At 39.5% G+C, this 288,358-nt stretch overlaps 1 protein-coding gene and 1 pseudogene across 3 annotated transcripts; one reads left to right on the top strand and one right to left on the bottom strand.

Annotated features, from left to right (window-relative positions):
* Positions 1 to 15,055: 15,055 nt before the first annotated feature.
* LOC118631462 lies at positions 15,056 to 15,971 on the bottom strand (annotated as a pseudogene).
* A 41,844-nt stretch (positions 15,972 to 57,815) lies between these two features.
* Positions 57,816 to 207,044, top strand: RSPO2 (R-spondin 2). Of its 3 annotated transcripts, XM_036264192.1 has the most exons (6): positions 57,816 to 57,975; positions 58,337 to 58,597; positions 134,167 to 134,355; positions 155,495 to 155,638; positions 158,229 to 158,417; positions 206,638 to 207,044. In XM_036264192.1, the coding sequence occupies exons 2-6, from the start codon at positions 58,504 to 58,506 to the stop codon at positions 206,751 to 206,753; spliced, it is 732 nt and encodes a 243-aa protein (XP_036120085.1). In that variant the 5' UTR covers positions 57,816 to 57,975; positions 58,337 to 58,503; the 3' UTR covers positions 206,754 to 207,044. The 3 variants fall into 3 exon arrangements, with proteins under 3 accessions (XP_036120085.1, XP_036120083.1, XP_036120086.1); XM_036264190.1 differs by lacking the exon at positions 57,816 to 57,975 and having other exon boundaries at positions 58,504 to 58,618; positions 206,638 to 206,753; XM_036264193.1 differs by lacking the exons at positions 57,816 to 57,975; positions 134,167 to 134,355 and having other exon boundaries at positions 58,504 to 58,597; positions 158,232 to 158,417; positions 206,638 to 206,753.
* The last annotated feature ends 81,314 nt before the right edge of the window (positions 207,045 to 288,358 follow it).

Genomic DNA, 288,358 nt, shown 5'->3' with positions numbered 1-288,358 from the left:
TATTAAAGTGCATCATCAACCTAGAATTTTCTGAGTACTCACTCGAATTAAAATGAACAATTCCTGGAAATTCAAATTTTAAAAGGAAAAATAAATTCCTTTCTAATAAATATTACTGAAAAATCAAACTGAAAACAAATCTTACCATTGACTTTTCATCTTTTTTTCATGGCTAGTCAGTAAGGTTTTCTCATTTGTTAATTATCTGAAAAGGAAACGTGTCTGAAGGATGACACCTGAGTTGAGACAAAATCATGACCTATGCGAAATAGGTGAAGAATCTGGAGATATGTTAGCCTGAGAAGGCCAGTGGGTAATGAAAACTTTTCAAATATTTGAAGGGCTTGCATGGAAAGAAAGGATCAGATATACTCTTGGTGGCCCATGAGGATAGAGTTAGAACCATTTGCTAAAAGCAAAGAGACGAGAGCTGTCTAACGATTAGAACTGGAAGGACATTTACCAGTCCCAGTTTAACTGTTTCTACTCCTTGAGCTCAGAGATCTCACACTTTTGGGGACTGGAAAGGCAGCTCAGTTTGTGCAAGAACATCAGAGACCCTCAAGTGCTCACTTGGCCTCGGAGATGAGGATATGATGTGAAAAGGATGCTTTTTAATTTTAAAAAATCAGATTATAAATGCAGTACATAAACAGATTAGGATTCCAATTAAACCAGAAACCCCCATCTAATCTCACCATCCAGGGACGATAATTTGGTGTATTAATAGCATGTATCTTACATGATTATAAAAATAATATCAGAAAATTTAAATATAGAAAAGCATAAAAATATATACAAAAAGTAAAAGACAAAGTAAAAATTTCATAATCCTCTACATATTCACCACTTACTTTTTTTTTTCAATCCTCACCCGAGCATATTTTTACATTTATGTTCAGATAGAGTGGGAGGGAGGAGGAGAGAGAGAGAAACATTGATGTAAGAGATACACATCTATTGGTTGTCTCCCAAATGACCCTGACAAGGGCCAAGGACCGAACTGTATGTGCCCTTGACCAGAATCGAACCTGAGACTCTGGTCCACGGGCTGATGCTCTAACCGCTGAGCCAAACCAGCCAGGGCACCACTTACATTTTTTATGTATTTTTCTTGGGTCCTTTATTTTACTTTTTAATATTTAATTTATAATTTTTAATGAAACTTATACTTTACAAAGTTATGTAGGCCATTTTTTTTCCACATAGCATTATATTATGGACATTACCTTATTATTTGAATATTTCGAGTACATAATTTTTAATGGAGAGTTGTGGCTCTATCTTATGAATATATCATGATATAGTTAACCAATTTCCAATCACAAATAATTATGCAGTGGTTTTCTAGCATAAGTGACTACAGTGAACTTCTAGTAATTATCCAAGTGCAAATTGTGTTCTTAGGTTAGATTTCTAAAAGTGCAATTAATAATTCTCAATAATTAATCAGAAGTGAAATTAATAATAATAATTGTGTTCTCAGGTTAGATTTCTAGAAGTGGAATTAATAATTCTCCTGATATGTCTGGCCAAACTCACCTTTGAAAACCATATGTCAGTTTACTTTCTCACTATCAGAGACTCATTTTTAAGTTTAGTAAATTATAGTTGGTAGATTACACAGGCAGTTTATTTTTATTTATTTAAATAAAATTGATATTACATATTGATTTTATATGTTTAATGGCCAATTACAATTTTAACATGTATTCATATTTTTCTCCATTTCTAGCTGTATTTTAAAAATTTATTTACAGAAATCTTTACATATTAAGACATTAAAATCTTTTATGTTTTTTGATTGCCTTTAAATATATTTATGTATTTTTTACATTTAGAAGTTTTAATTTATATTTAATCATACTTATCAGATTTTATTTCTTCCATTGCTATTTTTTTAAGTCCTTTTCTTCAATCCTTTTTCAGTTAGACACCTTATATCAGCCCCAGTTCAACCAGAGAAGCAGAACCACTAGAAGATACACACGCACACACACACACACACTTCGATCTTATGCAGATGTAGAAGCTGGTTAAGCAGTGTCTGCAAGGCTGCATTTTTGTGCCTGATGCTGGGGCTTGAAGTCCAGCAGGCAAGCCATTGGGAAGGAAAGAAAGTAAAGTGGGAAGAGTAAGGACAAGACAGAACCACAAGTCTGAACTGGGCTCCACAGGGATGGAGTGAACTGAGTCTCTGTTCTTGTTGCCTCTGCCCTGTGTGGTGTGGTGTGGGTGTCTGCCTTTGGTAATGAGGTCAAAGACACACTGACTCAAGAGTCAGAGCCACTGAAGAAAGATGCAGAGGAAGGCAGGGCGCTGCAGGCCTGGACACCACGTCACCCAAGAGATGAAACTACAGGCCGGTGAGATGTGTACATGCTACAAAATAGCTGCTGCTTTACTCCTACTCTCCAAATCTCCCGTAAGGGTCTCTTGTCCACTCTTTGGAGAAATAGGAAGGAAAGTTGAGACATTACAAAGCCACCCACACCTACATTTCCCCCGTTTTATTAAGTTAAGAAGAAATGATTTCTTTGCAAAATGTACCTGTTCATTCAGAAACATGATATGTTTCTACATGTAAATTTGATTTTGTATAAGGGAAAGTGCCATCATTTTGTCAAATGAGCCCTACAAAATTTCTATTAGAATTATGTTTCTTGTTTCTAGAGCAAATGGAATCATTCTTCCCAGATTTTTTTTTTTTTTTAGCTGATTGGAAAAAAGGTATTTTAGCATATTTATCTTTCATTTTGCTACTTTGCTAAAAATCAGTTAATTTCAGAACTTTGTAAAGTTGATGTTCACTAGTTTTCTAAGTATGTAATTGTATCATCTACACAATAATAGCATTTAATACTTCCTCTAACTCTATTTTCTGTTTATCTCACGGTTCTAGAATTCCTGATCGATGAACTGTTGACCAGCAGTGATGATAGTGGGCATCCTTTGAGTTTTCTGATTTTACCATATATAGTTTTAATCTTGAACAGCTATTTCCATTTTTGCTGCTCTGTTGATTTCTAAAATCAGGAATCTGTATGGAAGGCATTCGACATCTACTGACATCTGTGGTAAAATTTAATACATTTTTCAAAAGTGAACTATCTGCATTTTTAAATAAATCCTGCATTGTCCCTGGTAAGAGATTTATTTTTTAAATGTACATTTGAAATGTGTTGCTAATCATTTATCATTTAAAAAATTTTTTTAATTGTTTTTCTTTATTGATTTTTAGAGAGAGAGGAAGGGAGAGGGAGAAAGAGATAGAAATATCGATGAGAGAGAACATCCACTGGCCACCTCATGCATGTCTCAAACTGGGGGTTGGGCACACAACCTGGGCATGTGCTCTGACTGGGAACTGGTGACCCTTGGTGCACGGGTTGATGTTCAACCACTGAGCCACACTGGCCAGGCCATTTTAAAAATCTTTATTTCTAAGTGAAAGTGGTTCCGTTTTTTAGTTGGTTTCAGTTTTACCTTGCCAGTAAAACTGGTGCCAAACATTCTGTGGTAGGTTTTTTTAAATAAACTTTTTTTTTTTTTTTAGATAAAGCATGTATATGGTAAAGTATACAGACCTAAAGTATATATATAGCTCAATGAAATTTTAGACTTAAACAACCACAAATGCACACACATCTCCATAACCACTAACTAAATCAAGATATAAGTTATTTCCAACACCACAGTCAATAATCCTCCAAAGCTAACTATTGTTCTGACTTGAAAATAATTTTATCTTGTAATCCCTGTCAGTGACTACTTGTCCATTTGGCCACTGTATTATTTGCTAATAACAAAATACCACAGACTAGGTGGCTTTAACATCAGAAATTGATTTTACCATTCTGGAGTTTATGATCCAGGTATTAGCAGGTTTAGTGTCTTCTGAGACCCTTTTCAGATGGTTGTCTTCTTGCTGTGTCTTCACATGGTCTTTCCTCTGTGGATACGGATCCCTGGTGCCTCCGTGTCCAAATTTCCTCTTCTTAAGGACACAAATCTGATTAAATTGGTACCCACCCCAGGGGTCTTGTTTTAATTTAACTACCTCTTACAGGTTTTATCTCTAAGTAAAGTCACGTTCTGAAGTCCTGGGGGTTAGGGCTTCAACATACAAATTTGGGGGTAGGGACACAACTCAGCCTATAACAGCCACACAACAATTTCTAACACCCTTCTTGTACTTGGGGAGTTTCTCACTTCAGGAGTCCACATCTTTAGAACTAGAATCCAGAAACTCATGTTTCAAGCATGTGCCAGGGCTTCTGCAAACTCTCATGATCGTACTGCACAACTTTGGAAGGCAGTCACAGAAACTCCAATGAGAGTGGTTCCTTGCAGAATTTCGCTGTCGACTTAGGCCCATTAGTTTCCATCATTTTGAAACTACTATCACAAATTAGCAAGTATTCGAGAAATCCCTTCCAATGCAGGTGGGAGCAGAACCATGCAACTTTCAGAGACAAAGAATCTAGTTGACAATGTCCACTGTGCAGTGCGTGCGGCTACAGTATTTACCCTGTGACTGCTGAAGTGGCAGTTCCTCAGGGGCCACCTGGCAGAGTAACTTGGGCATCATTTCTGTCTGCATGCTCTCCTAGTTGGGGTAGCTGGTCCTAATAGTTTTGCCTATCACATGTGGCTAAGTCCATCTGAAATGAATTCTGTGTATGATGTGAGGCGTAGGTGCTCTGCAACACCACCTCTGTCACATAGCAAGTGACTGATGAGTATTTGTTTCTAAGGTCTGTTCTCTTGTCATTCTGGTATTGATTTCTTAATCACACATAGTCAGAGAATAAGATCTGTGATTCCAATTCTTTCAGGTTGGTTGAGAACTGCTCTATGTATGTAGTTTTTTTCTAATTAAAATATTATTGAATTTATTGAGGTGACATTGGTTAAAAAATTATATAGGTTTCAGGTGTGCAGTTCGATAATACATCATCTGTATATTGTATTGTGTGTTCACCACCCCAAGTCAAGTCTCCTTCCATCACTATTTTGTAGTCTTTTTTTTATCCTCACCTGAGGACATTTTTGCATTTATCTTCAGATAAAGCGGGAGGGAGAGAGGGAGGAAGAGAGAAAGAGAGAAACATCGATGTGAGAGAGACACATGGACTGGTTGCCACCCACACCCCAACCAGGATGGGGGACAAACTGCAACCAAGGTACGTGTCCTTAACAGGAACTGAACATGGGTCTCTCTGGTCCATGGGCTGATGCTCTAACCACTGAGCAAACTGGCCAGAGCTGTAGTCATTTTTAATAAATGCATGCCTGATTTTTTTTTTTAAAGTGCATTCTACTGCTGCTGGGTACATTCTCTAAACTAACATTAAATAGATCTTACTAATTGTGTTATTCAAATTGTCTGTATTCTTAATTTTTAAAAATTAAATCTGCCAAATTAATGAAAGAACTGTGTTAAAGTCTCCCACTATTATGGAAGATTTACCTACCTCTTCTTTAAAATTATTTTTTAAAATTAATTTTAGAGCAGGGAAAAAAGAGAGAGAAGCATCGATTTATTGTTCTACTCATTTATGCATTCATTGGGTGATTCTTGTATGTGTCCTGACTGGGGATTGAACCTGCAACCTTGGCATATCAGGACAACACTCTAACCAACTGAACCACCCAGCCAGGGCAAACCTAGCCTCTTCTTGAAGTCTATTAATTGTTGCTTTATATGTTTTGAGGCCGTATTAGGAGTATACAAGTCTAGAACTGTTAACATCCTGTTCATCAGTATGTAGTGAACCTCTTTTATTTTAATAAAGCCGTTTGTCACAAAATCTGTTGTGTCTAATATTAATATAGTGACCTCAATTTTTTTGGTCAATATTTCCTACTGTTTTTTCTAACTTTTTTCCTTTTAAACTTTTTTATGATCATGTTTTAGATGGAGATATTTTTTTCTTAAATGTATTCTGATGATCTTTGCCTTTTAATGGACTCATTTAGTTCATTAAAAGTTATTTTAATTACTATATGTAGATATAATTACTATATGTATAGTAATTAATATATATATATACACACACACACACATACACACACACACACACATGTTTTAATATATAAAGTGCCTTTAACATTTCTTGTAATATGGTTTGGTGGTGATGAACTCCTTTAGCTTTTTCTTCTGGTAAGCTCTTATCTGTCCTTTGGTTCTAAATAATAATTTTGCTGGGTAGACTAACCTTGGTTGTAGGTTCTTGCTTTTTATCACTTTGAATATTTCTTGCCAATTCCTTCTGGCCTGCAAAGTTTCTGTTGAGAAATCAGCTGACAGTCCTATGGGAGCTCCCTTGTAGATAACTAACTGCTTTTCTCTTGTTGCTTTTTAGATTCTCTTTGTCTTGAACCTTTGGCATTTGAATTATGATGTGTTTTGGTGTGGGCCTCATTGGGTTCATCTTGTTTGGGACTCTCTGAGCTTCCTAGACTTGTATGTCTATTTCCTTCACCAGGTTGGGGAAGTTTTCTACCATTAGTTTTTCAAATAGGTTTTCAGTTTTTTGCTGTCTCTCTGCTTCTGCCAGTACCCTCATGACGTGAATGTTGGTATGCTTGAAGTTGTCCAAGAGGCTTTTTACACTATCCTCATTTTTTTGAATTATTCTTTCTTTTAGCTGTTCTGACTGGGTGTTTTCTGTTTCCTTATCTTTCAAATCACTGGTTCAGTCCTCTGCTTCATCTATTCCACTGTTGACTCCCTTTAATATATTCTTTATTTCAGTTAATGTATTCTACATTTTGACTGAAATGGTTCTCTTTTATGTTTTCTATCTCTGTTTTTATGTTTCCTATCTCTTTGTTGAAGTTCTCACTAAGTTTGTCTACTCTTCCCCTAAGTTTATTGAGTATCTTTATAACCAGAGATTGTCTCCATTTTGATTATCTTCATTTTGTTTAGTTCTTTTTCTGGAGTTTTGCTCTGTTCTTTCATTCGGGACATATTTCTTTGTCTTCTCACTTTGGCTTTGCCTCCCTGTGTTTATTTCTCTGTATTAGGTAGGACTGCTATATTTTCTGGGCTCAGTAGTATGGCCTTATATAGTAGGTATCTTGTAGGGTCCAGGGGCACAGCTTCCCCATCACCCTGCTGGGTATTCCAGGTGCACTCCCTGTGTGGGCTGTGTACACCCTCCTGTTGTAGTAGAGCCTAGAGTGCCATTGGCACCTCAATAGTAGGAATTTACCTCTAGGCCAGTGGTCTGTGAGATCTAACAGTGACCACTGTGGAGAATATGCTGTGCAGAGGTCGAGCAATGGATCAGGACTCACTTTAGCAGGGCTTTGGTGCCCACTGAGTCTGCCCCTTGAGTGTGTCGCATGTGGAGTTGGTTGGGTGGTATTTGGTGTGGTCTGAAGCTGGCCACCAGGTGCACTGGCTCTGGGGCCTCCTGAGAGGTGCAGGCCAAACCAAGGTTAGCCACCACCTGTGCCCTGCCCAGGGTTACTCAGTATGAGTTACAAAGCAATCTGCAGATGGCCGCTACTTGGGCTGGGCTTTGCCATGGAGATGCCAAGCAGAAAACCAATGCCGCTGCTAGTACCAGGCCTGGGCCACTTAGTGAGAGGTACAGGGCAAGCCAAGGCCAGATGCTGCTTATTTGAGAGATTTTAGGAAATTCCAAAGCAGCGAGCCAAGGCAGGCCATTTGTATGGAAAATCCTCTGAAAACAGCTTGGGTGGGCCTGCAGGTTGGGTGGGGCAGAGTCTCAGGGAATCACCAGGGTGAGGTCCACAGTATTATCCAGGTTTTTGGAGACTCGGATATGGTGCCTGCGTGCTGGGCTTTGCAGAGGGAAGGGCTCAAAAAAGGAAGAATGGCCTCTGCCAGCACTTCTGTCTGGGAGAAAGCTGCCCCTCCAGCTCTTGCCCTCAGGCCAGACAATTCACTTCTCATATGTTTCTGGTGCCTTTCAAGTTACTGCCCCAGTGCTGGAGCTCAGAGCCAGTGAGTCCAAGTAAGTCTGTGTGCAGACCCTTTAAAAGGAACACCTGGGACTCTAGAAGACCCCCATCTCACTCAACTACAATTCCTGCTGGGTTTTACAGCCAGAAGTTGTGGGGCTTTCTCTTACTGGCACTGGAACCCAGGGCTGGGGTCCTGGTGGAGGGCTGTGAGTCCTCACCCCTCAGAGGGCACCTCCACGGCTGAGCTATCCCTCCCATTTTTTTTCTTTATTGATTTTAGAGAGAGAGAAAGTGAGAGGAAGAAAGAGATAGAAACATCGATGAGAGAGAACATCAATTGGCCGCCTCCTGCATGTTCCTCACTGGGGATTGGACCCACAACCTGAGAATGTTCCCTGACTGGGAATTGAAATGGTGACCTCTTGGTGCATGGGTTGACGCTCAACCACGAAGCCACACCGGCCGGGCATCTCTCCCAGTTTTTAACTACCACACATAGGTGTAGGACTAGCCAGGTCCATGTCTCCACTCTTCCTACCAGTCTTGATGTGGCTTCTTCTTTACGTCCTTAGTAGTAGGACTTCTGTTCAGCTACATTTTAGGCAGTTCTGAATGATGGCTATTCTGTAGTTTAGTTGTCATTTTGATGCAGTTGTGGGAGGATGTCAGTACCACATTTACTTATGCCACCATCTTGACCAGAACCTCCCCATTTTTACTGTTTTTGGTTCTTATGCTACTAAGAGGCTAGCTTATACTCAGCTTTCTTCTTTTACTTATACCTTTTAAGCATATAAGTAATGGTACTTTTAGAAACTCCATCCTGTTACTTGACAGTGCTTGTATGCACCACCTTATGATAGTGCCATTACTTTAAAAGCAGAAGGCATTGATTGCTTTTATCTCTCAACTGCTATGCATTTAGTGTTGGTCAGTTAGCCCTTGCTCTAATGAATGTTTGATTTTATATTGATAGCTTTGATTCAAACTCATTTTAGGTAGGTGACATTATAATGTATCATCTAAACAGGAATATATTGCCATAACTTATGTAGTGTTTTAGAGAATAGGTTTCACAGGGAAGCATAATGGTGCTTTAGGGATTTTTAAAATGTGATAAGAGAATAAAAAAATAAATTTAATTTTAGAGGACTTTAAAGTAAATTTGAATTTGTAGAAAAATCTTTATTAAAATAAAAAATGAAAATTTAATATTTCTTAAGACCACTTTTATTATACCATCTTTATTTTGATCATTGCAGCCATAGCATAAAATATAGATTAATTCTTTTGAGTTTAGTTCAGTGGTGGAATTGCTTTAAAAATTATGGAAACAGCAGTAATTGGTCCTAGATTTACTGAAATAATTTAGTCATAAATTTTGGAGCCTCCAGAAAGAAGATGGGCATTGGGCATTTTCCAACTCATTTCTCTCGGCATTTAGCATACTGGGGTCAAAAAGCATCTGAATTTTAATAGCTTAGAGTCTTGAGTCATTTCTTGAGTTCTATTTTTTTTTTCCTCAAGTCAGCATGAGTATATGAATCAATCATCAATTTTAAAGGACATCTGGAAAACATTTTATACCATATCCTGAAATTCCTATAACTTTATTTTAAAGTCAGGATCACATGAACCATAGTAGCTTCTTTTGACTAAGAAAATTAATAATTAAGATATTTATATATTACTCTGAAAATTACTTGAAATATAAACAGATTTACAAAGATGTCTTTGGGGAAGATGAAAACGTACCGTTTAGTCATTTTAAGTGGCTACTGAGTTTCCCAGGAAAAGTTTGTTCTTAAGTGACTTTTAAGTTAACATAGTAAAATGATACCATAGGTTGGTTATGAGACAGGTTAGAATGAGGCAAATCATAACCACTCTATTTAAACATAAACTACTTTGGAGTTTCTGTCTCTTACTGAAAGTCAGTCTCTTCTAGGATATAGATTGGGATTTCTTTAAGACTCATCTATAACTGTTAATATCAGAATATTTGAGGATTCTTATTTAAAATGCATCTAGTCTGTATACATCATTCTAACTGATCAATCTTTAGCAAAACTGACCAAGAAAAAAATTAAAAAACATTTTACCAATATTAAGAATGAAATGGGAGATATCTCTACAGACCCTAAGGAAATTAAAAGAATTAAATATACTATGAACATCTCCATGTTTATAAATTCTACAACAGATTAATTTGACAAAGTCTTTGAAAGACCCAAATTACTAAAACTTACTCAAAAACAGTTCACCTGAACTGTCCTATATCTATTAAAGAAATTGAATTTATATGTAAAATGCCTTCCAACAAAGAAAACTAGTATCACTGGCAAATTATACAAAACATTAAGGAAGAAGTTATATCAATTCCACACAAACTATTTCAGAAGATAGAAGAGTAAGAAACACTTCCCAGCATTTTTTAATTTATTTTTTATCCTCATCCGAGGACATTTTTCCATTTTTTGTACAGACAGAGTGGGAGGGAGAGAGAGGAAGAGAGAGAGAGGGAAACATCGATGTAAAAGGGACACATTGAGTGGCTGCCACCCGCACGACCAACCAGGGCCGGGGACAAACTGCAACCGAGGTACGTGCCCTTAGCGGGAACCGAACCCGGGTCTCTCCGGACCGCAGGCAGACGCTCCAACCGCTGAGCCAAACCGGCCAGGGCCCCAGCATTTTTTTTTTTTTATGAGGTCAGCATTATTCTGATACCAAAACTAAATAAAGATGTTACAAGAAAAGAATACAACAGGCCAGTATACCTCATGAACATGATAACAAAAATCCTCAATGCTATGTTATCAATGCAGCAACATTTAAAAGAATAATACATCATGGCCAAATTGGGCTTATCTCAAGAATGTACAGCCAGTTCGACATGCAATAATCATCATTGTAATTCACAATATTGACAGATTAAAGAACAACTCATGATCCTCTTAACAGATGCAGAAAAAGGACTTGAAAAAAAATCAACAACTACTCATGACAAAAGTTCCTTAACTTGATAAAGGGCATAAAAAAACAAAACAAAACAAAACAAAAACTACAGCTAACATCATAATAACAAAAGACTGAATACTTTCCCCCGGCTACCAACAAGTAAGGATGTCTGCTCTCATCAATCTTATTTAACATTGTTCTAGAGTCCTTGGCAGTGCAATAAAATAAGAAAAAGAAATTAAATGCATGCAGATTGGAAAGGCAAAATAAAACAGGCTTTGTTTAAATGATTTTAATCAAAGTTGTAGGATGCATCATCGATATGCAAAAAAAAAATATTATTTCCATTTACTAGCAATGGACAATTGGACATGGAAATAGTTTAAAACTATAACACTAAAAACAGAAACATTTAGGTTTAAATCTAGCAAAATATATGCAGTATCTCTCTGCTGCAAACTACAAAGTCAAAGATGATCCAAATAAATAAAGATATATACTATGTATGGATTAGAAATTTAATATTACTAAGACAGTAATTCTTCCCAAATTGATTTATAGATTCAATACATTTCCAATCTAAATTTTAATAAGATTTCTATAGATATTGACATGCTGATTCTAAAATGTATATGAAAAGGCAAAGGAGCTAGAATTGCCAAAATTTTAGGAAAAAAAAAAAACAAAACAAAATCAGAGAACTAACATTACCTGATTTCAAGGCTTATTTTCAAGGTACAGTAATCAAGAGAGTGTAGTATTCATGAAGGAACAGGTAGATTGATCAATGGAACAGAATAGTCCAGAAATAGACCCATACATATATGGTAAATTGATTTTTGCCAAAGGTGTGAAGGCAATTCAATGAAAAAAAGATAGTCTTTTTAACAAATCTTGCTGTAACAATTGAAATATGCAAGAATGCAAAAATAATGCACCTGGACCTGTAACTCATACCTTATACCAAATTTACCTTAACATGTATTATAGGCATAAATGTAAATGGTAAAACTAAAAATGTTGAAATAAAACAAGAGAAAATTGTTGTTACCTTAAATTAGGGCAAGAATTCTTAGATACAACATCAAAATCACAATTTATAAAAGACAACTATTGACAAATTGGACTGCATAAAAACACTTTTACTCTGCAAATGACACTGTTAAAATGAAAACACAAACCATAGACATAGAGAAAGTATTTGGAAATCCCATATCTGACAAAGTCCTTGGATCTAGATATATAATGAAAACTCAAAAATAAGAAAACAATCTAATTTAAAAATGGACCAAAGTTCTGAATAGATACTAGACTTCACCAAAGAAAGTGTACAGATGATAAAGATGTACATGAAAATATAATGATCAACATCATTGATCACTAGGATTACACAAATTAAAACTACAAGGTGATACCATTACTCATCAATAAAAAGAAATGAACTACTGATTTGTGCAACAACATGGATTAATCTCAAATGCATTATGCTAAGTGTAAGAAGCTGGATTCAAAGTCTGTATACCATGTGATACCATTTATCTGATATTCTGGAAAAGGCAAAACTATAGGGATAAGAGTACAGGTCAGTAGTGGGCACTAAGGCTAGAGGGGGGTCAATGGAACTGTTTTTTACTTTGTTTGTGGTGATGGTTACACCACTCTGTGTGTTTATCAAAACTCATGGAACTCCGCCATCAACAAATCATCAAACAAGTGTTGGAGAAAAGGGGACTCTAGTACACTGCTGGTGGGAATGCAGACTGGTGCAGCCACTATAGAAAACACTATGGTGTTACCTCAAAAAGTTAAAAATTGAACTGCCATTTGACCCTGTCATCCCACCTCTAGGAATATACCCTAAGAAGCCTGAAACACTAATCAGAAAGAATATATGTACCCCTATGTTCATAGCAGCACTATTTACTATAGCTAAGATCTGGAAACAGCCCAAATGTTCATCAGTAGACAAATGGATAAAAAAGCAGTGGTACATATACACAATGGAGTACTATGCAGCTGTAAGAAAGAAAGATCTCTTATCCTTTGAGATGGCATGGAAGGACCTGGAGAGTATTATGCTAAGCGAAACAAGCCAAACAGAGAAAGACAAATATCACATGATCTCACTTATTTGTGGAATATAATGAACTAAACAAACTGATGAACAAAATTGACCCAGAGACATAGAGGTAGGGTACAGACTGACAAGCCTCAGAGGAGGGAGGGTTGGGAGGAGAAGAGATAAACCACAAAACTTACATGCATGTATGTATGACCAATGAACACAGACAACAAAGCTGGGGATGCGGTGGGGGGAAGGGAAGGAGGGTGTCAATGGGGTAAAAATGAGAAACATCTGTAACAAAAACAAATTGATAAATAAAAAATAAAAAAACTCATGAAACTGTATGCTAAAAAGAGTGAATTTTACTGTTTGTAAATCAAAGTAAAAAATGCACCTATACCTCTAGATTTTTAAATTTGTACTGTCTCCTGGTCATTTCTGTGCATACTAACTTTCTAAACTCCTCCCTGGCTGACTCAGAAAGTAGCTTCTCAAGGGGCAGCTCTACAATTTCATTTTGTAAATTGCTTTGTAGTTATATACACAACAAGATAGCTAAATAGTATTTAGAGGACCAAGGTTGAATGACATACGGTAATTTTTTTTTTTTTTTAATTTTTTTTTTTTATCCTCACCCAAGGACATTTTTCCATTTTTTGTTCAGATAGAGTGGGAGGGAGAGAGAGGAACAGAGAGAGAGAGAAACATCGATGTGGAAGGAACACATCGAGTGGCTGCCACCCGCACGACCGACCAGGGCTGGGGACAAACTGCAACCGAGGTACGCGCCCTTAGCGGGAACCGAACCCGGGTCTCTCAGGACCGCAGGCCGACGCTCTAACCGCTGAGCCAAACCGGCCAGGGCGACATACGGTAATTTTTATTAAAGGTATAAAGTTTTAACTATTATCTAAACTACAAAAACAATATTATGATATAATTGCATTTCTCTCACAATGGTTCTAAAAGCATTGTGTGGTGTTTAGCTTTCACTGATTCGAGCAATGGGTGTAGCCTAGAGAACAGGGAGAAGAGCCGTGGGTAACTTTCACTCTTAGGAAACAAGGAAAAGGGAATCACCCAAGGGACAGGTGACAGGAGAGAACATCTTGACACTCACCAGAGTCTTACTGAGCAGAGGTGATGGTCATGTTAATTTTTCCTCCCTGTTCTACACACAATCATTTATGGTGACGTACGTAGAGAGTGGGATACAAGGGATAAACATTTCCATGGAGCATCCAATACTATTACTCCAACTAGTGATGACTGCTCTTAGCAGGATATCATTGCATGTTGGACTTTGAATTTCATAGTTTTTAAAAAAATGTTCCCATAACATCCTATACCGAGAGGCAGTATATATATATGAGTGTGTGTGTGTGTATTGGTGAAATCAAATCTAGAGAGGTAGCAGGGTGTTATGGCAGAGCATAGATGTTGAGGCAGACATATTTAAGTTCAAATCCCAGTCTGCCGCTTACTACCTATGTAGGCAAGTTACCTAACCCTATGAGCCTCAGTTTCTTTGCTTTTATTTTATTTGTTAAAACATGCATTTTATTTTTTTGTATTTAAATTTATAAACTACCCAGTCAAACTGGTATTATTATCATAATATAGCAAAATACAAAACATCTTTGACAAATACTTGAGTAACGAACAAATTAGGGGTGGCAGTAAAGAGCGAAGGAGGCAGGGGAGATCGGTGAAGCGTATTATAGCTTAACCATTCACCTGCACTGAGGTTTTTAACCAACCTTCCAATCCCAGAAAACACGAATAATCCTTTATCACACATCTTTGTACTTTTACTTTCTATTCTTGAGGTTAAGATTCTAGATCCTAGAGTTATCCAAAATAGTATTATATCTAATTACCTATAGCCAGAGACATCTTTATCATTTGTCTATAGCAGCAAGGCTACAGAAAGCTCTCTGATTAGACTCCAGTCATAGCCTCTCCCTTCCCAACTGGCATAATGAGAAGCAGCATATCAAGGCAGAGACGCAGAAAATCCTACGAGAGGTAATACAGCCACTGCCCAGATTGACATTGAAGAATATACCCATTGTCGCACTGTGTTCATGGCTGTATGTTCGTGAAGTCAGGTTGTATGTTCATGGAGTAATCAGGAATGAATCCATGATTTGCTGGGTACTACAATACTCAGGGGTTTGCAGTACTGCATCAAGCTCTTCCCAGCAGTTTCCAAGGTGGCCTACAAATCACTGACAGGATTTTGCTGGAACTGGATCTGAGGTTGCAGAGATTCCTCTCCATAACTATAGACATTACTGTTTCAGGCCTGGTTGTTCCCACCTTGGGGCACCAGGTCTGACTATTCCAGGAATGGTAGTTATAAGATGGGCTGTTCCAGGATAGTTGTGCCAAGTTAGGTTACTGCAGGTCTGGTTCCTCCACATTGAAAGGTTTCCAGAAGCGTTCATCTGGCATCACTGGTGATAGGAAGAGAGGCCCAGGTACTCTGTAGCTGCTGAGCTTGTCTGAGACACACGGTTGCTCATCTTTGGCCAGTTGTATTTCCACCACTTCTTACATTTCACTCTCTTGTTCTGGAACCAAGTCTTAATCTGTTTGTAGCTAAGGTTCAGGGTGTTGGAAAGTGTTTGCATCTGCTGGAGACTGAGATATTCCTGTCTCTGAAATCTCTCACTGAGCACACAGAGTAGAGTCTGTGAGAAGACAGTTCTGATCTTCTGTTTTTTGACCTGGACTGTCTGCTCCTTCACTGTCTTGTTCTCTACAGAAGTGAGCAGTACTATGCTGGGATGGTGGAAGAATCAGGACTCTTCTGAATAAACGGAACCATGGAGGAAGGAAGAAGAGAGACAGTCTCCATGTGGAGTGTCTCAGGTGACATTTACAAGGATGCATAGTTTTCTTCAGGCTCATAAATCTCAGGCTCTGGGGAAGGTTCCCTAAAATTGGATGCTTCAGGGCAGAGCGGGCTTTGGTGATGAGCTGAATCTACACTCATGTGGCTGAGTTGAAGGAGAGAGAACACACACACACACACACACACACACACACACACAGCGAGAGAGAGGGAGAGGGAGAGGGAGAGGGAGAGGGAGAGGGAGAGGGAGAGGGAGAGGGAGAGGGAGAGGAGAGATGGATTGTAAGAAAGTCCCAGGCTTAAGTATCTAGATAGAAGAGCTTAGAGAAATCTAACCTCCAGATGCAAAAATATCACAAAGAGGAGATAAAATGAGTCACCTCTATAGTAACAGGAGCCAACCAGCCCAATCTAGCCAAAAGTGAAAATTTTGGAGGCTCTCTCCTTGCTATTAAATTGGAAATATAGTACCCATCATAATGAATTGTTGTGAGAATTAAGGAGATCATGTAGGTAGCTGATTCAGTATTTGGCAGATTGAAGTTAGTCAACAAGTAATAGCTGTTACTGTTAATGTTATGACTATGATTTATAACTTTTTAAATCAGCAAGGAATAACTAAATTGAATATATTTAAGTTTCTATTTTGTATGACTTTGGGCACATTTCATCACCTCTCTGGTCTTAGTTGTCTCATCCATAACAAGAGGATAAGCAGAGTGGTACCCATTTTATAGTATTGTTGTGAGGATTAGTTAATACTTCTAAAGCTCTTAGAACTCTGACTTGCACATAGCAAGTACACAATAAATGTTAGCTATGTTGGTAAAAGAAAAATGTGTGAGCCATAATGAACATTGAACTGAGTAGTATTGAGTCTAAGTTCCTAGTACTCCATACTCAAAGTATTTGATTAATTAATGAAGGTATGCATTAGTAATTCAGAGAACAAAGAGTAAACTGGTAAGAAAAAAATCAGGAAAAACAATATTCATATTTGGGGAGAATTGAATTCATAAGGAGAAAAAAGCAAAGTCTCTAAGGCTGGAACATGGAGGCAGAAGTGAAGCAAAGTGCACATGGAGAGTAAAGTAATACAATGGACTACTCTACACCAAGAAGATCAACTAATTACACTTGCATGTCAATGAGGAAGAAACTCACAAACAACATGGAGTGAAGTAAGCAAGTCACAACATAAAAGTCATTGTTCCATTAATGTAAAATTCTAAGCCAGGCAAAACTAAATTACCTTGTTAAGTGATAACATATGTAAATGATAAACTATTAATAATGATTATCACAAAAGTTAGAATAGTGGTTACATCTGGGAAGGAAAAGTGAAGGTCTCCGGAGATAAGGATATTCTATTATTTCATAATGGGTGTGTGTGTGTGTGTGTGAGAACTTGGGTGTTTGTTTTACAATTGCTTATTTTTTTTTATGTGAATGTATGCTTTATACATTCTTTTTAATGGATAACATATTTCACAATAAAAAGTAAAATAACTTAAAAGTAAGAGTGAATAGGGTCCAGGGAGTCAGCAAGCCCAACCTGAGGATATTGTATATTATGGAATAGCAGGAATTAAAGCAGATAAAGTGATACTCAATCCATTTCTTTTTGAGTGCTAAACAGCATTCTATTGGTTGCGCCCTCTCCTCACCCTGGCCCCCTGGAAGTTTAAAAATCTCACCTTCCTCAATATATAGAAACAAATAATGGAAATCATCAAGCAGAGTCAATAGGGTAATGATGGAGGGTATTGAAACCTCCAAAAGGAATGTTACCTCTGACACCTAGCTAGCTGGGCTGAGGTATCAGGCACAAGCCAACAGTGAGGCGTTGATAGATGGTATCAATATTCAGGGCTTCCTCATCACAATCGAGGCCCTTATTCCAGTTGACAAATGACACCCCACCAAAAGGGGTGATGGAATTCATTCTGCTGTTGAGGGTACGGCTAATGTAGAGTCTGGTCAGTCCTCAGTGGGAAATAGAAGAGATCAAGTGAGGATAAACCAAAGGAATGTACTACTACTAGGAAAATCAGAAAGAGATATTGGCTGATAGATGTGCAAGTTTAGACCCTTGGAGTTTATCTCCTGTATCCGAAATCTGCCCCAGACATTCCATTACTTATTACTCTTTTAAAAAAAAAATACAGCTGTTGAGGAAATAAGAAGTAGTTAAGTAGATGGGAACTACAATCAATGTTTAATATTCTATTCAAATGCCTCCAGAATTTACCCAGCAAGGGAAAGTATCCTTCTGAACCCTTTATTTTAATGGCCAACCAGATAAGAGCTGCATAGCTAGATATTTGGAGTATTTCTGTATTATTTGGGTTTAATCAAAATCAATCAATTTCTCTCTGAAATTATTTTGGGAACAAAGTAAATGACCAAGGCTAAATAAGGGAAGTACTGGACTATCATAGCAGATAAATCTTTCCTTGTTATAATAAGTATTTCATTGTTATTGTATATAAAATGATAGACACTTCACATAATCCCTCAACCACCTTGCAAAACTGGTATTTTTTTAGATAAGAAAACTGAGGCTCCATGAGGTTAAATAACTTGACCAAGAACATATAGTGAAGCTAGGATGCTGACTCAGTTCTATCTGAACACAAAGCAAAAGTGATAGTTTGGTGATAACTCATTTCTTAAAAGCAAGAGAGGACTTTGAAAGGAATCTTATCAGAGCTGGTCAGAAAGGCAGGATATTTTCCAGAGGGTTTGGTATATCTAGGGGAAGTCTTTCTAAACTAATGAAAGACTGGGTGGTGAGGCTGTTTACTAGCATGTACAAGAGAACTTCCTAAGGGAAAGACGAAACCCTTGAAAAAACTGGGAGAAAGTGATAGCAGACCCCCAAATTGGAAAGAGTGAATGTAGTATAGTTGAACATAGCCATCTAAGTCATCAATTATGCTTCTGCTTCTGCCTTTACATTGCTCTTGAACCTCGAGCAATCACTTCACCAAAGTGACAAATGCAAACTACAACGTGTCTCTAAGAACCGAAGTTGAAAAAATGTATGAGGAAGCCTAGACCCATGATAGCCTGGCCCATGGAAGGAGTGAAGATTCCGGTGTCAAGCTATAGGGTTAATGTTTATACATCTCCATTTCTTTCTTTTCATAAGATAAGAGCTGTAACATTTTCTTCCCGCACCTCATTGGATTATCTCGGCACCCTAAAGCACACATTCAAGGCACTTGGAATCCTCTGACTAGGAAATGCAGCCCTGAAGATAGCGGAGTGATTCTTAGTTCCAGGGACATAAAGTGAATGGAGCCCAGGATAAGGCTGGGAGAAAGGCAGTTCCCGCTGGAGACCTCTACCTCAGGAAAAGGTCAGCCAGGTTAAATACATCAAGAAAGGAATTTGGTTTAGAAATACTCAGAGGAGGGGGTGTGTTAGGAGAGGGAGCGGCGTATGAGTTCTGAACTACAGCTCGCCTGCAAATCTGCTCTCTAATTCTGGAACATAAAGAGACCTTTGTTTATCGAGAGTGGCTTCCGCTGCACATCGCACACTCAAATGCCCAGGTGACCTCAAGTGAGGTGAGTGGATGTGCACGGACACCCATTCCTTTTGTTTGCTCATCTGGATAAGAAATATGCTTCGACTACAACTAACAGCTTTCGTGAAGGGAGTGCCACGTGCCACTCATTCTCCGTGGGGCAGCTGTTGGGAATGCTGGGACCACGTGAACTGGGACAGCATACCCACTTAAAGGGGGCAGGGGCTCCTCATTTCCAGCTGGTTGTTGTAATATGGGATTTAAGCCCAGTGTTATTAAATTTCTTATTTTTCAAAAGAGGCCAGAAATAGAGCTTTTAAGTAAGAGTCTCCTGATTTTAAAAAAAGAGACTACATTGGGCCTGACTTTTTCTAAATCATTATAATGGCCAAAGTATGCCATCAGCCTGAATCTGCCTTGTAGGCAACTAACTGGTTTGCAACCCTGGATTTATTTCAGTGCCGGAAATTTGGGCTTGCAAATGGTCTTCCTCCTAGCCTCCGGTGATTCTGGCTGTCCCCTCCCGAGGGAACCCTTCCCGGCGGGAACGCTCTCCCTGCAGTGCTTTCTCCAGTCCTCTGTGTGTTCCCCTGTCCTACTGTCTCCACACACTTTTTTGGGGGGTGGGGTGTACATGATTGATGTTTTTCTTTCCTGCTAGACTATAAGTTCATGAAGGAAGGAGCCACTTCTGTGTTGGCCATTGTTACTGGGTTCCCTGGAATCAGACTCTGGCTGATGGGCAGTTGTGTGAAGGTTCGCTGGAGAGTGCTCCTGGGAGCACCCGGTGAGAGAGGGAACAGGACCTGCTGGGAGAGAGTGGGGGTGAACTGTTTAGATGCTAACATTGGACATAGCTTATATATAGTATATAATAAACAAATTATATATTATTACTAGAACATAAAGATATAAAAAATGGGTGTTTATTTGAGATTATATTAAATTCGGTCTTATTTACTTTTGTTTATATAAATGCTATTATTTAAACCAAAGCAATGGAGCTAGTTAACAGCGACGGTTATCAGCAATTAAGAGAACTGATTTTAAAACTCATAGGTGTGAGGAAGATTTAACAATATTTTGATAATATTTTTTTCCTCTGATGCAATGATTTATTTTAATTCCTGGTATCTATTGATTGGATATTAAACAAAATTTCAGGCTATTAGTGTGTATTTTTAAAATTCATACTAATTAAACACATATTACGTAAAACTAGTAAAAAATAATAAAAACAACCCAACAATGAGATGTCTCTTTCTGTCTCATGATACAGTAGGATATTTTTACTCTTTCAATTTTTTTTTTCCAGTAATACTTTTCATTGCACTGATTCCTGATGTCAGTCCAATGTGGTGCCATTGATCTAAGTACCTTCTCAGCAAAATATTTTGAGCATCAGCTGCTTGGGATTTTATTTACTGGGACAGGAGGTTTTTAGACTCATAAGAATTTGTTTCTAACTCTCCCAAAGTGTTCATTCATTTGGTATCTACAGACTTGTTTGGTAAAGCAGCTGCTTATCAATCAAGTTCTTTGCAGGTAGAAGTTACTCAATAGGCTATCCTATCTAAATTTTCCATCATTTTTACATACACTTCAGCATATTGGATGTCATCATAAGTTAAACCTCTCTTTCTCAGGAAAAATGGTTTTAAAGCATAGAAGTAGTTTGAAATTATGGAATTGAAGTTGAATTTCAAATAAAGTACAGTTTTAGTAAAAAAGAGAGAGAGAGAAAGAGGGGAAGAGAGAAAAAGGGAAAAAGTCCTGTTTTACTTGGCTACCATTTTCTGAGTTTTAAAGCCATCTTTTAAAAAAGTTTTTTTTCCCCACTGTATGAATTTTGTTGCAATCTTCACATAATATTGAACAATTCATGTGCAGCCAGTTCATCCTTTTCCAGGTTCCCTGTAGTCTCTTCAAACATCATCAGACAGCTGGCTGGTGTGGCTCAGTTGGTTGAGCATCATTCCATACACCAGATGCTCACTGGCTCGACCCCCAATCAGGGTACATGCCCAAGTTGCAGGCTTGATCCCCAGTAGGGGGTGTGGAATGCAGGAGGCAGCCAATTTGTATTTCACTCTCACATTGACATTTCTCTCTCTCTCTCCCTCCCTCCCTTCCTCTCCCTTTCAAATCAATAAAAATATTTTATATAAAAATAGATCATCAGACAGTTTTGGAGAAACAGCATATACATTTCTGTTGTATTGCAATCTCTTTTTCCCTTCTCACTCTCAATGCATTTTCAAATTAGAGATGGATACTCTTCTTGTCCACTTTGAAAATATGATTTTATGGCAAGCTAACATTTTAACGTCTTTTCTATGGCTAAGAACAATGACATCCATCTTATAAGCATATGTGTAAGAAAGCAATCTCCTTCCATGTCTATAAAGTCAATAATCTCATTAAGTGCTTCTGCTCATGTTAAGGAAATGGAAAAGTAACCAATGTTTTCATTTGGAAGGTCTCAATATCATAGGTAAGCAAATCACATCCCCCCTTTTCTGTAGTGTTGTATACATATATCAGGTAAGATCTTTTCATTTTCTTTGTAAGAAGTTTATGGACTCAGATTTTCTAAAACTTATGTTTGTACAGTACATCTGCTGAATATGCAGATAGCTGAGCAAAGTCCAGTTCTATTTGAATAAGATGTCAACAATCTTTTGAATTTTCTGTAGTTTCATTAAAATCTTCATAGACATCAAGAATGTGATTTGAAACTCTGTTTTTTAATCAAAATACCTAAGAGCAGAGGAACATTTTTTTTTATTGCCATGATTTAATTGATCACTTATACCATAGAAACTATGATCATTGGTAATATTTGACATAATCAGCTCTACTAAGGGGCCAACACGTCTGTTAAAAAATTCTCCCCTTTGTCTGGCCACAGGACATTTAGACATAACTTGACTCAGCAACATAGAGCATAAGGGACTAATATGATAATGTGTTTTATTTGGTGTGTCCAAACTAATGCAATGGCTACTACTTTCAACTAAGTATTGGTGTCTTTGGGGGAGATGAAAAAAATATTGATTGATTTAAAAGTACTGTACTTGCCTGTTTTATCCCTAACCCGTGAGATTTCATCTTTGTATAAGCTTTTACTTCCATGCCCTATACGCTTTTTTTTTTTTTTTTTGCATATCACACCAATATTTTACCAACAGTATTTTGGTTTGGCTATGTGACTAGTATTGAACAGAGTGCTTCTAATAGGATGACAGACTGGGGACTCTGACTCAACATCTCACCTTCAACTGTTCAATAGAATTCATTCTAATTTTTAGAAACCCGTTCAGTTTTCCTACCTGCTGCATGAACCGGAAGCTATACCAAAGCGAGGCCCTGACAGGAAATTGCAGTGAGTCCTGGGTCAATCAGTACAGCACAATGGAAAGGAAAGCCACCTCCCGTCTGTTGTTCCATTTCTCCTTTTGGAGGAGTAAATGGGAATCATCTTTAGATCATTAGGTATTCATTAAAGGGCTCTGACCTTAATCCATAAAGCCCTATAGAGTTTATGCCTTGATTACCTTAGAGCCTGCCTCCTCCTATACAATGTCCCAGACAATCAAAATCAACTCGCAGTGTGTCTGCTAACAGTTCACAATTTAGTGGACACAAGACTGAGCCATCTGGTAAATAGAGTGTGGCATAGGGGTTCCTCTTACGGTGATCTGACCACGCCATGCATTTTACCTGGAAATCTCCTCCTGAAATGCCACAAAGCTAGGCCCGTTTTCAGAACTCTCCTTGAATTATTAGACAACATAATAATGAACAAAAACATACTATAATTATTGATCTACTATAACAAAATCTCCATGAAGAAGTTTATTCAGGAGTACTAGGGAAAGAACAAATATTTTTGAGGACCTACTATGTAAAATTGATATGTTTCCTAATTTGACCCTCACAACTCTATGATGTAAATATCATTATTCCTGTTTTCAAAATGAGGAAACTAGCTTAGAGATGTTAAGTCACATTTCCAAAGAAACATGAATAATGAGCGGTAGACTCGGAATTCAAATTCAAGTGTGCGGGCTCCAGATTCCAGGTCTTTATATCGCCCAAATAATAATCTCTTTCGGACCTCCCTATTTCTCCCCTCAGCTCTAATTCATTTCCTCTTTATCCTCTTTACTTTTACTATATTGTCCAACAGATTGTCATAGTTTTCATCATTTCTTATGATGATCACTTCATTTTTTCTTTTAATGACTATATGTTTACTTTCATTTCTCATCTCCAACAGCTAAAGCCATTGTCATCTTTCCTAGATCAATGTGTTAATCCCCTATCTGGTCTCATAGTTATTCTCTTTCCCCTCATAGTCTGTTGTCTACACACGATATTAGAAAAGGAAATAACTAAATCATGCTACTTCCTTGCTCTAAATCCTTCAGTGGGCTTACATCACAATTTAGAATATAATTCTTTCTTCGGACCACACAGGTTTTCTCGCAGAACCTCAAACACTAAGCTCATTGCTGATTCTGCTCTTGCTGCTCCTCACCTCCTCTCCCCTTTTCTGCTCACTCTCTCACTTGCGTCTCTGATGAAACATCCCTCTTGAGGGAGGTCTTCCTTGACTCTCATTTTCTAAAATACCTACCAGCCCCATCCTTTCACAAATGCCTCAGTAGTAATCAAAGTCATTGTAGCAAATTGCTTTTCTGGCCTCTCAGTTATTTCAGTTCTTTATTTATTGCATTTTTTTTTAGTTAAATCCTTACTCTGGCAGTTGATCATATCCTGGCTTATGATGTTTTGTATTACTTAAGTACATTTTACATAGTTTGTGTGTTTCAGTTTTATCTTGTTGATAAGCACCACAGTAGCAGCTGAAGCATGATTTATACTCCTCTTAGTGTTTCCCATAGCAACACAGTTCACTGATAGCACATGGCAGAAAATCATAGATGCTTTGTTATATGATGATGGAATTAATGACATATATATATTTTAATTTATTGTTTTCTTCTAAAAAAATATTTTTCTTTATTGATTTACAGAGAGGAGAAGAGAGAGGGAGAGAGAGATAGAAACACTGATGAGAGAGAACATCGACTGGCCACCTCCTGCATGCCCCCCACAGGGGATTGGGCCCACAACCTAGGCTGTGCCTTGATCGGGAATCGAACCAGTGAACTCTTGGTGCATGGGTCAACGCCTAACCAGTGAGCCACACCAGCCAGGCTAATGACATATTATTAAATACGTACTATATACAAGATAATATTCAAAGTGCCTTTTCAATATTATTTCTTTTATCTTTATGACAACAATCTGAAAGTGGGAATTCTTATTCTCGTCTTGCAAAAAAGGAGGCTGTGGTTCAGAAAGAAGAACTGACTTGCTTCATTAAAGTTGTACACCGAAGAAAATATGAAGTGGGTCTTACACACAGATACTGACTTGGTCAGGCTGGGTGCTCAGTGGTTAGAACATCACCTCATACACCAAAAGTTTGTGGGTTTGAGTCTCTGTCAGGGCACATACCTAGGTTACAGGTTCCATTCCTGGTCTGGGCCCATACAGGAGGCAACTAACCACAACCATATTTCTCTCTCTCCTTCTCTCTCCTCTCTTTCTAAAATCAATTAAAAAACAAAATAAAGAAACAAGAAAACAAACATATCCTCCAGTGAGGATTAAAAAAACAATAAAACCTTTAAACATAGATGCTGACTTGAAAACAAATGCTTTTTCCACTCGAGACTATAGCTTTGCACTAAATCTCTGTTAGTATACAGATTCATTCATAAGGCACAGGGACTCCCAAATCATGCTGAGCTGACTTGTCTGCTGTGAGGGATGAAGGAGGTACTGGGTGGAGTTTGTTACTTTTGATTATTGCCTCTATGCCGTGTGCTTACAGGGTTATGGCAAGAAGAACTGGAGAGGCAACTGAATCCACTCAAAAGAAAGGCTTTTAAACATGCAAAACAAACGGGCGTGAAAAGTAAAGTATGATTTTGATCCAGTTCTCCTTATTTGGGTTCCACGTTACTTGAGACCCAAGACAAACCATGCTGCTTTCCCTCTTCCTGCCCATGACCGTTATTCCTAATCAGGCTCGAGGTGCAGGGAAGTGTAGTGCTAATTAGAACTGAGAAACTTGATATGGAGCCCAAGAGAGAGAGAATCAGTCGCTAGTTAACCACACTTCAGTTCTCCACAGTTGTCCAACCCTTGCTTTATCCTTGACGTCTCTGCAAGCATGATCTTGTAGAAAGTGCCTGGCAAAACCAGAGCCATAGAATGCCTGCCTACAGAGCACAAGGGTCTGGAACCGTACATAGTAGGTATTTGACATTTCATGAGATCTTGACATTTGCTGTACTTTCTTATTCAAGCTGAATTTCCTGAATGCTATCATCAATCAGGGGCTCTCGAGTTTCATATGTTCAAGACACCAAGGCAGTGTCTGCTTTTATGGAAAAGCAGACTTTAGGGTCCTCTTTGCCAGATATTCTAATTTAGTAAGCCCTGGGTAGGGCTTGAGACCCCCAAGTCTCAAACAAGTACCTCCAGAGGATTCTGATAACACATTACCCACAGAAATATATCAGTATCAGTATAAAAATAAGCATTTCCCCCTCAGACATTTTAACTCTAGAATTGTGCTTTATATCATTGAATAATATATTATTTCCCACATGAGCATGGAGGACAATTGAATGTGCTATTGTGTTAATATTAGAGACACAAATCCAAATTGATAATCAGCCAAGAGATTCCGCTTGTAATAATTTATTAAAGTCTTTTATTATTATTTTTTTTGGTCTTCTAGGGCTTTTAATGCACAGTCCATCTTTTAAATTAGACACTGGCCAAGCATTAGCTCACAATCTATATTACTAAGTACTAAAAGCTGGCCCAGCATCCTGGCAAGAAGGCTGAGCAGTGAACAGTGAGGCCTGACAGCCCAAATGGTGTGAAGTGCTTAGATCACCTTTGGAGGAGTCTTGGCACACATGCTCATCCCTATTTCCCAGAAGGTTCCCTGGTGTCACACAGTGGGGGATCCATTAGCAGACACACTGCGAGAGGATCCCAATTGCTGTGATACACACTTGCTGCATCTTCTGGGGAGTTTTGTACTGTTTTCATTATACTTAATTTCTTTAATTATTGATTGAAAAACTGTATTAGACTGTATAAAATGATATATGCGCTGTCCTTGCTTTCTATACCATAGAAGGTATAGATAGAAGTAGACCTATATGTTATTAGTCATGGTAGAATATAAAAAGCACTACACAAAGGATATGAACAAAGTGCTCAGAGCTCGACGGTGGTGGAGAAGACAGCGAGGATGACCTTCCAGTTAGGACGCAACGTGCAAGTAGTCTCGTCCGGCAGAGAATGGAGCAAAGATCTTTCTATAGAGAAGAACAGCCTTAGGATAAAACAAAATAATAGCAACCAACAGTTATTGAGAACTTATTATTTGCTAGACACTATTATAAGCACTTGTGTTTTACCTCATTTAATTCTCAAAAGAAGAACTCTGTGTAATGGTGCTGTTATTATCTTCAGTACGTAAGCGAGAAGACCCAGGTGTGCCTGTGTGGGCCACTCTGGTAGCAGGAGCAGGTCAGGCAGTGACAAATGTCGTGGTGGGACCTGAGTCAACAGAGGAGGCGTCGAAGGTTGGTTGGGCCAGCTGATGAAGGGCTTTCATTATATGGAGGGTTTCGTTTTGCCTTTTAAATTTGTGCTTCTTATTATGAAAGTAATGTCTACACATGACTTTAGAAATCTACAAGAGCATACAATGAAAGGAGTCTTTGGTACCCCGGATCCTCTGTTCCACAGCCTTTCTCCTGGGAAGCAGCCATGATTGTTGACTCCCTGTGTATTTCTGCAGAAGTAGTCTCTGTGTGAGCACCTCCTGTCTTTGTCCTTGGCTGCACACACAGCCGCGCACTAGACAGACCCTGCTTCGTGTCGGAGGTGGTTCTGTGTCGGCAAGTTTGGCACATTTACATCTGTCTCGTGCTGTTCCACGGCTTCATGTTTTCTCACTATATGGTCGAACCAGGGTTTATTTAACCAACCCACTAATGATCGACATTAAATGCGTCTCCAGTCAGTAATGATGATTTGAATATTCTTGTCTTTGAAAATGTGCAGTATGACTTACAGGAGATACTCCCCAGGGGAGAATTTCTGTGCCCTGGGGAAGGGATTTAGACAGGGCGACAGCATGGACAAGCAGGCCTTTCAGAGCCATCAGTCTGGCGCTGGTGTGGAGGACGGAGCGAGGCAGGAGCATTTAGAAGCAAGGAAATTGGTCAAGAGTCTCTTGCATTTCTCCAAGGGAGCGAGGCAGGGAGAGGGAGCTGCTGAAACCCGGCAATGGACAGGGGGAGAAACAGTTTATGAACAGAACCAGCTGAGGGAGAGTTTGCTCTTTCCCCCTGAGCCTTTCTCTTTTCCACTAAGTGCTCTCCAGCAGACACCCAGAACTGTCATCGGACCGTCTGTGTCAGCATAATCATCTTTGTCTTTGAGGGTAGAGCTGTATGTTTTTAGTATTTGGAAATAGTAACCACAGAGAATTCAGTAAGCAGAGGGGGGAAGTCCTGTTTAAAAACGAGTTCCAACACTGCCAGTGATGTCATCTTCACGGTCAGGTGTGGTCCCCGTTCTACCAGAGGATGGTGGAGAGAGCGGGGCTCTGTTATCTTTTATTGCCATCTTTCCTTTTTCTTTTCTCATACCAATAAGAGCAAACTTGTTAACCTTTCCATTTGAGGGTGGCTGTGGTATCTTCATTAAGCCCTGTGACTTCTTTCATTTGTCGTCTAATCATAATCTTAATTACCCCTGCTTTAAAAAGCTTAACCTATTTAAAGGAGAAATAACAAGCTAATCCCCATTTGACAACACATGCACGTTGCATCTGGTATTCGGACCGACAGGGTTGACCAGGCGTCTCTCACTGTGCAGCCTCCCGGGGGGGTGCAGAGCGGTGTAGGCTCCCGGTAGCTGCCCTCTTCTCTCTGTCCCATGTATAGAGTTCGCTTTGGGATGGACTGTCTCACTCCAAGCCTGAGCTCTGGAGAACTCCCAGCCCATGTGCCCTAGGGCCGTCCAGCTTTGTGTAACCCAGAAATGAAGCAGAACTCCTGCTGTGGTTGCAAGACAATTAGAATCTGAGAAACATAAAACTGAAAGCCAGAGGGGACACTGTGCTCTTCTGCCAGGGCATGCCGGTCCGCACTGGTATGTGCGCCAATGTTTGTTTGATTCTGGGGGGAAAATGCCCTACGTGGTGCAGCTCACACCACTTTGGCTCGGAGGAAGACCTGGCCGTCAGAGCCTGGGGAGCACCCCCAGCAGGTTGTGACCCCGGCATTGCAAGACCGGAGCTGCTGCTCATTCAGACACGGAATCTGCAGCCTGGTTGTCTTCTGGGCACATGGTGTTCATGATGGGCTTGGGCCTCCTAAGGCTTCCGTGCTAATGATTGTGGTTCTGTTTCCCTGGAGGAAGAAGAAAGATAAAGGAAAGTTGTAGCTGCGATCTTTTAGGTGGTGGGACATATTGGTTTGTTTTCAGTGGGGAACCTGACTTTATTCAACACATCTCCCCTTGTGTTCAGGAACATTGAAATGTGCAGCAGGTGAAGGAGAGACATGGACGAAGTGAGAGGGGGGGAGATGGGCGGGAGGTTCTCAGTTCCCTTCCTGCTTACATGCCTGGAACACTCTCTAAGGCAGAACTTCCCCAGCAGGGTGGGTTTCAGTTTTGATAAAATATTGAGCCTTTTAGCTCATAGGTGGCAGAACAGGGTCAAAAGGGGCCTCAAGCCACCTTTTCCATGTAGCCCAAGACATTTTCAAATACAGTCCTCTTCTCTGCATACCAAGATGTGAAGTTTTTGGAGGCTCTAAGAAATGCTGCCATAGAACCTAAGAGTCCCAAATTCTTGTGTAGAAACACAAGATGGACATTTGACCCCAGTAAACCTTTACTTTTCTAGGTTGTGTGGATGTATGGTATTTGAGTATAGAGGCACATACTATCTGTGTGTCTGTGCCTATGTCTACAGAGAGGGCTTCGGAGTTGCACGTGGTGCTGACAACACACCCTTTGGGGTCTAGTGGGTTTGGATTGAAGTTCAGCTTCACCACTTTCTTCCCTAATGACCTTGAGTAGGTTCCCAAAACCCTCTGAACCTTAGTTTCCTGGGGGATAAATACCCACTTTTAAGGATTATGACCTTGATCAAGTTCCATTTCCTCATCTATAAAATGGGCTAATAATTGTGCCTACCTCATAGTTTGCTATAAAGAGTAATATGTTAACTAATGTATTAATCCATGTGTTCGTACAGATAAATCACTTAGAACATTGTCTGGTACATGGTAAAGTATGAAATTGTGAGTTCTCGTACTAATCATCATCATCACATAAGTGTTTAGCACAGGGTCTTATATACATGATAGTGGCCAGCACCAGTTTCATCACTATTTTAATATTTTTTTGTTAATCTTCACTCAAGGATATTTTTCTATTGACTTTTAGGGAGAGTGGAAGGGAGGGTGGGATGAGGGGTAGAGGGAGAGAAAGAAACACTGATGTGAGAGAGACGCCTGAATTGGTTGCCTCCCCCACATACCCCGACCAGGCCTGGGAATTGAGCCTGCGACCCAGGTACTGCCCTTGACCAGGAATCGAACCTGCAACCATTTTGTGCATGGGCCAACATTCTAACCACTGAGCCACACTGGCCAGGGCAGCTTCATATTATTATAGTTAGCTCTAGGAAAGAAAAATGTTTTTTGTTTCCTCCACAGAAAACCAAAATGTGTGGAGCTCCAACAATGTGGTAGCAACTTCTGAGAACATAGGAGATAAGACTCTTGTCCAAGTGACTCTAAAGTACACAATACGAGTCACCCTTGCAGCCTAGAAGATTAGCTCCAAGGTGAGGTTCTTGTGTAGTCAGACATTTCTCCTCTTTACCCTTTCTTCTAGCCCCTCTTCATCATATTCCTGGTTTTTGTTAAAGCCTTTATTCTTTAATTCTGCCAAAAAGAAAAATGGGAATATTTGTGTTCTTTGGAGCCCTTGCCTGCCCCTTGTCCAATCAGAGCGCCGCTGCCAAGGCAGAGTTGCCGGGGGCTCCCTGGCATTGCCTTTGCATCCCCATTCAGCTGCTTTCTGGGTTGGTGGCTGGAGGAGGCAATGTTCATGGGAGACGTGTGAGGAGTCAGCACAAGCTGAACTGGGCTACAGCGTTTTTAGAGACAGAAAATTATTGAAAAATTGAACTTTCAGATTGGAAAATAAAGAAGCAATCAAGAGGTCCCATGCACCAAGAGGTCACCGGTTAGATTCCCAGTCAGGGCGCATGCCCAGGTGTGGGCCAAATTCCCAACGGGGACATGCAGGAAGCGGCCAATCGATGTTCTCTTTCATCGATGTTTCTATCTCTCTTTCCCTCTCCCTTCCTCTCTCTCTAAAATCGATAAAGAAAAAAAAATTTAAACAAGACTGAGTCCAGGTGGGCACCCCACAGGTCCAGGAGTCTTGGGCAGATATATCATGCAGCAGGTATGGCAGATGACCTTCTGTGGACTTCTCATTGCTACCTGTCATCCCATCACAGGGGTCAGTCTGTCCCATCTCTAGGAAATGAGCAGAGAGCAGCCCCTAGGAGAGGAATAAAGCAGGAATGACCTCGGTTTACCTCTTTTTCCCCTGTGCATGCTTGACAGATAGGTAGCTGAAGGAAGGAGGGAACAAGTCTGAACTTCGATATTCCATCCAGAGTTCTTTCCACAGCTCCCAGGACAGTAGCTCTGCCCAGGGACTAGGAGAGATACATGGGAGTCAGAAGACCCTCAGTTGCAACCTGAGCTGCACTGCGACCATGCTCACATCATTGATATTTTCAGCCTTGGGACCCACATCTGAGAGGTGGAGTGGCAGGTGGTACATACCTCACATCGTGCCTGAATGAGTTCATGTGCGGGGCACACTTGTGACAGTGAGGCGTCACAGGAGCGTAATACATAAATGGTCGCTGCTGTTGATCTATCATTGTTATTAACATTAAAATCACTTATTCTTCAGTGGGTCTGCCCACTGCCACCCTGAGAGAAAACCTTTTTCCTTTTCCACTCCCTTCTGCTGGAAGCTTCCTGCTGGCCTTTCTTAACTCGGTTTCCCGTTTGAATACTGTAACAAAATGTGCTTTTGATCTGGATTTTACTAGTATAAATGTGTTCACTCGATGTGGAAATCCCCAGACCCTGAGCTCTCCCAGGCCACCCTGATCAGGAGTGAGGTTGGGAGAGGATTCACAGTCTTGGATCTCGTCTCCTGCTCTGATCCCTCCAAGTCTTTCCCTGCCACATCCAATCTGCCTGAGGAGTCTTATAAACTACAGATGCATGCACGGGGCACTTGCTTGGGTCAGGAAGAGGAAAATGATCCCTCCCTATAGAATGGTCTCTGGGCAGGAAGGTGAAAGGGAGTCTGGGTTACACAACAGGGAAAATGCCATGAAACCTTGCTGTTAGTAGGTTCTTATTGGCAGTGATTTTGGTTTCTGGTTTTGAAACTTCTGTGCAAAGTCAGCTATTGACAATTTGGGTTGCAGTTTGTTGATGCAGGGGGATTGTAAGCCCAACCAAGTTCCCCAAACCTCCTCCCTGGGATTGTTTCAAAGAAAAATAAAGAGCAAAATGACATTGATATTTTCTCCCTCCGAAGATTTGGTAGCTTCTCCAATTATCATCCTAGAAAGAGCTCTGACCCTGCATTTCATAGAAGATCCCAAACGAAGCATGTACAAATAATCCTTCTGGGCCACAAACAGGCATGACAAAGGTGCTGCAGACAGAAGTGCTGGCTCAAGGGAACTGAGCTTCAATATGAATAGTACCGTCTTGATGGTTGCAGGCAGACGGGCTCCACCAGTCAAAATGCAGAAAGTGTGGTTCATCCCCCTACTTAGCATGTAAAGAAGGCACCAGGATAATTAAAAAGTGACTTTGCAATCCCAGAATTCAAAGCCTTACAAACCTAGCAGACATTTTTGGTAGAAAATTTGGTCAGCTTTAGGAAGAAACAAAGAGGAAGAGTTTTAGCTCAGGGTGAGGAATCAATCTTTGAAGACTGAGTCAATCAATACCTGGGAAACGCTCTAAGTCGGGGTGTTTCAAACTCCTCTCTTTCTCTGCTCCTGAACACAGTTTCAGTGATGTTATCTGAAAGTGTTCTGAAATGACTCAGGATGTAATTATTCCTATCTTCTTGGTCCCACCTGAATGACTCACTCTCTCCCACCCCCTATGTCTAATGAGTTCTTGACATTACAGTTCAACTCCTGGAATTAACTAGGCAATAAAATTGTCTAAAATTCTGTATGTCCTGATCATATCTAGTTAAAGAATCCTAAGTGAATTCACATTTGCCATGTTGCAGAGTGACACTGAGGTCTGCATCCCTGGCCCGGAGGGGATAAAGTGATGTGCAAACAGATAAAGGGATTCTACCCTCCAAAGACAACTTCCTATTCAACTTAGATACCTCAACCTTGATGGCTAAGCTGAGAACAATATATTGTTTTTCCTGTCCTTCTCCTAGTAGGGGGCTCATTTATTTATTCATTTATTCCACAAATGTTTATTGAGCATGTACCAGGTGTGAGGAAATATTCTAGATCCTGGGGATATAGCAATGAGCAAAAAACAGTTTATGCTGTCATGGAACTATCTTCTACTAGTGGGCAACAGACTAATAACCCAGTGAGTGTATGATATAATGCCAGTGGAGATACAGCCTATGAGGACAAATAAAGCAGGCTATCTAGCAGAAGACTTGTTTGGAAAGCAGACTACTCCTTGAGCATGGAGAAGGTGAAGCATTAACACTTCAGACATCATGCATTCTGTACAGCTTTTCCCACTTGAGTGCCTCGGGACTCTCCAGTGATGTTAGTGGGTGCTCAGAAAAGACAAACACCTCTGTGCAGACATGGAGACGTATGCACTGAAGGGACCCTGACTCAGTGTCAGTTTTGACTGCCTTGTGCATACCCACACTTACCTCGGGTAGGGCAAGGCAGAAATAGGCTTATAGTGCTGACCTTCACACATCCAATTTAGTTCTTTCTTTGGCTTTAAACCTGCATATATATATATAATTGTGAAAAAACACATAACATAAATGTACCCTGTTAACAATTTTTAAGTGTACAGTACAATATTGTTAACTACCGTTGACCGTTGAACAATGCAGGGGTTAGGGGCATTGAGTCCCGTGCAGTTGAAAATCTGTGTATAACGTTTGACTCCCCAAAACTTAAGTTGTTTCTCATATCTGTGGGAAATTGGTTCCAGGGCCCCACACCCCCAGGGGGTACCCAAATCCACGGATACTCAAGTCCCCAATATATAGTGGTGTCAATCAATGCATACAGTCATCCCACCACATCCATGGGCTCCCCACCAGGGGTTGAAATCCATAAAGGTATTTATTTATTTTTAATTTGCAAATAAGTGTAGCTGCACAATTCAAACCTGTGTTGTTCAGGTTCAGCTAACTCTGCACCTTGTTGCACAGCAGATCTCCAGAACTATCTCATCCTGCATGACTGAAACTTTATACCCACGGAAAAGCAACTCCCATTTCCCCACCCCCTGCCCGGGGCAACCGTTCTACTTTCTGTTTCTATGAGTTTGGTTACAGTAAGTACCTCATATAAGACTCATACAGTATTTGTCCTTCTGTGACTGCTTATTTTACTTAGCATAATGTTCTTAAGTTTCGTCCATGTTGTAGCATATAACAGAATTTCCTTCTTTTTTAAGGCTGAATAATAGTCCATCATGAATATGTCCACTTTCATTGTCCTCTTACCCATCGATGGACACTTTGGTTGCTTTGACATTTTGGCCTTTGTGGATAGTGCTACAAGAACACATGTGAGCAAATCTCTTCCAGATCCTGTTCTCAATTATTTAGAGATCAATTTAGCCATTCTTAAACCACCATATGATATGTTGCACCCCTCACCCCCAAATTGTATGGCTCCTTATAATTTTCACGGGTTCTCTAGTTCCTCCAAGTCCCATGCCTCAAGCACCTGCTATCTCTTAGGCACTGGGAGATAATAATAAAAGCTAACACTCCTACATGCTGGACACTTTTCTACTCTAACCTTAGAGGGTAGGTACTATTATTATCACTCCTGGTTTCAGTGAGGCACACAGTCAACCGGCAAAAAGAAAGTGGGATTTGGTCCCAGACAGTCTGGCCCCAGAGGCTGAACAATATTTCCTATGCCTTCCAAGTGTTCAGGGGATGGCAGGACAGGCTGACAGACAGAGAAATGACCACAATAGCATGGGAATTGCTACAAACAACTTCCTTCAGGAACACGGAGCAAGAAGCATTGAACTCCACAAAGTTGGGTTCCAATGGTAGAGAGGTTTCGTTTGAACCTGACAGCTCAGTGAAAGACAGCATCGAAGGCAACTTCCAGGTAAAATAAATTCCATGTGTTTGCATACCCAGTTATGTGCATACTTGCATTCAATACCTGCTGTTTGTGCTTTCTAAGTGCTAGATCCTATGGTACATATTGTATGTATTATCTTGTCCCTAATAAGGCATTGAAGGGCAGGTGTAATGATCCTCATTTTTAAGATAAGAAAACTGAGTTCCAGAGAGGCAAAGTCTGTTACCCAAGACACGCAGCCAAAGTCCAAGTGCAGTGTGTTAGACGCCCCAACCAGTGCCCTAACACCCTGCAAAGTATAAAGGGAGCACAGATGATGTCAATGGCAAACTCTTCACCCTCAGAACCCCCCGAGGATACAATTGCCCAGGCCTAGGTGTGGTGTGAGCTGGTCCAACTTGGCCCACTGACTGATAAACCTGATTGGAGTACACAGCAGAAAGGGAAAAGTTAAGAAAAAGGGCAAAGTAGCAAGATCTCTCTTCAAAGAGAAGAAAGCCGTGCCTCTTCCTCCCCCAGCCTGGCGGTGCGGCACCGCGGTGGAGCAGGGTGTTCGGTTGCCTTGCAGCCGCTGCTCTCTGTTCTAAGGTTGCAGCGCAGGGCTGTGTTCACCTGACACTATTGAAAAGCAGAGCGAGTGAAACAGTGGCTTATCAGAAAGCACCGGAGGTCTCTGTTTCTGGCTGGGTTCTACTGTGCACTTGGCATTCAGAAAGCACTTGTAGATGGACTGCCAAAATGCCAGGTTTTGTTTTTTCATTGTTTTTTTCTTTCCCCCAAATCCAAGGTAGGGTCAGATTTTCTCCCCATCCACCCTCCTCTCCTTCCCCCAAAGTAGGAATCGCATCACAGGGAAACCTGAGCTCACTTGATTTTTGCTGCCTGCTCCTGTTTGCCTGGAAACTACATCTGCTGGAGAAGACACTGGGAGGAGCCATGTCCTGATTTATTGCTCTTTCCCAGAGAAGTTTTGCTTTTGAGAATTCTATTGTGTCAGACCCTGGGTGGGATTTAGGTCTTGCTCTAAAGGGATTGAGTCTTAGAAATGGGATTAATAACAGGCATGTTCTGGCTCCTCCAAGCACTGTGGTGTGGCAATTTATGAAGGAGAATAGAGAAGAGTGGTTTGTTAAGTTGCTTTTGCTGTCCTTGTGGGTCTGTAGCTACCAGCCTGATGCACCACGGTGGGCATCCAGGCTCTCACGAGTCCTCCCCGAGCTTGTAGCACACCTCTGTCCCCTACCCCCCCACAACACCATGGCTAGGTGCCCTTGGCCAGGGGAACAGAAATGGAATAAGTGTGCTTTCCCTTCAGTAACAAACATCCTTAGTGACGTGGGTGTATGCATGTTACAGGGATGAGCTGGGATCTGGAAAGCGGGCAAAGGGCCAGGAGAGAGTGGGGGAGAGAGTGGTGGTCCAGTGGGGAAGACAAAGCTGGGGTCCTGACCTCCTTCGCTTCTTCACCACCAAAATCGTTTATAGTGCTGGCTTGAGAAGTCTGAATATGTTCACTATGTCCACACAGAGGAGGATCTTTCTCTGAACTAAAATGGTCAGGGAGTGTTTTTAGTAGAACTGAAATCCATTTTAACTTTTAGATTCCAAGAGGAGCCCAAACCCAGTGCCATTTTCTCTTCTGTGAGACCATCACGCAATCGAGCATGGTCCCAGGCTGAGTTTCTTCTTGGAACTGTCCTGAGGGTTTGAAGAGAAAACGTTTATCATTTCTCAAGTCCAGAAACTGTATTTTGGTAGTTATAAAGGAAAGGATATTTTTTTGACAAATATATGGGAAGAGGAAACAAGATGACGTTGATTTTAATTATGAAAATAATCCAATTGCTAGTGAATGGCAAATACAGAGTTATAAGCAGTCAGGATCATGATTTCTGAAGGGGTGGGGCAGTTATGTACATTCTTAGCGAGGTTGGACTTGACTGCCGAATTCTAATGTACCTGTAGTGGAGAGTCATTTTCCAATCTTCTACTAAGTTGGGGATCAGAATAATTTGATACACGGTTGTATCTAAATAGTTCCAGAGAAGGGGGGTGTGCAATGAAAATGCCTCTAGTTTTTTTTGTTGTTGTTGTTTCTTTAAAGAGCAGAATCTGGAAAAGACCAATTAAATTCTGAGACCTCGCTCCACACTGCCCACCATGATGCTTGAGCTAGAGAAGATGGCTTCAGCGCTAATACGTTGAAACCTACAGGGACATCAAGTGAACTCAGGGTCCAAGTGGACTTCTCTGGACAGCAGAGCATGCCTGGAAGATTTCCCAGTGAGACCCTGAGACACTGCAAGATCTCTGAGGTCAAGGGCAATGTCTCTCAATCATAGCTCTATCTAGGACACCTGGTGAAGACTGGTTGCCCAGTAAGTACTCAGTCAATAATTTTTGTGTAGACTGAATGAAATAAAATGTGAAAGGTAATCTGTGGCCTCTCTGGAGTAATGTGCTAATGATTTAGCTGTGCATAAAACAAAGCCCCTACCCTGTGGTGCTTCCATGCTCATACCATGGTGCTAGTGTAAAGAATCTCCTCAGAATGATTCCACAGGTGATATATTTTGGTTGAGAAACGATTTTTTTCTGGAGTTAATTGCACCAAATCAATTTAATTCCTTGATCAATTTTTTACAGCGTACACTTAAACATTTCTAATATTTCCATTTTCATTCTTATTTCAATAATTTATTTTATTATTTTTATTGAGATCTTTTGCCCTGTCAAAAATGAACAATGAAATTTGATTCACCAGCTCTGGCTGGTTTGGCTCAGTGGTTAGAGGGTTGGCCTGAGGACCAAAAAGTCGTGGGTCCGATTCTGGTCAAGGACATGTACTTCAGTTGCACTTTGGTCTCTGGCCCTGCTCGGGGTCATGCAGGTGGCAACAAATCAATGTGTCTCTCTCATATCAATGTTTTTTTTTCTCTCTCTCTCTCTCCCTCCCATTCTGTCTAAAAATAAATGGAAAAATATCCTTGGGTGAGAATTAAAAAAGAAAGAAAAAAAGAAGTTTGATACACTGGTTAGGTTTGTTTTTTTCCTTATTGAATATACTGATTATAGCTCCGTCTAGTTGTCATTTTTGACACCGCCCCCCCCCCCTTGTTTGATCCCTGTATTTACTAAGTCTAACTTTCCCAGGTCAGAGTGAAAAATCTCACAATATAGCGGTTGCCAATTTTATTTTATATTGATTGATTCTATTATTTGCTGCAAACGGGATAGAAGATCACTCGTTTGTATATATGTCCAGCACATTTTTGACACCGTGCAGGATGGCTCTACCATCTAGAGTTAGCCCCCCACATTGCTAACACAGTTATTCCGATCACTTTGCATACTCTGTTCTCCCTGTTGGCGAACAGAGGTTCCTGTCGTGTTTCATTTCTAACTTTATTACGTCCATGACACTTCAGGCATCGTAGTTCTAGCCAAATGGAGTTCCCACTGATTATTGCTTAACTTGTTCTTTCCCAACTTGAGGGTTTTTTGCTTACGTCAATTGTACCAACCTCTGTAGGTCTCCAGGAAGATGTTTCTGAATATTCCAATGAGAGGTAATTTTTTGAGCATCTTTGATGGCACAGATATTATGTTATATTATACTATATTATATATTATTATATATATTATTATATATATTATATATGTACTACTATATGTATGTGTATATATATTATAAATGACCTTGTTCTTTCATGTTTATCTTGAAGTTCTTTGAAAACAGGGTTCATATCTTATTTATAGTTTTGTTATCTAGGATTATTTAAAAAAAATAGAGTTGAATTCCTCTCTGAACCCCTATCACAGTAGGCAGGAGCGGTGATCTGCCTCCTTTCTGTTGCTCCTCTCCCATTACCAGGCCACCCACTGCATGTTGCTGAGACCCCTTCGTCCCAGCAAGAACAGCCCTTTCATTTTCTGCAGCTGAGCCCCATCTGTACACACTAAGGGGCGGGACATGTAGGCACTGGGCTTTCCTGGGCCTAGGTTTCTTGGTACCTCCTGCATCCAGCCCTCAGAGGTCTGGTCAGCTCCTGGCTGACCTGTGCTCCCCTGGGATGGGCCTGAACCCCCCATTCCTTGTCTTTTCCACAGAATACACAGTTCTCTCTCCTACCCATTCAAGATGTTTAAAATAAACACTTCAGTAGGTTTTTTCAAAAGACGAAAAAGCCATCTTTTTCAAACTTCTTCTGCCTTTTTCTCAGCAAAATTCTCTGTGTCACTGAAATACAAAGGGCCCGGTACCTTCTTGGAATGTTAGGGGAAAGGAAAAAGATAAAGAATAAATATGTATTAATGCTTTTTGGGGGAAAAAATCATTCCACAGACAAAAGGCTGACAAATCGGTCTTGAGATGTGAACATTTATAAAAATGAAGGACAAGTTTGAATCAGGGTTGTAATTAGCTGTTCAACAGGTTTGACTCAGGAGACCAGGCAGCACTAAGCAATAGGAAATAGGAGGAAATGTAAGTATTGGTAAGTGAGGTGCTGGGAATTTGACTACGAGCAATAGCTAGAAATGCCAACAAGAAGAGGAAAAGCATCAGGAAGGCTTGGAGGAGAGTAGAGAGTAGAAGGCTTGGGACTCAGGGTTCAGACACTGGTCTTTAAGAAAACAATGGGAGCCAGGTAGGACGTCAGCTATGGAGGGATGGGATTGGGTCAGATATCACAACAAGGAAAAACACTGAGAACCTAGTTACTAGAAAGGAATTCAAAGGTTAACCATGTACAGAGCAAGGCTAACTTCATTCTGGGTTGCTGAGTCACTGAGCTACTTTCCTAAGGTTCCAGAATTGCTGGTGAACAGGAGGGAGGAAGACTGGTCCCCAAGCTGGGGGTGGGACTAAGCTTCAGCCTGAAGCAGAAATCTGAGTTGCCCCAGGGATGGAGAGTGGAGGGAGAGGGGGAAGGAAAGGAGAGCGAGTCAGGCAGGCCATTAAACCAGGCTTTTGATGCACAGTGTTTGAAAAGGACACTGGCATAAAAATTAGTCTTCACACACTTCTCCACACATGGATGCCATCAACACTTAACTCGAAAGATATTGACCAAAATAAGAATGGCCTGCTTTTCAAAAATCACCATGTATATTTCCTTCTCAAAAGCTCAATTGCCACAATCCAAAGTAAAGAATGTCTCCTATGTTGAAAATAGAGTGACAATGTTATTCTGACAATGACTGTTAGTGAAGTCTGATGAATGACTAGCACATTTTCGGGGGGGATGAGTGAGCATGTCATGGATGATTGCCAGTTTGTGAACCATTAGTCAAGAAACACTTGTGTTGGGGTAACTCTAAGACCTTCGGTTGTGCAACAACCGTAATTGTTGCCGTGAAAGCACTTGAATGTTTTTCAGTGACTTCATAAGCAAATAGATCTAATCTCTTTCCGCTTTAATCTATACCACATTCTGCAGCCACAGAAAGCTTTCTTAAACTATTACTTAAGTACGTTCTTCCTCTCACTTCCAAACTTCTAGGAGATCCTTAATATGCCCCATGTCAAACCCAAAGCCTTCCTGTCAAAGGTCTCCACACCGTGAACTCACCCCACCAGTTGAGTCTCCTCTCCTTGCTCCCAGGCAGTCTCCACCTTCGTCTGTTCTCAGGCGAATCATGCAAATCTGCATTCCACTTCTGGTGATGCTTTTATGCCACTGGAGCAAACCCCTGCTGCCTTCTCCGGGAGAGCCTACTTCTGCCCTCCAGCTCTTGTTTCACTTTCGCTCTGAAACCCTCCCCAGAACTTTCTCCCGTCTTTCAGCTCTCATTACTGCCGCCGCAAATGGTCATCTCCACTCTCCCTTTCCTCCTTCTTTGCAGCATCCCCGCTCTCTGGGAGCATGCAATGGTAAAATTCTGGCCAGTGAGACAGAAATAAACTTCTAGGAAAACTGCTTTCCCGATATAGACCTGGAACCACCCTTTCTTCCTAAGGGGCTGCGTTCATCTTTCCCCCAGCTTTATCGAGATATAATTGACATAGAGCATTTTTAAGGTTTAGGTTGTACAATGTGATTATTTATATAGATATATGGATAGATATTTATTTATATTAATGATTACCACAATAAGGTCACTAAACACATCCGTCACCTCACATAGTTACCACTTTTTTCCCCCCAGTGGGAACAATTAAGATCTACTGTCTTAGCAACTTTCAAATATATAATACAATATACTCAACTATAATCACCATGCTGTACATTAAATCCCCAGAACTTAGGCATTTTATTTTCAGAGGTGCATTTTTATTTAGTTAGTTAATTTATTTTTTTACACGTTTCTCCTTTTTCCTCCACTGACACCCTCCTCCTGTTCCCGCCCCGCCCCCAGCATTGTTGTCTATGTCCATTGGTTATGCTTAGATGTATAAGTTCTTTGGTTTATCTCTTCCCCCCCCCCCCCCGTCCCCTCCTCTGAAGTTTCAGATGTGCATTTTTAAAAGGTCATCCTGGTTGCACTATCCAGAATGTTGTAGTGGCATTCAAACGGATGCAGTGAACAATATCTCCAGCAGAAGTGGACTAGAGTATAGGTGATGAGGGTGGTGAGCTGTGGTTAGATTCCCAATATAGTTTGAACTTATTCTGACCTATTTTTTTCCCTGTAGAAACATTTTTCTTATTGCAGTAAAACATACATAACATAAAATTTACCATTTAAACCATTTTTAAGTGTACAGGTCAGAGGAATTAGCACACTCTATACAAATATTTCATGAGTGAACAGATCATCATTAATTTGAAGCAGCTCCATGCTCATTTCTCCTGTTAGGATTGGATCTAATCCTTCAAGGTTGGGGGAGGAGGCAAACAACAACAAAAATGGATGCGACAATTATGAGTATGTGACCCAAAGTAAGCAAGGCATTGATCACTAGTCTACTCCCCGTGCAGACTTGCACCGGCCAGATCTGTGCAGGCACCCAGAGGGCGGGGCCTCTGAGCGGCATGGGGAGTTCTGTGGTGCATGTAGGTACAGAACTTATTCCTTTCAAAACTGGAACTTTTTTTCTTTGACCAATATCTCCCAATTTTCCCAACCTTCCACCCCTTGCCACCACCAATCTACTCTCTATCAGTTTGCTTTTTCAGATTCCACATATAAGTGAGATCATACAGTATTTGTCTTTCTTTGCCTGACTTATTTCACTTAGCATACTGTTTTTAATGTTCATCCATGTTGTCTGAAGTGGCAGAATTTCCTTCTTTCTCATGGCTGAATAATATCCATTATGTGTATGTATATTCATACATTTTCTTTATCCATTCATCTGTTGATAGACACGAAGGTTGTTTTCATGTCTTGGTTTGTGAACAGTGCTGCAGTGTACGTGGGAGTGCAGATAGCTCTTGAAGATCATGATGTCATTTCCTTTGGTGTATACCCAGAAGTGAGTAATTCTCTGCTTTTTCATTTGTTTGTTTATTTTACTTTATATTCCTGTTTAAATTATTTTTCATTAAAGTGTAGTTGGCATACAATAGTATATTAGTTTCAACATTGTGATTCAACATTTTTATATTTTACAATGTGATCAGCTTACTAAGTCTAGTACATATCTGTTACTACAATATTATTGACTAGATTCCCTGGGCTGCACACTACATCTCTGTGGTTTGTACATGTTATATACATATGTATATGTTATAACTGGAAATGTGTACCTCTTATTCCCCTTTACCCTTGTCACACATCCCCTTACAGCCTTCCCTCCAGCAACCATCAGTTTGTTCTCTCTTTCTACGTCTGTTTTTTGTTGTTGTTGTTGTTTTGTTTTTTTTATTCCTCACCCGAGGACATTTTTTGATATTTTGTTCAGATAGAGTGGGAGGGAGAGAGAGAGAGGAACATCAACATGAAAGGGACACATCGAGTGGTCGCCACCCACAGGACCAACCAGGGCCAGAGACAAACTGCAACCGAGGTACATGCCCTTAGCGGGAACCGAACCCGGGTCTCTCCGGACCGCAGGCCACGCTCCAACCGCTGAGCCAAACTGGCCAGGGCTGTTTTTGTTTTTTAATTGTTTGAGAAACCTCCATACTCTTTTCCATAGTGGTAGCAACATTTACATCCCCATCAACAGTGCACCAGAGTTCCCTTTCCAACTTCTCATCTTATTTCCCTCCCTTTCTCCTTTCCTCCCTCCCCATCCCCCTCCCTCCCTTCCTCCCTCCCTCCCTCGCTCCGCCTTCCCTTCCTCCTTCCCTTCCTTCCGTTTTACTTTCCTTCTTTCTTTTAAAAAAAAAATCCTCACCAAAGAATATATTTTTTACTGAATTTTAGAAAGAGAGAAAAAACATCAATGTGAGAGAGAAACATTGATTTTGTTGCCTCCCGTACACACCCTGACTGGGGATCAAAACTGCAAACTTTTGTATAAATTCTGGAAAGGATTTTCCTAGTAATGATGTGTACCTGCCTGATCATGCATTTGAAATTCTTTAAAATAAAATATACTAATCTAAAATAACGTTTTAAGTGCTTAGGAAAATTAATGAAGTCCATAAATTAAATGGTTTAAGTGGAATTTAGTCCATTCTACATTAGTTGACCAAACATTGATTGAAGAGTCTCCTGAAAATTATTGTTCTTGTTTTACATAAAATGTACTAGATTTATAGTTAAAATAAAATAATCTATTACGTAGATTTAATTGGGTAATTCATTATATTTAATATTTAAATCTTCTGTAATTCCACATAGTCTTTTCTGGCCACAAGAGCCCTTAAGCAGCAGAAAACTCCCTCTGATGTAAACTAATACTTCAATCAAAATTCCAGGAAGGGGTAGGTGGGTAGATTATGGCTTCTAAGCAAGGGCACATAGAAGAAATTCTAGTGAAAGACTTCAGGTGAGAATGTTAAAATGAAGACAGGTATCACAGAACCCTCTCATCCTCAACTGAAATGAACAAAGGAATACAAAAATAGAGAAGCTATCTATAGAATTTGGAAGGTTATCTATATCTTACAAACTTTCATAAATTTTTGCTAGATTCATTGCAAATTGGACCAAATTAATAAAATATATTAAGGGGTCTACAACTGCCCCTTTTAAAAAAGTAAATGGACAAATAACCTGAAAAATGTCATCAACATCCTCTGATTTTGAGGGGCCAGGGCTGGAAGCAAAGGAGGAGAGCTCAGGAATGGTCAGATCAACAGAGTTTGGAAGCAGAATGTCCAAAGCCCAGTGTGGGCACACTAGGCAGAAAGCTGATTCTTCCATCCGTGTGGGCTCCTTCATGAAGTAGACCAGACAAGGGCTCATCACGTGACCAGATTTATTCCAAAGAGTGCAAATCAATGGGCATACATCGAAGGAGGAGTGACGTAGGGACGGGTTCAGAGTCATAGGGGAAGGGCCAGGCTCTACTTTCAGCCTGATTTTTGTTTCCTGCTGAGCCTTTTTTACACTAAAAATTAAGTCCTAACATTTATTCTCCTTCTTCTTTCTTTGGTTACATTAGGGATGTCCTGACTCTATTTCATTAGAGTTCTAGACTATGAACTTACGGAATTGGGAAGTAAATGGGAAGGAACCTGGTCCATACCAGACCCTCTGCAACCTTCCTGTTGACTATAGAATCTATGTTCTTCAGTGTCGACCTGAGAACCTGAGAAGGTAATGTATGATTGACTTTGTTTTACATGTACACTTTGATAAATTGTATTATAAGATGGATATATGTCAAATTCATCTTTCCTCAGTTTTAGTGATGCCAGTTTATTCATGCTGTAAGTTACAAGAGAACAGTAACTTATTATCGGATGATTGTACTCATTACCAGGAAAACCACTTATAGGCATCTTATCTTGTCTTTGACATGACCATGTCTGAACTCATATTGTAGTTTTATTAAGAAAAATTGGTCGAATACAACTGTATTTGAAGTTATTAGTTGTTCTCTAGCATTTTTTACTTCGTTGGCTTAAAGAACAGGTGGCAGCTAAGGGATTTATAAATGTAAAGTCATAACTATGTGAGCAAGGATCTACTCATTGTCTGCTTTAAAGTAACAGTGTGGTTTAGTGGGAAGAACAAGGGCCCAGGGTCAGACAGATTTATATTTACCCTCTGGTGTTGCCACTGACTAGTGTGTGGTTTTGCATAGGTTATTCAATCTTCCCAAGTTTGTTTCCTCATCTGGAAATGTGTCAATACTGCCTACTAATTGTAAGAATTGAAGTATTAGATTAGACAGCAAAAATCCTTGAACATAGTGCCTAAAACATAAAACATGTTCAATGAGTACCAACTGTCCCTTAATTATACCTTATAATTTATTCTACAAGATGTAATAGTTTCTGTCCTATGAGTGTAAAAACTCTTGGCTTGTTGATTTCCAACTGTATAGAGAGCCCCTCAAACTCGGCTATAAATTATACAGAGAGAGAATAATTCCCCAAAATCTGAACACTCTTCTAGTCTAATGTCATTCTAAGTTCTGGTATATTTGGCTACCTATTTACATTTTAAGGTTTAAGGTGGGATGTCTCAAAGGGCAAATGACACACTTTTTGAGAATAGAAATTGAATTTCATTTCATTATTTTCTAGTGCCTAAAAGTCACGCTAGGCATTTTGCTTTGTTCTACCTACATATGGGAGATGAATATTGAGGTGAGGGGATGAGAGGTGTAAAGGATAAGGGAGAGATCAGGATGATAAAAGTGAGAGCAACAAGAAGCACTATTTCTCTATAGTTTAAATTCTGTTTGCCCATTCGTGTACGCAGCATGTCTGAGAAGGTGGTGTGTATCACTGACTTCTTGACAGGCAGTTTGGTAGAGTGATGTGAAGCAGCCAGTAAACACACTCAGGTCCTTCAGAATGTGCAGTGATGAGCATAGGTGATATGAAGAGTGGGTGGGGTGGAAGGAGGTGGCATGGGAGATTAGGGGGAAACTGAGCAGCACCATAGTTTTGAGAACTGATTTTGAAAACAACCCAAAGACAGCTTGTCTCTTTACATTCAACAAATTCCTACACGCATATTAACTTAGCTTATATGTTAGACTCCCTGGTAGTTTATAAGCTCCTTGAAGGCAGGTACAATGTCTTATTTCTCTTTGTACATCCACTCACTGGCATAAGGACTCCATAAATATTTGATGGATGAATAAATGAATAAATTAAATCTTTTAGTTAAGTAGTCTGAGGTTATTGAGCTGAAGGTGACCTACAATCCTAAAAAGTTAAGACTGTAACGTCACTAAAATATTTAAAGAGGCTAACTGTCCATTTACGTGTCTAGAGAAATGTCACGCACTATCACAAAGTCAAGACCTACAGTTTTAATCTGGTAAACAATGTATATATGCATGTATATATTTAAAATGTAAAAGTTAGCTACACACGAAAATTGGGATATGTCATAAAAATTTGGATTATTTTGATTAGATCTTGACTGATACACCATCTCTCTTGAAAAAAGGAAAGGTTTTGATTTTAGTAGAGCAAATGCTTATGGGAAAAAATTTGGCCAGACCTAAGCAGCGATAGTCTTCTCAGGATGGGACAGGTAATCCATAATTCTGCATAGTCTCTACCTACTCAAGTAACTCATTTATGTTACCTACTTGATCCTGAATAGCTGGTTGAGTTTATGACCTTTGCAGCATGTGGTTAAAAAAGGGGGAGGGGGGCACACAAGGAAGAAGGAGATATCTTCTCCTCTTCTAAAAATCCTGTGAGCAGTCTGTTTGGAGCTGATGAGGAGCTGTTGGGGTCAGAGGCAACGCATACCTGCAAAGCTGATACAACTGTGCATGGAGAGATGGAGGAAGAGCAACGGAAGATCCAAATTCCTTTTCATTAGGCTGCATAACGTCCTTCGTGGTCAACACAGACCAGTCTTTCGGCATCCAGGGCCTTGCAATTAACTTGGTTTCTGAAAGGGGGAAGAGCAGAATGGAGGTGGGCTGAGACTGTACTCCATCCAAACTACCTCATACAGCTCTCTGGTTCTTAGAAGTCAGCCAATTCAATTTACTTACATTTGGCGTCCACTTTCAAAAACGCATACACTGGATGACACAATCTGTTATATTAGATTTACTATTTTACAGTGATGCAGCAAAGAGCAGGCCAAGTACCTTAGATACATGAGATTTATGGCCAGTGATTAATCTTGTAACAATAATAAATTGCCACCATAAAGGGGGAAAGAACAGATTCTTTCCCAAACAGGAAAGGAAATCTAACCCACTCCTTTGATGGATGAGTATGTCTTTTAAAAAAACAAACAAACAGAAAACATTTGAAATCTAAAAAATCTCTTTCTGAACACCCAATAGTCAACGTCTTCCAAAACCAAGCTGGTGGATACAGTTGACAAACTGAATTTGCCCTCTCACCTTAAGAATATTAGCAAATTGCAGTGGGTACTCTCCAGAAGAAACCTGATATCTCGCGCCAGGACCTTCCAGCAGGGACACAGCCTCGACAGTTGGCAGGCTCCAGCTGACACTCACAAACAGGTCCAGTTTGAAAGATGAGGATTCAGGATGCAGTGAACAGCATATTTTTCTTATTATTTTTTATGTGTATCTAGACTTTTGGAGAAAAAAAGAAAGAAAGAAAAATGTCCCTGAAACTGAAACTCAAATGACTTAGAAAAGCCACCCCTTAATTTTTTTCTCTAGTTCTTACTTTCTTTTTTTACTATGATTTGAAAAAAAAAGGGGGGGGGGATAAAAAATTTATTTTAGATATAGAGGAAAAGTATAATATTTTTAGGAGGAGAGCTATATAGCAGGTTGGCTAAAGCTATACATACTCACATATGTACTGGACTGGTGGTAGTACTCTTGCTCATTATTATCACTTTTTAAGTGAAAAATCCACCTTTTCTGAAGTGATATTACCTTATAGTCCATTACTTTCGGGAAGGGGGAAGCTTTATATAAAAATTCAGGGAGTCTTGCTTCACTGGTTTTTCATGAAAGAAAACATTTCCTTTGTAGCTTGGAATTAAAAAACGCAACTATTGGAGTTGTTTTCCTTTTCCTTCCTCTAAAACCAAGAAACATATTTTTCTTTCTGCCCTGAGACTATTACTGAACTATCAGATGACCAGTTAGGTCCTGAAACCAAGATATTTATAGTCTGTAAATATTTTTATGGTGGTAGTGGTGAGGAAAGGGGTGGTCTTCCCTATACACACAGACAGCCTTATAATTTTTTTTTAACATTTAAAAGTAAAGTCTATTTTTCCTGCAATGAGAGAAAAGCAATCTAAGTCTCTGCTGGGAGAATTTATGGAGATTCTCTTTTATTGCATCCTCGGGCATTGTGAATCTGCGAGTTATATGAGTTATACAGATTATGGATTGACTTTTGTGGTCCTTTTTCAGGTCCTACATAGGTATTGAGAAATAAAAAAATTATGAATATAGATAAAATTATATTTCAAATATTGTATTTTTCCCCCTTCGTTTTATCTCAGAGCATGTAACCCTGGAAACAAAGTAACTCAGGAGTTTACTTTAAAAAAAAATAATTGATGTTTGTATGTCAAAGGCAATTTAATGGTGCATTAGTCAGCTACTTTGGTACCAAACGATCCCTCCATCTCAATAACTTAGGACAACAAAGGTGTCCGAGGGTCAGCTGTGGCCCTGCGGTGTATGTCCTCTTATTCTAGGATCCAGGATAAAGGAGCAGCTCTTATTAGATACATGTCATTTTTGCACCTAAAGAAAAAGAGCTGGAGGAACTCAGCATGGCTCTTAAAGCTTCTGCTTAGATGTGTTATGGGTCATACATGCCACTGACCAAATCGCATGTCCAAGGCTGATGTCAATGGGCAGGGAGGTGTGTTTATCCCACAGAAGTCACTGCAGGCTCCAGGGCAATGGGTAAGGTGAATAATTACCCTAAAGGAAAGGGGAAGGGAATAACTGAAAACCACATACTCTCTACCAGGATGATCAAGAAGAACTTACCATAAACCATCACCACCCCATCCAGGGTGTTTCTAGTCTCCATCCCTCCACTGAAATCAGCCCTCTCCTGCCATCTAGAACACACCGAGTGCTTTCCTCCTTCCGTTTGGTGTGCACTCAGGATATTAAAAAATAAACTTTATTATTTTTATAGGCAGAGGACATTTAGAAGGGTCAAAATTCTAAAAGCAACACATTATAATGTAGCCCACAACTGGAGACATGCTCAAGTATTGCTCAATATTTCTATTTTTGTCTACGCTCTTATTTTTTTCTCTTTTCTTCTGTCTTCCAACTTCTCACCTTCACTCTTTCCCCAAATACATAATTTTTATTTATTATATCTCTCACTTTTTCTTCATTTCTCTTATTTTCTATTCCATTTTCTCTTTTCATTTCATTAACTCATTCCTTCAATTAATCAAGATTGCTTCCCCAATATATCTAGGATTCCAAGATAAAACAGATATGGTCCCTACCTCAATCTATGAAATAAGAAACTCCTACTAAGTCTATCTGAAGTACTTTATAACTCTGAAATCCTATGTTTACTTGCTTCTCAGTGTATGCAGATTTGGTCCATGGTTTTTTTGTTTTTATTTTTTAATCCTCACTGGAGGATATTTTTCCATTTATCTTTAGATAGAGTAGGAGGGAGGGTGAAAAGGAGAGAGAGAGAGAGAGAGAAACATTAATATGAGACAGATACATTGACTGGTTGCCTCCTGCACGACCTTGTCAGAGTCAGGACCGAAACACAACCGAGGTACATGCTCTTGACCAGAATCGAACTGGTGACTCTTTGGTCTGAGGGCCGACACTCTAATCACTGAGCCATACCAGCCAGGGCAGTGTATGCAGCTTTGTAGGCAAGATAAGGATATACAAAGTTAGGTACAGTACAAGGTAAAATCTTTTAAGTGCCAGGAACGGGTAATTGATAAAGTGCTGTGGAAATTCAGTAATAGGAGATTATTTTTAGGATGGGTTGGCAATAGATCAGTCTTAAATCTGCATTTTCTAATCATTTCCTCTTTTAAAATTTTTGTTCCCCTTCCTTGACCGATTCTTTCTCTCTTTCAGATATTTTAATCTTGGTGACCAGCCTCGGGCTTTGACTACAGTTCTTGTATATCAGGACTCTCTTGTTTGCAAGTTACAGAAATGCATTTCAAACTGGCTTAAGCAAAAAAAGGTAATATACTGCCTCATAAAATGGAAAAGTGTCAGGCGTGGAATCCAGGCATTGAAAGGAGGTCATCCAAAATCTATTTATTTTCCTTGGCTTTGCTTTTCTTGGTGCTGGCTTTCTTCATGGGCAAGCTCTCTCCTCATGGCACCAAGACAGCCCCCAGCCTGATAGTCAACCTGTCTAGTGACTTCAGCAGTTTCAGTTCTCCCAGGAGTTCCAGCAAAAGTTCCACTTTCATTGGTTTCTCTTGGGAAACAGTCCCATTGCTGAATAAATTACAGTAACTGGGGGAATGGAATGCTTCCACTGGTCAGGCTGTGGTCACCTTACCACTCTTGGAGCCTGGAGGAAGGTGAGATCCTTTGTGAATGGACATACTGTGTGTGTTTCCTTATTAAGAAAAATAAAATTGCTGTTTGAGAGGAAGAGAGAATGGAAAATAGACATGCAAAAACAACAGATATCTGCTACATAGTAAGGGCTTAAAATTGCATTTTGATGGAAATAGTTCTGTTATTCATTTTGTTCATTTTATGTGCATGTATGGATGCAGAGAATCCTTTCTTTTCTCCCCAAAACTTTATTGTTCTTAGCCTCCCCCCCCCATCTCACTCCCTATCAATTCTACCCCCTGAAGATATTGTCAAGCTTGTTTTTTTTATGGCTTTAAACACATTAAAACATAGTTGTTTTGTAGTTTGCCTGGTTATACCAATATTTTAAGTCTTAGTGGGTCTGTTTATGTTGTCTCTTGTTTCTTGTCCACAGGGACTGTTTTGTGTATATGTGTCTAGTTATCTTTTAATCTGTGCTGGCTATTGTATTTGAAAAATTATTCACAGGACAAATGTGAATTCTGGATAAAGGTACTTTAGTCCCAGGCGGGTTTTGTATTTGGTTTTGCCAGCACCTGTGGGTTCTATTAGTCCCAGATCACCTTAATTCCAACTCAGTGCTTGAGGGTTTCTAGACCACCCAGCCGGTGTAAATCTGGGGTGCAAGATGTGGTGAAGGCTGGTTTACTACTGAGCTACCTTGTCTCTAATAGTACTATAGCAGGGTACCAGCTTATGGTAAGGAGGGTCTCCTATTTAACCCTTCCTGAAAAAATGAAAATTCACATTTTCATGTTGGGCAGCCTCAGGATGAAAGTGGCTTTTGTGTTCACTTATCATCCTGGGTTCTTGTTTGGCCTGTTATACTTTACTTTCTTACTAGCTGTTTGTGGCTGTTGGAAAAATGCTATTATAATTTCCAGGAGAGTTGGTTTAAATAATCTAGTTCACCATTCCTGGGAACTGGAGGTCTTCTCTCTGAAAACCTTGGTCTATGCTTCATCATTTCTGATCCCCCTTTTTCTGTTGTCTGCTCTCCCAGCTTCCTGCCCCTCTTCTTTCATTGTTCTCTGCTTATGAATAGTCTCTACTGGAATGAGATAACCAAACCTGTATCTCTTGATGTGACAATATGGATCAATTTCTCACAATATTTGATGCACACCTTTCTTTCTCTGTCTTGAGACAGATGGTGTGGAGCTTCTGATTTCCCCAAAATGCTATCATCTTGGTCCATTTGAACTTTGGTATATTTCCTATCTTAACTTTCCAATCTTAACTCATTTCTACCATCTGAAAGCATGATAAAAGTTACAGTGTGACACAGGCAAAGGGTACCAAATATACTAGCAATGTTACATATTTAGAACTGTATTACATAATTGCTACTGATATTTATAACTTACTTTTGATTTGTATAACAGAAAAACTCCAAGTTTGACTTATGGAAATATAACTTGAGTCACCACAACAGAGAGTCACAGCCCCTTATCCAATCCCAGACTAGAGCCTGTTCACAGTCCCAGAGGTCAAGTCTCTTTAGCAAGGACCCTCACTGTGAATCTTTCTCCTGTGCTTCTCCAACAGGACCTGGGCCATTTACTCAGAGGACTGTGTTTTGGGGAAGGGGAAATACCTAGACTTTTGGGAACTACTATTAATTTCTTGACATCCAAAATATCAAAAGAAGGGGCTTATGAAGAGTAAGTAATTAATGGGCTTTTGGCTTGGGCCCCTTTCCCAGTGGGGCTGGTGGACCACCAAATTCAACCATGGTTATTGCCTCCGTTCTGGAAAGAATACTCAGCAGGTACAAGAACCCTCAGGCTGATTCTCTGACCTGTGTGTATATTTTTGTATCCACATGTATATAAGGTATGTATTATTATTTTTGAATTTTGTGTATTTCCCCAAAGTCAAAGTGGCTTTTAAAGATGCATGTAATATTGCAAAGTAGACTACATTAGAAATAGTTGAGTGAAACACAGCCAAAGGAAAATAGGAGCAGAAACATAAAATGTGGCAAGAAATGAGACTAATAAAAAAACCTGCCTGTCTTGTACACTTGCTAATACTAAGCCAAAAACTTGCTTTTGAACAGTAACACAATTCATTATAAGTTAAAGATAAGCCAATTGTTTAGAAGAGGCATATCTATTCTGGATACTAGTACTGAAAAAATTGCCTTGGAGGGTATTTCTTGCTCTTAGGGATTCCTGTTCCATTCTTCATCTCAATCACTATCCCAGTGAAAAGAGATATTCTCCTCACATTAATGAAAACTGAGTCTAATTCTTAAAATAGCTGAGAATCTTTATGTATCTCTTGTTATTAACTGGGTGTAGTAACACGTTCTTCCAGCAATCACATTCACACAAAAAAAGAATGGAAATGACACTTATTACTTTAGTTCAAAAGAGTTCAGAACACACAAGATTACATAAAGGAAGTCATTTTAAAACTTCAGGTAAAATCTTGAGTTTTCTTTTATGAGCTGGTCTGAGTGGGACTTCCTTTGCAGGGGGCCTCCTGGATCTCGTCCATGAGGATGGAGAGCAGGATGAGAAATGGGCCTTCTCACATCAGTCTGCAGAAGAGTTCTCAAGTGGCAGAACACAGTATTAACATTGGAGGAATCACATATTTACACATTTTTCAAATATTAAATAAGTGATTATGATGTGGCTTTTAAAAATAACAAATTAGCCTAGATAAGGACTTGTCAGTGACCTTGTTGAAGATCTTTCATATTAATCAATTTATTTCATACAAAATATAATAAATGAACCTAGGCTAGTACATGCAACCAGCAAAATGAACATCAAGCCTATATTTAACAGGGAAAAAAAGTATATTGTCAATATGACACAATGGCAAAAATGACATAATTTATTCCAAAATAGTTAATGGACAGATTCTAGACTAGAAGAGTGATTACAAAATCAACAGATTTCAACAATGAATAAGAAGATGGTGGGAAACTTTAAATCAGAGAATGTGAATATCTGATAATGTAAAAGATAAGAGAATTCTAAAATAAATTGGCTAATGAAAATGAGAGCCAGAGCCAAAGTCAACCAAATCTGTGGACAAAAAGTATTTAGGAAAAATTCAGAAAATGTTACATCTATTCAAATATAGCCATGTCATACAGCCATAAAATCACAAATATCTTATGGTTTTTAACATTAAAAGAGTACGCAGAAATTGCCAAATGAAAATTTAAGAAGATTGGCATTGGGAAGAGCTCTTATAAATATGACAAAAGCACAGAAGCTATCCAAGATAAGACTGACAAATTTCACTACATAAAAGTATTTAAAAGTTTCAACATAGTAATATATATAAAAAAAAAAGTTAAGAGACAAGTGATAAACTTGGAAAAATATATGAAACTCAAATCACAAAAGATAATGTATATTTACATATGTATATTCTGCAAAACAAAAATGAATGACAAAGAACATATAAAAACAGGCAACCAATATCTTGGAGAGTTTTTGGAAAAGGAAATATAACTTTCTCAAGTATATTAAAGGCACATTACTTAAAAGAAAAGAAATAAAAAATTAAAACTACCGCGATACAATTTTTTGGTCTAGGAGAATGAAAGATCAAAATATGTTGGTTGGTATCTAGGGCGATGGACACTTTCATACATAGTAATTTGATAGAACCTCTGTGGAAGGTAATTTCAAGAATACATACCCATGTACACATTTATACACACACACACACACACACATCCAACTGTTGAATTTAACTTTTCTTTTAGGACTTTATAATGAAAAGATAAAATGATCCAAGAAAAGAATATTTGAAGCCTTGCATAGAACAGAAAAAGAATACCATATCTATCAGACCCTGGACCATGTTGTTCAATGGTTAGAGTGTCAGCCTGTGCACCAAAGGGTTGGAAATTCAATTCCCAGTCAAGGGCACATACCTCGTTTGCAGGTTCCATCCCCAGCCCCAGTTGGGGAACATGCTGGAGGCAACTGATTGATGGGTTTCTCCTCTCACATTGATATTTCCCTCTCTCTCTCTCCTTCCCTTCCTGTCTCTCACTCTCTCTAAAAATCAATGGAAAAAATATCATCCTCAGGTGAGGATTAATAAAAGTAAACAAATAAATATCAGTAGGGAGCTGGCTAAATACAACTGTGCATTGAAATAATATATGGAACAGGAAAGTCCTTTATGAACTGATACTCTAAGATGCATAACAATATTGAGGTGTATATTAGTGAATACAATATTCTAGTTGAAGTTTGCACAATGAAATCACCTAGGACTCATTTCTCCAAATATCTCCCTGTCATTAAGCAATGCATGGCTGTGTACACACACACGGGCACATGCACACACACACATTTTTTTTTTTTTTTTTTGACAAGCGCAACATATCTTTGTAAGTATACTCAAAACCTGGAAGGTAATCATGAATAACTGGTTAATGTAGAGAAGAACTGGCTGACTGGGGCAGAACCTTTGCCCTGTGTGTCCTTTATTAAAGATTGAATTTTAGCTGTATGAAAGAATAACAAGTCTAAAAAGTAAAGTACACAAGTTGTCTCCCATCTGTAACATTATCACCTAACCCTGCCCTCGGTTAACTTTCTCTATCACCCATGAGTGTTATGAAGTCTACCTCATCAGTATGCTTCTGTGTAAACAGACACCAGGCACATGTCTATTTACAAAGCCAGTTTAATGAAACCACCCTCTAAACTCAGTTTGAAGAAAAAGTTAAATGGACCTCCAAGATGGAGACACTATGAGCTCTGAGCCACAACAACACATTCAGAGTTTAGAAATGAATGAAAGCAGAAATACAGAATTAAAGTTAATAATTTAGGATCCACTAGGGTTGCATTTTTTAGATGTAAGAACATTTCTGGATTTTTAAAAACAGGAAAAATATTCAGTGAATAGAAAAAACAACAACCCTGCTTTATCAACAGACTGGGCCCAAAGAGATTAAGTACCTCAAGAACTGTGACAGATATTTGAGGATCAATGGTGTCCTTTAAAAAGCAGAGACAGACCAGGAGGAAGCACAAGAAGAAAGGAATTAGGAATCTTCTTTTCTCCCAGAGCCCATTCTTATCTTATTAAGAGCACTAACCAATCTTCAACAGCAGTGCTGTTAAAACTCTCTTTTATAAAATGAATCTGGGAGTTCACTAAACCGAAGAATATCTCTGGTTTTAAAAATGCCCATGGTGAAACTCAAATGATTAAAATTATGGAAGTAATCTTCGAAGACAGAGGTTGAAAGTGGTCTGTAAATTTAACGAAGGAGGACAGGAGCTAACTCTCATTATTCAACCCATCAGTGATGAAGTTTGTCCTCACACTGGTTAGAGTCTATGGCAAACTTCTTGATAGAAATAGAAAATTGATTGTAAACTAGAACATAATTGAGGTGAAAGAGATCTTGGTCTAATTTCTTTAAAATATCGCCAAGGACCTGAGATCCAGAGAAATGCCCAAAGTGACCCAGCTGGTTGATGACTGAGCTAGATCTACTTGGTTTTGTGCTTTTTTTTGCTGTAAAATATTTTAAAAGAAACTGATAACCACTGTTCTTGAATGGGTATTAAAGCTGTATGGGAAGACAGGGGGCTTATCTAGAGAAGTCTTTATTCTCTTATGGATTTAACTTCTTTAGAAGTGCAATGAATTTGGTGTGTGCATGTGTGCGTGTATTGGGGAAGTGGTATTTATGATGATGGAAGGACATTCACTGGAATATCAAGTCATCGTGCTTGGGCTGCTCACTCTCTAAGCTGAAATGTTTCCAATCGCTTCCAAATTCTGTGATAAAAATCAAAGACTCTGAAAGCAGAGAAACAGATCCACTGTTTCTGCAATGTGTTTTGTCAACTCTGTGCCCTATGGACCAGTCTGGGGGGCTGACTTTTCTTATCTAGGAAATGGAACCAGTGACCTCAACTCAGATTTATTTGGTTCTCAGACGTGCATAGAGAGAATAACACTGAGATTCTTAGCACATAAATATTGCTATGTAATAGTGATGTTGGTAAGAATAATTATGGATAGGCAATAATGCAGTAGTTAATACACATGACTATTCTAATAGTCTTACTGTTACTGTATGATTGTCTCAAGTCTCCAATTTCTGAACACCTTCTGAAACTGAAGGTATAGGAAAAAAATTGAAATGGTACAAAATGCTACCATAATAACATGGTACCTGTGGTCAGTCATATCTACAAATGTTCGTACTGCCATGGTTAGTAGTAGACTTCCTTATCTTTTGCCTAAGGAGTAAATACATTAATTTGGGCAGTAATGAATGCAGGACAGAAAAGTAGAGCAGGGTGATATTAGGTAACATCAAGTATATTTATTTAATGTAACACTTTATTAAACAGAGTATTCCCCCAAATCCAAGGGACTTTGCAGGTAGGGTGATGAAAGAAAATTATGAATGAGAAATTCTTCTGTGGAAAGTGAACTTTTCTGTAAAGAAGCAAGGTCTTAATTTTTTGAGTACTGCAAGCAAGGGATCACAGGTTTCTGTGTTTTCCTGGAGGAGAAACAAAGTCAAGAAATAATATTTCTGAGGGTAAGCAAAAGCTATTGGATATATCCTTTCACTCCCTAAACTGAGGGCTCATTTTAATTTCAGCCATTCTAACAGATCTTGCTGTAAAACAAAGCCAATACGTAAATTAAGAAGTGGCCAAGGTGTGACATCTTTGGGAATGCGGCTCAGGTTTCAATTCCGCTTGTCAGAAGCAGCGGTCCCGACCGGGACCTCGGGAAGAAAGGTCTAGGAGAAGCCATCAGTTGGTCAGATCCTCCTTCAGGAAGGTCGGCGCTGAGGTTAGAACCGACCGGACCGCGTTTAGCTGGAGAGGACGCCTTGGGGGTGAAGCTGGGCTCCGGGACTCGCACGGTCAGGGGGCACCCCCACCCCAGCTACTCTCCAGTTTAGCCACCCACTCCAGGAAAGCCCGGAGGGGATTCGCTTGGGGTTAGGCTAGTAGGAGGCTGTCAACGCTCTTTAGGACCTCAGGGAAACCGGGGAGTTTCTGGCTTTAGGACCCAGGAACTCCGAGGCAGCTTTGACTTAGATGCCGTGGACCACAGCACCACCTACTTATAGAAGCATCCCGAGCCTCAGCCCAGCTGCATCTCCGTCGGAAAGTGCGCTCGCCACATCCTTCGGCCTCCCGTGAGCGTTTTGTCTCCCTCAGCTTGGACAGGGAGAGATCTTAGCTGTGAAGTAGCTGTGGAGAGAGCTCGGGAAACCGTCCAATTTGGACAGGGACCCAGAGAGTGCGAGCGGGCGTGCCCCTTGCTCGAGGATCACATTCACCCGCGGGGACGCAGCATCCACCGCGCTCCCGCCAGGCGCCGCCAGTCCAGAGGACCCTCCGCGCGTTTTAAAGCCGCGGCGGCGGCCGCGGAAATCCGGAGCTGCCAGGCGCTCCCGGCGGGTCTCGGCAAACTTTGCCCCCGCCCACGTGCTAGCGAGGCGGCTGGCTTCTGGAGCCCGGGATGAAGCGCCGCGCCTAGGCACGCCTCACCGCCCGAGACGTCAGTGCTCACGGTAGGCGACCACCGCCCGGGTGTCCCACCTGGGGACCTCAGGGCCGAAGAGCGCCCCTTTAACCCGGGCCCTCCGTGCCTTCGGAGTGCTTTCCTTTCCCTGGAGCGCCGCACACGCCCTTTCCCCCGGGTCCGAGCCTGCAGCACCGCAGAGGTGGCTAATTCACTGATTGTAATCACCTCCCTCTCCAAGTCGCCGGCAGCTGTGCGCTCGGGGTTAAGCAGCTCCGCGGCTCGTGCCAGGCAAGGAGTTCGCTTCCCCCCTCCCTCCCCTTCTTAAGTTAGGACTCGCGCAGAGGCAGCTGCCACCCCGGGGCTCCTGCCACCCCGGACCCATCCTGTTTCTCCTCCCGATCTCTCAGGTTCAAGGCGAGGAGATGCTGACCGCGCGGAACTGACCGTCGCTGTGCTCGGGCTACTGGCGACTCTCCCTGTGCGTCTTCCCCGGCAGCGGTCAGCGCCGGCTCCTCGGATGAGCCCTCCAGTTCCCCGACTTTGAGAGGCGTCTCTCCCCCGCCCGACCGCCCAGATGCAGTTTCGCCTCTTTTCCTTTGCCCTCATCATCCTGAACTGTATGGATTACAGCCACTGCCAGGGCAACCGATGGAGACGCAGTAAGCGAGGTGGGTGCTGTTCCACCCGAGGCGCGTGGCGTGGGAGGGGGTGTCGCGGCGCTCACTCGCTCCGGGGCACTATCCTGTCCCCCCTGCACTTGCACACCACCGCTGCCCACTTCCCGGGCGCGGAGCTCCGCACTACGCTCTGTCTTTTCTGCCCGCAGAAGGTGCGGCCAACCGGAGCCAGAGGCGCGGAGCGCCGGGTGAGCCCGGCTTGCGTTGGGTGCTCAGAGCTAAGTGGTGCGGCCGGTGTCCACGTTCACTGCTGCTCCTCTACTCTGAATTCTTCTCCCTTTCGGTCTCACGTCTTATTTGCCACCCATTTTTCTTGTTCTTCCGTCTCTTTCTTTTTAGTCCTCTTGACCATCTCCCTTGCAGCTAAAATGTCTTTACCTTCCCCCAAGCACGTGCACCCCAAACTGTGACCCCAGATCGCTTTGGACACGGCCTAACAGCGTGCGTGTGCGTGTGTGTGTGTAACAGGGAGCGGGAGAGCATCTCGGTGGGGTACCAAACTGAGGTGGAGGACCTGCATTTCCACGAAAAGAGCAACATCGACCTCTTTTTCTGGAATCTAAGGCTAAATGGGATGACTTACTGAACTTTCTGCATTGAGCAGTAACTCGTGAGCAGGTTTTCTGGGGAGCGCTCGCCTGCAGAGTGATGTTTTGGGGACAGGCCCGACTTTGCCCTCCCCATTTACTTCTCTCAGAAATAGCTGCTTTTTTGAGTGACGTTTCTGTTCTCAATGAAATTCACTTGCGGCTTTTAAACCGCTCTCTCCCTCTCCATCACTTGTGTGAGCTGCGGGGAAAGGCGAGTGGAAGGCTCCAGAAAGGTTTCAGAGAGCTAGCTTTCCCGCAGATTTACTGCGCCAAATTCTGTCTCTGAGCCCTGCTGTGGCTTAGCTAATCCAACTGCACTTTAGGGGAAGAGCTGCTAAACGCAATTAAGTCTTCTGCGGGATTTAAACACCACCCCCTCCCCCGCTCCACCTCCCCTACACCTGGCATTACCCGCTCCTGGAAGGCGCACAGCCACCCCTCAGAGCTATCTAGCAATTTGCGCGGTTAAAATTTGTCTTGACGTTAACAGATCTTGATTTTTCTGGGCTATAAACGTCTCCCTCGACCTGTGATGTGATTTGTTTATAACTTGTTTTATGGAATCTCCAGTTGTGCATCCAGATTTTGGAGCGAGCTTTGCGCACCCTAATTTTTCATAGTTTTTTAGGAAGTCGTTAAGCTGTTCTCACCTACCCGCGGGGCTGGAGGTTGGCCCGCCCAAGGGCAGAGCTCGAGATAACGTGCGGTGTGCAGCGCCCGCAGCCTCTGCCTCCACTGGACGCTACAGACCTGTGCTTTATAGGGATACTCCTCTCTTTCTCCTCGCGCGCTTTCTCTCTCACTTCTGACATTTGGAAAATGCTTATTTTTAGAAATTATCCTGCACAAAAACACTAGGGAGAAATTTCTCCCACAGGCCATGAAAGTTTGATATTGATCTTAGTCTTGGAAAAGTCCCTTTCTGTCCTCCCTCTTCTCCTCCCCTCCCAACTGGCTCCTTTCTCTACCCCGTGTTTTCTTTCGAGGTATTATTTGGTTGAGTTGGCAATTTTTGATTACACCGTGGTCAGAAGTGTTTGGAGAGAGTCCCCCCTCCCCCTCCCCTTCTAAGCAGAAGTTGCAGTCTACTTGGTTGAAAAAACCTACGTGCTTAAAGTTTGAGAAATACATAGAAATAGCAAAAATCCTTTGCTAAATTCTTGTTTATTCGTGGACTTTCTAATTCAGGGATGCCTTTCTGACCCACACTGCCTGCCCCGTTGTGGCTGAGCAGGGAAGAAGCATGTTGTTTCAGTAGAACTGAACGTGGAGATGCCGCTTGGTGGAGAAGGACTTTGCAGCACTCCTGCGGCCAGAAGCAACACTGCATGCTTTCCCGCTGCGCCCTCCAGCCCTGCCTCTGCCGTCTTAGGTATCTGAGGCAAAGCCTATTTGTTTCAAAGCTGCTTTAGCAAAATCTCATACCCTCCACATCCCCAAGTGCTAATATTTAGAAACCCAGTTCTAAAGTGTGCAATGATAACTTTTGCCAAACCAACCTTTCAATTTAATAAAATTCAAATGCTTTCAAGTACATGTGTAAGGTTGTAAAGAAAAAAATTCTATCAAAGTGTACCCTCTCCCCCCTTCTTAACAGATGTCCCTTCCCAAATCCCAAGTTTCTGGCTAAAATGACTGCGGTCCTTAAAAGTGACCACACTATCTGTGCCAACAAAGGGTGTACTGTGTTTTTAATTAAAAGTGGAACTACTTAAAGGGCTGGCTAGACAGTGTAGGGTGATAGTAGCTATTCTGCTTTGCAAGGAAGCTTAAGGATTGCATTGTGAGAGTATTGAAATGAATAGAGATCTAACTCAGGTCGTGTGAATTGTTCCTCTTCACAAACTTAAGCTGGTTTTAATTGATCTCATGTCCACTGATTGATCCTACACCAATTGTTGCGCATACCAAACAATTGGCTTTCCCAAAGGAGATTGATTAAAATTAGTTTCTTGGCAAATGCTTGACTACTAGCCAAATCATGTCAGCAGTGACAGCTGACATGTTAGAGCCTATTGTGGTACCAACATTTCCCCCCTTTTCCCTTTGTTTTTGATAGTGGCAGTTAAATATTACTTTCCAGGAAGAAAAATGATTAGTACCTTAAAAAAAGAAGGTGTCGTGGCTCAGAAGATCAGTTATATTCTTGGCTTTGTGCTGTAATGTAGGCAGCAGTGATAGCAGGATTGGTTAGGCTAATGCCTGGGATCTGATACTTTTTTATTTTTTTCATATTCCATCTGCAAATAATCAGACCTTCACTGTGGAGCATTCTCAGAACTTCTTTGGCATTATGTTTAGTCTGCTCTATGATCTCAGATGCGCTATAATATCATTTTCTTAATGAAATAAAATTCTTGGCAGAGATCAGATAATTTAGTCAGTTAAAATCAATTGCATCCAGTCTGGAATAGAGAGCAAATATATCATTTAACTCCATGTTTTATTTAAAAACATAGCTAGAGGATTTACAGAATAGAATGTCAACCTTTCCTACTTTTCCTTTGTATGAGGGAGACCATCATAAGCAACACCGGCTAATCTTTCTTCCCCTTAGAAACATTCATAAAATAAAAATGCATTTATTAATACTAATAGGGCCTGGCAGCAATAATTTTAAAAATTAATTAGGCACAGCCCTGGCTGGTTTCTCAGTGGTTAGAGCATCCACCTGTGGACCAAAGGGTTGAGGGCTTGATTCAGGTCAAAGGCACATACCTCAGTTGCAGGTTCCAACCCCAACCCCAGTCCATTGGGGTCGGTTGTGTGTCTCTCTCACACAGATGTTTCCCTCTTTCCCTCACTTCCTCCTTCCTACTCTCTCTAAAAATTCAGTGGGACAATATCCTTGGGTGAGGATTAACAACAACAAAATAATAAAAATAAAATAGACACAAACACAATACTGAGACTATCTAGTTGAGGGGAAACACATGTCAATGTCTTAAAAAGCTGATTGACAACTCCTGTGCTGTCTACATGTTAACAGTCATAACTCATTGGCCCCCTACGCAACTCCCATTCAAATGCGTAGTCATTAATAGCTACTGTTAACCCCTACTGCCTGGCTCTGTCTTGGGACCTCCCATGATTTATTTGCATGGTAAACTGGGTTATTTGGTTTGTTTTATTTTTGGAATGATTATAAGCCACATTTCAGGCTGAGTTACGGAAAGGTGGATAGACACATCATAATTTATTATAGTCTCCTGGGATTTCTTGAGCTTGGTACGTAGTGAATTATTTTTGTATCTCTTTCATTCTGTGTATATGCTCAGTCACATTTTAACCAGGGTTTTAAGGCAATTTCTTAATAAAATTCTTTAAAAGCAACAAGGCCCCAAACCTGTGATTGGTGTTTCTGGTGGTCTGATGGGAGGGGGTGTGGCGTGTCAAGTGTTTCCTTCTCTAGCCTTTTTCATACTGAAGTATGAAAACATCTCCTTTTCCTAAGACTAGATTTGGCTTCTCCATGAAACTAAAGTATTTATCACAAACAGTGTTGTGTATTTCTGGCAACCGAGGTTGGTAAAAAACATAAATGTTTTCTCTTAAACCTTATAGGGCTAAATTAGTTTGTATCTTTAAAAATTGAAAGAAGAGATTTCAAGATATTTGGTTTGACATGTACTTTGAGTGATAACTTATTCCTCGCAGTATTTTTTCAAAATATGAAATGGCACATGGAACATATTAACCTACACTTAAATAAAAAAGCTTCAAAATACGTTTGTATGCTTACTTTTTTAAGTTCCAGAGCATTTCAGAAAAGCTGATGTGATATTTAACTTCGCAACATAAACACGTTCTTTCCTTTCTTTTATTAATGGGCTGCTTTCTCTTCCAGTATAATTCTGAGTTTTTCTGGCTAGTATCTTACCAGTGCACGGAGTCAGAAGGTTGCCATGCCCCGACCAACATCTTATTTAGCTACTGAAATTTGGAAGTGATTCAGAATAGGTGACATGCCTCCATTTAATCCTGGCTTTCTTTATCTGCTTTTAAAATTCAGCTTGGGTGGAATCCAATGTCTGCAGAAATCACAAGTTGGAAATGACACTTCTAATTCCTTAATGCAAAACCACCTCTTGATTTAGTCAGAGACTAACTGGCCAGTTTATGGATTGTCCAGGCTACTTTTTACTTCTTTCCTTCCAACTGGCTGCCTTTTAATTCTTTTTTTTTTTTTTCCTTGGAAATACGTACTCTTACCCCTCCTAAGGCCAGGAAATAGATGACAGATATCATTTGATGTGTCACTTGATCACCACTCTGCTGAAAGGAGGTGGTAAACTCTGGGATGAAAATAAAGTTTTAAACTTTCCATTTTGTTTTCAAACTACCATGATACTCATCATTTCCCCCCATGATCTGCAGCAGTCAAGGAATGATCCTTAGGTAGATACAATGTCCCATATCCATATTTATAAATGTTCATATTTCTAGCTGAATACATATGGAGGGTGCTAACTAATACTAAAGTACATATATTACAGTCATAACTATGTGTGTGAAAGGAATGCACATATACATACATGTATATGTGTGTGCATATGTAGTTGTGCAGATGTGTGTCAAGAAGAGGTGAGGATGATATGACTGTAAGGGATTGGGTTTCTGTAACAAAAACGAATTTTCACTTACCTTTCTTAGTTCTGTTTTCTTTTTGTCTTCCTCTCATACAGGATGACAGAACAGGGCAGGAGACGGGGTGGGGGAAGGAGGAAGAGGAGGGAATACATAAGGAAGGATAGATTATTTTTGGTTTTCCCAAGGCCAACCCTTATTCTTCTCCCCTCTAGGACTTTCTGTATCAGTCACCTTCTTTTCAAGTGTGCTGCTGTCCCCCAAATCTTAAAATTCTTCATTTTCTTTCTTCCTGTGATGTTTTTCAATCCCCCCCCACACACACACACACACACTTCTCCCCTTCCCTTGCTTAACAATCCTCTCTCATTCGTGCTCCGACGAGTCGCGGTGTCACAGTCCGGCTTCTGCCTCCACCATTTGACTAAAGGGTTTCTTTTTTTTTTTTTATCCTCACCCGAGGACATTTTTCGATATTTTGTTCAGATAGAGTGGGAGGGAGAGAGAGAGAGAGAAGCATCGACGTGAAAGGAACACATCGAGTGGCTGCCACCCGCACGACCCAACCAGGGCCGGGGACAAACTGCAACCAAGGTACGTGCCCTTAGCGGGAACCGAACCCGGGTCTCTCCGGACCGCAGGCCGAGGCTCTAACCGCTGAGACAAACCGGCCAGGGCCTAAAGGGTTTCTTTGTGGTCCTCCATACCCAACAATCACCTCATTGCCAACTCCCCCAACATGGGTACAGTCCTCTGTTACTCCTTCCTCGGGAGATACGTTCTCACCCCTTTCCAAGGACAGTCACTCTGGCTAGTGACTCCACACTCTAGTGTGCCACCCACATCCTTCCCACTTCTTTATTCATTCAGAAGAGGCATGACTAGTGTTTCTTCTTGGGGATTACACCCATCCTTATGTCTTACACTGTTATTCCCACACTGGCCCCAATTTTTTTTTTAGAATGAATGATTTTTTTTTGAGCTTCAGAATATATTACCCTCTGATTTCCCAACTACTGTCATATGGACAGACATTCCACGTAGCTTTATATAGGGGTAGATTTTCCATTTCACGCACACTCAAACTTGACAACTGGTTTCTTCTTTAATGCCCTCTCCCAAGTGTGTTCCTCTGCCTGTGTTCTTATTTCTAGTCAAGGGTTTCTATGTGTCAAGGCCGGAAGCCACACTGTAGGCTTCAACTTTTCTCTTTCATCTTTTATTGGTTCATTCAGTTCTAGTGAGTCTTCCCCAGAAATGTTGTTTATACCCATCCCTTCCTTTCTATTCCCAAAGGTGTTTTCTAGCTCAGACCCTCACTGACTTCTCATCTGCCAGCATCCACTTCCTCCTCACTCCATCCTTGACAATGCTGCCACACTGACCTTTTCTCATCCACAGATTTGATCATGTTATTTCTGCTAATAAACCCCAATCCTCTCCATATCGACTGCAGAATACATGCCAGCCTTTTCCACGTTGCGTTCAGGGGGTCCCCATCATCTGACCACAGCCTGTTTCCAACCTTCCACCATCCTGAAAATACTGTACATTGAAGCTATCCCAGATTACTCCATTTCCAACCACACCACGTGTTTGCATGTGGTTGAACATGTGGTAGCCCACAGCTACAATATCACTGCCTCTACGAAGCCTTCCTGGAATTTTTCACCTTCTCTCTGAAGCCAAAATCAATCATTCCTTCAGTTTTCTTAGCTTTTTGATGCTAGTCTTAAAGAACTCCCATTTTCACTTTTATTCTGGTTATTTTGCCATAGGTCTTATTACTGTATTTAAGCTCCTCCATGACAGAACCTTGGCTATGCATCTTAATATTCCCAACCCAGGCCTAAAGAGTGCTTCCTGCTCAAGTTGTGGCTGAACAAGAAGTCACTGACTATGAGATTATGTTTGCCCATTAAAATAATTTTGGTAACTTCATGAGAAATTTTTTTTTTTAAGTCAAATTTCTTTGGATATAGTTACTTTCAATGAATGGTTAGACAGTAAGTTGTTGTTTACTTTTCCTCTTTAGAGTTTAAAGACAAAAAAAAAACTGCTGTATAAAATTATTCCTAGACCAGTCCTCATTTTGAAATCTCTTTTCACAATCTCTAGAATTTCACAGAGTATTAGTGCCTATATGTGTTACATGCTGTTGAGTTGCTCCCACTCCTGACGACCCTGTGGGTAAGTGATGTCCTCAATGACCAGTCCTCCGCAGCCCTACCTGCCTCCTATGGCATCTGTCATGGAGTCCTTTATCTACATATCTGCTTATTATTTGAATGATAGAGTATCTCAAATGACAGGTGACTTTGGGCAGGGTAGGGTGAACTCTGAGGAGGGGATAACCTATATTTTAAAAACACTTCTTGTAGAGAAAGAGTCAATAAGGGATTTTTAAATTCCCAAATACTTTGCCCATATAAATAATCATTTAGGGAAAAATAAAAGGAAGTGGTATTTACCTTCTTAAAAGGCAATCATATTAATAACTTAGATTAGTGCAGGGGAACACTAATTTGCGTTCTTATGTTTATGACTTTAAATCTAGCTATGTAGAGATACTTGTAAGAGGCACAGGTGTGGGTGTGCACACCATGCATGCATTTCGGAACAAGCTCTTCCTAGGTGAGGGTAGGCTGCATGGTCTGGATTGTGCCTTCCAGGAGAGCACTGACAGTCGCTGCTCTTTGAAAGTGTGGAGACTGTCTTGACTCCTAAGAAAGAAGAGCTGCTTACTGAAATGAATGTGACTTTAAAAACAGTTCAGTTGACGAGAGATAGAACTGGAATTCATTCCTCTTGAATCCCCTGGCTTTTCTCGTTTGCTTTCAACATAAATATTCCTTTAAAAAAGGGAAAGGCATCACCTTTGTACCGATTCAGAAGTTCTTCGGTCTGCAGACTTTCATTCAACCTCAGAACTAACTACAAGTCATAATTATGCTAATAACATAACTAATGTTAAGTAACTGAGGGCTGAGGGGGTGGAGTAACTGAGGTGTAGAGACATAAGTGTGTAAAATTTGAATATTGATATTGCTAAATTTTTAAATTATTATTTTTTAAAAAAATCATTGTTGTATATGAATTATAGGAACCTCTTATTTCTAGCTATCCAATGGCCAAAACAAATGTGTGTGTGTGTGTGTGTGTGTGTGTGTCTATGGGTGCACACTCATGCGTGTGTGTGTATATGTATTTTATGTATACACACACATATAGTTTAGCCATGAGAATACAGTCAGAATAATCAGTCAGGATTAGAGAAAAGCTATTAAATATTTCTTCTATTTACTCTACAGCATAGAGAAACTAATTACAGGTGGCTTTCCGCCCTCTGTCGTTGTTTTGGGAAAGCCTTACAGTTGACTCAGGACCTTTCCATTTTTGCCACTGGCTGGAGGGTATTAAGGGCACTTGAGCAGAGTTAGGCTTGATCAGAACCTTTCTTTTCAGTAAGGTTCTTCGCAGAGGTGGGGGCAGGCTTTTTGTGTGTCCTGTAATGAGAAGGAAAATCTTTTCTGTGTTTTTTGGGGGGAGTGAGGTTGGGGTGGGGTATAGAGAGAGGATCTAAAGCTTTCACTGAATTATCACAGTGGCCCACAGTTTATCTCTTTCCTTCAACAGGTTAAGAAGCATTGATTAAAGAAATAGGAAGTACCCTTTTTAATCAGCATGAGGCCAAATGGCTGCCTCACATTGATACAGAAGTTTGTTCTCTAAGTTTATTTTCCATGTGTGGGTTTCTAGCCATTTGCCATGTGCATACTTCACAATATGAAGACACATTGGAAGCACTATCTCAAGATTTATTTTAGTAAATACTTACTTGGCTAATATTCCTTACTCAAAGATAATAGTTGTTAAACTCTCCATTTCCCTAAAAAGTTTATAAAAGTATAAAATAAATAGACAGAATAAGGGGTTCTGTTAAAACTTCTCATATGGTCTAATTTTTATCTCATTAACAAAACAATACTATAGAGTTTTAGCAATTGCTGTTGCAATCTTCCAGCTGATGCCATATGGTGCTGGCATTGGTGTGACTTGTATGTTTCACGCTGCCAGTTCATGGACTGGTCAGAACCAGGCTGAGCACTCTTAAGTTCTGGCCAAGTGGGCTTCTGCGAGGTCCTTGCTGCTGGGTCAGCACATTCAGAATTCTTTTTGCCAGTGAGGGCCTCAGCCTCTCACCTATTGCTGGATACGACTCGCCAAGCAGCCACTCCGCCGTGAAAATGCTCAGACCGATAGAGGGCGCACTCTGCATTCTTTTGCGAGTGCATTGTTCTCTGAAGCTCTGCAGGTTTTGTGCCTGCTTTACTCTGCCCTGTAGGCTCAGGTGGCAAACCTGCTCTGCTTTCTCGGGCCAGTAAGATTGATGCCATCATCATCTTGACATCCTTACAGAGCGGGAGGGGAAAAGGAATCAATAAAGAGCTTTCCATCTGAGCATTTCTGGTTTTGGTCCCTAATCTCCGTTGGACAAGACTTTCTCCTCAAAAGGCAAATCTAACCAACCTCTCAGTTTTACTGTCTGGGAGGCAGAGAGTGAAGATATATATTGCATGAACCGGGAGGTTTTCAAAAACTGCTTTTCATAAAATGCATACCTGGAAATTCAGCACCTGTAAAATTTGGAGTTGCCCAAACAACTACAAATGAATACTTCCCAATTAATTGTTTGCCAAATACTTTGATATTTATGGAGAAACCCATTTCTTTCGATGTATCATGTTAGCCCTTTGAGAATGGTGATAATTGTTCGATTTTATTGGAAAAATCCAAAGTTTAATTTTTTTAAAGAAAAGAACCCCCTCCCCCGGTAATAAAGTCTAATGCAGGATTTAAGAATTATATGGCCCTTGTTGTTCACTTCCCATGCTGTATTCAGTGCCTCTTCTTGTAGTCGAAGCTGGTATTTAATGTTGAGGGATTTGTGCTGTAACGTCATTAGCTTGCATATTTAGTCTATCACGCTGCTTTAGTTTCAAGATCAGGTTTCAGTTTAGTTGAATCATAGTGGAGTTAATAGTTCTATGACCAAGTGACATATGCTATGTCCATCAACAGACCTTTGGGGGTACCTATGGTATGTATTTTCTCAGCTCCTCTGCCACAGTTGGTCTTTGAAGACATTCCGTTTGAATGAGAAACACTTGGCAGCCCAGTGGATAGAGGACTGTGCCTAGGGCTCCCTGGGTACCATCCTTAAGTATGAGTTAAATTAAGGCAGTCCTAGTCTTTGACTTGTCATGTCTTCTGGGAATTTCTTTTAGGTGGGAGAACACTGTGTTAAAATTAATGCTAATTTTGACACTTTGCTTCTTGATATTTTAGAGGTTCACCTTCTTTGGAAGTGTTTGTGTATGTGTGGTTAGGGGTCAGATTTATAGAGAATTTTGAGGGACTCGGGTGCTAGTCCTGGGAAAAGTGGCAGAGAACAGCTGTAGGTTGGATGATTGGAATGAGCAAACTAACTTAATTTTTTTTTTTTAATCCAGTGTCTGGACATCTATTTAATGCTTTGAGAGAAATCAGAGCTGTCCTATCCATAGCATTCCTTCTACTGATGAAAGATGTTCTGTGGTCACTCCCCTTCCACCAGCTTAGTGTAGTGGAGAGACTTTGCTGGGGTCAAGAGACTAAGTAATTTGAAAAACCGAATGTTGTTTGATAGTGGACAGTGGTGATTCCCAGAGGCACCATTAGTGGATTGAGGTTAGTTTGTTGTGGAGCTGGGGAAACCAGTCATACCGCTCCTGGTGGCCAATAAGTCATGCAGTGGCTGATGTGATTCTTGACTGAATTCTGTCAATTATGAAATATTTCTTTGCCCCTCCTTTAAATAATACTATCCTGAAAACTGATCTAGGATTTGGAAACTGTCCCTGGAACATTGATTGTCCAAAATTAAGAATTTAGTGCAATTTAATCATTCCCTTACGTAGAAGTAAAAGTAATTGGTTATTTGCAGCTGCTATGGGTAATCTCAACATGATTTTGATTTGAAAGTGGTTCAAGTGAATACTAACAGTTCTAAAGGCCTTGGCAAGCTTCAAGTAGTCTTCTTTGTGCTGAATTCCGGAGAAAGGTTTGAAGAGATGGGAGAGGATGGACCTAGAAGGGGAAGAAAGAGAAGGAACAAGGGCACTCCTTTGCAAAGCTTGAGGCCTATCCTGTGGGAGAAGGATGTGATTTATTCTCCCTTTTGGAATTAAGGCAAAAATGAAGGAAGTTTATAGATGGTTACAGCTTATGTTTAGGTAACTAGCCATTAATGGAAGCGACTTTTCCTTGATGCCCTGAATCTTTGGAGATTATCTTTTTCCAACAGTAGAGGGTATTTATTAAGAGTTTTGTGAAGCCAGGGACTGTATTGAGTGTAGAGGGACCTCTAAGGACTGTTCACACTGTAAGAGCCACCAAGAGCACATCTGTAATGCATCTCAGGTATTTAAATAGACATTCTTGTTGACTACTGCTGGGACTCAAATGATATGATTCTTGCCTACCACAAAGGAGGAAACTAAACAGAATTGCTTAGATTCTCTATCATATGCCTCAGAGTCACTATTTTAAACTTCAGTAATAAAGAATATTATGGACATGGAAGTTTAATCTGAATTTTAAAAAAAGGAAAGAAGCCTTAAGAAGATTCTTACATGATCATGATGCCAATTTCTAGAATGTTCCATTAAGAGAAAGTCTGAGATTTCAGTGCAATAAATACTATGGCTTATGCCATACAAATATTTTACTTTTTAAATGGGGTTTTGATGCTGGAAGATAAAGAAGCATTTGACAGAAATCCATGAATAATACCTAGCACATATGAAAAATCCTTTTGGACAAGGTAGAGACGCGCAGATGTATCATCATATGTTACTTAAGTTGCCTTTGTCAGAGAGTGGTGAGTAATGGATTGATGTACACTTTGAGGGAGGCCTCTGGTATAGTAAAGGACTTTTTCCTGCTTGTTTGGGACACTGTTTTCCTAATGATTTGGGTTGAAGACAGATGGCATGCCAAACACACTTTTGCATAGTATAAAGTTGAACAGGACATTTAAAATGTTGTTTGGAGACAAAAAGATCTTGATGGCTGGGAGTGACAGGGTGAATGTATTAATGAAAAAAGTAGAGTTTAGCTCTTAAGATAAAAAACTCGTTATGAAAAACACTATGGTGTTACCTCAAAAAGTTAAAAACTGAACTGCCATTTGACCCAGTGATCCCACTTCTAGAAATTTACCCTAAGAAACCTGAAACACTAATCAGAAAGAATATATGTACCCCTATGTTCATAGCAGCACTATTTACAATAGCTAAGATGTGGAAACAACCCAAGTTTCCATCAGTAGATGAATGGATAAAAAAATCTGTGGTACATGTACACAATGGAACACTATGCAGCTGTAAGAAAGAAAGATCCCTTATCCTTTGAGACAACATGGAGGGACCTGGAGAGTATTAATCTAAGCGAAACAAGTCAAGCAGAGAAAGACAAATAATCACATGATCTCATTTATTTGTGGAATATAATGAACTAAACTGATGAACAAAATTGACCCAGAGACATAGAGGTAGGGTACAGACTGCAAACCTCAGAAGAGGGGGTTTTGGGGGGGAGAGATAAACCACAGAACTTACATGCATGTGTGCATGACCAATGGACATAGACAACAAAGCTGCAGATGGGGCGGGGGGATGGAGAGGAGGGTGTCAATGGGGGGAAAAGGAGAAACATGTATAACAAAAACAAATTAATAAAAATAATTTAAAAATAAGATGCCTTGGGGAAAAAAAAAAAAAAAAAAAAAACAGTTATGGCAGAATAGGATGTTGGAGACAAGGGGTTTACACTAATTTCTGACACATCTGAGCTGACGGTGTGATATGGTCCCCAAAACAAATTGGCTGCAATAAGAGAAATATTTACCTAAATTCATGAATGAGACAGATGAAGGTCACTGGCCCACACCAGCATTCTGGGCTGTTCTAGATGTCATTACATTCTGGACAGCATCAGCAACCCACGTTATAATACTGTATTGATTTCTAAGGCCCCTGTAGCAAAGGACCACACACTGGGTGGCTGAAAACAACACAGATTAATTTTCTCACAGTTCTGGAGGCTAGAAGTCCAAATTTAAGGTATCAGCAGGTCTGTGTCCCCTCTGAGACTGGAGGGGAGGATCCTTCTTTGTCTCTTCCAGCTTCTGGTGGCCCCAGGTGTCCTTAGCTTGTGGCAGCACCACTCCAACCCTGCCTCCATCATCACAGGCTATCTTTGTGTTGGTCTCTTTCCTTAAAAGAATAGATTGAATTAGGGCCCACTCCAGTGAGCTCATGTTAACTTGATGACATCTGCAAAAACGTTATTTTCAAATAAGGTTACATTCACGAGTACTGTGGATTAAGACTTCAATATGTCTTTTGTGGGGGACACACTTCATCCCAGAACAAGTCCCAACCTGCATCAGACCCTGTAGTTTCTTTATGTCTTCATTCTATTTTCACAGCAACCCTGTGGAATAAGTATTATTATTATTATTTACTATACTATAATAATTAGTAGTGATAGTAAAAGAGGTAGTAATGATGCCAATAGAAGTAAAATAATTAGTAGGACCATTGCACATAGCCGCACAGACTGTGTATTGGACATAGAGCATGATATTAATGTCACCCCCTGGACTTGTGCACACAGTGGCCCTGGGGGTAGGAATGCTTTAGATATGGTTTATAAATGAATAGGGTTTGGACTAGGAGACTCCAAGTGTTTGTGTTTCCAAAGTTCTACTAAATTGTGTGATTACAAAGAATCACCTGAGTATGTTTATTTCAAATAAAACCACAGATCAAACTGGCTTCTTGTTCAGTTAAAGCTGAACGTCCCATTTCCTATAGAAGTTTACTGTCCTCCAAGAGCTGCTAGCATCTTTATGGAACATGACTGCAATGTCAGTATTGCCTCCTGTACACTGCTTCTGGTGTTAGAGTTGTCTTAAATTTAGTCTCCTTTGGATTTGAGTAGCATATGTTATTGGCGTTGCTGAGGAGCTTGATCTAGTCATCCTCGTGTGCTGTATATAAAGGGCTAGTAAGAACAGTCTTTTAAATATTGTCGCATTTTAAATGCATCATTTTTCAAACATCCAAGAAAGCAGAGAGGATGGCACTGCGAATCCCATCGCTCAGATGGAACAGCTGTTGAGATTGTGCCACATTCACTCCATCTGTTCTTCATCTGCTTTTGTACTTTTTATTATGTTGTAAAGCAAACCCCAGATATGTCCTTGCACCCTGGGTACTTCTGAATGCACTTCTTGCAAATATGGACATTCTTTGGTAACACATCTTAATCAGTATATAGTCAAACGTTATCAGTTGCCTCAAAAATGTCTTTATACAGCTTGTGTGTAGGAATCAGTAGGCAAGTAAGAGCCACACGTGGCCCAGTTGTTATGTCCTCAAGTTCCTTTGGTTCAAAAGTAGGACTTTCCACCCATCTTCCCATGCCATTGACTTACTGAAAAAGCCACATCGGTTTTCTGCAGAATGTCTCACATTCTGACTTTTTCCATTTGCTCCTTCACGGGGGTGGTCATTTGAATCTTTTTTAAAAAAATTATATCCTCCACATTTTCTGTAAATGAGAAGTTCCCCTGGAAGGTTAGAGTCGATTCAGGTTCAAATCTTTTGGTTGGAACACTTCACAGGTGGTCCTGTGTGGTTCATTCATACTGTCAGGAAGCACATAACCCTTGTGCCTTTCTTAGTGATGCCAAGATTGATCAGGGGTTCACATGGTAACAGCCCGATCCTTCCACCTGAAGGTTCCTATTGACCTTTTTTTTTTTTTTTAATTTTTTTTTTTTTTTTTTTTATCCTCACCCGAGGACATTTTCCCATTTTTTGTTCAGGTAGAGTGGGAGGGAGAGAGAGAAACAGAGAGAGGGAGAGAAACATCGACGTGAAAGGGACACATCGAGTGGCTGCCACCCGCACAACCGACCAGGGCCGGGGACAAACTGCAACCGAGGTACGCGCCCTTAGCGGGAACCGAACCCGGGTCTCTCAGGACCGCAGGCCGACGCTCTAACCGCTGAGCCAAATCAGCCAGGGCCCTATTGACCTTTTAGTTAATGTTTTTTTTCTATTGATGATCTTTGTCTGAATCATCAGTTTTCAGTAGGAGTTACAAAATGGTGATTATTTTTTTATAATTGTATTATTCCTTTCACATTTTTTAGCTGAAATTCTATTAAAATTATTTCAGTCCTGGCCAGTCCTGAGTCGGTTAGAGCGTTGTCCCAAAACACCAAGGCTGTGGGTTTGATCCCTGGTCAGGGCACATACAAGGATCAACCAATGAGTGCATACATAAGTGGAACAACAAATTGACATTTCTCTTTAAAAAAATAAATAAAAATTTTTAAAAATTGTTTTATTTCAGCCATAGACATTTTGTTACTATGAAACAGTGATTATAGGAAAAGCAGGCAATGCACTTAATTCTTCTCCTTTAATTGCCAATCTTGAGAATAAAGAGTTGATTCATGTCCAGCAGCCAGTGGATCATCTTCACTACAAGTGAATAAAATGCTTTGATTTGCATCAAACCACTGCCTGTCAGAGGGAGGAGGCGAAGTCTTCCAATAAATAGTTCCTGCTTACTGAAACAGTAGTGGTGGAATGACATCCAAAAAATCTTTTTGGCTTCTGCTAACAGGAATGAAATGCAAACCTTCTGAAAACCTGACTTCTATTAGACATCTTCTGATAATGTTTTCTGTTAACAGCTTTCAGAGAAGCTACTGAGTGAACATACAGTAGCTTCAGCCTGGTGTAATCTGAGGCTCATTGGGTAGAAAAACAGTACTTTGTGCTACTTAAAGACTCTCTGGAAAGCTTAGAGTGGAGAGGAAGCAAAATATTTGAGGAGATCAACTGGATGTTGTTGAATACCAGTAACGTCACCTGAGAAGGATTAAAGTTTCCCCAAAGCTTGACCTGAATGGCAGCTGGCCACATAGAATGTATTCACCAAACCCATCAGTGGCTCGTGTTTGTTTGTTTGTTTGTTTGAAGAAGTGCACCTTTAACTTTTTAGGCATATGAAGAAAGAGTCTAGATATTACATGTTTTCAGTGACAGCAAAGTTGTAAAAAAAAAAACCAAAACTCTCCTATTTATCAGCTGCAGTTGGCTCTTTGTTATAGAAATCTTCCCTTTTTCCATTTAAAAACTTAGCTAATCACTTCTAACAAAGCTATTCTCAGTGTCATTTTTGTATTACCCATTGAAAGATGCCATAATGTATACATTTAACAATTATTTAGTAAAATGGAACATTTAATTTACACACATGTCCATAGGGAGGATTAAGTTAAAGAGGATGTTAGAGGTTTTGAATATAAACACGTTTGGTACGTGACTCCAACGAGCCTGATGCTGGAAAAGTACAAACTTAAGAGAAAAGTGCCTTCCCGGTATTTCAGAGCGAGCAGAACGTCCTGTGACCAGAAGAAACGGGTTATATAGCAAGCCAGGGACACAGGGCTGGAAATGCACACAGCTTCTTTTGCTAATGGAAGATTCTGGAGAATGAATTTTTTCCTTCAACCTGTATGTTTTCAAGAAACCACAGATGAGCTCTATCCACTAATTAGGGGCTAGTAGTTCATGTCCTTCATAGTCCATTTTTCTTTCACTTGGTTTTGAAAGTTATTTCGGTAATAAACCCCATATTGTTGAGACATTTAGGTGTTCTTGGAAGAAAGTGGTAAAGATTTGACACCACGTTTGCAGAAGTAGTTGTTAAGAAAAGCCACTCTGCCCTGGCCAGTTTGGCTCAGCGGTTAGAGCATCGGTCCACGTTCCAGAGAGACCTGGGTTCGGTTCCCGTTAAGGGCATGTACCTTGGTTGCAGTTTGTCCCCTGACCCCTAGTGGCAACCAGTCAATGTGTCTCTCTCACACTGATGTTTCTCTCTCTCTCTTCCTCCCTCTCTCCTTCCTGCTCTATCTGAAGATAATTGCAAAAGTGTCCTTGGGTGATAGGGGGACACTAGCTGGGAGGTTTTTTTTTACATGACTAGAAACCAACATTTATTTATTGTTGGAAATTTGGAAAACAGAGAACACAATGAAGAAAACAAACTAGCCATCATCTTTCCACTCAGTGATAACATTTTGGGGTTTATATTTCCAGATGTTTCATTCCCTTTCCCATAACTATAAGATTTTAAAACAATACACAATGAGCATATAATCTTAAGTATTTTAATTATATTATTTACAGTGCCTGGATCATGTGTTATTGATAACTGTGACATTTAAAAATTTATTTTATTGCCCTGGCCAGTTTGGCTCAGCAGTTAATACGTCGGCCCATGGACCAAAGGGTCTTGGGCTTGATTCTGGTCAAGGGCACATAACTTGGTTGTGGTTCATTCCCCAGCTCTGGTCCGGGTCATGTGGGAGGCAACCAATCGATGTTTTTCTCTCTCCCTCTCTCTCTGTTCCACTCTGTCTAAAGATGAATGGAAAAATATCCCTGGGTAAGGATTAAAAAAACAAACAAACCTATTTTCTTGCTCTGGCCAGTTTGGCTCAGTAGTTAGAGCATCAGCCCATTCATGGAAGGGTCGAGGGTTTGATTCCCAGTCAAGGGCATATACCTAGATTGCAGGTTCAATCCCTGGTCCTGGTCGGGGTACATACCAGAGGCAACAGATAGATATGACTCTTTCATGTTAATCTCTCTCTCTCTCTCTCTCTCTCTCTCTCTCTCTTTCTCTCCCTCCCCCTTCCTCTTGTCTTTCTCTTCTCCTCCCTTCCATCCTCTCCCCTCTCTAGAAGTCAATGGAAAAAATATCCTCAGGCAAGGATTAACGAAAACAAAAACCAAAATCCTATTTTCTTGATGTTGAACAGTTAAACATTTCAGTATTAACTTTTCAGTATTATTAATGCTGCTGTGAACATCCTTGTATATCTTTCCCTTAGGAATCATTTGCTGTACTAGACATAATAATTGATATTCCATAATTATTGCATTTATTGAGCAGTTACTATATGCCAAGCATAGTTCTTTAGGCTACATATGATCTTATTTAATCCTCAAATGACCTTGTGAGGTAGGCTTTGTTTCTCCCCACATTTCAGAGATGAAGAATCTGGAAGCACAGGAGAGGAAATACTGTGCCCAAGGTCACAGAACTAGTAAGTGGCAGAGCAAGAATTTTAATCCAGGCATGTTGACTCAGCTATAGTCTTAACCATCAAGATGTAAAGGTGAGACTTTTGATCTTATTGCCAATTTTCCTTCAGAATATTGTACTGATGGATTCTTATTCTGTGGGTGGGAGATGATGTACATGCTGCATTGATCCTTTGATAATATATATATATTTTTATTTTTATGTTTTTATTGATTTCAGAGACAGGAAGGAATGCAGGAGAGAGATAGAAACATTGATAAGCGAGAACATCGATTGGCTGCCTCCTGCATGTCCTCCACTGGGGATCAGGCCCACAACCTGGGCATGTGCCCTGACTGGGAATTGAACCGGCAGCCTCTTGGTGCATGGATCAATGCTCAACTACTGAGCTGCACCAGCTGGGCTGGTTAGTTTTCCTTTTAAAAAAATATCTTGTTGAATTATTCTTGTTAAGAACACAAAAGAGGCATCTCCCATGTCCCCAAGAAGCTCACTATTTAAATAGACAAAACATTTTTTTTCTCTTTTTCCTGGCTCTATAACATTAATAGTCACTCTCCAGTTTTGTTTTTGTTAATCGTCACCTGAGGATATTTTCCCATTGATTTTTAGGGAGAGTGGAAAGGAGGAATGGAGAGAGAGAGAACACAACTTCCATGTGAGAGACACATCAATTGGTTACCTCACACACAACCCCAACCTGGGCCAGGGATCAGATTTTCAGTCCAGGTATGTGTCCTTGACCGGGAATCAAACCCAAGAACCTTTGGTCCTTGGGCCGACGCTTTAACCACTGAGCCAAAATGGCCAGGCCTCACCGGTATATTGTGATCACTCTTCTCTCCAACTTCATTGCCATTTTGAGACCAGGTTATTACCATCTCCCTTCTGAACCATGTCGGTAGCCTTCCCACAAGGCTTCCTGTGATCGTTCTCCACAGGGCAATCAGAGTGACTGTTTATGAACAGAAGTCAGCATTCGATGCTGCCACGGAAACGCCGCAGTGCATTTCCATCACAGCTGAAATACAGCCCAAGCTCCTTGCTCAGCCTGGAAGACTGTGCAACCTGGTTGCTGCTTATGTTCCGCTTGTCTCAGACCTATTGACCTCTTTCTGTGTCTCAAACAGTAAACTTCTTCCTGTCTCAGGACCTTTGCGTTTGCAGCTTACTCTGTCTAGACAGATCAGCTCCTTTCCTGACCACTGCCTAAAGCAGCGTATTTCTCTCCCCCCATTTTCTGCAGTTAAATTGTCCAGGAGAGAGGGTGGGGGTTTATGGCACAAATCTAAAGATGTGCTTGTCTCAGCCTGCAAGTGAGCGGCTCCTTGTACTTTTTACTGTGAGAGCCTGTTTCCTTCACCCGAGTCCCAGCCCTGCTCTGTTATGTCAACTGTTTATTCTTAAACACGCTAGAATTTTCTCTTTGTTCCTGTGGCAGAGAACACTGTATTCGTCAAAACCCATTTCTGTGGGCTCTCGCGCATGTAGTTGGACGGTCCCAGCTCCCTTACAGCTGCATGTGGCCAGGGGTCTGAGATTTGCAGTGGAAAGTGTGAAGTGATGTACTCACTGCTTTTAGACCCGGCCCCCAACCCTCCTGTGGAGGAGTCTCGCACTCTTCCCGAGTCAGTCGGCGGCGTGGAGCAGAAGCTCTCGCCCTCGTCTGCGAGCCCCTGGGGACAACAGGGCCTCTAGGTGAGCAGGACGTGGGTGCCTGAAGGACCCTGTGGAAGCCCCTTGCTGTGTATCTGCTCTGGACCCTGTGTGAGCAAGAAACACTGTTTGTGTTTAAGCCACGGAGACTGACATTTGCAACAACAGGGATGGATCTGGAGGGCATTATGCTAAGTGAAATAAGCCAGACAAAGACAAATACTGCATGGTATTACTTATGGGTGGAATAAAGAAATAGTCAAACTCGTAGAAGCAGAGTAGGAAAGTGGTTGCCAGGGTCTGGGAGTTGGGGGAGATTGGGAGAGGCTGGTAAAAGGTACACACTTTCAGTTATAAAATGAATACATTGCTAACACTGTATTGAATAATTGAAATTTTCTAAAAGAGTAGAACTTAAATGTTCTGCCTCCCCCCCCCCCCAAAAAAAATAAAGATAGATATGTGAGGTGTTAATTAACACAGTGGGGGAATCCTTTCACAACATGTAAGTATATTATATCATATTACATACTTTAAATATATTACAAATCTAGTTGTCAATTATACCTCAGTAAAGCTGGGAAGAAAAAAATAGCTTTGCTTGCCCTGACCATTGCAAGCTCTCGGATCCCATCAACCCCACCAGAGGTTTTGGACCACATGCTCCTAAAGGGTGGGGACCTTGTTCACACTGTAGCAAAGAAATATTTATTTGAACACACAAAAGTAGGATACCAGTAGCAGTATATAAACAATTCAAGACAATGCTGAAGAATGATGCGGATAGGAAATGTTTTCCGTGTTTAGAGGAGAAGGAGCAGATGATGCTGTACGAAAAGATTTCATGAAAATGGGGACTTAACTCTTAAATGTTAGATATTCACTATTTATAAAATGGTCCTTATGCATTCCTTAGTCACAGATGTTTTGAAAACCCATCCCAAAGATATGGCACAGTGATTTCACACTAGAAGTATAGAATTTAATAACAGTTTACATATTAGGCTATATCCAATCCTTAAGAACTTCTTAACTTAGGTGACAGAGAGGGAATGTCTGCTTTTGTCACTTATATAGTGGAATTCCTTGATGTCCAGGGTTCAGTTGATTATTTTGCTTGTCTAGTGATAGAAACATTGGTTTGGGGTTATGATCTGTTGGCATTCTAGATATGTCTAGGCTCTAAGGAGCGGGCATTGTCTAGCATTGTACAGTTGATGAAGGGAAAGATTTTGGTAAGGATCAAAGAATTTTGTTGTTGTTAATCCTCACTTGAAGATATTTTTCCATTGATTTTTAGATAGAGTGGGAGGTAGGAGGGGTGAGAAACATCGATGTGAGAGAGACTTATTGATTGGCTGCCTCCCACACAACCTGGTCAGGGTCGGGGATCAAACCTGCAACCTACATGCCCTTTACCAGGAATTAGACCCTTGACTGTTCAGTCCATGGGCTGACGCTCCTAACCACTGACCCAAACCGGCCAGGGCAGAATGAAAGATTTTTTAACCATTATAAGAAGAGAACCTGTTTTTAATTTCTTGGGAGTCTTGAGATTGTGGGCATGGATCACTGCTGCTAATAAACTTTCCAGGCATGTTGGGGTTGGGGGCGGGGGATGCTTCTGCTGGCCGTGGGCACCTTTCTACCAAGATGCCCACCGTGCAGGCCACTAGAGAACAGGGTGGGTTGGTGGCAGCTGATGGCCCAGGTTGTATAGTCTGTTAGAAGATCTGGATATGAAGGTGTTCAGTACCCCAGTTAAGACCCAGAATACATAGAGTCTGGGGGCTTTTGCTCTTCTTTGTATTCTAAACTCACAGGTAAGGTTTGTGCTGCCTACATTCGTGTTGATAAGGAACTCTTTACTAGTTCTGCTACAAACTGTGTGTGTGTGTGTGTGTGAGAGAGAGAGAGAGAGGGAGAGAGAGAGAGAGAGAGAGAGAACGAACTTAAGTTCTCCTTATTGTCCAGACATCCTGCTTATTTAAAACAAAGGGTTTGGACTAAAAGATTCCAAGAGTCCTTTCAACAATAAAATTTGTATTTCAGGGTTTTTATTTGTTCCAAATGTTTATACCAGAAATTCTTCTAACTCTTAATTACGCTGTAACATTGATTATTTCACAGCTCTGTGCCTCAGTTTTACTCACTTATTTTTTGAGAGGGATTAACAGTACCACCTAACGTGGTTTTGTCGAGAGAATTGGAGTGTACACGTCCCGCCTTTGGGGGAGGGCCTGGCACAGCGAATGTGCCGTGCCCGTTAGCTGCTGCTAATTACGTTCTCCATTGCTTACTCTGTGATGTCTTCTTACTTGTACTTGCTCCCGTAGCAGGTTTCTAATACATTCTCCATTCATGGTTTCGAAAAGCTCCCTGAAATGGTGACTTTTTAAATTTCGTTCTAATTCTAACAAACCACTAAGGTACTTCTAAAACTATGCAGGAATTAGAGAAAAGGCACAGTTTTATTAATCTTCCCTCGTTGAATATGGTACTGAGGACTACATCCCTTTCGGAAATGTGTTCACAGCCGTAGGTAAGTTTGGATTTCTCAAAGGAAGGAGCTTCCCCCTTAAACTGGCTGGTTCTGGTGAAGAACAGAAAGTGTTCGTGCCGAGAGGTTCCAAGTGCTGCTAACTAAGATGCAAAACACACCTTCCAGAAAGGAATGAGTTCACAGAACCGTGCTCATCTAGAACTCTCAGTGATCTGTTTTCTGGCTCCCTATGTGATCCAGTTTTATTTAAACAGGTTTATCTCACTGTGAAAATGTCACATTAGAAATATTCCACTAGCTGAAAAACTTTTCTTCTCATACTTTTAAAATATATATACATGCACACCAACATGGTGACATGTACATTACTGCTTAGTTTGGTATAAGTTACAAAAGAGAACTAAGATGGAATTCCCTAAGAAAACACTTGGGGAAACAAAATCAAATTTACTTAACCCTGCTTGCTCGTGTGATTTAAAAAAATACTTTATGGAGATATAATTGATATATCCACATCTATACATATTTAATGTGTGCAATTTGATGAGTTTGGGAATAAGTGTACACCCATGAAACCACTACCACCATCAAGGCCAGAGACATATCCATCCCTTCCCAACGTGTCCTCCCACTCTCTCTAGTATAATTATTTACTTATTTATTATAGTGATGTATTTATTGTGGTAAGGATGTAACATGAGATGGACCCTCTTAGCACATTTTAAGCATGTGGTGCAGTGTTGTTAGCCTTGGCACTAGCCCAGCCAGCCTCGATTTCCAGAACTTATTTCCGGAAACGCTCGTAGATTTCCAGAGCTACAGTCCTTGTCTTTCTGGGCCTCATGTTAAAAGAGTGAACTTGAGTGTGTGATTGTTACTCCCCACTTGGTCCTAAAGACTAACTCCTTCCTTTTCTTTCTCCTCCGTTCGCTGGATCCAGACCCTCCGTCTGATCCGTGCATTTTCTCCACGCATCGTTCTTTTTACTGATGAGACTTTTAAGCCGCAGGTAGTATTTTAAAAATTGCGTTGAAGTCAACATCTCTGTGTACCTACATTTTCTGTACAGTGCAAGCAGCAGCCAGTACAAAAGAGAAATAACATTTTTTTTGCCACGTTTATTCCCCTGCTGAGGGAGCCCCCAGCCCCAAACTTGAACGGTGCTAACTTTGGAGCCGTCTTTTATTCTTCCCCAGTCTCAGTCTCAACTTGGGGACTGCCAGGGACCCACATCGACATTATTTTGTAGCAACAGGCATCCTATTTTAATATTTAGATGAGCTTTGTAAAGAAAAACGGACTCTCAGGTTTTACGCTCTCAACAGTGCACTGAGTTTTCGCTCCGTCGCCAGCCGCGTTCTCCGGGGTGGAGGTGCCGCGGCCGGGAGGCCTGCTCCTCGGAGAGCCCTGCGCACATCCTCACATGTGGTTCTGATTTTGTGGTGTCGGAGGGCTCTTCACTTCTTCATTTGTCTGCGCGGTGTTGCCGTAGCTGTCACTGCAATTAGTCTCCCAGGAAGAAATCTGAAGGTTGAAGTCAGTACAAGGAAACCCAGGAGAAAACAGCTAAATAACATTTTTTTTCCAGGTAATTTTTCTGTCCTTGGAGATGTAGATAACTTATCTCATTGAGTGTACTTTGCTCTCTCTCTCTCTCTCTTTAAATTCTCACCTGAGGATATTTTTTCATTTATCTTCAGATAGAGTGGGAGGGAGGGATAGAGAGAGAGAGAAAGAGAGATGTGAAAGAGACGCATTGATTGGTTGCCTCCCTGCATGACCCCGACCAGGGCCAGGACCAAACTGCAACTGAGGTACGTGGCCTTGATGGGAATCGAACCCAAGACACTCTGGTCCATGGGCCAGTGCTCTCACTGCTGAACCAAACTGGCCAAGGCTCTCTTTTTAATGCAGTAGGTGGTGAGACGAGAGCAGATGATCCAGCCTGGCCAGGTCTCAGGTCCTGTTTAGCGTTGACCAGGTGGTGGCCGCAGGTGTCCCTGGAGACTGTCTCGCTGATTCATGTCTACGATACACTTTTTAGCTCTGTTCATCCCACGTGGGATTTGTCGATGACACCCTACTTCCTATTGTGTTTTTCAAAAGTACTTTCGCTTGTCATTTTGATAAACTGTAAATAATCAGAAACATAAAAGGATGACAAAATAAACATCCACACACCCACAGATGAGAATAAAAGTTAACATTTTGCCATATTTGCTTCCTCAATGTATATGCGCATATTTTTGCTTACTCATTTTTAACGGGTAGGCTCTAGCTATTTAGTGTGGATGGTCCTTTGAAAGAAGTGAAAACTCATCCAGAAGGATGTTTCACTCTTGTACACATTCTTTAAAAAATTAGGTTAATTATTATAATCAACTGATCTGTACCTCGAGTTCAAAATCTTCTGAAAGCAAACATTCTAGCCCTTAAATACATGTAAGTAAAAAAGCAATTTGTTTTCACTGCAAGGCTTTTTCTGGGCTGTGGAAATTTTATTTGAAAATGCAATAAATATAAAACAAATATATCCTGGAAACACACGTGGTTTGGAAAGTAATGAAGATTTTCCAATGTTGACCAACTGTAGTGGAAAAAGTCGAGCAGTGAGACTTGTGTTTTGGTTTTTCCCCCGAGTCTATTGAACTTTGTACAAGACAGAATTCGGGGGTGGGGGTGGGGTAAAAAGAAAGATAAATGGGACAGGGTTTTATTTTTTTTACATTAGGGTTTTAAAGGTACAGTAGTAAAGCATAAGCTGTTGTAACTCTAGAGAAAGAGTCATTTTGGAAAGTCAAAATTTCAGGTAATTGAAAATGATTATTTTAAGTGTTAGAACTTAGAAAAATTGATGTATTTCTTTCTTAAATATATTTATTTTCCTGGCTCTAGTAGATTTTCTGTAATTTCACTGTTGCTTAGTGACTTGGTTATTTCTAATTGTGACTACCGAGTTTTGCAGCCTAACAGGATGCGAAGGTCAGCAGATGCTGACAAATTAGCCCCACTCCTGTCCCGTGGCCCCGGAATTAACTTCCTTCAAGTCCCGCAGGGATTTGCTTTCTCAAGTTTTGTTTTTTGTTTTTTTCTTTCCTGAACGTTTACATGAGGCACATAAACAGGGGCAGGGTCCTTAGTGGATTGCCCCCTAGCTCTAAGCTGTGTGTTTTCAGCAAGTGTTTCAACCTCGCGTGGCCTCAGTTTCCCCATCTGTTAAACAGGTGTTAGTACCTGCCTCCTGAGGGTAATTGTGAGGACTAGCTAGCAATACCTACAAAGGGCCTAGCATAGCACCTGGCACAGAGTAAGGACAAAAATGTTAAGCTGCTGTTATTTTTCTGCAGAATTATTTAGCAAATACACAAAAGCAGATCCTTTGTATATAGATATTTCCTCTTTACAATAAAGAAAAACCTTTATGAGTCAGTCCTGTAACTGGTCCCACTCCTTTGGGTGAGTATTGTAAACAGTGGACTGTGGGCTTCCAGGCTTCCTCTTTCATTGCCTCCAGTTTTTTGTTTGTTTGTTAATCCTCACCTGTGGATTGTTTTCCCATTGGTTTTTAGAAAGACTGGAAGGGAGAAAGAGAGAGAGAGAGAAAAACATTGATGTGTAAGAGAGACATCTGTTGGTTGCCTTCCAAACGTACCCAGGGCGCAGGGATTGAACCTGCAACCCAGGTAATTGCCCTTGACTGAGAATTGAACCTCTGGTGCGTGGCCAGTGCTCTAACCATTTAGCTCACCAGCCAGTGTGCATCCAGTTTTTTACTTTACCAAGTTATTTACTGAGTAAGAAGAGGCACAAGTCCAACAATCCTTCTAGAACTTTCCTGAGGTGTTTCAGAGAGTATGCATGGTGAAGAGTGCAAATTTTTCACCCCTATCAGAAGACAGCACTTTTGCTGACAAGACATGAGGTCACAGATTCCCCAAAGTTCCCCTTAATATACCTGGCATGGCTTCTGACCTAAGCAGTATTAACGACTGCGATTTAAATATTTATATTGATTTAAAGCTTTACATAATGTTTTCTGGTACATGATTAAATTTCACATGCATTAATAATATTTCGTAGTCTAGGTAATGCCCATAGATTATTTAAGTGATACTGAAGAGCAGGACGGTGATAAAAATGTTACCGTTCACTAGTCCTGCGTCCACGGGGTGACCTCTGGCAAGGAGATGGCATTCTGGTCCCCGAGTTCTGTTCCACTCTCGTCTCCTGGTGCTCCTTGCTGACTCTGACTCATGCAGTTTCCAGCATCAGCTTTGCTGTCTTCCCCTTTTCCTCTTTTCTTAACTTGTTTCTCTCCAGACAGTTGGAGTCCACTGTGGTCCTAGGGAGTGATTAGAAATTTTTTTTTCAATTACAGTATGTGTGCAGATTTTGAAACTGTTTTGTCTGCCCATCCAAATGGTCCATGCTATTTCTAGAAAGCCTATACTGTGGATTGCCCTTGACAATTGTATTGTGGGAGGGAGTTCATAGGAGGAATATTAAAGGTCTTCCAGTTCGTGTATACTTTGGCAGAATTGCATCAATACCCTGGGCCGGACTTGAGTTATGGACTGGAAGCATGCACCGTTCAGACCACTGGTATGCTCACGCCGTTCAGAGTCATAGTTTACAAATGATGCTTTTGTCTCAAGGGGACAATTTTAACCCAAGAGAAAAGATTACATGGCTGGGTATGATGTAAGATCGTTCCTTCCCTAAACTCTAATGGTTTACAAAAATGACCAATGACCTTTGTCACTGCTAGTCAGTTCTTTTTAGTTTTCCTCTCTATATCATATCTTAATGGTTCTAACACTGAAGAGACTATTTTCTTTCTAGTCATTTGAGTAGTCTAAAAGAAGAACTTGTTAAATGTTTCCTGGTGTATGTGGTGTGAGAAAAATCTATAATTGTTCTTGATGGGGACATTTCACAAGGCAGTCAAATCCCAGATATTGTAATCCATGATAAACGATAGTACATTTTATCTTTGCATTTATGAAATCTTATTATTCTGTTCTGCCAATGTAGAAACGTTTTCTTTTCAAAAGGCCCTGGGCCTAAGTTATGGCCGCTCATTAGCAAACGGTTTCCATCCTCGGAGACATGGGCGGGCGGGCCCTCCCTTCGCCCTGTCCGGAACAGGGTCGGTTAACGCCGACCTCCACCTGCCTTGGTTTCTTGCCTCTCCAAGATTAGTGGTGTTTTGTGTTTTATTGACTATTTTCTTATGTGAGCCTGAGATCCAGGGATTCTCCGCATCCGTGAATAAAAACGGCAAGGCAGGAAGGAGAGATTTAAGACATAGCTGTGTTTTATATTACACAGTTTAATTCCAACCATGTATGTATTTATCCTGGAGTGCCGACTCTATGGCAATCTGAATGGAATAAGTAGTTAGCAAATTGTTCACATGTTTTCCTTGCGACTCACTTAGGTAGACGTAGGAAAGAGCCTTTTACTGTTTCAGATGCATCCGCCAGTGTAACCTACACACACCATGTGGCTCTCTGGGTGTATGGAAAGGGGGAGATGGCTCAGCTCAGCTTTGCTGCAGCTGCAGGTGGCACAGACGTTCTTCCCCTACCCTGTGCCCATCCCCACCAAAGTTTTGATACTTACAAGTTTCAGAATTTTTGTGAATAGTGAATGAGACATCTTTATGATCTTGATTGTATCATGTTAGATAATAAAAGGAGAAAGCAATTCATGTTTTGAGAGCATTTGGATTTGAATCCAGGTTTCTAAAACATGGGCTTTGTAATCAAGACAGAAACTTTTGTTTTCAAAATTAAATTAAACTGCCCTGGCCAGTTTAGCTTAGCGATAGAGTGTCGGCCCACAGACCAATGAATCGCAGGTTTGATTCCAGTCAAGGGCACGTACCTCAGTTGCCGTTCATCCTGGCCCTGGTCGGGGTCGTGCAGGAGGCAACCAGTCGATGTGTCCCTCTCACATCAGTGTTTCTCTCTCCCTCCCACTCTAGATGAAGATAAATAGAAAAATATCCTCAGGTGAGGATTAGAAATAAGAAATTAAAATTAAAATTAAAATTAAAATTAAATTGTGTTAAACTTCTAATAGCTTTTTGTAGGAGCATAGATATTAGTGTTACTTTCTGGCCTCTAAAATCAGAACTTGCCCACTCGATGCCTAAATAGTCATAGCTTTCTTTCTGGGCTGGAGAATCTGTGGCGTTTTATGAGTGTTTGTAATTTAGAATTATAACATAATCATTGGGATGTATCAGCTATCCGTGGACATGGATTCACTGAGCAAAACTTTCTTCAGTTCCCACTGGGTGTCAGGCATTGTGCTAGAAGTGATTATGATTTGCAAGACAATAAAACATTGCTATTTTATTACAATAATTTTAGTGGAAAAGTGAGTATTTTTTTCTCTCTAAAACTGCTATTGATAATTCAAATGCAGTTTTATTCATGCGATGTCTCTTAAAATGCCTGGTTATTAAGACAATGCCTTATACCAGTGGCTCTTTCATTTCACTTTTCTCTGGAGTGTTCTTGCCCCTCGGAGACTCTTCTTTCCTGGTCCCTGCTCCAGCACCCCTGTGGTTTTCACATTTTTTGCTTCCTGATTGGCTATCACAATTACAAAGTTCAGCCAAGTTGTCACGGGGATCTCTTCGATTTTCTCTCAAATGAAACATGGAGTGAGGGAACGTTGGCATGCTTCAGGGCAGGAGGTGCTAAGACTATCTTTTCTCCCCACCCCCCAAGATACTCCTTTTTTTCAAAGCATATTAGTAAAAAATGTATAACTAAATTAAAACAAACATTCTCCTATAGCAGTTTAGAATATTGAGTAATACAATGTTTTAGACAGAACTTTAGAAATAGTTGGTTTCCTTTTGTTCCTTCCGAGGAACCAAGTATTGCTGCTCATTTGGCACCGTTAGTGAAACAAAGCAGACGGCGGAGAAGTCTTACCGTGGAAGAGAAAGCTGGCCGGCTCCTCAGGGCAGGCCAGTGCTTCTCAAGAAGGGTTTTAAAGTGACAAAGCATCAATCTGACGTGTAAATAGAGCGAGCGCTTTAATCCCCACAGACTTCCCACTGCAGGTTGATCACCCTTACCCTTACGTTTGGAAGCCCTGTGACCCGGGCACTGGCTGTTCTATCCTTCCCCTTCTCCTCCCCTGGCCCTAACTGCTTCCACTCTCTTCCCGAGACACTCAGTGCCTCCCCCCTTTTAGGAACACTAGCTGCCACTCAGTTCTGGTGGTGTTTTGTATACGTAGTATGTCTCAGCCGCATGCTTTGCAAGTATTCATTGTTGTACTTATTCCCTGCAGCAGCCACGTGTAGTTGGTACGGATCTGGAAAAACGTTGGCGAGGAGTTGGAGAGAACAAAGGGGGTGAGGGCAGAGGTTCTTAAAGCTGGCACGGGACGGGACCAGGATTTAAAGCTGCGCCTGACTCCAGACACAGCCTTTGATCCCCCAATACTGCCTCCAGCCTGCCGGTCTCATGCTCCCTTCATCATGGTCCATCCCTGTCGCCCTAGACGCTAAGCTTCACCTGCACCTACCGCTAGTCTTGTACTCATCTGGAGAACTCGGCTTCTCGCTTCCCCGTGCTCCACCCTTGTTCACGTAGGTTCCCTGGGTGTCAGGAGAAGGGTATGTTAATGACAAAATCATTTCTGATTTTTTTTTTATTTTTTATCCTCACCTGAGGATATTTTTCCATTTTTTGTACAGATAGAGTGGGAGGGAGAGAGAGAAAGGGAGAGAGAGAGAGAAACATCGACGTGAAGAGACACATCGAGTGCCTGCCACCCGCACGACCAACTAGGGCCGGGGACAAACTTGCAACCGAAGTACGCGCCCTTAGCGGGAACCGAACCCGGGTCTCTCCGGACCGCAGGCCGACGCTCTAACCGCTGAGCCAAACTGGCCAGGGCCATTTCTGATTCTTTATGATTACGCCTTCCATCTCCTTGCTATTCTATTCTCTCAGCATTGAATGAGCACCGTTACTGAGCTGTAATGAAGGCTGGGTTGCAGGTCCTGATGCCTCTTTTCTGGAATATTCCTCCTGTGGAGCCCCACTGCTTTCATGTCTCCAGCTTTCCTTGGCAGAGGAAGGACCGCTTCCCATTTCTCTGTGCCCCATCTTCGCTATTATTTCCTGCCGTTGTCATTTAACACCCTCCCACTTAGTATTCCATTACATCCGTTTCTACTGTTTGCCCCATGTTATCACATATCCACAGACCTTTAGGGGTCATAGAGTTCCTCCAAACTCAATATCAATAGGTACCGTGTTGGTGACTCAGGAGAGTTTGTCCTTGATCTAATTTTCTCCTCTGGTACCTGTTGAAGTAACTGTATCTTAAGACTCTTCTGATTCCCAGTTTGCAAATTTGTATTTTCTCCTCTTGAATATGATTTGTGGCTCAACCTTACCTTACCATCCCTTAACTAAACTTGTTCTATGACCTTTTGGTAGCCACAGGTCTCTACACTTCATTTGTTTATTTTTTACTATCAGCATACTGTTAGACTCAGGAGTCCGACCAGACCTGTGGTTGTTGTCTTGGTCCAGTTGGGCTGCTATAACATAAAGTCGTAGACTGAGGGGCATATAAAAAACATAAATTTATTTCTTATGGATCTGGAGAGCAGGGTACCAGCATGGTTGGGTTTAATGAGGGTCTTCCATTTGGCAGATGGCTCTTTTCTCGTGTCTTCACGTGGTGGAGAGAAGGTTGACTAGGTCTCTGGCCTCTTACAAAGCCTTCTGTTCTGTTCACAAGAGCTCTACCTCATGACCTGATTACTTTCCAAAGGCCCCATCTCCAAATACTACCACATTGGGCTTAGGTTTCAATATGTGAATTTTGTGGGGACACAGACATTCATTCAGTCCAGTTTTCCAGGTTGCCATCTTTTTATCCAAATGCTTCCTCAGTTGACCTTTTATGATGTAAGTCTCATGCCCCTAAGGAGTATTTGGTGTGGTCTTTGCTTACAGGTGGGATTTATTTTCCATGGAAATCCTTTTCATCCTTGGCTTTGGAGTCTTTTTTGAGTCACCACAGTGACTCTTCCCAATGGTTGTCTGCAATTTTGGTCTTTATTCCATACTGTCTTTTATCAGTCAGATAGCAACCTTGCCACTCAATTTACTGAGAAGATGACAGCTATCTACCTGAGAGCTCATTAATCTTTTTTCTTATTCTCACTACATTTGTAACTTCCTGTTAGTGTACACTAGACTTCTTAAACACTTCTGTATTCAGTCACCTATTCTCTTACATTTATTTTGTCCTCCGGTTTCTAAAGAAGTGGGTCCTATTGCTTCTACTTGTACTTTGGTGCCGTCCCCTCTTCTGGGCCTTGCTCAGATATGATCTGTTCTGTTTGTCTCTTCTTCTTCACATTCCTTGCATTGTGCCCTTTCACTTGGAAAACATTTTTAGGTTATCTCCTATGTTACATATGAAAGTGTCCATCAACTCTGCAACCCAAAGAAGGTAATATTATTGTTCTTGCCACTCCTTTCATTGTTTAACTTCTTGGACAAAAAAATAATCATGTGAAATCCCCATGGGATTTTTCTTTCTTGCCAGACACACATTCATTCTTTAACTTCTTCTAAAGTGTTGCAAGGAGAAGAAACCTGATTTCAGGTCGTGCTTTGGGGCACACCTAACCTGTGTAATAACTTCAGAATCTCTGCAGACAAGCCTTGTGTTTTCATTTGTGTGCTGGAGAGCTGCACTTTCTCAGCCAACTTGTCCTCAAAGCGGATTCTCTGTGTGCTCCTCCCCCAGCCAAAATTACACAAACGAAACCCACATCTCCACATTGTCATCTTGTTCAACATTGACATTGCTGTTGCCTTTAGTGATACCTCGGTCTTCTCCCCCAGGCTGGAAATTTTTACTACATTTTCAAATAGTCTCTCTTCTCCAGATCCCCACACTCTGCTATCAACACTTGTTAGGTTTTTCATCCAGGATCGCCCTTGCCAATGCTTTGGCCCAGATTAATATTCTAGTCATGATTATTGCAAGTCTCTTAAGTGATTTTTCTATTAATCATTCTTCTCCCTCCATTAGTTTTATACAGCAAACTGGATTAGTCTTCCTATCATTACTCTTTGGCCATGTCGTTCTCCTGCTCAGATTTTGGGAACTTCTCCCTGCCTGTCGGAAACTAATTTTCTTATTCAGTGTGATATTCCATGTTTTGTTTGGTCTTGACCCAGCCTACCTTTTCAGCTGTCTTCTGAGACATCAGGCATTTGCTCTGTACTCTAGCTGAACTGCAACATTGTTGTTTCCAAGCCTTTGCTAACAGGGATATTTTTTTCATCTAAAATGCCTTTACTTCCCTAAACCTTCTTTCTGTTTGGAGTCTAGTTCATAACACCCAGCTCAAATGCCTTCAGTGATCACCCAGTTGAGAAGTTAGTGGATTAAAGCAGGACATTCCAACCCTTACCCGGCCTGTTAGTGTAGGTGTTTATGCCTGTTCATGTGGCCCTTCTGAGTGGATCTTTTTTGAGGACTTCAATCATGTCTTCTATTCTCTGGTTCCTCAGGGCCTTCTAGCAACAGGTGGTTAGTATTATTTTCTTAATTCCTTGTCTGTACTATTATTTGTCCAAGAAGGGGTAAGTGTGTGTAGTGGCTCAGTAGGCACTGGGAGCCTCTTAAGGTTGGGGGGTGGGATTGACAGAGAGGCCGGACGGACGAGCTCATGCCTCTTTGGTAGCCAGCTCTTTTTTCCCTTTGAAAGAAAACTTCTGATAAACCATCTTTCGAATGTTTATTTCTTTGTGTTTTTTTTTCTCTTAAACACACAGAAAAACACAGTCGAAGCTATCTTTTTTCTATGTGTACTAAAGCCAGATTGCCTGGGTTTGAATTCTGACTTTGTCACTTAGTCGCTGAATGGCCGTGGACCAGATGTATAACCTCTCTGTGCTTCCCTCTGCCCTCCGTATACTCGGAATAGTAACAGTGCCTCATAAGGTTTTTATAAGTGTTAAATGAGTTGATACATATATAGCATATTAAACTGTATGGCATAGAGTGCATTCTCAAATGCTGGCAATTATATTACTATTATTAAGCAGTGAGGAATTGCTACAAGAAAAAGAGCAGATATTAGAACTTGTGGATTCTACTTTACTTCCCAGATTATTAACATGTTATTATTTTATTTATTTATTTTTGGTAGAGTGGGAGGGAGGGAGAGAGAGAGGAAGAGGAAGAGAGAGGGAAAGGGAGAGGGAGAGAGAAAGAGAAACATCAATGTGAGAGACACATTAATTAGCTGCCTCCCACGTGACCCCAAACAGTGCTGGGGATTGAACCTGCAACCGAGTACACACCCCTGACCAGAATCGAACCCCCAACTCTTTGGTCCGTGGGTTGTCACTCTAACTGCTGAGCCAACCTGGCCAGGGCAAGTGCTATGATTTTAATACATGAGGTCAAGAACTAGTAAGATCTAGAAACTCTTACAATGGAGCATATGAAAGAGAATGAATGGAAATGTCAGGAAAACTATGGAATCCAGCCTCATGTTGGCTTTGTTGTCATACACACCCTGACTTAATTACTTAAGCCATTTAAGAATATGGATGATTACTTGTGTGACACCTAATAGACGCTGAGCAAAGTATGTATCAAATACCTCCTAGATGCTGGTCATATGAAAATGAATAATATATGGTTTTTGTTTGGGAGATGCTCAGATTTATGGGATAAACTGGTAAATACTTACAGCCCAGCACTGGAAAGCGCTCTCACCATAGGTACCTATGGCCTCTCTCTGCCAAGACCAGAGGAAGGTGTCATAGGAGATGAAGCTTTAAAGATGGTCAGATTTTTACAAAGGAGACAGAGCACATTTTTTTTGCTATAGATTTTAGCACATTTTAATAATGTGAAGTGGGTTTTTGTTTGTGTGTTGTTCTCACAGATCTTAGTAAAGCAAAGTGCCAAAGATGGTTTACTTGGTATGAAGGGAATGCTATTGTACCAAGTGTTTTGTTTGTATTTTTTAATAAAATATTTCAGATGTCGAAACTTTTTAGGAAGTTGCTTTTTAATACTTGGAGGATAGTATGTACAGATTCACAGGATGCCTTTGTGTCTCTATCTTTGTAATATATCTAATAAAATAAAAAAAATGCTCACATTAGCCAGGACATGGATAGACTCTGTGGTTCCTAAACCTGATAACAGCGGGAATAACCTGGGGGAGCAGTTAATGATGTGGGAACTGGGCCCCAGTCCAGATAAACTGAAACAGACTCCTGAGGGGAAGCTCGTACTCTGTGTCCAGGAATCACAGATGTTTAAAGACTGCGGGAGAAACCAGTGCTCACTGTAAGCTTGTACTGTTGACATAGAAACTACTGATTGTGCCTGCCATCCTAATTCATACTCTTATGAAGTACCATAAGAAAACACAAAAGTGAGCTGAAACTCAGTAGGAATTATCACAAATTTTGACTTGCACTTCTCTGGTAACTTACTTATCCTGAGAAATAGCTATGAGAGGCAGTAATTTGAAGACAATGTAATTCAGAAAAAATATTTAGCTTTCTCAAGTTCTGTTGCTACTGCTATAAACTCAGGTAGTCATTTGATCTTTCATCTTCATCGTATTGTTTTCTTGGAAAAGGGTCCAATCTTCTTGTTCTCAACTTTTTTTCCCCGCCCTCTACTGAGTAAGAGTCAAGACTTGGAAGGTGTGTTTACCTGGAGGGAGTTTTCAATAAGTCTTCATTTTTTAATGTAAAACAATGTATGATGGTGGTGGAAAGAAAAACAACCGTTAGGGGGGAAAGTTGATGATTTCAGCCACAACATGAAAATAAAACATAGGCGTTTGCTTGGTCGCGTGAGGTTATCACAAGATGGTTAAGTGTTCTGCACATATACACATCTTTTCTAGACCTTATTTGGGATCCTTCCTGGAGTCTTCACAAAGGTTTGGCCACAATCGGGTCACAGCAACTCTTCCTCTACACTGGACAAAGTAGACACTGGGAATATTTTTATTATAAAAAAATTCTATCAAGTTACAAATAGAGGATACCCCGCTATGTGTTACACAGAGTCACCATTTTTACGTGGATATATGTATATTCTATATATGCTTCATCTGTCCTTTTTCTTCTGTCTCTACTAAAGTATTTTAAAGCAAATTTCAGATATCATGTATTGTACTTGAACATACTTCGTTTTCTATGTATAAAGTGTAGTTCTTTTACAACCACAAGGCCATGACCACATTTAACCAAATTAACAATAATTTTCCAACATCATTTATTATCTACCACAACAAAATTTCTCAACTTGTCTCAAAACATGTTTTTTTTAAATCATGTGTTTGTTTTAATTTGGATCCTAGTTTAGGAAAATGACATTTTTAAGGGTGACTAAAGACACACTTAAAGAACACTTTATTCCTGATGTAATTAGGAAAAGCGGGGGTGGGGAGGGGATCCAGAAACTCATGGGATTTCTTAAGTATTTTGTGGAAGGAACTAATACTTTTTCTCAATTTTCTGTCCTTAAGGAGCACTATGATCTATCCCCAGAGAATGAGCGATCTGATGCACTTTTTAAACAATGTAAACCACAGTTTCTCGTTTAATGAGAGCTCACTTTTCACATTGCATTCCACGTCAGTACGGATACAGTGATTTCATGTTCTAAAGTTAGTCTTGCAATTACCATTTTGATTGCTCTTAGAAAAATGCATACAAAGAATACAGTGACTCAGCGAAGGGTGATGCCAGTGGGCTGTAGTTCTTAGCTCTCCAATTATGATGGAATCGCATAAAGAATGTAGAACTTGATGTCGTATTTTTCTGCCCTCACCCCCTGACCTTTATTCCCCCCGCACACCAGCACCAAGCTTACTCAGCATCCTTTCTTTTATCTTTTTTATTTTTACTTTTAAAGATTAACAAGGGTCTGGGGAGCATAGTACACAGGTGAATTGTAAATCCATAGCAAGTGTTTCCTCTTAAGAAGTAAGCTATCCATTCCCTTGTGATCACAAAGACCCATGGGTTATATTTAAAGGAAATGATCCAGAGGGTCCAAAGAGGTCTTGTTTTGAACATGAATTGACGTTCACATGGCACCTCAGTCCGTGAGGTAATTGGATGTTTTTGCAAGCGTGAATGGACACCGAGTGGATAAGACATGGCACCTGCCTTCCAGGCATGCACGTCTTCTGGAAGGACGAAAGCTTGGCATGGGGAAGGTGAGTGGTTTGGAGGGGAGGAAGCTGGAATCAGGGGGGCTGCCTAGAAGTTCTTGCAGTAACCTGGGCACGAGGTAATTATCAGCTGGACTAGGATCCCAGCATTAGGCGACAAGAAGAGAAGCTACAAAGGTTCAGAAATATCCTCTCAACTTGGTGACTTAAGGTGGTAACTAAGTATTTTGTGCCACAGTACACAGTAAGAGATGCTTATGTATTATAATTTTTTTAATTTTAGCAAGGGAGATTGATGGGGGAGGTTTGTTTTTGAAATTTCAATATCTTTACTTTGAAGTCATAGACAACTAATGGGGAAATGCTCAGTCAATATCTAGTTTATGTAGCCAAGATACAGGATAGAAATCGGTAGTGTTGATTTGGAAGATAATAAAACCAATTTATTCATCTATATAGAATACACTGACCTTCATATACTAGAGGCTGTATTAAGGTGCCAGTGATCAAGTTTTAAGAGTGTCCTCAAAGAACTCATCATTAGCAGGAAAAAAGATGAATCCAGAGGTTCTCAGAGGGATGGACCATATGTGAACTATGTGTGTTTGGTTATGCATAGTTTACACCATGTTATGTAAATTTGGTAGAACCAAAGGAATTTTTTTTTCTGTTACTTCATTTCTATTCTTGTTTTCCTTTAAATATATATATATATATATATATACACACACACACACACACATATATCTATCTGTCTTTCTCTGCTTGGCTTGTTTCACTTAGCATAATACTGTCCAGGTCCTTCCATGCCATCTCAAAGGATGAGAGATCTTTCTTACAGCTGCATAGTATTCCATTGTGTACATGTACTACAGATTTTTTATCCACTCATCTACTGATGGACACTTGAGCTGTTTCCAGATCTTACCTATTGTAAATAGTGCTGCTATGAACATAGGGGTACATATATTCTTTCTGATTGGTGTTTCAGGTTTCTTAGGATATATTCTTAGAAGTGAGATCACTGGGTCAAATGGAAGTTCAATTTTTAACTTTTTGAGGTAACACCATAGCATTTTCCACAGTGGCTGCTCCAGTCTGCATTCCCACCAGCAGTGTACTGGAGTCCCCTTTTCTCCATACCCTTGCCAACCCTCGTTGTTGGATGATTTGTTGATGGCGGCCATTCTGACAGGTGTGAAGTGATACTTCATAGTTGTTTTAATTTGCATCTCTCTGATGATAGAGGTGGGGTACAGACTGACGCCTCGGAGGAGGGGTGGTTGGGGGGAAAAGAGATGAACCACAGAACTTACATGTGTGTATGCATGACCAATGAACATAGACAACAAAGCTGGGATGGGGCACGGGTGGAGGGGTGGAGGGTGTCAATGGGAGAAAAATGAGAAACATCTGTAACAAAAACAAATTAATAAATTAAATATATATATATGATTTTAGAATTAAGACAAGAGTGTGCAAGGTGATATACTGATGTTGTTGAGTTGAAGGAAGATCAGGGGCAGAACTTGAGTTTGTTTTTAATCCTCACCTGAAAAAAAAAAATTTGTTTTTCCATTGATTCCTAGATAGAATGGAAGGGAGGAAGGGAAGGAGAGAGAGACAGACAGACAGACAGACAGACAGAGACATCAATGTGAGATTGGTTGCCTCCCACACAACCCCAACCCAGCTGGGGAATTGAATCTGCAGCCCTTCATTCCATGGGCCATTGCTCTAACTGCTGAGCCAAATTAGCCAGGGCTGTATTTGTTCCTTATGCCTGTGGTCTAGTCATAATTCCTGGACAAAGGCTACAGTCTGCACAAGCTGTGTGTTGCTTATGGGGTGACAATCCATCTGTCCCTCCCTCTCTGCCCTCTGCCAATCTAAGCCACCATTGTGGTTACTGAGCAAGAAGTGAGGCCTCAATCCTGTTTTATTTTATCTCCTCCTTTCTTCTTTTCTCCTTGTGCTAGAGATGGAGGAAGCTAGCCACTGTCTCCAAGGATGCAAATGACCTGGGCAGCTTTGTTTATCTCCTGTTTCAAGGTCACTCCCCCTGACTCCCTTCTTCCAGGATCAGAGAGAAAGAAAAGAAAAAAACCTTAAGCAAAGTCCCCTAACCAGAGCTTCAATCTTTACCATTCCCAGTGTCAGTAATAGAGTTTTCACATTTTTATTTGTGGGTCATCTTGAATTTTCAAGGTACAATTATGGTCATTTTTTTATTCTGATTTTTTAAATGTAATGCATCACATTTATTAATTTGTGAATATTGTATCAACCTTGCATGGTCTGATTTTATGTCATTTCTTATTCTCATCCAGGTGACACTTAATGCTTGTATTTCTCTTGTTTTGAAAGAGCTTTAGCTGTTTTAAAAAAATAGATTCAGAGTCTACTGTGTGCATTTTTCAAAGTACATGGGATGCATCGTGTTTTTAGTAATAAACATTACACTTTATTTTTGTAAAGTTGGTAGCATAATAAAGCCATTTAGTTACACCACAAGAAAAAAAAAGCTCAAAGCTCATAATGGACTTCATCTGTTTACTCTTACAACTTCCTGAGTCAAGGTTTCTGCACCATGTAATGGTGATCCATTAGTGATGCAAGATCTTTAGGATCTTTTAAGTAGCCTCTTTACAGCCATTATTTGAAGAAAGATGAATCTGGTGGTAGGTTCAAGCCTATAATACCATGACTTATAAATAGGCTGGTTCAAGTTATGCTTGTTTCAGTTTGAAAATGTAACTTAGATGCATATCCTGTGAAATACAAGAATAATTTAACAGTGGAATTGGTTGAGCCTCAAAAAACGCAAACAGGAGACATTACTCTCTGGTAGCATAAAAAATCATCATGATCTTTCAAGACTATTAACACTGGAGTATAATCATCAGTAGCAAAATGCTTGTCAGTTCTTCAGGGACTCCACGCAATGATTTCAGTGAATGTTAGAAACACCTGATGAAATGTATTCTGTTGTTACACCTTCAGAAAGAGGAAAGATGAATATTTGAGAGAGAGATAAAAAAGAACCATTTCATAACAAGGAATGGCTTTCCTTGTTATACTCTTAAAAACAAACATAACTGGTCTTCCTCTGAGTTCTTTTTGACTTGCTTCAAGCGGCTGGATTTGGAGCTGCTCTGGATGCGGTAGGAGCTGGCGGATGCCTCTATCACAGCACTTACTATATCGTATCGGTTTTAGTTTCGTATGTATCCTAATGAGTAGGGCCTATTAAAGCCAGCAGAGGAATGATCGAAGGACTGTGGGTTCCACTGCCAGGCAGTTTCTCCTGTTATCTCTGGGCATCACGTGCGGTCACCATATGGCACCATATGGCTTTCCTCCCTTGCTTAGACAGCCACTAGTCCATGTCTGTGGCTCATGGAGCCATTTGGGGGAGCCTCACTATCACCACTGCTCATGACAGTGCAGATACTAGGCAGGACATAAGACTCTTGCTTCTAAAACTTCTCAAGCTGCCAGCCTGTAGGATTCGGGCCATGCTGGCTTACATGAGAGGTAGAGACACTGGCTTCCTCAGAAACTTGTAGGTGTATTTTGATCTTATGAACGGATACTGCTTGGGTCTCTCCACAGAGTGTCTTCGACCAGCTCATGCAGCTGTGGAGTTTCTGGCCAAGGACTGGCCTACATCACAGGCCTAACTGCCTTGATTTTTTATCTGCCCTAGGACTTCCCCTTGCAACACGCTCCCCTCTATCCCTGGTACTAAACAAAAAAATGACATGGAGCTGAGAAAAGGGGACAAGGGTCATTTCTTCTGAAAGTGTTTGAACTCCAGTTAGAAGAATTCAGATAACCTGTTAAATGCATGTTTACGTCTCTTACTGGACTCTGACCTCCATAAGGACAGGGACTGTTTTTATCTTGGGTCCTTGGCACTTAACACGATGTCAAAGTTAATTGGAAGAATAACTATTGCACTATCTCAGTCAGACTTAATAGTTTTCACAACTCATTGTAAACTGAAATAACTCCCATCAGTGCCCTCTGCTTCTCATCCATTAAAGAATATTAAATATGTAAATATACTCGTTGTTCAAGTTCTATTTCAAGATTCCTTTTAGTGGAAAAAATGTTTGATATATCTTTTATTTATCTTGAGTCATCATTGTTCTTGGGAACACTGATAAATGTCTGGTAGATGCTTTGCAGTGTAAGAGTTTTGTGGTTGGTAATGCTTCCTGAGCCTCTAAATTTGTGGCAAATTAAAAATGATGATTCTTGTGGGCTTTGTCCCTCTGTTTTAGGGGTGGAATATTTGATAATAGGGTGTTTTGACTTTTAATTTTGTAGACCCATAAGAATTTTCTTTAAAAAAATATTACTTTAAAATCACTGTGGTATTTAAATTGATAACAGCCAATAATATGCTAGGCCTTAGCAATAAATAATATCTGATCTGGAATCCTCACAACAGTCCTTAGAAAGGGATCAGCAAACTTTATCTGTAAAGGGCCAGAGAGTAAATATTTGAGACTATGTGGATCATACGTCTCTATAGCAACTCTTTAACGGGGAAAAAATTTGGACTCCGATATTAAGAGACTTACTCAGGATCACCTTGCTTAAAGACCAGCCCCAAGATTTGAACTGACAATACTCTGTCATGATTCAAAAAATATAAGTAGTAAGATACTTGTATCTGCTTACTCGGATAGGGGTGTCTACTACCTGCAAGGCACTAAACCGGGTGCTATGGGGGCAATACAGGTTTAGTTACAGGATCCTACAGGATAGAGGGGAAGTAGTCAATAGATAGCATCCGTGTTCCATGCCAAAGTCAAGCTGTGAGTGATAACAAATCAAGGTTTTCAGGAAAAATCAAGGAAAAAGTGAAAAAAAATTTTTTTTGTTATTGGCAAAGCTGATACTAGAGAACATGGTTTTGATGTACAGCAAAAATGAGCCTCCTGATCCCATACCTTGGATTCAGACAGACCCATCCAGCTAGGCACAGATGGTGTGGACAGCCACAGGACTCCACGTGGAGCCTGCTTCTGTAATAATTTGGGAATGCAAGCAAATTCCAGAGAGGCAAAGAAGGAGAGTGTTCGTCTTCGATGTGTAGCTCCTTGTCCCAAGTTCTCCATACAGAGAACCCCTTCCCCTTCCTTGGGAATATGTGAGAGGGAGGAGAATGTGCATAGTATGTGAGTAGAGATCCACCCCCAACACGCGCGCGCGCGCACACACACACACACACACACACACCCCCATATAGAAGGGAACATCAGGAATAGGGAGTAAGTTTCCTTCCTCCTTCTGCCCAACGAGGAAGAACTGGCACAATTGAGTTGCTGTGGAATTTACAATGAAGAGAAATTCCAGGAATGGAGAAAAGAAAACGTCTGATGGAGAACTTGGCATTGAGACAAGTCCTTGAACAATTTTCACTCGGATATGTGGAGAAAACGGGGGCAGGAGGAGCCAGAGAAAATGAATGTCTGAAGCGAAGGCGTGTTAGGGAGGTCAGGAGGTCAGTTGCCAGGTCACAGAGCTAGGGTGGCCAAATGTTCTGATTTGTCTGGGATTTTGGGTTTCAGTCTCGCATCCCAGGAAAACCTCAGTCCTGGACAGACTGCATGGTTGGTCCCTAGGAACTTGAAACTTTAATTTGTTGGATGGTAGAATATATACAATGGCTACATGACAGCAGGTCACTGCACTTGTGGTATATATAATTACTTCCACTAGGCTGGAAATAAAGGGTGAGAGGCCAAAGTTATCAGTAGACATTGGGAACCATTTTTGAATGGTTACATTGAATCTCAGAGTATGTAAATATGTAAGGAAGGAGCTTATGGACTGTTGAATGTAAAATCAGAGGAGAATATAAAACCAGATGAGAATATATCGGGGAGTAAATTGAATCATCAAGGAGGGCTTTATTTTTGAGAAGGATGAAATCCTAAAAGTTGCTTTGGAATTTGGAATCATTGCATGGGGGTCCCTGAATTTCCTATTAGGCTCTGCAAAGAATTCACTCCCCAAAGCTACATCCATTCCAGTCTGTCCATTCTAATGGACAGTGATTTGTGTGATGTGATGGAGGTATTAGCTAACACTCTGATATAATCATATTGCGGTATATAAATGTATGAAGTCAACATGTTGTACATCTTAAACTTATACAATATTAAGTATCAATTATGTCTCAATAAAAAAGAATCTAATGGATAGTGGTAATTTTGAATGAATTGTGTTATCACTGAACTCATCTATTGTTTAACTTTTTGAAAAATATAAGCTCTCCTCTCTTGTATTTTCCCATATAAAAATGCCTTTGTAATGGAGGATGCATTTCCAGTAAGTTTCCTGAAATGATTATTCAAGAATGTTTTCATTACCATGAATATATTGAATGTTCTGCCTGCATGTGGTAATCCTACCAGATTGACAATTCATTTAGCAAAGCTCATTGGATAAAGCTTCCATGGTGGTTTGTTTTTGGCACTGAACTAATAAAACTGGATAAACTAGATGTAGATATTATCTTTTTAAGCATCTAGACAGTATCTTTCATTCAATAACTATTTGTTAATGAATTTATCAGTTGGATAACTTTCTCTAGTGAGAAATCTAAACAGAAAATGCACCATGTTTGTGTATGCTAGTCTTTGAAGTAATGAAACTTATTATCTAAGAAATATCAGAGGTGTTTTTCATGATTTGCTCCAGGAAATATACAAGTACTATAGAGAGCCAGCTCCTTGGAAAAGCCAGGGGTAGTTTCACAAACTACTTGTATTAATTGATGTAGTTATTTTATAGGTAATTATTTGTTATTTTGAAATGGATTGGTTGGTTTTTGCTTTTTCTGTGTAAACTTGGGATGCTATATTGTTTAACTTTTTATTTTGAGATAATTTCAGACTTACTGAAAAGTTAAAAAATGTGTACAAAGAATTTCTTATATACCTTTTACCCAGATTCCTCAAGTGTTAATATGTATCTTACCACACTTCATATTTGCTATATCATATTATTTACGTCTCTATTTTTCCTGAAATTTCGTAAGTAAATTGTAGACATAATCCTCCTTAAAAACATCAATATGTATTTTCTAAAACAAAAACTTATTTTATAACCATAATTAAAATAAGGAAACTTACATTGATATAATACTGTTATCTATAGAACTTACTAAAATTTTCTTAATTGCCCCACTAATGTGTTACAATGTGAAAAAGAAAAAATTGTTTCAGACGTAATGCAAGTTTTTAACTCTCTCTTCTAACAGTGAGACGCCCCTCTCATCCACAATATTCGCGCAGCTTTAAAATACACATAGAATACTTTTAGAAAAACAGACCCACACCACTGTGAAAACTGCTGGAGCCCGTGTTTGTTTACAGTGCTCACGGCCTTGAGCTCAAGAGTCTATAGTCAAAACATTGCTCAAAAATTACTTCGGAGAGTTTCCCTCCCACTTCAGAGTAGTTCTGGTACTCATTTGAAGTTTAGTTAAATTGATTTGTTTCTTTTATTTTCTATTTCGGTTTTCTTCTTCCCCATTCTTGTTTTCACTTATTTCTTTTTCAAATAGGTCACACATTACCGTGATTTTGAAAGTCGGAACAATACAGAGGAGGTGTGTCCTCCCCACACCCTATCCCTTTGCTCCTGTTCACATTTTCCTCGTTTTCACTCCATTTCACCTGCTGCCGCAGCGAATCTCGCCCACTCCTGGTTATGTACCTTGTTTCACAAATGAGTGAGCAGATACGGATGTTTTCTTATTTCCCCTCTTTTTATATCAAAGGTAACATACATTAGGTATTCTTTTGCACTTTGCCCCCCCCCCCCCACACACACACACTTCCTACCGCTTTAGCAACCCTCGTTCTTTTTTAGGGCTGCGTTGCACCCTGCTGTGTGGTTGTACCGGTTACCCACCGACGCTCCTGTGTATGGGCATTTAGGCTGCTCCCAGGATTTTGCAGGGACAAGCAGTGGGGCGGAGGACAATCTTAGGCACATGCGTTTTCAGGTTAACATAATTTGAATTTCATCAAAACAACTTCATCCACGTTTTCTCCAAGTTGTCTGCGATGGAGAGAATTTTAGAGTTATGTGTTGTTTTTCTTCCTTCGGAAGTATCCTCAGTGTCTAAAATTGTAAATTCTTTTACTTTTAAACACAGAAAACACACCATATTGGGACTACACACCATGAAATTTCAGTAATTTAATTCATGTTTAATGTGTGGTCAAAAGAGCCCTTATGCTTCCTGGCTTTTTATTATCTTAGGTAATCTGAGTAGCTTCTAACGAGAGGTTCTAAAAGAATTTGGGTAACTGGTTTTATAGCCGTAATTGAGACACAGCTCCGCATAACTCCTTCCACCCACCACTTCCTCCTCCCTGTGCAGGATAACAGGCCCTAAAGACCACAAGGAGGGCCATGTGCTTTTTCGAATTAATAGTTCTTTTATTATCAGTAGTCTCCTCAACAATGTATTTTCTCAACACTTGGTTATCTAATATCTGTTATCTGTGACTGTAACACAATGTCTTGTGAAATAGAACCACATATACTGTGGATTTACGAATAAAGATGTTTATAGGGCTGCTCAGGAATACCTTTCACATAACTGCTTTTCTATTTAACTGTCACCACCTACGAGGAAGCCAACCTTAATTTTATTTGTGCATCCTTTCTCTTAAGTGTTTGCATTCTGCTGGTTTCTTAACTTTTAATCTAAAATCGAAGCATATCATTTTAGTTCAGATGCCATGTGTTGTGTTTTATCTGATCCTTGTGCACTTGAACTCGAGTTTCCTTGACAAAGACTCTGTTGTTTCTGGGGTGATTGACTTGAACCAGAAGCTGGTTCTAAGCTTCGTTTTCGAATGGTCTCTGGGGGCCGTGTGGCATGCTTAAGTACTAGGGGACACTTAAGTACTATGACGTTTTTCTCAATTCTGAATTTGTTGCATTGGATTCAAGTGCTATAATTTTATTCCTTTGCTGTAACCATGAAAAGGGGTTGTTCTCACTGTCTCTGAAGAGTAAATTATAAATAGCAATATGAATACCAAGGGAGGTCAGTTTGAAAACTTGATGATTGAGTCATTTCATTATAAGAAATCAATTGACCTACCCATTTTAGTTCCTCTTTTCCTCATTCTTTTGTTCTCATTTTAGTTACACTTGTTATACACAAACATATCCTCATGGTAAAAAAAAAAAAAAAAAGTTAAAGGCAGGTCTCCCCATGTCCCCCTTCATTACCCTTCTTTGCATTCAAGTACTGTTATGTCCATTTCTGATACTTTTTGTGTGTTTATGCTCTCACGTACATAAACTCTCATACATGTTTGGAGCTTGGGGGTGAAGTGTTTCTCCTCCCCAAAGGCAAGAGTGGGGACTTCAGAAAAGTTGATCCTCAATTTCCTTCCTCTGGCCAGGAAGGGGAGAAGGGCCTTTCCCTCCACTGTCGGAAGCCTGCAGAAGGGGACCAGGGCGTTGAAACTGCCCTGGAAGCCACTACGGGCGAGCCTGTGTGTGTGGTCACAGGCTAGTTGAGATTAGGGATTATGCTCTTTTTTTTTTTTTGTCTTTTTCAACCTTCCCAGATTTTAGATTTTACTGGTGGATATAAACAAGTAAACAAGATATTACTCTGAACTCATTATGCTGAATAATACAAACAGGAAACTCTAGTTGCTCAAAATTAGTGGGTTTAGCTAAAATGCAGTATTTAAGGAATATATTAAGGGATACACAGTGTCACCCCAATAAATCCAGTTAAAAACCAGTTTGGTCAGCGGTTAGAGCGTTGGCTCTTGGACCAAAAGTCTCGAGTTCGATTCCAGTCAAGGACACATACCTTGGTTGTGGTTTGTTCCCTGGCCCTGATCAGGGTCGTGCGGTAGGCAACCAATCGATATGTCTCTCTCACACTAACCTCTCTCTCTCTCTCTCTCTCTCTCTCTGTCTCTGTCTGAAGATAAATGGAAAAATATCCTCAGGTGAGGATTACAAAAAGAAAAAAAAATCCTCAAATTTATTATTACTATTGACCCCAAGTTAAATTCAGCCAAATAAAGTTATAAAAAGGGAAACACTTTTAATCTTCCCCCAATGTTTTATTTAATTAAAACAATTATATTAAAATTTTGATGTGTGCATGTTATCCACTGCTTTGGGGAAATTTTTTATAACTGCAACACACCTGTGTATACTCCTGAAAGACAAATCAAAACTAAGTTTTGTGTTCTGACCCTCTTTCTCTTCTTTAAACGATTCATTTACACATCATTACTTGAAAATAGTCTCCAGCTGTGGCTTCCTTGACATCTTTTTACACAATTCTCCTCCTCCATACACAATATTGCTTTCATGGTGTCTAATATTGGTTCTTATTTCCCTGTGACTCTAAACTGTGGTGTTCCCCAAGGGATTATGCTCTCGAAAGGATCTTTGTAGCATAGTGGGGAGGGGACTAGCTAAAGCTTGCATCAGGGGAGACTGTGCAAACATGGAATTAGCTGGAGAATGTGATGAAATTTGTAGAGGAACTACCAAAGCCTGGGGAAGTTGGTATGGGTGTTAACCTCCTTTTGATGATGAAGGTGATGAAGTCATCATTTTCCTTCCTGAGCCTATTGGCAGTGAGACCATTATAGTCAACTAAGGAGAAGGATAAAACCTCATCTTTTAAGTTGACGACATGGTCCCTCTCCCTCTGCATCATACTGGGAGGTTAATGTATCCAGCCCATATGTACTCCAAGCTGTTGGGAAATTAGACTTTTCTTTGTATGGGGAAGGGAAAAATTAAATTTAAATAGATGATTTAAAAAAAAAAAAAAATGCACCTTAAATATGCAAGAACTACTGTCATAAATCTCAACTTGCTTTCATTTATGAAATCTGCTCAGTATGTGTAAGGAAGTTATATCCAAGTAGAAAGTTGGGGTGCAGGGTAGAGAAAAGGAGGCTGGCTGGGGAAAATCAGTTTATATACATATCCCAGTGAGTCAAACTCTTTCAGTAAATGGTTAATGGTTTGTTTAGCAAAGAGATACAGTTGATTTGTCTTTCAAATCCATGATCTGTTAAACATTGTCGTAAAATTGTTCAAAATGGTTGAGACCAAACCTTAAAGATTTTCCTCTTTATTTTTAACGTTGCATGAAATTTGGCATATCGTGTATGCATATCTTGTTAAGTTAGACTGTATGTTCCTGAAGACTAGGAGCCTTATTTTATTTCCTAACTAGCCAAGTAAAAGATGTGTGCATTAAAACTTGTTAATGAAAACACACTACATTTTAGCAATTTCTTTTTGCCTAGTACAAACATCTATACTGGATGCAAAGCACTGAGATGGATTCTGGGCACGTCAAAATGTATAGGTGACACCTACTATTGAAGAGCTGATTGCCTACTGGGGAAGACCTATAGACAGCGGGGTGATTTCATTATAATGTGACAAATACTGTAAAAGACAAGTCTCAGGGTATACTGTCATGGCCTTTAAGCCCGTAGAAGTGGTTAGAGTATCAGAGAAGACTTCCTGAAGAGGATTGCATGTTCCTATGTCATTTTACTTATGCATCTGTTCCTAGTGTGTAGGACATAAAAAAAAATAATCATAACTGTTGAATGAAAGAGGAAAATAGAACCTGATATGAGCCTTGAATTATGAATATAAAGTAACTAGAAAAAGAAGGGCAATGGTGGAGGGAGAGTATCAGGAGCAGGTGGTGAAGAGCAGAAGCGGAAACTCGAGTTTACGGCTGGTGTATTGTGTAGGGACGAGACATATCTTGGAGATGAGACTGGACTTATTTCTTTAGGTAGTAGAGATTATAGTGGATTTTTAAACAGAAAATGATAGGATTTTTATTTAATTTTTAAATCCTTCTGAGAGTTTAGTGGAGAAAGGATTAGATGGAGGAGAGAGTAGAAGCTCAGAAGTGTGTAGGCTGGCGGAATAGACCAAGTGCTGCAGTGAGAAATGTGAGTATAGAAATGCAGAGACTGGGGTGCAGGTAAGGTTTTAGTCTTTGGTCTCTAACAGATAAGCAGAAGTCTTCTGGATAGGGCTTCTGGAAAACCTTCTGGGCTCTTAAGAAAATGAGAGACCCCCGGGCATATACACTTGACCCTGACTAGAGTGCATGCAGTGAATGCCTCTGACTACCAGAGGGTCTGGAAAATGAGTTGTTCAGCCAAGTATATGACCTCCTGAAGAGAAGTAGGATCCTGAAAGAAGGGTAGGAAACTAGTGATCTCTGATGCACTCTAGTTACCTGTTAGTCTTCAGCACTAGTATTAAACAAAGAGCATGAAGCCTATTCTTTTTAAGAACATTTTGAGGCCGGCCGGTGTGGCTCAGTGGCTGAGCGTCAACCCATGCACCAAGAACATTTTGAGGAAAGCATATGCCAATGGGTGATTATTTTATCTGCAAGAAAGATGTGGCTGTCATATCTTCCGCATGTACTCAATCAGCAAGTGCTTTTGCACTTTCTAAGACTGATTATTGTTCTAATCACAGAGAATAACAAAAAAGATAAAAGAAACAGAAAAGAAAGGAGGTAATTGTGTTCTTTCTCACCCAGCTTGATTTGAATGAAAAGTTAAAAAAAAAAAAAAATGAAACCATCAAAGGAGAGTTTAAGAGCAGCATGTAAACATGTGATTATAATGTGGTTCAGACCAAAAGACGGAGGGAAACCCACAAAAGGGAAAGGCGATCATGAAGTGGGGGACAGCTTTGCAGCCCATGTGATAAAGATAGAAGCGGGAAAGAATAGAATGGCTTGTATTTGTTTTTTAAATAAGAGTCAGTGTTGGGTAGTTCATTGTAACATTTTGAATTAAATTCAATTTGCTAGGTTTGAAAACAGTGGAGACTATGAGGTCCATAGAACAGAAATAAAATAATAAATCTATCAGGTTTGCTTTTATATACATCTCTTTTGTATTTATATTTTAAATAATCTATATTGTATTGGCTACACTTAAATACACTACCATATGTCAGTTTTCAAAACTATTTTAAACATGTATGCAATAACATATGTGCAGTTCTTGGGCTGGCATGAAGTCTGTTTTCTTAAAGTGTGAATTGTTAAATATAAAAGCCAAATTCACTAAAAGACCGTGAAGGCATAAAATTTAGAGTACTGGCACTTTTAGATTTTTTGTTTTTCAGAAAATAATCTTCCCATTTGATGATACGTGGTTCGTTTTTAATGCTTTATCTTGACTTTCTATCATGTCCCTATGCCCTTTCCATTCCTATTTAAGAATTTGAGACATCTTGGCAAAGAGGGACAAAGAGTTTTAATTCTTATTGAATATGAAACTCCTTAGGTCTGGATAATGTCTGTATTTTTGCTAAGTCTGGAAAGATGTAAGTTTTAGCCAAGACTGGAACAGCTTAAGAAACTATTGAAATCTTACATGTATTGTTTTGTCTCTTATGTAGGAAAGTACTTCTGTGTGGCCTGGTTTTACTTGATGTGGTCCTACTTAATCTGGTTGGCTGCTTGAAGACTCTTATGTTGACCTAAGGGAGGTTTGGGAAATATTGTTTAATATAGTACAGCGTGAGAAGGATTTATTACAAATGCCATGTATCGTTAATATAGGCATTCTTTCCTTGTAAACCCAATATTTTATATAAGAATGCATGATGATAACTAGTATTAATTAATTCCCTTATTTGCCCCCTGGGTAAAATTCAAGTTCCCCCTAAAAGGGTTCATCATAGAATGAGGTAAGCTGTGGGTCTGTCTTGAAACTCTTGCTTTCTGCCAAGATTTAAGTGAAGTTCTTTATGTATGTATGTATTTATTTATTTATGTATTTATTTATTTCCTCACCTGAAGACATTTGTTCATTTATCTTCAGATAGAGCGGGAGGAAGAGAGGGAGGCAGAGAGAGAGACAGAGAGAAACATCAATGTGAGAGAGACACATCGACTGGTTGTCACCCACACAACCCCAACTAGAGCCGGGGACAAACTGCAACTGAGGTACGTGCCCTTAGCAGGAACCGAACCTGGGACTCTCTGGTCCACAGGCCAATGCTCTAACTGCTGAGTCAAACCAACCAGGGCTGAAGTTCCCTTTTAGTGAGGAAATATAAATATGAATTAAGGATATAATTTTATTTACAATGAAATATATAACATCATGACAAATAATGCTTTGTTTTTCTCGACATCAAGTAAGTTTTGTTTAATTGCTGAACAAAATACTGTAGAATGAGACTTCATATTTTAAAGGTTTTTTTTGTTACTTTTCTGATTGGTAAAATATTAGAATAAAATTTTGAGAAATTGACTATTGTAATATTAATTGCTGATAGCCCACCAAATATTAGCATTCAGCTTTATATTTCTCTCCCTTTGACTTTGTAAGTGCTATGTAATTGAGTCTTTAGTTTGGAATTTCTTCTAATTTAATCTCATAAATTTAAACTTTTTCTAAGTATAGATTAATTGTTCATATTAATATTATAAGAAGAGAAATACATTGTTTTAAAATTTGCTTTTATTAAAGTTATACACACACATAGTTTAGATCAAATGTTCTAGCAGGGTGGGTAAGCTACTGCCTTTGTCCAGTGCCCTCTTGCTATTTCTCCCCTGACTCCTTTGAACTCTTAGAATTTTTGGGCTATTTATATTCACAACTCTTCATAACACGCTTTTATTGCTTTTGCTGTATTTGTTGTTGTTGTTGTTGGGGGACATTATTTTTTGCATCTCCACTATGGGAGATAAGGGTTCAGCTCACTTTCACCACCTCCCTTCCTTACTATACACAAGCCCCACCCCCTTCCAGTATAGTTATAACATAATTTTGGAAGGATGAATAGCTGGTATTAATATTATTAAAAAAATTTTTTTATTGATTTTAGAGAGAGAGGAAGAGAGAGATAGAAACATCGATAAGAGAGAATGTCGATTGGCCGCCTCCTGCATGACCCCCACTGGGGATTTGGCCCACAACCTGGACATGTGACCTGTCCAGGAATCGAACTGGTGACTTCTTGGTGCCTGGGTCGACACTCAACCACTGACCCACACTACCCGGGCATGATATTTATATTCTTATAACCATTTATATTCTTATAACCATGCAAACACAGCTGAGCCAAGTAGCATGTATATATATTTATTGTATTTCCTATCCTGTAACTTGTTGTTTACTTTAGAGATAGTTTTTCTTTTATAGATGCATGCCTAGTTCAACTCTAAATCTTCTTCAGCTTGCCCACATCTCTTCCCAGTGTGTTAGAATAGATTAACTATTAATTTTACCCTTTTGAAGAAACTTCTTTCAGAATCTCTCATCTGGTGCAATTTAGACTGATTGCTTCACAGATACAACCTTGGGATTTCCCTTCACCATTATCTTCGGATTCCTTCTGCCTTTAACTTGTATTTGATACCTTGTTTCCTAGATTCCAGTTTTACTTTTGTTTGTTTTGCTTACTACTCTGTTTTTGTGGAGCATATCCTTTAGTAACTTACCCTGAAAGGGTATATGAGATATATATTTTTGTGACTCTACATATGAGAAAAGGTCTTTATTCTGCTTTACAATTGACTATTTTGAGTGGTCCTGGATACTTTCTGGAGATTTTCTTTTCTTTTAAATTATTTTTATTAATTTGTTTTTGTTACAGATGTTTCTCTTTTTTCCCCCATTGACACCCTCCTCTCCATCCCCCCACCCCATCTGCAGCTTTGTTGTCTATGTCCATTGGTTATGCATACATGCATATAAGTTCTGTGGTTTATCTCTCCCCCCCAACATCCCCTCTTCTGAGGTTTGTTAGTCTGTACCCTACCTCTATGTCTCTGGGTCAATTTTGTTCATCAGTTGGTTTAGTTCATTATATTCCACAAATAAGTGAGATCATGTGATATTTGTCTTTCTCTGCTTGGCTTGTTTCACTTAGCATAATACTCTCCAGGTCCCTCCATGTCATCTCAAAGGAAAAGAAATCTTTCTTTCTTACAGCTGCATAGTATTCCATTGTGCTACAGCTTTTTTATCCACTCATCTACTGATGAACACAGGGTTGTTTCCAGATCTTAGCTATTGTAAATAGTGCTGTTATGAACATAGGGGTACATATATTCTTTCTGATTGCTGTTTTAGGCTTCTTAGCGTATATTCCTAGAAGTGGGATCACTGGGTCAAATGGCAGTTCAATTTTTAACTTTTTGAGGTAACACCATAGTGTTTTCCATAGTGGTTGCACCAGTCTGCATTTCCACCAGCAGCGTACTAGAGTCCACTTTTCTCCACACCCTCACCATCTCCTTACTTCCAGGTTTCAACCTCAGGAGAAGTCCACATGTAACCCTCTTAATCTCCTCTTCAGTTCTTCAGCACCCAAGTGGGTGGTGGAAGTTAGGAGCATGTGTGCTGCTGCTTTCTGCATCCTCACCTTCAAAAGGTGCTGATAGTTGGCATCTTGATTTTACTTTGCGGTTGTCAAAGAGAACTATGGCTGGACAATAGTTAAAGTGGTAAAAGCAGATTTTATTCAGAAACTAATGCAACAGGAGAAAAGAGACCTAGGTATAGAACTGGGCTCAATTCCAAATACAGCAAGGAAAAATGGGGATTTACAGTCAAGGGTTAGGGTGGGCGAGGGGTTGGTATATGCAAAGTTAGTAGGGGGAATTCTTATTAAATTGACTTGAAGGATTCTTGATGAAGGCAGGCCAGGGTGATCAGATATCAAGAATGGGAGATGAGGAAATATGATCTGATATCAAGGGTGAGAATGAGGAATGTGATTGGATATTGAGGGTGATCATATATCAAGGGTGAGGAAGTCTCTCTCAACTGATTTAGCAGGATTCTTGTAACTGCTGGGCTATGCAGACCCAGTCAAAGGCTAGTAGAAAAGAGGACTTAGAGGAACCTGACTAAAGTTGGTTCAGGTGAGAATCTTTGTTATGGTTGAAGTTCTTGTGACTTTATCATATGGGTTCAGGTATAGAGAATAAAAAATCTCTAAGGTAATTCTTGTAATATTTCTCATGAGTGGTGTCACTTATTTTTGTGTGTGACATATTATTAGAATGTGAAATAAGAGGTAGTATCACAGCCATCAAATTACCTACTGGGGATAATAATATATTTATTTATTTTTCTTTTATTGATTTTAGAGAGAGAGAGGAAATGAAAGGGAGAGAAAGATAGAAACATCGATGAGAGAGAACATTGATTGGCTGCCTCCTGCATGCCCCCCACTGGGGATCAGGCCCACAACTTGGGCATGTGTCCTGACTGGGAATCGAACTGGTGACTTCTTGGTGCATGGGTCAATGCGCAACCACTGAGCCACACCAGCCGGACAATAATATATTTTTTAAGGCTAATCATGTTCAATTATTAGCCACATTTAAGAATGTAATGCAAATATGTAAGTATATCAGAAAAAATGATATAACTTTATGTCTAAAAGAAATTTTGTCACCATATACTTGGGGAGTGTATTTTTGCTGCTTCTACTATGGTTAACAAACTAACTTAGGCCTAAGAATCACAGGTGTAATGTGTGTCATTTTTCTACAAAGGAAATATGTAGCAAGCTGGGCATCTTAAAGATTGATGATCAATGTAGTCTTAATTTATTATTTTGAAAGAGTATACAGGTTCTACTTTTGGCTGCCAATACTAATCTATACTGGGTAGTAGAAGGCCAAGCCAACAAGGAGAAATTTTAGGGCAAATTCTTGAGCTTATGTGAGTGTGCAGAAATATAAATATGCAGATGAATCTATATTTACAATGGTGGACAAGTATAACAGTGAAGGCAAAACAAAACCTAAAAGACACAAAGAAGGTGAATTAAAAGTATGGGAAGTTAAGTGTCTAGTTATGTTAAAGTTACTCGTATTGATGAGGGGTTACAGGACCCCTAAGAATTTTGACTGAGGTCTTAAATAATCAGGAAATGCATTTTGAAGTCAAGTAGAACACATTCTCTTATATTTAAACAAATTAATAGTATATTCACTCCTTATAATAGACTGATAATCCTCCCAGAAGATATAGAGTGAAATTGGAGAAGATACAAGAAGCATACTAAAAGGGTCAGGATAGAGCTGCCTGCCTATGGGGAGTGAAGAAAATCAATAAGAATCTGTAGACACAAGTGTGAGGAGATATGGCCCTTTTTTTTATGTCAAGGATGATATGAATAATATTGATAGTAATAACACTACCTTATTCCAAGATTTGGTGATCAGTGTGACTAGAAAGTATCACCTTACCCAGCTAGTTATAAACTTATGGAACTGATTACTCTAAGAGGAAGTAGGGGTGGAAAATATAAATAACCTCAAAAATGATTTAACTGAATTTATGGATGACAGATCCATAATAGGTTATTATAGGGAACTAGGATGTTTTGGGTACACTCCTAACCTTTGAGGTTGACATCAAAGAACAGCCATTCTTCCCACAGCATGTCCCTTTGTGCCATCATCAGAATTCTGGACAGGAAGGATCATGAGTCTTACCCAATGTGGCAAGGCCCATTAAACTCTGATCTGTGCCAGATTCATGTGGGTTGTCAATGAATGAAAACCTTAACTTTTCTATTTTCTAATCTTTGTTAATTCTCCTTTATAGAGTGTAGTCCTTTTCAACTTTCGGAAAGCTCTCATTATGCAGCCTGCACTTGACTATGATGATACTTTATGACCTAGTAGTTCCCATACTGTAGATCGAATGGGCTCAAGTAATAACCCTGGGAAATTAATCTATTACCCTCGACATTTCTTTTGCATGTCAACCCATTTTCAATTTACAGTTTAAGACCGAGTATAAAATAGATTTTCCCTTTTGAATCGATCTTAATCTATGTAAAGGAAGGCATTACGCATTTTTAGGTACAGAGATTTATTTTCCTTATTTTATTTTTGGAGGATGGGTGGCACTACATTCACAACTTTGATCTAAATGCCTCTAAGCAAGGTGTAGGAATTGACTGCGGATCTTGCTTTAGTGTGGATTTGGATTCAGTAGGTGTGGGGTGAGGCCCAAGACTCTGCCTCCAGGTGAAGCTGGTGCTGCGGGGCTGAGGTCCACGTTCCGTTTGCATGGTGCAAATTTGCACACTTTGCATGTAGGCCTCCAGTTTTAAAAACCAATCTTGATTTCAGCTTTTCAAATTATTTTTGAAAAGTTTAAAAAGTAGTTAAAGCATTTATATAAACAGTATCCAAATACTATGTTTATTTGGATGTTGAGCTAATCTAGAAATTCCTTCTTTCCATCTATTCGGAATTCTTCTCATCTCTTTCCCTTCCCTTTCTTAAATATTCCCATTCTATATCAAAAACCATGAACTAAACGACACAAATGTTTCTTGATTATATCAAATTTAAACACACACACACGCATGTACATACACTCTTTCAGTTCTGGGTACTTTGCCTAATTACTGGCAATAAAACTCAGTAAAGGGATTTAAGGCTTATGAATGTTCTACTTGGAGGAAATTGTAATTAAGGTTATTAAGGCCTTTGGGTTCCTGTGTGTATTTTAAGCATATTAGGATTGTATGTGTTTTTTAAAGAGACAGTAACTCTTCCCTGCCCAGTGATTTCCTTTGCGTGGTTCAAACAGCACGTGTCCTACTTGTACTTACAGGTAAATCACTAATCAAGTTAAGGATTTCCCTCCTCTCAATTTCATATGTGAAACTCGGGATCACTTAACGTAAAAAGATAGACATGGAGAGAAATGGTCCATTGTACTTTGGTACCAAAATTATTTTAAAAATAAAATTATTTAATTTCTTTAAAACATTTTAAGGCAGAATAATTGTCATTTACCTTTTATTTCCAACAAAGCCTTGCTTTCTATTAAAAAAGTAATACGGGTTCATTGTAAGACACACATGGAGTGCTGAACGGTATAAAGAAAAAAAAAATCATTCTACCTCCTTGCGTTAACCACTGTCAGCATTTTTGCGTCTATTTTTCTAAGATATTTTTTTGTGTATATAGAAGGTGGAAATTTCCTAAGACACATACCCAGGGGTGCAACAAAGTCACTTTATTTTCTAAACTTGAGTTTAGTGTCTATCTTGAGGCCTTGTTCCTTTGAGTAGTGGAAAATTAATCCTGGTAAGTTCGTGTACTCTGTCAATTAAGTGTTTTTCCATTTTCTTCCCCAGATGAGCTCTGCCCTCCCTCCTCCTCCCACTCGCTTCTCCGCGAGGTTTGCATCGAGTTTGTCTGGGGAGGGAAAGCAATGGGGGGCCTGTCCCACTGATGCACTTGCCACTGCGCCCTGTTGTTATCGACTCTTCCACACCTAGCCCTGTCCACCCCCCTGCCACAGCGTGAGCTCATGGGGGCTCTGTCCGTCTGTCCATGCGCTCTGCGCCTTCTGTCCTGACTTGGAGGCTCTCCCTGGTCTGTGATCTCTCTCAGCCACTTCTGAGCTCTGCTTGGGAGATGAGGCTCCTTGGGGTGGTTTCCTAGCCTGCTTTGGGCTTGAGGGAATTCGTCAGGTCCTCTCTGCCCATCGTGCCTCACTCTCCTGTCTCCCCTCCTATTGCTGTAAATGTCCTGGTTGGAGGGCACGCCTGGCTGCTTCTCCTTTTGTGGGTTTCGCTGAGATCTTCTGGTCAGAATCCCAAGTGTATCAGGACAGGATAAGAATGTTCTTTTGTCTCACCATTCCTCTAAGGTGTAGGGCGCGGTTCCCTTTATGGAGAAGCACTCAACTAAACTGAGTGTTCTTGTCTCCCTCCCTCCCAAGTCATGGTGTCTTTATCTTATCTAAGCCGATAAATGTTTCTGAGAGCCCTGGCTGGTTTGGCTCAGTGGTTAGAGCGTTGGCCTGCGGTCCAGAGAGACCCAGGTTCGGTTCCTGCTAAAGGCATGCACCTTGGTTGTGTTTTGTCCCTGGCCCTGGTTGGGTCATGCGGGTGTCAGCCACTCGATGTATCCCTTTCACATCGATGTTATCTCTCTCTCTCTCTCTCTCTCTCTCTCTCTCTCTCTCTCTCTCTCTCTCTCCCTCTCTCTCCCCTTTCCACTCTACCTGAACAACAATGACAAAAAAATGTCTCTGAGAGATTGCACAGTCCTCCATAATTATCTAGGACAGATTTGTGTTTCTGGTTTTTTTTTGTTTTGTTTTTAATTGATTTTTTAGGTAGAGAGGAAGGGAGGGGGGGAAAGAGAGGGAAACATTGATGAGAGAGAAACATAGATTGGTTGCCTCCTGCACACCCCACACTGGGAATCGAGACTGCAGCCTGGGCATGTGCCCTGACCAAGAATCGACTGGCAACCTCTCAGTTCACGGGACAGTGCTCAATACACTCACCCACATCCGCCAGGCTGTGTCTCTGGGTTTTGATATTCAAAAAAACTCAGTGTCTTCTAACACAATAACATTAAAGGAAAGGGAAGGTTTTGTCTATTTCAAAAGTTTTAAACCTTCATTTAGAAACTCAAAATTTGAGCATTTGTACTTCTTTAGAAATTTTTCCCTCGTTATATTTCAATGGAGAAAAAGCCAATGGCTAAAAATGCATTTAAAAGAAAAAAATTAGTGCCCTGGCCAGTGTGGCTCAGTAGGCAGTGTTGGCCCACATACAGAAGGGTCGCACGTTCAATTCCCAGTTAAGGGCATGTACCTGGGTTGTAAATTCGATCCCTAGCCTGGTCAGGGAGTGTGTGGGAGGCAACCAATCAGTGTTTCTCTCACATTGATGTTTCTCTCTCCCTCTCCCTCTCCCTCTCCCTCTCCCTCTCCCTCTCCCTCTCCCTCTCCCTCTCCCTCTCCCTCTCCCTCTCCCTCTCCCTCTCCCTCTCCCTCTCCCTCTCCCTCTCCCTCTCCCTCTCCCTCTCCCTCTCCCTCCCCCTCCCCCTCCCTCCCTCCCTCCCTTCCTTCCTTTTCACACTGTAAAAATCAATGGAAAAAATATACTTCGGTGAGGATTAACACACACACACAAAGAAAAAAATTAGTTAATACTTCAAACTATCATATTATTCTACATTGTATGTGTTTTTAAATAAGTAAAAATAAAGTACTACATCGTTTATATAATCTGCCTTCCTTCTCACATTGTTCTATACGGAAAGAGCTTTCTTTACGTGTTAACTAACATTACTGTGTATAATAAGTGACCTGTAAAGTCAATGTTTAAGATCTTGCATAAATTATTCAATGTTCTATTGATGGAAAGTGTTTCTTTAGTATCTTTTTACTATTAAAACCAATGCTGTGATGTAAATTATGTATCTTTATGTATTTGTCCAGTTCTTTCTGTAGCACTCCTAAAAGTGACATTATTGGGTCAAAGGAAAAGTACAGTATTGCTAAGGTACAAACTCTAGAAGGTTTGTACTAATTTACATTACCACCAGCAGTACACGAGATGCCCGTTTCCTAAATGCTTATCAATAGGAAACCTTAAACCTTAATATATGGTGACATTGACTCTATTTTAATTTGCAATTTTTGTCACTAATGTGGTTGAACATATTTTTGTGTATATCTTTCCATTTCTTTGTTGGTCATTTCTATTTTTCAATAGCTTGTTTATATTCCCCACTTCCTCTCCTAGAAGGACTTTTCTCTATGTTTATTTGCAAGTATTCATTATACCAAAAAAATATCAATCTTTGTTATATGTTGCTATAACTTTTGCAATTTGTTTCTTTGTTTAATAAGTATTTTTGGAATTTCCGACACTCTCACATAGTCTTCCAGGAGATTCTTTTTAATTTCTCTGTAAATATAGACTTTAAAATGATAAACTATTCTACAAAGTGATTTTTGTATTATAAATGCATGAAATTAGGGTACATTTAAATATGTTTATAATAGTTGAATATTTTAATCTAATTTCGTTTATCATTGACATGACTTTAGGATAACATCTATTTCTCTTTATGCCACTGGTCTCAACTAGGCTACAGAGAAAAAACTGCTATCCCATAATGACTAATTCACAGAGAAAGGTTGCATTGGTTTGTAAGATGACTTAAACCTCCCAGTTAACACGTGACCTGGGTATTTGGAAAATGTCGTCCATGACAGCATGAACCCTAGTGTCCTGATTCCTTTGTGGAAGGTGAACCCTCAGAGGCCAGTGGCTGCTCCTGGGGAGTGAGGTAGGCCATGTGCTTGACCATGGAGAGCGATGAGCTGAAATAGAGCATGTATGCCTGTGTAATGGAGGCAGCTGCTGTCCAGCTCAGGCCAAAGGCTATCAAATAGGAATGTGGGCCTACCATCTGGGTGTTCAAGGAAAAGCCAGAAATCTGGATTTCCATTAAAATATTTTAGAGGAAAAAATGTAATGTGGTCAAACAAAATGCTTCTACAGACTGGATTAGGGCTCATGATCATCAGCTAGGAACCTCTGGTTTATGTTCTTTCTAGGCAGCGGTGCTCTGCGTAAGTGAATAGGGCCCCTTAGAGCTGTGTAGTGCATAACCACGTGTGTGGTCCTAGAAACGCTTATATACCACAATGAGGAATTGTTTTTCTCAGAAAACATCTCATTTCCCCTTTAACTCCACTCTCTCAGGGCATGTGTGTGTGTGTGCCTACAATGCAGACCTATTTATATGAGCCTAATGATTTACTTTTATATTGAGCAGAGATAAAACACCTCATAATCTCTATCTACCGTCTCTTTATAATAACAAGAATTCTATACAGGTGTGTGTTCCCCGTCCTATCACATCAGGAGGCCCATGATGCAGTTGGTCCCATTCTTGGTGATGCGCAGTTTTTGATTACGTGGTTAATGTGGATTTGGCCAACTCTCCTAATGATAACGGCAACTACCCCTTTTGGAATTAATATATTATCTCTTGGGTGATATTTTTTCCCAATACACTTTCACCAAATGGTATTAGGATAATGATAATACCTCCCTGAATTATCATATTAATGATGGCAAAATGGTGAGTCTAATTATGTGACTACAGTCATTCAAATGCACATTGTAGGATCTTCTACAAGACAACTGGCCTGGACTCCGAATGTCTCAATGTAAAGAGAGACGAAAAGTGGGCAAGGTCTCACAAATTAAAAGAACTAAAGAAACAAACCAAATGGCAATGCATAGTCCTCGACTGGTTTCTGAATAGATCAAAAATAGAGCATTTTGGGGATAGCTGAGCAAGTATGAATATAGACAATATTAGCAGTATTATCTACTCATGTCCAGTTCTGAGGTGTGACAATGGCATTGTGATTATGTAAGACAGTGTCCTTATCCTCAGAAGGTGCATGCTGAAGAACATAGCGCGAATTATTGTACCTGCAACCTACTTTCAAATAGTTTACCCAAAATGCATGTATGCGTATTTCCATATCTCTTTATCTACAGATCTATGTGTATATAGATAGATCTAGATATTGATATATAGATAGAAAAAGCAGGGGAAATTATGATTTTTAAAAATAATGAGGTTAGTTTCTATATGACTTATTCTCCTATTTTAATTTAGAAGCATTGCTGCAAACCTAAGCCTGTTTCCTTTCAAACTTTTGAAAATACACATTTTTAAAGTTTTAGATTATACTTCTAGTGTCCCAGTTTCTATATTCCTCTCTTAAAAACTCCATGGTAAGTTCATAATTTTCATCAGATTCTTCCTGTGGTCAAGTTAAGCATCAAGTGGCTCCTTCTATTGTTTCTGAAGTTGTGTGGAAGATGCATTGTCGATAATCTGGGCCAGGATTTATTAGACATACTGAACTTTTGTCTTTGTATTCCCCAGCACTATGCATACATCGGTGCACATACTATTCTCTCTCCTTGGGATAGCCTCCTCAAACTGTCAAACTTCTGCTTGCTCTTCAAAACCCAAGTCATATTACTACCTATTCTTATCTCTCCTGGAATACATCAGATCTCCTTCCTCTCTATCCCAAGCACTTGGTGCCATGCACATAAAACATAATTTCAAAACCACAGCACCTTGAAGGATTCTCACTGAACAAATCTAGGATAAATTGAGTATTAATACAGCAGTAGCACACTGAATAAAATCCATGATTCCTTGCTGATAAAAACAAACAAGCAGACAAACAATTGAGGGAGAAGGGGGAGCTCTTCCTAACACTAGGATGCCCTCTAATGAATGAAGAAGGAATGATAGTGTTAGAAAACTATCTTTGATCACCATCAGAATAGTAGTTGATTTAGGCAAGAATCATCAAGGATGCCAAACGAGTGTGTGGAAGTTTGATGAAGAACAGGGTTACAGTCTTACTGTATCTCCTTAAAAATTACTTATTATAGAGGGAAAACAGTGACTTTAAAGTACAGAAACCTGACAGACACTATCTTAACCAAGAGATCAAAGTTAACATCACCGATAATGCAACCAAATTCATCTCGTGCCACCTGATATGCACAAGGAAAGGACATGACATCATTTTTTTTTTATCCTCACCCGAGGACATTTTTCCATTTTTTGTTCAGATAGAGTGGGAGGGAGGGAGGGAGGGGGAGAGAGAGAGAGAGAGAGAGAGAGAGAGAGAGAGAGAGAAACATCGATGTGAAAGGGACACATCGAGTGGCTGCCACCCGCACGACCCGACCAGGGCTGGGGACAAACTGCAACTGAGGTACGTGCCCTTAGCGGGAACCGAACCCGGGTCTCTCTGGACCGCAGGCCGATAACCGCTGAGCCAAACTGGCCAGGGAGACATGGCATCATTTTATACATTTTCCCCAAAGTGCATGACCTATCATGAGGGAACATTAGAAGAACCCAGATGGACATTCTCTAAATAACTGTTCTCTTCTAAAACGTCAAGCTCATGAAAGAGGAACTGTCCCCCATTAAAGGAGGCCAAAGAGACAGAACCCAGTGCAATGTGCAATCTTGGGTGGGATTCTAGTCTTGGATAGAAATAGATATAAAGGGTGTTATTGGAATAATTGAATACAGAGCATGGATTAGAAAATAGTATTTTATTAATATGGCTGATATAAGACAATATCCTTGTTTTCTGGAAATACATAGTGAACACTGACACATTTAAAGATAAAAGGGCATAGTATCTGTAATTTACACTCAAATGGTTTGGAAAAATAGTATATGCATATATTTGTGTACACACATAATACGTCTATACACACATCTATGTCTACATATACACACAACATATGTCTAGATACACATTTATGTCTCTATGCACATATAGTTTTGCCGTTTTTGAAAGTGACCAAAGAGTTGGTGTCCCATCAACATTTATGTAGTTCGCCTGTGGCTTCAAGGGCTTGGAGGGAGTGGAGGAGAACTGTGGTCAGCGAGCAGATTGTTCTGTTCTTTGTGTCAGTCTGTCGGTCCATACCTCCTTCCTTTGGTGCATCTTTAAAGTCTAGTTTTCATTATTTGAAGGCTTACCCAGCCTTTCTAATTATATAGGTATGCTTGCTGTGCTACTTCAAAGACCCCTTGGCCAGGACAGGATCTGTCTTCAAAGACAGTGAGGAGAGTGGCCCATTTGCAGGAAATTGCATGGTTTGGGGGTGATTTTTTTTTTTTTTTACTTTGAACTTGTCAAGTGGAGATGCTTATTTAAAAAGTGCTGGCTTTTTGGGATATGCCCAAATGGTTCAAAAATTTTCATTTATAATTCTGAAGGCTTCTCTTTAACCAATACCAGAAAAAACCTGTAACTCAGTTTCCCCCGTTACCTCTTTTTTATGTATCAGCTGTTTTATTCTGAAGTGCTTTTGTGGACGACATCTTAATTTTGTTGGTTTATGAGACTTAACATAGTCCTAGTTGTGTTAGGAAAGAATTAGTATAGTACTGTTAGTGACTAATCATCAAACGTAACATTGATTATTTTGCTGTAACTAAAAGCAGAACAAAGGGGCAGTGAGCAAATTAGTAGGGTTCAGCCTAATGAAAGAAAGTTCTCTCAGTTTTAATTATGGTATAGTGCATTCCTCCCCCCACCCCAGGTGCTACACATATATCTCTTAATGGAGAAATAGCATGGCTTATTAAAAAATTGATTTGAGAGAGAGAGAGATTGATTTGTTGTTCCCCTTATTTACGCAATCTTTGGTTGATTCTTGTATGTGCCCCTGACTCGGGATAGAACCTGAAACCTTGGCCTCCTGGGACGATGCTCTAACTGACTGAACTCACCAGCCAGGGCCAGAAATAGTGTGGCTTTTGCAATCAGAGGTCAGTGCTGGAATCGAATTTGTCCCTAACAAACTGTATGACCTTGGAAAGGTTTCTTAAACTCTCAGATTTGCTTATTTTGATAAACAGAAATTGTGAATGATAAGTATTTCTTTTAAAAAAAGTGTGAAGTCATGTAGCCTACAATTTGTCATGCAGCATGTTCCCCAAAGTTCATTTTCTGCCCCCCACCATCCATTTTTCCCTTCTTTTATTTCTTCTTCTGCATAGACAGACTTTTCTTAGATTAAGAATGGTTAAGAAGCTAGATTTCAAAGTAGGTCTAACGTATGGATTGCTGTGAAGTTAGCAAACCAACAGAGCATGCCAAAACAAACTGTTTATAAATGTTACATGCAGACACTTGGCTTAAAATTTTTTTGAGAACTAAATTCTGTGTAGGTCTGGGGATTTAGTAGTGGGTCATTCTGATTCTTGTTAATGTATGTGATATTTTTACCAACAGTGATGTGCACTGAATAGAATAAAGCTTTCATTTTGTTTTTTTTTTTTTTTTGCATCAGAGTGTATTTCTGAATAATTCTTACATAATAATGTTTGTCAGCCCTCAGGGTTTGTCATTGTGTTTTTCATTAAGGCAAGTTAAAATTTTATTATCTTTGTTTGAAGAAACCTTTCTCTAGGACAGTAGGTAACAGAATGCTCATTCTCAATTTTAAAACACAGTGGTCTGACCCATGAAGTTTCCACATCTAAAACACATGGAGCCTTTAATCTGGTTAGTCATGACACTGATTCTTCTTGAGGGCTGTGTTTATGACACCAAATAAGCCATCCAATTTCCTTTTCATTTATTGTTTTAAAATGAAAATAGTGGAATAAGCAGGAGTTGGCAAACTAATTTCTTTTCTAGGAAGCAGGTGGTATATGAGGGGTAGTAGAACTGCATGTACACAATGGGAATGTACGTTAGATGGACTCCATCCTATCCCTTCTGTCTTTGAAAAAAACAATTTAGTCTTTGGATAGGCAGGAGGGAGAGATGTTTTCCTTCAGGCAGTTGGATAGGTCACACACTTATGTTACAGTACTTAGGAAATATGCAAAAGTATTTTGAAACAGTGTCAGTATAAGAAGTATTTAAGTACTTTATGAAATAAAAATCTGTCTGGGTGAGCAGCTTGTGCTTTCATCGATGTAATTGGATTATCTCCTTGTGTGTGAGCAGGGAGCCACATGAGAGTGGTGGTTTCACAATCTTCATAAATGTATATTGAGATCTGCTCATGTTGGAGTTACCATTAGCACCAACAGTCTCAACATTTCCACAGGGTCTTTTAAGTTTGTTGACAAAGCACAAGCCAGCACCTGGCCAGAGTAGTGTCTGCGATACAGCAGTTTCTACCTATGGCTTATAGGATCACATCCATTAAGAGAATTTTTTGGACTAAATTTTTTTTCTCTCTCATAGATTTAAACAGGTGGCTTATTTTATACAACACAAGATATGATTTTTTCCTTGTTTCAAAACATCATATATCTCTGGGAAAATGAGCAGTCTCAAACTATCTTACATTTTTCTGAGTTGATCAACTAATTAATGTTATTGGTGTCTGCAGTTGCAGAAGCTGAAGACCTCATGATTCTGGTGCCTTATGTTGCCTGTTTTAATAGCTTGGTTCTGTGATGAGAGTGTTCTGATCCTTAATTGCACATTTCCCCCCATTATCTGTCAGAATTAACATCTAGTGTAGGGATATATATTAGCATTTATTTTTGTGTCAAATAGTTTATAGGAGGAAGCAAAGGAATAATTCTTATAGGGCTTGGCTTCCAAAATGAGTATTAATTAAGACAAAATCATCATTTGGGGAATTGTATATGCTAAACTGAGGGCTCATGATTTTAATTTTTTAAAATTTTTATTAGGGTCTGTACATAGCTACTTTTTTTGTAGGTGTGTCTTGTCTTTCTACTTGAATTTGGGTATTTACGGCTGTTCTGGAAACATGTTTCTGAAGAATTGCTGAGTCCTGTGTAATTCATTCGAATTCGCATGTTCTGCTTGAGCGTCTCACTCTGGCGTCGGCCGGGATAGGCCTGAGTCTTGAGTGCGCGGGACTGCGTTCCCAGTGCTGCCTAGCGCCCCTGCAGCTCGCTCGGTGGTGCTGAGCCCGAGGGTCAGGACCCGACGGGCTGATGAAAAGCTCTTGAGTACCTTGCGTTGCAAGTGACGTGTATTCAGTAGCTCTGGGAAATCCGTAGCTCCCTCTACCAGATGTGCACCCCATATCTGCCTCAGCTGCTTTTGTTTTGGGTGAAATATGTTGAAGGAATACTGCTTTGTCTCAAGGTAAAATGTGTTGAACTAAAGTTATTTTTCCTCTGAGGACTGTAGCAAATGTTTGCTTTGGTACATGCTTTTAGTCTCCTCCAGTTTTTTTTTTTTTTTTTTGGGGGGGGGGTTACTTTGAATATTTTTAATGTTATTGCTCTCTTTCAGTTTACATTCAATATTATTTTGTACTAGTTTAGGTGTTCAGCCTAACTAGTGGTTGGACAGCCATGTACTTACAAAATGTCCCCCCCCCTCGATATTTCTGGTACTCAGCTGGCACCATCCCTACGATCCCCTCCAGTGTTGCAAACTGTCTTGAATGTTAGTGATGCCTGTGATTTGTTAAAAGCAGGATGTGTTTACCATGTTCTAGATAGGCCTGTTGTGCCCTAACACAGACCCAGGTAAGACTCCATCCACATTTATTTTACCTCATCTCTCCTTGACTCACAGTTACTGAGTATTCTGGGTTTCCCTGGGGCATTTTAGTTAAATCAGACTTGAAGCTTTCTGATTCCCTGTGCTGTGTGAAAAGTGTCCTGTTCAGTGAGCCACACTGTGGCCATAGTTGACTGTGACTGTAAATGGATGTCGGAAGTGCCAGTCTCTGAGGATAATGACTCAAATGATGCTGGCACTGGAGAGTACTTAGAAGCTTGTACTTGTGATCATTTTCTTCATGTTTTGTTTTCGAACATAGTGACACATCGTGTCTTAAAAAATAAATCTGTGACTCTGTTAACTCTCCTCCTTCATATTTTAAAATCTCTGACTAGCTTAATTTGAGTTTTGGTAGGAGAAGCAAAATCATCTGATTAAAGACCTTGAATCCTGTTGTCATTAACAATATTCATGTCTAGAGATGGTTTCCATATTTGGACAGACTTATACATTTTTATAAATATTATTTTCCCAAGGAATATATCTAAAGATAAGGATATATCTGGTCTTTCATTCTTAATTAACATATTTTAGGTGGATAAAATGGTGTTATCAATTATCAAATAACATTTTCAAGTGGCCAAGTAATATGGATTTCTCAAAGCTCGTAATTTGAGAAGTTAGTTTTGTAAGCCTTTTTACCTAAAACTATTATCTATTGAAGAATTTATGACAAAATATAAAAGAGATTGAGAAAATATGGTTTAATTATAGAGGTGCTAAAACTTAGTAAGTTTTGGTGTGTTTGCCCATTATTATTATGCTCAGAATTTTTTCTAGATAAAATTCATGTTAATTTAGCCCTCTATAACTTTAATGGACATGTAGAAATGTTTCTCTGTCTAAACTTTATTAACATGGTTAATTTAATATTTATTTTCTGTCTAGGGCAGTGGTTCCCAACCTTCCTAATGCCGCGACCGTTTAATACAGTTCCTCATGTTGTGGTGACCCCCAACCATAACATTATTTTTGTTGCTACTGCATAACTGTAATTTTGCTACTGTTATGTCTTAGGCGACCCCTGTGAAAGGGTCATTCGACCCCCAAAGGGGTCGCGACCCACAGATTGAGAAACACTGGTCTAGGGCATGATGGTGAACATATAGCGTTAAAAGTTGTCTTTGTAGCAAAGATAAGATTACATGTTCTATGATGATATTTTCTATAAATACTTACAATTTAATGTGAAACTAAGCAAAGTATCCTAAAATAGGCATTTCTCATTTCGGCCAAGTTTTGTGTGGCTCAATTCATGGCCTCGATTGCTTAGCTGCGTCTGAGCATAGTGGTACATGATTACAGGATTGTTTTTACCCCGCTGTTGCCAAGCTCCAGCGGGAGGATCTATGCCCAACTTGATTTGTATAAGGTCCAACATGCAAGTTTCTGTTGCTGGTGCCAGAGACAGGGTTTATGTTTTTAAATGTATGTCTTGAATTTGGAATTGGGCAAAGACAAAAGTTAGCACTTCAATGATAAGCTTGATCAGTCAAGTTCATTATAATCATTTAAAAAAATCTGTTGAACTTGTAATGTTACTGAACCAGCAAACGTGGAGCGAGGTAGAGATGCCAACAGCCCATTGTTCAGGCCCATTATTTTCAAAATTAGAAATCTGTACCTTGTGTCAGGAGTGGATGCCTTCACTTAGAAGGAATTTAGATTTCTTCTTGCTTGGCAAGGGCTAACTCCAGAAACAGGGGGGCACTTTAAAAAGTGTTAGGGGTATATTAGAAACAGATGGGCATTCAACACCTACACAAAATGCTCTATGGGATAAAATGTGAATAACGGAACTTGATTTAACAAAGGATCAGACTTAAAATACCAAGATTCATTAAAAAACACACTTACCTTTGCAGTTTTAAAGAAACACAAATCAAATAATTAGAACCAAAAGAACGGAGTTCTATGTATGCTGTTTTCTCTCTTGATGCACTAGTTGGGAATATAAGTTATTACCTGGTTTCTGCCTCATCATCTGTCTTGTTTTCTATATCCACGTATTCCTTTGGAGATATGTGTGGATTTTTGCTAATACCACTAACACCTTTTTAAGGATTTTTCATGTTTTGGGTGATATATTTCATCTTTAGAATTTTGGGTGGGTCTAGTTTTAGAAAATTGTTTTGGTTGGAATGACAAGGCCCTGGATCTCAGCGGGCTTTAGGGTAGGAAAAGTTGAAGCTTACAGAGAGAGCAAATAAACATGGTCTTCAGAGCTGGGAATCTAGATCTGTTTATTCACCTGCACACTTGAATTCAACCTCAAAGCTATAGGCAGAGCCATTTGACTTATTAAGATCCTGACAAAATAAATTACTTTAGTCATGTTTAAAGATCTATTCTTGCCTGACTTTAGATACAGAGATTGGTGTAGTCACCATATAACGGATGAAGAAGTTTTTATTAAATTGTTATTGATTTACAGCATAAAGGCTACCAGGGTAGTAGACACTGGCCTTGATTAATTAAACTGAGAAGTCTATTTGAGGTTTGGTTCATGAAGCTTCAAATTGTAAAAAGTATATGCGCCCTTGCCCTTCAGCATTGAGGAGCACAATTAGTGACTGAAGACGGGGGAGAGGAGGAGAAAGCATGTAGCTTGGGAGTGGCTCACATCCTTGTGTTTAAGGGAATTCCTCATGTGGAGGGTTATAAAGATATCTAGGGTATAGACTCAGGTAAGTATTTCCCAATTCATTTTCATTAAGCCAGTCAAGGTTCAAGTAAAGCAATGGTTTTAAGAATACCTTTAAAAAAAGGTGGAGAACAATTGTCGACTGAATGCTTGTGGTCAAGGTGAAAGTTGGTATCTGATACATAAAGACAGAGCAAAACCAAAAGCCTTTAATTTATATTGCTTCTCTCAGTTCTGTTTTCTCCATACTTTTTACTATGGAGTGTGATTTATGGTGAGAAAGAGAGCTTGGTTTAACTTTTGAACTGAAAGTAAGTCTATCTCCAGCTTTGGTTTGTGATCACTGTGGTACAGAGGGCCTTCTCCTTAAACCTGCTGCTGTGTATGTAAATCTTCCAAACTCTCTTTTAACTTATGAAGCTAAGTTTGGGATTTGGATAACCTTGATATTGCCTTTTCAAATCTGTAGTTCAAGATCAGAAAGCAGTCAGCAAACTCCTTTGAGACGTGTTCCTATTTAAAGACTTTCTCTTTCACAAAAGAGCCATCAATTATTTCTCTAAATATCATGCCATAGGGTCTTTATGCTGAAGGTGGGCTCTGTTCTTAGACAATCCTGAAATTCAAGTGACTTGGATTCTCTCCAGGCTCGACTTCCTCTGCCAAAGCCATTTCATCGTCATACAGCTGCTGGATAGTCCCAGTTTCAATCCTCTCGCCCAGCATTCTGCACCCTCCCCAGACCTTGCCCGTGTTGCCCCTTTCTGACACAGAGAAGTTGAGCTGTATCCCAGTTTTTGACACTTACATGCTCACTCCTTGCATCTGCTCAGAACACCAATAACAATATCTGAACAAAACCTCTTCCGAAGGCAGCTGGGGAAGTTATAAGTAGTATAGGCTTATTTTCAGTCAGATATCTGAAAATATAAACCATGATGATCTCATCAGAGTAAGGTGTAAGGGAAACCCTACAATAAATGTAAAAGCAGGAAAATGGACCCAACAATAGAATGGAGAGTAAGTAGAGAAAGGTGGGCAGGGGTTGGGCTGCCATAAATAGGTCTAAGTGAGAAAAGTAACAAGGACCTGAGTTTCAAGATCAGTGGAACTCACAAGACTGAGGGTTGGGATTAAGTCTGTAGGAGGAGTAGGAAAACTAGCAGCAGTGACTCAGGCTCCCAAAGTTGTGAGGACCAGGAACTGAGAATGGGGTTTTACTGAAGATTAGGAAAGCGGTTGTGGTCTTTGTAAATGCAGTGTTGGGGATAATTGAATGGATGGTGGTGGAAAGTAGAGGCAGCCGATAAAACTGACTCTTTAACAAATATCAGGGGGATATTGATGTGGTTCATCACTATGAAAAGATGCTCACAACTGAACTGAAATTGGGCAAGTTATGATACTGCATGCAAAGTATGATCACAGTTATGAAAAATACAAATTACACATATATGCACACTTCCATAAAGGGATATATGGAAAGTTTGCCAGATTTTATTAGGAATTATTGCTGAGGAGATAATTTTTCATGTAAATTGATTATTTTTCCTTCCAGTATGACAGATTTTTAAAATATAGTAAATAAGAAATAATTTGGGAAGGATAGATAGGCTTTCAAGCAAGAAAATGTACATGAAATAGATTCAATATGCAGATAAATTGATAGAACAAAGTTTTGAAATAGAAGTAGATCTCAATGGCCAATTCAAAAATGTTTTAAATTGAATTTATTGGGGTGACACTAGTTCGCAAAACCACACAGGTTTCAAGTGTACAACTCAATGAAACATCATCTGCACACCGCATCATGTGCCCCTCACCCCAAGCAAACTCACTTTCCAAACCCATTTTCCCCTCCTTTGCCTGGTCCTCAGGTGAGTGTTTGAAATATCTAGGGGATCACTTTGTAAAGTGTATGATTACTTAATCACTATGCTGTACACCTGAAACTAATACAAAATAATATTGAATGTAAACTGTAATTAAAAATTAAATTTAAAAAATTTAAAAATATATATGTTAATGGCCCCGATCCTGGACCTGAGTGCCTTCTTTGGTCCCTTCCCTGAAAGGGAGACTAAGTCTGGTTTGGGGATCTCCATGAAAGACAGATGCAAGATCCAATCAGGATCAAGATGGGGAGAGTGTCTTGTGGACCTGAAATCTATATGGACCTACTACAAGCAGCTGTAAATACAGTGTCCCCCCAAAATGTATATAGGGTGTCTGTAGATTCTATTGTACTTTGAAAATGAAATATATTTTTATTTTATTTTATTTGTTGTTAATCTTCACCCGAGGATATTTTTCCATTGATTTTCAGATAGAGTGGAAGGAGGGAGGAAGGGAGAGGGAGGGAGGGAGGGAGAGAGAGAGAGAGAGAGAGAAACATCAATATGAGAGACACATATCGATTGGTTGCCTCCCACATGACCCCCACCAGGGCCAGGGATCAAACTTGTAACCAAGGTACATGCCCTCGACCAGAAATCAAACAGGAATCAAACCTATTACCCTTTGGTCTGTGAGCCGATGCTCTTACCACTGAGCAAACTGTCCAGGGCATGAAATGTATTTTAATAAACACTGGCTTTATAATTATTCAAAGTTGTGTATACATATTTGGGGGGACACCCTATATATTGGATGTTGAGTTTTTATAAGTAAATGATTTGATTCCTTCTCTCATTTCTTTCTTTTGTGTGTTAACCCAATAAAATGAAGTCAGTGTCACGTTATATATCTGTTATATGTATGACCTTGCTTGGTATAGTAATAACTAAAAATTATATATTTTTTATATTTTAGAAATTATACTGGGATTTCAGATTTTATCATTTCTGAATTTTATACCAGGACTAGAAACAGCATTTTCCTACTTTTAAGTTATACTTTTTTATTACTAGATGTAGTAAACTTCATAAAGCTCATATATCAATTTTCAGATGCTATTTCAACGTTTATTTAGTACTATACACATTGTCCTCCAATAGGACATTTCTGTTCTTTTTTATTACAAAAATAAAAGTAAAGAATATCATGGTATAGTTTATGAATCTTCAGAAATGATGTGATTATAAGTAACTATGTTATGCTGAAGTTATTGTATATAATATATTGTATTATAATTTACTTAAATTATACACATTATAAAAATCACAGGTCTTAAATGCAGTTTGATGAGTTTTGAAAATATATACATATATTTAACCAGCATCCAATCAAGATTAGAACATTTCCATTACCTCCTCTAGTGGGTAAATGGTTTCCCCCCAACCCCCACATTCATTCTGGAACCTCAGAATATGACCTTATTTGAAGATAGTGGCTTTGCAAATATAATTAAGGTGAGGATGAATATAAGATCATACTGGATTAAGGTGAGAATGTCTTTATAAGTAACAGAGAAGGACACGCAGACTTACGTTGAGAAGGTGGCCATGTGAACATGGAGGCAGAGGTTAGTTACGCGTCCACGAGCCAAGGAACCCTGGGGCCACCGGCACAGCCCGGCATCCTGCTTTCTAGGGCTCTCAGACGCACCTGCCCTGCTGACACCTTGATTTCAGACACCTCGTCTACAGAACCGAGAGAATAAATTCCTGTTGTTTAAGCCACAACCTGCCAAAAATTCCATCATACTCCTTTCCAGTCGGTCTTCAGTCCTCAGAGGCATTTCGTGTTCTAATTTCTGTCATCATGGATTCGCTCCATGCATCCTTGACATCAATATAAATAGAATCATTAGAACATGCACTTATTACTATTATTTTTTGGCCTGGCTTCTTGTGCTCCACAAAATGTATATGAATTTCATTTATGTTAGTGTCTGTACTGACAGTTTAATCCTTTATGTCATTAAAATTCATATTATGAACGTACCACAATTTATCCATTTTTCTGTTCACGGATGTTTGGATTGTTACCTCCTACACATATTTTATACATTTACTATATCTGTAGCTGTCACTGGTTTAGAAGTTAGAAGTTCTATAGTACTTTTTGTAGTTGGTATCTAGAGTATTAGCAAGTACATTTAATCTAACAAAGTTTAATTTATGCTGGTCTTCCTTCCTCACTCATAATACAGAAACTTTGAATGCTTTAACTTTGGCTTCCCTCAAGTCTTCCATGTTATTGCTGTTGAATATAAAATATGTTTTATTTGTAAACCCTGAAAATTAATCATTTTTTAAAGTGTATACTTATATAGATACACCACCATATTTCTCAAGTGGTTTGGTCATAATTGCTTATTACATTTTACTTCCTTCTGGGTTCCATTTTATTTTCCCCAGTACATATAATCTACTAGTTCTTTTAAAAAAATAGTTATTATTGATTTTTTAGAGACAGAGGAAGGGAGAGAGAGAGAGAAACATTGATGTGAGAAACATTGATCAGCTGCCTCCTGCACACCCCCCGCTGGGGATCAAACCTGCTATCCAGGACATGTGCCCTGACCGGGAATTGAACCAGGACCCGTCAGTCTATGGGACTGATGCTCAGTCCACTGAGCCACATCAGCTGGGCAGTCTATTCGTTCTTTTAGTGAGTGATTCTGATTGGTAAGTTCTTTGCCTTTATTTTGGTGGAAAATCTTTATTTCCCCCTAATCTTTCAACTATCATTTAATTGCTTATGGAACTAGAATTTGATCATTCTTCCCCAGCATGTTGAAGATAATAATATCCCACTATCTACCTCACATTATTTCTGATAAGAAGTCTGCTTTTTTTTTTCCTCAGATTTTTATTCCTCTCTAGGCAATCTGCTATTCCCCTCTCATTTGACTTCCTTCTTTAGTTATAAATATGCTGTGTTCAGATGCTGACTTATTTTTACTGATCGGCTCAGGTCTCTGAATTTTTCATTGAAGAATTCATGTCTTTCTTTAATTCTGGAAATGAATTCACCATGATCACTTTGAACATTACATCTTAGTCATTCTCTTGATTTGATTCTGTGACACCTAACAATCATGTACTGGAACTTTTTTTCATGCTGCTTATCCTTTTTACATTATTATCTTTTGTTTTGTGCTTCAGTTCTTTAAACCTGTTTTCCAGTTAACTCCCTCTCTCTAAGTCTACCATACAACTTGTCAGTTTTAGAATTTCCATTTCTTCCTAATGTTTGCACATTATTTTTATGATATTCTTTTCATGTGACTTCTAGTCCTTATTTTATCTCTTCAAATTCTAAAGATACTCATTTAAAAGTCTCATTTTAGCCCTGGCCAGGTAACTCAGTTGGTTAGAGCATCATCCTGATACGCCAAGGTTGCGGTTCCACCTCGAGTCAGGGCACATATGAGAATCAACCAACGAATGCATAAATAAATGGAAAAACAAATCAGTATTTCTTTCTCTCTCAAATCAATAAATAAAAAATGTTAAATGTCTCTTTTAGATTGTTCTGTTATTTCTGACTCTAGTATGAAATCTCTCTCTCACTGAGACTGATGACTACCTCACAGCGGTTTGCCTGCATGTGTGACTTGTTCATTTTGATGGGAAGGTAGTTTTTCATGAAAGTCCCAGGTCCCAGGATTGTAAAAACTTAGGGTAGTTTCAGATTTTTTTTTCTTGGTGGGTTTTCCTGGATTGTGATGTTTTCATGTTAACCGCTTGACTTAGGGACTCCTTACTACATCGATCGTTTAGGCTTGAATCCCACTCTTGGATGTCTTGATTACATTTTCTCTCCCCTCTTTTCACCCTTTTAATGCCCCTAATCCAGGATTGACTCTTCTTCTCTGGCCAGTTGGAGTGGGAGCGTCTAGTCTGGTTGTGTGGACAGACAGCCCTTACAACTACAGCTCTTTATATACACATTTCTTGGTCTGGACTCAGGATGCTGCCATGAGGTCTACGTCTGTCTGGTCTAAGTCTCCATGAGCCATTCTGTTGGAGCTTCCGGCCTCAACTCTGACTCCGAGTGTCTTCTTTGTTTCTAAATTTGGCTGTGTATTAATCATTTTTCTTGGGGTTTGCAATGGATTTCTTGTTTGGATTTCCTGTGTGATGAAAATAAAAGAACAAGAGATACTTGTCATCACAGCATGTTGTATTGACCAGAAGTATGATCACCTTCATATTTAAACATGTTTTGTTTTTTTTTTCCTTTACAGCTAGTTATGTATCAAATCCCATTTGCAAGGGTTGCTTGTCTTGTTCAAAGGACAATGGGTGCAGCCGATGTCAGCAGAAGTTGTTCTTCTTTCTTCGACGAGAAGGCATGCGCCAGTATGGGGAGTGCCTGCATTCCTGCCCATCGGGCTACTATGGACACCGCGCCCCAGACATGAACAGATGTGCACGTGAGCAGCTGGCTTCCATCTACCCGATTGTACTGTTTATGCAACTTAGGGGGAGCTAAGTTGAAATTCTTGACTAAAAAAATGGGTATATCTATAACATATCTATAATATGTTACAGAACTTTGTAAGGCATACTCAGCCCTTACATAAGAAAGGAATTTAAATACCTTTTTTTTTTTATCCTCACCCGAGGACATTTTTGCATTTATCTTCAGATGGAGTGAGAGGGAGAGAGGGGGAAGAAAGAGAGAGAAACATCCATGTGAGAGAGACACATCAACTGGTTCCTACCCACAAGACCCCAACTAGGGTGGGGACAAACTGCAACCAAGGTACATGCCCTTAGCAGGAAACCACCCCGGACTCTGGTCTGCAGGCCAACTCTAACCATCCAGGGCTAAATACCGTCTCGCTGGGAACATTTTCTCCAGTTTACCACAGTATTTGTAGCTTATGTTTCCTCTTTTACCTGAGTTTGTAATACCTTAGTCTAATACATTCAGTTTAGAGTTTTGTAAAACACCATTACTGATAAAAGATGTAACTAAAATATTTAATTTACTTCAAAATAGTCTGAGTTCTAAGTTTAACAACTACATAAACGTATTAAAGAATGGCATTCTTACATACATACATAAGAATGCAGGTACAACATTTCATCTTTTGTAAAAAATACATTTTTATTGATTTTCTTTTTTTTTAGAGAGAGAAAGGGGGAGAGAGATAGAAACATCAATGAGAGAGAGATCATCAATCGGTTGCCTCCTGCTTGCCCCACACTGGGGATCAAGCCTGAAACCCAGGCATGTGCTCTGACCAGGGATCAAACCCAGACCTCTCAGTTCATGGACGATGCTCAATCCACTGAGCCACACCAGCTGGGCAATTTCATCTTTTAATCCAAAAAATAATTTTCATAGACTACTACAAAAACAGTAGAAATTAGAGTTTAGAAAAATCAATGAGATGCTAAAGGAACATGTATTTCTTTAAGTAGCTCAAATTTTAAGGAATAGAAAGGACAAGGAAAAGAGGAACAGGGAGCAAAATAACAGGTGGGTAAGAAGATTAGTTGTAATTTAATACACTAAGTGCTAATCAGCAGGCAGCCACTATGTAATAGAGTGATTTAATTATCTCCCATTAACACACTGTGTATATGACTATTAAATCAGTTGAGGTCTTCGGATAAGAAGAGAGTTTGAATTGTATTATCCACCTACAATTTTGTTTTGGAAGGAGGCAGAACTAGTGGAGGAAGGTTAAATATATTCTAGAAAGAAGGAACCACACGTGTAAAAATAATGTGTCTGGGGAACAAGTCTCACTTGGTGTGCTGTTGGCATTTTGGCAAGGCATCTTGTCCTACGTTGCTGGACCTTTATTGTTCTCAATCCCGGCTCTTTAAATGTCTTTTGTGCCCTCAAATCACTGTGACAAGCAAAAATGTCAAACATTTCCAAACACCTCCTAGGAGAGCAGTTCCATCTCTGGATGAGAACCATTGAGCAGTATGTGCTTAATGGGAATGTGGTTGGAATCTGGGATGTCAAGGGAGGCTTCAGTGCAACTGATGAAGGTCATGCGAAGAGACATGGATATTACCCGAGGGTTCTGAGCAGGCAGTGGACTAAAGAAATTGCTTCATTTAAGGTAATTCTGGCAGAAGTGAGGGAGATGAGTTGGAGAAGAATAGGAAGTCGAGGAAGGCTACTCTAACTATCGAGAATTGGAAATAGTCTTCTGATGAAAGGTTTGTGAGTAATGAATTCCAGAGACTTGAAAAATAGTCAGTGGGACTTAGCAACTAATTTGACAGAGTGAAGAGAGAGAATCAAATCTGAGCCTACGGTTTCTAGCTGAGATGACTGGGTGAATAGTGTTGCCATCAGCATAGATAGAAATGTCTAGGCCTAGAGGAAATTTGGATCTACTTCCATTCCATTGGATTTTTTAGATTAATAACTAGAGGGGTACAACTCAAACAAGTATCCATAGACTGGCTAATTCCTCCAAATAATTACCTTATTCGTATGCTATATGATTTGGGTTATCTAGTAATTTGTCTTTTCTAGTTTTTGAACTTCATAGGAGGATAGGTCCATCTTAAAACAGTTTTCTACTCAGCTTGCTTTAGAACACTTTTGGGGGGATTTGAGTCCATGATTATTCTGGGTGGTTTTTCATTCCAGACGGTCAGTGCACAAGGAAGATGCAGCAAGAATGGAAATGGCATCTGGAGTTTATCTCAGGTTCCAGGCCCAGCATTGTGCATACTGTCTATGGATGGTGGGGTGACTAATGTGTCACTCAACCTGGGACACTGGGGAGTGCAAGGAGCTGCTATTAAAAACTATTGTAGGGACACAGGTTATAAATCAGAACAGTCTGGGTAAACTGGTATGGATGGCTGCTCAAAAATACTTCGTAGTGTATCCTAGGGGCCTCCTTAGAGGGAGGCTCCCAGGCAGGGGTTAAAGGCACATTTTGGCTATGTTAATCCCTTTTCTCAGAAAAGGAGAGGGAACAATGACTGTAAATCAGCTTTGAAAGGAGAATCTGTGTGTGAGAATGGGTTTGCTATGGTTATACTTATTGTAAGTGAATGCAATCAATGTTGGCAGTTTACTGACCTGGAGGAAATCATTACTTGTCTAGTACAAGTGGGAAATGTTTATTAACAAGACTCCTGTGAAGCCAAGTGAAAGTGGAAAACTATTTCTTAATTCTCAGTATATGACTTTGGATGACCGTGATCCTTAAATACTAACGATTCACGTTTTTTTCATACTTTGCATATATTGCATTGTTCTATGTATTCTGTTCAGAGGGGCAGAGCTTTGAAAAGCTGTCTCTGTCTGAGAATCTGAAATCATATCCACTTTTTGTTTTCTTAAGAGGTTATTTCTCGAAAGTAGAGAATAAAATTATACTTCAAGCAATAGTAGCTTTAAAAAAATCCTTTAAGTGAAATTTGCTCATCTGTTTTCTAATCGCTAGAGTAAGATACGAATTAGAAAGCATATCCTTCTTCCAAAGGAAGATTTGCTCTATGAAATGTTGCCTGAGGTTGTCTTCTTGATCCAAACTGCATGGAGCTTATGAAATTCAGACATGCTTATAAAAACCAATTTAGAAATCATACGAGGCATACTGTGAAAATACACACACACACACACACACACACACACACACACTATACTAGATGCTAAGAGCAGCCATTACCTCTGATATTATTAGGTGATTTTTCTCTAATATTTTAAATTTCTCATTCATTGATAAACTTGTTTATGTGAAAAACCCTAATTTTTAAAATTGTTATACATATTCCTATAGAAAGCTTAGAAAATAGACCTAAAACAAAACAAAACAAAAAAACCACAGTAAAAGCAAATATAAACAACAACAAAAAACTACTCAAATATAACAAAAATTAACATTTAAAAAAATTTTACCTTTATTGTTGAAAGCATTACAGAGGGCCTCCCCTTTTCCCCCATCGACCCCCTCCATACTGCCCCTCCCTGGCCTTCACTGCAAAAGTTAACATTTTGGCTTCTATGCTCGACATTTTGTTTCTGTGCAAATTTAATTCTTTTCTTACAAATGTATCATTTTTCTGTTTTTATTACTTGTTTTAACTTAATGAATTAGGAACATTTTTTCATGTCTTTAAATATGGCTACATACATTCTCCTGAATGGATATACCATTATTTATGTAATTACCTACTGAAATTTTGTTTTCAGTTTTTCACCATTATAAGCAGTTCCATAAAGACGATTCTTATATACAGATTATTTCTCTCACAAACATATAATTTTACACATTTGTGTGATTTTATTCATAAGATAAACTTTTAAGCATAATACATTTCCAGTTTTACTGAGATATAATTGATATGTAGCCATAATACATATTTTAAAGACTTTTGATATATATATATTGCCAAATGAACTTCTAGAAAAGTTGTACCTATTCATTTCTTCATTAAGAGTAGACATTTTCCTTTGCATCTCAGAAACATTGGGTATTACTGACAAAAATGTATAAAAATGCATTTTTTTGTTTTAATATGCTTGTCTTTGATACAAATGAATATAAACATTTATCTTTCACATGAATATTGGCATTAAAGGGTATTTACCAGACTCTCTGGCCTTTCCCCCTCTATTTGTACCACTGTCTTATTCTTAGTAATATAAAAAACTTTAAATGAAATATACAGAATTCTGTATTCACAGATTATAAATGGAAAACGTAATGAATAATCAAAAAGGTGGACACACATATGTAACCACCACACAGGGGGAATGTTAGAAAGCACCCCAAGAACCCTCATTGTATCTCTTCTCAATCACTCCCTTCTCCCCTCTTTTAACAAAACTACTATCCTGACTTGTCACCAAAGCACATATAAAAGGTTTTTCATGACAACACTAGTCATGTGAGCTACAACATGGAACTAAACCAATGTCAAAACAATAGAATATCTGTGAAAAGTATAGTATATTAAGAAAAAGAAATAGCTATGCCATTCTTCATTTCTGCTTGGAGAGTATTATGCTAAGTGAAATAAGCCAGTCAGAGAAAGACAAGTACCACATGATCTCCATGATCTCACTTATTTATGGAACATAATGAACAAATTAAGCTGTCGACCAAAAGAGATCCAGGGTCATGGAAGAAGGGAACAGACTGACGAGCCTCAGAGGGCTGGGGCTGGGAGGGTGGGGAGAGATCAACTAAAGAGCTTATGTGCACATGTGCACAAGTCGTGGACACAGACATGAGGTTGGGGAGAGCGGGAGGGAGTGGGATGGGAAGGAGGGGGTCAATGGGGAAAAAAGGGGGACATCTGTAATACTTTTAACAATAAAAAATAAAAATAAAATATATAGGAGTGAGTGGAAATAAATGAAATACTGCAGCATGCAGCAACATAAATGAACCTCACAACATAATGTTGAATGAAAGAATCCATAAAAATATACATATACTTCAAAAATAGGTAAAATTAATCTGTGGTGCCAGCAGGCAAGGTTGTGGTTCTTACTGATATGTATTTATTGAATATTAATATTTGCTAGCTTTGTTACTAGCTACTTGGAGATACAATAATGAGTAATAATTAGCTTATGCCCTTGAATTGCTTATGGTACAGAGCAGTGATTCTCTACCAGGGGTGATTTTGCTTCTCAGGGGACATTTAGTTTTCTTTTAGTTTTTTAAAATTTTATCCTCACCCGAGGACATTTTTGCATTTATCTTCAGACAGAGGGAAGGAGAGAGGGAGGAAGAGAGAGAAACATTGATGTGAGAGAGACACATCAACTGGTTGCCACCCACATGACCCCAACTAGGGCTGGGACAAACTGCAACCGAGGTATGTACCCTTAGCAGGAACCGAACCTGGGACTCTCTGGTCCACGGGCTGATGCTCTAACCACTAAGAAACCGGCCAGGGCTTAGGGGACATTTAGTAATGTTTGGAGACATTTTGGTTATTCCAACTGGAAGGATATCTAACGGTTAGAGGCCATGGATACTATTAAACATTCTACAATGCACAAGACAACCCCCCTCTGTAAAGAATTATCTGACCCAAAATGTCAGTAGTGCTGATGTTGAGAAAGCCTGATCTAGTGGGAAAGACAGACAATTCAGTGTATTATGGGGGAAAAACTGCTAATCATTTAGAGTCCATACTGTGCCAATTGCATCTCATTTTATTTTTCAAACAAGTGTACGAAGTAGGTTATGGTATTTCTATTTTATGGATGAAGTTACCTAAGTCAAGTAAAATGTACTTTGTAAAAGTTGGAGTGCATTTTAGCAATGTAGAAGATGACACTTATGATGACTTGAGCATTTTCAGAATTATTAGGATTAAGCATTACAGGTAGAAAAAGGTAAAAAGAAAAACATGTGATGGCTTAGAGACACACACCCCAAAGTCATCCATTTTGAAGTAAAATGTAGGTGGTTGAGTCGAGCTCCATTGTATAACCAGAAATGATGCCAATGAGGCTGGTGGGAACTAGTAATGACAGGCCTTATGTGCTAAATGTAGGCAGTATAAACATCTACCTGAAAGCCACAAGTAGTCAGTGAAGGATTTTATGTAGGGAATGATAAGGTTATGGTTTTCGGTATTTTTTCTTTTGGTGGCAGGGAAAATGAATTCGAGGGAGTCAACAATGAAGGCAGAAAGATCAATAATCTAGGTTTAAAAAGAAAGAGAATAGTTATCTCCTCATTAGACATTTCCTGGCCAGTCTATCGAAAATTTGAATCTTTCCTATGTCAGTATTTCCTTTCTTCCTTCTCTTCTTTAGTCCTTCCTCTTTCCCTCCCTTCCTCACCTAGTACTTATGAGTAACTAATATACTATATATTTTATGATCTGTTTTATTCACCTCTCCCACTAGAATGTGAGCTCTAAAAGGAAAGGGATTTTTATCAGTTTTGTTCAGGCTTATGGTATATAAACATCTGATGCATAGTGGGTGCTCAATAGTGTTTGTTGAATGAATAAGTGAATGAAGGTAGTGATAATGCAAATGGAGAAATGGACAGAGCATATTGAGGATGAATCAATAGGACTTGATAATCAATTTTAGGATGTTGGATGAAGGTGAAATTAAGATTATTCTTATAATATTGGTTTAGGGAACAGGAGAGTGGAATTTATCAAGGTACAGAATACAGGAGGAACATATTTGCTGGGAAGAAAGGTCACAAGGGAGAGAATGGTTGATTTGGGACATGTTGAGCTTGGAGTGGTATGAGACATCCTGGGGAGGGTGCCCAGTGGGCAGTTTGATGTGTAGGCCCAGAGCTCTCCTTGGAGGTCTCAGCTGAGTCATTGGCAGGAAGAAGAGAATATCAACTGAATGAGGGGGAAAAGAGTCAGAGGATTAATGCCTGAAAAATGTTGACAAAGAAGAGCCTGTGGAGGAGGCTGTGACTGGGTTTCCAGGAAAAAAAGAAAGAAATCAGAGAATGATGTCTCAGAAGCAGAAACAGGAAGCTTGAGAAATAACAAGTGGTCAGAGTCACACTCTCTAAACAATAGGTGTTAACTTTGATGAGAGTTGTCTTATTGTTATTATTGGGGCACTATCCTGACTGCGATGGTTTTAGGGAGTCCACGTAGTCTTAGGGAAGCAGCCACAATGATTATAGACCCTCTTTCTCTTTCCCTGCACTGCCAAGCTTGTTGAAAAGGAGTTGATGATAGCCAGGCAGCACGTGGATCAGGAAATAGGGGTGTGTGTGTGTGTGTGTGTGTGTGGGAGAGAGAGAGAGAGACAGACAGACAGACAGACAGACAGACAGACAGACAGACATGGAAGGAGGCTTGAGTGGGAAAGGCACAGTTGAAGTGGAGAAAAAGGGGCAGTTATTAAAGAAACAAGATCACTGCATAGAAAACAAAGGATGCAAAAACCTAAGTGGGGAAATTAGCCTTGGACAGAACACTTGTTCAGTAATTATAAAGTGTCTACCTCCTGTCAGTCATGGTTTTGTTTTATTCATGAACCAGGAGGATATCAGAAATATGCTAAAATGAAGGCAAAAAGACTAGTAAAATTTTCATGTAAAAGAAAATAATAATACATATACTTTTCTTGCCAGAGGTAGTATATTTTCAAAAATCATTTGTAAACAAAAATTATAGAAATGAGATATTTTGTAATTGTTTCCAGTCAATTGGCTACTTTCGTTTTAATTCTGCTATATTTTATGATGCGGCCCTTGTTTTGGCATTTTGTGAAAAATGTGTTTTAGGTTAGAAGAATGCTATAGTTAATGTTTTTTAAATGAAATGAGATTGATTTAAAAACTAGTAATTTTGACCCTGGCCGGTTTGGCTCAGCGGTTAGTGCGTCGGCCTGCAGTCCAGAGAGACCCGGGTTCGGTTCCTGCTAGGGGTGCGCACCTCGGTTGCAGTTTGTTCCCGGCCCTGGTTGGTCGTGTGGGTGGCAGCCACTCGATGTGTCCCTTTCATGTCGATGTTTCTCTCTCTTTCTCTCTGTTCCTCCTACTCCATTTGAACAAAAAATGGAAAAATGTCCTCAGGTGAGAATAAAAAAAACCAAAACCTAGTACTGTTGAACATATAAGAAAATTCACAGTGAAGTATGACTATCCCTTAATTTGTGAACGCCAAGGCCGGTGTTTAGGTGTTTGTAAAGAATTTATGCATGTCAAATCTGAGTGCTTTTAGAAATACCTGCCATTCTTAAACCGTGCCATTTAATGATGCATTTGAAAAGAAAAGAGAAAAAAAAGGCCTAGCTATTTAAAGTTAATGGAAATATGATTTAATGTTTTTAATAGAATGTGAACAACTGTGGACTATAAGTGAGGGAACATATGTAATTACTCTGAGTACCAGAAAGTCTATATCATGTGTGTTTAAAGATCTGTAAAGATACAGCCCTCTAACAAATATGTAGATGTAACCTCAGTGCTTGTGGGATTATAGAAGAAATAAAGTAAAATTGATTTCAAGATTGTCTATTTAGAAGATACAAATAGCCCTGGCCGGTTTGGCTCAGCGGTTAGAGCGTCGGCCTGCGGTCCGGAGAGACCCGGGTTCGGTTCCCGCTAAGGGCATGTACCTCGGTTGCAGTTTGTCCCTGGCCCTGGTTGGTCGTGCAGGTGGCAGCCACTCGATGTGTCCCTTTCACGTCGATGTTTCTCTCTCTCTCTCTCCCTCCCACTCTATCTGTACAGAAAATGGAAAAATGTCCTCAGGTGAGGATGAAAAAAAAAAAAAAAAGAAGTAGAAGATACAAATAGACCGAAGACACAATCGAGTTGCATAGAATCAGACAACAGTATACTACAACACCGTTACAAAAAGTACTGCCAAAGCACAACAGGCAGATAGGGTAGGTGTATCACTTAGTATTATAAAAGGGGTCAGAGAAGGGAGAAGTTCGTGGTTAGGCGAGAACAGTCATGAAGGACTGCAGAAATTGTGGGACTTGCTCTGTTCTCTCCTTTCTTAGCCGTCTAGCCTGGGTGGCTAGGTAGGGAAGAGTCAGGGGCACCTATATTGTGATAAGATAAAGTATTTGTCACTTGGTTTTAGTCTTAGGGGATTGTGTCCAAAAGCTTGGTGTTACCAGAGCCACAGTTTGATTGACTGAGGTCAGCCAGTCAAAAGCTTGACATCTAATAGATGCTCAGTACATATGAATTGAATGGTTGAAATGTCCCAGGTGGTTGAGGTCTCTCAGAAGGGGGAGGGGCCCTCAGTAATATTAGCTGCTCTTCTCTTAAAGACACCATGGGCTTATGTAGTAGCTACATTAGAGGCAAGTAAACTGAGACCTAGAGAAGTTAAATAGTTTGTTCAAAGTCACAAACTACTAGTGTATAGAAGAGTTGATACTAGAGTGTGCATCTGACTGATAGTAGCCCATGCATGTTCTTTGTTACCAGACTAAATGTTCCCTGGAATGCTTTTCAGTTTATTCCAAAGAGGTATTGCTTTATAAATTTATAAAACAGATAAGCTACAAATTGAAACAATTTTTACATCTAATGAAGAGATTCCTATTAACAAATTTTGGCATTTAAAGCCATGTAAAGGTAAAGGAATTAATTTCTTGGTGAGATGCTCAATGTGATTAGGTAGGTAGGGGTTAATGGAACACTCGGTGGGTCACTAACATGTGACAGTCCTTTCCAATGTCTTTATCATTGCTTTAGTAAGCTACCATAGATGATGATGAAGATAACTGGGTGAATCTCTTAACTGGAAATATTATGGACTATTTTGTCTCTGTATTCACTAGTTTCAGTTCAGGTAATGATAAGTAGTAGCTTATTGCATTGTGCCAAAGTAAGCATATTTCAAATAGTTCTTAAAGGAGAGGATGTTTAGTTCAATTAATAAATACTTTCACCTTTCAACCTGTGTGTGTGTTTACAACCCTGTAAGTTCTCTCTCGGGCATGTAGAAGTTTTCTTAAACTCATAAAAAAAATTATACACCTAGATCTGGAAGAGACCTAATTGATTCTATTCTGCCTCCTTCTCTTCTCCCCATCCCCTGACCCCCACCCCCAACACATGGCATACTGAGGTTTATAAAGGCGGTACTTCCCCAAAGTCACACAATGAGTCAGTAGCAAGGGGTCTTCAAAGTCTGAGATACTGACTCTAATAGAATATTCTTTTTTTTTTTTTTTTATCATTATACTCTTCCTTAAAAAACAAACCATGCGATATAGACAAAACTATTATGCATAATTACAAACCTAAGTATTAGACAAATCTCAAATTTTTTTTGACTATTTTTCTTAAACAAATGGTCAGTTTAAGTATTTTAAATCCCATTAAGGAATTTAAGATAGATTTTATCTTCAAACAGAGAAATCGATTTTTGATAGATCACATCTTTAAAAGAACGCTTAGTTGGAAGGAGCTTTGGGCTCTGATTTGATCTCTGACAGTAACTAGCTTTTTGAGTGTAGAGAAATTACCTAACACACTCTGGAATAATGGCCTTCTAGTTCTAGTAACTCTCATGAGTCTATGGAAATATCTCTAGAGAGTAATATCCTCTGTTGGTAGTTACATTTTTAATATTGATCTCTTAAGGAATATGCATACTTTTTGTTTCTTAGAGATGAAAAATGAGACATAAGATCAATGTAGTATATAATAAATTGGCGCCTAATCTGGAAATGGAGCTCTTTATAATCTAAAGTATTTTTGTTTGTAATAAAATTATGTGATTACATTAAATACACAAGGCAGACTCTCTTTCAGCATTTATTCTAAACTGATAAAAATTTAAGTTTAAATTTGTTAGTCATTTGGCAGATAAATCATCATCTCTGTGAAGCACTTGTGCTAGGCCCTATGAATACAGAATAGAAGACATGCTCTGTTTTCTTCATGGGGCCCCCATTTAATAGGGGGATTATGATGAACATAGTAACAACAATGAGGGAAAAAACTGTTGTCACAGTATCTTGGTGCTGGGAGGTCATGGGAAGGTTAGAGGAAACTTGAGCATGGATAGGATGGAAAGTACACATGGAGATGAAGCTAAGGCAGTAGTAGGGTATGTCTAACAAGGGTCTTTTTTAAGATCAAGGGTTTGATCTGAATCTGGAAATGAAAGGGAGCCACTGAAGGATTTTAAAATAGAGAAATGACAAGACTAATTTGTGCTTTGGAAAGATGGTAGGATCCTCATGTAAGTGCAGCGGAGCGATCTCAGTTTGACCATTGAGATTTGTAGCACCAGAATGGCTACGCCATCAGGGATGTAAGAAGCAGGCCAGACAGGAAGTACTATGAACAACCCCAGTAATAGTGCTTCACCTGCACCCTGCAGATGTTTAATGTGCTGGCCCACAGTAGCAGTGCAATAACTGCTTATTGCAAGATAGACTCTGCTTTCATTGTACTGTATAAACCTCTGTAGAAAAGTCAAAAGGCATGCTCTCACGCTATTTGATCTGGAAGACAAATGATGTCAAATATATATCCTAAGAGCTGGACCAAATGTTTTCTTCTCTGTGATACTAATGGTTGGAAAGTTAAAAGCCTGTTCTCATTGTTCACAAATGAAATCTTATTTCTCTAGCTTACATTGAATGTTCTTGTGCGTTTGGTGATTTTCTTGAATGAGCCTATTATTTCAGTGAAGACCCAAGTTGAACAGCATTAGTCTGTTTTAAAGGCAGATGTTACCTTGTACTCTGTTTTCCTTTGTGCAAGAAAGACATCTAACTTGACTTTAGTTTTTAAAGTACTTTCATTTTAAAGCACAGCGTTTCATTGGCTCCTGGCCATCCTATAGCGATATCTCCATTTATGGAGTAGGTAGTAGATGTTCTGAGAAGTCCACTGACAAGCCTCGGGGTCGAGGGTTGGCTGCCAACATGGCATAGCTGATACTGTATGCACTTTTATCATCAAACTAGGTGGGCAGACATGACAAAGTTACCTTCACAAACAGAGCTGTGGAAGGATATCAGACCATAGGACTGGGTATCAACATTATTCAGGTTTCAGCCCAAATGCACTGTTTTGTAAAATTACTCTCTTCCTTCTTTCTTTCGACCCACTCCCTTCATTGACAAGTCAATACCATATATAATCAAGACATGAAAAGCTTATTAAGATAGAATGGCATTTTGACCTATTGACAAGTGATAAGGAGTCAAAGTAAGTGCTCCCATGTTGAGATAACTAAATCCCAGAATCCTCATACTCATTTGACATTTGTCTTATGCACATGGCCAGATGATGTATGTAAAATGTCACTAAGCCTCCCTAACATTAAATGCTACCATTTAATGTTTTAGAAATGAAACCTTTTTTTTTTTTCCTTTTCCCTTCATAGTGCATCATGGATTGCAATCATTCTCTGGTCCAGGGGTCAGTAAACCAAGACCAGTGGGCATAATCTGGCCTGTCACCTTTTACATGGGGCCCTTGAGCTAATTAATTGATTTTAGATTTTTAAGTGGTTGGGGGAAAAAAAAAATCAAAGGAAGAACAATATTTTGCGATACATAAAAGTGATATTAATTTCCAATTTCATAAGTGAAGTTTTATTGGAAATAGCCACATAATCCTCTACGCATTTTCTATGGCTGCTTTTGTTCTACAACAGGGCTGAGTAGTTTCAACAGAGATATGTGGCCCACAAACCCAAAAATATTTACTATCTGGTCTTTTATGGGGAAAGTTTGCTGATTCCTGCTTTAGCCTATTTGGAGTGTGATGGGATTAAGAGATTCTTGTTTTCTTTGGATGGAGGTTGAGTGGAGGGCAAGACATAGATTAGCTTACGTATGCTTTTCCGTTTAATTGGGTGGAGAGATCTGCCTTTTTCAGTGTTTGAAAAAATTCAACTAAGAGTTGGCTCTGAAGCTTATTAAACCTCTCTGTTTTCACCTAATATGAAAGGGTTACAAGTCACCAAGGAAGGGAAAGCACAGGGAGGGACCAGGATGAGAGAGCTGGGGCGTGCAGGAATGAAGATCTGATATGAGACATTGATATGGTTTATAATTTTTAAAGCATTTTAATTGCTATCACATTCCTTTCCTACTTCATTTTAAGGTAGTTGCCCTTCTCTTTCACCCCCTTTAAATAAAAAAAAAAAAAACCCTCTAAAACACCTACCTTTGTAGTCCCAGCAAATGTGTCCAAGTTTTAATTTCGGTTGTTTTGAGAATGATTTCAAATATGCATCACTTGAATATATGAGAAACGAAGCCAACATTTTTATAGTTCCTCATTATTTGACCACAGGATTTTACACAAGCCTCAATATTTCTTCAGAATTTCTTGTGTGTGGGTGGGCATGCTATGATTTTTAAACATTCAAATATTATAGTGAAGCTACCAGCAACATATTTCATAAATTTGAATTTTGGGTTTTTATTTTAATGAACTGTTGTAACACTAAGTTAAAATGAGTCAGGAGGAAAAAATTATTTTTGACAGCATATATATCCTCGGAGGTTGAAATGAAGGGCACTTTTGGCACATAAGACAGAACTTAATAGTTATCTGAAAAACAATATACAAATTTCTGGATGGAGTTCATTAATTTTACCTAATTGCAATTTGGAGATTAAAAAAGCTGCCAAGGCCAGAATTTTACTCTCCTTGTGGTCACTGCCCTAATGGCCTGAGAGGCCATCTTTAGTGCATGTCACAGCCGAACAGCTTTCTTGTGCTCAGGAAGAGGTACTGCTCATGGCAAACAATGTCTGTTTGGCTTATTTGGCTCTATGGAGTGATACAGATTTTATATGGTTCCTTTCACCTATTCTTTTGTTCTCATCTTTAATTTGATTCTCTGAACATTCATCTGATCTAGGTATGTCTGGTATTATCTGACGGTGAAGGGAGTAGGGACAGAAGGGACATAATTCCCCAGCCCCAACCCCAAGGACAAAATTGCATTTAGATCTCAGTTTTCCTAAATCCTGGTTCCCAGTGATTGAAGTAGATGATTTTCCATGTAGGTACTCAACTAATGATTGTACTCAATTTGTTTAGCCGCATGACCTAAACAAGGGTAGAGATAATTCACTACAGATAATGCTTTTTTTGAAAGAGATATAAGAATAATTATATATTATATCATTATAATGATTATAATTTATATGTATAAAATTATAATTATTACATATACATGTATGCATACATATGCCCCCAACATAGAGTATCCTTCTATCTTGTTTGAGCTTCCTTCTATCTGCCATCTTGGACTGGCCTATTGGTAAATTTTTACACTCATAATAGTTCACATTACACAGCAGATGCTGTGCCAACATTTTTGCCTGTATTAGGCCTCTGAATCCGCTTGACTTCTCTAGGAGACAGGGACTGATGTTACCTCTTTTTTTTTTTTTATCCTCACCCAAGGACATTTCTTTTCATTTTTTGTGCAGATAGACTGGGAGGGAGAGAGAGAGAGAGAGAAACATTGATGTGAAAGGGACATATCAAGTGGCTACCACCCACACAACCAACCAGGGCCGGGGACAAACTGCAACCGAGGTACGCACCCTTAGCGGGAACTGAACCCGGGTCTCTCTGGACTGGGTCTCTCTAACTGCTGAACCAAACCGGCCAGGGCACCTTTTTTTCATAGATGAGGCTACTGAGCAAAGGGAACAAAGATTCTAACCACCTATCTGCCAACCACCGTACTATTTGCAAGGCCACTATTTTCTCACCAGAGTTTTTATTTCTTGTCTTTGGCTCTTGTTCTGAGTGTAATATTCTGTACTTGACATAGTTCAATTTCATCCTGAGCTACCTCTCCTAACTACTAAGGCAGTCTCGACTTAAACCCATTCCAGTGGGCTTTACGCAGACTTCTCCCCTGGATCTTCTGTTATCTTAGTCATGCTGATTTTCTGCCTCATCACTCAAATAGTTGAGTTGTAAGTATGAAACACTGAGTCCTGAAAACTCCGAATTTGTCCTTTATTTTCTTTAGGTTGAACATGACAGAGCTACCAATGGGCTCTGGGTAACTAGACCATACTACAAAGAATGTAATTGTAGATTTTAGGTCATAGTTTTCATTGGTCCCTACTCTAATGGGGTTACTGCAATAGTACATATTAGAAATATGTGATTTTATTAACATAAAGCTTAAAAACTTTATTTGGGATATTTATACACCATTGCAAGTTTTGGGAAGGAATGTTAAACAGCATTATTTTAAGTTGTTAGAGAAACCTAAAAATATTTAAACAATTATACAAAACCTCATATTACATTGTACAGTCTAGTACTTTCCATGTGGGGAAAAAAATGCTAAAGGTCTAATTTCAAATGTCTTTTGGAACAACCTGTCGTTTTAATTTCTGTTCAAATTTAGCATACACCAAGCAGAGAAACCGATAGAGTTTTCCAGGAGTGGTTTTGATGCCCTCGGATTCTTGTAACTGCAGTCTGAAGACTAAATGTCCCTCATGGGTGTCAGCATCTGCCTCACTAGAAACGGAGGTGCTGGTAGTTTGCAATGAAGGGCAGCAGAGGAACAGTAAGCAGTCAGATTATCAGTCAGATTAATGCAGCCTGAATCCCACAACCCTGATGATCAAGAAACAATAGAAATGGATTCCTTGGTGTGTGTCCCAGGTCACCTGTACCTCACTGATTTCTTTCCTTTCTCCAATAAGTGATTGTAATACGCAGAACTGCATTTTTTTTCCCACTGTGGGTTTAACAGAGGTTGATTTTTCTTTGCTTTCAATTCAAGGTTTTAATTTTTTGTTCATATGATTGGCCATGCTGAGATATTCAATTAAGAGCTGGTTCTTGTCATCTAGATTTTGCTGGTGAGATAAACAAAACCAACTCTGCCAGCGTGCCCTGGCCCTCCGGGAGCTGTGGGACCAGCGGCAGAGGGGATAGTGGTAGCTCTTTGGCTTCTCTGTTTTCATCCTTGCAACTCAGTCTGTCAGTTCTATTGGTTCACGTCACTCCTTTTCCCCGTGACTGTTATTCTCAGTGTTGAGACTCCCAGAGGTTTCCCTTACCTTAGCTTAATTTCCTGAAAGTATGGACTCCCCAGCTCACTCTGTGTACACGTCAGAGTAGTGACATTGTTACCTCATTGCCTGCCTGGGGCCTTTCCTTTCGTGAGACTGAAGATCCCGAAGTGCTTTTTCATCTGTGCCTTTCGTTATCCATCGTGATGCTTGGCTCCTGGTGAACAAACCAGGTACCATCGTTGTCATGTTGCTCTTAGGTTCAAGCATCTTATTATAGCCAGAGCAAGCCCTAATCTTGAACCTGACTGCATTTTAATTGTTACTTAAATAATTAAAACCACCAAAAGTACAAATAATTTATAATTTTACCTCCTTTTTTCGAAACCAGGTAACAAAATCCAAGCTCGAGTAACCATCCCCTCCACGTAACCTCCCCTTCATTTGAGCCACCCTTCTTTGGCCCATCACATGCTGTGTGAATTTTCGTCATTGCCTTATTATGAAATGTTGTATGGCCAGAACTCAACTCTTTCCTCTGTCTTTCGGAAATGTGCTCAGTTGAGGTTCCAACTTCTATAGCACATATTACCTGCCACACTCAATACTTAGTCTCTGTTATAATTGTTTTCTATGTAGGTGTTTTCTATTTCTAAATAGCTGTTTAACTGTTTGTTCCTCCAATAAGATTAACAGCAACCAACCAACTTTTCTTTTTATAGTCAAGATATTTATAGTGCACGTGTAAGCAATTTCAAACTAAGCATTCAAATGAGCTTTTAAATATAAAATAATTGAACTTTTAAGTGGCATTCACATGAGTTCACTTGGCAAGTATTAAAACTCCACCATGTGTCCGGCTCTGTGTTAGAAACAAGGAATTCGCAGATTGAAAACAAAATAAAGAAAACTAGAATGGCAGAACAGAGATGACTCCGTCTTCCCTGCCTCTACAGTACCCAGTGCATAACCCCGGTGCTGTGTTGCAACACCCTGAACGTACACACGGCCCTCTCTTTGGTGTTCACACCTCCAGGACAGGGAATGAGTATTATAATTTTATGTTCTCAGGGTCTGGCACAATCCTACATTTTTGGAGAATGTTTGGAATGAACTGTTGAACTGCACTACAGTGTAATTTGAAAATGTTATAATGGAGCCTGTATGGGTACTGTGGGGGGACAGGAGAAGAGGTACCCAGCCTATTTTTTTCTCTCTTGGCCAGAACAAGCCCTTCTTGCCAAATGACAGCCCCGTCAGACTGCATTTGGAGGCAGTTTCACTTGGACAGTAATTTTACTTAAACCGATATTGGCAGTCCTCGTTTCGTGGATTGCATTTTTGAGGAGGCATGTAATTTGGAAGCATGTAAATTGGCTAAACCAGGGTCTTATATTTCTGTGCAAGGACTTAAAGCCCAAATTTTTCTAGAAAAGACTTGTGTTTAGTAAACTTTGATATACTTGATTTCTTATACAGTATAGTTTTCTAAGCTTTATCAGCCTACTAAAAACTCATTTATGAAATGGACATAGAGATTTTTCTGAAATGTCATAGAGTTGCTATTTCTGAGAAGTAGGCCTGCTATGCCATTAAAGTAAGGAAGGGTATTTCTGTATTTTCTTTTAACCCTTCTGCATTGTTTTGAATTTTTATTTATAATGAGAATGTTTTACTTTTATATTAAGAATGAGTTAATAGAGTTGATGGAAATCCCAATTATTTAAGGATAAGAAGTTTAAGAGGTTTTGGGTAGAGTAGCTGTAGGTTGGTTTGGGGAGAGGCAGTATAGGACTGTGGGTCCCTACAAATAGTGGTTTTCTCCAAAGCAAAAAAAAAAAAGTAGTCTCAGGGGAAATGGCAGAAGAGGGTAGGGTGTCATGGATGGACAAGGAGCCGGTGAGGAAAGGTTTTAAAGTGAAGAAGCATGTCCTGATGGACATTTCTTGGGTAGGTGATTAATGCAGGTGCTAGCTTTAAAAAGCTTTTCGTTCTCACCACCACCATCACCAAAAAAAGTAAATAAATTAAAAATTAAAAATAAATAAAAATAAAAAGTTTCCCATTCATGAGTGGCTGTGATTAGATGAGTTGTGTCAGTTCAGGATGTTGAATGTATAGGCCGCAGGTGTTAGTTTTCTGTTGTGGAAAAGAGTGACTGAGACCAGGAAGGTCAGCAGGGCTTCTGATGTTGGGACTTGGCACCAATCAGAGCTTTTCTTTAAATAAATGCTCTACTGAATAAAAAATAATTTATTTTTTTCCTTATAATTTGAGTGAAGGAAAACAATACCATCAAGAGACGGGCAAATGATTGCATAATTTGAAAGATAAAGCAGGTGCAGCATGATCAACTAAGGGGTGTAATTTCATGCACCCAAATCTAGAAAAATTGGGATGGGATAATATTCCTTTATTCTTGCCTCAAAATCCAAAGAATTTATTTTAGAATGTTTAATAAAGTTTTATTGTCTATAAATTTTAGTAGGTCACAAATGTATATTGCAATGATTTTGTGTGCTTTACTTTAATACTAAATGCATCACAATTATAAAAGATTCATATAATTCAGAAATATATAATTTTAACGTGTTCCAAAATTCTACCAATCTTTCCCAAATTAGCCTCTCCATACACCATCATGCATGTATGATTTCATTATATCATTGGCTAGATACCTTGCAACTTGACTTTTTCACTTAATTCTAGGTCTTTGTGCTTACTCACGGTCATTGCTGATAATTCACCTCATGCTTTGTCATGGTTGTCATATTCTACAATTAGAACACATCAGATTTTTATTCTATTTAAATTTGAGGACAAACAATCAAGCTTTCTTCTAGAAGGATTTATGGCTGAAGACGTCCTAAGGGACTTTACAGAGAATGATAGGTATTTCAGAAATTCTGCATTCTGTGAACTGGTATTAGGAGCATGAAACAAAATGAGGAAAAAGAGTTACAGGTAACAATAAAGATCAGGAAAGGACCTTGTAAAATTAATTCCAAATGCTTATTGCTATAACGTTGTGGCCAAAAAGATTACTGGTGCAGATCATGTTTTAAAGAAAAATCAGACTTTCTAGATAACAATTGATTTATGAAGTGTATAGTACTCTTTCTAAAATATAAATGCTTTGTTCTTTTCATCCTTAGTTCTGTTTTATCTTTGGAATGTTTATCATTATTTCTTGGGAAATAATTCTGCTAACAGGGAAGGCTGCTTGCTTAAAAAAAAAAAAGTAACAAGAAAACCAGCAATTTGTGGACATTATGGTCATGTATTTTCACCATGATTAAGAAGCTACTGACCAGCTATAGACCACGGTTTTGTTAAAATATATGTTACAGCATTTAAGACTACAAATGAACCTTTTATGAGGTGATAAAGTGTTCTGTGCCCACCATCCTCCCCGAAAAGAGCAATACTATAATTTGACTATGGACTTTCACCCACACATAGCTAGTTTTCCAATTGTAAATATGGTAACATTTTAGAAGTTGAATTAACTGCTTCATGGTGGTCATTTAATACATGAAGACCTGTTTAGACTCAATGTTGAAAGGTGAAGAGTTGCCATTTTCCCTTTAAAGGTCTAGAAACAGTCATTATTTATAATTTATTTTATTTTATTTTAATGAAATATATATATTCAGCCTCTAATTCTACTTTCTGGCTTTATTTTCAAAATTTTAATATTCAGTGATTTTACGTTTTGGTTACTATTTTCTATTCCATTATTTCTTTGCTTGCAGGAGCTATATATTTTAAAGCGTTTCTGAATCATTAAAGCTCTAAACACAGCACTGGCACTCAGAGGCTTGTTAAATGAATAAAAGCAATGCTATGGAGTTTTCATAGAGCTTTACATGCTGTTAATTACCATCAATTAAATCTGTTGCAAGTAATAATGTACTATAATCTGTTGAAAAACCTGACCTTTCAATTAACCAATCCTCTAACCTTCTCTCCTTTCTTCTGAAGAGTAGTTTAGAGTACACTTATTTTTCCCCGTGCAAGCCAGCTATCTCTGGCCCAGATATTACTGGCCTATCAGGGAATCTGACCTAGAAAGCAAGATAAAGTATCGCTTCTTTTTTACACCTTGTTGTAATGTGTGTTTAGTGGAAAAATACATGTTTCTAATCTATTGCTTCTATCTGCAGACTGCCTATATGAGCCAGTCAATTTACATATAGTGTTACACCTTCTCACAATAGCCTTGCGACGACATCCCTGTTATATACAGAAGGAGATAGAGGCTCAGGGAGGTATGTGGTTGTCCAGAGGCACAGAGCTGGAAAGGGCTGATCTGGGGTTCAAACCCAGATGTAGCAGGCCTGAAAGCACTCCTGTTTCAGAGACTGCTCCTAGTGAGATTCAGTTAGCGGGTTACAGAACAAGGAGAACAGATTTCGGAGCAATCAGTTTTGGGGGCTTTCTGAGCCAACTCAACTACTACTAAGCTATATGACTTACTGTCTCTTAGTCTCAAATTCTTTATTTGCAAAGTAGGGATAGTACTGCCCGCCGTGTAGGATTATTATGGAGACTAAATGGAAATGCATGTAAAGCCTTTGGCACATTGTGTGTGTGTGTGTGTGTGTGTGTGTGTGTGTGTGTGTGTTTAAATGACCTAAACTACCCGTCCAAGTTAAGAAACCCTCTGATGAAAGTAAATGCCAGCATTGACCAACATAAACAGACTTTTAATTTACTATCCTGAAACAGAAGATACTGATTAGAGTAGTCCTTTTGTGTTTTCCATTGTAGGTCTTTTGAAGAGCAGAACAGATTTCAATCCCAGCAGCAATGTAATTTGTAGTGGGGGTGTTTTCTTTTCCTTTTACATCCTACTTAATCCCATTTGGAGTTACAAAAATTTGTGAAGGGTCTCATGGCTGCCGAGGGCCATGGGCTGGAATTGTCTTAGTTTACTGATGTGGTGAGCTGTTGCAAGAGGTAGGAGTGACTTAGAATGAGATGAAATTAAGAAACACATAAGTTGAACACATATTTCTCTGACCACTAGAATTTCAATTAATCTGATGAGTTTGTGAACATTTTATTTGCCAAACAAGTGCATTTCTTTGACTAAAATTTTCTCTTTTTCTCTTTAAACTTGTTTTTAGGATGCAGAATAGAAAACTGTGATTCTTGCTTTAGCAAAGATTTTTGTACCAAGTGCAAAGTAGGCTTTTATTTGCATAGAGGCCGTTGCTTTGATGAATGTCCAGATGGTTTTGCACCATTAGATGAAACCATGGAATGTGTGGGTGAGTAGTTTTTCGTGTAACTTTCAAAGTGCAACTTTTGACACCTGTTTCTTGAGGGGAAAAAAAGCATGCTGGATATATTCAACCTAAAAACAAATTGGTTCTCATGTCTTGTTAATTAGAACTGAAATTTTAAGTTTTTTGCTGACTTTCTGAATTCTTTAGGCATCATGACATTGGGTAGTCATATACATTACATTTTGCTACAAAATTTGATAGTTGTACATTTGCTAGATTAAATTTCAAATGCTGATAATGTTTTTGTCATAGGTTTAATACATCTATTTTTTAATTATCTTAATAAATTATTGGTATCTGTTAGAGAAAAACATTTCGTTTCAAAGAAAAAGAATATTTTCAAGCACTACCCTGTAATTAATGATTCTATCACTTTTGTTATGTATATCAATTATGGATCTTCTTAGCCATTTGTTTTTTTAATCACTGGGAAGAAAATTTTTGTGCAAAACATATTTTGATGGCTGCATGTTGCAAAGTGCATTAAAATAGATTTACTAAATTTATATAGCTCAAATGCATAATTTAATATACACATATATACTGTTTGTGAATAATGAGAAATACACATTTTATAAATTTTATTTTTTATATTTTAAAATAGGTTTTTATTGACTTTTTAGAAAGAGGGAGGGAGGGAGAGATGGAAACATCCCTGTGAGGGAGAAACATTGATCGGCTACCTCCTGACACATCATCCACTAGGGATGGAGCCCACAACCTGGGCATATTCCCTGACTTGGAATCAAACCGGGACCTCCTAGTCCATGGGACGATGCTCACTCCACTGAGCCACATCAGCCAGGCAAAATTTTATATGTTTTAAGTGTTTGAAAAACACTTTGTTGTTGTTTTTTTATCCTCACCCAAGGACATTTTTATATATATATTTTGTTCAGATACAGTGGGAGGGAGGGAGAGAGAGAGAGAGAGAGAGAGAGAGAGAAACATCGATGGGACACATCGAGTGGTTGCCACCCACACGACCCAACCAGGGCCAGGGACAAACTGCAACCGAGGTACGTGCCCTTAGCAGGAACCAAACCCAGGTCTCTCCAGACCGCAGGCTGATGCTCTAACCTCTGAGCCAAACCGGCCAGGGCACACTTTGGTTTTTATACTACTTTTTTACTGTTTTTATATGGTTTGGTTTTTATACTACCAATTAAAAGTTAAAGCCCTGTCAGTACCTGCATTCAGATGAATGCCTGGATCTATTCTTAGGTGTAATTGCATCTTCATTACTCCCAGCCCTCCACCCCACCCCTGAATTTTATTTGACATCTTATACATCTGATAGGATGCACAACAGAGCTATGTATTATAAGTGAGACTTCCCATCTCCTGGAAATGGAAACTTAAAAAAGAAAATTGAGAATTTTCTTTCTGCAGAAATATTGCTAAAATAATCTATAATTATATATTTGAAAGCTTGCAGAGAACACATTTAAATAAGAGGTTTATGAAGAAATGTGTACTTACGTTCCTATTTATGTGTGAGTGAATGCGTTCATATAAGCAACACCCTATTAAAAAATAGAAAAGTCACTAGAAGAGCATATTGAGAATGTTGAGTTTGCTTTTGAGAGGCAAGACCCATGCCCATTACCGATAGTCAATGGAAACTCTTATGAAACCCTTAAATATAAACAAGTTACAAAATGAGTCCTATGCATTTCCCTGAATACAAAACTTTTTTTTTTTTTTTTTTTTAAACCTGAATACAAATCTTAAATAGCTTTGAAAAAGTTAAGAGTAACCACGATGCCTACTAAGATCTGGAATACTGAAATATTGTGTGTGGACCCTGGGCCTGTAGTATGAAGAGGCTTTTTGATGGTGAATTTGTTGTGGAGATTTAACTTGATCAATTTTTGTCCTTTTATTCCCCAACCTCACCCCAAGGGATTAGAGGGTAGCCTGCTTTAACACTGTATGATTTTACAAAAGCAGATGCTAAAAGCTAGACATGTAATCTAGGAAAATCATACATTTTTTAAAATATCTAACCATACTTGTTTACTTTCCAAACTGTAATAATGTGTAGCACCAATTGAGAGACTAAGAAACATATACTATGGTTTCCAGAAACCTATTGAAAGAATTGAGATAATCAGAAAATACAAAACAAACATCCTACCCTTTTCATCAAATATTTACTTTCAAAATAAAACTAACACACTTGTGAATTTCAGGGGAGGCATTCGGTGTTGACCTGTGAAATGTTGTCTTTTGTTATATTATGAAAATAGCATCTTCTACTATAGGTTTTAGCTATTGAATCTTTTAGAGAACATATATTTCAGCCCCTTCCAGTAGCATCTCTTCAAAAAATGAACTAAGATACATTGAAAGTAATAGTTTTTAAATTGATTATGTTGTGATTATTGTAAATGAAAGTAACCCTATGGTTCAAAGAATTAAAGTTCCTGAAAGGCGAAAATAGATCTTTGTGGGCTGTATAGCTTAATTTTTGGTAGCTAAAGGTGGGGAGAGTATATAAATTTGATTACAGTGGAGAAAATTGATACCAAATTATTTGTGTTTGTATTTTTTTTAAATCTTTATTTAGAAGGATGTGAAGTTGGTCATTGGAGTGAATGGGGAACTTGTAGCAGAAATAATCGCACGTGTGGATTTAAATGGGGTCTGGAAACCAGAACACGGCAAATTGTTAAAAAGCCAGCAAAAGACACAATACCATGTCCAACTATCGCTGAATCCAGGAGATGCAAGATGGCCATGAGGCATTGTCCAGGAGGTGAGTTTGGATAATCACTCCCGTGGGCTGTGTGCTTTCTGAATTCACCTCTTCCTTAATCATCCTCCCCCAATAAAGAATATTTACCCATGAAGGAAACCTGATTATAACATTGGTCAGAGGATAAAATTCCACATTGTATTTATTTAAAGATAGGTGCTTAAATTGCGAAGAATATACTATTTCATTTACTTTCATGATACCTGCATAATAATTTAGAAGTGTACATTATGAAGGAGCTTTCCAAATTGAGATGTCCAAAAGCGCGTCCTTTTTTTTTTTTTTTTTGGCTAATGTACCATAAAAGTAGGTCTTATGAAATCAGGCTTTTGCAGATGTTGCTCTGAGTGAAGCGGCCAACTTTCAGCTGAGAAGAGTTTAGATTAGAAAGGTTTATGGAATCTGTAAAATCATCTGCATCATTACTAGTTGAAGATGACAACTTAAAATAAACTTGCCCAAACACTGGGAAGAATAAACATTGTCTTAATGTTACCACAATTAGCTGGTTCTCTTTGTTTTGATAATAATTTGTAGAAAACAGCTACTGGTATGTGTGTGTTTATTCATGTCTTTGTAGTAATTGTGCTGATTTGCAGTAATTATTCTGTAATAACAGGATTAGGCCCATTTACAAATTAGGAGAAGCGTACAAAGCTCAGGTGCTGGCTGAAGCTGAGTCAGTCTGTTTGAAATGTAGGTCTCAGCGCCGGCACTGTGGTTCTTAAAGCATAATCGCTTGTTATCGTTTATTTTATCACTACTGGATGCTACATTGCCAGAGATGAAGCTGAAGTTTTTCTAGTCCACAACATAGAAAAGCAAAACAGAAAGTTGTCTTTGGAAAATTGCCCTATAAAATAATCAAAACTTTTGTTTGCCTTTATTTTTTCTGTTGGTGCACTGTTTTTCAGCTTTTTGGTTATAGGCCAGAGAGAGAATATATATCTGCTTAAAATGGATTTACATCCGCATTATGCTGCCTCATAGAGAATGTCTATGATCCGTGGAGGAAGACAAACTTTTAAGACTGGAAGACTCCAGTCGGCCTTTGAGAACTATTAGATCCAGATTCAGAAGCTACTATTAGGAAGGCAGCTTTTCCTCTTGAATTAGTTTTGCTTTGCTTTGCTGGGTCTTTGAAACAAAGTTTTTTTGGGTTTGCTTTTCACTAACAAGGATGGTTTTGTTCGCTTAAACTGGGTATTTTTCAGTCAAAATATAAGAAAATATTTTCTTACAAAACTAATAAGCCACTTCTTGGATAGCTGAGAGCATTTAACCTGCAACCTCGTGCCTAAAAACAAACCTGATGTATTCAGGTATTGGAAAGAAAGACTTCCTTTGTTGTATATTGTTTATATAACTACCCTCCCCCCATTTCTCTTCCAGCAATGTGGTCCCCCAATTGTGGTTTACGTTAATAGCAAAAATTAACCTGAAAATGCTCCTATAACAAACATGCTTATGTGTAACAAGAGCCAGAATATTCCCCTCCCCTCCTAAACTATTTTGACCTAGCCCCCCGTCTTGTTTGAGAATTTCGTAGATAACAGCTAGATTGTTAACCTGTAATACCTGTAATGTTTACTGCATTCATATCCGCTGTGCTACCAACAACAGTATAGTGTCTTACAGAGAACAACCTGATGCTGTCAGCAGTTTAAATTATGCCAAAACAGATGCATATGTATCATCTGCTAATATTCTCCTTTTGATCATCAGTAATGAAGTCTGATTTAATTTGTATTTATGTTTTATCAAGTAGTATTTATTAGGAGAGACTGGCTATTGTTTTAATCCCCACATCTACATTTTCAGTTTAATAAATTCAATTTTTATATAACCTTTAAAGTTAGTAGGTTTAAAAGATTATGGGGAAATTTGTTTTATTGTTCTATATTTCATAGGTAGGATTGTTGCTAGAAATGGAAAATTACTCCGCAATAACATAACTTCTATTTAAAAATGTAAGAAATTACTACTAGAAAATTAATTTTGGAACTTGAGCACCAATTGAGAAAAATTGGCATAACTTCCAGTGGAGTAGCCCACCTTGCCTCAGGTGAGAGAGCAAAACGTTCCTTTCTTCGGGAGGTCACGGTGATTAATGGAAGAATGGAGAAGAAAACCACTTCATCCCATTTTACATCTTGATTTGATTTTAGTGATCTGCTTTGACAAACCATGCAAAAATGTAAGTCATAATCAGGTTGGGAATACAGACGTTTTTCAGATCTTTTCAACATATGTATGGATTTTTCTCTTGTTGGAGCCAATCTTAACCTGATTGCACACAAGCAGCCTTAACCTCCTTCACACTAAAGCACCAACACATTAACATCAGCTGCTTTCGATTACTGGAAGGCAGGAGTTAGAGGTCAGCGCAATGGAATAGTCACTAAGTGTGTAAGATATTCCATCAAAAACTACTAAAAATAAGAAAATAAAGGGATGCAAGATTTTACAAAAACAGTGCCATGGTACAGCCTATATCCTCCCTTATTGGTCATATGCTTATTTGCTTTTAAAAAAGGAAAGATTCTCTGAAAATATCCTAAGTCATGGATTGATTTACACTTGAAGTTACTTGGTGTTCCTTCCCAGACTTTTTCCAGTTATCTTTTCTGTCATGGCTGATGACTATAACCTGTAGAGTTCCTTGGGATTTGCTGACACTCATTTTTCCAGATTCTGTGCTGGTGATCAGGAGATCTGAGTCTCTGTACCCTGTCAAGTCATCAATTCTGTGACCCTTGGCAAGTCACTTAACCTCTTTTGGCCTCGATTTCCTCATTTGTAAATTGCAGAGCATTAAGGTAGGCGAGCTCTGAGATCCAGTCCAGTTCTAGAATCCAGTGGCTCTCAGATTAATTGTCAGAAGATCCAGGCAAGTTCTGTGGTCATGTGAAGGGTGTGGAAGAGGCTTGTAAGCACACGGGTGCTGTTTCACACCAAGGAACTGGACACGTTTCCAGTAGCTGCCCTAGGCACTTGCCAAGCCTTTCGCATCTGGCAGCTTTCACCCCGTTTTGTGCTTCCCTTTCCTTCTCACGCAGTCAACCCTCAAAGACTAGGCGAGACTTTAAATCCGTTTGTGACCTGAGGTTTAGCCACCAAGAGAGCAGGAAGATAGAGAAAGGGGAAGAAGGGCTTGAAAAATCATGGAAAAGAAAGAGAAAGATGGATAGTGAGTGACAGGGAAAATACATTGCACAAAGAATATAGGAAACAAGGGGAAAAAGAATGAACTACTTAAAAATGAAGGCTGTACTCACTGCAGATACAACTCTCTTCCCTTCCTTCCACCCTCAGCTCACTAAGTAATAGAATTCACCATGTTGGTACTAATTTATTCTAGTAATATGTAACCTGAATCTTTAAATGAAAGGAATTTCAAGCCTGAAAGTTGTTATCTATTAGGCAGTAAATTAATAGAAAATTAAACATGCTACTGTTATATATTTAAATGACAAACGGAAGAACAAAATCATGGTTGTGGAGCTACCAAGTTGAAAGATGCCCATGTCCTGAAGGAAATGCTGACATTTAGAGGTGGCTGTACTCATCCACTCCTTCACAGGGTTGGCCAATACACCCTCAACCTGAAATATTCTGTCCTGTCTGTTTGGGACTCATTATTTTATAAGGTCTCATGACAGCTCATTTTAATTTATTCATTAGATATTTATTGAGCATGGCTATGTATTAAGCTATTTCTAAGGGGAGTCATGGCAATAAAGAAGTGTATGAGTGTGTAATTTCATGTAAAGAAAAATAAAGCAGGATAAGGAGCCATTGAGAGTTGGTTGGGAGTGTCTATTTTGTGTAGGGTAGTCAGGGAAATTGAGGGAGTAACATGTGACTAGAGATCTGGATAAAGGAGCACTTTTGATAGACCTAAGGAAAACTGTTTAGCTACTGGCTCAATGGCTGTGTTGTGTGGCTGTCTCGATCCTCACTCTACATGAGGGAAGAAGAGGGAACTGAGATTTAGGGAGGCTCTGACTGGACCAAGGTGATGCATAGCAAGTTTCTAGTGGTGGAGCCAAAAGTAGGACCAATATTTTGCTGCCTAGGAAACCCAAGATTTCCTGTGCCTTTTTCTTGTTCCTTGCAACAAAAGTCAAAGATGAAGCCATGGTTGTCTGTCATCAAAGTAGCCAACTTTAAACTGTTTCTCCCTCAGACACTTCATTTTACTTTTGCTCTACCTTTTGAAACATGGCACCCTGTCACCCCCCCCCCCCCCCAACATCTTCCTACTTGAAATAACTAGTGGGACATACTCTAAAGGTCATTTCATAAATGCCAAAGTGTGGAGCTATTCATTGGCTTTGCTTTGGTTCAGCTTCCCCTACTAAGACTTCTTCTCCTATAATTTTACTATCATTGGTCCTCTGTTTGTTGGGGAAAAAAGAGTGGCTTCATGATTGTTATTGTCATCCCTAGTCTTTCAGTCACCATCTAGCTGAGGGTGCCTGTGTGGAGAGCTCCAGCCGGGTTTCAGCTCTGGCCCTTGCTCCCTGGTCCTCACGAAGCTGGTTTTTCTCCTTCTGACCCACTTAAGCAGTCAGACAGTTAAAGTGATTTAGGGGATGCCTTGGCATATGGTCAGATAGCTTTTTTGACTCTTGGGGTCTGGGTGCCTCACCTCACCACACCGCAGCTGTTAGTAACAACATGGTGCAATTCTTTAAGCCTTAATCACATTTCCTAGGAGTGGGCTAAACTTTAAATATGGAATCTGCTACTACATACTATTTCAACTGGAAAATAACGTATTCCTTTTCTGAGACCTTACTTGACCATTATCTATGTTTTATAAAAGTGGCTTTTAACTTGGTAGGAAGCAACAGAAAATATTATTTAGCAATTTAAACCCTTCATTTCAGCAAACATCTACTTTTAAAAAGCAATAGTAATAAAACCTCTCTAATCTTTGTTTTCTGTATATAAATTGACAGCAACATATGGACTAGGTTAGGTATTAGATAATATAAGTAAAGATGGTTGTAGATTGTGATGAGTTAAACTGAGAGCAGGAAATAAGCACATTTTTAGTAGGATAAGGGTCAAGAAAATATGTCTTAGACATATGTTATTTCTGTACATTTTGTTTACATTTGAGTTGCAATTTATGTGGTCTGTTTTATACATGCCAACCTCAAGAATCATTGGGAAGAGAGGATAAGAGTAAAGCTTCTTTTCTTTTGAAATGTTCATAGTTGTCAGGAATGTAGGTATTAACATTTTTATATGAAGAAGACAGTATTTAAAAAGGACATTCTTGCTGCCCCTCTATTTGCTATGCTAAACATGGGACAGTTTCTAAGCAGCCATGTTTCAAATGTTAATGTAAAATTATTATATTAAATTGATGTTAGCCAAGATCCACCTGCCAACAGACATTTCTCTCAGTAGCTAAAGTGTCTGAAAGTCCTGCTTTAGAGTTCTTAAAAATTAAAAAAAGTTTTAAAATTTATTTTTATTTTATTTTCTCCATCACCATTTTCCGCTCTCTGCTCTCCCCACCACCTTCACCACACTGTTGTCCATGTCCATGAGTTCTCTCTCTCTTTGCTCAATTCCTCCCCCCACCAGCACCCACCACCCCATCAGAGCTGTCTGCCTGCTCTCTATGAGTCCGTCTGTATTTGGCTTGTCCACCCACCACTTTCTCATTTTTTTTCCTTGTTTGCTGGAACGTGGGTAGGTGATAACTATTCACACCTGTTGGTGGTGGCGGTTTTGTTTTTCTGGGGTCTTATTTTAGCAATGGTTTCTTTCAGATCTACTAATTGTCGCATTTCAGAGGGTACTTGTCAGAGGAGAAGGAAGAGCAGAAAAGTGGGCGGTGACGCAGTGTGCATGGGAGATCGTGAGCTGTGCAGAGTGCAAACTGAGTGCAGCCTTGGACTGAGACATGGACACCTCAGGGCATGCAAAGTGCCCATCACATGGAGGCTGAGGGCGGGGTCTAAGACAACCTCTTCGCCCTGTTTCATTTTGAGGCTGTCCTGGTGCCAGCCTGGCTTGCCGGAGGGGCCGGGGAGGAGAGCATGAAGGAAGCCACACCTTTGTGCCATTCTCTACAGCTTCCCATCTGGAGTCTCTACTAGCTCCATTTAATTACAGTCTGGAGCAACATGTACCATTCTCTTTTATGGGCACTTGTAAAAAGGATTTCTCAACTACATATGCCACCGAAGGCCTAGCATTCTGTGTGCAACAAGACAAGGACAGGAAAATTCCACAGGGGCCTTTCTTTTATGAATTTTACCCAGCAGTAAACCACTCTGATCTTAATGTAAAATATATAAAACCATTTTTACAACACTCTAAAATAAAAACAACTTTAATAGGACACACATGGTGTCAGTGGTAGACCCCCCCCCCTACACACACACCCAATTTACAGGGGACTTTTCCCCCCCGTATGAGATAAGGAAGTCCCAAGTATAAATCCCCTAATGATTTCTTAGAACAACTTATTTTCCTCATCAGACCCTCTCGGGGACTTCCACTGGTGTTGATAAAAGGCACAGGCGGTTGCTCGTTGATTTCCTGTAAATACTTCTCCAGCTACTAGAATGACCTAGAGCTGTGCTGGTGGAAAGCCTCCAGCATCGGGACACAGGAAAATGACACAGATTTTAGTGGGAATAATGACAGAGTTTTACTGAAATCCCAGGGTGATTCATGTTGTCATCACACAGAAGTGTTGGAGATGATAAAGTTATTTGTGCAATACAGGGGGCAAAAAGGTTCAGGTACAAAAGTTATTACAATTAATTTAGACTAAACGTGTAAAGGCAATGGATTTTGCTTTGCAGCTGACCTGTTTGTATAATACTTGACCTGGTATTTCTGTGTCGGTATTGTTTTCTCATATTTGAGCTTGTACAGTCAAGAGACATTTAACAGTTGATGTTATCTCCTTATATCCTGCTCATTACTCGAAGGATTTAGTAATAACTGAGTGTGAAAGGATATTTAATGACATGCTAAAACAAGACAAATTTAAAAGATTAGAACTAGGAAAAACTCAGAATAAGAGCTCAGGAGTGACAAAGAAAATATAGCATATGAATATATGTTGCTTGAAATAATTGGGCTAAAATTTTGGACTTGGGCTTCTTATCAGGCAATGGGGAAAAGTAGATATGGTTATTTCTGTTCTTATTTAAAGTAAATAAATAATTATAAAATAGAATATCAATTTCATAATAGTCATTAAAGGGAAAAATCCCTGCATATATTTATGTATATATACATAAACATATGCATGTGTACACATATACACACAGCACATTTATATGTATACACACAAATACATGAATATATACACACATGTACATATGAATATATACATATATGCACAATATACATATGAATACTCAATTCCAATTTCAGACACATTCAAGTGTGTGCATGTGTATGGGAGGGATGGATCCTACATCATAGAATTGAGGAAATTAATGATAAATCTAGTTCCATAGAAGACACACATTAAACATATTTCTCAAATGGGGACTCACATCCAGAGCATTGAGTAGCACGGTGGACGGTGTCTTCAGCAACATCTGTATAACAAACGCCTGTTTCCAGAAGGCAGAGGCAGCTTGGGAGGCTTATCCCTCAATGAAAACTGAAACTGAAGGTATAATCATGAAATGTGACTTGGTAGAGGCATAGGCAATATGGAATCAGAACTGTTTTTTTTTTTTTAATCCTCACCCGAGGATATTTTTCCATTGTTTGTACAGATAGAGTGGGAGGGAGAGAGAGGAAGGGGGAGAGAGAGAGAAACATCGACGTGAAGGGACACATCGAGTGGCTGCCACCCACACGACCAACCAGGGCCGGGGACAAACTGCAACCGAGGTACATGCCCTTAGCGGGAACCGAACCCAGGTCTCTCCGGACCGCAGGCTGACGCTCTAACCGCTGAGCCAAACTGGCCAGGGCGAAATCAGAACTGTTTTAAAAAATTTATCTTTATTCTTGAAAGTATTACAGATGTCCCCCCACCTTTTTCCCTCATTGACACCCTCCTCCCTGCTCCTGCCCCCCTCCGCCACCTTCACTGTTACCTGTGACATTGGTTATCGTATATGCAAATAAGTTCTTTGGTTTGTCCCTTTGCATCCCCACTCTCCCCCTTTCCCTCTGAGATCTGTCAGTCTGTTCCATGCTTCCATGTCTCTGGATCTATTTTGTTCATCAGTTTATTTTTTCATTAGATTCCACGGATAAGTGAGATCTTACGATACTTTTTCTGGCTGGCTTATTTCACTTAGCATAATACTCTCCAGGTCACTCCATGCTGTCTCAAAGGATAAAAGATTCTTCTTTTTTATTTACAGCTACATAGTAAATGTACCACAGCTTTTTTATACTTCATCTGTTGATGGACACTTGAGCTGTTTACAGATCTTAGCTATTGTAAATAGTGCATAATTCTTTCTGATTGGTATTTCAGGATGCTTAGGATATATTCCTAGAAGTGGGATCACTGGGTCAAGTGGCAGTTCCATTTGTAATTCTTTGAGGAAACTCGATGCTCTTTTCTATAGTGGCTGCACCAGTCTGCATTCCCACCAGCAGTGTTCTAGGGTTCCCTTTTCTTTACACCCTCGCCAGCACTTATTGTGTGATGATTTGTTGGTGGCAGCCATTCTGGCAGGTGTGAGGTGATACCTCATTGTTGTTTTAATTTACATCTCTTTGCTGATTAGTGATTTTGAGCATGACTTACTTGTGATATTTGAATGGAATCGTCCACTTAGTTCTCTTCAGTGAATATTGAATATGTTGAGAACTTCCTGGTGTCTAGTGAATGTTTAAACAGGGAGGAGGTTTTTTAAGATAGAATATTATGGGGGGGAAGTGTAGATGCCAAAATGTGCTTCTCATGTCTAAGAGGGGTCAACAGAAGAGTCTGGTTGAAGCTGAGTTTGAGAATGGAAGTTACAGGAGCTCACAGCAAGAATATTCATTGCCTACTGATTGTGAAGTGCTTCTGTGGAGAAGACAAGCTTTTGGGTCTTACCTTGCACACGGTGGAGAGCCATGCGGGACTTCTGAGCATGGAGGTGCTTTAGGAGTATGCCGCCTGGGATGGAGGTGACTGAGGTCTTGGCAAGGTGGAAGAAGAGAAACTGCACAGCCCAGATTTGGGGGCAGGTCTTTAAACAGAGTCTGAGTTTGGGAGAATTACCAAAGAATACTTATGGATTCTGATGTTTATGCATTTTTCTGTTACGCTTGCTTTTCTGAAGAGTGCAGGATTTTGCCTTGACTTGCAGTCTACTATGGCCCTTGTATCTTTTTCTTTCTAAGCCAAGCCATTCCCCAGTTTTATTAGTATAGTGTATTTTGTTACATTGAGGCACATTTTGCATTTACCCCAACTGAACTCTATCTGCTTTCTAACTACTACTTCCATATGCCATTTCCCAAGACTCAGGGATGTATTCACTCTTTTCTAGCTTGTGATGTTAACTTCTAAAATGAGGTTTCCTTATCAGCCAGCTTGGAATACTCTAAAAATTTAAAGTATATAAATATTATTCAGATCAAGGATGAAATGTTCCCCTAGGGTCCAATTTCGATTGTATATCTAAGGTGGGTTTACTTAGCATGTTTACTACCAGCTGGCTGGGTCATTGGGTTGAGGAGGATTCTGAGTGAAATGCTGGGTTCCAGAGAGAAGTGTATAGTTATCAATTGTGGTGTTCGCAGCATTGGGTGGGAAGCAATGCACCTTGCATTATTTGTTTTCCCCTAGTCCTTATCCATTATTCAGTTCATGACTCTTCCCCCTGACTTCCCTCCAAGCCCCCCAATACACACTTGGATGTATTAGGAAAACTGTCACTTGCTTCTGTTTTATACCTTCAGTGATGGTGGATGATTGTATATTGGAAAAGTAAAGAGCTATAAATCTGTTATGTACTGGTCTTGGTCACTTACTGGTTGAATAGCACTGGGAAATGTAGTTTCCCAAGGTTTAGCCATATAGTAAAAGGGGACAGTATGTCACAAGATTGCTGTGAGGAGTAAATAAGCACATATGCAGATAGTACAATTTTATTCTGCTACTTTCGTTGTTAATTTTGTTCTATTTTCCATTCTTTCCATGACTGGCTTACTTCTGCCACTTTGCCCTTTGGTTTTGCTCACTTCATAGTTTAATTCAGAGGTGAATCCTCTTCCATTTGAGCCCCAAGCCCACAGATCTGGCTGTGGATGGGCTTTTCAAGGTTTTGAAAAGAACTTGCTGTCCTTTCTAAACCTTGTGTTTCCTGGGACGACTATTCTTTTTAACAACATTACTAGCCTCCCATTCACCCAGGCTCTCAGCCCTACCTTTGAATCTCTTCCTCACATTCAGACGAATGAGGACTCAGGTCCTTGTTGAATGTATGTACACTTGAGAAGTTTGCTTAACCTTTCTAAGCTTTAGTGTCAGCCTCTGTATTATGGGGACAACAAATGCCTTTTTTATAGGATTGTTACGAGGATTAAACAACATAATTCATATTACACCTTGCACAGTCAAGATCAGAAAATGTGAACTGTTGTTATTACTTAAAAAAACAAAAACAAACAACAAAAAAAACAACCACCACCACCCATCCAGTCCTGTTTCTCTACTGTCCATTCATCTTCATTTCTGTTGTTGTTACTTGACTTGAGACCTTTTTATTCTCTTTACGTTGAAGAGTGCAGTAACCTCTGATAGGCAGAGGTAATATAGGTCAGTTTGCATTCAATTCACTTCACGTCATTTGCAGTGTAATCTAGGAGGTAGAACTGACACACTAATTCTGAAACTGCCTGGGACAGTCAGCGAGGTCCCCGATTAGCACGGCCTCGCGAAGAGCGAGCCTTGGCTGCTGAAGGCATGAAAGGTGCAGGGTGACCAACGGTGGCTGAAGAGGTGAGACTTCTGAATATAGACCTGGAATCACGTATTTTGAATAAGTGAAAATGAGCAGAGGGTGAGGGAAAAGATCAAATGAGCAAAAGTGTGAGAAAACAGGGTGGGTATATGTAAACACAGAGAATCTGTTTGAAACAACACAGCGAGAAAAATAAGGAACCTGAGCCAAAGGAGGCGAGATAAGGAATGAACTCAGCAACTACTTCAAAGTCAGTAAGAGTTGGTTTACCAAACTGACTCCCAAGGATTGACCAGTGCAGAAAAATTTGAGACATTGAAGAATTATCCCAGGGAAGAGGAGATCTCTGCCCATTTGTGGTGGTTCCTTTACAAACCTCAAGCTTGGGTAAGTGAATATTTCAAAAGAAATTAATGCATGGGTATGAAAATGATGCATAGTTTATAATAAGTGAACTAGCCACCTACATCATTATAATGAGCCTCAAGTTAAGAACGGGGTATAGATGTATAACAAATTGAGAAATGTGTGTTGTTCACTGTACCTTAAGATATTCTTGTTATGGAAGTTCAGTTTCTTAAACCCATTATATATCAATAAGTTAATCTTGAGAAAGGAAGATTTATGGAAGAGAAGGAAGTGCTAGACCTAGATTCAGGAGTGATCAAACTAGGTCCTATGGTACGTGGATTCTCGCACAGGTAGGGATCTGGCCCCTCTCTCTAGTTGAATGAGGGTAGCTCTACTTTTTTCTTTTACATTTTGGGGATTCTGCATCTGTTTTCCTTAAAAACAAACAAACAAAAAACAGCATGTCTTTCTATTAAACACAACTTCAAGTCGCACTCATTTACATCCCTTCTTTTACATCCTAGAAGCTAAGGGACAGAGTCTGAGTGAATTCCTGAGGGTGATGTTAGATGCTAAAGGCAAAGCTTGGTGTTTGCTTAGACAGCAGACCTAGAGTTTTCTCCCATATAGTCTCTTTATGTTGTAGTAATCCCTGGGAATTCCTCAGAGGCAATGCAACTAGGATTTGATCATGCTATTGCATATATATTCTTCATGGTGATTGACCTTTTATTTCTGCATTGTTTTCTATTCAAATAGTTGTATGAAACTTGGCATGGACTGAATTCAGTAATGTATCTAATTTTTATGGGGGATCCTGCAAAATTCTATAATGGAGCCATTTTTTTAACCCTCCCCCCCCAACTAGTTTACTGGTTTTAATTTGGATATACAGATTATATACAGTTAACTATGGTATAAGGTCAAAAAGCACATGATATGCTCTGAGTACAACTTGATTTCATCTAGAGCTGCCTCTTTAATATTTTGTTCAGTAGGTATTATCTTCCTTTGTTCCTAGAAAGAATATTCTGGCGGGTCTGACATCTTCTCACTTTTTGGTGATATAATCTGATGGTCACACTTAGTCACTGATACAGTTTTAATTTAGTTATTAGAATATTTAGTTCAAGATAACAAAAAACTAAAAACTTGAGTTAGTAATAAGTCTTTGATTATTATCTTGGATTTATAAATAGAACATATACCACATACTTTAGATGCCATAAAGAATCTGTTATTTCAAAATACTTTATATAGAGAAGCATCTATTTTCCAAAGTACCTCTTTCTTGAAAATTCTAAAGGAAATGAACCTCTGAGGAAATGAAATGGTAAAAAGCAACTGAAGGCTAATCCCTGGAAGAGGTACATTGTGTAGATCCCATCCCTTTCTTCCTCTTACCTTTTCATCTTACGTCAAAACCTCTAGAAGGAAACTATGTGCATGTTTTGCATGTGAGCAAAGATTTCTTGTAGTATTCTTACATTCTCATGTTGAGAGTTGTATTGCTCACTTGAATAATTTAAAGTAATTTCTGCCTCAAATGTCAAGTGTCTGCTGCATTTCGGATCTGCCCCTCTTCGGTGCAATTGTCAAATCCAAGTGCACAGACTGCCCTGATGCAGTCATCAAACATGCTTTGAATTAAGAGTTACTTGGCTAGCTTCTGCAGCTCTATTTGAAGCAGTGCACGCTGTGTTGCTGGGACCACTCTGCTTTGACTTTATCGGAAACATAAGACCTATACATCCCGAGAACTACTATGTGAAATTTTCCACCAGGTGGATGGCATGTGAGCATATCTAGTTGCAAAACTGTAACATCGGTAGTAGCCTAATTCGAACCATTCCTTTTATAATAGGTTACATTTATTAAGAACTTGCTTAAAGGAGTTCAGACAAGGGTGGTGACCTCTTAAGCACCCACATTTTAAAACTAAAAAAGAAAAAAAAGTACAGCCCTCAAACTGTCCATCTTTTATGCAACTTTAAGTGCTTGATTCAATGTTATGCAATGAATGCACAATTAAAGATGATTGAAAATTCAAAATAGGTGTTCATTTATTCTCACGCAGTTGTGTGTGAGTCCATGTGGGATGCGGATTAGTGGTTCCTAGCACCGCATTCAGGGAGATGTTCAATGTTGCGCTCGGCATTTTGTTTGACAGTTGTCACATTGTTTTCATTGTCTCTCCACTTTGTTTATTTTCCTGCTTCTTCAACAGCCTGATGAAATCTCATCAACTAACTGGTTTTGAATTTTGATGGCTGCCAAGTTGCTTTGATGAAATCGAGTGTAATTATGTTAAACCCGACGTTATTTGGCTTTAACGCAGGCATTTTCCATATTGAGAAAATTAGTGCATTTGTCCGCTCCTGGAGATAGAAGCCCAGTGAGAAATAAAGAAGCAACCACACTTGAAATACCAAAAAAGCAACCACAATTTAAGTCATTTTATAGCTTTGTTTCAAAACTTGCTTGTCCACGCATCCACACTTTTATCTTTATATTTTAGCACCTGTGTCTTTTGACAACAAAATCAGAATTAGCTCTTAGCCAAAATGACCCTCACTTCCAAACTAGAGAAAGAAAAGATATAATTCCTGTTGGTCGGGGAAAAAAAGCTTTGGTGTCTTGTCTGGAATTTCCTAAGGTGGGAACAAAAAAAAAATTAGTATTTTAAATACAAAATGTTATTTTACTTTATGAACAGGAAAAATCGCGTTTTTAAATGGTCCTTTCTGCTGGTATTTCAGGCCACAAAGCCCGTGCTCTAAAGGAGTCAAATAATTTTGAAGTCAAAAGACTCCCAGATTTAGATCTTAATTTCTGGTACTGATGATGTAGAGGAAATGAAACTTGCTGAAATCTTATATAATTAAATCATGTAATGACTTTGTTGTAGCTCTTAGATCACGATGATGCCGGCATTTAAGAGGCTTGGGCTTTAGGTCCCGGTCCTGCAGGGGGTTTTCAGAAGATCGCGCAGGCTGACATAAGACATTGGGTGCTCAGCCAGCACACTCGGCCCTGGTTTATCGCGGCTAACCAGTTCCAAACTCTCCCGACAAATGCATTTCCGAAGTAGGATTCTTTATTTACACACGGAGAGGGAAGCCGCCAATGTTGAAGCGCAAAGTGGCAGGGACGACTGTATATTTCCCCCTCTTTTAAAACTGAATTTATTGGGGTGATACTGGTTAACAAAATGATACAGGTTCCAGGTGTAGCGGAGATACCATGATCATTTTTCCTCCTTCACACGAGAGGCCAGCAACCTCCTGCTGCCCCAGGGCCTCTAACTCGGATGCGCTTTGGGTCGGAAATGGGAAGAGCAGGGGACACGGGCAGCCCGGCCACCCTCAGGGGCTCTCGGAGACAGGGCTTTTCTCTGGAGGCACAGAGATTATTCTCTACTTATCTCAGTTTTCTCATTTGAGTCAATTCCCTAAAGTTACTGTAGAATTTTGACCTCCGAAGACCAGCACAGAACATCCCCGCTCTACACTCTTACAGATGCTGCGCGTCGCATTGATGGGATACCTGGAGGCAGATCCGGGAAGGCAGTTCTGGGGCCTGGGAGAAAGTTCTGTATGTTACAGTTCTTCAAAGTCTTGTGTTTGGGGTCTTTGCATAACCTAATTTAAATACCTTTCCTTTTTTTCATGTTTCCTTGGTGAGTTCTCAGTGAGTGTAACCCACCTGATTTAGTAATCACCACCTATAAAGAGTTCACATCTTAGTTTTACTACGTTGTTTATAGACTGTTCGGGCAGAGACTTCTTTGGAATCCTGGCATTACTGGGTTCTGCCCAAAAACAAAACCCCGACTCCTCGCTGGTGACGTTTAGTTGTGGTCTGAAGGACGCCCATGTCCTATCGAAATGAACATTTATCAGAGTGGTATCTTGTGGCGATGTAAATTTCATTGCACTTTGTATTTTAAATGATCCATAAACTATCTGGCAAGGGCTACCTTAATGTATTTTACAGATGAAGCCCCAAAACACAGAATTTAAAAAAAATGGTCCACATTTATTATGTATACTGTTCAGAAATTACCTCTACACGAGTGACTTCAGAATCTATTCCTTGTTATAGTGACTTGTCCCCATTTATTAGGCTGTTGTAGCTGTTATTACCATTATCTAGACCCAGGATCTTGTGAGCACTTCTTATAGCCAAGTTCCTAGACTTCCATGCAGTTTGATTTAGAGTAAAGCTATCACAGAGGATCATCTCTAGATGAAGATTACAGGACAGTGACTGTTAACAGCTCTATTCTTGGCCTTTTTTTTTTTTTTTTTATTCTGACTGTGATCTATGTCACAGACTCAGATGAATCTCAAATAGTTATTCCAGAGTCTGTATATAATTATCATCTTCTTGGTAATTGATATCCCTTATAGCAAGGATATCAATCCTTGACCGACAGGTTTGGAAAAAAGGGTAAAATATGCACTTTTCTGGTAAGATGCATGGCTTTTTATTATAATAGGTGGTCCACAAGCCATAGGCTGTGATGATGATGTGATTTAAGATCTGAACATTTTAAAAGCTGCCACAGCCAAAATTAAAGCAAGAACCAAATGCTGAAATCGGGGAACACAGACACCCTAGAGAAACATTGATGCAACTGCTTCAGAAGTTAATAAAGGAGCTACATTGAGCCTTAAGAAAGAAAAAGCTTGATCAGAAAGGCACTGTGATATGTATACATCCATGGCTAAACAGTTCCATGTATTTGAGTCTTCTTCCTTTATCGATTCATAAGTATTTTTCAGATTGCTTTTCTCTATAATGAGTTCTTTCAAAATTATGCCTGTGTTCTTCAGATTTCCAAGTCTTTTCAAAACTTACTTTTATTTTTAAAATGTATTTTTAATACAATGGTACATATTGAGATGCACAGGTCCTTTCTTGTCTGCTATTGACCCCCCATTGCTTGCTAGACCTACCTCGGGAAGGGGTTTCTTGCGGCAGCTCCTATGTGGCCTGGGGCTGAGCAGCTCTGAGCAGAGCATCTGCTGTGCAGACACTGGGAGTTGAAGCCTTTTTAAGAGAAACAGACTATCTGACTTTTTAATTAGAAAACTGCTCAAGTCCACACCTCAGTGTCATCTCTTGGGACTCCTAAACCAGAATCTAGGGTATCTTTACTAGTGTTTCTCTTTTTGAAAACATGAAATAAAAATGTAGAACTGTAGCCAGGGGAAAGATGAAGGGTAAGGGGGCGTGTCTCAAGGGATTGATAACAGGATTAGAAGTTTGTAGACATCATTTGCATTCCTGGCTTGTGTCTGTTATAAAACTTGGCTGGAGCTAGGAAACCTGGTGTTTTACATTTCAAGGTTCCTTTTAGGCAAAATCCAACACTTTATTTGCTAAGCAGAAATGACCACCTCTGTGAAAATTTAAGAACTAGCCCTGAGCACAGGAGGGAGTAGACTTGCAGGAGAGGAAATCCACTCAGGACAGAGTTCCTTCTTTAGCCCATTCGGTGGCAAAAGGCAGGACTCCGTTCACGTTGTAGATGAAATTGAAGATAATGTTACAATAGCATAATTGGAAGATTCTAGGGTAGCTACAACTTACTACATTCTGATGTTCTATGTTGACTTACAGGAAGTCCATTTGGATCTACGTATTGGCATTCAAGATTTCTTTAAAGTGAACTTTGGTTCAGAGATGATATTAAGCAATTGTGATTTTTTTTTTTTTCAGAGATGCCATTTAGAGAAAAAGACTTTCTTAAAACAGGCATTTTATTTGTAAAACAGCAGCAGAAAAATCAAAAATTTATTTACTACCAAACTTGTAGCACACACTCGACTTTGAGATTCTAGATCGTTTTTTTTTCCCCCCTCATTATGTTAATAGAATATGGGCAGAATACTTGGCAGTTAACTTAGCATCTCTTGCCTTGAATCACTGTACAGCTGAGCAGGTGCTTCACGGGGTCAATAACACAAAGACTACAGAAGATTTTTGAAATGTTACTTCTTTACTTTCAAGAAAGCACTCCAGGCGCTGTACTCTTGCCAGTGTTCTCTATATTAAGGGATTAAACAGCAAAACAGAGGCAGAGGCACAATAGAGAGAGCCTTGATGCTAATGCTAATTTAATTTAAATTGCTGTCCCATAATAATTTTTTAGTCATTGTGCCCTTTGGTCTAGTATCTTTTTAGTACCCCCCTGCCCCCAGTCTCCCTGCTAAACAGTTTGTGATGGATCAGCTGTACTACCAAGCCATTAAATGTATTCAATTTTGGAAACAAACACTTCATGGTTGTTTAAAAATCCAGAGTATTCACATGGGGAAAGTGTGGGAGGTTTCAAGTTTCTGAAACATTCTGCAGAAAATGAAGTGATAACAGTTCCTGCCAATGGCCATATGACTCAATAATAACTCGAAGAAGAAAAAATGTTTGTTTAGGCTTGGCCAGAGTTAATAACAAACAAGACTTATAATCTTATTTTTGCTCGCAAACATGTTTCTTTTCTCCATGATCCCTGTCCTCCTCTTTTGTAGACACATTGGGCTTCCCCGAGACCTGGCTTCCTTCACTCTTGGAGAGAGGTTCTCATTTGTATTTTGTGCTGATTCAAGGCTTTGCTTTGATTCTTACCATTAATTAAAAACATCATAACAGCCCTGGCCGGTTTGGCTCAGCGATTAGAGCGTCGGCCTGCGGTCTGGAGAGACCCGGGTTCGGTTCCCACTAAGGGCACGTACCTCGGTTGCAGTTTGTCCCCGGCCCTGGTCGGTTGTGCAGGTGGCAGTCACTCGATGTGTCCCTTCACGTCGATGTTTCTCTCTCTCTCTCTGTTCCTCTCTCTCCCTCCCACTCTACCTGAACAAAGAATGGAAAAATGTCCTCGGGTGAGGATAAAAAACAAACAAACAAACAAAAATCATAACAAAGTCTCCAATTCATCGCCGAAGCGCAGTGTTAGCCCATGCTGTGGCAAAGTGTGGGCTGCACTTGTGGTAGCCGGTCAGAGATTGAGGGCCAGAGGTTTTCATTTCAGTTCCGCAGCTCCCTGCCTCCGCTCATCCAAATGCTGCCCTCACAAAGACTGCAGGATACAGTCGACATCAACATGTGCTAACATGAGGTTTTGTTGTGTTTAAATTCCTCCCCAGCTTGGTCGGCGAGATCTTTATTTTATTTTGGTCCATAGGCACATCTGTCACCTGTCTCCTCCGAGGTTATATGTCCCTTGGGAGGGACTCCTTTCTCCTGAGCTTAGGCTTTGTATTTAGCTGCCAAATACTTTGCACATTTCTGTAGCCACCATCAGGTGAGCCACCCAATTTCTAATTCATTTGTTTGATGGGCTGGGGAGTTATGGTCTGTTTTATTGTATTTGTTTATTTTCACTAAGTGGGTGGGATATTATAGCTTTAATAAATGACCTTTTGTGCTGATAGTGTTGTGGGCAGAGAGATTGTGTATTTTGAAAAGAAAACCTTTCCTTTCAATATGTTAAGTAATTCTGCAGGAATTCATAAATGAAAGGTTTAAGATCATGTATTTTCAGGAGGGTTCCTTAGAACATTTGCCCAGGAAAATGAGGGGCAGTTGTAAATTGTCACAGGGGTGAAATGATTTGAACATTTCTGAGTTAATTTTAATGGCTTCTGAGTATTTTCAAGCTCTGAAGTCATAAAGACTTTACTGTAAACAGAAGCGAAATCTTCTATTTAGTGAACATGCCAAGAAATGTAGCAAAGCTAAAAATTTTTATGTGTGGCAATAGAACTCCCGAGTCTATGAAATGTATTATCTCTTCTAACTTGAAATTTGAACTTCACTAAATTTTTACATTATTAGAATGTTGTCTGATAACAGCCCTTTCATTTCAAGTGTACTATTGTGTACAGGTTCAAGATTTTAAGCAGACACCAGAAATATCAGTCCTTATATACCTCATTCATTCATATTCTCTCTCTGTGTGTGTATATGACCCAAGTGTATATTTTCTTAGCCAGTCTGCTGAAAATATAAAGGAGCTCTCCCTGTAGTATGGATCAAATCTATTTGTTGAAATACTGTTACTAAAAGGCTTGGTGAGAATAATGTTACAGAAAAGTTATGAGGTAGACTTACGAGGTTAGACAACTAGGGATAAATATTTCAGTGCCCTGCCTTCAGTTTCTTCATGACCCAGCATCTCCAGTTGATGTCACCCTGTTCCAGTCTCTATGCCACCACCACCTGGGACTCCAGTGCTAGCTGCCTGCTCCATCTCTTTCTTTCCTTTTTTTTTTTAGCCTTTAAAGGCCAGGAGATGCAACAGCAGAGGAGTAAGGACAGCAAAGGCTTTGCAGTTGGACAGAGCTGAGATTGTCTCCTCAGGGCTGCTGCCCATTAACTATTTGTCCTGATCATATATCTGGTACTGGTTTCCGTAAAGTGGGGACAGATGATGGAGTCGACCTTGCAGGCTTGTGAAGCTTAGAGAACATGCAGTGTCTACCCACGGTGAACATTTCCTGGCTTCTTACTGCTCTTTATAATAGTGTGAGTGAGCCGGCTCCCTCACTGGGCTCGCTAGGACACTGAAGCTCTTCAGGTTCCAGAAAGTAGTATTATTGGTCCAGATTCCTAGCTCCTCCTCTTAGATACTAGGCGCTTTGTTCATGAGGTTTGAAGGGCACCATTCTGCCATTTGATAGCTCACTATTTTGTGGCCCTGGTGTATCATTCTCATGCCTTAGTGTCTTCTGATTCATCCCACCTACTTGTGTGATTGTCTCTAATTTCCATATCTGGAGACCTGGCCCTGGTTTCCCTAAATGTTGACAATCCTCCCAGGAAGATAAAGACTTCTCACACACCCAGGACCCAGTAGGAAGCCTTACTACTGAACAACTCAAAGGTGAATATTTAGATTACATCCATTTTGAGCCTTATCTCATAATGAGTATCTTTTATAGAATTAATATACATATATTTTTGAATTAAGCTTTAAATGATTAGCTGAAGGATTTACAGTAGTACATAATTTTTGCATATCTGGACACTTTTTATACATATTCAACTCTAAGTAATATTTAAAATATATGTTAAATTATATAATCCTCTTATGTATTAAATATTTACATAAATATAATATATATTATATGAATATATTATATATAATCATTTTATAGAAATGGGAAGATTCTTTGCATGTAATAAGCCTATGATTTTTTTCAACCATTCCTAAATTATGAAGTTGAATGTTTAAGACCTTCTTTACTTGGAGAGAGTTGTTTCCTTTTGTCAGCAAGATTCCTGAACAAAAAAAAGATCAGGATGAAAAATACCAATAGCGTATCTAGGCATAATTGTCAGCCAAGTAAAATATGTAATAAATGTGCTTGAGCAGAAAAGTAAACTGGATGTCACCAAGATATTGATAATGGTTGTTTCTTGATGGTGGAGTTATGGTTTATGACAGGAAGGAGCATCACACCCACTACTCAGTCTTCAGTGTTTAATGTTCATCGCACACAGATAGGTAGTCAGTAGGTAGTGAATGAAAATGGGTGTATAAAAATATTCTTCCTTTATACTTTTCTCAATTTTAAAATTTTGCACAATTAACATGGTCCTAGTATTATAATCAGGACAAAAAAAATCCCTGAAGTTATAAGAAAATATTTTTTGTGATTATCATAATGAATATAATTCTCTGTATTTTCAATTATTTTCTTAGAATAGATTGAGTAGTAGAATTACTGCTTAAAAGGAAATTTTGCAGGTGGCTTTCCAAAACACTCGTACATATCCTAGTGCGACCAGCAAAGTGTACCAGCCTTATCACACCTTGCCAGAACAATGTTTCATATTTTAAAACATAGCTTTATTATGTTTTAAAAATGTCATCTGTTTTCAGTTATACTTGTTTATTAATGAGGGGATCCCTCTTCCATGTCTTTGTTTACCAGTTACTTTTTCTCTTTTGTGAATTGTCTTTGTAGCCTTGGCCTGTGATAGGCAAAAGGCGTGTGCATTCCTTTACAAACTTAGAAAAACAGAATATAAAAATTATTTGGTAATTTTATTTTTTAAGATGAAGGTCCAAGACTTACACAATGGCAAAGAGTTTTGAAATTATCACAGTTGGATACTTATGACTAGATTATCATGTCCAAGTACAAGGTCTTTAATTTTTAGATGGATTGAAATGAGTACAAAGTTGTAGTAAAAATGCTGACTTATAAACTGTTGTGCTGTACAATGATGGTTTTTGCTTCTGTTCTTGTCTTCTAAGCTTTCTAAGTCTTGAGTGGTGCCAAGTAAGACAAATAGAATTAGCTTTTTTTTAAAAAAAAAAAAAAAATTCTTCTATGAAAATAAATTTTAAAATTATTCTTTAAGATAAAATTTGGCATATGTGCTCCCCTAGAAATCATATATATATATTTTATATGGGTGACAAATTTGAGACCAACATTTTTATGAGCATAGAAGTAAATGAAAGAAAATGGATAATTTAAACAGCTGTACATTTCTTTCTTTCTTTTTTTTTATCCTCACCCGAGGACATTTTTCCACTTTTTGTTCAGATAGAGCGAGAGGGAGAGAGAGGAAGAGAGAGAGAGAGAAACATCGATGTGAAGGGACACATCTAGTGGCTGCCACCCACACGACCAACCAGGGCCGGGGACCAACTGCAACCGAGGTACGCGCCCTTGGCGGGAACCGAACCCGGGTCTCTCTGTACCGCAGGCCGACGCTCCAACCGCTGAGCCAAACCGGCCAGGGCTAAATAGCTGTACATTTCATATGATTATACATGTAATTTCTTTGGCCAATTTCTTGTAAAAAGTTGACTTTACATATATATATATGCTTTTATTGATTTTTTTAGAGAGAGAGGAAAGGAGAGAGAGATAGAAACATTAATGTGAGAAACATTGATTGGCTGCCTCCTGCACGCCCCCTACTGGGGATCAAGCCTGAAACCTGGGCATGTGCCCTGACTGGGAATTGAACTAGGACCTCTCAGTCCATGGGATGATGCTCAATCCACTGAACCATACTAGCCAGGAACTTCTTCTTCTTTTTTTTTTAATTCTCATTCAAGGATACATTTTACTTATTTTTAATATTTTTAGAGAAAAGGAAGGAGAGAGAGAGAGAGAGACACAGACAGACATTGATGTGAGAGAGAGAGAAACAGCAATCAGTTGCCTCCCATATGTGCCCCAATCAGGGAGCGACCCGGCAACCTAGGTATGTGCCCTGATTGGAAATCAAACCCACAACCTTTGGGTGTACAGGATGACAGTCCAACCAACTGAGCTTATATTTACTTTTATATCAGGCCCAACAAGTACATGGACTAGGTTGTAAACTGGAAAAATTATGCCGTGTGGTTTTTCATATTGATAGTGAGACAGTTTATTTAAGACTCAGCATCAGCTCAGAGAGCTGTATGAATGTGTAGTGAAGACACATTAGCTGTGTCACGTGGAGGTTGCGTCGTGGCTGTTGGTCTTTCCATGATTGAACAACATCCACAGGCTCAGGCAGACGGGCTGGAACTTCACCTAATCTTCTGGTACTTCAAAATCCCCCAAACCTGATTCAGTCTCAAGTCCAGGAATTCACAGACCTGGTAGACAGATGTCCTCACAATCGTAGCTGATTCCTCAGACCAGCTTGAGGATCCTGTTCGTGTTCTCTCTCTCTCTCTCTCTCTCTCTCTCTCTCTCTCTCTCTCTCTCTCTCTCTCTCTCTCATTCGGCACAGTAGTTAATCCTAACCTTTACTGTTCTCAGAGGATGTCTTCTCCTTATGACAGACCATTGAAATGAACTACGTCCCTTTTCTTCCAGTCTACCTTCGAACACTGCACCTACTCGTATTTTCTCATGGAAGAGAGAAACCTTTTTCTTTCAAGGCTACCTTGGGGTTCCCGAGTCTTAGCCTTCTCCAGGAGGACTTTATTAATCTGTGACCTTTTCTTTATTATATTTTCCCCCTCGTCTTGACCAGTTCCTTCCAGTGCCTTCATCTTCCCAGCTCTGACCTTCACCTTCCCACCTGGTTATCCTACATGTACTGTGAATTAAAAATTTCTAAAATGACTTCTAAATCTCCTTTCAAACATGCTTTTTCACGCCGTTCCCGGTGTTAGGATGGCTCCACCTCCCTTGTCATACTGGCCACAACTCGGAAATCTTCCAAACTCCTCTATTATCCTTATTGCTCAATTTCCATTTGGTCACTAATTTCACTTGATTCTACTTGTGATCACCACTTCAAAATGTTGCCTGCGCCCTCTCTTTACTCAGTCCCCCTCCCCTCTTTTTTTTTTTTTTTGCCCACCTTGACTGCTTTAGTGGTCTGATTGGTCTGTTTTTCTTTTTTCTTTTTTGAGACCAACTCTAGAAGAGTACCCATTTAGTCTGTAAGACTAGAATTTTTTATTTCATTTGGTATTACCTTGAAATAAATATGCATCGTTATTAAATGTTACTGAAATTTCTAGGTGAACTATTATTTAGTGATACAGTTTTTAAAACCACAACAGTGTTGCATTTATTCTATTAGTGTGATCGCCTCACTTTACATTTTCAGCCAACTGTTTGTTTCATGTTAATTGGGTGTTTCTAGTTTTGTATAACTAGATTCCTGCAAATTTTATTTTATTTTACTTTTCTGTATTTAGTACACTATTTGTTTCTGTGATTTGATACAAACGAACGATTCGGTTAATTTGGTGAGAGCCAAGCATCCGAACATAAAGTAATGCGGAGTGATAACATTCATGTGTTTTGACAGCATTTAAGGGGAAAATAAAGGAGGCTTGTGTCAGAAGTGTACTGCAGATCTCAAATTACCAAGGGCATTGCTGGACTTGGGCTATCTTGGAGCCATAAGTACTGCAAAGCTATGATTTGGAGGATATGTGAAGAATAAAGACCCACTTTATATTAACATTTCTTTTTACTATAAAGGAAATAGCATTAATTTGAAAAGAGTTAGTTACACAAAGTAACTCTTGTCCATTGTTGGTTTCAGCTTTTAGTGCAAGATTAATAAGAATTATTAAGTAGTTCAAACCTTAAATTTGTGTCTTGTAATTAGCTTAATTTCACGTCACAGGTTTTTATGAGCCATCCAGCCTGTAGTCACTGGCAAAGTGCTACTATGTTTCCAGCCTGGGTAGAGGAAGGCTGGGTTTTATGTACGTCCTGAAACAAATTAGCACAGCTTGGTTAAAACAGCTGCCTACATGATGAGAAGCAAATTGGATTATAAGATCCTTCTTGGTAGTTGAGCATGTCAGTTAGTTAAGTTAGGATTTGAACCATGTCATACAGTCATGGGATGAAAAATGACACCTGGTGGTCAAGCCAAGTGTCTGGTGATAGGGCCAACCTCCATGCCCGGCTCTGCTGTTGATCTAGGGGATGGTGGATGTGCCCTTCTGACAGCAATCCAGTTTTCTCCAAGTGTGAGATCACAGTTGTACATTTCATAAGGCTCTATTGAGTGCTCATCATGAGTTAGACTTATTTAGGGATGAAGCAACATACTTTGAAATCGTTACAAAACCAAGACTGTATAATTTTAGTGCACTGGTGTCTGGTTTTCAAGTTTGTGGTTCGGAATGCGTCTACATATCATGAGAAACCCTGGTCGCAAGATGGTGTGATGCAGGCCGTTCACTAGCTCCGATGCATGCGGGGTTTCATACTACTCACCAGCAGTAACTCAGCAGTGAAGGATCCGTGCTACCTCAGACCTCTACTTCTAAGCTCTCTATGCTCTTCTACAACCAGGCACTACTTCATGCTGTTTACGAGTAAAAGCTTTGGAGCTCATATCTTAGCTCCTTTATTTAGTAGCTTTGTGACTTTTGCAGTTACTTAACTTTCATAAGCACCTACCTCAAAAGTTGTAATGAATACTAAATGGGTCATGGTACTTGGGCACATATTAAATTGTAATAATAGTGTTGATAATGTCAGTCCCCTTAAAGAATATAGATAAAGCAATCCTAAAGGTACTGACCTAGAGAAGAGGTTCCCAAATGAAGGAGATCATCGGAATCACCCAGAAGGCTTAAAACAGGTAGAAGAATAGACTGATATATAGATTCTTTTATGAATACCAGAGCTGAGCTGGGGCCTTATAATCCCCACCAGCAACATTTTCCCTCTCCAGCAGATATTTTGCCTTATTATCCTTAAAAAAAAAAAAAAAAAATCAGAATTACTAGGACAGACAGAAGTGCTTTGCATTTCTCTTCAGAGTGGGGAATCTATTTGGGTAGATAGAAAATGGAAGAAGATAAGAAGCTATTGGAAAGATATAATTTAGGTCTGTTCCAAGTTTCCTACAACCTGTCCTATATAAGATAAGAGAATGGGGGTGGGGCAGAGGCAGTATACTTCAGAGATTTGGGACTTTTAATCGAATGTATTCTACCGTAGCAGGCTGAACCCATTTGTCTGTATAATCACTTCAAGCTTGTAGTTACTGAAAGCATTGTCTCCTCTCTCTCTGTCTTAGCTGAGAGCAGTTTGCAATTGCTTGCTTGGGTGCTGTTCTGCAAGTTCGTGTATTTCAGGCTTGTGAGGCGGCCAAGCCACAGGATCTGGCTGGCTGTCAGCTGCTGAACAGGGGGCATGTAACTTGCCATTGGTCCCCAACTGAGAGAACTGTGGATGCAATTTCTTTTTGGTAAACATCCATCCTGAAGTGAATTTATCTCCTCTACACATTTGTTTTCCTCTGGGTGTTTTCTCACTCTGTTGGACATGAGCACTTCTGTAATGTTACTTATCCTTTGAAAACAACAAAAGGTTACTTTTGCGAAGCTGTTCAAGCCAGAGGATGTAAAGGAAATCCCATCCAAACCAGCAGTGACCATCCATCAGAGGTGGGAAGAGCGACGTCCAGTTCAGGCCAGAGAAGGAACAGCCATGGCGTGACGGAGCCGGGGCGGCACAGCCGTGAGGGGCCCACAGCAGTGTCCGGCGTGTGCTCAGACCCTGCCTGCGGTTTGGCTCTGAGTTTCATTGTTTCATGTGGTTGCTTTAAGGAAGGCTGAGAAGATCTGCTCTTGCTCCCTTGGCCTCACTGATCGTCTCTTTTATTATCATCATCATCATGATCACCGCCACACCATTGCCACCATTTCTAATATTGCGACTGGCATATATTCGGTGCTTACTAGGTGCCATGAACTGGGCTAAATTACATGACTTTCTTGTTGCAATCATAAAGCCAACTTTATCTGGTAGGAACATTTTACAGAAGAGAAGCTGAGGCTTAGAGGGGATACCAGCTAAGAGGCTTTGGATGCGTTCAAGTGGCAGAGCTGAGATTCACACCGAGACACTCCGTCTCCAGAGAGCATGTTCTTAGCCTCTGTGCTATATTTCTGTCCTGCATTAAGATGATTACTGGAAAGTATTCACTTCAGGAAGTCACCACTTTTATATGTGGCACGTCCCCCAGTTCCGTTCCTCGTAGAGAACGTGAGGACCTTCAGTGAAGGGAGTCAGAAGGTCAGGCTAGAAGCAGTGCTGGAGAAGTCTTCACATGATCTGGCAAGACTAAATTTAGTTTCTTGTTGAAAGTAAATATGACATTTCAAAAGAAGAATAGGCAGTATGTGTTTATATAAAGCTAATTATTTATGCAAACTTCGTTAGATGAGAGTACATCTGTTAAAATAAATAAATATATATATATATATATATATATTTTAAAGGGTAGTATAGGATGATATTACAAGGCTTAAAGAACATAAGGATTACATGGAACCTGGTGACCAACTATTTTTCACTCTCTGAGAAACTATTTAACCAGAGAAGACGGTTTGGAGTTTAAATAATCAAAAGCTCCTTCATGCTTATGATTATTAAGAATACTTAGGTATTCTCTTGGGTTTCAAAAATACTTTTTCAAGGATAAATGGATATAGACATATTTTAAGACAGACGGATGGAGTAGGTAAGCCCTCAAAGTTATGTTCAGCACTGATTTTGTTTTTCCCTTGGTGCACATTTAATAATTCTGATTAGTCAGGAGATTTGTAGAATTTGCTCTTTGCCATTGTGTAAACAAAACAGAATTGGACTCGGGAACTGTTCTCTGTCATGTAAAGTTTAGTCACACATTTTCTTTCCAATACAAAGTTTTTTAAACATACTTAGGATTATGATCATTAGTTTAGAATGGTATCTAGATGGATTTTCCCTTGCATCCCCTCTCCGGACTTCTCCCTAATAAACTATGAGGATGGAGGGGAAACACTGGGAACGAAAACCAACAGGCCATCTGTCGTCAGACTCCAGAAAGAAGTCCCAACACCTAAAAACCAAAAGCACTGAATTGAAAACCATAAGTGGAGAATCATTAACATTATGCTACTGATAACTCTCTATCTGAAAACCAGAAACGGCTTTCTCTACTCCCAACCAACGGGCCGCTGGGTCAGAAATGGAAGTTCTATATTAATTAGAAAACTGGATAGACGTCCTTGTGTTGCACGGCCTCTGCTTTATAACAATAGAATGATAATTATAACTAATACTTAAAATATTCCAGATATTGTAGTTATGTTAACTTATTTAATTACTGTAAAATTATAATATAGGGTAGGTACTATTATTATTTCCAGTGTCCAGATGAGGAAATAGGGGTGCAGAGATGATCAGTATTTACTGTGGGTTTTGAGCAAGTTAAGTAATGGACTTGAATTCAGACTGTCTGACTGCTGGACTTGTGCTCCTAGTGACGAGGATAATCGCTGTATGAAGCCAGACTTCTCTTTCTTACATCTTTATCTCCAAAGCTTATTCATATTGTTCTTCCTAAGATCTTTACCAACTCCCAGAAAACAAATATATAAGAAGTAGGTGGTACATCGTGGCCCGGGAAACATGGTTCCCTTAAGTGCTGTAAGTCAGGATGATGTAGAGAACTCTGATGGGAGTGACTGGTGATGATTAAATTGAATATATTTCCCTTCAGTGTGTTAGAAATCCAGACAGTAGCTAGGAGAAGGTTCCATCCTGCTTAGTTCAGCATCATCATAGCAGAGTCACCTGAGTGTTGGATTAGGGTGGGCAATGAGCAAATCAAGTCCTACTCATGTGTTGGGATGAAAATGGACTTTAGTCAACACCTGGATGGACAGAGAGGGGATCCAATGGCAGCCCCCCAAATTTATTTGTTAGATATGAGTAGACTTCCTTTTTTGAGGAAAGAAATGAATTTATGGAATAATTGTTGAATAAGAGGGAAGTCATCTAAAACTTAGCAAAGTTCAGACTCAGCTCTTAACATTGTTTCATTATAAGAACAGAAGAAAATTTTAAGAAAAATGTCAGTAGGGAAGGAATGTTATTAAAAGAACAAATAGATGCCCTGGCCGGTTTGGCTCAGTGGTTAGAGCATCTGCCTGTGGTCCGGAGAGACCCGGGTTTGGTTCCTGCTAAGGGCGCGTACCTCAGTTGCAGTTTGTCCCCAGCCCTGGTTGGTCGTGCGGGTGGCAGCCACTTGATGTGTCCCTTTCACATCGATGTTTTCCTCTGTCTCTCTCCTTTCCTCTCTCTCCCTCCCACTCTATCCATGCAAAAAATGGAAAAATGTCCTCGGGTGAGGATAAAAAAAAAAAAGAACAAAAAGATTAGGAAGCAATAATAAATAGGCTGAGAAAAAGGGACAGCATGAATAGATTGAGAGAAGTCAGGGGAGATAAAGAATTGAAGGCAACCTAAACATAATTAAGTTAAATCTTTCTTCGGAGAGTGTCAAGTACAAAGTTGACCATTTGGAAAATAGAATAATGCTACAGAGGGAAACTTTGGGACACTAATAAAACTTTAGAAGATAAGGAAAAAGGGAAACTGATGATGTAAAAGGTGATATATATTAACAACAATAATAATAATAAACCTCAGGTTGAAAGATAGTCTGGGTTTATAGAGCCAAACAACTTGATATGTGGCATATAGTCACAGCCTGGCAAAAACATTTGAATAAAAAAGATAGAGAAAATTCTACACGCAAACAATTTTACTCCAAGTGTATGAATCCAACCCCAGTAGAGTGGGTTTACATGCACTTGCCAGCAAAAACATGTAAGTAGAATGTTGAGTCCCAGCAGGAAGGATGTACAGTGCATTTCAGCCTCACGTCAGTAGTCCTCCCAACAGCATAGCGTAGATTCTGGTTATCTGTTGTTCATGACAAACATTCCAAGATGTAGTAGTTCAAAATCAAGAATTTTATTATCGTCTCACATGGACGTGAGAGTTGACAGCTTGCAGCTGGGAGGCTGTCTCTTGGGGGCACTTGTTCTTTTGTGTCAGTTAACGACTGAAGGATGGACCCACAGGAGGGCTTCTTCCTCCCACGTTTGGCTCCCGGGCTGGCATGGATGAGACACTTGGTGTTGGCTGAGCATCATTCTACTCACACAGTCTCTCCACGTGGTGAACTTGGGTTTTCTCCCAGTGTGGGAGATCCAGATGGAGCTGCAAGGCTCCTTAGGAAAGAAGTCCCAGAGTATCATCTCTGTCATGCAAGATGCTAACGCTAGCCAGATTCAAAGGGAGCAGAGGAATGAGCCGAGCCACCGGCCCCTGGGGGGGAGAAGGGCATGCAGATAGGGAGGGGAGAAGGGCATGCCCGCACCGTACTTCCAAATGCAGGTTTCTGATCCCGGATGGCAGCGTCGCTGGGTCAACGCGGACTCACCTAGCAAAGAGCTCGTTACGTTTTATTAAGTAGGTAATTAGGCTATTTCAATGTTTTTAATCAGAAATCCTTGGTTGGATTGTTACATAGATGTTTTCAAGGATTTTAGTGATATTCTGGAAAATTAGTTGGGGTATTTTCCTAAGTTGGAAATAAATTACTTTTTCCATTTCCAAATGGAAGACAGCCCACCACTATCCAAAAATTTTCTACCCAACTTGTTTCCAGGAACAAGTTAGGTTCCAATAATGAGGGTTCCTGTAGTGAAAGGACAGAAAGATCCTTAGTACACGACAGTTTCAAAGTGTAATGCCGATGTAGTCACTCCTTAGAAAATGCTTTGCAAAATACCTTAAAGAAGAAATCAAGTAGTTGATTGGCATTTATAAAATGGTAACATTTTTATTTCAAAGATTATCTACTATCTATCTATCTATCCATCCATCCATCCATCCATCCATCCATCCATCCATCATCAATCATCTTTGGTTAACGATGGTTATTTCCAGGAATGGTTTTTCTGTTTTTTAAAAAGTATTTTATAATGATTAGTGATTTTATATTATTTTTTTTAAAGAAAAATCATGCCTACAAAAAATACATATAATTTAAGTGTATAGTTTAAAAAACAATGATAAGATAATCATGCCTATACCTACCATTCAGTTTATAAAATAGATTATTATTGGTCATGTCACCAAAACAGCAGAGTAGGAGACCCCAGCCTCCATCTCTACATGAAGATCAATAATTAGACAGCTATCTTCAAATAAAAACAGCTCTGGGAGAGCTCTGGAGTCCACTTAAGAAACCTCGGTAACCCAGTGAAACAAACTGGAGTATAACTGCACAAAGGGAGGGAAGGACAGTTTCGCTGTGCGCGCATCACCCCATCCCCCAAGCCGGCATTGCTCGAGCCAAGAGCGAGCTCTCCCGGGGGAGGCTTCCCCTGCCTTTAGGGGCCCTGCACGAGGACCCACTGTGGTCACCCACCCCAGAGACCAGTAAAGCTGAGACGTAAACAGGGCTAGGAACAAGGAGGAGTCGGGGCTGCCACTGTCAGCCACACGGCAGGAACAACCTGTTGCCAGTGACGCCGGCAGCTCCTATCACTGAAGAAACCAAGGGCGAGCACAGCCGCCCTGCAGATGTCACCGGTTTTATCCCACAACTATTCATACTTGCTGATGCCAGCTGCCTGGGTCTCTTTCCACTCCAGCCTACCAACTCCTTTCCCTACAGAAGCCCAGGACCCACACCAACAGCCAGTCCAGGCCACTGTGGCTGTGTGAGTGTTTAAGATGTCAACCTAGACCCCCACCCCCAGCTGACCCTCACTGCTGTGTAAGCTTTGGGGGCTGGGCCCTGCAGCTGCGCACCTGCCTGCTTCCAGCCTGACCTCTGTCACTGGCCTCCAGCGCGCTGTGCAGGCCAGGCCTGTGGAGAAACCACGCAGGCACAGGAGGGCATGCCAACAGCCAGGACTCCCATCGCTGCTGGTGGGCCTGGATCTGGCCCTGTCTCCTGCCACTGGCCTGTACCACTGCGCTCACCTGCAGCTACCCCTCCAGCCGTATAGCCGCATGCCCCCAGCCTGCCTCCTGACCCTGACTTTCACTGCTGCGCACTAGTGACCAGAAAACCAGTGGGCAGCATACTGCACACTGACAGCCAGGGCCCCTGCTGCCGCCACTGCACCTGCACTGGCTCTAGTTCTGGCTGCTGCTCTGCTTCCCACCACCACATGAGTGTTTGCAACTGGCCCACTACCCAGGCCCCTACAGCTGGCTCCCTGCAGCCCGGTGTGTGGACACACAGGCCTATCGGAAAAAGCAATAAAGAAAACAATCCTATTTATAATAGCATTAAAAAACAATGAAATGCTTAGGAATAAATTTAACCAAGGGAGTGAATGATCTGTACACAAAACTGTAAGATATTGATGAAAGAAATTGAAGAAAACACAAAGAAATGGAAAGATATCTCATGTTCAGGGGTAGGAGAGTTAATATTGCTAAATGACCATGCTGCCCAAAGGCATCTATTGATTCAATGCAATCTCTATCAAAATTCCAATTGAATTTTTCACAGAAATAGATAAAACAATCTTAAAATGGTGTGGAGCCACAAAAAACCTCAAATAGACAAGCAATCTTGAGAAAGAACAAAGCTGGAGGCCTGATGGTACCTGATTTCAAACTATATTACAAAGCTACAGTGGTTAAAATAGTATGGTACTGGTATAAAAACAGACCCGTAGGCCAATGGAAGAGAACTGAGAGCCCAGAAGTAAGCCCATGCCTATATGTCAACTAATATCTGACAAGGGAGGCAAGAGTACTCAATAGGGAAAGGATAGTCTCTTCAATAAATGGTGTTAGAAAAAACAGAATATCCACATGCAAAAGAACAACATTGGGTCCCTATCCAAAAATGAACTCAAAATGGATCAAACACTGAAATATAAGACTAGAAACAATAAAATTCCTACAAGAAAGTTTAGGGAAAAACTCCTTTCAGAAAGATTGTACTGCTTTATACTTAAACCAGGTATGTATGTATGTGTGTATATATGTATATGTAAATACTTTATTATTTTTTCATCTACTTCATTTTTTAACTTATTGCACTTAATTTTGAATATATAAATATACAGGTGTATAACTGCTGTGGATGATCGTATATAACATTCCTGTGGACTAGCACTTGGGGAAAGAGCTCTGCACCCTCATAACATTATGCGTTCAGATAACCCTTAATGGGGACTGATCTAATTTCTACCTCTAACATAAATCTTGCTGGCACCAGGGAATGTTCATTGCTCAAAAGGAAAGAGAACATTTCAGCCGATCAGTGCACTCAATTTGTGAAATGCACAATTTACAGAGTTATGTGAAATGAATTTGGAAAGGATTTATACTCAAATACTTTTTATGTTAACTTTATTTTTGATTTCATCATCAAAGATTGGCACAGATAATGTACTTATTTAATTTTTCCTGCTGGAAAGAGCATTAATTTTTGGCTTTTCCTTGTGAAGAGATCCAGGAAAGATAGTAAGTAAAAGGAATAAGGAATCAAGGAAGGTTATTGAACTTGTCTGTGGCTTCTGAGAGTCCATGCATTTTCAGATACAGAATGAGTCCAAAAGGAATTAACTAGTTTATATCACTGGAATCTCATATTACCATATAAGTAGCCAGTGTACAGGGTGGGGCAAAAGTAGGTTTACAGTAGTGAGTATGTGAAATAGATTTATTCTCGTACTATTACTTGTATTATTATTTATTATTGTATTTTTCCATAAAAGTAAACCTACTTTTGCCCCACACTATATTCTTGCCTTAGGAGAATCACTCTGCTTTGCTTTTGTTCTTTATCCCTTCGGTAATGTGGATGTGGCCAGAAACATTTTAGCCATAGTACAAGTCATCTGCCACCTTCTGTTTGGTTCTCCTCCTCCGCCTTTAGTAACCCCAGAGTTTCCCCATCCTCGGTAACCCATGCTCTCTTTTGTCTCTTTCGGAGCAGCTGTCTCTGCTGGGACCTCCACTCTCATCCACACTGACAGTCTGGTGTCTCTCCCTCAGCATTACTGAACTCTCCGTAAAGTCACTGATGATGTCCTACTGATGAAATTGAATGGCCATTTTATTTCCATTTTTAAATAAAAAAATGTACGTGTTTAAGGTGCACAACATACTGAATTAATACACATACACATAGTGAAATGATTACTACAGTCAAGGTAATTAACATGGTCTCACATAGCAACCTTTTTTGTGATGTGAGTACCTGAAATCTACTCCCCTAGTGATTGAATACAGTATTAGTAACTATAGTCATCGTACTGTCTTTTTACCTTAACTTTAATGTTTAGGACAAAAGGGCACATGATCCAAGTGTTGTTCTTTTGTTCTGTAACATCTCCGTTGTGGAGTTCCCTAGAGGATCATGTTTTTAGAACTTTATGATTTAGTCCAGAGTTTCTATAATGGAAGCCCCTAGGGTGTGGATCTATGACAAAGAGATCTTTATACCAACCTATAAGCTCTAACAAGTGGTGTTACAGTAAGGCTTCAAAACCACATCCTATCATGAATAAAATGTTTACCTGTCATTTGAGTGACCTCAGTGATTGATTTCTAAATGAGCAGATATTTATAAAATGGTCCCCTAGACCAATTTGCATTTGAGTTGTAGCCATAATAATTAATCATTTCTCCCTCCCTCTCTCCCTTTCCTTCCTCCTCACTCACTACACAACTTCCCCTCAACCAGATTTTTGGTTATTTCCATATTTTATTTATAAATACAGTAACTAGGAGTGATATAGTAATTTATGCTGTTAATAGGAATTATTTTCCTGCATTTTATGGTATAAAACTGGACCCTTAAAGAAACTTGGTTCAGTGCAAAATGTTCTTTGTCAAAGCCAGCAAAATAGCAGTGATTAGTGATGACTCCAAGCCATAAACTTTTACCATAGGAATTTTGCAACTCTTTTTGAATTTACAATTTTTAATTCCCCAGCATTTTTAAGAAATGTGTAATTTGGTGGTCATAATCCTTGGTCATAATCCTAAAAAACTATAATTTTATGCTCTAAGATGAACACAGATGTGTATGTGGAAGTAAACTGTCCTCTCAACCAGTGTGCCTAGAGGTAGTCTATGGAGGGATATATTTTAGATACATGTGCACTTATGAATACACACATCTCAGAGAAATTGTGTACGGTCATTTTTAGGGTGGCCTGCTTCATTGGTACTGAAGCTATTAGTTACTCAGAATTTAAGAATAAATGGTCATTAAAATATAATTACAGTTTTCTTTCAAAGAAAGACTTGATTTATATTAGAATCAGTCAACTTTTAATAAAACATTTAGATGGTGATCCCTGGGCATTATTTTGGTGAAATTTCAAAAAACTTTTTTACAGGAATACTTGGAAAACATGTTAGTTTAAGGCAGTTAAACAACATATTTATCACTTCTAAAAAAGTATCAAAAATATAAGTATTAATCTTTAACATCTATCACCCAACTCATTTTGTCTGTTTTGTATTATAATCAACTGATTGGAAGCAATTTCCAGAAGTTTCTTAATCCATTCCTAGTTTTCTGAGTTCTATTCAAGCTACTGTCAGGAAAAAAAAAAGGGTTATCTGATTTTTGAAAATGGTAAAGTAGGAAAGCTTTATCATGTCTGTTCTCAGGAAGTCAGTCTAGAACTTCCCTAACTGAGAAAGGAGTGATTATGGCTGTGTTAAAGCTTTGTAGCTGTAATTTTACCTACTATTAATTAGCAACATAGTGAAAGGTAGAAACAGTTGTGTTTTTTTGGTTTTTGTTCTTTTTTTTTTTTTATCCTCACCAGAGTACACTTTTGCATTTATCTTCAGACAGAGTGGGAGGGGGAGAGGGAGGGAGAGAGAGAGAGAAACATGGACATGAGAGAGACACATCGACTGGTTCCCACCCACACGACCCCAACTGGGGCGGGGGACAAACTGCAACTGAGTTACGTGCCCTCAGCAGAAACCGAACCCGGGTCTCTCTGGACCACGGGCCGACACTCTAACTACGGATTCATTTTAAATCATTTTCATTGTGTCTTCTTTCCATGTTGTTTGTAAACTTTTGGTTTCTCATCTTTTCCTTCAACACCTAAATTAAGTAAAACTAATTAGAGCACAGTGATGCAATCATGGCAATAAGCAATGCTTGGGAAATACTACAGATATGTATTGTGCATGCATATGTGTGTACACACACGTGTAATAGCTTCCTTTGATTTTAGTTTACACCTTTAATAGTCTATGTACGTTTTCTGGAGAGTGAATGACCATTTTTAGTTGAGGGGAAATAAACCCATTTTATAAAACATTAGGATTTTTCAAAAAAAAAAAATCAGCCATGTTCTTCTCTTTTAATATCTGTTGATTACAGACAAAGATATTAGTATTCAAGATAATTCAGCAAGGTTTTAGACTTCTTGAAACTTTAGAAATGTGAAGTCTCTAAAAATCCCGAGGTGTGTTGAACGTGTTAGAGTCCTTGTCAAATATTTGTCCTCTAATGGAAACCCACTGCTGTCGTCTAGGTAGTTGACAAAGATTCTACTGTGGCCAAAACATTAGTCTGATCGTTACGTGTGGATAGAGACTATTTATTTGAGCCAGTATTTGTTTACTTTCCCCATCCTACAAGAAGAACCGAGAAAATAGGTCCTTGGTCATCCTGGTCTCATATCAAACCAATGATGGTCCCAGCCTCCCTTTTATGAAATGACCTGTCATAGGGTTTGTGGGCATCTGTGGTTAAAGGGGAGTGTAACGCTGACCTTCCTCTCTCCCCCGGAGATCACATTTAGCATACTACAGCGGTGATGGGAGGAAGGGTGGCCTGCTGGGTAAGAGGAAACGCTGAGGGGCCAGACTACTGACTTCAAATCTGAATCCTACCTCTCGCAGTGTCGCCTCAGCTGACCTTACTTCCCTGATCCCGAGTTTCCTCTGCGGTGCAGTGGGACTAATGACAGCATGTATTTCATAGGGATATTTTTAGTATGAAATTAGTTGACACATGTAAAACACTTAGTGCCTGGCACACAGCTAACACATGATGGTGAGGACGATGACTTAATAATGTAGAAGAAACCCAGCACCCTTCTGAAAGAAGGAAGAGAGTCTTGGAATATGCTCCCTTCTGTCTATAATATAACTAGTACCCCCTTAATGTCTCTTGTATTTGTGTTACCCGGTCTGAGGGATGATTTCTTGTCTTTGGAAGTGGCAACTCTATATCCTAGGTATGGACAAGCCCCAAACTTCATAGTAGTTTTAATTTTTTCAACTGTAATGTTTTGGGTGTCCAACTCTTTAGAATTTCTGCAAACCCACTAGATGGTCTGCCAAAACAGAACCCGTTGAATGAATGAAATGAGCGATGCTGGAGAATGAAGCTCGTTCCTGGAATCTGACCACAGAAGAAAGGAGCCTGCCGTGACGGGCGATCTGCAACCCCTCAGCTTGAGCAGACAGGGAAGGGACCTTCCCCGCGCGTGCACCTTCCGCTGGGCGCGGGCAGCTCCATCCCTGCGGCCTTCTGGGGGCATCGCCGCGAGCAGAGCCTGGGGACGGGAGTCCGGCAGAGAGAGGTTCTCTTCATTTCACAAACGGGAAGCTGCTGCTTGGCTCGTTGGGGAGGAGGCTGCAGTCCGTTCTGAAGGGCTCTCACCCGGCACCTCCCTCTTTCCCGTTGGAGTCCTCTCTCTGTTGCCCACACCTTTTCAGAAGAGCTTTACACTCCAGGCTTCCATGTCATTTTAACTCGGCACTGGGTCGCCTCTGAAGATTAAAAAATAAGCAAAACTTCTGGACTTTCCCTCCGGAAGTTTCATGCAGGAGTCCGCCTATGGCTAAGGAACCTGTTTCTGGCCCCAAAACCTGGTTCTGGCTTTTGGAACCACAGGTCTAAACTCCTCTCAAGTCCCTGCTGAAAAAGCAGCATCCTGTGTTTTCTTCCCGTGGGTTCTGCCAAGGACACACTGTTGACGCTAAGTTGGAAATGCTAACTGTATTGCTTGACCTCAGAAAACTGAGGTTTGAATGCTTTAGCCCTAGAGAATAATTAATATGAAAACATATAGGTTGTAGGCCAGGCCCTTTGGGGACCTGATGTGGCCCATGGGAACCCTGATATTGTGGGGTGCTGGGTGGGGAGGTTGATGCCTCTCTTCAGCTGAGTATTATTAATTTGTTCAGCATCCATTTAAATGATTATGAGATTAAAGAGGTTTTGCTGGGCACAAGGGATCCAAAAAAGTACAGGTTTTATAATCTGCCAGATGTTGGTTTGAATCAATGCCGAGCTCTGTGATTTTGAGCTATTTACTTAGCTTCTCTAAACTTATTTCCTCATCAGCAAAATGGAAACAATGCTTACCTTGAGGACCATCGTAAGGATTAGAAATAATACATGTGAGGCACCTCGTATGGTGCCATGATTCATTTAGCGTTTATGTGCCAGGTGTAGTATCGGGAACTTGATGCACCTTGTCTTCACCCCGAACAGCAATGCGGAGGTGGGTACCATGGATTTTATCAGTTTAGAAACGAGAACTAAGTCTCAAGAAAAGTAAGTAACTGGTCCAAGATCACTAGTTTCTAGGAGGCAGAGGTCTGCTTTGAATCCAGGGCTATCTGTCCCCAAGCCCATGTTCTTAACCACATGTCCTAGATGCCTGCCCAGTCCAGTGTCAAGTGACTGCCCCACCTCTCCAGGACAGACCTGAGAGTGACCCGTCCATGACTCTGTGAGTAACTCGTAGGGTGAGGAGGGCCTGTGGAATTCCTCTCTTGGGAATATGCAATTAAGGCAAAAGAGAATGAGGTGAGAGAGAGGTAAGCAGGAAGATGAGGGAGTTTACTCAGGGCCAGAGTCACCTTCATAGACCCATGTAAGCTGAAGTTGCAGGCAGAAGCCATGCGGCACCTGGGAAGAACAAGAAAGTTCATTTTTGATGGTTGGCCATGGCTTTGGTTCCAGCCCATTATCCTTGCTCTAACTTCCCTTATTAGGTGAAATAAGTTGGAGTGAGTATCTGTAGCTTAATTTTTAGAAAGACTCTTATTGGGACTCTGTGGCATATATTGGCCTTGATGGTAACTAGTTGTAATTAGTCCCAAATACATTACATGATATATCAGCAAACATAAAATTGGAACAGAAGGTGGTAATTTTTTTTAACGAGGGAGGTTCAGGTGCTGCAGGGGCACAGAGGAGGGGGTGTGTTCATGGTCCTTCATGGCACATGCATCTTTTTGTTACCCGTGCTGGCTCCCTCATGCAAAGCCCGCCACTCCGGTGGGCTGTAGGCTTGGACTGATAACCCATGCCCTGGCAAAGCTGTCTTGGAGAGATCGTTTCTGTTTTTCTTTTCACTTGTAAGTATGTCTTCAAGCTCTACAGAAATTGTGTCGAATCCAAATTAAATAAATGCTTGCCATATGCTTATAGTCCTAAATATCATTTCTTGGATTTTTTTTTCATTTAGTTAATGGTTATTGATTGAAGACCAAAGAGAAGGTATTAAATCCTCTTATTCTAATGGAATTATCTTAAAAGGTATCTTCTGTTATAGTATGAAGTCAGTTGTGGAGGAACTCGACATTCTTCTCTGGTTATCCCATCGCTCCTAATCAAATGAAAACAGTTGTATCATTTTCTCCGCAAAACCTGATGTTTTTCTGACTTAATTTAGAGTGCCAAATGAGCCTGATGGTTTTCTGCAAATTTTATTGATCTTGAGTAATTTTAGGATGCCTAACTGCACAGAGTTCTGGCGGACGCTTGGAGTGCTTAAGTTTTTTCATGATATTCGATTACGTGAGGATGTGTATAAAGCACTTACAGTGAGTGCGTGGACCGCGGTAGGAATGCCCACCATCTCACTTACCCGACCTAGGAAACTTTATAGATTGCATCTTGCTAAAAGGTAAGAAAAAGAATAAGCAATGCATCAACGCAGTGTAGGTTTACAGAATGTCTAAGTTACAGATAAGTTGTTATTTCTGTAGTACTTAACAGTTCATAAAGGGTATTTTTCACAGTTATGATGAGGCCAGTGACTTTTCTCCTAGACTTTGGTTAGAGTAATGTTATTTGTCTTCTAATGTTTTTCTGCCTTTCTGGAAAAAACAACTCTATAACTGTGTCCTTATCCAGTGATTTTTAAAACTATAAAGTATCTAAGAAATAGAGACATGGAAACCTAGTTCCAAGCCCAGCTCTGCTGTTAATTAGCTGTAGGAACTTGGAAAGGTTGCTCTAGTTTTTCTGCTTCTCACTTGCTTCAGATCTAAGCCATTTAGCAGAGTCGGGCTAGAACAGGGTGGGGAATGGTGTGTTTGCCGTCTCTCCACCCTCCCCAACGTGGCCAACTGATTTTGGTGCTGGGGGCCACTTGGTCAGAACCCTTTGTCAGGTCTCACCACCTAACAATCAGCTTTATACTTGATATCAAATCTGTGGGTACTCTTAGACCAGGTAATAGTGATATCATTTTTAATTTTACAACTCTATCCTAATAAATAAGAGACCCAAGATAGGGACTTGTTCTTTGCAGGAAGTTTATGTTAAATTCCCCCTAAGAAAATGCAAGCTGGGTTTATAATAATGCATCTTTCCCTAAATCCCTGTTTGAATAGCAGATTCATCTTACTTTTCTCTTCTGATTATTCCCTGCCTTTATTCTCCAACATCTTTAACAGTTGTGCGGCACTTAGGTCTTGCTACTTACTATTCTTTAGTTTACTACAGAGGTTCACTTTGGCTAGAAAGGGGAAAAAAAGCCTCCAACTGGGGTGAAAAGAAAGTATTTTAGAAGTTAGAGCCCCAAAGCTCCCATGTACTTAAAAAAAAAAAATCCAGGGTACTCTTACAGTAAAAGCAAATTATTGCCCCCTTGTGGTAGAATTCTGTATTTATTCTCTCACACAAGTGAACTTGTGTGGAGTATTACTTTACTCTTCACTACCCTGAAACTCTTTTTGTTCTTTACAATGAACCTAAAGTATTTATAAAAAGAACTTTGGATATTTTTGAAACAACATCTCATCGTTTATTTATTTTCACCTCTCTTAAATTCCATAGAATTTTGTCTTTGAGCTGATTTTTTTTTTTCCCCTGTTTGAGGTACCAGATATCTAAGAGCTTATATTACACAAATCACTGAAGTGACCAACATTATATGAAACAAACCCAAATCCCACTGAAATTACTTTACTGTAGTCCTTAGCATTTCAAGTGAGTTGGGAGGGGCTTGGGAATATTATTGCTCCTTTAAATTCTTGTTGTATGCCTGAAGAACAGTGATTTTCTTCAGAGCTGTAAAATCAGGAAATTTTGAAATACCATGTGCAGGAAATCTTAGTGGTGGTATAATTAACTTATAAAGGTTCAGGTGATCTTCAGAATTAGCTTTTCTTCCAATTTCATTGTTTTGAACATGAAACAAGATGTTAAAACCAAACGGACTTCCTTTCCACAAAATAGGTAACAGACCTCACGCCTAATAAAGTGTGTTATATAAGAAAATTTGAATGGTCTTAAGGACAAAGAAAGCAATTTCATACTATTCCTTTTATAATAAAAGCATGGCATATTTTTACGGATAGAACAGTAAGACAGGCAGACTTGGTTTGTGGAAGTAGTTTTTACAAATTCGTATAAGTCTGTTGAGTGGTAATTATTTTGAATTTTGAATGATTTTTATGTTTGTATGTGTAGAGAAGTGTCTTTTGTTAGTTTTTTTAAATTTTATTTTGGATGGTTGTAACTGCAATAGTCTCGTAAAATGAACAACTACTTGTAAGTTTATCTCCGGATTGTGTGTTGATTTTTAAAGTACATTCATTTTCATAAAGATGAAATGACTAACTGACCACTTGGAAAAAGTTTTCAAGTTATGACTTGAGATTCAAGATGCCCAGTCAAGTTTCTTTAGTGGGTAGCTTGCTATTTTTATACCCTTTAAAATATATTGTTTAGTCTCTAGATTATTTTTTTTTCTGAAAGCAAATTTGATCACAGTTATCAAACAACCATTGAAGGATTTGCCAGTCCTTTCCCAAGACAGCTATCTGTGAAATGTTTTTAGTGAAAAGAGTGTTATTTCTTTAAAAAAAAAAAAACAACAAAAAAAAAAACCCCACACACAAAGAAACAGATAAATGTTACTAAAAATGACAAGGAACTTTGTACTATAACTAAGGAGCCAAAAATGGATTCATTTGCTTTACTCAGAGTTGTCACTAACTCTCTCCTCTGACTCTCAGTGAATGTAAATCAATAACCATCGAGATATGTTATCCTGAACTATATGGACAGTGGGAACATATTTACCTTAGACTATGTGGGATATTCTGTGGCAGATGCCAGTCATGCTTATCATACATGGCTACTTGGACTCCTTTCTAGATAAAAGAAGCTTTATGAACTAACATGAATTCTCTTTTAAAACTTAAGTAAAAGTGGTATACAATATAGTGCTTTGACATTTTTATACCTTACAATGTGATCACCCCACTAATTATAGTCATCATCTGTCATTGTGCAAACTTATCACAATATTATTGACTATATTCCTCTTACCACCCTGCCCCCCTCTGGCAACCATTCCTTTGGACTCTGTTTCTGCGAGTTTTTGTCTGACTTTAATGTCTGAGTGTTTCGGTCAGTAGTTCCTAAGCTTTTATATCTTAGATTCATTTATGATTGGCCACTCACTAAAGAGTCTGCTTACCACCACAGTAGGAATGCTTTAGTATTAAAAGCTTTTCCTTATACCAATTTATGATAAGTCTTGGGGACATGCAATTATTCTTGGAAATAAATTTAATTGCTTTGGCTTTAAAATACAAAATGCTTCTTCAGAGTTGAAAACCTACTTTATTGCTTTGGTAATCATAAAGAGAAGCAGCCATGAAAAATTGTAGAAGGGCATTCTTGTAATTTACAGGTTTTGCAGAGTATGGTAAACATTTTTTATGCATAAATCTCTGCCCAAGTTTAGATTATTTTCCTAGGATAGATTCCTAGATCTGGGTCAAAAGTTATGAACATTTTTGCCCTGGCCAGGTAGCTCAGTTTGTTGGAGCATCATCCCGACACACCAAGGTTGCAGGTTCGATCCCCAGTCAGGGCACACACAAGAGCCCACCAGTGGATGTGTAGACGAGTGAAACAACAAACCAATGTGTTTTCTTTCTCTCTGTCTCTCAAATTCAGTTTTAAAACGTTATGGACATTTTTATTGCTCTTTTACACTTGCCAAATGGCCTTGCAGAAAGCTGTGCGTATCAGTTGCACATTCTCAGGCGGCAGCCCGATGCCTGTCTCACCATATTCCCACTAGCTTTACATATTTTCACTCTTTATAATCTTTGCAGTGGCAACTTATATTATTTGGTAGTTTTAATTGTGAGATTTTATTGTTTAAATATATATTAGCTATTTTTATTTCTTTTCTGAATTGTATTTAGGTCTTTTGTCTATTTTCCTATGAGCTTTAAAATATTTTAGGAACCAGCGGGCATTTTTCCCCCAGAGAATCATCAATCACTCTTAAACAAATAAATCTCTGTTGCTACTCATTCTTGGGCAAACTCAAGTTGCCTATGTGAGAGAGAATAATAGCCCAATTGCTATCCAGTGTCTACAACTCAGTCCCTGTGACTTTACCTGCGGAGACGACCTTTCGTGTTCTGCCTACACTGTGGCCTCTGACATATGACAAGATTCACCAGTTGGTAATTACACAGGCTTCTTGTCCCTTGATTTTAGCTGCTCGGAAGGATGACTGAATCTCTTTGAGGTGATTCCGGAGTCTCCATAATGAATTTCATAAATACAGTGAAGCCTAGTTTTCAAGTTGGCATCACACATTTTTAAAATTTAATAGAAATTGGTCCTGGTACCATTGTCATCATAGTTGTGGCTATAACAATGCTAATTCCAGTTCATTGCATTTGTCATAATTGTGGCTTACCTCCTCCAGTCCGTGTGTATATGGAGAGAGAAGTTTTTTGGTTGTTTTTGTTGTTTTTGTTTTTGCTAATCACAGCTACTAAACTTTTTCTTGTTTTCTTTCATTGTATTTACCATTTCAAAAGTCTTCCTCAAAACACTTAGTAATCATTATGGAATTCTTCACAACCTTTGCGCCTCACTGATGGATGCACAAGAACCATTGTTCCGATGATGAAAAAGACTTTTATCTAAACCTCGTAAGAGAAAAACACTATTTCAAGAACTTCACTGCATTTAGGAGCTTATGGAAGAATGAAATTCATGTGTGACTGGTAGGGGAGTCAGTATTTTCACAGCTTCATGTAATTTGTGAGGCTGCGTGATATCTTGGTTCAAAATACTCTATCCTGTTTCTGATTCTAATAGCAGTAATCTACAGATGGATGTTAGGAGTATTTCCATAAGGCACTGTTCACCTTTCTCTGTGGAAGAGTTGATAGGTTATCCTGTTGGACCATTTCCACATGTGTGCAAGTCAATGTAATTATGTTGGTGAGTGTGGCTTTGATAATACCTTTCTAACTTTGTTCATTTCGATGATTATCTTGTCTTGCCAGTGGAATTTTACTCATCTTCCTTTCATCCCAGGAAGACAGTCTTTTCTAACGGTGTCTCATAACTTTCTAATGAAAGATGACTATAGCATCTTCTTTCTATAAATGTAGAAACAGAGTCACAAGTATAATGTTGCACCAGACCCCTCCGTTACAAGACAGTGCCTACCTACCAGGTTTCCTTCCTCCCAGGGGGGCCTTTCTCTGTGAAACTAGATGCCTTCCCAAGAAGCTGCAGTATCTGAGGTACTGTCTTCTTGCATTCGCACAACCGTGCCCAAAAGGTCTGCTCTGTAGATCAGATTCTGCTTGATTCTGAAGAGATTCACTCAGTCATGTTCCGTCAAGGCAACTGCATTCTTAAGGCACCCAGGACAAAGATATGCAATTTGTCATGAGTGTTGGACATACCTGGAGGCTGACATCTCCTAATAAAATGCAGACCTTTCCTGCTGATCTTGGGGAGTTTGTTTTCCAAGTCTTCTCTTGGAACTAAAAAGCAAGAAGGTTAAATCCATGAGTTGGATTACTCTTTGGGTGACTGGCACCAAACTTGCCTTAAAATGCTTTCTGGACAGGGTGAATGTTCTTGAAAATGTGAAATAATCTGAAAGTATAGAAGTCATTCTCTGAGTCTGATCTCCTATCCACAGATGTGAAGAAGTAAAAACATAACTTAGCATGCTTGTATGTTCAATATGTCATTTTCAAATATATAAATAAGAACAGGGATATATAGCCCTGGCCAGTTTGGCTCAGCGGTTAGAGCGTCGGCCTGCGGTCCGGAGAGACCCGGGTTCTGTTCCCGCTAAGGGCACATACTTCGGTTGCAGTTTGTCCCCGGCCCTGGTTGGTCGTGCGGGTGGCAGCTACTCGATGTGTCCCTTCACATCGATGTTTCTCTCTCTCTCTCCTTCCTCTCTCTCCCTCCCACTCTATCTGTACAAAAAATGGAAAAATATCCTCGGGTGAGGATAAAAAAAAAAAAAAAAGAACAGGGATATGTATTTTGTTTTATATATATATATATATATATATGCATATATATATATATATAGTTTTAATGTATTTATTGATTTTTTTTTTTAAGAGAGAGAGGAAGGGAGAGAGAGAAAAAGAAACATCCATCGGCTGCCTCCTACATGCCCCCTACTAGGAATCGAGCTCGCAACCCGGGCATGTGCCCTGCCTGGGAATCGAACCGGGACCTCTCAGTCCACGGGACGATGCTCAGTTCAGTGAGCCACACTGGCTGGGCCATTTTTGTTATATTTAATCTTACCAATTAATTTCTTTTGTTAAACCTTAGCAGAGAGCAGAAGAAAATATGTGCAAGACCGTTATGTTAGGATATGTTTTAATATTATTTTATTACTTTGAGTTGGGCTTAAAGTCAAAACAACCTACTATGGACCACAACATATTTTCAGTTCATTTAGGCCTATCCGTGGTCAAATCTTGGCTAACCATCTTAACTCGTCGGTATTTGCAATATATCTTACATGAGAAGTGGGGCTGACCAAGAACAAAACCAAGCCATGAGCCAATAGCACAGAAATGTCATTCAAAAGAGATTGCTGAGGAAAAATTTTAGGGTTGTAATTAAGTCTCCCAGAACATCTCTAGTTGGAACTGGTACCATATGACTTATTGCCGATAGAATAATTGTACAATTTGAAAAATTATTTTATATACGTAAGTTTTCAGAAGCACTGCTGAATTTTTGGCCACAATAAGGATGATTTTATGCAAATATTGAATAACTTTTCTATCGCACACAATATTATATCAGCCAGCAAAATCAAAGACCATTTGATGTTGACAATTACATCAGAATAATATATTAGGTAAATGACATAAAATTGACCCTCTCTTAAAATGAGTTTCCAGTAATTTAGCTTAGATTTGCTGTTAGTGGAAGTAGTGCACATTTGATTTTCAACTAAATCATTTATGTGAAGAATTGAAATGGTGACTGTGAAAAGCTTTCTTTAAATAACATATTCAGTATATTTTTATCTTAACAGAATACATTTTAAAATAAAGGAATGTTGGCATTATTTTCCATTCACTTAATTTTGATTTGCTTTTAAAGAAAACTCCAGCCTTTAAAGAAATGAAATATAAACCGAATTTTTACAATGTAGTCAGCAATGATTTTTAAAAGATTTTTTTGTTTAGATAAAATATAGATCTAAGAAAAGCCTTTATATAACTTTATAATTTAAGCATCTTTTTAAATATGCCATTTTATGTTAAATATTTCATCTCTCTGCCCTAATTAAGTATGTCTCATCGTTAGATACAGTGTTACTAAATAGTTGTAACTTTACAGTTTTTTTTTTTTTTTTTTTTGATTAATGATGGCTTGGACTAAAGTTTCATTGGGTAGGATTAACTATGTTTAAAGATGGCAAAATGCCATTATAACATTAATGCCAGAATTTAATGAGAACCAGAAGTTAACTTCAAGGACCTTCATAATTTGATGTGAGGGCATGATCATATTCTGATTATTTTACTGTAGTGTCCTATTAAAAGTGAGTTATTCTTTTTAAAAACCTTTTTTCTTGTAATAAAAGTTTTACTTAGCAAACACTTCTAAATATCGACTATGTGGCAACCACGTGCTCGAGTTTTACCCATGAGATTGTTCTCCATCCTCAATTCAAATAGAGCCTTTCTGACCAGAGGAGCAGGAAGGAGAAACACCTCTCTTAGGTAGGACCCTCATGGCCTCTCTGTCTAGAATGATTCAGGTTTCCTAAGGTGTGTAGCTACCTCTCTGGTCCATTTCTTCTTCATTTCTCACATCAGCCACCTTCTCCCCCGTCGACTTGAGAACTGGCCACCTATTTATTCCGTCATAAAAAGGTCTGGGGTACTGAGTACCTTAGGTATGGGAAGCTTGGAAAGCATGGGCTATAACTAGATGTTCTGGTCATGGTATGACTACAGGGAATTGTGCAGAACTACACAATAAAATGGGACCTAGGCAGGCAGGAGAGCTGGCCGTAGGGTTCTTTCTAGTCTTTTGAGGAAAAACCTTCCTGTGCTGAAGATGTATAATGATGACTCACTTTCTGTAAAATGCAGGTACCCTTTAAGGCTATTTTCTGCTCTTAAAAATCCCATCATCCCCGTGTGCTTAGAACCCAAAGAGAGCAGTGGACCTAAAGTGAATGTCTACGTTCCTTATTCTTTTTTCTCATAATCTTATGTACACATACTTGCAAAGAAATGCCAGACCTTATAAAGACCATGGTGCATAACCACAAGATGTTAAGAAGTGAAATACAGCAAAGGGAAGACTGCATCTGAAATCTGAACTATTTAGCTTGTGGCTAGAGCTTCCTAGTGCCTAAGGCAAAGAGAACAGTTAGGATAATATGGTGTGATTTTCTGGTTCTAAGACCCATACCACCAGTTCTTCAGAAAGAAGCATTTTTCTTGCTCTCAATTAATAATCGCAACTTGTCTGGGGAATTCCATAAGAAGCCATAAGCCACATAATGAATGATGGCCTCATGAATTTTTAGAGAAAATAAAGAAGTGTTCCACATATGTCATTTCATATATTGGCCTTCGGAGAACACAGAGGGAATAATGTTAAAAGCAAGACATTTGTTTCTCCCACGGGGCAGGGCGAGGGGGATTGAAACTTCTGGTATATTTACTGTAGATAGATGCTTATTTTCTTTTGACCCACTGACATGTGGAGCAGTAGAAAGATGTAAAGATGTCTAGTCAAGGGTAGCATTGTTAAAAGGAGGAGGGGATAAGTGGAATTTTTGTGGCAGGATGATATTCGCAAGACTGATCAGGCCGCTGGGAGGTGTTTAAAGATGCCAGTTCCCTGTAACAGGAAGATCAGTCTCTGCTTTAGACAGCATATCCAATTTAGTAAATTATTATTATTCCATCAAAATTAATGTGAACAATTTTCTCTTTGAGGCTGCTTTTTCCATAGGTGATGTTTTCCAGATGGGCTTTGTGTAAAACTCTTAATGTTTTATGTTTTCTTTCCTAGAGAAAGAGCCTTTTCTGACACGTCTTCATTTCTTTCTCTGCCTGTTGTAGGGAAGAGAGCACCAAAGGCCAAGGAGAAGAAGAACAAGAAGAAGAAGAGGAAGCTGATAGAAAGAGCCCAGGAGCAACACAGTGTCTTCCTAGCTACAGACAGGGCTAACCAGTAAAATCAGAGACACATCGGGTGGACTTTGGGGTTTTTTGTTTTTTGCAAAAGTGCACAAAGCTACTCTCCACTCCCGGACGCTGGTGTGCGGTGTTTGTGCTGCTCTGACCGGTATCTGTTCCCAGTGACATTGTGAAAGGAGCAGCCACGATGTGGCCTCCGTTATTTATGCTTCGATTTGCAGCTGGAGCCTGGGACGGGGGGAGCTCGTGACCCAAATCAGAGGAAGCAGGAGAGCGTGTACAGCATGTGACTGGGCTCGGTGTGCGCCCCGAGATCCTGGCCCCACGGCGGAGAGGCACGAGGTGTGAGGCTGCAGACCACCACTGGAGAATGGGCTTGTGCATATTTATGGGGAGGAAGAAGCTCATCAGGCAAAGAGCTGTTTCACGTGTGCCCTTTATTTCTCACCTTGTGCATCGTCAAGGACAAATGTATGTGGATCTCTGCTTCGTGTGACCACAGGTTCCTGGCATCCGTTCCCTTCACACTGCTGCGGGCTGGTTCTGTTCCTAGCTGGGGACATGCATCAGGAGTTCCCTCTCAGTGTCACAGCAGCTCTGAAATGTACATATTCTGCTGGGGCTTTGCATAAACCTCTTATTTACTGTATATTTATGCTCTTATGTGTAACAAGTCATACCTGACGAATAGATGTCACTTTGTTCGTAGTGGTTTCTAACCGTTGTCCGGTCAATGGCTGTTCTAGTTTGGCAAGTTGACAGCTGTTTTGTTTTTTGCCTTGGAACTTACCTTTTCTTTTCTTCGTGGACTTCTTTCTCATTGTAAGGGTAGGGGAAGCTAGTTTGTACATAGGGTCCAGGGACCGGTGTCAGTGGCTTTGAGAATCTCCTCGCTCAGAGGAAGCAGCATGTGGCAGGCAGGAGGCAGAACTCCCTTTGCGGCTCAGCTGCGCTGACGTCAGGAAGCAGCGGGGAGCAGGGGGCGCACCCGCCGAACCCAGCACGCAGCTTCGGGGGCCAGCGAGAGAACTCTTCGGGCTTTCATTTCAAACTTGGACGTACACACACGCGTCACTGAAAGCAGTCCCTGACGTACAGTGACAGGGCACATGTGATATTTTGAGGTCCCTGTAGGAGTTGCCATCATGAGACTATGCGTAGAATCCAAGGAGAAAACAGTATGAATTCCTACAACTGAAGTCAGATCTTGACAGGTCTCCTTTGAGCCAGAATCTGTTTCATATCGGAGGGGGGCACTGTGGAAGCTCCCAGGGGGTGGCTTTTAGGGCAGGGGTCCAAAAAAAAAGCATCACTGTTCCCTTTGGGAAATCAGCTCTTTAAGGGTTTTGAATTGGCTGCTTCTAAAAGCTTCATTATGTTCCTGGCTGATCCAGAAGAAAATTAGAACGAGAAGAAATGGTTGCAGATTTTTGAGGGGAAAAAAGCAAGGTAAAGGCTTTCTCTCGCCTTGCATTGGCAAAACTACCTCTTCAGCATTTTGGTTAACTTTTGAGTCAAAAGCATCTTACCGATAAGTATAAATGTCATATACATCATTATGAAAATAGTATTGCTATGAGATAAGCCATATATGAATGTTGTATACCACTTTAGGGTTCGCATTTAATCCTGAAGTGTTCACCTCCTTTCACGCCTATTTACACTATATTCCTATTCCTGAGCAGGGGGTCTCTTGTATAGTGCTTCACCATCAATAAGTCAATGCCTGTTCTGTTTCTGGGATGTTCTTTTCATGCATTAAAAAACTTCAAAAGTAATTATGGACATTTTCTTTTCTTTAGAGATATATTTCGGAAAAACCCAAACACTTTAAAACTTTAGCCCCCAAATGATGGTCCTTAAAAAAGAAAAGCAGCCCCAGCCAGGTGGCTCAGTTGGTTGGAACATCATCCCGTACACCAAACATCACAGGTTCAATTCCCCGTTGAGGCACATACAGGAGGCAACCAGTCAATGTTTCTTTCTCTCTCTCAAATCAATAAACATATCCTCAGGTGAGGATTAAAAGAAAAGCAGACAAAATTTTTAAACCTATGTTAGTAACTATATCTAAGACACTAATTATAAATTACATGATAGTGGAGTGCTTAAGAGGAAGGATTTTAGAGCCAGTCTAGACTCTGAGAAAAGCCCAGAGCAAATTATTTAATCCCTCCAGGTCTACTTCCTCATCTGTGAAATGGAGGTAACAATCTTACCTACCTCTAGAGCCGTGTTTTAAAGGCTGAATTAAGTACAATATGTATAGGATTGTGTGTTGAGGATTAAATTCGGTAAAATGTGTCAAGGATGGTCAACACAGCATGATATATACTAAGTACTACACAAGTTGGTGCATGTTATTCTTTTAATTACCTCTGTCCTTGGCTATTTAAATTATTTCAAAAATATTTTTTTCTCCTTACCAAAAAGAAAATGAATATGTCTATGAAAGCATCAGTTCCCTTCAATTTACTGCTTGATGCCTAGACGTTATTTGCTCAAATTTTTATCCTTATGGGAGTTGATTTACAGCTATAACACACCCACACACTACAGAGCAATTCATAGCTTCAGGGTAGTTACACAACAATCTGGTGGTTTTCCACAAATAGATGTATCATTCCTAGACTGTATTCAATGTATATAAGTAGAATATATGAAACTAGTTTTTTTCCCAATACTTTCAGGTAGCTTAGCATCTGCAAAAGTAAAAGATGGGGCTACAGTCTTCTAAATTAAGAAGCTTGAGTGGGGGAGGGGAGTGTGAAATGGGAGGAGATGATCACAAGGTACAAATTTCCAGTTATGAAACAAATTTCATGGGGATCTAATGTACAGCATGGTGACTATAGTTAATACATAGTTAACTGCATATGTGAAAGTTGCTCAGATTATACATTTTAAATATCCTCATCACAAGACAAAATTTGACAGATCAACACTTAAGCCAATTTTATCTGTCTTTATTCTTTTTCAAGGTACTAATATCAGTCATTGTAAATGTGGAATGTTCACATTTTGCTTACGACACTTGGAGAAAAGTTAACCCTCAGCCTCAAGCATGTGATTCATATACAGGTTATGTGTGATTCCTTCCCCAACATTTTTTTTGCTTTAAAGGGGAGCTGGAAGTGAGAGAAGTAAATAATACTTCTGTTCATTTTAGAGAAATTTGTGCACAGTGATTGCTACTTGATAATACCGTGTTAGAAAAGTCATAATCAGTAACCCTGTAAATGTATCTGTGTCCTAACCAACCTCAGCATCCTCTCTCTCCTGTCAGTGGGGTTACCCATTTGTTCCACTTGTACATTTGACCCCATTCCCTCTTTCTTTTGTGGGGTGTTCAGTGTCCATGCCTTTCATTTCTTCAGTCCTTCCTCTCCCTTAAATTAAAGCACCCTTTCTTTCAAGGATTTCATTGTCCAATATCTTGAAAAAGCAGTTGACATTCACTGATGTCTTCAACCTTCTCCCATTCGCCATCCTCCTCTTAACTCATCATCATCTTGTTTCTTCCTCACAACTGTATTGTAATTGTTCTGAAAAAAAGTAGCGATGACATTCCCCTTGCTAAATACAAGGGACATGTTTGTATGTGTCCTATCTGCTGTTTCCACCAAGTTTGACTCTGTTGTGTCCCTTCCTTTGGGAATTTTGTTTCTTATTTGGCTTCTGTGACATTCCGACTCTGGGTTTTCTACTTCTTTGGCTCCTCTTCTTCAGTTGTCAAGTTATTTCTTTCCCTAAATTAAAAATATTGACATTTCAGAGGTTAGCTCACTATTTAATCTTTTTGGTTTAATCTTTTCATCTCTTTATTCCATCTGGGAAGTCTAACTTTACAGTTTCAAATACCATCTGCATGTTGTTGACTTCCAAACCAATCTCTGTGGCCAGGTCTTTGGTAACTATTTTTAAGTTGCTTCTAAATATCTTGACCGAGGAGCCCCACATTTATCTCAAACTCAATGTATCTAAAACTGAACTCATTCCTGTATCAGTCAGGGTCTAGTCAAGGAAATATACTAGTCCAGGTATTTCAAACAGGGAATTTAATACACAGAACTGATTACATAGGTAATAAATGAGACAAGAAGTTAACATGGGGATGGCAAGACAATCCAGAGATTGGAAATAGCAGGAAGGCACTATCACCCATAGGGCAAGCGGAGTAACAGGAAGCAGTGAAACCTCCAGAATCCACGAGGTAAAGCCACCCAATTAGAGCTTGAACCACTGAGGAAACTGGACCCAAAGACAGAAAGCTTGTCTAGTGGGAGCTGAAATCTTGGAAGGAGCTGATCACGAAACCGGCCTGGAAACTAGGGAGCCTGGGTTATGTAGTTCTTCATGATGCTGAGAAGCCCAGGAGTGCAGAGAGTAGATCCAAGAGCAAAGAAGCAAATGATCAACATAATCACCAACATCTGCCCCCTAACGAGTCCTCTTCCTGCCCTTCCAATTTAATAGTTAATAATATCTCTACCTACTTGGTTAAGCAAAGACCCTGTATTCATCATTTATTCCCATTGTTCTCTACATCTGACCTCTTACTAGATGCTAGTATGTCTGCCTCAGACGCTTTGTTGAATTTCTCCCTACCTTTTCACTCGCTTTGTCCTAGGCCTGCTTGATCTTTTTCTCTCTTCTAAACTGTTCCATTATTATTCTAAATATTCTTGCCCTAATTTTACTCACTGCAATTTTTCATTTATACTTCTTTATTTTTCTGTTACTAATATATTTGTTCTACTCTTGTTTAAATACTATCCTGTTCCTTGTGCAATAAAGTATTAAACACTTCCCACATTGAATGCAGTGCCCTTTCAATTTCCTGTTCACCTATGTATCTTGCATGGACTAGGAAAAGCCTGAATGGACTCGGATGCTCTTGCTGTAAAACCTCCAGGGGCTCCTTACATAAACATATTAGTTGATACCTCTTGATCCATGAAGGCAGAGATGTAATTGCAACTATATCTTTGAAAGTAGGTGCTAAACATATTAAGTCTGATTGAGAAGTTGAACAGTGTGAAAAATGTGTCGAATAAAGATTTAAATAGCCCTGGCTGGTTTGGCTCAGCAGTTAGAATGTCAGCCTGTGGACCGAAGGGTCATGGGTTTGATTCCTGGTCAAGGGCACGTACCTGGGTTGCAGGTTCAATCTCTGGCTCCAGTGGGGGTCATGTGGGAGGCAAACAATTGATGTGTTTCTCTCTCACATCGATGTTTCTCTCTTTCTTCCTCCTTCCCTTCCACTCTCTCTAAAAATTAATGGAAAAAATATCCTCGGGTGAGGATTAACAACAAAAAACGATTTAGATATTTTGAAATAATTTTTGTTTAATGGTATCAGAAAGTCTAGTTTCATTCTTTTGCATGTGGCTTTCCAATTCTCCCAACACCATTCATTGAAAATTCATAGAAGAAAATATAGGTACTAAATTTTGTCTCAGAACATCTTTTTGTGAACTTGACTTCAAAGGCAAGGGAAGTCAAAGCAAAAACAAATGAATAGGACTATATCAAACTAAAAGCTCTGAACATCAAGAAAAATAATCAATGAAACAAAAAAAGGCAACCAACTAGTTGGAAGATCTACAAGCAATGCCCTGATAAGGGATAATATCCAAAATAGATAAAGACTCATACAACTCAATACCAAAAAGAAAAGAAAAAAAAAATCCCCCAAACAATCCAATTAAGAAATGGGCAGAGAACCTTCATAGACACTTTTCCCAAGAAGACATGGCCTATAGATATATAAAAAGATACTCAGCTTTACAAGGTATAAGGAAAATGCAAAAAACAAAACAAAACAAAAACCATGATGAGATACTACTTCATACCTATTAGATGGCTATTATCACTAAGACAAGAAATAGCGTTGGAGAAGATGGGGAAAAAGAGAACCCTTGTATAGTGCTGGTGGGAACGTAAGTAGGTGCAGCCTCTGTGGAAACCGTATGGAGGTTCCTCAAAAAATTAAGTCTCAAGCTACCACATGACCTAGCACTCCAATCCCTCTTTTAGGTAGCTAACTCAAAATTTTGAAACCAGCTATTCATAAAGATATATATGCCCCTATGTTCATTGCAACATTGTTCACAATAGCCAAGACATGGAAACAACCTAAGTGATGATTGGATAAAGAAGTTATGCATACACACAGTGGAATACTACTCAACCATAAAAGGATGAAATACTGCTGTTTACACCAACATGGAGGCATCTTGAGAGTATCATGCCAAGTGAAATAAGTCACACAGAAAAGGACAAGAAACATACTTCACTCATGTGGGATATAAAACAGAAAGCAACAGATGAACAGCAAAACAGCAAAACTCATAGACACAGACAACAGCATGGTGGTCACCAGAGGCAAAGGAGGGTAGCGGGGAGGATAAAAGGGTAAAAGGGTCCAATACATGGTGACGGACGGCAACTAGCCTCAGGGTGGTAGGCTCATGATGGACTTTACAGATGATATATTATAAAATTGCACCCTGGAAACGTATATTGTTTTATTAACCAATATTACCCAAGTAAATTTAATTAAAAAATTTCGAGAGTCCCATATTAATCTATGATGAATAATTATAGCAAACTGCCATGTAATACCTCCCCAGCATTGGAGCCATTACTAAGCACTGCTGAACTAAACACGTCTCAGAATCCTTCCCACAAAAGGTGTTCCGAGAACACACCACCAGTAGATTGGAGTTAACAGAAGAGTTGCACCCTTTTTTATTTCCAGATCAATTTCATGCCCTGGATTATGACAACTATCTTTTGTCAGAAACACTCTTTGGAGTATTTCATGTAGTATTTTCCCAAGCTTTCCACTAAAGTACCCTTAAAGACAGAGAAAATTGAATTTGTAACTTGGATTATAATCTGAAGTGACCTTATTTCAAATGTGAAATGTCTGTAGCCTCCAAGCTTCAATATAAAAATTCAGGCAAATTTTGCATTCTACTCAGTGAAATGGGCGGGTGTTTTTTCATCCTCACCTGAGGGCATTTTTCCATTTTTTGTTCAGATAAAGTGGGAGGGAGAGAGAGAAAGAGAGAGAAACATCAACATGAAAGGGACACATCGAGTGGCTGCCACCCGCACAACCCAACCAGGGCCAGGGACAAGCTGCAACCGAGGTACGTGCCCTTAGTGGGAACCAAACCCAGATCTCTCTGGACTGCAGGCCAACGCTCTAACCGCTGAGCCAAACTGGCCAGGGCAATTCTAGTTTTATCTCTTATCGGTAATAGGATATTACATTTATTTGTGGCCTACACCTAAAGGTGAAATAGTAAAAACTCAAAAACCATAACTGTTGTGTGTGTGTGTGTGTGTGTGTGTGTGTGTAAGTTCTTTCCTTTCTAACTTCTTTATCATATAAGTAGCACCCGTATCTTCTGCATTCTAATCAGAGAATCCTCTCTCTTCAACATCCAGACCTCTCCATCCTTCTGTAAACGTGTTGGTGTTATACTCTTTCTTTGTCCTAACCTACATGAAGTATTGTGATGGACTCATTTTAAACAGCCAAGAAAACTCTTTTTAAAATGATGATTTGATTACTCTTATTGGCTTCTTTACTATACTTCTGGGATCCATAATTCCTTAATTTGTCCCCCATTATTTAGTACCTTTTCCTTCCATTAGAGTTTGGACTCCATTTCCTGTCTTAATCTATGAAAACTGAGTTTGCTCTGAATGCCTTCTAGGAGTAAAACCCTGTAGACGACTGCAGTGCCCTGTTCTCTGCCTTGTTCATTTCTGTTGCTACGCAAATGTTAGACCAATGTTTTATACCAGTTTGAGCCCCTCTAGCACGGAGATAGGAGAACATGAATGTGAAAGCTAGGATTTGATCTAAGTACTTAGAAAATCATTGGAAGATTTAAGCAGAGGAGTGATATGATCCGATTCTTTTGCCCTGTTCACTTGGGCTGTTGTGTGGAAGGTGAATTTTCAGAATGAAAGAGCGACCAGGTTATTGCAATAATTGGATGAGAATTAATGTGACTGGGGCTGGTGGGTGGCAGTAAAGAAAAGCAGTGTTTGGAATCAGGACATAGCTTGGCAGAGAGCCCACAGACTTGCTGAGGAGTTGGATGTAGTGGGTCATGGTCAAGGGGAAAAAAATGGAAAACAATGTGTCTCCTAGGTTTCTAGCCCTAAGCAATAAAACATACAGGAAAGATGGGGGAAACTGGAGAATAGAAATAAGCCTTTTTTTCACATGCTAAGTTTGATATGCCTGTTAGATATTTATATGAAAATACCAAGCAGGCAACTGAATATAAACCTGGAATTTAGGGAAAAGGTCAGGGATACAGATATAATAGGGATATCAGTGTATAGATGGCACTTAGTACCAAGGGACTTTCCGGCGGACGCAGAGAGAGGATGTACGAAGGGAGAAAAGAGCTTTGGAGGCACCAACCCTGATCAGCAGGGAGACTGGGCAGTGTCCAGGGAGGAAACCCAGGTGCAGGTAAGTCACTAAGCGTGACCAAGAGCTGGGACTCAAGGCTTACATAGTTCTTGTCCCTTGCCCCTTATTTTAGAATAAAAATATCAGGATAAGTGAAGGGCAATTAAAAAAATTTGTAATAATTAAGGAGTTTGGACTTCTCAAATATTTTTCCTCATTGTATACTCCCAGAGCAAAACTGAAAAGCTCCTTGAATATGGTTTTGATGTAAAAAGAACGTAAAATAAGTCAGTGCTTAAAAACTTTGGAAACTACTCGTCACATAAATGTGATAATGATACTTAATTTCAGGTTACCATATCACCTACCAATTTCATCTACATTTATGATGAAATAATTATCTCAATGACCCTACAAAGAATTTTCCTTCATTTCTTTCAAATTTAATAAAATATATCAAATGAACAACAGAACTAGCATTCTGTGAATTATAGGTCCTTGGGTTTGTAATTTTCAACAATGAGGAATTTAAAAACTTGTAATTATTGAGATACTTTGGTAACAGCACTCTGATGTAAGACATGTTTGGACAGAGACACATATAATCATGGCATTTAACTGAACAGCAAGATAAGTGTTAAAAGTATTTTTTCGGAGTTCAATGTGTAAAATAGAATAACTGAAGTTTTCGGTACTTGCATTACACTTTTGAATTAATTAAATATGTTCTTAATCTTTTTCCCAACACACATGCTTCTCTTAAGTTGACTCTTCCCTACACCTACCACCTGGAGAAACTAAATGTGGCAGCGGCTTCTAGTGCTTAGTTACATCTAGTTCTTTCCTTTCTGACCACCAAGCAGCGTCCCATTTCTCGATTCTCTTGCAGTTAGATGAAGACTTGTGATTTATTTTAACCAAAGGAATTTGGTTGGAAATTATGTAAAACTGGGGCACATAAGACCAAGTGCATGTTCTACACAATTTATTTTCTCATTTGGCCGAGACCACAAAGGTAGAGCAACAGGTGAAAGCGCCTGGATCTGAGTCACTGCAGGGGAGGTGCCTTGGGTGGTTGCCCAAACTAACCCAGACTTTGCATGAGCAAGAAATAACCTTTTATTGTATTAAACCAGGGAGGTTCCGGGGTTATTGTTACCTTAGCATAGCCTAACATTACTCTGTAATGCTGTTTTTCAATTTGTTTTTTTCTTGGGATCAAGAAACTATATTACTTATTAGTTAAAATATGATCAGTAGATAAAGAAAAGAAGAAAAGTCAAAGTTATATTTGCCCAGAATAAAAGTCAAAGTTATATTTGCCCAGAAGAATTAGAACACTAACATCTCCTTTTAATGAAGCGTTGCTCTCATTTTGATGAAAGAAATTAGCATTCTAATGATGGTGGTAAAATAACTTACTGTCAAACTTTTTCAAAGATTTCTATAATATTGTTAGATAGATGAGGTGCACATAATCTTCACAGGTTTTCTTGGTTTGTTTGTTTTTTAACCCCTTCATTTTATTTATTTTTAAAAATGTATTTATTTACTTATTTTTGTTACAGATGTTTCTCCTTTTCCCCCCATTGACACCCTCCGCCCCCCTCCCTCCCCACCCTGTCCCCAGCTTTGTTGTCCATGTCCATTGGTTATGCATACATGCATATGAGTTCTGTGGTTTATCTCTTCCCCCATCCACTCTTCTGGGGATTGTGAATCTGTACCCTACTTCCACGTCTCTGGGACTACCCTGTTCTTCAGACTGTTGTGTTCATTATATTCCACAAATAAGTGAGATCATATGATATTTGTCTTTCTCTGCTTGGTTTGTTTTGCTTAGGATAATACATTCCAGATCCCTCCACGTCGTCTCAAAGGATAAGAGACCTTTCTTTTTTACAGCTGCATAGTAATCCATTGTGTATATGTACCACTGCTTTTTTATCCATTTGTCTACTGATGGACACTTGGGTTGTTTCCAGATCTTAGCTATTGTAAATAGTGCTGCTACAAACATGGGGGTACATAGATTCTTTCTGATTAGTGTTTCAGGCTTCTTAGGGTATATTTCTAGCCGTGGGATCACAGGGTCAAATGGAAGTTAAATTTTTAATTTTTTGAGGTAACACCATATTGTTTTCCATAGTGGCTGCACCAGTCTGCATTCCCACAAACAGTGTACTAGAGTCCCCCTTTCTCCACACCCTCGCCAACACTTGTTGTTTGATGATTTGTTGATGGCAGCCATTCTGACAGGTGTGAGGTGATACCTCATTGTTGTTTTAATTTTCATCTCTCTTATGATTAGTGATGTTGAGCATTTCTTCATATGTCTCTTGGCCATTTGTATGTCCTGTTTAGAGAGGTGTTTAGCCCTGGCCGGTTTGGCTCAGCGGTTAGAGAGTCGGCCTGTGGTCCTGAGAGACCCGGGTTCGGTTCCCGCTAAGGGCACGTACCTCGGTTGCAGTTTGTCCCCGGCCCTGGTTGGGTCGTGTGGGTGGCAGCCACTTGATGTGTCCCTTTCACGTCGATGTTTCTCTCTCTCTCTCTCTCCCTCTCACACTCTATCTGAACAAAAAATGAAAAAATGTCCTCGGGTGAGGATAATAAAAAAATTAAAAAAAAAATAGAGAGGTGTTTATTTAGCTCCTCTGCCCATTTTTTAATTGGGTTCTTTATCTTCCTTTTGTTGAGTTGTATGATCACTCTCTATATATTTTGGAAATTAACCCCTTATCTTATATATCATTGGCAGTTATGCTCTTCCATACAGTGGGTTGCCTTTCCACTTTGATGGTGGTTTCTTTTGCTGTGCAGAAGCTTTTGAGTTTGATGTAGTCCCATGTGTTCATTTTTTTCCTTTGTTTCTGTTGCCTTAGGTGATGTATCAGTGAAAATTCTGCTGCATATGATGTCTGAAATTTTGTTGCCTACATTTTCTTCTAGGATTTTTATGGATTCATGAGTCACATTTAAGTCTTTTATCTATTTTGAGTTTATTCTTGTGTATTGTGTAAGTTGATGGTCTAGTTTCATTTTTTTTGCATGTAGCTGTCCAATTTTCCCAACACCATTTATTAAAGAGGCTGTGCTTACTCCACTGTATGCTCTTGCCACCTTTGTTGAATATTAATTGAGCATAATGTTTGGGTCAATTTCTGGGTTCTCTGTTCTAGTCCATTGATCTATGTGACTGTTCTTGTGCCAGTACCAGGCTGTTTTCATTACAGTAGCTTTGTAGTATAACCTGATATCTGGTATTGTGATCCCGCCTACTTTGTCCTTCTTTTTCAAGATTGCTGTGGCTATTCAGAATCTTTTTTTGGTTCCATATGAACTTTTGAAGTATTTGTTCTAGTTCTGTGAAGTATGTCATTGATATTTTGATGGGGATTGCATTGAATTTATAGATTGCTTAGGGTAGTATGGACATTTTAATGATGTTAATTCTTCCAATCCAAGAACAAGGTATGTGCTTCCACTTTTTTATATCTTTCTCTATTTCTTTTTTCAATGTCCTGTAGTTTTCTGCAAATAGGTCCTCTATTTCTTTGGTTAAGTTTATTCCTAGGTATCTTAATTTTTTTTTGCTGCGATGGTAAATGGGATTGTTGTTTTTGTTTTGTTTTTTTTTAGTTTCTCTTTCTGAGAGTTTCATCATTGGTGTATAAGAATACCATTGATTTCTTGATGTTAATTTTGTATCCTGCAACTTTGCCAAATGCATTTATTAAGTCTAGTAGATTTTTGATGGCATATTTAGGGTTTTCTATGTATAATATCATGTCATCTGCAAATAATGACAGTTTCACTTCCTCCTTTCCAATTTGGATCACTTTTATTTTTTCTTCCTGTCTGATTGCTGTGGCTAAGACTTCCAGTACTATGTTAAATAAGAATGGTAAAAGTGGGCATCCTTGTCTTGTTTCTGTTCTTAAGGGAAATGCTTTTAGTTTTTGTCCATTGAGTATGGTGTTGGCTGTAGGTGTTTCATATACGGCCTTTATTATGCAGAGATATGATCCCTCTATTCCCACATTGCTGAATGTTTCTATCATAAATGAGTGCTGGATTTTGTTGAATGCTTTTTCAGCATCTATTGATATGATCGTATGATTTTTATCTTTGATTTTGTTTATGTGGTGTATCACATTTATTGATTTGTGAATATTGTACCAGCCTTGAATCCCTGGGATAAATCTCACTTAGTCATCGTGAATAATTTTATTGATGTTTGCTGGATTCAATTTGGTAGTATTTTGTTCAGGATTTTGGCATCTATGTTCATCAGGGATACTGGCCTGTAGTTTTCTTTCTTTGTAGTGTCTTTTTCTGGTTTTGTAATTGGAATTATGCTGGCCTCATAAAATGAGTTTGGAAGTCTTCCTTCTTGAATTTTTAGGAATAGTTTGAGGAAAATGGGTGTTAGTTCTTCTTTGAATCCTTGGTAAAATTCCCCATGAAGCCGTCCTGGTCTGGGCTTTTGTTTGCTGGGAGAGTCTTGATTACATCTTCAATTTCCTTCATTGTTATTGGTCTGTTCGAGTTTTCTATTTCCTCTTGGTTTAGTTTTGGGAGACTATGTGTTTCTAGAAATTTGTCCATTTTGCTTAGATTGTCCAATTTGTTGCCATATAATTGTTCATAATATTTGTTAACAATCCTATGTATTTCTGTGGTGTCAGTTACTATTTCTCCTCTTTCATTTCTGATTTTGTGTATTTGGGTAACCAGTAGTTACTGAATGGGAGCACTCCCATGGCTATGTCTCCGGAGCCCTGTGCAGAGAGAACTACAAAATTGCTCATCTTCCCATCTTTCCCTGAAAGAGGTCCCATTGTATACTTTGAAAGCTGCTGACTGAGGTTTAGGCTTCTAATTCAGCTAACATCTAGGGGCTACCTGTGATCCTGGCCAGAGACCAAGGAAACAGGAAGATCCCTCCCCTACCTTCTCCCTGTAGCCCACTACAAGTTACCAGTATCTCCCTGGAAGGAGCTTTTACGGGTATCACTTACCCCAGCTCTCATGAATGCTGTGTAGGGATGGGCCTCCAACTGTCTGGCTCCGATAGCCAAAGGGGCTTGCATTCACAAGTCCCACAGGCCTGTAGCAAAGAAGTAATTCTTTTTTAAAAAAATATTTTTTCTTTATTGATTTTAGAGAGAGGGGAATGGAGAGAGAGAGAGAGAGAAACATCGATGAGAGAGAACATCAATTGGCCGCCTCCTACATGCCCCCCACTGGGGATTTGGCCCAGAACTTGGGCATGTGCCCTGATCGGGAATCGAACCAGTGACCTCTTGGTGCATGGGTTAATGCTCACCCAGAGAGCCATACTGGCCGGGCCAGGCCAAAGAAGCAATTCTTAATTGTCTCAGAAGTGACCCCCAGCAGCTATATCCGCAGCAGCTATATTGCCCAGCTGAGCACAGAGGGAGCGGGCAAAAATGCCCATCTCTCAGTTTCTCTCTCAAAGTGGCTTAACTATGCACTCTCTAAGCTGCCTCCTGAGGATCTGGCTTCCAGTCAGCTTGCAGTCTAGGAATCAAATGCAATCCTCCTTGTAGGTACACTGATAGCTCCTGGCACACTCTCTACTACTGGGAGCCACTAAGAACAAAGAAGGCAGTTTAGAGCATCACAGAGTTTTGAGAGACAACCAAGAACTCAGGCCAAACAGATTGATGATGTTAATCTCCTATACAAGACCATGCTGTCAAGACTGGGATAGGGTGGCTGTTTTAGCTTAATGTGCAGAAGCCAGCACAGGGAGTCAAGGAAAATAAAGAAACACAGGACTATATTCCAAACAGAAGAACAAAATAAATCTCCAGAAACAGATTTTAATGAAATGGGCAAGAGCAATTTACCTGATAAAAAGTTCTAAATAACAATTATAAAAATACTCACTGAGCTCAAGAGAACAATGTATGACAAAGTAAGAATTTCAACAGAGATAGAAAACAAAAGAGTGCCAAACAGAAATAATAGAACTGAAGAGCAGTCTTTCTCAAACTCTTCTAAAAAAATATTAGGAGGGCACACTTCCAAACTCACTGTACAAGGCTGGCATTACCCCAATACCAAAGGCAGTAAAAGACACTATGAAAAAAGAAAGTCACAGGGCAACAGTCCTGAGGAACAATGATGCAAAAACTCTCAACACAATATCAGCAAACTGAATTCAACAGTACATTAGAAGGATCATGCTTAATGACCAACTGGGATTTATTCCAGGATGTAAGGATGGTTCAACATCCACAAATCAATACATGTGGTACACTACATCCACAAAATGAAGGATAAAAATCTATGATAATCTCAATTGATGCAGAAAAAGCATTTGACAAAATTCAATGATAAAAACTCTCAACAAACTGGGTATGGAGGGAACATACCACAACATAACCAAGGCCGGAGATGACAAGTTCACAGTTAACATTATGCTCAATGATGGACAAGGGAAGGCTTTTCCTCTAAGATCAGGAACAAGACAAGGATGCCCACTCTCACCACTGCTATTCGGCATAGTCCTGAAAGTTACAGCCAGAGCAATTAGGCAAAAAATACAGAAAGAAATACAAAGCATACATATTGAATAGGAAGAAGTAAAAGTGTCTCTCTTTGCAGGTGACACATTACAGATAGAAAACCCCAAAGACTCCACCAAAAATATAACAAATAAATTCAGTAAAGTTGCAGGATGTAAAAATCAACACACAAAAATCAGTTGCATTTCTATACACTAACATAGAAAGAGAAATTAAGAAAACTCATTTATAATAGCAACAAAAATAATAAAATACTTCAGGATAAATTTAACCAAGAAGGTTAAAGATCTATACATTTAAAATTCTAAGACATAGCCCTGGCCAGTTTGGCTCAGCAGTTAGAGCATCAGCCCATGGACCGGAGAGTCTGGGTTCTCCCTGGAAGGAGCTTTTACGGATATCACTTACTCCAGCTCTCATGAATGCTGTGTAGGGATGGGCCTCCAATTGTCTGGACACATACCTCAGTTGCAGTTTGTCCCCAGCCCCAGTTGGGATCATGTGGGTGGCAGCCAGTCCCTAAGAATCACCTTAAGGCTAGCTGAACAGAACTCCTCTCATTAAGGATATAAAGTAAGAAGCCACATTGAAACTACTAGGAGGGATGGAGACACAAAACAGGCTGGCCCCTTACCTATATGTAGTAGTTTAGAATCGGGAAGGATATCTTGGCTGCAGAGGTATACCCTAAGGAGTAAGGAGTCCCAGACCCATACTGGGAAGTTTGAAAAGCAAAAGGGATATATGGGGAGGAACGGAATTGTCTGCCTTCAGGGTGAGGACTGGAGGGGCAGCTCTCTACAGCATGGAGCTGACAGGCACCATGTTCCTTGGAGCCCTCCTCACATATAGCTGGCAGGTGCAGCTGTGGGCTAAATCTGAGTCTCTATCAACCTAACAACACTCACTCCACCCTGGTAATTTCCTTAAATTTCACCCCACCTAACTTGCATATCAAACAGTCTCTCTCTGAGACTATTCATCACAAGAAGCCTGCCTCGGCCCAAACTGCAGACTTTCCTAAACTCTCTCAAAGGTCCACACATCCCAAAACAAGCAGCTGCAGACTTCAGCATGCCCTGTATCTCTTTCTTGTTAAGCAAGACCAGCACTAGTGGAAGCCAGCCTTTATTAGCACTATGGGTTCTCCCAGGTGTCTCCAAGCCTAGCATGGATCACTTTGTAGTTCCTACGAGGTGGTCCTGGGCTGGTCACAAGAAGCAGCTTACTTTGACCTGCACCAGAGCCCCTCCCAAGAGGCCACAGAAGCAACAAACCCTGTAACCAGCTTCAAACCTTATAGGAGCACCACCAATTATTGCCACGAATGACATACCCGAAGGGTGGACTCAGCAGTCCCCAGAACCCCGCTAAAACAAATTCTGCTCCATGGGGTCAGCCCTCACACAACAACACATCTGTAATCACAGCAAATCCACACAGTCATCCTGAGGGTCAATATCAGCTACTGCTGTGCTAACAGCAATCAAGGCTCAACTACAACAAGAGGGCACACATAACCCACATAAGGGACACCCCTGGAGCACCCAGCTCAAGTGAGTCTACACCACTGGGCCCTACAGAAAAACCTAAGAAAAACCTAAAGGAATTCATCATCACCAAACCAGTATTACAAGAAATGGTAAAGGTACCTTAAGAATATAAAACATGATTAAAAGGCTGAATAAAAATATTGTAAAGAGCCCTGGCTGGTTTGGCTCAATGGTTAGAGCATCAGCCTGCTGTCCAGAGAGACCCAGGTTCGGTTCCCACTAAGGGCACGTATCTTGGTTGCAGTTTGTCCCGGGCCCTGGTTGAGTCAGCCACTTGATGTGTCCCTGTCCCTTTCACATCAATGTTTCTCTCTCTCTCTCTCTCTCTCTCTCTCTCTCTCTCTCTCTCTCTCTCTCTTTCTTTCTCTCCCTCCCACTCTATCTGAGCAAAAAATGGAAAAATGTCCTCAGATAAGGATTAAAAAATATATATTGCAAAGAAAAAATATTCTCATAAACACAGGCAGACACACAGTAAAAGCAGTGTGTTGACCAACTATAAAGTTAATACAAAGATTGAAAGGCAAAGTAGGAAGATTATGTGTAATTACAACAGTAAATTAGGGGATAACACAAATACATACACACAAAAGTAAAAAAATTATGACACATACCTAATCATGAAGTGGTGAAAATTGTAGCTATTTTTAAAAGTGTTCAAACTTGAGCAATCATCTACTTAAAATAGACAGCTATAAACATAGCTTAAACATATATGAAGTATATGACAACCACATATAAAAAATCTATGAGATATGCAAGACATAAAAAAAAGTTTAAATACAATACTGTAGAAAGCCATCAACATACAAGCAAAGAGAGCAAGAGATTAAGAAAGAGTGAAGAACTACAAAAACAATGAGAAAACAATAAAATGGCAATATTAACTTTATACCTATCAATAGTTACTTTAAATATAAATGGATTAAATGATCCTATCAAAAGCAGAGGGTGGCTGAATAGATAAGAAAACAAGGTGCATGCTGTCCATAAGAGACCCATTTCAGATCAAAAGACACACAGAGACTGAAGGTGGAGATAGAAAAAGGCATTTCGTGAAAATGGGAACAAAAAAAAATGCTGGGGTAGCAATACTTGTATCAGACCAAACAGACTTAAAAAAAGCTATAACTAGCCCTGGCCGGTTTGGCTCAGCGGTTAGAGCGTCTGCCTGCGGTCCCGAGAGACCCGGGTTCGGTTCCCGCTAAGGGCACGTACCTCGGTTGCAGTTTGTCCCCGGCCCTGGTTGGTTGTGCGGGTGGCAGCCACTCGATGTGTCCCTTCACGTCGATGTTTCTCTCTCTCTCTCTCTCTCTCTCTCTCTCTCTCTCTCTCTCTCTCTCTCTCTCTCTCTCTCTCTTCCTCTCTCTCCCTCCCACTCTGTCTGTGCAAAAAATGGAAAAATGTCCTCGGATGAGGATTAAAAAAAAAAAAAAAAAAAAAAAAAGCTATAACTAGAGACAAAGAAGAACTTTTCATAATAATAAAGGGATCAATCCAAGAAAAAGATTACAACTGTTGCAAACAATTATGCACCCAACATAGGAGCATCTAAACATATAAAGCAAATATTGACAGATGAAGGGAGAGACCAACAGTAATACAGTCATAGTAGGTAATTTTAACACCTTATTGACATCATTGGATATATCCTCCAGACAGAAAACAAACAGGGAAAACAGTGGCCTTAAATGACATACTAGATCAAATGGACTTAATTGATATTTTTAGAACATTTTACCCCAAAGCAGCAGAATTCTTTACAAGTACACAAGAGACATTTTCCAAGATAGAACACATGCTAAGCCACAATACAAGTCTCAATAAATGTAAGAAGACTGAAACATATCAAACATCTTCTCTGATCACAATGGTATAAAACTAGAAGTCAATTACAAGAAGAAAACTGAAAAACATACAAACACATGGAGGCTAAACAATGAATGGGTTAACAATGAGATAAAGGAAGAAATCAAAAGATACCTTGAGACAAATGGAAAAGAAAACACAATACAAAATCTACGGGACACAGTCAAAGATGTTCTAAGATGGAAATGCATACCAACATAGGTCTACCTCAAGAAACAAGAAAAATTTCAAATAAATAATCGAATCTTTTAAAAAATTTATCTTTATTATTGAAAATATTACAGATGTTCCCCCCACACCATTGACACACTCCTGCCCACTCTCATTTCCCCTGCCTTCACCACACTGCTGTTTGTGTCCACTGGTTATGCATATATACATATAAGTTCTTTGGTTTATCTTTTTCTGCCTCCCCCACCCCTCTTCCCTCTGAGGTTTGTCAGTTTGTTTCCTACTTCTGTGTCTCTGGATCTATTTTGTTTGTCACCTTATTTTGTTCACTATATTCCACAGATAAGATCACATGATACTTGTCTTTCTCTGACTGGCTTATTTCACTTAGCATAATGCTCTCCAGGCTCACCCACCTTCCAGGCTATTTCAAAGGGTAAGATATTTTTCTTTTTTTATAGCTGCATAGTATTCCATCGTATAAATGTATCACAGCTTTTTTTTTACCAGTTAAAAAATGACTATGTGCCTGGCTGGTGTGGCTCAGTGGCTGAGCATTAACCCAAGAGGTCACTGGTTTGATTCTCAGTCAGGGCACATGCCCAAGTTGTGGGCTTGATCCCCAGTGGGGGGCATGCAGGAGGCAGCCAATCAATGTTCTCTCTCATTGATGTTTCTATCTCTCTCTACCTCTCTCTCTAAAATCAATAAAGAAAAGTTATTTTAAAACAAATGACTATGCGGTATCACCTCGCATCTGCCAGAATGGCTGCCATCAACAAATCAACAAACAAGTGCTGGCAAGGGGGTGGAGAAAAGGGGACTCTAGTACACTGCTGGTGGGAATGCAGACTGGTGCAGCCACTATGGAAAACACTATGGTGTTTCATAGAAAAATTTAAAATGAAACTACCTTTTGACCCAGTGATCCCACTTCTAGCAATATATCCTAAGAAGCCTGAAACACCAATCAGGAAGAATATATGCAGCCCTAGGTTCATAGCAGCACTATTTATAATAACTAAGATCTGGAAACACCCCAAGGGTCTATCAGTAAATAGTCAAATCTTACACCTACAAGAACCAAATAAATAAAATTAGAAATGAAAGAGAAGTGACAACTGACAACACAGAAATACAATGGATAAGAAAATACTACGAACAATTTATGCCAACATATTGGACAACCTAGAATAAATAAATACATTTATAGAAACGTAAAATTTTTCCAGACTGAATCAAGAAAACACTGAAAATTTGGACAGATAACTACAAACAAAATAAAATCAGTAATAATAATAATAAAAACTACCAACAAATAAAAGTCCTGGGCCATATAACTTCACAGGTGAAATTTTACCAAATATCCAAAAAGAATTAATACCTATCCCTCTCAAAATGTTCCAAAAAAATTCAAGAAAAGGGAATGCTTCTAAGCTCATTTTAAGGTAAGCATTACTTTGACACCAAAACCAGATAAAGACATCGCAAAAATAGAATCTTACAGGACAATATTCCTGAAGAACATAGACGCAAAAATTCTCAACAAAATATTAGCAAATAGAATTCAGCAATATAGTAAAGAGATCATACACCATGACCAACGGGGATTTATTCCTGGGATACAAGGTTTGTTCAAGACCCATAATCAATTAATGTGGTACACCACGTAAACAAAATGAAGGATAAAGATTATGTGATCATATCACTAGATGCAGAAAAAAGCACTTAACAAAATCCAACATCCATTTTGATAAAAACTCTCAGCAAAGTGAGAATAGAGAGAACATACCATAACATAATAAAGACCATGTATGAAAAACGTACAACTAATATCATACTCAATGTTGAAAAGCTAAAAGCATTGTTCTTAAGATCAGGAACAAGAGAAGGATGTCAACTTGCACCACTTTTATTCAACATGGTATTGGAAGTCCTAGCTACAGCAATCAGACAAGCAGAAGAAATAAAAGGCATCCAAATTGGAAAAAAAGAAGTAAAACTATTATTTGCAAATGACATCTTATTATATATAGAGAACCCTAAAGATTCCACCAAAGACTATTAGAATTAATAAATAAATTCAGTAAAGTAGTTGGATACAAAATTAACACTTAGAATCAATTGCATTTTTATGCACCAATAACAAACTATAAAAAATTAAGAAACCACTCCCATTTACAATTGCATTGAAAAAATATACCTGGGGATAAATTTAACCAAGGAGGTAGAAGACCTGTCCTCAGAGAATTATGAGACATTGAAGAAGAAACAAAAAAATTAGAAGCATATGCCGTGTTCATGGATAGGAATAATTAACATAGTTAAAATATCCATACTACCCAAAGCAATTTTTATATGCAATCCATAGAAAAATACCAATGGCATTTTTTTACAGAACTAAGGCAGATTATCATAAAATTTATATGGAACCACAAAAGACCTCAAATAGCCACAGCAATCTTGAGAAAAAACAACAAAGTTGGAGGTATCATGTTACCTGATACAAACTACACTACCACAACAATTAGTAGTCAAAACAGAATGGAAGTGGAATAAAAACAGACACATAGATCAATGAAACAGCATCGAGTACCCAGAAATAAACCCATACCTATGGTCAATTAATCTATGACAAAGTAAACAGAATATACACAATGGGGTGAAGACAATCTCTTCAATAAATGATGTAGAGAAAATTGGACAGATACATGCAAAAAAGGAAATGATACCACTTTCTTACACCATATACAAGAATAAACTCAAAATTGATCAACTTAAGCCCTGGCTGGTTTGGCTCAGAGATTAGAGCGTAGGCCTGTGGTCCAGAGAGACCCGGGTTTGGTTACCACTAAGGTCACATACCTCAGTTGCGGTTTGTCCCCGGCCCTGGTTGAGTCGTGTGGGTGGCAGCCACTTGATGTGTCCCTGTCACGTCGATGTTTCTCTCTCTCCCTCTCTCTCTCTCTCTCTCTCTCTCTCTCTCTTTCTCTCTCTCTCTCTGTCTCTCTCCCTCCCTCCCACACTATCGGAACAAAAAATGGAAAAATGTCCTCGGGTGAGAATAAAAAAAAAAAAAACAGAAAAAAAATTGATATACTTAAATGTAAGACTCGAAACCATAAAATTCTTAGATGAAAACATAGACAGTAAACTCAGACATTACTCTTAGTAATATAAATTTAATGGATCTATCTCCTCAAGAGAGGGAAACAAAACAAGAGTAAATAAATGGGACTATATCAAACAAAAAAGTTTTTGCACAGCAAAGGAAACCATCAACAAAATAAAAAGACAACTTATCAAATGGGAGAAGATATTTGTCAATGATATGTTCAGTAAGGAGTTAATACCCAAAATTTATGAAGAACTTATATAACATAACACCTAAAAAAAAATCAATTAGAAAATGGACAGAAAACCTGAATAGACACTTCTCTAAAGAGGACATACAGGTGACCAACAAACATATGAAAATATGCTCAATGTCACGAATCACTAGAGAAATGCAAATTAAAACCACATTGAGATATCACCTCACACCTATCAAAATGCCTATCATCAATAAATCAACAAACAAGTGTTGGCGAGGCTGTGAAACCCTCATGCGTTGTTGGTGGGAATGCAGATTGTGCAGCCAAAACACTAATTAAAAAATACATACATCTCTATGTTCATTGCAGCATTATTTTCAATAGCCCAGATATAAAAGCCCTAGGTTTCTATCAATAGATAAATGGATAAATAAGTGGTACATATATACAATCGAATATTACTCAGCCATAAAATCTGACCATTTGTGGCAACATGGACAGACCTAAAGGGTATTACACCAAGTGAAATAAGTCAAGTAGAGAAAGACAAATACCATATGACTTCACTTATGTGGTTGAGGAGCTGGGTGAAAGAGGGGAAGGAATTAAGAAGTATACATTTGCAGCCTTGGTTGCTGTGGTTCAGTGGGTAGAGCATCAGCCCCTGCACTCAATGGTTATGGGTTCAATTCCCAGTCAAGAGCACATACCTGGGTTGCAGGTTTGTTCCCCAACCTACAGATGGGTCAAGAGCACATACCTGGGTTGCAGGTTTGTTCCCCAACCTACAGATGGATGTGTCTCTCTCACATGGATGGATGTCTCTCTCTCTCTCTCTGTCCCCTTTCTCCCTTCCACTTTCTCTAAAAATCAGTGAAAAAAATCCTTGTGTGAGGATTAACAAATAAAAAAAATAAGTACAAATTTGCAGTTATAAAATAGTCATGGGGATGTAAAGTACAGCATAGGGATTATACTCAATAATATTGTATTAAGTATGTACGATGTCATGTGGGTACTAGACTTATCAAGGGGATCACTTGTAAATTATTTCAATGTCTAACCACTATATTCTACACCTGAAACTAATAAAATATTGAATATCAACTGTAATCCAAAAACTTAAAAAATTAACAAAACAAATGGGGTAAATTAATTTGACCCTGGTCTTTGTGAATTTTTTTTTGGATTTGACACCAAAGCAAAGCCAACAAAAATAAAAATAAACAAATGCTACTACATCAAACTAAAAAGCTCTGCACATTAAAGAAAACTATCAATAAAATGAAAAGGAAACCTATGTAATGGAACAAAATATTTGCAAAATACATATATGATAAGGGGTAATATACAACATGTACAAAGAATACACACAACTTGGAAGCAATAAGACAAACAATCTGATTCAAAATGGACAAGGAAACTGAATAGACAGTTTTCCAAAAAAGCACATACAAATAGGCAGCAAAAGACCCTGAAACATATACATGAAAAGATGCTCAACATTTCCTTTTTTTTTTTTTATCCTCACCCGAGGACATTTTTCCATTTTTTTTACTCAGATAGAGCGGGAAGGAGAGAGAGGAAGAGAGAGAAACATCGATGTGAAAGGGACACATCGAGTGGCCACCACCCACAGGACCAACCAGGGCCGGGGACAAACTGCAGCCAAGGTACATGCCCTTAGTGGGAACCGAACCCGGGTCTCTGTGGACCGCAGGCTGACGCTCTAACCGCTGAGCCAAACCGACCAGGGCGATGCTCAACATTTCTAATCATCAGAGAAATGCTAATCAAAACCACAATGAGACACCAACTCACACTTGTTTGGATGGCTATGACTAAAAAGACAAAAGATAAATACTGGTGAGAACTTGGAGAAATGGGAACTCTTGTACACTGTTAATGGGAATGTAAACTGGTACAGCCACTATGAAAAACAGCATGGTTGCTCTTCAAAAAATTAAAAATAGAACTACCATATGATCCAGCCACCCCACTTCTGGGTATGTATCCATAGAAAAAGTAATCATTATCTCAAAGAGATACTGGTACTCCCGTTTTTATTGCAAAACTAGTCACAATAACCAAGATATAAAAATAACCTAAGTGTCCATCAGTGGATAAATAGACCCAGAAAATGTGGAAAACTTGAATATGTCTGTTGTGTAAGCCAACCAGTCGATGGCACTCTGTGGTGGCAGCCCTGGATGACTAATACACCGTCCTTCACAATCTTCCTCTTCTCCTCCACATAGACTGACTTTTCTAAGTTGCCACTGCTGGGCTCCTCCTCTGAATTTCTACAGTTAATAGACTTACTCTTTTAAATAAAATGCTTTAACTTTCATTCAACAATTAAATAATTGTTTTTATCTCACCAACTGGATTGTAAATTTCTTGAGATAAGAGTTCATGTTCTGTATTCCATCCTTTAATCAAAATAGCATATATAGTAGCTATGCAGCAAAGGATTCTATTAATGGTTCAATATATTCTTTGTAATTTTTTTAAATATTAAAATCTGAATCAGCTCAGAATCCCAAAGAAGAAACATTGTTAGATAGTCATGGGTGAGAATTTTGATATTATTTGTAAGATTTTCCCATTACAATATTAAGTTTCTATAAAATGTGATTATATTATAAATTACTTTATATCATATTTCTAAGATTATTGTGTTTTGGGGATTTTGTTCAATGTTTAAAAGGGGTAGAAAAAATCAGGGCAATTTATCTGTTTTAATTAACTTCATATTTATCAGATTAATTCTCAGTTCAATGTAGTTCCCAAAGTGATAGTTGGTTGGTTAAAGTTTAATTAGCGAAGTAGAACATCTGTTTTATTTTATTTTAATTTTTTTAGTAATCCTCATCCAAGGATATTTTTTCATTGGTCACAACCCTGACTGGGGTTGGGGACCCAACCTGCAACCCAGGTACGAGCCCTTGACCAGAATTGAACCCGAGAGCCTTCAGTCCATGAGCGGATGCTGCAACCACTGAGCCAAACTGGCCAGGGCAAAACATGTGTTTTAAATGTGACACCTTTGTTTTGTGATGAACTAAGTGATTTGAGATGAATAGTAGGGGTTTCCTTTACAACAAAGAAAATAAGTGGGCTCATCCATTTTCAATCATGAAGCATACTCAGAATTATATTGAAACAGTCTGAACTCTCCCATACACGTATGTATTCATGAAAATAAAAAGGAAAGGACCGTGTGTGTGTGTGTGTGTGTGTGTGTGTGTGTGTGTGTCTTCATGTTTCTTTTCCTACCTTTCTCTTTTCTTCTACCCCTACAAGCTTGGTTCTGTCAATTTGTGTCCATCCCTAAAAACACAAATTATTTTCTCCTGGATTTCTAAGCAAAATACCCCTGAAAGTTATTGGTGTTCTTTAGTTTGTTTTGAAATTACATTATTTAGAGTTTTCTGAGCAAAACTCAACATTGATCAAATGGAAAAAAGAAGCACCACGAAGTTACAGCTCCAAGCAAAACCACTTTATGAGTGTGTGGCTGGGGTGCACATTAATGACACCAGTGCCCAGGTGGCCAAATTTATGTCCACCCTCTTGATCTGATAATACAGCACAGGAGATGAATTGGTAATGATCCAGGCTAAAAACAGATGGTGACTCCATGTGTGTTTGCTGCTGAAAACCTACAAAGGGGAACATTAAATATGTGTCTTTAAATTTAAATTAGTACATTTCAAAAACACAGACTGTTGAGCTTTGGAAAATAGGCTGGCTGAATGCGTTTCATCTTATAGTTTTGAACTCTGATGTGTTTTGTGGAACAGCAACAGGCAAAGTGGATGGTATGTTAGTTACCCTTTCTTTAGCTCCTCAATATCAGTGGTGCTCCACTATAATTAGCTGCTTGTGTGCAGTTCTTTGTCATTAAATTTGCTACACCCTAATTAGGAAATTTAGAAAATTCAAAAGACCACCATCTAAAAATTGGCACCAATTATTAAATATATTTTCTCAGATTATATGATTTTTTTAAGTCCACAATAGTGATTGAATCTAAAACATTATTTAAAAAAAAACAAACATTTCCTTGATTTGTTTTAAAACATTTCCTTGATGTACAAACAAACAATATTTTATAAAAATGAACTGAAATATAAAACATTCTACTGCTGTATACATACTTGGGCTCTATTGAAGATATTTGGGTCTGTATCTACCCAGAGATGATTATTTCTTGGATTTACACTCGGGGACAAATAAAACTAGTGCTCAAATGCCAATCCAAACACATCCCAGAATAATTTGGGGGTAAAGCTACCACAAACTGACACAATGATTCTGTGAGGGCCTTGGATGATTAAGCATAAAACTACATAAAAATTGTATAGTTGAAGGTTGAGTAAAGTTTAGAGCAAGTCCAAAATCTGCCTCCCTAGACAATGGAGTTTCAGGAAGTCAGGGCCCAGATGAGACGGACAGGATTGGTTTACTCCCACCCCCATCCCACATCTGTTTTGCATAAATCTCTGGGCTATTATTACCTGAGCAATTTCTTCTGTGTTCTTCCAGGTAAAACCAAAACTGTCCAAGTTAAAGGCAGGTTTGATTTACATCTTGGACATGCCTGAGTTTACCCTAAGTGGCAGAATTTCTTAGGGGTGCCAATTCTATGTTACCGTGTGGAATTACTTCTTAAATATAATCTCCCTCTTCTTTTTCGTTTGGTGTTGGTGACGATGATGATTTGGGGGAGAATTTATTATAATTTTTAAACTTTTGTACAAAGATATTAAAATCTGTAACAAGTATCCTCTCCCAGGAAGTATACTAAGTAGCAAATATTTTTACAAGCCTAGGAAGTGGGGGAATTGAGATGGGGATGATGGACTCTTCCCAGAGGATCCTGATTCCATCCTCTCTCCCTGCCTGCGTCCCTCCCTCCCTGCATCTTCATATTCTCTCTCCCTCTCTCTCCCTCCTTCCCCCTTTGTTTTCCCATACTCTGTCTCAACTTGAAAAATACAATTCAGGGAAAGTTATGGCCCATGATTTTTGTTGGAAATTATATGTTATTCAAAGCAGAACAAACACAAAATGAACAATAATGATCTTTGTCTCTTGTCACTGTTTCAAACGTGAAAACTGACCAAAATGAAGGTTCCAAACTGTCTGAAAGTTGGAGCCACACAAAGTGCAGGTTCCTAACGTCCACAATGGGAGTGGGAAGCCTTGATGAATCTGTCATGGGGGTGCTTCTGCTCTGTGATCTAAACAATCACTGGTTACTCCTATTATCAGATTGAACAATTCATACTTGTAATTAGATTGTACATTCTCTGAAAACAGGGCTCTTGGGTTTAAACCACTGGCTTCCAGATCACTTAGCATAGCACTTTGCATATAATATCTAATATTTCTGCAACAATTGCTGTGTGTGTGTGTGTGTGTGTGTGTGTGTGTAAATTTGACCTCTACAAAAACTGTGAGGTATGACAGTGAGAATTGGTATTCTCATTTGACACAACACAAAAGTGAGTCTGAGGGGATTGATCCAAGTCCCACAGTTCTTTTTATACCAGCTACCAACTGATACTTGTTCAGTAAAAAGGAATCTAAAATTGGCAGCCAAGCGTTCTGTGAAAATGTCTGACAAAGGTATGTCCTCTCAGACTAAATGGCTATCATAACTAAATTAAAGGCATGTTTCCAACATGTTTAAAGTTTTTCCATCAAAACTTAGTGCTGTTAAATATGCTTTATATTTAATGTTATTTAATGAAACTAAATAATTTCATCAAAGCACTTATGAAGCATATTTCACATTAAATGTCACATAATATGACCCATGTTAAGATAAATGAGACACAACTTTGAACATTCTTCATTCATTCTCAAAACTCTCATGGTATGTTACTATATGCCATGTCCTGTACTACTCGTTGGAAGGGGGGACCCAAGAAAAATACCTGGCCTTGGCCCTCAAACAGCTTGAGATTTCGTCATGGAAACAGCTGCAAAGGGACACGCGGGCACTTGGAATACAAAGTGCTGAAGTTGAGTTATGAACAAAGAGTCTGCTAGAGCACACAATGATTCTGCCGCCACTTCCAATGAGAACAGTTCTTATCAGCTCAATAGTCCCGGTCTTACACACTTCCACGGGGACTTGCCACTCCAGATTCCTCCCCCAAATCCAGGGAAGAGCTGTCCATTTCCTGCACCCCAACATGGCACAACATGACTTGTGAAGTTGGACGGCTGGTGTCTGCCCACAATGCTCATTCCCAAGTGCTACTTTTGGAAACGCGGGGATAAGAGAGCACTTTTCATTTTCAGCGTCATCCCTCTTTAGGAGTCACTGGAAATCACACACCTTCTTTGAAAATTCAGATACAATTTAAGGGTTTTTAATAGTCTGGATATAATCTTTGATATATATGCATACAATTTTAGGTTATTACCTCTAACAAAGATGGAGGCACTCACAAATATTCAAAACTGATATTTTACAATTATTTTTTTAAATTATTTTAAGATGTAGAAATATAAAGAAGAAAATAAAAATGATATATAATCCCTTCTTCCAAAAGAGCATTACTTTTAACATTTTGATGTTTATTTCCAGTTCTTAATGCATTTATGCATTTTAAAAAATTGGACTCAGATGGGTTTAAGTGTAATTATTTTAAAAACCTACTATACCTGTCATTTCTCTGTGTAATTATAAGGATATAAATAAATATTTAATAAATTATTTTAAAATAAATAATTGATTTATTAGACACTCCACTGTTTTGCTCTTATAGGTGAAGTGTGCTTCAGGAAAAAAATGTATGAAATACTGGGTCAATAGGTTTGCATGTTTTTAAGATTTTTTTTATTGTGATTCCAAATTATCTTATAGAAATGCCCTAAAAATAGATTTTGAGGTCTAATTGAAAGGGGAAAAAATGAACAAAGACAAAGATGATTATATAGGTAGAACACAGAGAATAGAGTGATAGTAGCTAATAGACACTGTTTACTAGGTGACTCCATTACTCCAGTAAGAATTATTTTAATTTAACCCATCCAGTGTGGCTCAGTGGTTAAATATTGTCGGTTTGATCCCTGGTGTGGGCACATGCCCAGGTTGTGGGCCAAATCCCCAGTGAGGGGGGGCATGCAGGAGGTGGCCCATTGATGTTCTCTCTCCTTCAATGTTTCTATCCCTCTCTCCCTCTCCCTTCCTCTCTCTAAAATCAATAAAGAAAAACAATTTTTTTTAAAAGAATTATTTTAGCCCTGGCCAGTTTGGCTCAGCGGTTAAAGCGTCGGCCTGCGGTCTGGAGAGACCCGGGTTCGGTTCCCGCTAAGGGCACGTACTTCGGTTGCAGTTTGTCCCCGGCCCTGGTTGGTCGTGCGGGTGGCAGCCACTCGATGTGTCCCTTCACGTCGATGTTTCTCTCTCTCTCTCCCTTCCTCTCTCTCCCTCCCACTCTATCTGTACAAAAAATGGAAAAATATCCTCGGGTGAGGATAAAAAACAAACAAAAAAATAAATAAATAAATAAATTATTTTAATTTAATATCAATATGAGATTTTTAAAATTTATTAATATGTTTTCTACTCCTAGGTTTTAGGTTTATTTTTATACTTAACTTTAAGCTTCTTCATGGAATAACGTCATTGATTCTCAATTTTTCATGCCAAAATGTTCCAGGGACATAACTGGAATACTTAAAGTACAGTGACTAAATTATGTAGACACAAACTCCAACTTGAAAAAAGAAGTTTCCATCCAAAGCTTGAAACAAAGTAATAATGTCTTATCAGATTGAATTATGAGAAATCAAAGCTTTATGCTTTCACTAAAGCTTAATCAATCTATGCAACATGCATAGAACTAGACCATAATAGTTCATCTACAATAGAGAAGATAGACATATATGTGCAATCAGCTACAATTAACATGTGGATCCCAGAACAAAATGAAAATGCAAAGTCTCTCCTTCAAAAACTAAAAATTTCAAGAGCACCTCAGTCCAGCATTAAACCATGAGTGGGGCCCTGCTAAGTGTGGGCCATGCCTGACTACACAGGTCACACACCCATGAATTCAGACCTGGTTGTAAGCCTCAGTGTATGATACAGGATAAGTGTCGAAATGCAAGTGTATGTTGAAGTAGAGTACGAACACAGTGGAGATGGCGGCTCTCATTGTAGACAGTTCTACTGGTTCCACCAATGAGCATGCAGTAATCAAGATAAACATGACTGCTTTTAGGAAAAAAATGCAAACAATGAATCAAATTTGCAGGAAAAAAAAAACAAACCTATTTGGGCCTGTTGCATCCACTAACTCCATATTTAAAAACATATATTGTTGTTTCGAGACTAAATCCAACATTTGGAGGAGAGAAGAGAGTCATTTTCATGTGTGAAGAATAGTGAGGCAGACATATGAGATGAACACCAAATATGTTTGTGATTTTGTTCCTGATCTAGGGGAGCCAAGAAATGCACATTTTACTTTTTTCCCCTAACCCAGTCAAGACAATATAATTCTAAGAAAGCAAATAAAAAATATTCCAGCTTAGGACGTCAATAGTTTTTTTACAATAAGAGTGAACAGACCAACAGACCGTTTGGCTTTTCTTCTTTGGATTAACTTCAATGTCTAAAAGTTGCTAAGTAACACTTTTAATAATGAGATTTCAAGGCCAGGGAATTAATGATCCATGACCCTATTTAAGAGAAATATTAGTGCATTGTAAGGCGAGATGGCTGAATACAGTAATGGGAACTTTGGGTAATACACTTAACCACTTTCATGTGCTACTTTCTCATTGCTGCTCGTGGTCAATTTGGCATGACACTAGTTTTTATTAGCGCATTTACCAAGATTATTTCATCATTATCTCAAGTTAGCTAATAATTACAAGGGAAAATAATGATAGAGAAAGAATAGCCATTGTATAGTCATTATCAAAATTATTTCTAGATCAGTTAAATGAAAATGTTTAGAACACACTAAGTACAATTTAACTATTCAATAATACATCTCATGGGTTTATTTCAGCAAAACCCATACCCATCCACATACAAACCCACTCCCCCCCGCCCCCCACCAACACACACACTCCTCTCACAAGCCTCTCCCTGGGCTGGAAACATTTATCCACTCTGCCTTGTACTTGAGCAACTCGCTTCTCCCCAAGAAATGTAAGCCAAGGGCTCAACCACCATACAGAGAGGACACAACCTGGGCAGAGAACAAGCTCTGAAGGTCTCCTGAAGCCAAGCTTGGCTAAAACCCTGTCAGCTCAGAGAGAGAGGAAACTTCAAAGAAGTAAACAGCTTCTGTGGATTAGTGGCCACAGTTTTAAGGTTGAATAAAACCCCCAAAATTGGCTTGAATGCATTCTGCTGAAAGTACAAAGAGTTTCAGGGGGAACGTATCACCTTTTAAAATAAATGTTTAATTTCTTTATAAAAGACATTGAGTTTTTCCATCTGGGAAACTTCTCCAAGTAACAATTTACCTTCTAGCACCAGCTGCGAGATCCCTCGAGCTCGTCTGGGATGACTGCTCATGGCCTCTGAGAATGGAGACCTCAGGAGAGTTGGGATTGTTGGGGGAGCTCTGGAAGAAGATCTTGGAGGCGTTCGTTTTGGCTGGTATATGAAAGCCAGGGATCCTAGAGCTCGTTTTTTGTTTCCCCCCCCCTGCATAAATGAAATGGCTCGCAAATTGGCTAAATCTGAGGCTTTATACTTTTTATGATAAACCCAGACAGTTGCTACATAAACGTGTAGCAGCCAATAGCAGGGGAGGATGGCTGAGGACGACGGCACTAGAGAAGAGAAACCGTACGTTTAGAAGCATCCAGCTGTTTGAGTCTCCACTCACCTTTCTCAGTGGTGACCTGGCACCTGCCTGTCAGAGATGAATATGCTCGGGAGACATGACAACTTTGTTATAAATATCACTTGAGGTGAGGTGCAAAATAACTTGGACATTTCCAAATAAATTGGCAACTCTCAATTCCAAGTGGGTGATTATACAATCTGAACTTGAGAATATGTAACTAAACTTTCCCCCCATCAATTTCAAGTAAATCTGCAGACTTTATCATAAGGCAAGCACTATCTATGACCTGTAACATATCAGCTATGGCCATGGGCAAATCATTCCTCAGTATGAACCTCAGTTTCTTCATCTGTGAGATGGTTTAACGACCTGTTTGGAGTACACTGCTTCCAGATTTCGAATTTGAAGAAAAGTTAATTGCAAAGAGAAAAACTGGGTGACTGGGGACAAGGGTGGTATGAAGAATCTTACTTATGTTCATTTTTAAAATTTTCAGGTAGGTTTAAATACTTTTTATCATGACTTCAATAAGTTTAAAATTGGATAGGATAAAAATGTGAGTTCTTCTGCTATGAAGACACTTTGAAGAAATAGGCAAAAATTATTCATAGAAGAGAAAACCAAATTAATGGTAGAAGGGAAAATGAATTGAAACCATATTGAAGTACCATTTCACATCCTTTCATTTTAGAACATTTTCATATATGGCTATACCAGGAAGTAATGAGAATGTGGAAAATTAGTAATTTATATGCTACTAGTGGAAATTTGCATTACTACAAAACTTTGGGAGTGATTTGGTAACATCCATAAAATAGAAATTGTGTGTATTCAATGATCTTTTTACTTCCAAATATACCCCTGAGAAATTCACACATTTGCAAATGGCAACTTGTATGGAAACATTTATGGCAGCATTGTTGTAGCAGCATTTTAGATGTCAACCAGAGCAGAAATAAATTAATCATAAAATTTTTACATGGAAGAGTATGAGCAGAAAAGTGATTGAACTAACTCTGTACACATCAACAAGAGTGCATCTTACAAACACATTTGGAGGAAAATCTGGTTTTCATGATACCTAGACTATGATGTCATTTAATAACACACAAAGCAGCATTACATACATATGTAGTATTATGTGTGTACATTTGTAATAAAAATATAAAGAAATACATGGTGTTGATAGACAGCAAATTTAGGATAGAAGTTACTTCTTTTGGAAGGGGCTATTGCTAGGAGGGAACTGATAGTCAATTACATAGATGCTAACTGTATTGACAATGTTTTGTTTCTGAAACTGAGTTTATTAATTTATTCCTTAAACCCTTTGTATCTGAAATATTTCCTAATCAATTTTTTAAATCTTTGAAGTATAAAATCATACTTGGTTCCTAAGGTGAGTAAAAGATGAAGAAAAGGAGCATTTATTGGATAATTTAATCTGTTGGACACCTTATATTTGTTATATCCTTTAATCCCTAGTGCTATCTTTCCCATTTTACAGGTGAACAACTAGAGGAATTTAAGTACCTGAAAGGTGTTTAAGGATATAAAAGAGATTTGACCAAGTCTAGTTGCTTACAGATTACTGAGGATGCCCCATAATAGTGGGCCTGACAAGCCCCTTTCTCTTACTGCTTTATCTTATAAGTCAACACCTCTGACAATTTCTTTTCTCATTTATTTACATGTGTCTATTCCTAATATACAATAATCTATTCAAGTTCAAGGTCTATGTCTGATTCATTGCCATAGCTTCATGCTGTAGTCAGTGTACAGAGGATAGTGGTACTTAGTACATGCTGGATGGGTGGGTGAATGATAGAGAGTAACACTGATAGATCAATATGATCACACAGAGATGGTCTCATCATTCACTGCTATGAGTGTATTGATTTCAACATGTAAAAGTCAGTGTAGACAAGAAAAGCTAAATCAAAAACAGAATACTTAGGCTCAGCTACAAAATGAAAGGGAGCTACATGTTCTATTATGGGGAAAAGGTAATTCCCTTCAAAGTGGTAATTAAGGGAGATGATTCTAATTTGAAACTGGTTTCCTAATTGGTGCTCGGGTTTTAGAAATCACATAGGCCTTTAATTTATATATATTATGTTTAATTCTCTATAGCTCACCCCTACCACCAACATACCCCCAAATTCTTTAAGATCAAAGAGGTGAGTCACATAAAGAATTACAAGGTACCATTCAAAACATTATTTTACTATCCAAAAATTTCAAAAAAGTATGAAATTATGAAAATTTATGAATTAAAAGCATTGTTATATAAATGTAATCTGTCAGATCTTCCCTGACCATCCAAAATAGCAAACTCCTCCCCCATCATTCTTGTCTATCTCCTTCCTCTGCTTTACTCTCCCTGGCAATGACTTAGAATCTGTTCGTCTGTGTGAAAAGCATTTTGTCCCCTCTGCCCATAAAATGTAATCTCTGAGAGGACAGGAGCTTCACCTGCATTGTTCACAGATATATCCCTGGTGCCTGGAATACTGCCTATAAGATAATGTCTTAAATAAGTATACATTAAGTGAATGAATGAATGAATGAATGAATGAGTGAGTGATTGAGGCTATCTTACATTTGCAACAATAATCCTTAGCCAGATTTTCATTTGCAAAATGCAAGTCTTCCTCTCAACTGTATTTATCCATAAGATTGATATCCTCAAATGGACAGAAAGTTTCTTTTTTTCCCCCTTTTCTTTGCTCTTTTTACACATTTGTTGAGGTATAAACAACATGCAAAAAACTGCATATGTTAAAATTGTACAATTTGGTAAAGTTCAACATATGCAAACACCCATGAAATCAAGATAATGAATATATCCATTGCCTCCAAAAGTTTCCTCATGACTCTTTGCAACCTCTTTTTGCACCCAATGTACTCAGGTAAAAAATGAATGGCTTTTTGTCACTATAGATTTGTTTAAATTTTCTAGTATTGTATATAAATGTATAACACAGTATGTACTCTTTTTATGCCTGACTTCTTTTACTCAGCATAATTAGTTTGAGACATTTATACTGCTGTATTAGTGCATTCCTTTTTATTGCTGAGAAATATTTCACTGTATGAGTATACCACAATTTGTTTATCCATTCACCAGTTGATGGGCATTTGGGTCATTTCTAGTTTGAGGCTATTACAAAAATTCTGCCATGTACATTCACACGCAAGTCTTTGTGAGGATGTATACATTCTTTTCCCTGGAGTAGATTCCTAGGAGTGAAATGGCTGGGTCATATGGCTGGTATATATTTATGATTTTTTGTTGTTGTTACATGCCTCTAGTGGGAACCGAACCTGGGACTCTCTGGTCCGCAGGCCAATGCTCCAACCACTGAGTCAAACCAGCCAGGGCTATTTACGATTTTAAAACACTGACCAAATATTTTCCAAAGAGATTTTAGCATTTTTATATTCCAAACAGAAGTGTATGAGATCCAGTTGATTCGCATCCTTACCAACTCTTAATATGGTCAGTGTTTTTTATTTTAGATATTCTAATAGGTATGGAGAGGTATATCGTTGTGTTTTAACTTATATGCTGTTAGCATATTTTCTTGTGCTAATTTAGCTAATTTCTTGTGCTACCATTGTATCTTCTTTTGTGAAGTGCCTGTTCAAATAGTTTACCCATTTAAAAAAAATAGACCATTTGGTTGTTGGGGTTTGTTTGTTTTTTTAGTAAGTTTTACTTGTTCCTATTTTCTGAATACAATTACTGAGATATTTCATTTGCCACTCTTTTCCCCAGTCTGTGTCTTGTCTTTTTGTTGTTTGAACAATGTCTTTGGTGAGCAAAGAATCAGGCTTTCATTATTGAACAAATTCACTAAATGCAATACTCTTTGCTTAGAGCTAAGATTCAGATGCTTATTTAAAAATAAAGTCCCTGCCTTCAGGGTGCTTATCATTTAGTATAATGAAGAGCTACCATTGATCCGTGCATGGGAAAAGGATTATTACTATCCATATGTCAATCTACTACAAATCCTAGAGGTGGGGATTGTATATCCAGATAAGGCTGTGGCCCATCCTTTGCAGATCCAGAGCACTGAAAGACACACCACAGCTGGATTAATGTTGTAGAGATTGGTCTAATTTGATTTGTCATGTGTAAAAATAAGAAGCAATAAAATAGGTTATACCTATCTGAAATTTTTCTGAATTGCAAATGACTGGAGTATTTTAGTGGTATACTTCCATTTTTCTGTTTTATAAACTATCTACTGACTATTTTGAGCTACCTGAAATGCAGGGAAATAAATGAGTTTCACTCACAGTAGCTGTACAAAAGTATGGTCCAAATCCTTTTACATTTTGTTGAAGACTATTATTAATAGACCGCAAAACCTTAAAATAAAGAGTGTATGTGATTATTTTGAGAAATGTCAAGGAAGACAGATTTTTAGGGACACTGTATCATAGTCATTAGATGCGCTAAGGAATAGAGTCATGGACTAGGAAGGGTAGATGCAACTTTTTAAAAAAATTTGGACAAAAGAACATTAGAAAAATTGAGTCAACACAATTGACCATTGATGAATTCTAAAACTTAAGAGACATAGTATATCAACAGTGACTAAGATTGTGTGCCAAAGTTACTAAAGGAATAAAATGGTGCTATTGATAAAAATGTGTACTTAGTTTTGAGTTGAGGAAAAGTTTGATTAAATACTTCAATTTTGGGCAGCAAGATATCCAACTGGAAATAGCCAGTAGGTGGGGTTAAGCATGACTGAGGCTTATAGGAGTCATCAGGACTAGAGGAAACCACTTATGAGTCATCAACAAAAACTTGAATCAGAATAGATACATTTTTGAAGGAACATGGAAATAAAAGTAGTGCTGACTAGAAAATGAATACTGGAGAAAAGAACCTAGAATTGTCATTCCATACAAGCATTGAGTTAAAAGTAATTCAATTATTTTAATCTCTTCTGCAGTAGGGAAAAAACTTTTACAATATCTGATGTGGTCAGTAGGCATTTGGTTGAAAAATGGAGTATTTACTGGTTTTCAAGATAGCCTATTCCTTGGACATTCAAACTGGAAAAAGTCTTTGTTGTGTTGAGACCCATATGACCAAACTATTATTTTCAATCTTGGTTATAGTTCCTGGCACAGAGTAGGCACTCAAGCAATGTTTGTTAGATGACCAGATGGTTATTCTCCTGTTCTCAGCCAATTCAGTAAGCCTACTGTCTTCCATGTGTAAGCCAGATGGCTGAACAGTTACAGAAATTTTTAGCTATATAAACTAAAGTAATTTTAATCATTATTATTGTCTATTGTATACCCCTACCTGTCCTTTTATTTTCTAAGGTAAATATTCCTCAATTACCCAAAAAACCCTCTTATGATATGATTTCCAGACAAAGACATTTTGAAGAAGATAAATGAAGAAATACGTCACATGGCTCTCTTCTCAATAAAAGTAGGTGGAGTTATTTGCTCTGAGTGGAAGTATTGGAGGAGACTGAAAGTTTTGTATAGTGTCTGTGGAGGAGGCTAACAACCAGTAAAAGATGTATGAAAAGATTTTGGAACATCAATTAAAAATGTATATATCATGGATTTTCAGTGGACTATGGTGGTTCTACAATCTTTTCCAGAAAAATACCTATCATTATGGGAATTGTAAAGAAAGGGTACAATGGGAATTTCACTTACTTAAGCAGACAAAGTAGAGAAAATGTAATATGTAACTCTGACATGTCAGACTATGAAAGCTCTCTCTCCTTGGGTTTCTTTGTTTCAGGATCTTTCTTGCTTTGTGTGTGTGTGGTTTATGTTGTTGTTGTTGTTTTTTAATTCAGTCAGTTGATCAATAGGTTGTGTTAGTCCTGGAGGGATCACAGTACTGGGTAAGGCCAGGAATTGCATCTCTGGTGAGGAAATCATGAATTAGGATATGACCAGGTTTAGGTTTCAAAAAGCTGGAAGATGGTTGATTAATGGAATATTCAATCCTAACTTAGGAATGGCCACAGATAAACTACCTTTCTTTCTTGGGTAGTTTTTTGCTACTCAGAATTACCTCCTGTCTTGGAAGAAGTCATCAACAAAATATTATGGTTTATTGTGTAAGTTTCCCCTTCACTTGTTGCTAATATAGCAAAGTGATTAAGAGCATGGACTTGGGAGTTAAAGACATCTGTGTTTAAATTCTGGTGTTGTTGCTTACTAGTTTGTATAAGCAATACTAAATTACTTAACATCTCTGGCTACCCGTTTTTTCATCTAAAGTAGGGATATGATATTTAGGTTGTTATAAGTTTTAAGGACTGTGAAAGGATTAACTGAGACAATATATCTAAAGTGCCTAGCTCAATAGCTAGAACAATATTAAAAAATTATTATTGGGTTCCTGGCCTTCCAGAATCGCTGACCTTCCTTTTTTATTTATATTCTCCCATCCTCACTCTAAGGGATGCTTATGACCTTGAGATTTAGAGACACTTTGGGCATGTACTGTAGGAAACTGTCATTTAAGAAGGAGTCTTAAATTTGTTCTTGCGTATCCTGGAATGCACAGAAGTTTATGAGAGGAAAATCTGTGAGTAAAACGATGATGCTTACACAAGGACTGGTGGCATGAGAAGAGCTAAGCTTATGCACCAGAAATCCAGATAGAAGAAGCTGCAAAGACTTCCCCACCTTCACAACAACCTGCCCATGTTGGGACCCTCACTAAACCTATACAGAGAGGAGACCAGAGAAATAGAACTACATGTGGAGGAATATATTGCTATGCCACTCCCCCAGAGGGAAGAGCCCAGAAGAGGCTGACAGTTATATGTTATACCTCAAATCGTGAGAGATATAAATATAAAACAAGTAGAGAAATGGTAGAAAATTTCTCCCCCAATACTTCTCAGAGGGTAGGAATTCCTTTTTTATTGGTGTAGGCAGGAACATGGAAAATTTGAAAGAATATCTGTTCTTATACTTTTATGTATGGAATGGGGATGACTCAGGAGGAGGAAAAAGCCCTTTGATTTTTTAGTTCTGTTCCTTGATTCTGTCTGGTAAGGATATGGCCATGACCATTTATTTAAGTCCTGACTGTGGCTTTCACACCATCACATCTGAGTTGAATAAGTGTGACAGAAAACATATGGCCCACACAGCCAAAAAAAATTATCTGTACCTTTATGGAAAAAATTTAGAGACCCCTGATCTGAATCAATCATTCAGGAAGCAAAGGGATACCTTTTCCTCCCTATTTGTCAAGAAGCCCAAAATGGCAAAAGGTCAATCTCAGCTTCCAATTCAATGCAACAGTTGCTGTCCCTCATTGTGCAAGCATTTCTCTTGGGTGTTAAATTCAACCAGCAAAACCCAGAGTTTTGAGGACAGGGAGAATATTTTTTGCAAATGAGAAATAAGGTATAATATGGAAGAAGGCACACCTACTCCCAAACCTGGGTTTCCAGACTTGTGCGTTCTAACTTTGGAAGAAACAGCACCTCATTGACTCAGAGTACATGCCCAATCCCAACCTTGCAAGGTGGTGACTGCCAACTGATGCTGTAATTGAATCTCTGATAAACCTTATTTAAGATGGCTAATGAGGGACGTGGTAAGACTAGTGAGCTCCATGAGGCTCACCCACTGGCTCACTTTTTTGGCTGAAAAATATGTTTCTTGGTCAAGCTATGCCATGCAGAAAACTCTACAGAAAAGGTGTTATTTTTAGCAGAAGCATGGTGGGTAGGGGAGGCAAATCCAAATCCAGAAATATCTTATAGACAAATCACTGTTTTTTCTATGATTGCTGTGTTCTGAAAGCTTGTGTTCCGCTTAAAAATCCATATGTTAAAATCCTGATCCCCAAGGTGATAGTATCAGGGACTTAGAATGAGGCTGACTTGAGATACACTGGGTGTATCATCCTGTTCATGTTATTCTTGAGAGTGTCTTCTGTAAAGGGGACTGTTAGTGAATATTCACATAAAATATTTTCACACTCTGGGCCCATTCTGAGAGGACTATCCACACAGCTCTTCCCCAAACCTCCTTGTCACTAATCTGCAAAAATTCTTCCTTCTGTGTCTCTGACCAAATGGCCAAATCATGCTTAAAGATCAGTATAGATCCATAATTAGACTATCTGTCCTTCAAGACAAAGTAAACAAACATATCAGCAGTCCTCACTTTGCATGGTTCTGATACGCAAGGATTTCAGTTATCACCCTTTAAATACGAGTTAAATACGAGTCCCTCAACAACACAGTTCAAATTTCAGTTACCATGGTATATGAACTATGAGAGATCACATCATGTACAAACTTCACTGACAGCCCTTCAGTCCCCAGATTACTATGTAAACAATAGATGTGCATAATGATCAGGTCACTTCTTTCCAATTCTCTCAGGGACTGGTCGCTGTTCACCTGTTATTCAGTTCACACACGGTAAAGCATGTCATTTGTTGCCTCCTTGTCTTCCAGTGATATATCCTTGTGTCTTTTTACAAAAGTGGATAATTGTAGAAGGGAATTGGCCCGCAAAGATGGGTACACAGCCAAGTAACAAAAACGGATAGCTCTACAAGTGAAACCGGTGGTAGAAGAAATAGCTGACCTTTGAAATGTTGCCATTTATGCCATTTGAGAGATTCTGTGTATGTAGCAGGAGAAACTGCAGGCAAAGTTATTGCCATAAACAAGGAAAGCAGTTGTGACAAGATGAAAAAATTCCAGAGAAAGTGATGCTGACCCTGCCCCCCCCTCCAAAAGAACACATGACGTTAAAGGAACTCTAAGAGATTTCATGACAATGTAAGGGCAAAGGATAAAATGTTAGAAGGATTAAAAGGAACAGGGCAGTTCACCAAAGCATAGAAAAGATGTTCTCTCCACTTCATAATTTCCACAACAAGGAAGCAATCACTGTTCAAATTGCTCTTGGTCCTTTTAAAAACAAAACAAAACAAAACAACAAACAAACAAAACAAATAAATAAAACAGTTTAATTCTCAATGTTTCTGTTTCAAATTATAGTATATTAAAAACAGTAAAATTAATATTTATTCATTTTCTTATACATTTATATTTGACAGTAAAAGGATTTTTAATGTTTGACAATTTTTAAAGGTTTCAAAACAACTCTAGTTTTTCACATTGGTTATTAAGATTGCTTTCTGCTCAAAAAATTAAGAATTGAGTTACAATATGACCCAGAAATCCCTCTTCTGTATATCTTCCTGAAAAATTTAAAAGCACTTATTCATACGGATACGTGTATCCCTATGTTCACTGCAGCATTATTCACAATGTCCAACACATGGAAACAACCTGTTTCCTTCAACTGATGACTAGATAAAGAAGATGTGGCCCTGGCCGGTTTGGCTCAGCGGTTAGAGCGTCCGCCTGCGGTCCGGAGAGACCCAGGTTCGGTTCCCGCTAAGGGCACGTACCTCGGTTGCAGTTTGTCCCCGGCCCTGGTTGGTCGTGTGGGTGGCAGCCACTCGATGTGTCCCTTTCACATCGATGTTTCCCTCTCTCTCTCTTCCTCTCTCTCCCTCCTACTCTATCTGTACAAAAAAAGGAAAAATGTCCTCGGATGAGGATTAAAAAAAAAAAAAAGAAGAAGAAGATGTGGTACATATATACAATAGAATATTACTCAGCCATAAAAAAGATGAAATACTGGCATTTGGGACAATATTGATGGATCTTGAGGGTATCATACTAAGTGAAATAAGTCAAATAGAAAAGAACAATAACTCATGTGTGGGATATAAAACAAAAAGCAACAAACAAAACAACAGAAATAAACTCATAGACTCAGAAAACAGTATGGTGGTTACCAGAGGTGAAGGACTGTAGAGGGGAGGGTAAAGAGGGTAAAAGGAATAAAATTTAAGGTGATGGATAGAGACTAGACTTTGGGTAAATACACAATGGAATACACAGGTGATAATTATAGAATTGTACACCTGAAACATAATGTTATTAATCAAGGTTACTCCAAAATTTAATTTAAAAAAGATTGCTTTCTAAAGTTATAGCTTGCATGGTCATTTTTACAGTCCCAAACTACTGTGCAAAGAGAAGCATCGTAGGAAGATTCTGCCTATTAGGAGTATCTTCTGTTCATTTCAAAATGATTCCAGCATATAAGGCAGAACAATCTTTAAATCAAGCTCATTGTTTTTTCTTCTCTTTTTGGTCATCTGTCATAAAGAATTCCCCACAAGGCCATAGAGAGATAGCAGCGCCACAGTAGTTTCAGTGGAAATTCAAGCTCCTTGTTCAGCAGTTTAAAATTTCAAGTCCCTGCCCAGTTCCACTTGAAGGAGTGGTGTAGACATGACCAAATGTATCTGCTGGTGGAAGATAACGTTCGGGTTTTGATAGGCAGCTCAGGCTGCCTGGACACCTTGTTTTACACAGTCCCTCTACTAGAGCCCATCTGTGAGCTAATAACTGTCATAAAGGAAAATAGATGTAGAAAAGCATAATTTTTCTTCGGAACCTCTACCGTGACTTTCTTCCTGGGGTTCACCAGAGACTTCAAACAACATTCCGATTGTCCATAAATGCTTTAATCCACTCGGTGGCACTGCGTTCCACTGGTGTACTTGGACAAGCTGGAGAGCCTTCTCTAGTTCTACTCAGAACTAGCAGCCCTTTGGGTCGCTTAATACATTGGTCAAAACCTAACCTTAAGTACCTGGAATAAAACTCTTTTGGTCATGGTGTATTATTTTCTACATATGGCTGACTTTGATTTGCTAATATGTTGCTAAATATTTTTACATCAGTATTCATGAAGGATATTAGTCTGTAATTCTCATTTCTTGAAATGTCTTTCCTCAAGAAAACTCTGTAAATATTTGATGAGTAAATGAATTCAGTAAAATACAGAGAATACAAAATATGGTGTGCTGCTATTATGCACTAAAATATGTACAAGACATGTACATTTAGGAAGAAGACCTAGCTAAAATCCATTCCCCATCTTGTAGACAACATAATCTTTCCAAAATGTAAATTTTATTTTGTTAATTCCTTCTTAAAAATCTATCAATGACTGCCTATCACCCTCCAGGCACAGTTTCAGCTCCTTAACTTTTTTAACTTCCATATCTTTTTATCTCCAAAGTACCAGCAGACAGAACTAGTAATGAGTAACGTGCTTTGTTGTTTCTGGATTTTGCACTTGCCGGTCCCTCTGTGGGGAAACCTTATCTCCTCTCCACTGCCAATGTGCACACACAAATACACACACATTGTCATTTTGTCTGGCCAATTCCTAGATATTCTTTTGCTCTCCTGTTAAATAATATTTCTATTCTTTCCATTAGGAAGACCTCCCTAGGCCCCAAGACTGAATAACATATCCCTTATTATGTGCCCAAGGTGGAGTGGGAAGGGGAGAAGATGAAGCAGGTTTTGTCAGTAGATTTGGATTCAAATTTCGGTTCTGTAATTTATTATCTGGGGACATTGCACAAGTTCCTTAACCTCTGTGCCTCATATACTTAAAATGATTTGTTGACAAATAATGTACCTAAAACAGTTTATGAGGAATAAACGAAAGAGGGTATGTACTGCATAAATGTAAGTGCTTGGCACAATGCATAGTAGATAGTGAATTCTCAATATATGGACACTATTGTTCTTTTGTCATATTAATTTTACCATCACAGAACTTAGCACCATGTATTACAGTTCTCCACATATTTTTCTGCTTTTTAAAATTAGGTATAAAGGTCTTTAATGCTATATTCACTGTTACCATTTCAGTTTCCACCACAGTACTGAGAATGTGTTTATTAATGGAAACTGTTGCTATTATTATACATTAGAGCTGGATTTTCCTAAATCAGTTGGCCTTGGGGGTTGACAGAAGGAGAATGATTCTATTTGAGGGTGAATGAAATTGCTGACATTTGGAGGAAAAGGCAGCACATAGGACCTGAAAGTAACAGGAATTCAGATGAAGGTGACTCTGTGAGGATTTGGGGACTGGTATTAAGAACCACGGCATTGAGTGCCATGGCTTTTGGAGCCTGGCTGGAGGTCCTGGAGGCCAGGTTTGCTACAGGAATGTGCCCTCAAGTGAGCCATAATGGTCTGGTCAATCACAAAGACAGAACCAATCCACAGGCTTGGAGACTTCCTTTGCCAGGAAGTGCCAGGACACTTAGACAACCATAGGAAGGTAAGGGAACTCATTAAAAAATAACTGCTATTGGACTTTCCACAAGTTGTTCAGGGCTGAACCTGATTAAATTGATTTACAAAAATAAAGTATCAATCTAAATAATTTATTACAAACTCTCTCATATCATGTACCAGAGGGCTTGATGATTCACATGGGAGTGTTCTCTCATGTAGGATTGAAGACAGGAGGCAGGGAGAGAGGTGAAACTGTCAAGTGTGAAGACAGGCTACTGAGGGACAGAGTTCACACCGCAGCCTGCTGGTGACCAGTTGCTGGTCCGCAAAGTTCCACTGGAAGGAAGAATGTGGGCCAGGCAAAGAATAAACAGTTCTCCTTTGGCCAGCCCACCTGGGATTCCTAGCCGTTCCTTCTGCTTCTCCTCTGTGGTCCTGTGCAATGAGGGAGATGTAAGGAGGTAGGACGTTCTACAGCTCCCACTCTTGCACTTAGAAAGTCATGGAGAAAATTCACACTGATTCAGTAGTATGTTAAAGTTTTCTGGTTCTGTTTTTTCACTTACTATTAATGGACTCTTCGCTTGCCTCAAAGCCTCCCTAGTTATTGTGGGATAACCTACAGGGTACACAGATAGAGCCCTCCAAACTTCTACCTACTGTTCACACTGCTACTTGTGGCTGTCAGTGACTTCCCCCTCCGTGGTCCCCACTAAGCTTTTGAAGCCACTGGCCCACTTGTGAGCCTAGGGCTTCCTCCTTGAGGGTAAGCTGGTGCTCACGCTGCTGTCAGCACCTTTGTGTGAGCCCGGACACCGCTCATGACCACAAGTCAAGAGGTGTCAACATAAAGGTATTCAAAGCCACTCTGTTAAAGCAAGGAGGGTCCTTTTTGCTGATTTCTGTTTCTTTAGTTTCAGAGCATTCTAGTTTCAAATGGCTCCTGGGTTTTCATATTCTTAATCTCAATGTCGTTGGTTAATAGCCTGTAGGGGAAACAGAGAGAAATGGTATAAAGGGATGCCAGGGGATCTGGGAGGAGCACTAAAATTGTCCAACATAGTCGTCATCATTGTCATCATCATCATCCTCCCTCAATGTTAGCATTTATTCAGCACCACACACTAGGTCCAACACAAATTTTACATGCATTCTCTTATGTAATCTTCAGCACTATCCCCATCTTACAGATGAGGAAAGTGAGGGTGGCATAGATTAAAACCTTGCCAAAGGTCACTTAGAGCTCAGTATTCTGAGCATCCAGTGGTCTTGATGGCAAATGTGCTGAAGGGAAGACAACACAGTAGAGGAAAATGTGGATGTCCCACAGGACTGGGTCAGAATTAGCTGAGGTTGTGGGTCCCTTTCTGTCGGCACTTAATTCCTTTTAAGAGTGGAGAAAAGCAAACAAATGAAAAGTCTCCCATTTGACCTCTGGGGAGTCCTGCATGTCTAGATCTTGCCCATGGATGTCTAGCTGTGAGCAGGCTGAGAGTGTAATTAGCTTAGAGGGTCAGGATGGAGATGAACTGTAAGAAACTAAGCAGGGTTGACGGTCGGCAGCTGCAGACATTTAGCTAGATAGTCCAACACAGCCTCTTGTCATTAGACAAAGATGATGTTAGCACTGTATTTTTTGTATTATCGGGGATGGGACAGTTTAAATTAAATTTTCAACAATACTTCAACAAAAGAGCTCACTGGATGAGGAAATAAATGATTTAATGAGGAAAAACTATTTCTATAGAAGGATTTCATTCTGAAAACAGCCAGGAAGTGATTTCATAGTAATTCTCAAACTTTGCAGCCCACCCAGGGATGACATTTAGTCAGACAGTTAATGGGCATTTGAAAGTATGGGTCACGATAGGATTAATTCCCTTTCCCTCGGAAAGAGCCAAGGAACCCCTCCCCCGTTTCCCCACAAAGCGTGGAGTTGTGCCACAGAGGCCAACAGACAATTGAGCATCTGTCTGGTGGCCTAGTTGTAATTGGAGCCCTAAGACCATGGCTTGTTGACCCTTGAAATTCTACCTACTGACCTGGCATGATGGGCTATTATATTTGACTCTTGGGGTTTGAGTAGCCTTGTCTGTAAGAACAGGGGAATGGCCCCGTGTGCAGAAGAGGCATGTTTGAGGGACACTTTTCCTTCGGATACCCCCCACATATTCCTCTGGGCCCCAGCTTTGCTCCTAGTGGGATTGGTAGCTTTGATACTAGACTAATCTTTAGGTAGTTTTGCAGTATATATCATGGTTACTCTAAGCATTGCAATTTACCGTTCGAAGAAGACCCTGGTTATACCAAATCGGCTACAAAGCTGCCGAAAGTCAGTGTAATTAGCCCAGTGGGAGCTTACCTGTATTGGTGGTGGGGGCCTCACCGCCCTCTGGGGGGAGCCATGGTTCGTCTTCCTAGGACCCGCAGAATGTTGCTGGATCTGTAACCTCTTATGCAAGCCAGCGTGTTCCAAATCACCTTGTACACTTTAGGTTACTGTGAACTCATGATTCCACAAAACCCAGTGTGCAGCCCTGGCCAGTTTGGTTCAGCGGTTGGAGCGTCGGCCTGCGGACCAGAGAGTCCTGGATTTGGTTCCCACTAGGGGCACATACAAAACAAAACAAAACAAAACAAAACAAAACAAAACAAAACAAAACAAAACAAAACAAAACACCCAGTGTGCATCGGAATCACCTGCTGGGCTGTTCATTCTCAGTTTCTGATTCAGGCAGTCTGGGATGGAGCCCAAGGATTTGCATTTCTAACAAGTCTTTGTGGAATACTACTGTTGCTAGTTTAAGGACTGAACTTTGAGAACCCCCAAATGGAGACAAGTTTAGACGTAAGTGGCAGATGTGCCATGTGCAGGAAGTTGCATTCACACATGCCTTGGAGGTCACGCGGTTTGGGTTCCAGGCCACCCTGCTAAAGCAAGTGTGGCAATAAAGCCAGTCATCATACTTTTGTGGGAGGAGGGTCTTCCATTTGTGAAAAATGCAGCACCTGTGACTCACAATAAAGCAAAGTAAAATAAAACAAGGTATGCCCATATTCATAACATAGATTGCAGGAGAAGGAATAGTTACTGTTGGCCAAGCATTGGGTAGGTCAGTGACGAAATGAAAATGGGAAAACTCTGATGATTCTAGCTCAGCCTCTCACAGTCCAGATTCTGCAGAATGACATCAATATTAAATATTCCTAAACTAGAATGTGAGCCTCACCCAAGACTTGTAGCTGAGGCATGAGAGCCAAGTCCAGTCAATTCTACCCCTAAATGTCTCACAAACCTGTCTGGTTTCCTTATGCAGCTGCTACTTCCCAGCTTACCTCTGTCGTCCTTCCCACTGTAACAGTCTTAACCACGCTGCCTCTCCTTGCAATAGTGTTTCCATGCAGATATGGGAGCCATGATCTTTTTTTTTAAATCCTCACCCGAGGACATTTTTTTTTTTTTTGCACTTATCTTCAGATAGAGCGAGAGGGAGATAGAGAGGAAGAGAGAGAGAGAAAATCATCAATGTGAGAGGACACATGGAGTGGTTGCCACCCACACGACCCCAACCGGGGCCGGGGACAAGCTGCGACCGAGGTACGTGCCCTTAGTGGAACGAACCTAGGACTCTCTGGTCTGTGGGCCGATGCTCTAACCACTGAGCCAAACCGGCCAGGGCCGGAGCCATGATCTTCAATGAAAGCTCGACCACCTGCTTCTATTATTTTCAAATTAAGTAAAAACGTATTATCAGCCCTGGTTAGAGTGTCGGCCTGCCCACCGGAGGGTCATGGATTCGACTCCCAGTCAAGGGAACGTACCTGGGTTGCAGGTTCCATCTCCAGCCCATTTGGGGCCCGTGTGGAAGGCAACCAATCAATGTGTCTCTTTCACCTCTCTCTCTCTCTCTCTCTCTCTCTCTCTCTCTTTCCCCCTTCTTCTCTCTCCATCCTTCTCTTTCTCCCTCTCTTCCACTCTCTCTAAAAATCAATGGAAAAATATCCTTGGCTGAGGACTAACAACAACAAAAAATTATTATCAAATTAAGTTTTAAAAGGTGTGCTACTCATACTATCCTGTACATTTCCATTCGCAGAAAACTATTTGCTTGCATATTATTCTTGCCAACTGAATGTTAAGCATTTCAAGATCAGGGACCATGTGTTTTTCTCTTTATATGTTTAGCACATAGCCAGTCATTATAATTGAAGTAATAATAAAAATAATGTGCCAAGCATTTGAAATTATCTTTCCATTTTAAACTACTTTCAAATGAGACGTCAGTAATCCCACTTTTCACACTACGAAATGGAGAGGTTACGTAACTTCAGATCTTTTAATAAGGGGCGAAGTTGAGATGTGAAGCCAGATCCGTCAGATTCAAGGCAGTGTCATCGCAGGTACCTCTTCCACACGATGCTCGGAGGACACGAAATCATTTCTTGTTGCCTGAACAGACCTGCTGATAATCTATACCACTTAGCCTGGCAGATAGGACCAGCCTCCGGCCCCCGCCCCCTTCCATGCTCTCTCCTACGCCAGTGCCTTCGCCTGCACTGCCCTTCTCACCCACTGTTTGCTCATTTTTCAGGAATTAGTCTGGGCTCTCCTCTCCTAAAGCTTTGCTATCCCTCCCCAGTGTTTCTGTAGCATTTTAAATAAATGTTTTGAAACTCATCACCACTTTAGTAGTCTGACACACTTTCCCCCTTGGGGAAAATCCATTTTAAACCTGAAGTGCCTGGAATAGAATATGTGAACTAATTAGGGTATTTTTGGCTTCAAGGACCCCAAACTCCAACTCAACATGGCTTCAATGAAGAGGAAATTCTTAGGCTCATGTAACTTGAAGTTCAGTTCAAAACCATCTGCAGGGATTTTTTGAAAATCAGGTATTTTGTACACATACATATACACAAAACATCTACCGTACTGCGTGTGTGGCACAGAGCATGCCCTCATCAATAGGAGCTGTCACTACATTGGGCATTATCTTGTATTTATCCATATCTGGGTCACATATATAAAGATTATTTACAAAAAAACCTGCAGTTCTAGAAAGGGATTTTTTCTCTGTTACCTAGGACAGTGTTTCTCAAAGATGGGGAACCACATACATCAGAATCATAGAAGGCACTTGTTAAAAATGCAGATTTTTATGTCTCTTCTTATACTTAGTACATTGGCGGGGAAGGAAGGCTAGGAGTCTGGGGAGTCAATGGAACAGCCTTATTAAAAGCTCTGCAAGTGAGTTTTATTCCCAGGTTACTCCTCTCCTTTCCCATTAAATAATGATGTTGTAAATGTTAACTTTATGATATCTGGGAAAAGTGTTTGAAATTATCCAGTTCACTCAACTGCCCTTCTTTACAGGTGAGGAAACTGAGGCTTGGGGAAATCTCGTGTATTATCAGCAAATTGGTGGTGGAGTTGAGCTTTAATTATTTTTTCTCTAGCTTAATTTGGTTCTTTTTTATTTTTAAATTAATTAATTTATTTTTGTTACAGATGTTTCAGCTTTTCCCCCCACTGATTCCCCCCTCCCCCTCCCTCCCCACCCTGTCCCCAGCTTTGGTGTCCATGTCCATTGTTCATGCACACATGCATATAAGTTCTGTGGTTTATCTCTCCCCCACCACCCCCTATTCTGGGGATTTTTTTTTTTTTAAACATTGCTATTTCTCTACTGCTGTGTCTGAGTTAATTTTGTGGTCAACAAATCAGAAAAAATATCGATTGACTAAGAGAAACACAGCCTTTATGACATGCTAGAAACTATTTCAAGTACTTTTCAATAATATTACATTGAATACTTAGAAAACCTTCAGAGGTAGATGCTATTATTATGCTCATTTTACAAATAAACAGAAGCACGGAAAAGTAATTCAACCTGGGTCAAACAGCTAGTGGGTGCTACTGGGATTCAAACCGGAGAACCGACTCTGCACTTGACCCCTGCCTGCTCTGCCTCCTCTGGGGAGGGAGCCTATCTCAGCGGTGCTTCCTACTGCCACCCACAAATAGGGCAGGGCTTTTACAACTGCGGGTTACAAGTCTTACTCCACTTCCTATGCTCCAGTCTTCAAGGATGGCAATCTACGTGGTATGGAATTAGCCAAAATAAAACCATGACTCCGCCCTGGCCGGTTTGGTTCAGCGGTTAGAGCGTCGGCCTGCGGTCCTGAGAGATCCGGGTTCGGTTCCTGCTAAGGGCATGTACCTCGGTTGCAGTTTGTCCCCGGCCCTGGTCGGTTGTGCGGGTGGCAGCCACTCGATGTGTTCCTTTCACATCAATGTTTCTCTCTCTCTCTCTGTTCCTCTCTCTCCCTCCCACTCTACCTGAACAAAAAATGGAAAAATGTCCTCGGGTGAGGATTAAAAACAAACAAACAAAAAAAAGCACCATGACTCCAAGAAGAGGCAGTAATTGATAAACTCCATTCGCAATCATTACTTCTTCTATATCAACATTTTATAATTATGTATATAGTCTTAGTGCTCCAGGGACAAAAGATAAGGGCTTTAGAGTTACAGTGTCTGGGATCTGGGCTCAAGAACTTCCAGCCCTGGCCAGGTGGCTCAGTTGGTTGGAGCATCATCCCATATACGAAAAGTTTGCAGGTTCAGTTCCAGTCAGGGCACATGTCTGGGTTGTGGTTTTGATCCCTAGTCGGAGCAAATATGAGAGGAAACCGAATGAAGCTTCTCTCCCATTCTCTCTCTCTCTTTCTCTAAAAATCGATAAACGTGTCCTCAAGTGAGGATTTAAAAAAAGAACTGCCTCCACAGTTTGATCAGCTTTATGTCATTGATTAATTTGCTGACTCTCTGACTCTCAATAGTTTCTGGTATATTCGCCACCACATTTTAAGTTGTTTAAATCCTCGCTGTCCCTTTAAATCCTTGCTACTCAAAGCGTGGTTGAAAGATCAGTAACAAGAGCATTACCTGGAGCTTGTTGGAAATTCAGAATTTCAGACCCCACCCATAACCCACTGAATTAGAATCTGCAGTATAACCATACAACCAGGGGTTCCTAGGGACATCAAACGTTGGGAAGCACCTCTTCAGGGTACCTCTGCAATTGCCTAAGACTCACCTGCATTGACTCCCAAGTCTGCAGCCTGCCAGCTGTCACCTTGGCCAGTTCTTTACCCTCTCTCTGTCCCAGCCTCCTCACCTGCAAAATGAGAATGATTCAGATTGTAGAATTCTTGTGAGCACTAATGAGATAGAGTGCAGAAAGTATCTAACACACTTAATAGTCAAAATTGTATTGTTATTCTCAATCTACCATCAGTGGTTATAATTTTGCTTCTTTTGAATATTGCATTTGGGGTTTCATGTCCTCCTCTTCAGGGCTGGTTTCCGAAGGCACAGTGTTTTATCCCCACAGTGGTTGGCTGGATGTCCTTTCTAAGTGGTTCAATATATATTTATCGAGTTTAATACTTGTCAACTGTTTCAGATTAGTTTCTACATGCTCGAAGGCCTCTCATGTCACAGAACCAGATTAATTCTTTGTATTTTAATAAAGTTTCTACATTGTGTAGAATCTTCAAAAGAGCACACCATATGGGCAAAGGCCCTAATTAAACACTTGTTGAAAGTAAATTAGTTAATTAGAGTTGACTGCTACTTCCCACAGAGGGTAATCAACACGAGGTCTGTGGAGAGCACCAACATCCTGTGGGGGCAGAAACAGGGCTTGTTTTCAGGCAAAAATATGTCCTTTAATAAATGCTTTTATGTGCTTCATCCTGTCCATATTAGAAAAAAAAAAGAAGAAAAAGAAGGATCACTGAGTCCACACAAAAATAAAATGGTAATAACATAAAAGTTTCTTCTAAGATTAAGGTTCCATTCACAAAAGGTGTTACCATTTTTCCCTAAGGACAAGTGATGGGGAAGCTGGAAACTCAGAGTTTCTTTTTGTTACATTTTATAAAGAAAGCTCAACTCCTAGTTGGATCCTTTACCAGGAATAACTGAGGAAATAAACCTAATATGTCATCAGTCACTGGGATTTGCCTAATATTTAATGGAGTGGGCTGAATTTCTGAATATTTGTGTGTATGGGGGGCATTTCATTTTACCAGTACAATAACAATTTTATTCATACAAAAAAATCAAGGATCTAAACCAATAAGGAATAAAAGAAAATTCTGATCTAACCAGTTCAAAAACAAATCAAGAATCTAGTTCAGATAAGTCAAGCTAACCTGCATCCTTATTCCTTTACTCTTCACACGAAGCTCAGACCATTTCTGAGGTTTCCTGATTTATGTGTATTTTCATCGGGGCATGCAGCTTGGGTTTTGGCTACTACCGGCAATGGAAATACCATGAGGAAAGAAGTGACTCTCAAAGTGTTTGGCCCTGACCAAACCTGTTGTTTCAAGAAAATGAAGTTTTGACATTAAATTTTTTGGAGAGCAATTGCCAAATAGTACTGGTTTCAGTCATAATAGAGCAATGAACACTTTCCCTCTTCTGCATGGGCTAGTGGGAGAAGGCTGCGGGCAAGAGTCCCCAGGCTGGACTTGGGATTCAGTGTTGGTTCGTCTCAGTCCCCAGATTAGTGTCTTCAGTACAGTGAGCACTGGAGACACAGAGTACTCTCTTCAAAGGGTGCCTAGTACTCTCTATCATCTCGCTGAAGAGCCCATGGTTTTCTTATCTCTTGCCTCCCTCCTTCCCCTTCCCTCTTTCCTACTTTTCATCCTTTCCTCCTAATTTCTTTCCTTCCTTCCCCTCTTTTCTTCTTCTTTTTTTTAAAGAGTCTTTTCAGTGAGCTCAAAGGCAAAATAATAGCTCAGATTAGGAAGGGGGCTGCTGCCTAATGGGTTTTTGTTTGTTTGTTTTTTGGTTTTGGTGTGCGTGATTTATCATAATTTGCATAAGACGTCAAATGCAGATTTGTCCTGAGATGAAAGATGACTACATTTTGAATGGAAGACACTGACCAGTGAACAAGGAATGAAAATGGGGACACTGTGGCAAAGTAGAAGCATGGTAGTCCCTTTACCTGATGGTCCTGGGTGGTTTTGAAAATGTTTACATACTGCCTGCTTGTCAGAACAGCTACGTGAAGTTTGATTTGAGTTGTTGTGCACTGATCCCAGCCACAGAGACTTTCTGTTTGAAACCACAAATCTATTTGTACTGAGAAAGCGGCCCCATGGCTTCTGAAACCCAGCTATTTCATTGGCGCCTTTTCAGCTTCGTGTTCTTCCATTAGAAACTGGTTCTTCAATTAGGGGTGAAAAATGCAAATGAAATGTGTCTCCTATTTTTTTTTTTTTTACTCAAATGTAGAGAACTTTCAGGAAGACAGCTCAGTGTGTGTCTTGTGTTTTCTTCTATCCACTTGCTTGTGGCTCTGAATATCTAAACAAATCACAGTCAATTCGGACAAATGTATGGAAGAAGGACATCTCTTCTTTTTATGAGGACAGCAGAGAAAATGAAATAGGAGTTTTTCACTATTAGAGTCAGGCTGTTCAATATTTATGTTATAAAAATGAATTGAGTTTAAATTTTATAATTTCCTAGGATGATTGTTTCAAGCAATTGTACCTACCTAACCTGTATTTTTATTCTTTTTCTTTATGGCTTTCTTTTGCAGCTCCTCTCATATTCTGTTCTTGACAAACCTCTGACTGACTGAGCCAGGGCTTCGCTGAACTTTGAGAGGCGTCAGTTGGCAAAGAACCAGTGCACATAGCTCTCGAGTTCCTGAGGAATATACGTGTTTTGCATATGTAAGAGAGAGATTTCCAATAAAACTGAGTTCCCTCCAATTTACCGTTGGATGATAGCTATAATCTTAATCTAAGAGGTTGCAGAAAGCCCTGAATAACGTTAGGCACACTGGCTTTACAACCCTTACCCAGAAACATCCCCATCCCAGGGAAAACTAAGCGTGCCCACTGTGATAAACTTGGCTATTTGTTGGGTCCAAGTCCTGACACATTGCTTGAGTGGCTTATATGTCACTGTCAACCTTGGTTTCACATCAGAGAGATTTTACTTTTCTTCTTGCCTTAAAGATTGTCAGCATACTGCTGTGGGATCCAAGTAAACCAAGTTTGTGAGCTCCTAAGTGTAATATTTGGTAAACTTTCTAGGACTAATTTTGAAAAAAGTCAGTATACCAATATACTATTTTATACAGTAGTTCCCAGAATAATTTTGAGTCTTGTTTTTTAAAAATAATCAGGACAAAAAAAAATAGAAGTTTCAGATTACCTGATATTATTATAGAGGGAATATTAATTCCAGTGACCTCAAACCTCTGATGTAACTCCAGAAACCACAGGTAGAATGAAAGTTGGAGCTGTAAGACCTGCGGCTCAGGAGCCCGGGGAGCAGTCATGGTGATGACTCGGAGCCTTCACCTTCAGACGGCCTGCTCTGGAAACCCTCCAACCCAAATCGCCATTGTTGTCGTTCTTTTTCGAAATTCAGATTCAACAAGCATTAACTGAGGACCTGCCCTGTGCCAGAAACTCTGCTAGCTTTTAAATTATATATTCTCTTATTCCATCCTTATAACCTATGTTGCTCATTACTGTCATTACGGCTTGCCATTTTACGTATGTGGAAACTGAGGCTTTGTGAAATTAGGTCGATTGCTAGCAAGTGGCAGACTCAAGATATGAGCCCGTGTCTGATTCCAAGGTTACGGTTTCAGCACATCAGTAATTATCTTAGCAAGTGGTTTCCGATTTTGTAATGACAGCATAAAGTTTGAGTAGCCTGTGGGTTTCATAGAGCAGAACTTAAAGACTTCACAAAGATTTCAATATGAGCGTATTCTCATACTGGCAAATACTTCAAATCATGAAAACAGTGTGTGTGTGTGTGTGTGTGTGTGTGTGTGTGTGTGTAGGGTAATGAGAGGCGTATTCATTCTCTAAAATTTGAGTATTACCATGCCAGGCACTGTGTTAGGCACTGGGGTGCTGGAAATAGAACAAGATACAATCCAGCAGGGAAAATACATTAAGCAAATGTAGTTGTAATAAGTGCCATGCAGGAGAATCATTTTCTTCAAAAATGCATGATTCCCTGGCCAGTGTGGCTCAATGGTTGGAGTGTCATTCCACGCACAGAAAGGTTGTGGGCTCAATCCCCCATCACGGTGCACGCGAGAGGCAACTGATTGATGCTTCTCTCTTGCATCAATCTTTCTCTCTCTCTTAATCTCCGCCCCCCCCCCCCCCAAAGTCAATAAGCATATCCTCAGGTGAGGATTAAAAAATAATAATAATAATTAAAAATTCATAACATTTCACAGAGATCCAAACTAATTTGGAAAATTCCTGAAGAGCTTTCAAAAGAGTGAGATTTAAGGTAACACAAAGTGAGAAATCCAAAGAAGGCAAAGCAAGAAGTGGGTGGCAGAATTGTTGCCCAAATTTTTCTCCCTCATGCTATCATCTTTTGCACTGGCAGGTTACAAAAATAAGTTAGCTTGTGATGTGATCAAATCTGCCCCACTCATTACTGTATCTCAGAATGAGTTCTACATTACAGGGGAGGTCTAGGGACCAGGATTTTGAATACACACAAAATAAAGGAAGCCTTGGAAAGTTTAAATGCTCTTTCCCCAAACTAAACATTGGCAAGCACATCAAATGTACCACCTCTACCTTTAAGAAAACATCAACATTTAGCTTAATTTTTATTATGTTTCTCAAGTCTATAAATCTCTATTGTACGTTTTCCACAGAATGCATGTTAATTCCGTTGATATTAAAGAGTTCACGGAGCGCTCTGGCCCGCTAAGTGGGGAAATCAGAATGTGACGGAGGAGTGGCCAAGACTCAGAGTTTCCATTCTCTTCCAGGGGAAACCAAATGAGAAAAATAATAATACATTATAAAAGCCAGAGTTCTGATTATGATTCTGGAAATAGGGTGAACTAATATATATATATATATTTTTTAATTGTGCCTTGAATTCCCTGCGGAATCTGAAAGGTTATAAAGAGTACACCCTACCACTCGTCTAGTCAGATTTATCCATGTGTCCCTCTGGGGGTTCCCAAAACACCCAAGGAGGTATTTAGACAAACCAAATTAGGTGCCTTCATTTGGGTCATGGGTTAGGTTCATTAGTCAGCTATTCAATATAGACCTCCTTCTACCCTAAATCTAATTTTCACAAACTATTCATCTAAATTGTCCAAAGACAAGTGCTTCCCCTGCAGTGAGGTCTCCAAAGTAACTGCAATGCCAGGTTGTAGATAGCAGGTGGCGACCCAAGAGTCCTGCCTGTCCAGTAATTGGTTCTATCAGAAAATCTTAACCAAGCCCTGCACATTAGAATTATATGGGCAGCTTTTTAAAAACATCTTTGTGTCCATGTCCCAGCACCAGAGACTCTGACTTAACTAGTCTGACTGTCACTTGGGCAACTATAGTTTTTAAAATCTCTTTGAGGTATTTTTATTAGGCACATGGGCCTTTACCAGTTTTAAGTCTTAGTCTTCTCATTTATAAAAATGAAATAATTCCTAAAGCATTTTTTTTCCTTCTTTTGAGTTGACTAGATACAGGTCCTGTGTGAAGTCAAGGTTTGGAAGTTTTCATGTTTGCTCCATCTTTAGTAAATGCTTAGTATCTATAACGAATGACACCGAGCTTGAGTTAAAGTATGCACTGCAGGAAGCTCTCTCTGCCCTCTTTCCACTGGGACTCAGCAAACATCATAACAGCTAACAGTCATTGTGTTTGTCTGTGCTAGGCACTGTGTAAGGCAGTGTTATTCAAAGTGTGGACAGCAGACCGGGCCATGCAAACTGCTACCAGTGTTGAAGAAGAGACATGTACAAAAATTAGAGTGCCTAGAAACATTTGTAGTAATTTGAGCTTAGATTGTGTAGTTGCCTTTATTTATATATAATAAGGAGGAAAATGTTGTATGCGTATATATAGATATATATCCTTTATATTGCCTGTATACATAGTGTGTGTATACATATATAATTTCTAGTTCATTTGATTGCATTTTTAAAAAGTCCCTTCCACAGCTGCTTGGGAACTTTAAAATCCCCCCCAGACTTTGCCAGGGCTGGTTTAACAGGCAGTGTCAGCAAGGCCCCTTGTGGGTGTGATAGAATTTAACCCTTGTCAACAATTTCTGGGAAGCAGTTGACCATTTTACAACGGAGGAAACCGAGGCGGGAACGAATGTGCTGAAGGTTGCTCTGGTAGTAAGCTCTGTGCGTCAGAGGATTTGAACCCAGGAAGTCTGAACGCAGAGTCCAGAGCCAAGGGAGTGGAAGGACTTGGGCCGGGGAAGTGTGACCAAGTGGGGGGGTCCCAGGGCCAGGAAAGGCCCCTTGCCCATGGCGTGACCCCAAATGCTCCTTGTGTTGTTTTTATCTTTTATGATAATTAAAATGGGCCCCGGCCTTGTGAACATTAGCTCAGCTCCTATAAGTTTGAGATTTGAATCGTCTGGGTATTTCTAAAACTAAACAGTTAAATGAAAAGAAACCGTTTTTAAACAGGGAGAGTGGTCTTTAAGTAGCAAGTGTGAGGGTTTGTTGTTGTTGTTGTTGTTTTGTGTGCCATCAGCAAGATGATAATAGTTAAAGAAAATGAAGACGTTATTTTTTTCTGCAAACTTTGGTCTCTTTCTTGCATGTCAAATTTTAAGCCTGCTAAGGAGGGGTGGTGGGCCTTGTTTATCCTCTCTTCATAATTTGAGTAGGAAGAAAGAGTTTAGAAAAGTTTCTAAGATTCTTAGCCTAGGAAAAACAGACTTTTTACCTTAAGATATTAGCCTATTTCCCTCCAGAACTTTACTTTTTATCCAAATGATGTAAGATAAAAAATAATAAATTTCCTCTTTTAAAATGTATTTTAATGTATTTAGTTTAATATTTAAAATATTTAATTTAGCCCGGCTGGTGTGGCTCAATGGTTGAGCGTTGACCCATGTACCAAGAGGTCACCAGTTCAATTCCCGGTCAGGGCACATGCCCAAGTTGTGGACCAAATCCCCAGTGGGGGCATGCAGGAGGCGGCCAGTCGATGTTTCTATTTCTCTCTCCCTCTCCCTTCCTCTCTCTAAAAAATCAATAAAGAAAAAAAAATTTAATATAATGAAAGGTAAAATAGTTCTTTTATTTTAATATACTAAGAACATTTAATTTTTAAATAACATGTTTACCATCATAAGTGATAATTCACAAGTAAGAAAAATTAAATCCAGCAACATTTGTTGTTGTTGTTAATCCTCACCTAAGGATATTTTTCCATTGATTTTTTTAGAGAGAGTAAAAGGGAGGGAGGGAGGTGGAGGGAGAGAGAGACAAACATCTATGTGAGAGAGACACATTGATTGGTTTCCTCCCACACATGTCCTGATTGGGGCTGGAGATTGAATCTGCAACCCAGGTACGTGCCCTTGACCCGGAATCAAACCTGCAATCCTTCAGTGTCTGGGCCGATGCTCTAACCACTGATCCACACCGGCCAGGGCTAAATCCAGCAATTTTTATCTTAGATCTATTAGATCATTGTTTGAAATCAAGTGTTCTCTCTTAGAGCATAATATACTTCAAAATTGGTTTACATACACATTTTCAGAAATGCACCCATTGTGCAGAGTGAGACGTACCTGGATTATCTAGACCCTGAAAGACGGAAGGCAGAACAATGTTAAGTGGTATGTGAGTCACATGGAAACATGGAACACATATGGAACTTCAGAATCAGGGCTACTGACCTCGACATTTCTGGGTGTGGACACAGCAAGTCATTGAAATCACCTTGTCTCGGCATTTAGGGTCACTGTGACCCACTCCAAGTGGTGTCACACGCACATGGGAGCTCACCTGGAATCTATACACGTACCAGTCTTGGGTTATCTTTTAGTCATTCAGTAGTAAAAAGTAAATTTAATTTTATGATAAATGCTTGCCAGTTCCCTGCTGTGCTGAGCATGAGGAAGTCGTCAGCTGGGGTGGAAAGCGGGGTTCCAGGGGGTGCGCGGGAAGAGCCGGCGCCAGCACTGGACGGGGAGCCTGCCTGGGTGTGGCCTCCCTGCAGGGCATCCGGCGAAAACATGCGATTCCGAGTGAGAAGACAGTCTTCCCCTCGCAATAATTTACAAAGCATCGTCCTCTGAGCCCGCCCCGGAATGTGGTCCCCACTATAAAGGGGCATAAGGGATGGCTCTGGCCCTCAGGTGAGGCAGAATCTGTCCTTTGGGTCACAGTGGTTCTCAGCTTTCCTGATGCCGTGACCCTTTAACACGGTTCTCATGTTGTGGTGACCCCCGACCATACAATTATTTTCGTTGCTACTTGATAACTGCAATTTTGCTACTGTTATGTCTTAGGTGACCCGTGTGAAAGGGTCGTTCGACCCCAGGTTGAGAACCGCTGCGAGGAGCGCATTCCAAACCACATGGGAAGCGTGTACAGACCCCTCATGAACGGTGTGGACAGAGGAGCAGGGACTCTACCGTGGCCTTGGGCAAACCATTTAACTGTTCAGTTTCCTCACTTGTAAAAATGGGGATAATTCCATTTACCACAAAGTTGCAGTGAGAAATCAAATGAGCTAATGTGTGAGAACTGCTTTTAAAGTGTAAAGCAGTGCTTTTATTTTTATTCATCACCTTAAAATATCTGAAGGCTGTGATAACACTCCCATAAGTACCCGTACTTAACTATGGCTGGGGGTGCAGATTGTGCTTCCCTGGGATGGTATTGAATTTGGGGGGGGAGGGTGGCCCCTGACATCCCCGCATCTCTCTGGTACAGCAGCATAGGGACTTCAGTTGTTCAATGCGGTGGCATCACTGCAAATCACCGCAACTTGAACACTGAATTGTCCCCTCCACCGGGAGTGTCTTTCCCCTTACCTTTAGTCTTAGTCAGCACGGGCTGCCTTAACAAAATACTGTAGGTGGGGCGGCTTAAACCTAACTTTGCATAGTTATGGAGGTTGGGAAGTTCAAGATCAAGGTGCCGGCGGATTTAGTTACTGGTGAGAACTCTTCCTGGTTTGCAGCTAGCCACCTTCTTCCTATGTCCTCACATGGCAATGAGAGAGACACAGAGAGACAGAGAGCACTGTTCCCCCTTCCTCTTCTTATAAGGACGCCACTAATCCCTCATGGAAACCCCACTCTCATGACCTTCTCTAAACCTAATTACTTCCCAAAGCCACACACTCCCACCTTGGGGTAATGCGAGAGCTCAACATAGGAGATTTGGAAGAATACATTCAGTTCATCACACCTTCCCAGCAGGTCTGTCAGACACACGCATCCTTCCAAGACTTCTAAGCATCTTATCTCTGAAAACATTCTTTGCCCATTCAAAGAGAGGTGATCGTTCTCATTTCGCCCACCAGTGAGAGCACTACATTCATCTCTCCATATTGCAGTTGTTGACTCAACCGATATTTGTTGTGATTGTCTTGTACAAAATACTCTTGCCTTTTACATCCTCATCTTCACTGCTCCAAGCATCATGATTGCACACGCCACGCAAAATAGTTGATACATGTTTATGAAATGAACGCCAGAAAATGGCTTACTAGATAGTAGCATCAAGGAATGAAGAATAAGCTCATTAAGTAGCATAGGGGTTGATCAACCGTATGTTTATCAACAATAGTAACTCATGAGAATAGGATTGAGAGAAAAATTCAGGCATTTTTTTTTTTTTGAAGATCTGTAGCCTTGGAAATAGACCAGAAGAAAGACCTGGAAGGTCAGAATGGTATTTAGACTAACAACACCTTAGAAAGGAGAGCCCTCAATGTATTTAGCCAGATTTGAACAGGAATGCAGACTGCCTCTTAGTACTAGACACTATTGCTAAATGAACATGGTTGTATTTCAAATTCCAATATGGGCTAAACTTGGAGGCATTTTTATTCCCCGGGTGTTCAATCTAAAATACCTCTAGAAACGGCTTGCTCAATTTGTCCAAAGCTGCTTTTTGTGTTTCTCTCCCTGCAATTTGCATCACTGAATTAAATATTACCAACAGTTGGAGCTCCATTTGGTGTGGTCCCAAAGTGTAACTCTTCTAAGAGGGCCCCATTGGACGGGCTATATAGTTCAACACTTTTTACTGGCAGCCAAAGGAAAGAATGTAATGGTCTAACTACCTTCTGCCCACACCCCACTCTTCCACCCTTTCCAACAATCAGCTTGCAGTAACCGTTCAGCCCTGGAATAGGAAAATATTGCAATTTATCCAGGCCGTCTGAGCAAGATTTGAGTAACACCGTGTGAGATGTAAAATGGACAATGCTTCAAACCCAAGAAGAAAAAGATTGGGCCAGGGGGAGATTTTGGCAATGGGGAAGTTGCTCTCTTGGAACACGTTACAATTTCCAAGAAACAAATTAAATGTGATTGAAGAAACATGGGTGTGTTCCTCTAATCTAGACGTAAAGAGAAAATTGCAACCAGGGTTAAATGCTGTGGATGGGCTTCATGGTGGGCTCCACACATGTCATCACTTTTCCCGTCAAAGATTGCAGAATGTCATCCTGGTGTTTTTGTGTATTGGTTCGGTTGGTTGTATTGTTTTGTTTGTGTGCTTTACGTCATAGTTTGAGACTTTCAGAACATGCATTGGATTCCAGTTCGCAATGTCCAATGAATGTGCAGAAGACAGGTAAAGTGAATAGATTTTGTCATTTTCTAAACTTTTTAGTTGATAGCAGCAGCAGGCTGACCTTGATCCCACTTGTGCTAAATGACCCTGAACTGGCCCTCACCCCCCCACTCTGGTTGATATGATGTATCGACTAACCTGCCTTTCACATTTCTGCTCTTCCACAGTTCAGCCCACTTGGCCTACAGACTCAGTCTCCCTTCAGGCAGAGGGACCCATCCTTCCTCAGTTGGAGGGATTAACAGGAGACTGGGTCTGGCCAATGAGCTAACTCAGCTTGAATCAGCTCTATCCCTAGTGCTACTTTGAGCTTGTGCTCTGCTTCTGATAACTGAGTCTCACCTCCATCTTTTTTCTTAATAATCAGCTGAACTGTACGTCCTCTGGGCCCAGAGCTGAATTTTACCTTTGCCCCTGTATCCCGGGGCTACAGCGCAGTCTCCACGGTGATCTTCCATGATCCTGACTTTCTGGCCCCACTCACCCTACTTTGTTCAGTCACTGCCCCAACTGTCTATCGCCAGCAATGCCTCTGGATAAACTGCGTGCTCGCCTCTCCCATCTACAGTCCCTCTTCTCCTGAAACGGGGAGCAGTCCTTGTGCTGCAGCCTGTCCCTGAGGGCGCAGATGAGGTGCTGGCTTCAGAGGGTCTGGCTCCTCAGCCCCTGAGTGATCTTTATGACACCTTAGGAAAGGCGAGGAGAAGAAAAGTCTCTGCTATTTCACCCCCTAAGTGGGCTCCTGGATCAAGAGTGGGACATTGATAAAGACTGAATTGCAAGGTTCACCTTTATGGCACAGAGGGAGGGGAAATTGTACAAAGCAGCCAGAGGAAGGGTGGGTGGCAGCACCTTCAGTGCAGATGGACAGCCAGGAATTTGAAGGAGAAAGAAGCGTTGTGGTTTATCTACATACACAGCAGATCAAGGACACACAGAGGTGGGCATTTACCAACGAGAGGCTGCTTTGAGAGTAGATGGGACTACTGACTGAGGAGAAAACAAAGCTAAAATTCCTTTAGTCTATATGCAGCCCCACTATGACATCTGACTAGTTCCCCACCAATTTATTGTTATTATTACTAATTCTTTAAGAAAAATGCATGTGTAGGGTACAAATTCAAGAAAACCAAAATCGTTCAAAGTGCAAAGTAAAATGTTCCTTCCCTTCATGGCCATTCAAGAAGTGTGCTTTTAAAAATCTCTTCATGAATATGTACTATTTTTGTAACTAAAAGTATATATTTTGAACACAAATTAGATAAAAATATAATTAAGCTACTTCCTTTTATTGTTTAACTTCATATATCTCAGGTTTGCTTCTACACTAGCACCCATACTATTGACCGAACATGGTTTTTGCCAACTTCATAGTATCCCAAGATCTGAATAATCTGGACTACTGACATACTTTAGATTCTAAATTCAGAAAACTGCAGCAGAAAATAGAAACCACATTTGTCTGGAGGTGAACTGTGCCAAGACGAGAGCGGCTGGGTCAACCTGCACCCCTGGCCTGCCCCCCAGAAGAACAAATGTTGGAGAGAACGTATCAAGACAGGGCCAACACCTTCTAATGAAGCCAAGGAAGGAGAGGGCAGTACATTTGAATTAAAGACCAAGAGGGAGGGGTGTGATAGAGTCAAACAGGTGGTTTGTTCACAACAAAGGGATCCAGGTCCTTTTCAGGTGGTTTAGAGGTCAAGAGCAAAGTCTGACCTGCCAGAGGACAGTTTTCAGTTCATAACGGACAGGATGATCAAGAAGAGGTTAAGTACCATGGGATTTTCTTTTAAGTCATGATCAAAGTGCTGCCATGCTTTATAAGAAGAATCAAGACTACATTTGATAGATGCACAAGCAAAGCAGTATCACTTCTCCAGACACCAAAACCCTGATTTTTTCTATCAGGTAAGACTGTTAAGAGCTCAGCTGCCCCATTTGTTTTATTTGTTTGTTTGTTTGTTTGTTGAGGAAGCTCAGAGAGGGGAACATTGTAATGCCAGGAGCAGAGAACATTTGGTACCTTCTTGTTTTTACAGCTTTAATGGGTACGATGGGTGCTCCGTGGCACCAGGTAACCCTGGAGCTTGGCTTTAGGCAGCGTGCTCTGGAGAGCTCTGTTAGCTATCAGCATAGCTGTGGATTTTATGGAGGGAACAGCCGGCTCTGGCAGGGAGGCAGCCAACAACGTCATGTTTCATCACTCCTCTGTGCCTTCCAATGTGAGTTTTGTTTGCTGTTTATTGTCACGGGTGACCTTCTGGCTGGAACAGAGTGTCTAAATGTGTCTTCTAAAGCAAGAGAGCAAGGCTGCCAGCACAGCACTTGCAGGGAAGTTGTTTCATTTGGAAATATGAGGAGGAAGGGAAACAGTTTCAAAAGAGTTTAAGTCCAGGGTGAGCAGGTTGCCAAAAGATAGACGCTGTGGATGAAGTAAGAGTCTTGCTCCCAAAAGGATGGGAGAACAGATGCTCCATCAGGAAAGGAGAAGTTGCTGACAGGGAGAGGTGCTGTCAAACGCAAGCAGATTCCTTTCATACGACCCTGTTTCCAACAATGACAGTTTCAAGGGAGGGCATTGAAATAACTTTCACCTTGCGACAGTCTGCAGGCCCTGGTTCCCGGGGTGGGCTTGAGCATTGCTAGGGCCAAACTGTGCTCAGTTATCTCTGAATTCAGGGAAACCTTCATGGAGGAACCTGAGAAACCAAAAAGACTATTTCCTGAAGTAGAATTTTCTTCCATGTCAATTTCAAATGTTGATGGTTCTAGGCTGGTTGTGTGACACGGGGTCATGCTGTTCCTTGGGCCACATTCCTCAAAAGTAGGAGGAGCGTCAGACCTGGGCTTCAGTTAAAAAGGTACTTGACTGATTTGGGACCAGCTGTTGAGTTCTAGGTAAAATTGCCACATGGATCTGGCTTGATTCATTTTATGAAGGGGAAGACAGCTCATGTTTTATGTCACCTTGGGGAAAAATAAATTCCTCAGTTGCCTTGGAGATTCAAAACTACATTCACTGCTGAGCAGTGTCCAGCCTTTTGGCTTGTTTCTGGTGAGCCTGTTTAAGTAATGTGGCTTTATTTAATTTGGCATAACTTTCTGTTATTACTGAGCAAGGGGGAAGTCAGGGTTTTGATAAAGAAATATCATATTATATTCTGGGAATATTCAAATGTCAGTGAAAAAGAAGAAATGTAGGTGGTGTTAACAGTAAAAATCTTCACATTTTACTCTTAAGAATACTGCTACCACTCATTAAGACAGTGAAGCCATGGAAAATTTATGGACTTTGGGTTTATATAGAACAACATTCATATTCTACAGTTACCAAGCTGTGTGTATTTCTTAACCCTCAGAATCAGCGTTTCTTCGTTGGCATGGTGGGTGTTTGTCACAAACAGTTTGGGTGTTAATCAGCATCACACTTACAACATGCATCACCAATGGCAGGGCTCAAAATATCTTCATTCGCTCTCTCCTTTTCTCCTGCCTTCCTGGTAGGTTCTCCCGAAAGAAAGCAAAGTTCTGTGACAATGCAGAATGTCTGGGTCCTCTTCTCTTCTGACCCAGAGGAAGATGTGACAGTAGAATAGGTCCCTTTTGTACCAATTTATGCAGTCAATTCACACTGAAAGGACAGAACAGAAGAAGTATTAACACTTCAGACAGGGGAGCAAAGATGTTAAACACATGGGATTTGGATTTGAGAAGTCTTGAGTTCAAATTGGGGCTGACTTGTTCTAAGTCAAACCCATCATCTGTGTGACTGTGGATAGATTACTTAGCACAAACATGATTTGGAAGAAAACCAATAGCACTGTCGTCACTAAGTGTTCGTTTAATAAAAACAATACTTACTGTTCTAGGTACGGAGGACAGATATAAATCCTCCCTTCCCTGGGACTAATGTTTGAGTGGGAATGGACAGATAGAAGAATGTGAACAAATGAATATAAAAGAAAAATTCAAGTAATGCTACTTTCTTTGATACATAAAACAGAGTGATGCATAGAGGGTGGGTGTTGGAGGGAGACAGCATGATGGTCCAGGAAGACCTCTCTAGAGAGATGACACTTGAGCTGAAACTCAAATGATGCAAAGGAGGCAGTCCTGTGAGAAAGTCTGAGGAAGAGAGTTACAGGATGATGGACAGCCAGATGCAAAGGCAGTTGGGAGTTGAAAGGAAAGAAAGCTAGGGTGAGCAAGGGAGAGGATAAAGTCAGAGAGATGGGCAAAGGGGAGATTACGGAGGACTTTGTAGAGCATGATGAACAAGTTAGACTTTACTCTAAAAATATGTTAAACAGGTAGATTGGTGAGATTTACACTTTGAAAAAATGATGACTCTAAAAAGAAAGTGAACCTTAAGTTTGGTGTATATGTTAAATTAGCTAATGAATCAAAAAGCTTTCACACAGTAGACTCTCCATAAATGTTTCCTATTATTAATTATTAGTTTTTATTCACTGTGTATATGAATGTGTCTGCAATACCTAGAAAGAACATGAAGTGGTTAAACAAAACAATCATCTAACAATGTGTTAATATTTTAAACCTGCAACTTGGCTGTTTGAGGAAAGGTTAGGAATATCTTTTAGAGTGCCAGTAAGGAAATAACTATGAAGAAACTGACTTATAATATTATATGTAGGTAAAATGCAACCTTTTGGTGTATAGGACGATGTTCCAACCAAATGAGCCACGCATCTAGTGCAGAAGTGAGAGGAACTTTTGAAGTCAGCATTCACAATAGAATTTGTTTCTGGGTCTTTGCAGCCTAAATACAGAAAGGTTTATACGTCCTCTTGTTAAAATAAAAACATCTTGTAGCAGATCAGTTCCGAGCAGTTGGTCAGATGCTCAGGTGTAATATGCAGAGTGAATGGGTTTTGCGTTTCTAGTGCATATCTGAATAATAGCAATGTAAGGACAGAAATAGTGTGTGCTGAAAAAAATAGTTGATATAGATTCTATTTGTTTAAAGAGTATGGACAAAGCTGCTAAGAATGTCTTCATGTATTCTTGCCTATGTAAAACCCTCATATAAGAAAGTGAGAGAATTTTTCATGGACTAGTATGGGTAATCATGAGAGACAGGATTACCAATAATGGATGCCAACCAGGACAAATGAGGGACCCAGGAATAAAGCAATCTAATAAACTATCTTGGAGAAGAGAAGGACTAGTTCTTAAAGTCACTGACAGCCTAATAAAGGGTGATTGGGATTAGTAATGGAAGTATACAGTAGTCACAGCTGCTCATTCTGATGTGTGTCTATGTATATTTATGTTAACTGGTCATTTAACTATATATAGTTCATTCCATAGGGAGGGTTTGATTATTCCTATCTACTTTCCTTGTTTATCTTTATGAAGACTAGAGTTAAAAGCCTCTCATCTATCATTAAAAAATATATCCAAATCAATTGGACTCAACTGACATGTTATTTCATGTTTCTGATGTCTAGAGGAGAAAAAAACTTATGGGATATGGGAAATATCTCTTATAGAATGAAGCCTGATTTGAACCTTTTATTAGCTGAGTTCCTTTGAAAATCATCCAAATCCATGGATGTTCCCAGAGCAGTTGATCATTAAATATTTGTTAAATGTCCTTGGTCACTTTGGCTCAGCATCTAGAGTATCAGCCTGCAGACCAAAGGGTCTGTTTCAGTTCCTTAGTCAAGGGCACATGCCTGGGTTGCAGGTTCGATCCCCAGCCCCAGTTGGGGTTGTATAGGAGGCAACTAGTGGATGTGTCTTTCTTACATTGATGTTTCTCTCTCTCCCCTTCTCTCGCCCTCCCTCCTTCTCACTCTCTCTAAATAAAATAATTTATGGAGAAATATCTTTGGGTGAGGATTACCATATATATTTTTTTTTCATGGGTGCCTGGATACCAGAAGGCAGATGTACCTTTGTTTTGTATCTGTCCTAGTTCTTTGAGAAGCTGTCAGTATAACTTGCTTCCCTCTGATCCACCAAACAGCATTGTCCAAAGGTGAATCTTTCCAAATTCAATCATCCACGTGGTGTCCCACATCTTCCAAAGACAGGCCAGTGCCTACAAGCTTGGGTCAAATGCTTCACTTTAATATTCTAAGCCCTTTCCCATACTATTGTCATGTCTTAGTCCTGTGAGACGTTGAGGGGGTAGAAAATATGGGAAGGGAAGAGAGGAAAAGATAGGAGAGGAGAAGGAAGAGAGGAAAGGGGAAAAGAAGTGGGGTGGGAAAGAGAATTTTTCATGGCCAAATAAACCCGGAGCAGACCATATCCTATAGTAACCTTTTGTATATTCATAACACCAGTCTCTAAGTTGTCTCTGACTTGATATCAGAGTGTTCCTTAAGAACTAAGTAATATTGGCTAATGACTTACAGAAAATTTAATGCTACCTTCAAGTCTTGGGGACTTCACAAATGGCTTATATTCTCATGGTCACTATTGACTCAGAGGTGCTTATTCAACCAAGTTTGTTCAGCTTTCTGGGTATGCTGTTCTTATTCTACAAAGTATTAAACAAAGTCCTTTTACATTTCTATGAGAAAATTATTCAAGAAGATATCGTAAATTGTGTGTACATATGGCCATAATTATTTCTCTCCCTTTATCTTCACCCCTTCCCCATGTGATTTTTTAGCTCCTCCCATCAAAAGTGGAGAAAATTTCCCACCCCATGAATCTTTGCTACATTGTGACTTGCTCTGGCCAACAGAAAGCTGGGCAACGATAGTGTGCCGGTTCAAGATTAGGATTCAAGGGATGTTGAGTGTTTCTGGTCTTGCTTGGAGCCTTGCCAATACCTTGTGAATGAACAGGCATGGTCTAGGCTGCTAGAGAATGAATGACCACATGCAGCAAAGATGAGCCGTCTAGTTAAGCCACCCTAGACCAGCTAACCCCCAGCTGACCTAGCAGCTGATTGATACCTAAGTCAACTGATAAACCCAACTGATGCACAAAGCTTTTATGTGGCACAGGTTGTACTTAACTCTTAGGGGAAATGAATTGCACTCATCACACTAACTCAAACAACTTAAAAGGAAGTGTTGAATATCTCTTTCTTGCTATGCTACTTGTTCATTACCCCACCCCCACCAGCTCGTCATCCTCAGGAGGTAATTCCCCAAAGTTCCTTTTCCTCAAAGTCCTTGTCTCTTTGGATTCAGAGTAATTCCTCTCTCTCCAACCCTTGCCACCAAATTTCAATCAGGATTTCCCTCTGCATATCCAGAGTCATTTCTGCACTCCATTAACTTCTGTTCTTCTCTTCTGAGTCACACCTTTCCTCCCTCATTACAAACTCCTTCAAGAAGAAGAAAGAAGCATATACCATGTATTTCATCCCTGATGGGAATTCTGACACTTAGCACACAATTAGAAGCTGTATACTTCAACACTACCATGTGCAACATTTCTATTACACATATTAGCGTCTTCAAGTTTCTGAGAAGTCCTAGAAGAAGTATGTGAGTTTCACTTTGTTTGGCCTAACATTTTACAATCATTTGATCAAGAAAAAGATGATTTTCAGTGTGTTTGTGTTGGTGTGTGTGTGTGTGTGAGAGAGAGAGAGAGGGAGGGAAGGGGGAAGAGAGGGTAGGATCTTTGATTATTCTGCTAAACTACCCTTTCATAGAATATATTTTGGAAAATGCTACCCCTTGTGACCTGATCCTCCCTACTCCCAGCACCAACACAGCTTTGGTGAAGATGCTTCTTCCTGAGAGAGGCCACGTTCATTTCTGTCCCCTTTCACTCACTCCACGTGCGGAAGGCTCAGTCTTCAAGGCTCATCATAATTCCAACATCTTCCACGCCGTGTTCCTCCACGCTTTCAACTCGCCCTGCGCTGTTCTTTCTCCGACCCCTTGTAGCTCTTGCTTTTCCTCCACTCATTTAGACACTTCCCCCTACAGAGTAACACATCACTCTTTCCAGGCACTAGTTAATTTCCATCACTAAAATCAACAGCTGGATTTTAAGTTTCTTCAGGACAGGAACTCTATCTCACACATTTTTTGGGTATCTCCCAGTTCTGGACACAGGGAAAGTCCTAACAATCTATTTACTGTATTGATATAATGATAAAATGATAAGAATAACTATTTTATTCAGTGCCATCTATATGCCTGGTTTTATGTAAGCATGTTATATATATTATCATATTTCATTTTTTAAAAAACTCATGAAATATTACTGTCCTTATTTTACAAATGAGAAAATTAAAATTCAAAGAAATAAACTAATTTTTATTAAATGGCCAAGTTACAAATCAGACTCAAGTCTGGCTCCACAGCCAGTGTAATTGAGCCGCTATTCCAAACTGCCCTCAATTACGTTTATACCTGTGTCAACCAGATTGTAAGGCATCACACATAGCCATGGATGTCTGTACTTACTGTAATAGACAGTATAAATGTCTGATAAATGCGTGTACTATTGATTGGGTTATCTAAAGTTCCGGGCTTGGGATTTTGCTTCCTTTCCTTCCTCGATCACACCTGCCATGTTCTGTCACAGTGGACGATCACAGAAGCAAGGTCACTGTGAGACAACAAGAGAAGCAAAAAAATACCAGGGTAGAATTAGAGCCATCCTTAAAATCACTGAAACAGCATTTTTTCATGTCTCTTGGTCATGAGAGACATGACCTCTTTGGAGAAGTGTCTCTTCAGGTCCTCTGCCCATTTTTTAATTAGATTGTCTTCCTTTCATTGAGTTGTATGAGTGCATTACAAATTTTAAAAATTAACTCCTTATCAGATGTATTATTGACAAGTATTTTCTCCCATACATAAAACAGACTAAGGAATCTCAGAGGGAAGGTGGGCAGGAAGAGATTAACCAAAGAACTTATATGCATACCTGCATAGCCCATGGACACGGACAACAGGCTGGTGAAGGCCCAGGGCAGGAACTGAATCAGGTGGAGGGTGACAACTGGGGAGAAAAGGAGGGACATCTATAATACTCTCAACAACAAAAAAAAAATGTTTAAATCACTGAAAGAAGCATTTGGACTTTGTGATAAGCCATATCAAAGAGATTCAGAGTCCACAAGCCTAGCAGACTGAGCTATATTTGCTTTAATTATATGAGGGATGGTTATGGTTTGCACATTGATTGTATTATATTTGAGATTATGTACATCATTTAAGTGAGGAAAGTTTTTAGGAATGATATTAGTTTCAGTCTAAATTTAATTTTTGAAAAGTAAACAATGTACAGTACATCTAAACCACAGTTAAAGTGAAAGTCTAAGCTTTGTACCTAACAAAGTATCTTCTTTGGAAGCTTAAAAAATCCAAACTTCCCTCCCCCACCCCCCCTAAACTGATCTTGATTCAACTGTGGCTCTGACACTCAGCTCTTTAATTTGGTCTTTGCTGACAGCTGACTTCAATTTTTGCCTGTTTATGGAAGTAAATTAAAAGAACACACTGTCTGTGATCGGCTGGCTCTTTGTGGCGGGGTCCCATTCAGTTCCTAAATCAAACCCCAGCTAGTTGTGGGAAAACTAATCCTTATGTAAACACATTCATAGGGCAGAAGCTCAGAGTGACCAGTAGGAAGTGTGCTACTTCCTCAGGTACCTCAAGGGTCAATGTCTTTATTGTTTCCGTTTCTAAATAATGAGTTTAGAACAATTCACTTCAGGTTTGGAAGTTTCTGACGGTTGGTATTTGGGTGGTGGCCGCTCCAGGTGCGCATTTCCGCTGCTTAGTGACTGCAGGAGTGTCCCTCTGGCGTCAGCACTCACCGAATGGGGGTTGCAGATACCTGAAAAGAAGCCTCCGATAGCCTTTAACTCATATAACTTCTCTCGAATTCAAGAATGCTTTGGTAAAAGAGAGCATTGAGTCTCGTGAAAAGAGGCTTGATTTTAAGTATAAATAAACCGGCGGTATTGCATGTGCTATTTCTAGGTTTTCTAAGCAAGTGGGAAACAAAAACAAAATAAGACTTCACTGACTGTGGAAAGGCACTTATTAAAGCTATAGGACATTATATGTTCTTAAAATTTTTACATCTAGAAGGCACTGGGTCATAGTGACTGCTTCTTGTCCTTCAGACGTGATCTCTTGGGAAATGTTTGAAATCATCACTGAGAAATTTCCCCATGAGCGTCATAATGCTTTATAGGATGTGAACTCCCTGCCTTTTATAATGAGACGGTATGTTGCTCTACCGTATGACATTAGAAATATAATGTGATGCTGTGAGTTGAATAAAGGGCAAAAAGAACATTTTGTGATTTCTACAAAGAAATTTCTACAAAGAACACCGTTGGGTGTTCTCCATGGGTAATTCCAATCGAAGTGCATAGTATAATAAAGTGTTTAAGCACTGTGCTATTCTACCCTAGAGGCAGCTGCTTTTCAGCAGAAATGGATGGCAGTTTTGCTTCAGATTTGAAAGATTTTTGATATTTTGCTTAGCTAACTGCAGACAAATAGACTCCTGCAATGCAATATATTATTAACACCATATCCTCTATGGGAGATTAGCTTAATGAAAGGTTAATGTGCTACTTCTGAAGACGATCCCCTGCAGTGGTACTCAAGGTATATGATAACTTTTTCTGGGAGCTAATTCCCAGAAAAATTACTTAAACATTTTACATTGCACATTAAACATTTCACAAAAGCACTTAAACTTTGATCAAGAATGACTTGTTTGTCTAGTGAATAAGGAACATGGTTCTCCCACTCACCAAACTTTCCTAGTTAAGATGGGCAGGCGGAAGGCGACTGCAAAGTTTCTTGCTTGAGCACCTGGGTGGATGGTGGTGTCACTAACTGAAATAAGAACTTTCGGAGGGTTCGTTTTTGAGTGTCCAGGAGAGCACAGAAAAAACAGAATGGATTCCATTTGGAGGTGTATGTGACATGTTCAAATCAAAATATTATTAGCAAAGACAATCATTTTAATAAAAGGCCAGTTTCCTAACCTAATAAAATGAGTTTGGTGACATCATCTCACTTTAATTCCTGATTCAAATGAGAGCCAGAGACAACTTGCTGCCAGGTAAAATTGTTATTTTAAATATGGGGATCACGATGGAAAGATACGTTTATATTCTCAAATGTGCTAAGTACTCCCAAATAAAACTGGCTTGGTTTTCTATCTGCTGGGCACTCAGACAGAATTTTCTGTTGGCTTGTTTTCTTGCTTTAATTAAATTCATCTTATAAGTTTGAGCGGCAGACACTGTACATCGTTTTAATCATTATGGAGAAACGCACAGCAGAATTCATTGAGAAAAAGAAATTGTTCATTTTTTCTTCTTCCAGGATTGTTCTAGGTGCTGGAATTACTTAAAAAGACAGGCTGTGAATCTGTTCAGGGCTTCTGTTCACGGCAGCTCATTCAGCATTCACAGCAGGCTCCCCTGAACACGGCAACGCAGAGACAGGGTAGAGACAAGAACGACATCCCATCTCAGTGACTTCGTCCCTCCGTTTATAACCTCGATTCATTGGTTTGGAGTACATTTGGTAGAAGGTTAAATAAAACACTATGGGAATTTGAAACATACAACCAGAATATCTGCATTCAAATTTTAATTTTCCTAGAAGTAAGGCAAACAACAAGGAAAAATTCATTGTGTAGATTTGTCAGGTGAACACATAGATCAGCGAACAATCTTGCTATGTTTCGGAGCTGGCATAATTCAAGTAACCCTTGGTTTAAAACACCATGTTTATAAATATCCCTCACGTACTGCAAATAAGGAGGACTGGCTCCTTGGAAAGGGTGGAACTTCCCCCAGGTCACTGGGCTTCATTCCGGCTGGAGGAGACCCTTGGAAGGAGGAGGGGGGGGGCTCCACTTACTAGAAGCGGCAGCAGGGATCACACACAAGCAAACCTTCCAGGTCCTTTAGGCCAAGTGAGGAGACTCAAATCAAAATCAAGTTTCTTATTGCAGCGCTTCAATAGAAGGGTCTACTTTTGAAGGTGTTTCTTTATCTTCTGTTTTGTTGTTGTTGCTGTTGTTGTTGTTGTTGTTGTTGAAATCTCGTGGTAGAAAAATATAGATGTCCCAAATGAGGAAAATCGTGATTGGGAAAAGTTGGGAGGAGGTGAGTTGGAGGCTGGGGGGAGGGCTGAAAGTTACCCCACTTCATTATCTTCTTTGGTGTTTGGAATAAACTTATCAATCATATCTCACAAGGGGTTTAGGTCCAACACTCTGAAACCCATCTGGTTATCATTCCCAAGGGAAATTAGCCCATGCTGTGTCATTATCCTGTCAAGAAATCAAAGGCCTCTTCCTGCATCAGAGACTGTGGTTTGCCTTTGCTTGTCTGTCTTTTCGTGACCCTCACCTGTGATCGGCTTGCAGTAACTGGCATGTACAGCTACCACCACACAGCCCTTTTCTGGATGCTGGCTTGCTGTGGCCCGTCTCCTTTTTATTGGGGTAGCCCACCTACATACATTTTTAATTAACTTTGGAATTTAATAACAATTTATAACATTGTTTATAGGGGAGACTATGTTCCAGTTTCCAAGCAATCAACTTGAAATAGTATTTCTACCACCCAACTTATCTGTGAATTGGCCACTGACACCTGCTTTGCCCAACGTCCTGTATCTTCTTCATCGACAGTAGAATACTTCCATGAGACAAGTAGTGTAGATACGCAGAAAGACAACGCAAATCAACACAGAGAGTTCTTCCACCGAGTCTTAGAGTTGGAACTTATTAAGTCAGGTAGTCAAATTCTTTCGTGTAATATTGGATCAAATTGTGGCCCAGGGACTCATAATTAGAGTGATTATATAATGTATTGTTCAGTACGAATACTCTTAGAGCCCTGGAGATACAGTGTGAAACGGGCCAATGTGGAACACGCCGAGACCCCGCCCTACTCGTTATCAGGCTCGTCCAATCTGCTGTGTTCACGACAGTCGACACCAGACGCCTCGAAGCCTGAGGCTTTGTCCTTACATCACACTGAGGGAACAGAAAGTTGGTTCGTGCAATTTGGCCAGATTTTTTTCATCAATAAGTTTCTCTCTCATTCTGCATTAACAAGATAAAATATGTGGATTCTATGATTTCTATGTTGATTTAACTTTATTCCAAGTTTAATTTTCAAAACATCCTTATTCATGTTTTGTAATGGTAAAATTTATATTGATGGCTATAACATTTATTAAATTTTACTTAAATTAAAACATAGACAGTACATTCCCTGCCATATTTTGAGAGGTTGTGAGAATCAAATGGATCTGAAAGATTTTGTAAAATGTATAGCTATACAAAAAAATAAACATCAGTAATCTTTTACACAATATAAAATGAAAGTCAGTAATATCAATGGAAAACTATCACAGAGAAACATCTAGTAAGTCACAGCCAAAGAACTCTCAAAATATATTCATTTTAGGAGAAAATATGTTACAAAGTGGTGGAAAAAAACTGGCGAAGCCAATGCATTTTAGAGAATAACCTTACTGACAGATTATAACATACCTATGGACAGCGTTCTACATTGTCACACGATTGCCATCGCGTAAATGCCAAACCAGCACATAGTTGCAATTGGTCACCTTTAGAGCAAGTGAACTGGAGGTGACCTAAGTGGCGGAAACCAGAAAAATCAGAGCACATCTCAGGACCCCATTTATTAGATCGAACCACTGATTTAGAAATTCTATTTCAGCATTACTTTTCCTTCTTTTCAACTACCTGGCGGATGGGCCAATCGAAAATAAATATTCCCAGTTTCTTATTTAAAAAGACAGTGTCTTACCTTGGAGCTCACGACCAGGGAACAATCAAGCTCTCTGCAATGGGAAGTGCACACTTGTCCAAGTAAGTGAATTATAAAAGAAATCGTGGGATTTATCTTATATCAACATAAAAAAAAAAAAAAAAAGCTAGTTTCACCTTACAGATCCCTAGTAACACAGTTAACTTCTTTTTCCACAACAATCAGGTTTCTGGATAGAAAATATGCCTCTCACATTTTTACCATCACTGTTTAAATAACAACTTAAAAAAAAAAAGTCTCTGCTTCTAGGAGGACGGGGGCAATAGAGAATTGCTTCCCCAAGTAAAAAGAAAAGACAAAACCTGGTAAAAATAGATGAAACTGATCATCATAAGATCTGGGAAGCATGACAATTGTCTGGAGCCCACCGCTCGAGGTTCTAATTCTGTAGGCTGGAACGGAGAGGAGGAATCGGTATTCGAGCAATGCTACTGGACTACCCTTCTGCAAGGTCATGCTGACAAAGGTGGTTCAGAGATAAGAGTTTGGTTAGAAATAGGGAAAGGCTTAACCTGGAAAATATATCTGTATGTTCCCAACAATATTTGCCAACAGGTTTTCTCAGTTTTTATATGTTACAACAGTTCCTTGTATAGTTCATGAATTCAGGGTAAAAAATCATTTACTCGTTTATTTCATTAAATATTATCATGGGAAAAGAAAGTATTATGTTTGACTATATTTCATAGCATAAAAAGTGTGTGTGTGTGTGTGTGTGTGTGTGTGTGGTGTGAGGGGATTAGGAAATCTAGATGCAATAAGTAACCTGTTGTATCCTTTAAAAATCAAATTTCTGATCAAATTAGTTTGTATGCAAAGAGTAGTTATTTTTATAAATTTTGCATACGCTTCGAATATTTTTTTTTAGAAAAACATACAAATTTCATTTGGTTTCTCTTTTAAATATGCAAATATCTCTGCAAATGAGGATAACATTTAAAAGGATCATAAAAAGCAATGAAATATAATCTCAAATAGCTTTGACTTTTAAGCAAGAAATCAAAATTGGTAGAGATAAGCACAAAACATTTAATGAAAGTCCTGAGGTAAAGTTTTAGGAGCTGGGATTGTTTAGTTGAAAAAAGAGATGACTAGGGAATATTTTTTGTAATGGCCACACCTAAAACATTAGGTTATACTGAGAAGAAAACTGACATTTCTTCATCTCAACTGGATAACGAAAGCATGTTTCTTGGCGATTTTATAAGCATTGTTTATAACTTTTCAATAGGTATATCTTTGATTTCATCCCCCTTCTTCCTCTTTCCCTTTTTTCCTTGCTCAAATTGAGCATCTGTTATATGCCCGGCACAAAGGAAATGAGGTTGGTTTAACTCAAGTACATTTGGTTAGGGAAGATTTCATGGAGAATGTTGCTTGGCTATTTCAATGCTTTGTAAGAGGTCTGTGGAGAAAATGACCTGTGGTGTGGATTGCCCACGAGGCTGCTCACAAAGAGCACTTGCTTTGGGAGATTTCAGTCTCACTTTCACTTTGTTAATCTCCGATGAGAGTCTAGTGACATGATTCAATTTCAGCGTGTTAAGTATTATAGAAATTATTAAGTCCAGAGCAGTGGGGAAGCTAGCAGAAAACTTTTTCCCTCTTACTGGTTTCACTGATAGCACTTGGAAAAGATTATTAAGTCTAGCTGGCAGACTTTCCTCCAAATTGCTACTCTGTTCTTTCATTGAATGATCAAAGAAAGATACTGCTCACCAAATGGAGTGCCAAATCAGGTGTCAGAAGTATCTGGTTCTATTTTTAGCAGTTCATGATATGAAACTTAGAATAAGCTGCTGAACTGGTCTGAGTTCATCATTTTGCCTCTCCATCCACCTTCCTGTAACATTTATGTGAATCGTTTTTCAATAAACATTCCTCACCTCTAGGGCTCATTTTGATTCAGGGTAGGACCTGGAAATATAGCACCCTACTAGGTGCACTGCTGAGAAATAGGTTCGTTAGGCTCCCCCCAAAAGTCAAAGGGAGTCTGAAAGTGTGACCACAGCTGGGCTCAGCCCAAGCAAATATGCAAGGATGAAATAGTGTAGGATGCTGAAGGAGGCGAAGAGAATGATGGAGAACATGACTGGAAATCATTATAACTAGGACCCCTACAAACTGGTGATTGGCTCTGAGAAATATTGTTAAGCAAGGAGCCCCTGGAAGGAAGACTGGCAGAGACAGGTTATTGTGAGGGGAGCTCTGGAATAAGCCTTGCAGTCAACTGAGTCTTAGCCTTTGGAGTTCTAGACAAGAATTTAAATAAATAAGCAAATGTTCTTAATTAGAAGTAATGTACACATGCACAGAATGGCTATGTTATATTTCTTTATGAATATAGTACAATTATAGTTTTTCACTAACTCAAACTTCCTCAACTTCCAGTCCAAGTCAAACTTTCAACTTTGTCTGCAACCTCCATTTCATGTCATATTCTGCCATCTAGTGGCTGATTGTCATATAAGCAAAAACTACTCAAACCCAGACTGACTGTATTTCTGTACATTTTGCTGAAAACCTGAGGCATTCGGCTATGCAAAAGGATGGAGTTTCTATTTGTTTTCTTTACATCCTGTTTTGCTCCAAAGAGGATAATGGTGGGTATGGTTTGGGTTGAGATTTCAGGTCATGAAAAGGCTGAGCAAGTTTGAGAACATAAAATCAAACAAAATTAGAAATTTTCACTCAGTATTTTTCTTAGCATTAAAAAAAAAAAAACCACCTTTTTTTTTTTTTTGGTATTTCTCTCCCACTCAAAGTTTATATAAATTGAAATCAAATAGGTTTCTCCAATCAAGTCATTCTGGCTGGTTCACTTTATTATTGTATGCTAAAACCAATCTAACTCTCATTTAATTACGTCAAATGGTGCAGATCATTTTCCGCATAATTTGTCCAGCTTTTATTTCCCTTTGTGTCCCTTGTTTGCGAAGGAGATATCACTTGACATCTTTGCATTATTAAAAACAATCTATAGTTCAGCTTCTTGTGGCTTCAGGCAAGACGTGACGCTGGTTATTATTAAGTTAGCTTATAATTTAAACAAAATATTCTGGAAACTTGAATTCTTTCTTGAATTCTTTGTTCTATCCAGCATCAGATTCTCTTAGGACTGCTTAATGCAATATTTGTACTGCAGTGAATGTGTGAAGGACAATCCACATTAAACGTTCGGCCTGTGCAGATGGTCAGACGATTGAGAGAGGAAGCTCTTGTGATGAACGGTTTACGTGATGGTCCGAGAAGAACACAGAACTGCATTTGGAGAAAAGGTTGTAGGCACAGGAATTCCATTTAGTTTAGTGGTTAAGAGCATTCTTTGGCGGAAACTGACATGTTCCATTTCTGATACTTACTAGCTGTGGTGCTTTCACTTATTTAACCTTTTTACATTTCAGTTCACTTATGTGTCAATAAGGAAATTGTAAGGATTCAATACAATATTTTACATATAGTTTCATCTTGACACAGTGTCGGACACATAGTAAGTCTTCAATAAATAGAAGTTAAGTTGATAATGACTGGCAGACAATCCATGTTTTGCCATACATTTCTACTAACCATCTCATTGTTCATGTCAGAAACTCTAACTCCTAACTGTACTTGGAGTATGTGTAGCTTTCTCCATCTTCTCTTCCACACCTATTTCAAGACACCAGAGTTGCCTGAATTACTGCAACAATGTTTAAGATTGCTTTCCCCACATCCACTCTTATTCTCCTCCCATTTATTCATGATGAAGGACAGACCTCTGGGAAATGAAAACATTCAAGCTGAAGAAAGGAGGCGCCTGTTATGATGGGCAGAGTGTTGAGATGAAAGAGAGGGGATCTAAGTTCTGGTTCTGGATCCCTTACTGCCTGTATAAGGGAATTTAGGAATGTCTTTGCCTCTCTAGATATCGGCTTATTCATCTGGAGACCTTGGATCAGATGATTTCTAAGGATACTTCAAATTTTAAAATTCAATAATGTTGTTAAAGATATTTACAATTGTGGACCAAATGCCTTATTCTTCCTTAAATTTATTGGAGTGATGCTTTAAAATTTATTTTAATACTAGAATTGAGTCAGATATCATGATTTTTGAAATCTGCACCTTGAAGCAATGGCCCAATTAAAACGGATTAAGGGGGGGTCAAGATGGGAGCGTAGGTAATTTTAGTACTAGCATTCTCCCACAACCAGGTCAAAGTTACAAGTAAACTACAGAACAAGCATCATTCAGAACCTGACACCTAGCTGAATGAAAGTCCTACAAGTAGGGATTTAAAGAAGAAGCCACATCAATATTGGTAGGAGGGACAGAGACCCAGAACGGACTGGTCCCACTGCTATGTGTGGTGGTAGAAGTCAGGAGGATTATCTTGGCTGTGGAGGTCACCCCTGAGGATTGAGGAGTCCTAGCCCCATACCAGGCCCCCCAGCCCAGGGTTCTAGTGCCAGGAAAAGAAATCCCCATAACTTCTGGCTATGGAAACCAGCAGGGATTGGGGCTGAGTGAGATGGAGGCTTCTAGAGTCCCACGTGTTCCTCTTAAAGGGCCCACACACTGACTTACTTGGACTCACTTGCTCTGAGCTCCAGTATTGGGGCAGCAGCTTGAATGACTCCAGGGAAATACCAGGAGGAACTAAATTGTCTAGCTTCTGCAGGAGAGCCTGAGGGCCAGTTTTCTCCCAGACAGAAGTGCTGGTGGAGCCCATTGTTTCTTTTCTGAGACCTCTCTACCCTCCCAGAGAGCCAGCAGACAGTCACCATTCAAGTCTCCATCAACCTGACTAACACTGTTCATTCTGCCCTGGATTCCTTGAGACCCTGTCCCACTCAACTTGAGGGCCCACCATGTTGTTTCCAGTGGCTTTTCCATATTAATGGCCTGACTTGGTTCTTGCTTCAGACTTTCCTAGAATCTCTCAAACAAGCAGCATCTGGCCTTGGCATGCCCCATGCCTCTTTCTAAGTGTCCCCAGGCCTGGCATTAGAGGCAGTAGACCTCAGTTCACAGTTTGGCCTCTCCTGGGCACCTCCAAGCCCAACACAAGTAGCAGCCAAATGCAGATCACTCTGCAACTCATGCTGAGTGTCCCAGGCAAGGCACAGGTGGTGGCTGACATTGTCCTGCACCTTCCAGGAGGTCCCAGAGCCAGTATACCCAGTGGACAGCTTCAGATCACAGTGGATTACAACCCAACCAACTCCATGAGTGACACACTCAAAGGGTAAACTCAGCAGGCACCAAAGCCCTACTGAAGCAAGTCCTGCTCCGTGGGGCCGGCCCCTGCAGAGCAGCTCCTCTGTAGCTGCAGCCAGTCCTAGCAGCCAATAGGCCTGAGGGTCAACTCCTCCCTGTGATGTCTCAATTAAAATCAAGGTCAACTACTACAGGGGGTGTACACAGCCTAGACAGGGAAAGTACCTGGAGTACCCAGCTCAGGTCCCTGGGGAGACTGTGCCACTAGACCCTACAGGCCACGCCACCAAGTCTGGGAGACATAGAAGCTTTGTCTAATTCATAGAAACAAACACAGAAGCAACCAAAGTGAAGAGCCAAAGAAACAAGTTCCAAATGAAAGAACAGGATAAATCTCCAGAAAAAGAATGAAATGAAATGGAGGGCAAACAAACTACCAGATGCAGAGTTTGAAACAATGATTATACAGATACTCAAGGAACTTAGTGAGAACTTCAAAAGCATAAAAAGTGACATGGAAACCATAAAAGAAAACCAGTTAGAAATAAAGAATACCATATCTGAAATATCTAGAATACACTGGAATGAATAAACAGTGGGTTAGATGAAGCAGAGGAATGAATAAGTAATTTGGAATATAAGGAAGCAGAAAACACCCAATCAGAACATAAAAAAATTAGCATAGTGTAAGGAGCCTCTGGGACAACTTCCAGTGCACCAACACTCACATCATGGGGTGCTAAAAGAAGAAGAGAGAGAGCAAGGAATTGAAACCCTATTTGAAAGAATAATGACGGAAAACTTCCCTAACTTGGCAAAGGAAATAGACATTAAGTTGAAGAAGTACAGAGTCCCAAACAAGATGAACCCAAAGAGACCCGCACCAAGACACATCATAATTAAAATGTGAAAGGTTAAAGACAAAGAGAGAATCTTAAAAGCAGCAAGAGGAAACCAGTTAGTCACCTACAAGGGAGTTCCCATAAGATTGTCAGCTGATTTATCAACAGAAACTTTGCAGGCCAGAAGGGATTGGCAAGAAATATTCAAAGTGATAAAAAGCATGGACCAACAAA

The sequence above is a fragment of the Molossus molossus genome, unplaced genomic scaffold, assembly GCF_014108415.1.
Source record: "Molossus molossus isolate mMolMol1 unplaced genomic scaffold, mMolMol1.p scaffold_m16_p_16, whole genome shotgun sequence".
In the NCBI taxonomy this organism is placed as follows: Eukaryota; Metazoa; Chordata; class Mammalia; order Chiroptera; family Molossidae; genus Molossus; species Molossus molossus.
The sequence above is the reverse complement of the archived record's forward strand: the minus strand, read 5'-3'. Positions and strand labels throughout refer to the sequence as shown.

Bases quoted from the DNA above. Each gene is read 5' to 3' on its own strand.
- RSPO2 (XM_036264190.1), top strand. From the start codon at position 58,504: ATGCAGTTTCGCCTCTTTTCCTTTGCCCTCATCATCCTGAACTGTATG. The intron at 58,619-134,166 runs GCGCGTGGCGTG...TTTCCTTTACAG, and splicing joins TGGGTGCTGTTCCACCCGAG to CTAGTTATGTATCAAATCCC. The intron at 155,639-158,228 runs GTGAGTAGTTTT...ATCTTTATTTAG, and splicing joins TGAAACCATGGAATGTGTGG to AAGGATGTGAAGTTGGTCAT.